The sequence below is a fragment of the Pristis pectinata genome, chromosome 10 (assembly GCF_009764475.1).
Source record: "Pristis pectinata isolate sPriPec2 chromosome 10, sPriPec2.1.pri, whole genome shotgun sequence".
Taxonomy (NCBI): Eukaryota; Metazoa; Chordata; class Chondrichthyes; order Rhinopristiformes; family Pristidae; genus Pristis; species Pristis pectinata.
In genome coordinates, this window is record NC_067414.1 from 66,709,147 (window position 1) to 66,997,504 (window position 288,358).

The following is a 288,358-nucleotide window of genomic DNA, read 5'->3' on the forward strand; positions in this document are numbered from 1 at the left end:
CCTACAGTCATTAGAGGGAAATTAAGTGATTTTCTCTGAGTAGTTACTTTGTCATGGATTTTCAGTTTAACTCTTGTATAGTGAAATGGACTGCAGGTTTTGTGCACAATCCAGAGGAATGAATTACACATGAAATTAGGAATACTTTAATTGCCCCTTTTGATATTCAGAATCAGGTTTATTATCACTCTTATATGATGTGAAATTTGTTGTTTTGCGGCAGCAGTACAGTGCAAAGACGTGAAATTACTACAAATTACAAAATGCAAAAAAAAGGAATAATGGAGTGTTCATGGACTGTTCAGAAATCTGATGGCAGAGAGGAAGAAGCTGTTCTTAAATCAGTGAGTGTGAGTCTTCAGGCTCCTGTACATCCTCCCCGATGGTAGTAACGTGAAGAGGACATGTCCCAGATGGTGAGGGTCCTTAATGATGGGTGCTGCTGCTTTGAGGCACTGCCTCTTGAAGATGTCCTCAATGGTGAGGAGAGTTGTGCAAGTGACAGAGCTGGCTGAGTCTACAACCCTCTGCAGCCTCTTGCGATCCTGTTCGTTGGAGCCTCTGTACCAGGCAGTGATGCAACCAGTCAGAATGCTCTCCACTGTACATCTGTAGAAGTTTGCTAGAGCCTTTGGTGACATACCAAATCTCCTCAAACCGTTGCCATGCCTCCTTCGTTATTGCAGCAATGTGTTGGGCCCAGGTTAGATTCCCCGAGATGTTGACAGCCAGGAACTTAAAGCTGCTCACCCTTTCCAACATTGACCCCTCAATGAGGACTGGTATGTGTTCTCCTGATTTACCCTTCCTGAAGTCCACAATCAATTCCTTGGTCTTGCTGACACTGAGTGAGAGGTGGTTGTTGCGACTCCACTCAACCAGCCGATCTATCTCACTCCTGTACGCTGCCTCATCACCATCTGAGATTCTGCCAACAACAGTGGTGTCATCTGTGAATTTATAGATGGTGTTTGAGCTGTGCCTAGCCACGCAGTTATGAGTGCAGCGAGTAGGGCAGTGGGCTAAGCATGCATCATTGAGGTGCGCCTGTGTTGATTGTCAGTGAGGAGAAGATGTTATTACTGATCCGCACTGACTGTGGTCTCTTGAGGAAGTTAGAGGATCCAGTTGCAGAGGGAGGTACAGAGGCCCAGGTTTTAAAGCTTGTTGATTAATACTGAGCAGATGATGGATCGAATGCTGAGTTGTAATTGATAAGTAGCAGTCTAATGTATGTTTTGCTATTGTTTAGGTGCTCCAAAGCAGAGTGGAGAGCCAGTGAGATTGTGTCTGCATGTAGACGTGTTCTAATACACATCTGGTATTAATACATAGTAAATTAATTTAAAGGTAAGCTAAGGGTTCTTTGACATCAGTGTGGACATAGCTGCAAACACTCATTAGTTTGGGTAGTATAGATGACATTATTGGTTCATTTGTGATTTTACACGATAGAAATATTATAGTTTAAAGGATTACCTTTTCTATCTTGTAATTATTCCGGTGCGTGCAAAGATGATGCAGATAGTAGAGCTGATACCCCACAATACTAGAGACCCTGGTTAAATCCTGACCATGGATGCTGTTTATGTGGAGTTTGCACATTCTCACTGTGACCATGTGGAATTCCTTTGGGTCCTCAGGTTTCCTCCCACATGCCAAAGATGTGTAGGTTAGTCGGTTAATGAGCTACTGTGAATTGCCCCTTGTGTGCAGATAAGTGGTAGAATCTGGGGGGAGTTGATGAGAATGTGGCAGCAATAATAAAAAGGATTAATATAAGATTAGTGTAAATGGATGGTTGATAGTCAGTGAGGACTCTGCAGGCCAAAGGGCCTATTTCTATGCTGGATCTCTCTGCAACTCTGACTCAGTGTAATCATCATTTATTAATTTTACTGAAAGTTGCCACTGTACTTACTAGCGTGGTATTATTGTGCAAAAAAATGACAAGGCAAAGAAGAATTGTTCCTCATTTAACCCAATAAAGAAAAGTGTACCTTGAACTTATAAGTATACATAACATACCATCACTTTTTTCAAGCACACCCTATATGCAAAAAATTGATTACCATTGTTTTTAAAATGAAGTTTTCTTTGCCCCAACAGAGTTAACTGTTCGGAATGATATAGTCCCGACTCCTCCATGATTTATTCTTTGAGAAATTCTATCTACAAATGAAATCTGATACATAGCTTACCCATGCCATGAGGGCTTTATAAAAGAAAATGTTGAAGATATTTTGAAGAACAGAGTTTGGGACTTAACCTCTTTTATCTCAAGTTACAGTAAATGGAGAAGACTACCAAATGCAAAATGTCATCAGAGGAATGTACAGCATAATTTTAGGCTTCCCTTAAGACCCTCAGGTTAGTGACATTCTTTCTAAGGAGAAATTTCTTTGTGGATAATTTGATATTTAACATTCTCATGAAGTTTTGGAGACTTAGGAAAGCCCCAAAGCACCCCTAAAGTTTGTCCTGCTTCTTATTCTGTAGGATACCTAACTTGGAAAAGGCAGCTAATCTTTTAAAAGCCTGTCCTGTATGAATCGCAGCTTCCTCTAGCTTTATATTGTCCATACATCTGCCACTGACACCAGCTTGTAATCTAATTTATCCCCTTGGAATTGGAATTGGTTTATTATTGTCACTTGTACTGAGGTACAGTGGAAAAACTTGTCTTGCATATCGTTTGTACAGATCAGTTCATTACACAATGTATTGAGCTAGTACAGGGTAAAACAATACAGAATGCAGAGTAAAGTGTCACAGCTGCAGAGAAAGTGCAGTGCAGGTAGACAATAAGGTGCAAGGTCATAACGAGGTAGATCGTGAGGGCAAGAGACCATTTTATCGTACTAGGGAACTGTTCAATAGTCCTATAACAGCGGGATAGAAGCTGTCCTTGAGCCTGGTGGTACGTGCTTTCAGGCTGTTGTATCTTCTGCCTGATGGGAGGGGGAGAAGAGAAGAGAGAATATCTGGGGTGGGTGAGGTTTTTGATTATGTTGGCTGCTTTACCAAGGCAGCGAGAAACATAGACAGAGTCCATGGAGGGGAGATTGTTTCTGTGATATGCTGAGCTGCGTCCACAACTTCTGCAGTTTCTTGCAGTCCCAGGCAGAGCAGTTGCCATACCAAGCTGTGATGCATCCAGTTAGAATGCTTTCTGTAGTGCATCGATAAAAGTTGATGAGTGTCAAGGGGGGCATGCCAAATTTCTTTAGCCTCCTGAAGAAGTAGAGGCATTGGTGAGCTTTCTTGGCTGTGGCATCTACGTGCTTGGACCAGGACAGACTATTGGTGATGTTCACTCCTAGGAACTTGAAGCTCTCAACCCTCTCGACCTCAGCACCATTGATGTAGACAGGAGCATGTGCACCACCCCCTTTCCTGAAGTCAATGACCAGCTCTTTTGTTTTGCTGACATTGAGGGAAAGGTTGTTGTCATGACACCATTCCACTAAGCTCTCTATCTCCTTCCTATACTCTGACTCATTGTTATTTGAGATTCAGCCCACTACATCTGGTTTCATCTGCAAACTTGCATATGGCATTAGAGCAGAATCTGGCCATGCATTCATGAGTGTATAGGGAATAGAGTAGTGGGTTGAGGATGCAGCCTTGTGGGGCACCTGTGTTGAGAATAATAGTTCTGGAGGTGTTGCTGCCTATCCTTATTGCGGTCTGTTGGCCAGGAAGTCAAGGATCCAGTTGCAGAGGGAGGTGTTGAGTCCCAGGTCTTGTAGTTTGGTGATGAGTTTGCTTGGAATTATAGTATTGAAGGCAGAGCTGTAGTCAATAAACAATAGTCTAACATAGGTGTCTTTACTGTCCAGATGCTCTAGAGATGAGTGTAGGGCCAAGGAGATGGTATCCACCATAGACCTGATTCGATGGTAGGTGAACTGCAGTGGGTTGAGGTTTACCGGGAGGCTGGAGTTAATGCGTACCATGACCAGCCTCGAACCACTTCATGATGTGAATGTCAGAGCCACCGGGCAGTAGTCGTTAAGGCCTGTTACCTTGTTCTTCTTGGGTACTGAGATGATAGTGTTCTTAAACCAGGTGGGAACCTCAGATTGAAGCAGGGAGAGGTTAAAAATGTCTGCAAGTACCCCCACCAGCTGATCTGCACAGGATCTGGGACGTGGCTAGGAACACCATCTGGGTCAGATGCTTTCCATGAGTTCACTTTCCAGAAGACTAATCTTACATCCTCAACAGTGATCATGGGTTCAGGTTCATTGGAGGCTGTTGGGATACCAAACCCCTTCTGTTCAAAACGTGCATAGAATATGTTAAGCTCATCGGGAAGGGATGCGATGCTGCGACTTCATTTTGTAGCCTGTTATAGCATGTAAGCCCTGCCACAACTGACAGCTGGTCTGGGACTCGATTTTGGACTGATATTGTCTCTCAGCATCCCTGATAGCTTTATGGAGGTCAGGGTCACCTGATTTGAATGCTGCAGTTCTAGACAACAGTAGGGAGTGGATCTCCCGGTTCATCCATGGTTTCCAGTTTGGGAACACCATGACTGTCCAATTGACAAATTTCCTGTGTGTACTTTCTTTACATCTTCTCCATTGGGAAGATTGCTTTCATCTATTGCTAATGTTGCCCATCTTTGCCCTTCTCTATTATCTTTACCACTGATACCCTAGTGAAGCTTGTATCTAAATTTGGGACTATTTTAATAGAAATTGCTGGGCTTTCATTGCGTACTGTTAGGCGTTTAGCAGATGCACAACTTTCAGATGCATATTTTTACAGTATCCAAAAGAGTCATTTATATGCTGCCATCGTAATCTAAATGTTACATACTGAAGCTCCAGTTTAACTGTTCAAACCTTTATGGAGTCATAGAGAGAGAGAGCACAGAAACAGGCTCTTTGATCCACAGAGTCTGTGCTGACCATCAACCATCCATTTACAATAATTCCATTTTATTCTCATATTCTCATCAACTCTTCCTAGATTTAACCACTCACCTACACACTCGGAGGAAATTACAATGGCCAGTTAATCTACCAACCGAGTTTTTGAGGAGGCAAAGAAGATGTTTGAATGTAGGGCAGTTGATGCTGCATACGTGGACTTTAGTAAAGCTTTCAACAAGGTCCATCATGGTAGACTGATCCAGAAGATTATAGGATCCATGAAGATTTGGTAGACTGGATTCAATATTGGCTTGGCCATAGAATACAGAGGGTAGTGGTGGAGGGGTGTTATTCTGAATGGAAGTACTTCCCCCAGGATGGAAATGTCAAATGCTAGAGGGCATAGCTTTAAGGTTGGGGGGGGGGGGCAGTTTAATGGAGGTTTACATGTCAAGTTTTATTTGTACACACTGTGGTAGGTGCCTGGAAGACATCGCCAGGGTAAGTGGTGGACGTGGATATGGTAGTGATGTGTAAAAGACATTTAGGCATGTGAACAGACAAGGAACTGAGGGACATAGACCTGTGCAGGCAGTATGTGTAGTGTAAATTGGCATCACAATCGGCAAACATATCATGGGCTGAAGGGCCTGTTCCTGTGCTGTGCTGTTGTATGTTCTTTGTAGATGTAAATGAAACTTCTGTCCTAATACCTCATTAAATTGAAGACCTGTAAAAGCCCAGGTGTCAGGCCAAAATGTTTATGAAAAGAATGAGGGAACACTGAAGTTTGGTGCAGCTGCCACAAAGGTTCAATGGGGAAAGGATACAGTTTAAGACCCTCCAACACTGGTGAGCTGGACTGATGAATACCCCTTGGACCATTTGCACAAGGAGTGTTGGTAAAGGAAAAGTTGATGCCATGCTGATGTAATGCTATCTTGTCAGTAAATGAATAATTTATTGAATTGTGAATGGTGACATGTGTACTGTATTTTTGCCAACTTTGCAAAGATATATTATAAAAGAAATAATTAGGTTATAAAGTGCTGTACATTCCACATGCTGAAATTGTATGGCACGCCAGCACTGTGAAGTTTTTCCAGAGAAGCGCTGGTTTGAACTGTTGCAAGGATTTAGAGCAAATGATACAAGTCGGGGAATGTATGGTTAAAGGTCAACCTGGTTGATATATTTAAAGACTTCCAGTCATATAATCGCAAAACATTAAATATAGAAGCTGAGATCATGACTATATACGGTAGAAGTTTAATTACCTGCCTTTTCACTATCCTACAGCTTTATAATTTGCCAGGCAATGTTTGTGAGATGGGTTGCTGACTAGACTTCTATAGGCAGCTGCCTTCAGGAAGATGTATTTTTATCTCCTGATTGACCAATATTGACCAAAACTTCACCAAAATCATATCCAGTGTGCCATGGTAGATCATGGGACATTATTTAAAGCACACTAAAAGAAAACATGTTATGAGTTAAAGGAAAGTACTTTCTTTCACAAACAAGATTAACCCAAGGACATAATTTACATATTTTCTCCCCATTCTGTGCCATTCTGGTAAAGTAGGAATTTTTCAAGTTTCTGAACTTGAGTTCTTCCCCATCAAAACTACCTTTGTTAAAATTAATGACAAGGTAGAATTGGGTTAGTATGTGTGATCTTATAAGGAACAAACTGGGTATGGAATGGACAATCACAAAGGGTGTAGCTTGCGTGAATCATTATTATGAAGGAGGCAAACTTCAGCGGCTTGCAAGGAAATTGTGGGCATATCTGATCAACCTGAACAGCTGGTTGTTTGAGGGGTGGGGGTGAAATTACTTTGTTCAGTCAAAGGGGTGAAGAGTGTCAAGACTCAAAGTTAGAGTCCACTGCATGGGAGTTGAAGTTAGTTGAAAGTTAAAAGTTGGGTAGTTGTTGGAGTGCAAATGGTGCAGCAGTGTACGGTACTCTTATTATAGTTTGCAGCATTTCTCATATCATCCTACATCATACAATTCTTTGGTAGTTTCTTGTAATACCATACATAGTATTTTATGTTTGTAGTAATGGTAGTAGTGTTTAGTTTCAGAAAACTTCTGAAGAGACAGAGTTGCCCTGCTCTGATTCTCAGCTAGTTTATCCTAGGCTGCACAGATTATAGGGAGCAGGCAGGACAACCTATAGCTTCCCATGAGTTAATTCTTTGAACCATTTTTTCTTTCCTGACATCCACCATCAAGTGCCTTTATTATAGTCCTGTTTATCAGTCCCTGACTGCATTCTTCCCAGGGAACCGTTCAGTAGGGGGCCCCCTTAATTCAAAGTCTGTTGGTTCAAGTCCCACTCTGGAGACTTGAATACAAAGACCCAGCCTGACACAGAAGCAATAGAGAGGTAGTTGCTACTATAACTGTTAGATGGTGGATTTTATTTGGATAGGCCATTGAATTTAAGGACTTCTCTGGTCTCAAGTGTGTAAAAGACCATAAGATCCCATCTAAAGGTTATCCAGGTGTTTTCCCTTCCTAGGTATCTTGGCAAATATTATACCGCAATTAACATTTATTAGAAAGGATTATCAGGCTATTACCACTTCTCTGTTTGTGGAGTCTTGAAAACAAATTTGCTGCCACGGTTCCCACATAACAGTAGTAACAATTTATCAAAGAAAACCACTTGTTGCTGTAAAGCACTTCAAAACATCATGCTGTCATGAAACAGCCTATAGAACTGCAAAGGTTCTTTGCTTTTTTTGAATATTCTTTTTAAGGCCTTCATTACAGTTTTTATTTAAAAGCTCTGGCATCTTGCAAAACCAACAGTCCAGGGTTTTTTTTATTGAGGCTTGAGCCACTGTAATTAGCACTTTTATATTGTGGGACCCAGTGTGATGCAAACCTCCAAGGAAATTTTGGCATTGAGTGATTTACGCCATGTCATGATTTTTCAGAAGTTTGCACTGCTCCACTGAGAGGGTGTCACAATATCACTAACAAGTGTCAGTATGTGAATCCACCATTCATTCCCCTTGCACTGTAATTCCTGAAGTTGACCTGAACCTGTTAGAGTCATAGAGCAATACAGCACAGATACAGGCCTTTTGTCCCACCTAGTCCCAATTTCCTGCATTCAGCTCAGATCCCTCTGAGTCCCATCCCTGCATGTACCTATCCAAGTGCTTCTTAAATGATACTATTGTACCTGCCTCAACCACTACAGCCTGTTCCATATACTTACCACCCTCTGCATGGAAAAAGGTGCCCTCAGGTCCCTTTTAAATCTTTCCCCTCTCACCCTAAATCTATGCCCCCTAGTTGTAGACTCCCCTACCCTGGGGAAAAGACTGTTACCATCCACCTTATCTATGCCTTTCATAATTTTAAACACTTCTACAAGGTCACCCCACATTCTCCCATGTTTCAAGGAATAAAGACCTAGCCTTGGCCAACCTCTGCCTATAACTTAGGTCCTCTAGTCCTGGCAACATCCTCGTAAATCTCTTCTGCACTCTTTCCAGTTTAACCATGTCTTTCCTATAACAGGAGGACCAAAACGGTACACAGTACTCCAAGTGCGGCTTCACCAATGACTTGGACGACTGCAACATAACATTCCAACTCCTATACTCAGTGCCCTGACTTCTAAAGGCCAGCATGCTAAATGGCTTTTTCACCACCCTGTCTACCTGTGACGCTGCTTTCAATGAACTTTGCACTTATACTCCTAGGTCCCTCTGTTCCATTACACTCCCTAGTGCCCTATCATTCATAGTATAAGTTAGGACTGAGTAAAACCAGTCAAAGTTTACAAGCAATGCAATTCAGTGTTCTATAAATGGTTTATTGTACTTACAAGTATCATAGAAACACCTGGTATGCTATCTCCTTGAATATACCATTCTCTTTAACTTTAAACACTACTTGCATGCACAGTTTTCTAACTTAGATTTCAAATACTGCTCACCCTGGCGATCACTTGGGCACTTTACTTCCATAAGTAAAGGTGATCAAGTTGCTAAAGTTTGCCCATAAAAGTACCTTTTTTATGATATGAAAATCATGCCTGTGATGACTGCATCACACTTTTGATTGTAGCACCTTAATCCTGTCTGTCGATTTGTTCATAATTGATTTAGTATATTAGTCCATTGTCGAAGAAATTTCACTCCATTTAGTATTTGACCATTATCACAAGAAAGGTGTTTTTGATGGGATGGAGAGTTTATCAGCCTTTTGGAAGGTCAGTGAATGGATGTTACTTTAATAATGATTCTGACATTTACATTTTCAATGGCAAATACATGGGACAAAAATGCAGATACATTGGGATCATTGGATACATTGATACATAGATCTTGTTAACAGCCTGATCACAGCCATTCTATTGACAGCTCATACTGTTAGATTTGAACAAAGTTGTGGAGCCAATTATTTTAATATCATCCTTGGTTAATGAATTATTAAGATTTGGTCATCATGGCTGTGTCACTGTATGAATAGCATCTGATTTCCTTTCATCTCACAGTTTGTTTTAAAAGTTCATTTAAGTCTGGTTGGTTCCTCATGGCATAAAACTTGGTCAATTTTATGTGTGAAGGTCTCAGGACTGCCCTTACACTGCAGCTACCCGACTCTGTTAATGTTTATTTACTTGGAGTTAAATGAGGTTGTGCTACAAGCCCGATTATAATAATCACAATTCAAATAGATTTTCTAACTCAACACTATTCATAATTAAAGTAAGTTTTATGATTTCTAATTGGACAGTATACCACTACATTAAGCTTCAATGTTTAGTTTATTATCAATCAATTAAAAGCTAGGTCAAATAATTTCTTCAGTGAACAAAATCTTTTTAACCATTGACTGACATAATGAATAAATCAGTTGAGACAAATTGCCAAAGGATCCAGAGTCAAACAATTTGGGTTTGAGAATCAAACAGCTCATGGGTTCTGACACAATACAGTTCATGGGAATTGTGGCATCTACTGTATCTTCTGTTCCCCAAAGAACACAGTTTTGCATAATTACTGTATCTTTTTCTTTTCATTCTCCATTGCTATGCATTTTCTTTTCCACCCAAGAACTAGAGCAACATTCAATATTTGTTCAGCAATTATTAATTTTAATCAGCACCATGTGTCAGTAACAAAACTACAACTATTCTTTTAAATTAACACAGATGCAAGTTTTAAGAGGAAACATCATGGCCAGAATAATGGAAACTTTGGATCGGGGAGCATACGTTCCAGGACGAGTGACTCCTCTGTTGACGTCAGCTTGTAATAAAGAGAAAGTTTGTTCTGAAGATACACCCTGGACTCCGTGTGAATTCTTTCTGTCTACAGGAAGGTGTCGGAAAGGTGAACCAAGAGAGAAGAAAGAAGAGTCCCAGATAGATAGGTATATGGGTGATGGGCAGATGGAACCAGGTAGGTCAGGATGATGTCTAGGTAATGAAGGGAGGGAGGAAGGATGGAAAAAGAGAACACGGAGAGAGATCCTGGGTGGACTGGTAGGAGTGGGAAAGGAACAAGAACACAAGTGGGTTACCCAAGTTGTATATGAGGTGTTATTCTACTTTGCATTTGACCTCGTGGGTGGTGGAGAAGGCCGAGGATAGAGAGGTCAGTGTGGGATGGGAGGGGGGGGGTTTGAAATGACATGCAATTGGGAGCTCAAGATGGCTATTGTGGACAGAGTGCAGGTGTTCTGCAAAATGGTCGTTCGGTTTCTGCTTATTCTCATCGATGTAGAGGAGGCCATATCGAAAGCACTGGGTGCAATTGACCCATTTGGACAAGGTGCAGGTGAACTTCTGCTTTGCCTGGAAGGTTTAGGTCCCTGGATGGTGGTGAGGGAGGAGGTGTTGGGACAAGTGCTGTAACTCCCACAGTTACGGTGGAAAATGCCCAGGGATGGGGAGGTGGGTGAGGAGGGATGAGCGGACCAGGGAGTCAGAGAGAGTTGTCCCTGTGGAAAGCAGAAAGGGGTGGGGAGGGGATGATGTGTCTGGTGATGATATCTTTTCACAGGTGCTATTTTCTTCACCTAGAATTGTAGAAAATAGTCATTAAATTAAAGCACAAACATATCATTTTCCCTTCAGATCCTGATGGTCTTGCTGTGTAATTCCAGCACTACTTGTCTGATGTTAGGTTTCCATGAATGCTTGCAGGGTCATGTGGGGAAAAAAAAATAAGGGAAAAGGACTGATTAGAAAATTCTTTCAACACGTTGGCGCAAACAAAATGGGCTAAATGGCCTACCTCGCAGTATCATCCTCTGATTCTTAGGTCATGGATTGCTTCAGTTTTTTGCTAAAACTACTTCATATAATCACATTTAAAATTGTAAGCTGTTCCATATGAGCAACACTGCAAAATTATTTATTTCCACTCCATTAACATGTATTTCAAAATGATGTATAGGCACAGTTTTATTAACGTAGCTGAAAACAGGATTATTACCAAACTTAAGTCATTTTTAATAAGTGTCTAGTCTTCTACCCATTACTAAACTGTTTCAAAATTACTTTAAAAAAAACTGTCCTGAAACATTTCACCAGTATGTTTTATGGAAAATCAAAAAGTTTGATTTCATTTATTTTAAAATTATATATCTTAACTATTATTAGGAAGATGAACGCAATTTGAAGAGCCAATTCTGTTGTCAGAGTCTTGCAGTTTTGTCCAAGGGATCTGGCTAGAGCACCCTGATTTAGCCAGTTGACATCTCAAAGCAGTGTAAAAGATTATAGATATTAAGAATCCTATGCATAACTCATTTAAGTTTAAAATGCCATAATGGTTTATGCATATTCAATTGATTCTAACCAGATTCCATTAATAGTATTTGGGAAACTCAACCCTGTAAGGAAATGCTGTACCAATATCTCCTTAGGTGGACAGTGCTGTGCTAACGTATCTTATAAATGAGTTTGGAAAGCAAACTGATTGGCAGAAATGGAAGATATTTCATATAATGGGCAAAAGTAAGATGCCTTGTAACATTAATGAATTTCTTGAATGTTTAATAAAGAGATGAAAATATACTCCAAAGAACAAAATGATTACAAATCTCCAAATGATCTCTTCCCAAACTGGACACTACAAGGATGAGCCGGCCTTAGCAGTGGTCTGTATCTCCACCGTTGCAATGAATCTACTCAAATAGATGTGGTGTGGCAGAAATCATTACTAGCTCAATTCCTCCATAAATAAAACTGCCCATTGCCATTGTGTACATACCACTGAGATATTAAAGGGGAAATTGATGTTGTTTCATTAAATATTCTGAAGAATAGAGGATTATTAGTCCAAATTTTATTGCTCTTTCACTCCTAAAACACAGGCCTTGAAGTTTTAGGCTACACTTGCCCTATTCCAAATGTCTCTTATCAGCATAAAGAGGGACCAGTTGGATGTTGTGTCTTGAAAACAATAAAGTGCACCTTAAAGTTGTAAGTTCCAGAAAATATAACCTTAGTTTGTGTACTATCCCTTTGTAATTTAACTCCTCCAGTACAGGTATCATTCCGGTAACCAGATGCTGCTCCCTCTCCAAGGCCACTATATGCTTGGAGGTGGTGTCTAGGACTCCTCACAGTACTCCAGGTGCAGTCTAAGCAAGACTTTGTGTTGCTGTAGCATAATCTCTCTCCTCTTGCACTCCAGCATTCTATTCACCTGTTTGATCACTTGGTATCTCTTTTCATGCCCTTTTTACAAACCATGTACATGGATTCACAAGTTCTTGGATCTTCACTGCTAGCTTTTCACTATTTATAAAGCACACATATCTAATTTTTTTAAGATCTAAGTGAATGTCTCCATCGAAATCCACTTGACACAGTTTTGACTATTATTTCACTAATAATCTCCTTTTAATTTAATGCTTGCATCCACACTATTAATGATGCTTTCTATCTTTGTCATTGATAGACTAAAGGATAAATGACTCTCTCCTTTCACTTAGGAATGCAATGACCATGGTGAGTCCAAAACACACTGATGTGGGATACCACTAATTGCTTCTTTGTCCTTTACAATAACTCTGCTCCAATCCCTTTATAATTTGAGACATCAAGCACTGGAACCTTCCCAGTCTGTAAAAGAACATGGAGCAAACAGTGGGATTAAAGGCAGAACATCACTTGATCTTGAGCTTCAGCCTAGTGGCTGACACTGGATATTTTAGAGGTTGAGACATGGGTGGGATCAGCACATGGTGAGACCCCAGATGAAATCCAGGGCAAAAGTAAAGGATAGAACAATTTGCCAGAAGGAGAAGTGTTGCTTAAATATGCAGCAACAACCTGGAAGGAGTAAGGTGCATAAAGGGCCACAACCACCCTGACACCCACAGGCAATGCTGTCCTTGTCCTGCTCTGAGTTTCAGTTTGGTTACTAAATTTAAGCAGAGACGTTCAAAATGTGATCAGCGCTGAATCTTCTCTAAGACCCTCTACTGATATGGCCTCTTCTGGTATCCTTTCTCACCCCACTCCCACTTCTCCTCAAGCAGCTTGTCCGTCTCTGTGTGGTTTCCACTCATTCTCCCAGTCATGCTCAATGCCAAGAAGAAGCGTACCAGGCCACATGTCAGGAAGGAAATGGATTGAACAGGACTTTAAAGAATACGTCAGTGCTTTCCTGTAGACAAATCAATCCTTTACCAAGTGTAAAATGGAATGCAAAATGTGTAGAATGTTACCGACAACCCAAAGGCATAAACCAGTAACTAACTTCCAGGTAGTTGATGACTGGTCAAATGGCACTGCAGATGGTGGTGAGTGCGAGGGGTCTTTCACGCACTTTCAAGCTGTGCAAGGTCAAGTGGGAGTAGCATTTCGAAATCGCAGCAGCCATGACCAATTGATGTCACGAAACATGGAGTGTGCATGCTGCCGGCAGAAGTTCATTGCGTGGGCACCAATTCTTTTTACATAAGGGGCTGATGATTTAGTTGGGGATTGGGTAGGATGGGAGCATCCACGGTTGAGGAAATGATTGAGGTGGGGGCTTGGGGGGGGGAAGTTCAGGAATGAGGGTCGTGGAGAGATCCAAGGCCCATGTGGGCTTAGGCAGTGTGGGGGGAATCATTAATTTTCCCACCTATAGCAAGATCAATGTCTTGTGGCACAGGTAGGGTTCGACCCTTTAACTAATAATAAATCAGGTCTCAACTCTTTGATGAAGACCTTGTACAGTGTTTGAGGTTGCACCATTCATGACGTGTGTGCCATCCCTCCTGCATTGTACACTTATTAATGCTGCTCATACATATTGTACATGTAGAAGACTCTCAACTAATATTTGTGCACTTGCAATCAGGTTTTAGATAAAAATTCACTCACCCAATGCAGAAAATTTTAAACATCACACATCTCTTCAAAGTTATAAAATCAGATGACCAGTTTATAAATGATGTCGTGCTTTGATTCCAGTGGGGTGAATAGATTAATGTACCAGAATATGTGGTGTCTTGATTTGATGTAAAGAATATCATGATAGGAAATTTATTGCAAATTTTGCAGAAAATATGTTGCAAGCTAATACCAGAGTATTGAGCTCTGCCATGAAATGAAAGAAAATATTGAATCAATGTCCAATTTTGTATCAATTTTGTGGAAGTTTTATATACTTGCTGTCTACATTGCCTCCATTATTTAAGATCTATTATGTCTTTTTTCCACGGAGTGAATATGTTCATGTCAGATTCTACTCTGTGCTATTTGAACGGATGTTTTAAACTCAGCACAGCCTTTGGTCAACTGAAGGAAAGGCTATTTGAAGATCACATGGTAAAGATTGATGTTTTGTTATATCGGCCGAGGCTGTTGGCTTATGTGAAAAGCTTTGTCTTTAATAAATCTATGAGGCCAGATTTATCTATCTTTTCTCTCTTGCGTTGTAAGCCATCATTTAAGCAAATTCCACGTATCTTTGAGCAGTCCTTTTCACAATGAATACACCAGTACATATGGATTCTGCACAGAGTCCAACTAAGGTGAGAGAAAGAATGAACACAAGGTTTTCTATTTAGGGGGAAAATATGTGAAAATGATGCAAACAGGAGTTTACCAGAATATCCAACTGTGATGGAGCCAAGGGCTGTAGTGGAATTTCACAATTGTACATGGAAATGTAATACTTCCAGACAGGATGATGTGACGTGAGCTGGGAGCTATTAATAAAGAATATACCTTCTGCAATATTAAAATAATTTTAAGAGTGTTTAGTGCTGACTGAGTGCCTGCAAGAGCTGAAAATATGTTTACTTTGCTTCAGGGCAGCAAGAAAGACAATGGCAATGTGATATCTGGTGAGAAGGTGTCTACAGTGAAAGTATGTGGAGGCTGTTGCAAGATGGAAAGGAAACATTACAGGGAATAGCACCAACAGCTAGAGCAAGAAGTGCAGATCAGAGTAGAGTTTTCGGGAGTAACGAACAGATCTTGATGACGGGTATGAGTCTAGGAAAGGTGAAGACAGTCATCTTGCTATCTATGCAACAGAAATAGTTGCAGTCCTCAGTAACTGGCAAGCAGTTTGGAAATGGATTTCATGAATTATTTAGCTGATACAGAATAGCTGGATCACTTGATAGGTAGTGAAATGACTGTACCATTGCCAGAATTTGTTGGGAAGGTGGAAAGTGAGAAGGTTGATGTGGGGTGTTGTAGTGTGGCCATTTCAATCCAACTTAGACACTGGGCAGTTCTCGGAAAAGGGCACGTGTCAATTAGACTTCTTTGGCTGCTAAGTGATCTGGACATAGCTCAAACTGAGCTGGATGCCATGTTTGTACATTCTCCCTATGACTGCGTGAGTTTCCTCCGGATACTCCGATTTCCTCCCACATTCCAAAGACGTACGGGTTAGGAAGTTGTGGGCATGCTATGTTGGCGTCGGAAGTGTGGCGACACTTGCGGGCTGTCCCCAGAACACTCTATGCAAAAGATGTGTTTCACTGTGTGTTTCAATGTACATGTGACTGATAAAGATTTCTTGTCTTGCTTAACAAAATTTATAGTTGTTAGCTGTGTATGTTTGTAAATAATTTGGATACATTTGTATTGTATTTAAATAGTTAATTCATAAAATAATACATAGTTGGTTATTGTAGTCAGGGGTCTATTTCTAGGGAAAAGCAGTACAGCATATTTGCTGCTCTACACCTCTTAAAGAAACTAATAATAGCATGTGGTATGAATTTTGATATATTGTTATATCAGCCACTGCTGTTGATTGAGTCCTGTTTGTCTTCAGTAGACCTCCGGTCACTACAGATCCGAAATGATTCTGTTATCAATTAAGAGAAACCAGTGTTAAGTTGTTGATTATGCCTACAGTAACAATGAATCATTTGATGGATAAATAATTGACATTGCTGGTCTGCATGGAAGTGGCAAAGAGGCAGACGAAGGCAGTCTTAACCTTGGCCACCAGCAATATTGCTGCTTTCACCATTAGGTTTCTTCGAGGCTGGCTGCAAGTTTTCTGGTGCACTGCTGCACTAGCTCCCTGCTGACCCACAGCTCTGAGAGGCACATACCCTGTGGTCATTAGTTGGCTGGCTCTTGTACAGATATGACAATTTATGCAGTCCCAGTTATTTGGAAACTCACCTTTAGGATGGTGCATCCTTTTGATAATTGAATATCAAAAATAAACTTACTCTGGCATTGCACATCATCAGGGAAGGGAAGGTATTTTTAACACAGCTCATGGGGTGAGAAACCCACTGGATTGGCTGGAACTGTTTTGATCCTGTCTCAAAGCAATATTAGGCAGGATTTAAAGCCAGCGCTTCGGCATATTCCACGAGTTCTGATTGGCAGATTATTTTGAAATCAGCTGCTGGAAGTCGATGAAAATTCCTGTGCTCCTTTCCTAAGTTTTGGATTGTGTGGCACGTTAATGACTCCAACGTATTGTGTAAATGTAGGTGACACTGGAAAACTAGGCACAGTGAACATGCTGATGGTCAGGTGGGTGCTCTTAAAACATCGGCCAAATAATGTCTTGTCAGCCAGGGTATCCATTAAGAAAACTGCATATCAACAACCCACTATTTATTTATAAGTTTTGAGCCTTCAATGTGAACATCTTGATCATGGTGGATGAAAGTTCTGTTCAATGCTGATAATTTAATCAGTCGCTTTTACTCATCAAAGATGCAGACTCCTTCACTTTGTACTCTTAAGGTTATTGGAATCCGAAGATATTTGGTATGCAGATTGATACTGAAGGCATCTTATATAAACGTGCGCACCATCAGTGAAATTCCAGGCAAACACAAACTGCATTCATTTGTTCAAATCTGACTTTTAAGTGTCTTTAATTACACCAGCATGCTTCTCCCAACAAAAAATGAACCAGGATCTCAGTGTACATAACTTCCATGCCCTGTCAAGAAAGGAGAATGCCATGCCGCTTTGCATCATAATTTGTTGAACTTCTTGCTCATTTCATGAACCAGTTGCAGTCTAAAAGAATATTTTTTCCTCTGGACAGGAAGTGCAGGCACCTTCTTAAGATGCTGCATCTATATGTTAAAAATTTATCTCTGAAATTTTCCATTTAGCTGTAAACCTCTAATAGGCTACGCAAAATGTGTGTAAGCATGACTAGAAAATGTTACTGAGGTTTCTTGCAAAGTGGCAGCAGGCCTATAAAGTACTATAAGTGTAACTGCGGTCTCTCAGTGAATTGCACTGAAATCTATTTCGATTTCTAAAACAGGAATAAATTTGAAGGGAAAGAACTGGAAAAGTGAAAGAACAAGTGAAAGCAATGAAGGATCAACAGGTCATGACCTTGTAGCAAATTGAAGACCGTGGATAATGTGCAAACAATTCTGAAGATAAACAGTGTAACCTGAGATAGGTAACTTGTGGTAAAAACTGGTCAGGGCCTCTGACAGTACCCACTTAACCAGGTTAATACATGTATCAATTGCCTAAATCAAAGCACTGAAAACAAATTATAGTTGGCGAAAGTCCTTAAAATGTGTCAGGGCTACAAATGGCCAAATTTAGTGATTTTACAGAAATTTTTAAATATGTTTATGATGCTACAGCTGTATTGGAATACAAAGACTGACCTTTGGATTAATGCAGGTGAAGAACAAATAAGCCAGATCACTCCTCACTGCAAAATAGGGGTGGCAAAAATCAGAGAAAACTTTAGTAATTGAACATCAAAACAAAACTGCAGATGCTAGAAATCTGAAATAAAAACAGAAAATGCTAGAAATACTCAGTAAGTCAGGCCACAGCTGTGGGATATCGAAGACCCTCGTCAGAAATGGGAAGGAAACACAAGAAGCTTGTTAAGCTGGTGGGATGGGATGTTGATAGGGTAGGACTGGGGTGACCACAGGATGATGGGGATAGCTAGAGATGTTTGCTAAGGAAAGTAATGTTTCTGTGGAAGTGGACTTTGGTCAACACCTCATCGAAGACAGGAAGGGAAAGAGACACTGCTGAGGGTTAACAAGACAAGAGGAACAGATGGAAATCCTGCCAGAGAGCAGAGTAGAACTTCTTCAGGTTTTTATTTCTATTTTAGTTACTGAACATCTCCTTCACTCTTTCTAATGCACCAGCTTATGCAAATCACTGTGATTGAAAGAATTACTGCTGTTTTGTGACCAAGAAGCGCACCAGCGCCTCTACTTCTCAGAAGGCTAAGGAAATTCAGCATGTCTCTGAATACCCTCACCAATTTTTACAGATGCACCATTGAAAGCAACCTATCCGGATGCATCACAGATTGGCATGGCAACTGCTCTGCCTAAGATCACATGAAATTACAGAGAGTTGTGAATGCAGCCCAGTCTAGCATGAAAACCAGCCTCCGCTCCATTGACTCAGCCCACACTTCCTGCTGTCTCGTGAAAGCAGCCAACAAGATCAAAGACCCTTCTCACTCTGGTCACTTTCTCTTCTTCCCCCTTCCATCGGGCGGAAGATATAAAAGCCTGAGAACATGTACCACCAGGCTCAAGGACAGCTTCTATCCCACTGTCATAAGACACTTGAATGGACCTTTTACTTGATAGAGACAAACTCTTGATCTCTCATTCTACCTCATCATGACCCTTGCACTTTATTTGTCTACCTGCACTGCACCTTCTCTGTAACTGTAACACTATATTCTGAATTCTGTGTCGTACTACCTCGATGCACCTCTGTTTGGAATAATCTGTCTGGATGGCATGCAAACAAAAGCTTTTCACTGTATCTTTCTACATGTGACAATAATGAACCAATTACTAATTATTGAGGTAAAGTGATCATTATAAATCAATTGAGTAAACAACTTAAAATATAAACATCTCAGGAATCTGTATAAATTTATCTTATACAACTTTTTCCATAAGACATAGAAGCAGAATTAGGCCCTTCAAGTCTGCTCCACCATTCAATCACGGTGGATTTATTTCTCCCTCTCAACCTCATTCTCCTGCCTTCTTTTGACACCCTTACTAATCAAGAATCTATCAACCTCTGCTTTAAATATACCCAATGACTTGGCCTCCACAGCCGTCTGTGGCAATGAATTCCACAGATTCACCACTTTCTGGCTAAAGAAATTCCTCCTCATCTCTATTCCAAAGGGGCGTTCTTCTATTCTGAGGCTGTGCCCTCTAGCCCGAGACACTCCCACTGCTGGAAACATCCTCTCCACATCTACTCTATCCAGGCCTTTCAATATTCGGTAGGTTTCAATGAGATCCCCTCTCATCCTTCTAAACTCCAGCGAGTACGGGCCCAGAGCCATCAAATGCTCCTCATATGTTAACCCGGGATCATTCATGTAAACCTCCTCTGGACCCTGTCCAATGCCAGCACATTCTTCCTTAGATATGGGGCCCAAAACTGATCACAATACTCCAAATGTGGTCTGACCATTGCCTTATAAAGCCTCAGCATTACATCCTTGCTTTTATATTCTAGTCTTCTCGAAATGAATGCTGACAGTGCATTTGCCTTCCTTACTACCGACTCAACCTGCAAGTTAACCTTAGGGAATCCTGCACCAGGACTCCCAAGTCCCTTTGCACCTCAAATTTCTGAATTCACTCCCCATTTAGAAAATAGTCTATGCCTTTATTCCTTCCACCAAAGTGCATGACCATATACTTCCCTACGCTGTATTCCGTCTGCCACTTCTTTGCTCATTCTCCCAACCTGTCCAATTCCTTCTGCAGACTCCCTGCTTCCTCAACACTACCTGCCCCTCCACCTATCTTTGTATCATCTGCAAACTTGACCACAAAGCCATCAATACCGTCATCCAGATCATTAACATATAGTGTGAAAAGTAGCGGACCCAACATCGACACCACTGGTCACCGGCAGCCAACCAGAAAAGGCCCCCTTTATCCCCACTCTTTGCCTTCTGCCGGTCAGCCAATCTTCCGTCCATGCCAGTACCTTTCCTGTAATTCCATGAGCTCCTATCTTGTTTAGCAGCCTCATGTGCGGCACCTTGTCAAAGGCCTTCTGAAAATCCAAGTAAGCAACATCCACTGACTCTCCTTTGTCTATCCTGCCTGTTACTTCCTCAAAGAATTCCAACAGATTTGTCAGGCAAGATTTCCCCTTAAAGGAACCATGCTGACTTCAGCCTATTTTATCATAAGCTTCCAAGTACCCTGAAACCTCATCCTTAATAATGGACTCTAGCATCTTACCAACCACTGAAGTCAGGCTAACTGGCCTATAATTTCCTGTCTTTTGCCTCCCTCCCTTCTTAAAGAGTGGAGTGACGTATGCAAATTTCCAGTCCTCTGGAACCATTCCTGACTCTAGTGATTCTTGAAAGATCACTATTAACACCTCCACAATCTCTTCAGCTACCTCTTTCAGAACCCTGGGGTGTAGTCCATCCGGTTGAGGTGACTTATCTACCTTCAGACCTTTCAGATTCCCAAGCACCTTCTCCTTAGTAATAGTGACTACACTCACTTTTGCCCCCTGACTCTCTCGAAGTCCTGGCATGTTGCTGGTGTCTTCCACAGTGAAGACTGACGCAAAATACTTATTCAGTTCGTCCGCTATTTCTTGGTTCCCCATTACTACCTCTCCAGCATCATTTTCCAGCGGTCCGATGTCCACTCTTGCCTCTCTTTTATTCTTTATATATCTGAAAAAACTTTTGGTATTCTCTTTCGTATTATCGGCTAGATTACCATATTTCATCTTTTCTCCCCCTTATTGCTTTTTTAGTTGCCTCCCGTTCATTTTTAAAGCTTCCCAATCCTTCAGTGTCCCACCAATTTTCGTGAAATTGTATGCCCTCTCTTCTGCTTTTATGCTGTCTTTGACTTCCCTTGTCAGCCACGATTGCCTCATCCTCCCTTTAGAACGCCTCTTATTCTTTGGGATGAACTGATCCTGCATCTTCCAAGTTACTCACAGAAACTCCTGCCGTTTCTGCTCTACCGATATCCCTGCTAGGGTCCTCTTCCAATCAACTTTGGCCAGCTCCTCTCTCATGCCTCCGTAGTTACCTTCACTCAACTGTAATGCCAATACATCTGATTTTAGCTTCTCCCTCTCAAACTGCAAGGTGAATTGAATCATATTATGATCACTGCATCCTAAGGGTTCCTTTACCTTAAGCTCCCTAATCAAATCTGGCTCATAGCACAACACCAAATCCAGAATTGCCTTTTCCCTAGTTGGTTCGACCACAAGCTGCTCTAAAAGGCCATCTACAAATTCCTTCTCTTGGGATCCAGTACCAACCTAATTTTCCCAATCTACCTGCATATTGAAATCCCCCATGACCACTGGAACATTGCCCTTTTTACATTCCTTTTCTATCTGCTGTTGTAATTTGTACCCCACATCCTGGCCACCATTCAGAGGCCTGTATCTAACTCCCATCAGGGTCTTTTACCCTTGCAGTTTCTTAACTACCCACAAGGATTTTACATCTTCTGATCCTATGTCACTCCTTGCTAAGGATTTGATTTCATTTTTTACCAACAGAGGCACCCCAATCCTTTGCCCGCCTGCCTGTCCTTTTGCTAGGATGTGTATCCTTGGATGTTTAACTCGCAGCTGTGATCTCCTTTCAACCACGACTCTGTGATGCCCACAACGTCATATCTGTCAATTTCTAACTGCGCAATGATCTCATCGACCTTATTTTGTATACTGTGTGCATTCAAATATTACACCTTCAGTCCTGTATTCACCACCATTCTTCTCAAATTTGTCTCCATGTTGCCTGAATTTAAATTCTTATCCCTTTCTAAACATGCTGTCTTATTCGTTATTCTGGAGACTTCAGTAACCTCTCCTACACCTTCCTTCCCTTTTACTTTACCCATAATTCTCCAATCTGTTGAACCCACCCCCCCTATTATTTAATTTAAAGCCCTATCCACAGCCCTAGTTATGCAATTCATCAGGACTCTGATCCCAGCGTGGTTCAATTGGAGCCCATCCCATCGGAACAGCTCCCTCCTTCCCCAATACTGGTGCCAATGTCCCATGAATTCAAACCCACTTCTCCCACACCAATCTTTGAGCCATGCATTTAACTCTCTGATCTCATTGACCCTGTGCCAATTTGCACACGGCTCAGGTAGCAATCCAGAGATTATTACCTTTTTGGTTCTGCTTTTTAATTTAGTCCCTAGCTGCTCAAACTCCCTCAGCTATACCCACATTCTATCTTCAAAATGTTACTGAATGTTGTCAAACTTTTTGAATTTTAATTTACTATGTCCACATTCCTGCTAATATTTTCTGTGCTGATGTTTGCACTGGGAGGCTCTGTAGAATAATTATCTGTATTTGCTCCAGTAGCTTGATCACTGTCTTATTTTTTCAGCCCAAAGGTAAGTGACCAAGACTTTGAAGTCTTACCAATGAAAAAGGTAATTTCTTATAAAAAGTGTTTTGTTTTGGAGCAACTCTTGCATTGGCTTGCTTGAGTCAAACTGTTGAAGATCTACTGGCACTGTAAATTCTGCATAAGATGTACTCTTACTGAACGTATTAATCTTACTTTTTGACATAGAGACATAGAGCGATGCAGTAAGGAAACAGGCCCCTCGGCCCAACACATCCAGGCCGACCAAGTTGCCCATCTAAGCTAGTTTCATTTGCCTGCATTCTCCCATATCCCTCTTAACCTTTCCTATCGATGTACCTGTCCAAATGTCTTTGAAGTGTTTGTACCTGCCTCAACCACTTCCTCTGGCAGCTTGTTCCAGATACTCACCACTCTCTGCGTGAAGAAGTTGCCCCTTTTGGGTCCCTTTTAAATCTTTTTCCTCTGACCTTAAACCTATTGCTTCTAGTTTTTGACTCCCTTTCGCTGGGAAAAAGAATTTCATCATTTAGCTGTGGAGTGAGCATGTGCAGACGGATCGGTAACATTTTGTCAGCTAAGTGATGAAATGGTTCCCACTATGTCCCTTAATAAAATCAATTAGGTTGCTTTTCAATTTTAAAAATATTCAGAGGATAAATTTCAAAAGCTCACTTCACACACCTATTAATTAGTTTTATTTTCGTTAAACAAAGCGCTTTGTGTAAAAGAAAAAAGATAAAATAACTCTATAACCAGACAGAGGACACTGAATGCAGCTTTGGATGGTATTCACATGGTATATTATTAAATTTGTGCTACTCCATTACCTATCAGCATTCCTTGTGGAGATCTCCATGTAGGTTGGGGGCATCTTTGATCATATTTTTTATTTGCCTCTGATAGTGACCGCATCTTGCAGGCGAATGCCTGCCACTGTGCAAATCCTTTCAAAGCTTGAAGGTTGAATTCAACAGCAGTTACAAGACCAGGCCACTAGATGGGATCTGTAGCCGCTTTATTTCTGGGATCGTCACTCCTGAAGTTGCAGCTGAAGTTTTAAAAGTTCCTTGTTTTTAGCAATGTGATTAAATTTATTTCCAGCTACTTATATAAACTTTTGTAGAAATGTCTCGTTTAAAAGATAGTACTTCCAACCCTCCCACAATGCAATAGTGGACCAGTAACAGAGGTTACTATAGTTAAGTCTCTGTGAAGTGGGATTTGAACAAGGAATTCCTCGGACCCAAAGCCCAGTGGAAACTCAAGGTTATAGAATGAAGTTCATGTAATGGAGGAAGTAGACATATCTCAAGGTCGTCCTGTCAGCCAGTTAGGCCTTGAGGTAAGGTTTGCTTATTTACAACCAGCTGTGATTTAAACTATTTCTGCAATAGCTGATTTGTCTTTGAATTCATTTGCGAGTATCTTGCGATGAAATCTAACACCGAGTTTATTGTGCACTGTGGCCTTGAAATTTGCATTCGTTAAATACAATGCTTAGAATTGTCATCTTTTGTTGTGATAGTTTTTGATGAATTGTGCTGAGAATGGATAAAATCTAAAATCAAAAGTCTGTATTTGGATATGAAGGTCATATTCAAATATCCGGGGTTGTCTCTCTCCTATGCTGGAGGATTATGAGTGTTTGTCCCATTATTACTTAGGTGAATCAATTAATAAGCTATAACGTAACATTGCCTTTTTTTGTCAGTATCGTTATTTACATAACCAAATATACATTCTTTTTAATGAATATTCCCAGAGACTACAACTTCTTGGCAACTCTTTTCTTAATGTTAGTTACTATGACTGGTTGGTTCAATTCATTGTGACTTTTTTACTGTTTCACCATTTGAGTCCAGCTCCTCATTTGGGCTGATTTCAATTGTATCTGTTCTTTTATATTTTAAACCTCTAGCACTTTCTTCCCACAAAAGTCTCTGAATATCAGTGATCTCTGTGTAGGAATTCCTTGTTATTGTTTCCCATAGTCTTTAATGATTTACCGTTAAATTTACATGAATGGTGACTAGAATCAGATGCAATAAATTGTTTTTATAAGCACAGAGTGGAAGTTGACAGCAGACAAAATAAATGACAATAGTATAGGGAAAAAACTGAGAGTTTGTTTTAATAAACCTGCAAAGGTGTATCAGATAGGGGGAGTGAGTGTGCATGAAGGCTGCAAGTCAATGCCAAGTGAAATGGTAAGAACAGACTGAGTTAGGGAGTAATTGAAGAGGGCATGGGACTGCTTAGAGATGAAGAGTGCCAACTTGCGTTTATAAGAGTTTAGAATTCTTAGTTATTGCTGGGGAGGCTGAGACTGTCCACAGCAGTTGTTTACAACTTAGCATGCATAAGCCTTTCAGGATGGAGAGGGTGTACAGCCAAGGATGAGGGGAGGTGGTCTGCGAAGCTTTAATACTATTGAAGTGATTTATAAAGGGTAAAATTTAAAGGAAATGAAAAATATACTTGGCCTTGATTGCATGGCTGCTTGCAATCCCCATAAATCCCCAAGGCAACCACTTCTGTTTAGTAGGTGTGGCATATAACATCATTGGACATTTATTAAGTTGAGTGAGTGGGGATTCCATTCAAAATGTTTGGGAATTACTGCTCCACAGGAAAGGTGAGGTTGTTGCTAGAGATTTAACTTGAGGCTCGTCTGAAATGGAAGTCATAACTTTGGAGGTGTTACCTTGGGGAAGATAATTTTCTACTTCGGTTTGGAGTCAAACTTGACAGTTATACATCAGCTGCCCACTTCATGGCTCAACTATCTTTCCCTCTGAATGAAAAATTGAAAGGATAGTTGGCCAATCCATTAATCCTCACTAAATTCGAACATCTCATTCAATTCTGCGAGAGACTGGGAAGTCTTAAATGTAGGTGGACTTTTATGGGCTGATTTTTAAACTTTGGAATACTGACATGGAGACTCACTCAAATGAGATTCAAAGACCCATTGATTGCAATTTGCTAACCATCAGTTTTAGCTTTGATTGTTTTGGGCAATATGTAAATGTTTATTTTCATGGAGTTGATAATATGGGATGAAACTAGTGAACACTTGGAAAGGTATTACTAAATCTGCATGGGGTTGTAAGAGGCTGTTCATGTATGATCACTGTAAATTAAATTTTAAGGAAATTACAAACAAATAGAATTTGTGGAATTGATTTTAAAAAAAATTGTAATATATTTTAGGTTTCTTGCCGATGGGATTATGTTATAAACAGTAATGGGAAGTATAGAGGGAATCTGGTAGTGGATGACCACTGATCCCTGAAAGTAGAAGGTGAATAAATTGGTTAAGAAAACATTGGAGATTCTACGAATACAGTAAGACTCCAATAATCTGGTACCAGATTGTTTGGAAATTCCAGTGGCTTGACATCTGGCTCAGTGATTGTTCCAGAACGTGAGCTGCAGTCCTGGAGGGCAGGTGGGGTGTGCGGACAGAGCAGGGATTGGGAACACCTTGGGTCAGGACAAGGTGAAACTTGGCAGATTCTGTTTTCTGCTCCCTTTAACCTCATCAGGTTCACTGAAAAGTGTATCGTACTTGTGTGTAACATGTAAAAAAACACTGAAATAAAAGTGTGTTTGGGTATTAATAGGAGTAAGATCTAATTAGATCTAAAGATTGAATAGTAAGATCTAATGGAATATCTGCTAGTCTGGCACTAACAAGGTCCCGGGGTGCCAGATTATTGATGCTTTGCTGTAAAATGAAGTCATTGTAGCTGAACACAGTGCGTGGCAGGAAAGAAAACACAGAGACCGGCGGCTGGACTGGAGCACACTTTACTCACTCAAACAAAGTGCGCGCTCTTGCCAAAGTAACCGAGAGCCTCTCTGGCAGACGTGATGTGCGATCCCCGCTGGAAAGCCTGCCCCATGGTTAGTCCGCGTCGCAGTTAGTTTGCGTCGTGCTCCTGTGCATGCGCCCACTGCTGCCGATGGCGGTTTGAGTCCTGCGGGTCCGGGCTGCTACACCCCCCCCCCCCCCCCCCCAGGATCACCCATTGGGGGCATGGGATCTCCAGTCTGTGTGTCCGTCTTGGTTGGCCTGCCCCGCCAGCACGGTGAGGGCACCTTCACGGGCTGTCTGATGTCCAAATGCGCCAGTTTGAGGCGGTCCACTGTGAAGGTCTCTTGGCGGCCTCCCACCTCCACGACACATGTAGATCCGTTGTGCCCGATCACCTTGAAGGGTCCTTCATACGGCCTCTGCAGAGGGGACTTGTGCATGCCCCTGCGAATGAAAACATACTCACAGTCCCTGAGATCCCCAGGAACAAAAGTCAGTGTAGTGCCACGTTGGAGGTTGGAACCAGTGCCAGGCTCCCCACCTTGTCCCGCAGCTTCGTCAGCACTTCCGCCGGAGTCCCTGCTGGACCTTGGGCCTCCGGCATGAACTCGCCCAGGACCGTCAGGGGGGTGCCATAAACCAACTCCGCCGAGGAGGTGCCCAGGTCCTTCTTGGGGGCCGTGCAGATGCCCAGTAGAACCCAGGGAAGTTCATCTGCTCAGTTGGGCCCTCTGAGGCACGCCATCGGGGCTGACTTGAGGTGCCCGTGGAAACGCCCGACCAAACCGTTGGCCTGTGGGTGGTATGCCATGGTGTGGTGTAAATGGGTGCCCAGGAACTGTGCCAGTGCTGTCCACAACCCTGACATGAACTGTGCCCCTCTGTTGGATGTGATGTCCGCTGGAAGTCCGAACCTGGCGATCCAGTTTGCGATGAGCGTCCTGGCACAGGACTCCGTGGATGTGTCTGCTAGCGGCACGGCTTCCGGTCATCTGGTGAACCTGTTGACCATGGTGAAGATATACCTGGCGCCCTGGGAGGTGGGCAGGGGGCCGACAATGTCCACGTGGATGTGCTGAAACCTGCCGTGCGTCAGTTGAACTGTTGGAGGGGAGCCTTCACGTGCCGCTGGACTTTGGCGGTCTGGCAGTGTACGCAGGTCCTGGCCCAGTGTCCGACCTGCTTGTGCAGGCCGTGCCAGACGAATTTGTCTGAGACCAATTTGATGGACGCCGGGATGGATGGGTGGGCCAGGCCGTGTAGCATGTCGAATACCCGCCGCTTCCATGCTGTTGGTACCATGGGCCGAGGTCTGCCAGTCGACGTGTCGCACAGGAGCCAAACCGCTGTAGGGCCGACTGGGACGTCCTCCAGCCAGAGTCCCGAAACGGCGGTGCGATAGGCCAGGATCTCGGTGTCTGCTTGTTGTGCCTGCGCCAGCGCCGTGTAGTCGACCCCTGGGGCTGAGGTGGTCACTGAGTGGATGTGGGGACGAGACAACGTGTCGGTGACCATGCTGTTCTTCCCCGCGATGTGGCAGATGTCGGTGGTAAACTTCGAGATAAACGAGAGGTGCCTCTGCTGCTGAGCCGACCATGGGTCCGATACCTTTGCGAGGGCGAAGGTGAGGGGTTTGTGGTCCATATACGTGGTGAAATCCCGTCCTTCGAAGAAATACCGGAAGTGCCAGATGGCTAGGCAGAGTGCTAGTAACTCCCTGTCGAAAGCGCTATACTTCACCTCCGGTGGTCGCAGGTGTCGGCTGAAAAAGGTGAGCAGTCGCCACTGGCCCTCGACGAGCTGCTCCAGGACTACACCAACCGCCGTATCGGAAGCGTCGACAATGAGCGCCGTGGGTACATCGACTCTTGGGTGTACTAGGAGGGCCGCCTTCGCCAACGCCTCTTTGGTCTGCTCAAAGGCTTCCGTGGACTCCGCATCCCATTCCACCTTCTTGGCCTTGCTGGCCATCAGACCGAACGGGGGTTTCATGATGCGCGCTGCCGCCGGCCCGAACCGGTGGTAGAAATTCACGATCCCCATAAACTCTTGCAGGTCCTTGACCGTGCTGGGTTTGGGAAACTGGCGGATGGCCTGAACTTTGTCCGGCAGAGGGGTGGCTCCATGCTGGTTGACCCCGTGGCCCAAGAAGTCGATCTCCAGCAGCCCGAACTGGCACTTCGCTGGATTGATTGCCAGTCCGTGGTCACTCAGGCGCTGGCAGAGTTGGCACAGATGTGCCACGTGCTCCTTGCGTGACTTGCTGGCCACCAGGATGTCATCTAGGTAGATGAAAACAAAATCCAGGCCTCACCCAACCGAGTCCATTAGCCTCTGGAAAGTCTGAGCGGTGTTCTTGAGGCCAAAGGGCATCCTTAGGAATTCAAACAGCTTGAAAGGGGTGATGAGGGCTGTCTTGGGCATATCGTCGGGGTGCACGGGGGTCTGATGATAACCTCGGACCAGGTCGATTTTTGAAAAGATGGTCGCCCTGTGGAGGTTGGCCGTGAAGTCGTGGGTGTGGGGCACCGGGTATCTGTTGGTGGTTGTGGCGTCGTTTAGTATCCTGTGGTCCCCATAGAGCCTCCAACCTCCTGCGGACTTGGGCACCATGTGCTGCGGCGATGCCCAAGGACTGTCTGAGCGGCGGATGATTCCCATCTCCTCTATTTTCCGGAACTCCTCCTTGGCGAGGCGAAGCTTGTCGGGTGGCAGCCTACGGGCCCGGGTGTGCAGCGGTGGTCCTTGTGTGGGAATGTGGTGCTGCACACCGTGCTTGGGACCAGTAGTGGAGAACTATGGGGTGATGATGGAGGGGAAATCCGCCAGCACCCTGGCGAACTCGTCACCTGAGAGCGTGACGGAGCCCAGGTGGAGGGCCAGGAACTGGGCTTCCCCGAGCTGGAAGGTTTGGAAAGTCTCGGCGTGGACCAAACACCGGCCTTTCAGGTCAACCAGAAGGCGGTTGGCCCGTAGGAAATCCACCCCTAGTAATGGCCGCAACACCGCTGCTACCATGAAGGTCCAGGTAAAACAGCTGGGGCCGAAACACAGTGGGATGGTACACGAGCCGTACGTCCGGATGGTGGTGCTGTTCGCGGCGGTGAGGTCGGTGCCTGGGGCCGTGGTACGGGTGTCCATGTTTGAGGAGGGAAGGACGCTGATCTCGGCCCCGGTGTCCACCAGGAAACGTCGCCCGGAGTGTCAGTCCCAGAGGAACAGGAGGCTGTCGCGACGGCCAGCCGTCGAAACCACTAGCGACGGCCGGCCCCGGCATTTCCCGGGAAGGCACACGGTGAATGGCAGCAGCGTGCGTTTGACTCCCACCTCGGATGGTAAAATACCACTATTGGTCCGAACCCTTGTCTTTGTCCTCCGTGGATCTCGGTGGTTTCGGTTGTGGGGTCTTGGCCTTAGGCTGCACGGTCATGGTTAGGCAGATGGAAACTGCTACCCGCTGCTTACTCTGCCACAAAATGTCTGCTCTGGCCACGAGGCTGCGCAGGTCGCTGAAATCTTCACCTGCGAGGAGGAGGCAAATGTCCTCTGGCAGTTGCTCGAGGAACAGCTGCTCGAAAAGGAGGCAGGGTTTATGGCCATCCATGAGCACCAGCATGTCATCCATCAGCTCGGATGGCTTGTGGTCACCCAGGCCGTCCATGTGCAGGAGCTGCGTGACTCATTCGCGGCGGGAAAGTCCGAAAGTGAGGAGGAGGAGCGCCTTGATCTTAGTGTACCTGTCCTCCGTAGGTGGATGGTGCAGGAAGTCGATGATCCGGCCTGCCATGTCCTGGTCGAGTGTGCTGACCATGTAGTAGTACTGCATGGTGTCGGCTGTAATGCCTCTGATGCTGAACTGGGCCTCAGCCTGCTCGAACCAAACATGGGGCTGAGCAGCCCAGAAAATTGGGATCTTGAGCGAGACTGCGTTGTGCGAGTCGTTGGGATTCATGTCTCGGGTTCCAGATGCCATCTGGGAGCATCGGGGTCACCATATGTAGCCGAACGCAGCGTGCGGCAGGAAAGAAAACGCAGAGACCGGCGGCTGGACTGGAGCGCACTTTACTCACTCAAACAAAGCGCGCGCGCTCGCCAAAGTAACCGAGAGCCTCTCCGGCGGACGTGACGTGCGGTCCCCGCCAGAAGGCCTGCCCCGCGGTTAGTCTGCGTCACAGTTAGTTCGTGTCGTGCTCCCGCGCATGTGCCCACAGTCGCCGATGGCGGTTCGAGTCCTGCAGGTCCAGGCCGCTACACCATGCCATTTTTGAAAAATAGGCATAACATTCTTTCCTATTTGGTTTTGGGTCAGCTTCTTGGTGGTTAAACCTACTCTCTATATATTAGTCAAAAACAAAATACTATGGATGCTGGCAATCTGATTAGCTGGATACAAAAACACAAAATTGTGGGAAGAATTCAGTAGATGGGACCAGCATCCCTGGAGTGAGAAACTGTTATTGATTCAGGTAAATGACGGTGGAGTCTTCAGTCTTTTTTATGTGTGCGTGTGTTTAAATAATTTGGGTACAGGCACATGGGAACAATGAGTAAGTGCACAAAAATAATTGTACAGCTTCCTTAACAGGTTATCAAATTGATATTGTTTATAGTTCACATTTTTTTTTGCTGCAAAAGAGCCACAATGGAAAGTCAAGGAACTGAAAGTCTCAAAATTGTTTGCTTGGTAATGTGCGTTTGATGTAACCTATAGGTAATAATTAAATAGATGTAAAATATGAAATGTTATAGTGTAAACACATTTTTGATTTGCTTCAGACTGAAATATCCTGAATTGGCTTTGGTAGTTGAAAGTTGTTTGAAAGAACCACAGCTTTTATTTTGCTGTGATAATTACGGAGATGAGCAGGTGCGACAGATTTTGAAGTCGGGATACTTTGTTCAGGAAGACGACTCCAAATTAACATGTGTGAATTTGCAAAGCAAATTTGTGATGTAAAAGACAGGTATATTTCGGGATTTTCAATTCCTTGACCTTTTACTGAGGCTCTTTTACACAAAAAATTCTAAACTATGAACAATATTAATTAGATACACTGTTAAGGAAGCTGTATAATTATTTGTATGCTCTTACCCACTGTGTCAGCAGGAGTTGACAGAGTCAGTGCTGTATTTATGTTTGTGATATCACAGTATTGTACTGTAGTGTGGGTGTTGATTCTGGCATGTGAGTTTGATGTGATAGTTCAGAGTTGATAGAAGGAAAGAATATAGTGTGTTGCTCTTGGATTAATAGTTTGTTCCTCGGTTTGGTGAGCATTAAATGTTGCCACACAGTCCGTCTTGGCCTCCACCATATCACGGACCTTCCCTTTTGTCTCATTCTCCTATCTCCTCTTTCACTGTAACTTTAAGCTTATCTTATTTCTAACTTTTGCTGGTTCAGATGAAAAGTCATCAACCTGATCCATTAACTGTATCTCTCTCAAGGCAAGGCTGCCTGCCTTATTGAATGTTTGCAGCAATTTTTGTTTTCTTTTTAGGAAGCCAATAATATTATTTTACCTGTCACACAACAGAATGACCTATACAAGAATAGTTTCAAGTCTGTGGTACTCCTGGAACACTAGTATCTAAAATCATTTGGAAGACAATATGCACAATCATATAAAACTTCAGCAGCAGAGATATATAAAAATTCATGTCTGATACTTTGGCTTGTACTTTCAATATAATGGTTCCTCACTCTGTAAAATATATTGCATGAGAAGCTTTAGTGGAGAGATTGTATAAAACATGAATTGAATTTTTAATTTTCTCTTCTAAAGAAACCGTTTTCCATACAGATTTGCTAACTATTTCTGATTGCTTAGAAATAAATAATCCTCTGGTGTTAAACTGCAAGGTGAGATGGAAAAAATTATGCCAATCAAAGTCAGTCTTCTGACTGCTTTCCTTCTTTCTAAAGACTTCCATTTGTGACCATGGAATTTTATAGTGAGACGGATGATGGACTGAACCAAGTTGTAGTTTAACCTTGCAGGGCATATTAAAATATGTCTGACTTGAACTGCGTAAGTTGCAGAGCCAGCAGGTTTGCTCCATTCCATAGCTTGGGGAGCTAAGTGATCAAATGAGACTGACAATTTATGATTTCTTTTATAGTGCTAGGTATTGATAAAGCATGTGTTTTAATATCTAGATTGTTTAATTATTTTCTAATAGTAGTGGGTCAGATCAGTCTGGGGTTAGAACTTTACCTGCTGTGAAATCTACCATTGATTTTAAGTCTTAAAATGTTTTTTTATTTGTCTATCTGCACTGCATTTTCTCTGTAGCTGTAACACTATATTCTCTATTTCTGTATTCTGTTTTTTTTTCCTTTGGTGCTACCTCAGTGGAATGATCTGTCTGGGTGGAATGCAAACAAAAGCTTTTCACTGTATCTTGGGATATGCGACAATAATGAACCAATTGCCAATTATGTTGCCATTTAAAAACCATTAAAATTGAAGTACCTAGGGGAAAAAAAATTCCTGCATGTATATAACTAAAAATCACACAACAATACTTAGACATTATTGAACACATTACATCATTTAAATTTGTTTGCTTTAATTTAAATTACTGAAATTATTGCTCATGACATTTGTGGGCAGCCAGCTAGGCAAAACACTGAAATAAACTAGCAGGTCAAGTGAATATGAAAGACATAAGTAATTTTTAATTACATGCTGGTTAATCCTCTGTAGATTTTGGTTACATTCCTCTGTTTGCTTGTTCCGACTTATTGGCTTTCCATATTTTGTTGGCACAAGCTGGGTGAAATCCATCTCGAGTAGCAGTGCAAAACGGGGAACAGGATATCAGCATTCCACTTTACATCCCGACTGGACAGGATGACAATTTATTTTCCTCTGTGTCTCAGGAATGCACCCCACTCACTTAACAATAAGATACCCCTTTTCCCAACTCCCTAAGCAACTGGATTTGCTGTGCCTCAGAAAGGAAACTCATCAAAGCTTTGATAACATTTACTGGAACACGACCAGCTTTCATCCTCTGGCATAGACATCAGTAATGCTAACTGTGAAGTTGTGCATGGAATATTAAGTGCGCAGCTGATGCACTGTACACTAGTATAAGCCCTTTTCATCTCTTTCACCACGATAAGCAGTAGCAGTATGACTGAACACTGCAATTTTATACTGTGACAAAATTCCTGAAAAGCATGGAGTAATAGCTTGCACCTAATTGGCTGCCTGTGGGCCCTGTCATCAATCTCATCACTCACACCATAAGACAATGATTTTATTGTCTGAATATTTGATTCATATAGGATCATATAAGTGAATGCTTGTTTTTCTCCATGTTGTCATGATGTTTTTTTTTATTGTGGGCTGTACTGTGTTATTGAGAAAAAGTATTTTTGGGTGGCTTCTGGGGGTTTAACGCTGTTCTCCGTAACAGTGTCTAGTGCCACTTTTACGCTTTTGCAGCATACATGCTGAGCAGCATGATAGATGTCAGGTGTGCACCACTGGAATGTTGAAAGCCTGCATCAAGTGCTTGGACCACACTGGAAATACCCTATAATAAAATCTGGCGTTGCAATTGGCTTCATAACATTATCAAGCTAGGATTTATTGGTATTGGTTTATTATTGTCACTTGTACCAAGGTACAGTGAAAAACTTGTCTTACAAGCTGATCTTACAGGTCAATTCATTACACAGTGCAGTTACATCAAGTTAGTACAGAGTGCATTGATGTAGTACAGGTTAAAAAAAAATAACAGTACAGAGTAAAGTGTCACAGCTACAGAGAAAGTGCAGTGCAATAAGGTGCAAGGTCACAACAAGGTAGATCGTGAGGTCATGAGGTCATAGGTCATAGTCCATCTCATTGTATAAGGGAACTGTTCAATAGTCTTATCACAGTGGGGTAGAAGCTGTCCTTAAGTCTTAAGGGATGCCTAACCCCTGGCAGAAGGAATGGACGCAGAGTCAACAGTGAGGTTCAACTACAGCTTCTTCCTCGCTGCCATCAGGTTCTTGAACCGACCTGAAAATCCCTAATCCTACCTCAGACTATATTTCCCTCAACTTGCATTAATGTTGTTACGTTATTTTTCAATGTGTCGTGTAAGTTATGTATAATTTACATTAATTTAATTTTATATAATTTATGTTTGTACTGTACTGAGCTGCTGCTGCAAAAAGCTAATTTTCGTGGCATTTATACTGTGGGTATATATGGTCATGACAATAAATTTGAATTTGATTGAACAAGTAGAAGCGAATTTGATATGTCCATTGCTGGCTGCAAGAGACTTTCATGTGATTCCTGTAAATGAATCTTTCTTTGGCTTACACCTGGCTAACTACTTTGACATTCCTGCTAACAACCTTCCTCTTTCTTTCACTTATCTGTCACCATCTAAAGAATCCCTCTGTGCAAATCTCAGTCATATAGATTAAAAGGTCTCCCATACGGGTCCCACTCGGATATAATGAGATAAAATGAATCTTGCAGAGCTGCTATGCAGCAGCAACCTTCACAGCCAGTTGCTGCATTGACCTTAGCCTGGAATTGGTTCTAACAGTGCGAGTTGTTTGATGCTTAGAATGAAAATGCGTCTTTTTTAAATTATTAATCAGATTCTGTATTGCTGACTGAACTGTGCGCATAAGGCTACAGTTTTTCATTTCTACCTGAATTCTTATAGACAATGATATTCAAATCAAGCTAATATATGCACCTCCTGCATGGCAGAGACTTAGCAGTTCTGTAAGATTTGTTTTATCCTGTTAAACCCAAGTAGGATCTGTCTTGGAGAAATTTTAAACCATTTGGCACACATAAATGACTCAAGCCATCCCACATCCTTGTGTAAGCTTTTGATTCATAGTTTCTTGTTTGCTGATTGGAATCTGACAGTGAGGAGAAACAGGTTTTTAGGTTTTTTTTTACAGAACGAAGGCATAATGGGGAAAGCCTGGATTTTCTCCCTCATCCCTAATTTCTTGAACCATTTTAGTCTGGGTATTGATGGTATTGCCAGTGGTGTTATGTGGGGAGTTCCAGTTGTTATGATTGATGAAGGAATGAAGATAAATTTGCAAGACTGGCTGGTGTTGAACTTGAAGGTGGTTGCATTGCTGTGCTCCTTCTACCCTTTGCCTTCTAGGTAGTATAGTTATGGGTTTGGAAACCTTGGCAAGTTGCTGCAGTGCTCTCTGTAGATGGAACACCTTGTAACCATGTCATTTGGATGATGGAGGGAATGAATCTTTTAAATAGTGGGTGAGTTGTTGGAGCTGTATTCATCCAGACAGTTGGAGAGTATTCTATCACACTCCTAGCCTGTGCCTTGTAGAATGGTGAAAAGACCTTGAGGAGGGAAGTGCGTCACTCATCTGCCTATGTTGTGACTTGTATGTGTAGCCCTTCTATTTATGTACGTATTCCAGTTAAGCTTCTGATCAGTGATGAGCCCCAGCCCCAGGCAGCTGATTCAGCGACAGTGCTATTGAGGGTTATTGGTCATTCCTTGGTTCCAATGTAACCAGCCCCTCATCATCCCAAGCCTGGGTGCTGACTTGGATGTACTAGGGCTGCCTCATTACCAGAGGAGCTACAAATGGAATTATCAATGAATGTCCTCGCTTCTGATCTTATGGAGAGGACATCAAAGACAAACTGGATGAAGGTAGCTTGAACTAGGCAGTGGCCCTTATGAATTCCTGCAGGAATAAACTGGGGGTAAAGGTATGCATCTCCAGCAACTGCAGTCATCTTCGTGTATGCAAGGTTATGGCTGCAAACAGTGGCAAATTTTATCCCTGATTTCTAATGGTGTGGATCTTACTGAACCTGGCCCACTGCCTGGTATTACCACTTCCTGGCTTTACCTAGTCCAGACACTGAAGCTGATCTCTTTGGTTCCTGAATCCTTGAGTAGCAAAGTCTGAATGATGAAGAGGCCATGGGCAATGTAAAGTTGAGGATCTGCTCCTGAAACGGCTTTAATGGGAAGCAAAGCTGAGGGTGGACTTTTGCATTCTGTCAAAGCTGCTGTGGATTTTAACAATTTTTATGTCTCTGTTATCTAGAGATGTTTTAAAACTATTAAAATTGAAGAAGAGTAAATGTAAAGTTCATTCAAAACATACAAGTTGCTTAGAAATAATGAAAACATTAAGCTACACAAAATATTTTTTTAAAAATTCAGCTTCCTTCCCCTTTGCCTCCTAATCTTTGGAGAGGGCCTGTAAGTCCATGATTTGCTTGAGTAGCTGAACCTTGGTGGTTTCAGTAGTTTGACACACTGACTCCAATTTTACAAGGATTTGGTGCTACATTTAATCAAATACCGCATTGTATTGAAAAGTAATTGCTCTCGCCTTATCTTTATGGTTCAGCTGTTTAGTCCATGTTTAGAATGAGATTGCACTATGAGATTCTGAGCTGGGTAGTCCTGGTGGTGAGTGTTGATGAACAGGATCTTGTGAGTAAGTACTGTTTGACAGCAATGTTGACAACACCTTCTTTCACATTTCTGATCATCTGAGAGAAAGCTGGAGTGTGGATGGTAATTTACCAGGTTGGATTTGTCCAGGTTTAAGTGGATGTGACGTACCTGGGCAATTTTTCACATCATCAAGTAAATGTTATTGTTGCAACTGAGTAGGATCAACTCAGCTGGAATCACAGATAGTTCTGGGAGCAAATCTCCAGCAGCGCAGCAGTGATGTTACTTATTATCCTTTTTGTGTCTAGTGAACTTAGTTTTTTTTCTTTTGATATTGTGGAGTTCATTGAACTGATTGATGCTTAGTATCTGAATTTGTGGGGACCTTGAGAGTAGGCTTAGATGAATCATATACTTGGCACTTCTGGTTGAAGATCATTGTAAACTCTTTAACCTTTTGCACTCATGCTGGGGCTCATTGTTATTCTGGATGAGGATACACATAAAGTGTCCTTGCATTAGTTTAATTGTCCACTAGTAGTCCTCACCGGATGCGCTGGGACAACAGAGAGAAGCTAGCGGAACCACATCTCATCTTTTAGCCGGACACATTCCAGCTTTCTGGCGTCAACACTGATCTCAACAATTTCAGCTAATGATTCTGTTGTTCCACTTGCACCTTCTCTGGACTGATACCTTGTTTCTTTACTTGTCCCAACACTGTCTTGTTTTGCCTTTCACCATTCCCTTGCGTCCTCCCATATCACAAATACCTTTTATTTTTTGTGGGGAGCTCCTCAGGATCAAGGGTGACTTGCTTCCACTCCTGTTCTGTGGGCTTTGGGGTGACAGGCAAAAGCTGCAGACTCTGCTATATGGGGTGAGGAGCTGCTTGACTGGGTGGGCAGGTGGAGAGTATGGGAAGTGGCGTGTCACTCTGCCGTCAGAGTCAATTCAATGTAATTAGTAGCTCGATGTTAGGGTGGGAAGGGACACTGACATTGGTTTGCTTATTCAACCAATGGATTTGGCGGGTTTTGCAGAGAGCACATTTTTTTTTTGGCGTACTTTGAGACGCCTGCTGTTGGTACTCCATGATTTGGATGCATACAGGAAGACAGGATCGGTGCTGCCTGTCAGGATCTTCAGATGGCCGAAGACTGTGCTAGAACACTGACGTCTGTCTTCACCAAGGGGTGGCTTTCGAGATGGAGAATGTGACCCATGTTTTCCAAGGGTTCTTTGTGTGGTGTAGTGCTGCAGGGCAGACTGGTAGTGGACCTTTCTTTGGTGGATGTTTAGTATAAGCCCCATCTTATTTTCTTCAGTGAACAAGTCAACAATGACTTGAGACTCACCTCTGAATTGCACATATGGAAGCATCATTGGCGCACTGCAGCTCATTGACTGAGGTTGGAGTAACCATGGTTCTGGAGTAGAAGTGGGAGAATCAAATAGAACCTTTTGTTTTTCCTTTTTTCTCTGCAAAGTAAAGCTCAGAATTTACTCTAACTGTTCATCAGAAATGGAAAGGTCATTAACCTAAAACGTCAAATCGGTTTTCCCTCAACACACACTGCTGGTATGTGCAGCAGTTTTCTTTTTGTAGATTTTGAGTTTTTGTAGTATTTTCCTTTTCTACATGAACAGTAATTACAAAGTAAGCTTACTCATCTTTAACAAAGCATTTACGTGTACATTTTTCAACCGATGGTGCTTGGTACATGCAGAATGGATGCCTCTCCTCACTCCCAAAATCAGAAAACCAGAGCTGTTTGGATACCTACCTATTTTGCCAATCACAGTTATTTGCTTTGGGTGCAGAGAATAGCAGGAATTTACTTTTGACATGTTTTATTGCAGAGCCTATGTTGTTTAAAGATTTGCAATTCCTCAGCATTCAGATGCACCCAATAGTTTTTAATACAGCCAAAGAAAATGGATATGCAGAAACTTAATGATCTCTCCTTACCAGGCCATTCTTTGTTTGCATTCACTCCTAATGTGGTTTTATCTGTAAACCTCAGAGAATCTTGTTTCTACCCTAGATTTAAGTAATGTTTGTACATTGTAAAGAGCAATAGGCCCAGCACTGGTCCCTGAGGTGCACCAGTAAGTAACTCTTTCCATATTTAAAAACAAAAAATTCTAGAAATACTCAGTAAGTCAGGCAGTGTCTACGGAGAGAGAAACAAAACTAACAAAGTTTAAAAAGCATGTTTTAAATTGCAGAGGAGGAATTGTGGAGATGTAAATAAAATAAGCAGAATAAAATACATTGCTAAAACTGTCAGATAAAAAACACCCCCTGCAAACAAGACCAGCTGCTATTAAGAAGCCTTCATCATCCCCTTTCAGGTAGCATCACCAATTTTTACATTATTCAATCTCTTTTGGTCTGCACTCCTCACAGACCTTCCCTTTACTCTCTCCATTCTCTCCATCCCCTCCCCCCTACTCTGCAACTTTAAATGTGTTTGACTAATTTTCTAATGAAAGGTCAATAACTTGAAATATTAACTCTGTTTCCTCTCTCCATAGTTGCTGCCTATTTCTGACTATTTGCAGCATATTCTGTTATTATTCCTGATTTTGAACATATGCAGGTTTTGTTTTGCTTTTTGATTAAAGTGTGATCCCTATTCTCAAGGGGGAGTTTGCTAGTGCTGTTGGGAATTTCAATTAACGTAATGGTGGTGGGAACCTGAGTTAAAAGGGAGAAAAGCCAGGCTGCAGTTGGAAGGTAGTGGGTCAGGGGAGGGGTCATATAGGAAGCCAAAAAGAAAAGTGCAGGGCAATGAGACAGTTAATGATAATCGTAACGTTTCAGGAAGTAGCAGAGCAAATAAGCATGAATGCGCACCAGGGAACAGAATAATGAAAAATGATGTGATAACATTTAAGGCAAAGAAGCAAAAGGAAATGGGGAAGATGGCTTGCACTCATTTAGGCCAGTGTAGGAATTTTACTGCGGTCAGTGAACATGAAATAACAACTAAATTTGGTTTACTATACATGTATGTGAATGCACATAGTGTGGTGAATAGGGTCAGTGAACGACAGGCACAGATAATCTTGTGGGAGTATAATGTGGAGGCCTTTACAGAAAATTGACTCAAAAAAAGGGCAGGGCTAAGCATTAAATATTCCTAGATACAAAGTGTTCAGCGTGGATGGATAAAGAAAGGAGGACAAATAGCAGAAAACATTACCATGCTGGAGACAGAAGATAATGCAGAGGGATTAAAGACAGAATCTGCTCAAAGCTAAGAAACAGTAGAGGGAACGTCACACTGTTGGGTGTAGCTATAGGTCACTGAGAAGGGGGAGACATATTGAGGATCAAACACGTAGGGTAATTAAAGAGAAGTGCAAAAGCTATAACTTTTTTTCAAAAAAAAAGAGATTGCTTAAGTCGAGCTGCTTCAGGCCAGTGAGTCCAACCCTTGTGGTGGGAAAGCTTTTAGAAACATTGATCTGGGGGGGAAATAGGTTTATTAAGGCAAGCCAACATGGATTTGTGAAGAGCAAATTGTGTTTAACCAAGTTGTGGAATTTGTTGATGAGGGTGATGGTTGGAGGTGATAAGGGGAATGCAATCGATATGCCCCACGTGGACTTCCTGAAGGCTTTTGGTATGCTACTACCTAACAGGTTTATCAGCAAAGTTAAAATATATGGCTTAAAAGGGACGTTGATTGTATGGATAAGAAGTAGGCAAATTAATAGCCAACAGATGGTCATGGTAAATATTTGCTTTTCAGGGGAAGATGAATGATGGCTTTTCTCAGGGTTCAGGGTGGGGTCAATGCCTTTTTTGATCTGTATTAACGGCCTAATTTTGGGGTTAGGTTTGTGGTTAGAACAGCAACTTTTAAATTTGTGGATGACTCAAAACTTGGCAGTATTATGAACTTTGAACAGAATAGTAATAGTTTGCAGCAGGATATAAATGGCCTGGTGGAATGGGCAGATGCAGGGAAGCTGAAGTTTAATGGGGAGAAATGTGAGGTGATGTGTTTTGACTGCTTACAAGAATGGTTCGTGGGCTGAGGGGAAATAGTTACAGTGATAGATTAGAGAGGCTGAGACTGTTTTCTTTGGAGATGAGAAGATTGAATATATATGTATAAAGATGTACGGTGGAGAGCATTCTGCTGGTTGCATCACTGCCTGGTACGGAGGCTCCAATGTGCAGGTTCGAAAGAGGCTGCAGAGAGTTGTAGACTCAGCCAGCCCCATCACGGGCACAACCCTCCCCGCTGTCGAGGACATGTTCAAAAGGCAGCGCCTCAAAAAGGCGGCATCCATCATTAAGGACCCTCACTAAACGGGACATGCCCTCTTCACGTTGCTACCATTGGGAGGAGAGACAGGAGCCTGAAGACCTACGTGCAATGTTTCAGGAACAGCTTCTTCCCCTCCGCCATCAGATTTCTGAATGGTCCATGAACTCTACCTCATTATTCCTCTTTTGCACTATTTATCTAAGTAACTTGTAATAATTTTTATGTCTTTATATCTTGTACTATACTGCTGCTGCAAAACAAATTTCACAACATAATAAACCTGATTCTGAAGTATACAAAATGATGAGAGGTCAGGATAGAGTGGATAGAGGATTCCATTCCTCTTGGTGCAGGGGTAAAAGACTAAAGGCCATAGTTATTAAATAAAGGGAATGAATGTGTTGTGAGGAAAATCTTTTTTATTCAGGATGTGGTTGGAATCTGGACTGCACTGCTTGCAGATGTGATGGAGGCAGGTTTCATTGTGGCCTTCAAGATGGGGTTGAATATAAATGGTGGAGAAAAACTTGCAAGTCTCTGAAGAAGTGGTCAGGTGGGCTGAAACTAATAAGTTGCTGCGGTGGAGAGCTGGCATTAATGTGATGGGCCAAATGGCCGATACCTGTGCTGCAATCAGTCTATGATTCCTTGACTTTTGTACTCCTAGCTGATTGAGCTCCATGCACAATCTTCCCTTTAGATAATTTTCAATCATTTTTGAAACTCTGTTGTGGTTTCCACACAATCTAATCTTTTCTGAAATTCATAAAAACAACCTGTCATTTCCACCTGTCCATAAAGTTTGTTTCCCCCCAAAAATCTCCCAAGGTGGCCTTCCCATAAAGGTTATTTATCACTTTTTTTTTCAGGAATCCAACCAGCATATATTTGTGGTGTCTAAATGAATACATTTATAACATAATTTTCTCTTTCTGTATGTATTAAATAGATACATTTCCCTTTGCTGCAGATACAGTAACTTGGGAATATCATCTTCAACCAGAAGAATAGGAATTTGTCAATTATAGGAATGTAGCGGCCCGGACTCGCAGAACTCGAACCGCCATCGGCGGCCGCGGGCGCATGCGCGGGAGTACGAGGTAGACTAACTGCGGGGCGGGCCTTCTGGCAGGGACCTTGCGTCACGTCCGCCGGAGAGGCTCTCGGGTACTTTTGCGAGCACGCGCGTTTTGCTTCTCTCAGTAAAGTGTGCTCCGGTCCAGCCTCTACGTCTCCGCGTTTCTGCCACGCGTCACGTTCGGCTACATTTGGTGACCCTGACGCTCCCAGATGGCATCTGGAACCTGCGACGTGAATCCCAACGACTCATACAACGCAGTCTCGCTCAAGCTCCCGACTTTCTGGGCCGCTCAGCCCCACGTTTGGTTCGAGCAGGCTGAGGCCCAGTTCAGTATCAGAGGCATTACAGCCGACGCCACGCGGTACTACTATGTGGTCAGCACGCTCAACCAGGACATGGCAGGCCGGATCATCGACTTCCTACACCACCTACCTACGGAGGACAGGTACACTAAGATCAAGGCGCTCCTCCTCCGCACTTCCGGACTCTACCGCCGCGAACGAGCCACGCGGCTCCTGCGCATGGACGGCCTGGGTGACCGCAAGCCATCCGAGCTGATGGACAACATGCTGGCACTCATGGATGGCTATAAGCCTCGCCTTCTTCTCGAGCAACTGCCAGAGGACATTCACCGTCTTCTCGTGGGTGAAGATTTCAGTGACCCACGCAGCCTTGTGGCCAGGGCGGACATTTTGTGGCAGAGTAAGCAGCGGGGAGCGGCTTCCATCTGCCTAATCACGACCGCACAGCAGAAGGCCAAGACCCCACAACCGAAACTGCCGAGACCCACAGGGGACGAGGATGAGGGTTCAGATCAATGGTGCTTTTACCATCAGAGGTGGGGGTCAAACGCGCGCTGCAGCCGTCCACCATGTGCCTTTCCGGGAAATGCCGGGGCCGGCCATCGCTAGTGGCTTCAACTGCTGGCCATCACGACAGCCTCCTGTTCCTCTGGGACCGACACTCCGGGCGACGTTTCCTGGTGGACACCAGGGCCAAGATCGGTGTCCTTCCCCCCTCAAACGTGGACACCCGTACCATGGCCCCAGGCCCCGACCTCACCGCCGTGAACGGCACCACCATCCGGATGTACGACTCGCGTACCATCCTGCTGCGTTTCGGGTCGACCTGAAGGGCCGGCGTTTGGTCCACGCCGAGAATTTCCAAACCTTCCAGCTCGGGGAAGCCCAGTTCCCGGCCCTCCACCTGGACTCCGTCACACTCTCGGGTGACGAGTTCGCCAGGGTGCTGGCGGATTTCCCCTCCATCATCACCCCACAGTTCTCCACTACTGGTCCCAAGCACGGCGTGCAGCACCACATTCCCATGCAAGGACCACCGCTGCACACCCGGGCCCGTATGCTTCCACCTGACGAGCTCCGCCTCGCCAAGGAGGAGTTCCGGAAAATGGAGGAGATGGGGGTCATCCGCCGCTCGGACAGCCCTTGGGCATCTCCGCCCATGTGCACATGGAGGCCCTGTGGGGACTACAGGAGACTCAACGACGCCACAACCGCCGACCGATACCCGGTGCCTCACATCCAGGATTTCACGGCCAACCTCCACGGGCAACCATCTTTTCAAAAATCGATCTGGTCCGAGGTTATCATCAGATCCCCGTGCACCCCAACGATGTGCCCAAGACAGCCCTCATCACCCCCTTCGGGTTGTTCAAATTCCTAAGGATGCCCTTCGGCCTCAAGAACGCCGCTCAAACTTTCCAGAGGCTAATGGACTCAGTGGGGCGAGGCCTGGATTTCGTCTTCATCTACCTAGACGATATCCTGCTGGCCAGCGAGTCACGCAAAGAGCACGTGGCACATTTGCACCAACTCTGCCAGCGCCTGAGCGACCACGGACTGGCAATCAACCCGGCGAAGTGCCAGTTCAGGCTGACGGAAATTGACTTCTTGTTCCACGGGGTCAACCAACATGGAGCCGCCCCTCTGCCGGGCAAGGTCCAGGCCATCTGCCAGTTTCCCAAACCCAGCATGGTCAAGGGCCTGCAAGAGTTCGTGGGGATGGTGAATTTCTACCATTGGTTCGTGCCGGCAGCAGCGCGCATTGTGAAACCCTTGTTCAGTCTGATGGCCAGCCAGGCCAAGGAGGTGGCATGGGACGCGGAGTCCATGGAAGCTTTCGAGCAGACCAAAGAGGCGTTGGCGAAGGCGGCCCTCCTAGTACACCCGAGAGTCAATGTACCCACGGCGCTCACAGTTGATGCTTCTGACACGGTGGTCAGCAGAGTCCTGGAGCAGCTCGTTGAGGGCCAATGGCGACCGCTCGCCTTTTTCAGCCGACACCTGCGACCACCGGAGGTGAAGTACAGCGCTTTTGACAGGGAGTTGCTAGCGCTCTACCTAGCTATCCGGCACTTCTGGTATTTCCTCGAAGGAAGGGATTTCACTGTGTATATGGACCACAAGCCCCTCACCTTCACCCTTGCAAAGGTATCGGACCCATGGTCGGCTCGGCAGCAGAGGCACCTCTCGTTTATTTCGGAGTTCACCACCGACATCTGCCACATCGCGGGGAAGAACAACATGGTCGCCGACACGCTGTCTCGTCCCCACATCCACTCAGTGACCAACTCAGCCCCAGGGGTCGACGACATGGTGCTGGCGCAGGCACGACAAGCGGACACCGAGATCCTGACCTATCGCACCGCCGTTTCGGGACTCCAGTTGGAGGACGTCCCCATCGGCCCAACAGCGGTTCGGCTCCTGTGTGACATGTCGACTGGCAGACCTCGGCCCATGGTACCAGCAGCATGGAGGCGGCAGGTGTTTGACACGCTACACGGCCTGGCCCACCCGTCCATCTGGGTGTCTATCAAACTGGTAGTGGACAAATTCATTTGGCACGGTCTGTGCAAGCAGGTCGGACACTGGGCCAGGACCTGCGTACACTGCCAGACCGCCAAAGTCCAGCGGCATGTGAAGGCTCCCCTCCAGCAGTTCCAACTGACACTCGGCAGGTTTCAGCACGTCCACATGGACATCGTCGGCCCCCTGCCCCTCTCCCGGGGCACTAGGTATAACTTCACCATGGTCGACAGGTTCACCAGATGGCTGGAGGCTGTGCCACTAGCGGACACATCCACTGAGTCCTGCACCAGGACGCTCATCGCAAACTGGATCGCTAGGTTCGGACTCCCAGCAGACATCACCTCCTACAGAGGGGCACAGTTCACGTCAGGGTTATGGACAGCACTGGCGCAGCTCCTGGGCACCCGGTTACACCACACCACGGTGTACCACCTACAGGCCAACGGCTTGGTCAAGCAGTTCCACAGGCACATCAAGTCAGCCCTGATGGCGCACCTCAGAGGGCCCAACTGGACAGATGAGCTTCCCTGGGTTCTACTGGGCATCCGCATGGCCCCCAAGGAGGACCTGGGCACCTCAGCGGAGTTGGTTTACAGCACCCCCTTGACAGTCCCGGGCGAGTTCGTGCCGGAGGCCCAAGGTCCAGCAGGGAGGCCGGTGGAAGTGCTGACGAAGCTGTGGGCCAAGGTGGGGAGCCTGGCACCGGTTCCAACCTCCAGACATGGCACTACACCGTCCTTTATCCCTAAGGATCTCCGGGACTGTGGGTACGTTTTCATTTGCAGGGGCATGCACAAGTCACCTCTGCAGAGGCCGTACGAAGAACCCTTCAAGGTGATCTGGCACAACGGATCTACGTGTGTCGTGGAGGTGGGTGGCCGCGAGGAGACCTTCACAGTGGACCGCCTCAAACTGGCGCATTTGGACATCAGGCAGCCCGTGAAGGTGCCCTCACCGTGCCGGCGGGGCAGGCCACCCAAGAGGGGGACACAGACTGGGCGTCCCATGCCCCCAATGGATGTTTCTTGTGGGGGGGGGGGGGGGGGGGTGGTGGTGTAGCGGCCTGGACTTTCAGAACTCGAACCACCATCGGTGGGCGCATGCGCAGGAATGTGGCGTAGACTAACCGCGGGGCGGGCCTTCCGGCAGGGACCTTGCATCACGTCCGCCGGAGAGGCTCTCGGGTACTTTTGCGAACGCACGCATTTTGCTTCTGCTTCTCTCAGTAAAGTGTGCTCTGGTCCAGCCTCCACGTCTCTGTGTTTTCTTTTCTGCCACGTGCCGTGTTCGGCTACAGGAGGTTATTTTCAATTTATTTGAAGACTTTTCTTTTTGGGGAAATAGATTAAACAAAAGACGGGGAAATAAGTTTGAAATGCTCTATTTCAGAAATTATTTATTTAGCACTTCCTTCACCTTGGTGGGTATAGAGGTCAAATATCTTGCATATTTTTAAAAAATGTAAATGACAACCTAGAAAAAAGTAAACATTGCCCAACAGCTTTAAAATAGCTGACATTTTCCCAGAAAAGATGATGTTGTTAAACATGTAAAAATGAGAGTTGCACTGAATATAAATTTAAAAGTGATTACCTCTGAGAAGCAAGAATAAAAAGGAACTATCTGTGGAGGTAAAAATGAGATAGGATAATCAAAAGAGGAACATCTGTGAGAAGGATGCTATATAATGTGGTTGCTGTGGAATATCAGAACATGTGGAAGCTTGATAGAATATATTTGTGAAGAGATGTGATAAAGTTCAGTAAGAAAGGGGGAGGTTATCGAGAGTGAGTGGATAATGAACAGACAATGAATTGTGCTTCAGTGAATTAGATCAGGCACAGAAAGCAAAAGGGGGAAAAGAAAGAATAGTAGAGGAAAGAAAGAAAAAAATTGTTTTAAAAGAAATAATGAGACATTTAAATTGTTTCCTTTCTGGGCCAAAGAAGTGATCGGTATGATATTATTAATTATCATGATATTTTTAATATTACTTTTCTAGTTGATTACTAGATTTGTTTGCCTTTATCAGTTGAGGTATTGAGTTCAAGAGTCAGGAAGTCATGTTGCAGCTTTTTAAAACTCTGGTTAGGCCACATCTGGAGTATTGCATTCAATTCTGGTTGACCCACTACAGGAAGGATGTGGAGGCTTTGGAGAGGGTGCAGAAGAGATTTACCAGGGTGCTGCCTGGATTAGAGAGCAGGTGCTATAAGGAGAGGTTGGACAATCTCAGGTTGTTTTCTCTGGATCAGCAGAGACAGCGACGTGACAGAAATATATAACATTAGAATAGAATAGACAGCTGGTATCTCCTACCCAGAGTCGAAATGTCTAATACTAAAGGGCATGCATTTAAGTGGGAGACGGGGGAGGGGGGGAGTTCAAAGGAGATGTGTGGGGCAACTTTTTTTTACACAGAGAATGGTGGGTGCCTGGAATGCACTGCCAGGGGTGTTTAAGGGGCTCCTAGATAGGTACGTGAATATGCCGAGAATGGAGGGATATGGACAGGCAGAAGGGATGAGTGTAACTAGGTGTCATTAGCTTAATTAGTTTGGCTCAGCATCATGGATGGAAGGGCCTGTTCCTGTGCTGGACTGACATATGTTACTTTTCTGTCATAAGATTACAGGAACTTTACAACTGGAGTACATTTTTATCAGATTTGAGCTTATTTTTTTATTTGAATGTAGGAAACACATTCAAAAATACTAACATTTTTTTATAATCAGATTATTTTTCTGTTCACTTACTTTGGTATTCCTGCTGTTGGAAATTTCTTATTAAAGATTTACCATGAAGAAGGAATTGGTTCAGTGCTGGGTGACATTTGATCACCTGGCAGAGGTCGGTGTTTGTTCTCAACTGTGTGTCGTCCTTTTCCAGTGAGACATCAAAGAGTGTCCTTTCCATTGTCTATGTGACTTTGATGCTTATTTGATGCTTTTATAATTAGATTCAATTGATCCTTGAGCTTTTCTACTGAGGCAGTCCCTTGGGATTGAGGATGACTTGCTTCAGTCATAGTTCTGAGGAATGAAAGATGCCTGTGCATGAGTTCCTGTAAGATGAAGTAGCCATTGCACACTAGTTACCACACGGTGTTGTCTGACCGAAATCTTAGTTCAGTGGCAAGGAGGTGACCAGATTCTGCTACATAGACATAGCACATGCACATATGTCCATGTGTCCACATATGCATGCATTGACATGAACATGCACACCGACTGTGGACACACAAAGATACAGATCTTTTCCTTGACTCTCTTCCACCTTGATTCCCTTCTTCAGTTCCCTGTTCCATCATTCTCCCTCCCTCTTAGCTCTCTCACCCGAGAGCAGCAGTCATGGCACTGACACACCAAGTACCTGCCAAGCCGGTTCCTCAAATGCTTTCCACCCTGATGGGAAAAACTTTCCTTTCCACAATACAGCTTTAACCAATTTCTATGTTCTCTAAACCAGTATTCATTTCCCCTTTGAAAGCACATGGCATTAAAGCCATTCAATGTTTGCCTCCAAAGAATAGCTGTGCAGCTAAAATGAGATGCAGATAGTGTGCGCTACATGGCTGAATTATTAAATTCTGCACCCAGCAAGAACATTGCAAACTACACACATGTATGTTAACTGGCAAATAGAAGGTGTGCCTAACCCACTGCTTGCCTGACTCTAGGCCACCATCTTCACGATTGTTGCAACTGTAGGAAATAACAGTGCTGGTATCATATCAATTTAACTCAGCACGGCAGCGTAGCGATTAGCGCCACACTATTACAGCGCCAGTGACCTGGGTTCAATTCCGGCCGCTGTCTGTAAGGAGTTTGTACGTTCTCCCCGTGTCTGCGTGGGTTTCCTCCGGGTGCTCCGGTTTCCTCCCACATTCCAAAGACGTATGGGTTAGGAAATTGTGGGCATGCTATGTTGGCGCTGGAAGCGTGGTGGCACTTGTGGGCTACCCCCAGAACATTCTACACAAAGATGCATTTCACTCTGTGTTTTGATGTACATGTGACTAATAAAGAGAACTTAGTTCAGCTTCTCTGGAATCTGACATAGTTTCTGTCATCTGGATTGCAATCTATGCACATCTCCAGACGTGACCATATTTGTTTTACTAGTTTTTAGAAGAAATAATTCTCTGGAAAAGAATACTTTGACAGCAATTCCATATTTCAGTAAAATCATCAAACATATTCTGACAGAAACACAGTGCAAGTAGGATGACAACAATCTTAACATACAATCTAACAAGGTCTGTGTGTTTATGCTGGTGACATTTTATGAGAATATGTTTTTTTACACTATCTTCTTAGAACACTCTTGTGTAAATTAGTATCAAATACGTTTGTGAGAATTTACTTTTAGAAATGGTTGTAAACAAACTGAACCATTTTCCTAATGTCAAAGACAACATAATACAGATGCTGGAAATCTGAAAAAAACATTCTGACAAAGGTCATCGACCTGAAATCTTAAACTCACTCTCTTTCCATAAATGTTGCCTGGCTTGCTGAGTAAATTCATTATTTGCTATTTTTTTACCTCGCAATGTCAATTTTTATTGCCAGTTAATAAAACAATTTTCTTGATTTTTTTAGTACTTATTAGACAAAAGATAAAATCTTTGTGTAAAGTTGTAGAAATTAAAAAAAAATCTATTTCAAAATCCTCTCATTAACAAACGTAAAAGAAAGAACATTTATTGCAGCTCTGCTTTTTAGATTAATAATCATGGAATACTAAATCTTGCTGAGCTGGTCAAATTTAAGAGATATTGTTTCAGCTTGAAGGCATATTGTTTGAATTAAAAAGGAAAGTGCAAATTTCCAGGATTCTGGTGGAGGTGATTGAATGTAAATCTGAGAGAATTCTTCGCAGCATATTCTGTGAAGGTAGAACATGCACATCAGGAGGTCTTGTATGCAAAGTTAATGACAATATTTACAAAGGAGATTGAAACTAGAAAGCTGGAATATTAAGGGAAATGGAGCATTGCAAGAGACAAGGATGATGAAACAACCTTACTAAAACTGCCATTTGTGCTTTCATCAGCTGACATATTCCTGTTCGATCCTAGGAAGTGGTCTATCATGGTATTTCTGTTGACATGGTGCCACAGGCGGTAGAATATAAGAGTTGATGTAAGTTCTTTTTAGCTCCACTGAATATCAGGTTTATAACCAGGCTTTTTTCTTATAAAGAATTATATTATCCCTTTGAGTTAAATTAATGTACATGTGCATATATATCTGAGGGGTTAACTTTATATTTGCAACTCTTTCCACATTGCAGCCTTGTTTGTCAAAATGGAAAAATGCAATTGCAATGTTTTCCTGGCTCCGTGTATTCCCATTGGGGCGGCACGGTAGCGTAGCAGTTAGCGCGACGCTATTACAGCGCCAGCGATCGGGGTTCGATTCCCGTCACTGTCTGTAAGGAGTTTGTACGTTCTCCCGTCTCTGCGTGGGTTTCCTCCGGGTGCTCTGGTTTCCTCCCACATTGCAGTCGTATGGGTAGGTTAATTGGGTTTAAAATGGGCGGCGCGGACCCGTTGGGCCAGAAGGGCCTGTTACCACGCTGTAAAAATAACATTTTTTAAAAAAAAATTAAATTGGTTGAGATGATCTGTATAAGCCAGTGATAGGAATACCATGTTCGTACTATGCACAAGAAGCATCATTCCATCAGTAGCCATAATTAAGCCTGATGGGCAGAGCACTTAAGGTCATATTTTGTGCTGTAAGCTTTTAGACATCTGCTCTAGTGAGGGTTGTTGATGGTGTTAATGGGGTTCGGTACCTGTTGCCCTGGCTATCCTATTTGGTTTTATGGCTGAATGCATCTTTTGATGTTGTTGTTGACACCATTCATGGCACAATTCTTTCAGGTTGAAAATCTTAGGTGAAAATACTGTGTTAAGTTGCTTTTATAATTTTATGCATGACACTTACGGTCCCCTCCACCTCAGCTTGCTTCTAATTCCCCAATACTTAGGTAAACTGCCATATATGTAATTTTTGTCTTCAGTAGCAACGTCTAAAGCACTTTCACAGCAGGTAAGTTACTTATTAAAGAATAGGGAAAATGAACAATATTTAGCAAAGAGAAAGTGGATGTTTTATGATGCAAGGGCTAGAGAAGTGAAACTATTGATTTATAATCAATTCTTTTTGGAAATGAAAGGCCAAGTAGTACACTTGTGTCTTCCTTGCTTTTCAGCTGTTAAAGAAGTGCCTGAATATTTAAAATGGGGCAGGAACAGTGTGACCATTAATGAGCTGGAAGTGAACCATCTGTTTATTGGATTAGGTTTCTTTGCAGGCTTTAAGAACTATATCTTATTGCCTTTCTTCTTGCCTTTCCAAAGCACTTTATAGTCAATGAAGGAAGCCACAGGTGTAGCACTATCCAAATCCCACAAAAACAATCGGATAAATGATGAGATTTTTTTCGTATTAGTTTATTGTCAAATGGCAGAGGAAATAATGAGAGGCATTTTCATTCTATGGGACAGCAATGGATAAAAAGGCAAAATTGGATGGAGAAGCTTGCGGTCTCCCCCTCTGGACCCAACCCCATAGGATGAAAAATTGCTGCTACTTCCTTCCTCCAGTTGCAGATTAAGGTCTCCCTTTTCTCAGTTCCCCACTTCCACACCCCCGCTCTTCCATTCCCTGGGGACTGTATGAGTGGAAAGATGGCAGGGAGGCTAAGTACAACAGTTGCAGGGCCAAAATCACATAATGGAAGGAGCTGGCCTGGCATTTTTCTTCCTTCCGTCCACAAGGGCAACATTACATACTTTTGAACCGTGGTGTTGAAGACCACTCTAATCATTACCTGCATTTTTCTGTTAGGATGATGGAGAGCACCTTCTTGGTGTCCAGGGGTTCCTATGTGATCCAAGTAAAAAAAACCTCATAGATTGAACATTCTACCACTGCCCAACAGTGAAGATATGAATCCAGCCCAATATAACCAGAAGAAAATTAGAAAGAATATGGAATTATTTTGATTGGTTTGTTTTATATGTACTTGTTGGTCTATGCATGATAGTTTAGGGGGGAAACATGACCAAATGGTTGGTATTATCTCATAAGGTGTTAATGCATACTTTATTATTAACTTTTGATGCCTTTATAGTTAGTAGTATTGCTCTTAATTCATTAATGTATACTTAGTGTTTTTGTTTCTCCAAACAAATTATCTGTTAACATTGTTAAATGTTTTGCCCAACACATCAATATGTGATATGGTTGGAAGGTGTAGCTCTTTAAAATGCATGCCATTCCAGATTTTTAATACTATCATTGGATCTTCGATTGTTGTAAAATTGATTTGCGCACATTAACCAGAAGAAATGACAGGTATGGTTTTCATGATAAAGTATGTCCATGCCACTGTTTATTTGTTTCACATGGTAGCACAATTTCATTTTAACAGTTCTGGGTTTTGTTTTCTGCACAATTTCTTTTTGAATGATTTACGTATTGATTCATGACATTTATAAAAGCCATAACAAACATATAGGTACTGCACCGAACACTTTCACCAACATCTTGTTTACATTGCATACATAAACGGGAAAGGTTTGGTAAGCTTGTATTTGCTATCCTTTTATTAGAATAGATGAAGCATTGGTCTAGTTTAATAAAACATAGCTTTTAAGTTTCAAAATCCTTTATTAAGGTGTAATTTTCGAATTTCACCCAGTCACAAGAGTGTCTCGCCTGCTGAGAGTTCGTACTGAATATCAGTGTGGAATGTGTTCACATTTCTACTCTGTGCTCCCACTGCTAATTTTAAAGTTTTATTATTTGTCCATTTAACATAAAACCATCATGTTCTGCACTCAAAGATCTAAGTCACTAATTGGTGTATTGCAGGGGAAGTATTTTCAGATGTCCCCATGGTTTTACCCAAGAGTTTGCATTCAATCTTTTTATAATGTGGCCAATTTAGAATTGTTACTGAATTTGGAAACAGGCCCTGTGTAGAACTTATCTTCTCCAGGCAGGGAAAGCCAGCTGAATAGAACAAATGGATAGTGCAATCAGCAAGTTGAAATTAAAGGGAGGTGCACTTTCAAAGTCAGTACCGCATTTGCCCAGTTTCAAAATGACGATCAAGTATTTTTCAATCTTGGTCAGGGATAAGTGAGTGAGAATGCTCAGCTAGAAATTAAGTGAAAATAACTGACCGTAAAATAATAGATCTAGTGGGCATAGTGATGCAGCATTTTAACCCATTTTTAATATACATTGAAGGAATTACAAAGTGTGAAAATGAGCAAATAACCTGAAGGGCGGCATTCCCAGAGTACAGTAGCACGATATTTTTGACAGCAGGAAGTATGGCTGACACCATGCACGTGCTGTTTGACCTTGCAATAACCAAGAAACTCTATAATTTTAACACAATATGCAGTCAGATGTTGACACCCACTTTGGCATGTGGGTTGTGCACAAGTTAGTCAAGTCTGAATGACTGGTACAAGTTGCTACCACCTTGAGAGCACAATCTGGTAGTGTCAAAATACCTTGCTGGCCTAAGACTAAGAGCAATGTGGTTTGTCTCATGTCCAAGCAGGTGAATGAAATACTTATCTATCAAGCAGGGAATTATAAAATATTTTATAAAATTCTTTACGGTGGAAGGTAGAAATAAGAGTGAAGGAAAAGTAAATTAAAATGCAATGCAAAACAAAAATTGCATCCAAAAGAAAAGCATTTATATTAAGCTTGCCAGAAGAACACAATTGCAAGAAAAATACCAAGAATTATCTGAATGCATATGCATCAGTTACCAAATTATGTGTCTTCTATTATGATTCCAGTCTATGACTGTTAGTTTCCAGCTCAAATCAATGGTAGCGTAAAGAGCTGGAAGAAATGGTAATAGGAGTATGCCTTCAAGTCTTTAATAAGGTTTGTAACACAGTAGTTCAAGTCTCCTGCACATGCTATGCTGGCTTTGGGAACTTGAGCAAACAATTTTGTGATACTATGCCACAACTTTCTGCCAAGCACATGTTGATGCCAGTAATGTACAAGAGTAGATTTTTGAATCCCAAATTTCTGCTAATAATGAAATTTTGCTCAAAAATCACATGAATGGGGACTGTAGTTAGCAGTCTTCATTACTGTGAAGGATAACACATTTGGCTGTAGGCATCTCTCCTAAAACCTGAAACAGTAACAGCAATTGGTTGAGATGGTACCTAAAACTCTGGATATTTTTCTCTTTGAAACAATTGAGACTCTTGTGCAGACTGTACTTTTTTAAATTAGCAATATAAGGGGATAATGTTGGAAAGTCTTTTAATGTTGGTTTTCACATGAGTCACAGGCTATGGCACAGTACTACAATTAGTATTAGATCACAAGCCTAATTATTAGTTAAAGAAATCGGGCAGTAAAGAAAACAAGGCCTTGTACTAATGTAGTTTTACATTTTTCTTCTCTATTTGTAACAGCGTCAGTTGAAGTGTTTATAGGATTTGTATGAGTTCAAGCTAAACTACCATTAAGGTACCAGTGGAAAAGCTCTTAAAAAAATTAGTTTAAAAAGTCACTATCACCATTTCCTGGCAGCTGCTAGTGGACTTGTTGTAGGAAAGGTATAAACTAATGTTAGAGAATCTTACCTCTGGGTATTTTTAAATGTTCGCTAAAACTATGCACTCTTTTAGTCTGTTGAATCTTGAGTGTCCATGTTTGAGAAAGATGCTAATTATAAATGCTGAATCTATTACTTGTTAAAGATTGCTGCAGTTTTTTTTGAGGTATATTGGTCCTTGTGTTTTTAAGGGTTCAAAGAACTGAAAGAAAATTCAACAAAAATGAATGGTATTTGTGTCCAGTTAAAACAAATGAATTCGCATAATGCCTACTGTTTTTTTTCATCAGAATCTACTGCCAATATTTTCCAAAATTCCCATCTCCGATCTGCTACAATGTTTGGAGGAAAAAGTGATTTCTTATAAACATCAAAATTAAGTTTCATGCCTCGTAAGTGAAACACATTGCAAGCTCCAGTGGAACATGAACAATAATAGCATAATTTAATGCAACACGATACTAATGCACAGGCCTCTGAGGAATGAAGTTTATATGATAATGAAATTGCGCACACTTCACTTTTGGCAGTTTTTATATTAATTTAAACTTTTTTTGCATATGACATTCTCATGCACACAAGTGTTTCAACACAAGAAGCAAGTCCATTTAAAGGTAGTCCGAGCACTTTGTTTTCGAGTGTGTATGGATGTAGCTGCAGCTGCAAACTGAATGAAACATTTGAATTTTGTGCAGTCCATTATATGCATCAGAAATGGCTCACTTCTGAATGTCACATTGCAGGAGTAACACAATCGAAGGATCACTCTTTGCTGCTTCTTTGAATTCATCCAATGTAATCTGGTCGTCATTGTTCTTATCCATCTTACTGAAAATCTTGTCGACTCGTTGTTCTGGCGTTAAACCATCTTCATTCATTTTCATCATTATGACTGTTCCTACCATCTTATAAATAGCCTTAAAGTAAGAAAATAATTTAATATTGGTGTGGGGTGAAGGGTGCGATAACATATTTTATACCGGAAGGGTGCATAAAGCATTAATTCAGTACGAGACCCAAGAATAGGGAGGGTAGGAGAGGGAGGGGGTTGAAGGAGGAGAGGGATGAGGAGTGGATGGGGGAGTAAATGTATACTAACAAATATTAACTTACCTTGTCTAAAGGCAGATAGTTTTGCATCATCTGCTGGTTTGCTGCTGACCTCCAAATTACCTTGCATCCAAGCACTCAGTAGTACAAACTGACCTTGTGTATACCACCTGCAGATATTGCCTGTACATTAACTCGCTCACATATACATCACCCCATCAAGTATTCATGTACTGTGAAACAGTCTTGGGTCTTTGGCTTGTAGTGTCTCAAGAACAATTAAAATTGATCCCTCCTTTTTGTCAATTAAATTCTTGTTTGGACTGCAACATTTTGTTGATATATTTTTGCTTTTACCACAGGAAGAATTAACCAGAGAGGGTGATATATTTAATGTATAACAACAGGATTGTGATTACACAGGTTAACAGTGATTGATGAGCACCATCTACAGTGGTATATTTTTCTTACCTCTATGATCTCCAACATTTCGACTCGTGTTATTTTACCATCACCATCTAAATCGTACATATTGAAAGCCCAGTTTAGCTTCTGTTCAAAGCTGCCTCTTGAAGTGATAGAGAGAGCACAAATGAACTCTCTGAAGTCGATTGTCCCATCGCCATTTTTATCAAAGGTTCTGAAGGCATGTTGAGCAAACTTGGATGCATCTCCATATGGGAAAAACTGGAGAGAAAAAGAATGCAGTCATTAAGTAAAGAGTACAGATCCATATTCTTTTTCATGTTATGTTCCACCCAGCATGGATACGACATTCAACTCGTAGATCATGCTTGCTAGGAGTAATTCCAGATCATGATAAAAAATATGCTTCACATTCTGACCACGTTTTTTGTTAAGCTCAACTGGAGGTAATAAAGACAACATACTGGAGGTCTGGTTGAAAATGAATCACTGAATTAGAAATGCTGTGCCTAAGTCAGGTATCCCTCCTTTCAAGGAATCATCATTAATTAATTTGTTGAGATGCAGGTTCTAGTTGCATTATTTTGTTGTTCTTAAGTATTTTGCTTTAAAAAAAAATTAAGTGAAGTGCATAGTTGGTCTGCTTACAGCATTGAAGAAATAATATCAGTGACTATGTGAAGCTAATGTTCTACCTGTGTTCTGTTCACACCACTTCAAACTAGAAAAACAGAGGCTTCAAGTGCATGGAAAGGAAATGGGACACAAATGCAAGGATAAGCAGCTGTCAAGCAGCCAACAGATGTGATAAGGTCCACTGGCAACATCCAGCCTTGTAAATGGATCAAAGAAAATGGATTGGTTTTGCAGAACCATGTTTAGATTGTCAATAATTTTCTAATGCATTTTAGAATAGAAATGTGATTTCACAGAATCATTGAATAGTGCAACACACAAGATGGCTTTTACTGTCAACCAGATGGAATCTGTGCCATCACTTTGAAATTATCCATTTTAAATACAAACCAATTGGAGCTTCGATATAGTAATTCTCACCATATCCTCCCATTGATCAGCCACTTCTATCATGTTCAATCATTTCCTCTGTGCCAAAGATCATAACACAACACTTGAATTTTATAGTGTTGTTCTGAAATGCATCACATTATCATAGCATTCGCTTTTCAGAACACTGACTCATTATGTAATTTTACTAGATCAAGATAAAATCATGAGCAGGTTCATAGATTATGATATATTTACCTAATTTAAATACAGAGTCACAGAGCAATACAGCAGTGTGCTATTTTACGTGCAGCCAATAAAGAGTAGGGTCAAGCAGAGCAGCCATTTTGGAGTGGCCATTGTGAGAGTGGGCCAGCTCGGTGGTGGGGAGCTGAGGTTTTGGCTCAGGAGGCTTCGGCATGAAAAGGCTGAGTAAGTCGCCCAGGTGCTGAGAGTGACAGCAGATTTTTAAAAAGACTTCGGTGAGGAGGCACAGGTAAAAACAGGTAGGTTTCAGTCAATGGGTATCCATTGGAAAGGTTGTCAACTGGATTCGAAATTGGCTGAGTGGGAGAAGACAGAGAGTGGTTGTGGATGGTTGTTTCTCAGATTGGAGGCCTGTGACTAGTGGTGTGCCTCAGGGATCTGTGTTGGGGCCATTGTTGTTTGTTGTATATATCAATGATCTAGACGATAATGTGGTAAATTGGATTAGTAAGTTTGCGGATGACACTAAGATTGGAGGTGTAGTGGACAGTGAGGAAGGCTTTCAAAGCTTGCAGAGGGATCTGGACCAAATGGAAAAATGGTCCAGAAAATGGCGAATGGAATTTAATGCAGACAAGTATGAGGTGTTGCATTTTGGAAGGACAAATCAAGGGAGGACATACACAGTAAACGGTAGGGCACTGAGGAGTGCAGAGGAACAAAGGGATCTGGGAGTTCAGATACATAATTCCCTGAAAGTAGAGTCACAGGTAGACAGGGTTGTAAAAAAGGCTTTTGGCATCCTGGCATTTATAAATCAAAGTATTGAGTATAGGAGTTGGAATGTTTTGGTGAGGTTGTATAAGTCATTGGTGAGACCAAATTTAGAATATTGTGTGCAGTTCTGGTTGCCGAACTACAGAAAGGATGTCAGTAAGATTGAAAGAGTGTAGAGGAGATTTACAAGAATGTTGCCGGGTCTTCAGGAGTTGAGTTATAAGGAAAGATCGAGCATGTTAGGACTTTATTCCCTGGAGTGGAGAAGAATGAGGGGAGATATGATAGAGGTTTATAAAATGATGAGGGGCATAGACTGGGTTAATGCAAGTAGGCTCTTTCCACCTAGATTAGGAGAGATAAGTATGAGAGGACATGGCTTTAGGGTGAAAGGGGAAAGGTTTAGGGGGAACATTAGAGGGAACTTCTTCACTCAAAGAGTGGTGGGAGTGTGGAATGGGTTGCCATCTGATGTGGTAAATGCGGGCTCGCTCTTAACTTTTAAGAGTAAATTGGATAGATACATGGACGAGAGAGGTCTGGAGGGGTATGGGTTGGGGGCAGGTAAATGGGACTAGCCAAATAATGTTTCGGCACAGAATAGAAGGGCCGAATGGCCTGTTTTCTGTGCTGTAGTTTTCTATGGTTTTATTTTGTTGTTGATCCTTAGTACTTGATTCAGTGTAGCCAGGATGGCAGTCAGGGCAGTGGAATGCTCCTCCTGCAAAATGGAGGATGAGCTCGTGGGAAGTCAGGGAACCTCATGGTCTCCCTGATGACAACATATGTGGGAAGTGCACCCAGCTGCAGCTCCTGACAGACCGAGTCAAGGAACTGGAGCTGGAGTTGGATATACTCAAGATCATCCGGGAATCTGAGAACAACATAGATGAGACTTTAACTGAGGTGGTCACACCCAAGGTACGGGCTTCAGAGAGATGGGTGACCACCAGGAAAAGTAAGGGGAGTAGGCAGCCAGTGCAGGGTTCCCATGTGGCCATTCCTCTCACTAACAGGTAGACCTCTTTGGATACTGTTGAGAGGGATGTTCTTTTAGGGGCTAGCAGCAGTAGTCAGGTCTCTGGCACTGTGACTGGCTCTGAGGCTCAGAGGGAAAGGGTGCAGCCAGACAGAGCAATAGTGATAGGAGACTCAATAGTGAAGGGAACAGACAGGAGATTCTGTGGCTGCAGAAGAGATGCCAGGATGGTGTGTTGCCTCCCAGGTGCCAGGGTCAAGGATGCTTCTGAGCAGTGCAGAAAATACTCGAGGGGGAGGGTGAACAGCCAGAGGTCGTTGTACATGTTGGTACAAACGACATAGGTAGGGTAAGGGATGACATCTGCAGAATGAGTATAGGGAGTTAGGTAAGTTAAGAAGTAGGACCTCGAGGGTAGTGATCTCTGGATTACTCCCACTGCCATGTGCTAGCGAGGTCAGAAATAGGACAGGCCAGATGAATGCGTGGCTGAGGAGCTAGGGCAGGGATTCAGGTTCTTGGACCATTGGGGTCTCTTCTTGGGTAGAGGTAACCTGTACAAGAGGGATAGGTTGCACTTGAACCAGAGAGGGACCAATATCCTTGAAGGGAAATTTGCTAATGCTACATGGGAGGGTTTAAACTAGATTGGCAGGAGGGTGGGACTCTGAGCAGGAGCAAGTCATGGGATAAAGCAATAGCCAGCAAGAGCAAGTTTAATAATCAGGATAGTCAGGGGCACAGTAATGGCAGGGAAAGGAATACTCTGTTAAACTGCATTTATTTCAATGCATGAGGTTTAACAGGTAAAGCAGACAAACTCAGCATGGATTAGCTCTGAGGACTGGGATGTTTTTGCCATAAGAGAAACATGGCTGAGAGAAGGGCAGGACTGGCAGCTCAATATTCCAAGACACAGTTGCTACAGGGGTGACAGAGGTACAGGTAAGCGAGAACGGGGTGTTGCCTTCTTGATAAGGGAGGATGTAACAGCAGTACTTGACATTTTTGGGGCATCGTCCAGTGAGGCCCTATGGGTAGAACTTAGAAACAAGAAGGGGAGGGTCACTCTAGTCAATATATAGAGAGCCCTACTCAGGAGGGTGCAGTACTGGACCTCCACTTAGGGAATGAGGTAAGACAAGTAACAGAAATGGCAATCAGGGGCATTTTTGTTCTAGTGACCATAATTCTATTAGTTTTAAGATGGTGATGGAAAAGGATAGGACAGGTCAACAGGTTAGAGTCCAAAACTGAAGCAGAGCTAATATTGGGGGAATTAGGCAGGATCTTGCAGAGGTTAATTGGGTGAGCCTGTCTGGAGGGAAAGAAATGAATAGCAAGTGGGAGACTTTTAACAATGTGAGTCCAGGAGCAGCATGTTCCTGTTAGGGTGAAGGGTAAACCTGGCAAGGTTAGGGAACCCTGGCCCACAAGGGATATTGAGGCTCTGGTCAAGAGAAAGAAGGAAGCAAACATTGTGTTTTGGAGGTCGGGGACAAATGAATTCCTTGATGACTATAAAATGATTAAGAATACTCGAGGGAAATCAGGAAGGCAAAGAGAGGGGATGAGATGAATTTGGTAGGTAAGGTTAAGGAAAATCCCAAGAGGTTCTGTAGTTATATTAAGAGTAACAGGGTGGCTAGGGAGGGAGTAGGTCCCCTTGGAGATCAGCAGGGCCGCTTATGTCTCGAGCTGCAGGAGATGGGTGGGACTTTTAACGAATATTTCTCCTCATTGTTTACTGAGGAGAAAATCATAGTTGCTCAAGAGATAAGGGAAACTAGTGAAGCCGTTTTGGAGGAAATTCAGGGAACTACAGGCCGGTCAGTCTGACATCAGTGGTGAGGAAGTTACTGGAGGGAATTCTGAGGGTCAGGATCTACCAGCATTTGGATAAACAGAGTCTGATCAGGAGGAGTCAGCATGGCTTTGTGTGTGGAAACCTTTGAGTTTTTTTTTTGAAGGGGTAACCAAAAAAGTAGCATGTCATATATCGTGTGTATCCATATGTGCATATATGCACATGTGTATACGTCAATAAGATAAGATCTTTATTAGTCACGTGTACATTGAAACACACAGTGAAATACATCTTTTGCGTAGAGTGTTCTGGGGGGGGGGGGGGGGCAGCCCACAAGCGTCGCCACGCTTCTGGCGCCAACATAGCATGCCCACAACCTCCTAACCCGTACGTCTTTGAAATGTGGGAGGAAACCCACGCAGTCACGGGGAGAACGTACAAACTCCTTACAGACAGTGGCCAGAATTGAACCCGGGTCGCTGGCGCTGTAAAGCGTTACGCTAACCGCTACACTACCATGCCTGCCCCTCATGTACATTATAAAAGTGAATCATATATTGTACCAATCATGTTTGAAAACATTTAAGCATTATTACAAAATACCAGCAATCAATATGACTAGTACAAATTCCTGGTCAAACTATGACCAATAACCTTTAGGTGGCAGAGGTTAAGGGAAATGCATCAGTACAAATCCAACCCCTTTTCAAGTCCATATATACCACATCAACTGCATTTCTCTCATTGAATTTTACTGTTACAGGTCATCCCCAGGCTATGGCAGGGTCTGTTCCTGTGAACTGCTCGCAACCCGAACAATTTGCAAGTCGGAAATGTGGCCATGAGCTGAGCACTGCAGCAGCTGGCAAATCCATCCCACTGGTCTCCCAAACATTTGTCCGTTATGTACGGACTGTACGCAAGTCAGGCATTTATTAGCTGGGGAGGAACTGTACTTCAAAAACATAATTCTGGAATTAGTTACACGCAAAATGCCTTTTGCACAAGTGCAAAGTTGAAAGTGACCACAACTTCCAGGATTCAAATTTGGAAGTACAGGAAAACTGACCATATATAATGTACAGATGTAAAATAGGGTTTCTTACTAATCACTGGTGCCAACATTTCTGAGATGGAATGGGGCACAAGTTATGATGGTAGTGCTGCTCTGCTGGCTCACTGGCAAATACAGAGTTGCACTGGGAGATCAGATGTGTTAGCATCTTACTCCTAGCTTGCCTTGTACATCCGTACATACTCAGTGAAACATGGAGACTAAGGTGTGCTGAGCAACTAATGGCAGACGACCGACAGTTGCAGAGGGAACTGCTGGCTAAAAAAGTATACATGATCTAGCCCAATGTAACTGAAGTAAGTTGTTCATCAGTTTTATATCCACAGTAGTTAAAAACAGGACAAGTATATCTATAAACAAAGTGTAATGCCTCAGTACACTTTAAAGAACAATATAAATTATTGTTCTTTGTTTACAAAGTGTCTAATAGAAGTACATGGAAAACAGTGTAGAAAGTAAGCAAAAGAAATCTGACCTGAAATGTTCCGCTGAAATTTCTGGCCAAGAGTTCAAATCAAGAAATCATAATTTTACTTACAGAGACTTGTTCACATAGGAATATCCAACATTGAATGATGTTGTCTGCTTGAAGGTGGGAAATCCAATATGCACAAACATTTAAAACAATACTCTATTGCATTATTATTTTTGGATTGACTTTCACAATAATAATAAAGACAAGCCCAAAGAGAAAGCTTTTAAGAGAGGTTTTTAAAGAAAACATTGTCAGGTGGGCATATTTTTCTGCTTTTATAGCAAATGTTCAGTTTTGATCTACTTGTTCAACAGAATGCAATGCTACATTTGCAAAATGTTTGTATTCTCAGTTCCATGGATCAAAGTTTGGAAAGAGATTTCTCAAAAATTCATTGAAAACATAGACAAAAATATCACATTTAAAGCACCTTGTTGACCACAGTATTTTCCTTCATTTGGGGAAACCCAGCATTCCTGAACTGACCCAAAACATGGAGTGAACATTGGAGTCAAGGATTCAGAGGTGCTATGAAGTTGCATCTTTTAGTAAATCATGTCATTGAAAAGCAAAAAAGAACAGTTGGCACTGGAAATTAACCAAAAATGTGGAGAACAAGTGGGTTTGGATGAAAAGTCATTGACCTAAAATGTTGACTCCCTTTTATCTCACCAGCAGCTTTTTACAGCAAACAGTGTTAATTGGAAATGTTAGCTCATGAGTGATACTACACCGTATGTGTGCCATAATGAAACCAAAAGGTACTTTTCAGCTGGGCTTGCAGCACAAAACTTGAGTATAGAAACTGTTAGGCTTAGTGATTGTAGATGTTGGAAACCAGTGGGTCGGGGATCATTAAAGATCTTGGGGAAATTTAGAGATCATGGTTAAGGTCAATATAAGCAAAGGCTTAATCTCTTAACTAGTGTAGAAGAATACTGAAATAAACTAAAGTGAACGACAGAAGAAATAGGGCAAACGAATCAATTTAGAGTCAGACAAAGAGGTGAGAAGGAGTGAATTAATAAGAGGAAGAATGCAGTTTACAGAATATTGCTTGTGAACAATAATTATGCCTTGAAGGGTTATGTTATGCAATATAACTGTTCTCAGAGCTGCAACAATGTTTTGCAGAATGTTCCGGGGGACTATCTGTGAAGAACCTTTGAACAAACACACACTTTGCTGAGTGTGCAGGGTTGTACATGTGGACAATGTACGTTGTTAGGGGTTAAAGCCGATTGAGCACACATTCTTTAGAGAAATAAAATCAAGTATTTAAAAGAAATGCAAGTGGTAGCATTTGTGTATCATTTTCTAAAAGTAAAGTGAGGCGTGTGTGAAATACATCATCTTGACCTGGGCACAATAAAGCCAACAGCTCTCTGGCATGATCAGGAACAGTGGAATACCCAGTGAGTACATCCTGACAGTTGCATAATAGACATGATATTCATTAAATACCAGATATGACATTGACAGAGCCATTTCCTCATTTTATAAATGCTCCAACAATTTTCATTGCAAATATATTGCAGTGCTAGTGACGATGTGAATGTGTGGACAGCTGCCCACATCGCTGCATTGGTTTCTAAATTAGACTGGAGACAAGGAAAAATCCAATGATTGAGAGATTTGGGAATGAGAACTGCATAATTTCCTTTCCAAGTATACTAAACTTAACATATCCTGCTTCTAGTTATTCATACTATATTCCAGAATAATAATTTGATAAATCTGTTGAAACAGCATTATATCCTAAAGCTATTTACTTTCCAACATGAACAGATGTGTAAGTAGCAAGATACCAAGGTAGATAAAAATAATCTATGAAAAATATCAATTGGAACAATTCAGTATTTGCAGGAATGAGACACCCAAGCTTTATTGCTTCCTTTACGAACATTTACGATCGGGACACAGGTCAGAAGCATCAATCATTAAAGTTGTTATCTTTGATATCAATTTCCAGCCCTAAAGTGATGGCACAGGAATAATTCAGAAAAAAAACAATGCAATTTCGATAATTTTATGTGGTCTTTTGTGGAAAATGGCAGAGCAGCAGGTTCATCCAGCAATTTGCAGAGAATCTGATCTCTAAATAAATAGCTGGACTTTTAACAAATTAATAAATGGTAAATGGCATCCTAGCAATCTCTTCCCCATAATAAACAGAATTTCCAAAGTTTCTGTTTCCAGTAATTTGCCAGAGCTTTCTCTTGCACACAGTTTTATTACAGAATACTGTACTTGTTTTTGTGGGTGAATAACATTCTTGAACAATAATAACTAAATAAAATCTGATTTTTTAAAAATATAACTAAACAGATTTATTCACTCTTGTTGAGTTCTTTGATGGTAATAAAACAAAAAGGAATATGTTGTTCAAATCACTGTGTTTGTATTATTCAGAGCCTCCGATAACAAGTTACTTCATCTCACTGCCATGTCCAGAAGTTTGAACTGATGTATGGGATTGTGTTGAGGTGTTATGAATATGCGAAGCATAAACAAAAGTATCAGCTCTGAAAGCATATGAAGGTTGCAAATGTGACCAGCTGAGCCAGAATGCCTTCAGCCAAACTCTGCCCAGCAACATTGACCAATCGGTGTAGTCTGCCACAACGACAGGCAATTTGATTTCTTGACCCTCAAGAAATAGCGCGCATCTTTCCAAGTGCCTTCAGTGGTTTAGTACCATTTTGCTGATGGTTAATGGGATCTTGCTGAATCTCTGATTATATGCATCTCACCCTATAATTAAGCATACTACAAAAACATTTTTTATCCATTTCAAGATGTTGGTTACTTACTCTTGAAATAATTGTTTTTTTTTGGCAATTACTTAATTATTTAAATACTAATCTAAGTTCACTCCGTGTGGTCTTCATTCATCTCCATATTAGGCAGAGTACCCATCTGAGATTAATTCATAAATTTACTTCCTTGCTGCTTGGATACTGGTGGATTGCTACTATCTGTACTCATTGTGTTTGGTTGGCATTTGCAAACTCATGCTGAGTGTCACTTTGTCTATTCAGGACAGATCACAGTTTCAGTAGTGGCACAGGTGAGCTGAGTAGTTGCCTTGACAATGATAACAGGGTTTCCCACCACTTTCATTCATGTGATCCAGACCCAATACAGAAGATACTGCCATAGCCAATGGCATACACACAGCATGAACATCTACATCTTCCACTGAAGTGAACTCCCTTGTGTTCTTTGACACCATTTCACAGCAATAACGTTCTTACAGGTGTCATCAAATGGAAGTTCTTGTATAATTAAAAAACTAGCCTGAACAAGTTCATCAGACGTATGGGTTAGGAAGTTGTGGGCATGCTACGTTGGCGTCGGAAGCATGGCGACACTTGCAGGCTGCCCCCGGAACACTCTATGCAAAAGATGTATTTCACTGTGTTTCGATGTACATGTGACTAATAAAGCTATCTCATCCTCGTCCATTCACAAATTGATCCCGTGGTGTGGGGTCTTTGAAAATCCCAAAATTACAGCACTGTGGAAAATTCTTCAGCTCAATAACATGATCCCCTACAGCTTCTCCAGGCTTTTGAGTGGTGGTCTAGCATTCATAGTTTCTTAAAATTTCTGGGGATATTGGGTAAAATTGGGTTGCATAACATTAGCACAACCTCATTGAATGAGGCATTGATGATTCCATAAAAATATTAAATTAACCAATCCTACTAAAAAAATTTTTTTTATATAGAGAATAACTTTTGCTCACAAATGGCTTCATTTTGTTCATTATTACTTTCTCCTGCTACTTCTATAATATTATTAATGCAGACAAACTTTTCCATTCACTCCATATATTCTAAACACTTAGCACAAATTGGCACAATTATGTAATCTTCCAGTGTATTCACTGACAGTTTGATCTGCCAGTTTCCCCAAGCTCTGGTTACACAGTTGCTTAAGCCTAGTTCTGCTCTATCAGATTTATTGTGCTTTTGTTGTGAGGTTTCCAAACTCACTCAGCCTAACTTCCTGTAGTCTGAGCTATTGTAGCCTGGCATCCTCATTGGTACCTAGATTCTCTGTTTAACTGTACTGTGAAGTATTAAACAAACTGAACAAGATTCAGGAGCTCCGAGGAGTGTGATGAATAAATATTCTTACACAGAAATGAAACATATAGTCATGTTCCTGACAGTCTTTAATAGAACCATTTCTCTTTTTGACATAAATTAATGATTTCAAAATTATGTCCTGTTTACTCATGTCTAAGTTTTTGCACAACATAAATTTTGAAGTGTAGTGGAAATGACAAACAAACTTACCTAATTTTGCATGAGATAATAATGATGATTTGCCCTCTTGAACTACTGCAATCATGTAGTGAAAATCTTTTGCCATAGCAGCAGACTTCAGGACAGCATGCACTAGTGAAACAAGCAGGTATTTGGCAGAGAAGTATGGAATAATGCATTTTGGTAGGAAAATTCAGGAGAAAGCAATGAGAACTAAATTATACAATTTTATGAGGGGAGCAGAGAGATACAGCTATTATTGCACACAAATCTTTGAAGATGGAAGCATGAGTTACAAAGTCATTTTAAAAAAGCAGGTGGGATGCCTGTCTTTATTCAAAGAAAATTAAAGCAGGAAAGCAGTACTAAGTTTTTATAAATTATAGCTTTAGGCTCCAGCTAGAGTATTGTCCTCATTTCTCGGTGCCATAGCTTAAAGATGTCAAAGCCTTAGAGTGGATGCACAAGGAATTTACTAGAAACAAACCAGGAAGAGGAAGTGGAGTTTCTTGAAGGAGGCATACCAGTCTGGTTTGAGTGGCTCCAGAGCCACAGCAAAATGGTTGACGCTTAACTATCCTCAGTTTTGGTCTAACAAGCAACTTCATTGTACAACATCACTATGACAACAGACTTTCACCACATGACTGTAGTGGCTCTCATTATCCCATGGGCAATTAGGTATGGTCTAGGTGATTCTGCAGATTTTCCACAGAAAATGCCTGTGCACAAATTTAAACACTTAATCCAGTGGGAGATGGGTTGACAACTAGAGGACAGAACTGGACCATATGTGACAAGAGGTTTAAAAAAAATATATATATACATTTTCATTTGGAACGTACCAGTCTGAAAGGCTATAGATTCAATAATGACTTTCAGAAGTATATTTAGTGAACACTTGGAGAGTGAGAAGAACTGCTGGACAATGGGGAAAAGATTGAGGGACTGGTAAGCTGTGTCAAAGATTGAATGACCTCTCTTGATGCTATACCATTCAATGATTCTGTAAGAAGTGGAATCAAGGGCTTAACAAATTCAACTATTTCCATATTTTACAATCTTAGTAGAGGACTGTATACTGTGTTAGGTGGATATTGATTATTATTGATCTTTCTTCACTACAGATACATTTCCTGCACAAGTAGGGTAACCAAACTAAGTAAGCCCTTCACTCTACTCATTTCTAAGGAAGGGTCACTGACCTGAAACATTGACTAGCTTTTCTTTCCACAGATGCTGGTTGATTGGCTGAGTTCTTCCAGCATTTCTGTTTAGGTTTCAGATTCCAGCATATGCAGTCTTTTGTTTTCTATTTGCTTGTCAATCAAACTATGTGAACATGATTCTTTTGACTGTGTAAAATATCGAATACAATGGTCTTGTAGGAGACCACAATGCCAATTCATTTCTCTTTAGATCAAAAGCACAATATATCAAAAATATTTTAAGAAACAATGTAGAGATGGAGGAAGGTCAAATTGAAGGTGTGCATCATAAATAATGTTCTGTGGAAAATCTACAGAAGCACCCAGAGATGAAATATGGATCTGCTACGTACAGCCAGCTAACGGGATTCAGAAATTGGGATTCATATTTTCAGGACAGTAAGGGCTGGGAGACGGTGGGTGGGGAAAAAGAGGGAGGGGTAGGTGCTACACCAGCAGGATTCTTTTAGTTGGCAAATAAATCTAGTCATCCCATTGACAAGTCAAGTGTAATTGGCATTAACATTTTGCTCAATTTTACATGTTTTCAATTGTTTACTAGCATTTTAAGGGCTTATTAATTTTTTTTTAATTAAATCTATTTGGACAGTGTTTAGGTATTTGGCTATCAGAAAGATTTGAAAACAATTCCAGAAGTCTGGGGTGGGCCCTCAGGCCTGTTTGCAATACAGAACCCATCCACCTTGCAAGATGACTCTAAGATCAAAAGGAACTCACTAGGCCCTCTACAAACAGAAGAAGTTAGTGCAACCAGGCAGGCACTGTGGCTGGTGAGTTTATGTAGCAGGATAGATCTGAGACAATCTGACCCATTATCAATTTTGTAATATTCTGATCAATATAAAAATGCAAAGTCAATTTTTCTTGACTCTTCTATCAAATACATATTGACAAGGAGTATTAAATATAAACTTTTTTAATATCACCTAGGAAAATATGAATAAACATTCCTGGTTTCTTTAATCTGTTAAATATCATAGCGCTTCTATTAAATTGCACCCTCCAGCTTGATTCTTGGAATTTAAGTGTTTCCAAGTGTTAAGTGTTTGAAACAAAATAATGTAAATTATTTAAACACTTGAAATTTCTTTGCATAACACATTTTTATGCATCATGCAAGGGAAATCAACACCAAAACCTTATCGTAAAATCTCCAACCTGATGGCCGCATCATCGATTTTTCCCCAGTAACCCCACCTCTTCTTTTTCTTCCCCACCACCACTCCTTTGTCTTCCCTTATTCCTGTGGCTCCCTTCCCCCACCTTGATGACCTGCCCATCTCCTCTCCTCCCCTCCTCCATCCTTTATTCCAGGGTCCACTGCCCTCTCCTACCGGATTCCTCCTTCTTCAGCCCTTTGCCTCTTCTACCCATCACCTCTCAGCTTATTGCATCCTCTCCCCCCTCTCCCACCCACCTGGACTCACCTATCACCTGAACTCACCTATCCCCTGCCTGAGTGTGCTCCTTCCCCTTCCCTTTATTTCTGGTTTCTGCTCTCTTCCTTTCTAGTCCTGATGAAGGGTCTCGACCCGAAATATCGACTGTTTATTTCCCTCCATGGATGCTGCCTGACCTGCTGACTTCCTCCAGCAGTTTCTGTGTACTGCTCTAGATTCCAGCATCTGCAGAATTTTTTGTGTCTCCTATCGTAAACATGACTGCATTCTTGTGGGTAACTCACATTTTTAAAAAATTGTTCAAGTCCTCTGGGTATATTGCATGTAATTTCAAATGACATGCAATGCCTTTTAGTATTATTTTAGCAAAATCTATTTGTATATCTGAACCCCATAAAATGGCAAGGCATGCACTAGAAGCAGACCTTGACTGGAGAATTGTGGCCTGCTTCTGCTCATGGAAGGTGGATTCATTGAGAATTTTGTTTGGCGCTCACCCTGATCCCCATCGCTTCCTGCTGGTCATGTCATTTGAGATCCTGGTCGTGCTTCCAAGACACAGGTGAACTCCAAAATTCAGTTCCCTCAAAGTTGTCCTTTTCCTTAAATGCCCCTGATCCCAACCACTCCCCACGACTGATCTACCACTTGTTGGTCAAATCTCAGTCTGTCTCCTGTGACCCGTGGCATCCTGAATTTTCTCTGCCAGATCCACAAAATGCCTCTGATTTCACTTGGCAATGCTAATTATATTGTGCATGGTGCATTCTGCCACCTGGGTGATTAAGTATTGCTGCCAGAAGGTCCACACAACCCCTCATGGCCATCCTGGGGAATAAAGCCTAATTCACCTCTTTACACATTTTCTCTCTCTCACACACACACAAATTAAACGATAAGTATGCAGAACAAGAATAAAGAGTAAAGTGCCAGACAGATCAAGCTCTAACATGGAAGAAGGTTTTAGGTCCACCCTCCAACATTCAATGCAACTTTGACTACTGCGTTGGTGCTCTGCAGTGCGGGTGACTGAAATTCCTTGGAGGTCAGATGCTTGTGCATTGGTCCTCTTGAAGCCCTCCTCAGATTCTGCCACTCATTGTACATGCGGGGGCAACTTAGTGGTCAATTAACCTACCACATCTTTAGGACGTTGGAGGAAATGCAATTGATAGGGAGAATGTGCAAACTCCACACGGACAACATCAGAGGTCAGGACTGAACACAGGTCACGAGGCGGTGACTCAACTAGCTGCGCCACTGTGCTGACCATTTCCTACAACATTCAGGTACCATTGACAGTCAATGAAAGTTAAATTTCATTTCTGAAAAATTTTTGGAACGCCCAGGACAAGCGCTCTTCACGTTACTACCATTGGGGAGGAGGTACAGGAGCCTGAAAACCCACACTCAATGTTTTAGGAAAGCTTCTTCCCCTCCGCCATCAGATTTCTGAACGGTCCATGAACACTACCTTGTTATTCCTTTTTTGCACTATTTATCTATTTTCGTAACTTATAGTAATTTTTATGTCTTGCACTGTGCTGCTGCCACAAAACAACTAATGTCATGACACGTCAGTGATAATAAACCTGATTCATTCAGTAAAATATTACATTAATTGAATGAGCACTGCACTTAGTCAGTAAGAATAGAAGATTCTTTTTGTCCCTCTAATATCTTCCATTCGTCATCAAATCTAGATTCTATAGATTAATGTACAACCAGTGAAATAGTGAGATAAGGAAAGGAAGGGTAAGATAAAAAACAGAAAATGCTGGAAACACTCAGCAGGTCAGGCATCATCTGTGGAAAGAGAAACAGTGAATATTTCATGTTGAAAACCCTTCAGCGGAACTGGGATATTCAAAGAAAGGTTGAGATTCATTAATAATAAAAGCTACAGTTACAACAAAGTAAAATAAAATGTACTAACAGGCTCATTTTTGGATAATAACTTGATATTTCAATTTCATCTTAAAATTCCTTTGTGTGTACTTAGGTTGATACGTGATTCAGAACAGATATTTATTTCCACCAAGCCAATACTTTGTTAAGAGCGTACTTTCAAAAATAACCTATTCAGTTTAGATGTAGTTATCTTTACTATATCAAAAAAAACCTAACATTTTATTCCAGACATTGTATTTCATTTTATACCAAAAGAGTCATTCCAAGGTCTGACTGCAACTTTGTGATCATTTTAGTTTGGTTAATCTTAGCTCATTAAGAAGATTGTTTAGAGCTACTGGTCTTTCTTAAATAGATCGAAAACAATTTAGAGTAGAGCTTTGTAGAGAATGTGTTTGCAATGTACCTGGTACAATGGCATAGTTTGTTAATTATATGGTCAGTGTCACTTTACAATTCATTTTCCACAGGCTCTCGGTTTAGAAGCCATATGCTTTACAATTCCATAAAATGGAGAACAACAGTACAATACACAACATTACTTCTTATTTGAAAATTGGTACGCTGGGAAATCTGCCATGAACCTTTGACAGATTAGTACTGGTGACTCCATTGATTTCAATGCAGAGCAACAGCTGCAAAGACAGGGGCAAGTCAGGCAATTTACATTATTTTTTAATTAATCCTCTCAATTGAATACCTGCATTTTCAAGACCAATACAGGGTTTGGGTGTAAATAATGGATACATCTTATTGTTTGTATCATTAATGTGTAAACAAGTGCAGATACAAAGTATTGTATTCACATGAAAATGAATCAGAATACATATTTTTACTTTGTAGCTGAGTATCTTGCAAAATCACACCTTGAATTTATTTATTCATCACTAACTATTTTGGTTTTGTCCATTCTGCTCTCTCTTATCAACGTTGCATATTCTAGTTTAAATGAAATTTTAAATGGCAAGCTTAAGTAGCATGGCAGACTCACATGGGGGAGGTATTTGGGAAATCACAGGTTTCGGGTTCATTTCCTCCCAAGCTATACTTCAGGTGAGCTTCTCAACAACTGGGAGTGCTTGTTGTAGCATCAGGCCAAATAAATAATCTAGAACTGTTCCTGATAACATAAACCTAATTTGGCAACTAAAATTATGAGGCAGATTTAAACTTCACTTTTCTCTTTCAGCCATCTTCATGCATTGCCATTGCAATGTCAACCACTCCCTCATTTCTCTGCTTTTACTCTCAACCTTTTCCCAGTTCTGATAAAACATTATTAACCTGACACAAACTCTGTTCTTCCATCCACAGATGCCTGTTGAGTCCTGCCAGCATGATCTGGTTTTATTTCAATATAATGAATATTGCTTTGGAATTTCAACTTCAATGAGAGACGAATTGAGGATTTGAAGTAATGACAAAAATTGTATTTTTAATATTGTTTAACAGGACTGTCGGAGGATGTTTGACTAAGTACCATGTCACTCACCGATGAGAAAAGTTAAAACCTGTAAGATCCAAAATTGCTCAGTAGAAGAAAGCAGAAGCCAATGGTGTAGGTTTTTGGGGGAGTGGGGGAGGGGGGAGTATTTTTGCTTAACATTGAATAGGGAACTGTTTAGTGATGGTGGGAGGATGCAAGTGAACAGGAGGAGTGAAAAACAAAAATCACCTGTGTTATTGACTGTCTCACACTGGAAATGAGTTATTCAAACTAGTCAACAAGCAGCAATAACACCACTGCTCACTGTGAAACAAATGTTACACAAAATAGCAACTTTTGCAAACTGTTGGATTTTTGGATCAGATGTTGAATGAGAGTCACTTTTTCCAAGCTTTAACCCAGTGAAAACATCAACACCTCTTCCAGTTGATTTCAGTGGGAGGCAGAGAAAGGACAGGCAGCAAAATACACTGGTGGACGCAGTATGTTTCAACTCTGAAATTGCAACCTGGGTCCCAGGTGTGTCACAAAATCCCACAGGGATTCTCATAGGAATCAGACACATGGGGATCTGCTTGTGGCTGGAGCAGCACAACCAAGGCAATGAACAAACCAATGCCTTTTTGGACCAACTGGAACCAATGCTTCATTTACACCAGTGATGTGGTTGAGCTTCTCCAAAACACACTAGCAGTAACAGATTCGCAGCACTGATATGGAACCATTAGTGTTAAATTTTAGTCAGTGCCAGGGAGTTAAGTGGATGTGGAAAATAGTTAAAAAATACAATCATTATGAAGATGGAAATGCAATTTACTTTACTAAAGTCATTCTTTCAGTTGATCTCAATACCATTCAACTCACCTCAATGTATTCTTCAATTCTTTTTCTCTCCAGAAGGGTATCGAGTTGCTTTTTTTTAAAATCTATTTGTTTCTCTGCTATCTACATTATGTTATGTTATTTTTGTTTGGATGAGGAAGCTCAGATTGCAATTCTTTTTTATTCTTTATTGATTTTGATCTTTTATGCACAGTATTTGTCTGGAACAGTACTGGTAATTTCTAATCATTGAGCTAAATTTTAATAAGATTTCTGGCTGTCCATATTTAACCACATTGCTTCTAAAATCAATTTTGATTTAGCTCAGATGAATTGTGACCACACATCATCAACAATAAAGGACTGGAGTGTTCTTGAATACACCATTGTGATTTATTTTGCTGGATCCTTGTCAGAATGTCATATTACATGATATGTCTGATATCCCCTCCAGATAACTGTACAACTCCATTCTTGAATTTGCATCCAGGTTTTCCATGAATCTACCACTGACTTCAATGAAATATAACTGGCTTTTCATTTCTCTCCTATGTTTGATTGCATTGATCTTATGTCGCAGAATGCTTAACTATATCAAATGACTGGGCCAAAATTCCTCAGCTGTTCATGGAGTTTTCTAGCTTAAATTGAGTTGGATTCCAGGCAAACAATTAAAGTCTAGGACTTATGTATGCCCCATATAAAGTCACTGATAATGGTAGGCCCAAGATAAAAGGTCAGGGATCCATTTTGCAGAGCCTTTTCAAGAGTTTTGATTTACCTTTTATGGTGGATACATGGAATACAATGTCATTTTAGCAATTTTGCAGTGTTGGATACACCTTTCAGTGCCCAAGCCTCAATTCTTAAAGAATTCAAAACTTAAGGTTTAATTCAAAGTCTCAGCAACTTTGATGCAAATGAAACTTGATGCTAATCAGGTAGTTAACCAGAACAGTACAATGCAATTGATGATTATAGCAACATAATTGAGATTTGAAATGCAAAGTGGAAAATGAGCTAGAGGGTAGAAGCATAGCCGTTAATGACCACGGCCTTCCCCAGTCACGGTTGGGATGAAATAATGCTTTGCAGCTTAAATAGTTTGTTTGTAAAAGTTATGAGGCAGAGTTTAAGAGAGCTTGGATTGATAAAAAACACCAAATGTGAGAGCACACATCTTTGCAACAGACCTGTATTTCATTCCTGATTCAACCAAGATGTAATTTTATATTAAATGGAAGGGGCTCAGTGAGGTAGCATAACATCAATGACTTCACAGAAAGAATTTTTTGTACAAAGCCCTTGTAATTTCACCAAAGCCCTTTTCCTCATTCCCAATCCCATTTTCTTCACTTTACATTATTAAGTAAATATTTCAATTGCGTTATCAATTTAACTTCCTTGAGGTATCCATGCAGGACTTTTGTTGAGATAATGAACTTCTCTCTTTAACTTGACATAAATAACCTATTTTGTTTGCCTTGTTGATTTTACTATTTTCACTACTTAAATAAAATTTCATGCTCAAGTCTTCTCAGGCTAACTGGCTTAACATTGTCCCAAGTGTTTGTTCTTCATCCATGGGTCTTGAAAGTGCCGACAGCTATTATATCTTGCAAGAGTCAGTGACCTGATGCTGTTCTTGTGCTGCTCCTTACATATGGGAAGTGTTACTGAATAGATAGTGCTGGGGTGATCTATCACCTGGACAGATAATTAACATAGCTAAATAATTAACGTTTTTACATTTCTGATAAAACTAAACACAACTACTGAACAGTTCTTCTTTTAATACTGAGGCTTCTACTGAAATGTGATACGAACTTACTTGTTCTCCCTTATCCTCCACAAACAAAATATTTTTTTTATTATCCTTTATCACCAGTATCCTGGAAATCAATTCATTTGCTGGTGGCTCTTTTCCTAGTTAGTTCCTAAGTTAGTTTTCCAACTAACTTAGTGGTAATTACTTCAACTAACACCACTAACTTCAACTAACTAAACTGTTTACTGTAGTTAATAAATATTTAATATTGGTATTTATGCAATAAATGAGAACCGTTAATAATCTGTTGCTGCTGACGACACCACAGGCTCACAAAATAATTAACAAAGAATACCATGATTAAATCATGTAGAGATATCTTCAAAATAGGTTCCACCTGCTTAAATGAAAATAGTTTTTTTATTTTTCTAATTTCATCTTTTCTGAAACTATGTATTAATTAACTCACAAGAGCCAGTAAAGAATTCCTTATAATCTTATTGCAGTTGCTTTCCTCTGACCGCAATTGTTATAAAAAGGGATTATAATCAACACATTCAGGATGTTGCAATTGCCGTACTACACCAGGTGGTTCCTGTGAGTGCTAAAATAATCACAGCAGTGGACTTTATTATAACACTGAATTCAGAACAGTTGCATAAAACTGCTTAATGCAAATCCCTGATTATTCCTCAAAAGATTCGCACAGAGATATGGGAGTAGGGAAAATGTAATGGAATAGGTTAAAATTATTTCTTATCAATTTAAATTTAAAATCTAAAATAGTGCAGGTTTCCCAGAAAGAAGGGGAGACTAAGAAGTCATCCAGAGTACGTTTTGCATGCCCAAATAATTGACATGTACAGGTGGGACAAACTTGTAAACAAATCACTTGACAGATTTTTCTCAGAATGCAGGTACATAGTTTTGAAATCTGTGCAAGCATTTAGATATGGTGATACTAGAACTTTTCACTAATATTTAATTTTGCATTCTATAGCATTGACATAATAATATTTCTACCAATTGTAAAATGAAAAATACTTTTCTCTAGTCATTTAATGATTCTAGTTTATTGTTTAAATGTGTTGCCTGTAGTTCAATTTGTCTTGCTGCTGTTTCATCTGCAACTGTAACTTTTACTATCTATGGGTGAACTATCCAGAAAGACAGGACAATTCAGTACTAAAATTATACTTTAGGAAATGCTCAGTGTACTACTCATGAATATACCTGTCTAGTCTTACTTACTCTTCTGGACTCCCAAATACTTATCATGATATATTAATCTTATTATTTCAGTCCCTTAGTTTTGAGTTTCCCTTCAGTTTAGATTTCTTCAAGCATTTGTTTCCAATACACAATTTTTTCTTCTATAAATAAGGCAGGCTAGGAATACCAGATATATCAAAAGAAGCTGAGATTTTGTGTTTTTTTTAAAAAGTAGCCTTGCAAAATACATTCTAAATGGCAGAATTTAAAAACTTCACCATTATTAAGTCTGCTAAGGCGATTAAAGTGAGTTATTGTTATCCAGTTTCTTAATCCAACATAATCTCGCAGTCCTTGTGAAAGACTAGATAGAACTCTGTCACTGGCAATTCCCAGACGCTTGCATTGGTTCTGTAAAGAGTAAGTTAATGGTTTGTTTTAGAAAGTACTCTGCTAATATGAAACTGAAAGACTCAGTCACTCACAGTACTGGACACAAGAACTAGAGATCAGAACTCAAAAGGGTTCTAGTGAGTTCCCAAGATTCCTTGCCATGTTTGTCTGTAACATAGTAACTATAAGATCATTTTAGCAGTCTCAGTAGGTCCTGACTACACAGGCACCATGAAGATCGAACTGCTAAGCGGAATACTCCAGAAGAACAATCCCCATGTGCCTGTACACTCATCACGACAATCTGGCAATTGGCATTGGAATTAAAATGCTAATGTTCTCTCTGGACACATTTCCTGTGGTTTCCTACTAATATTGTTCATTGAAGAAGGAAATACTGAGAATTTCAAGCATTTGGTTGATGAGAATCCTCATCACTGCACCATCTGTTGATCAAGTCAGAACAAATTTTAAACAGTTGCAGCATATTATTATGACCTACCAACAGGAAGCAATCTAACCAACAGATATTCAAAATTCTGATTTTTTAAAAAAATGTACCAAGTATAAATGTTGCTTGATTTCACTTGTGCAATACCAGATACCTCTTGCCAAAAAGGATTACAAAAGAAAAGTTGAGGCTAACTAGAGTCAGCAGGATATTTGGCATGTTAGGGCAACACAGTGTGCAGCTGGTAGATCCAATGCTTCACAGCTCCACTGACCTCCAGTGCTGCCAATGTGGAGTCTGCATGTTCTCCCTGTAATTGTGAGGGCTTCCTGTGGCTGCTGCAAAGATGTTCAGGTTGGTAGATAAATTGTCCATTGAAAATTGCCCCTAGTGTGCAAGTGAATGGTGGAATGGGAGTGCAGGGGAGTGTGGGGTGGTGGATGAAGGGAACGTGGTGAGAATAAAAGAGAATTAGTGTAGGAGGGTGCTTGATTGTCAGCACTGACCTGACAGGCCAAAGGGCCTGTTTCCATGTTGTACAATTCCAGGAACGTTCATGAAGTGTTCAAAGATAAAAGCATATGCAATGAGATTATTTTTTTGAGAAGCTATGTTTTAATTTTGAAGAATGTTATGGACCATAATATATTTACAAATCATCTTAAGAAAATGTTATAGAGATTTCTGATGGGAAGACACTCCACAGGCATTCTGCACTTCAGCGTGCATTATAAATTTCTTATGAAGGTAGGGTTGCTCACTCCTTATAGCTAGGCCATGAGCAGACTCAGACAGACTGAAATCAGCTATATTCAGAAAAGTGCACAATAAGGGAGGAATCAGAAGTAAGTCAAGGCAAAGACAGTCCGCATATGGTAAAGCTTACACAGAATGATTGTCTTGTTATTATAGTTTAAGCATGGACCAATCTTTAAATGTAATGGTATAGACAGATGACAATCTTTACTGACCACATTATGGCATCCTCTCCCCGTCTCCTGGTGAAATTTACCACATATTGACTAATTTCAAATTACCTTTCTTCCACATTATGGTAAAAAACCTCACTTTGTTTGGAATAGGACGGTTTTTCAGTGGTAGCATTGTCGGTTCTGAGTCAGCTGATGCGGGACCAGATGGTCTTGGAAGGCAGAGACGCAGATTTGGTCTCTGAATTTCTGGCAAGTATCCAACAAGAAACTGGTAAATGGTGAGTGGGGCTAGATTCCCCTCATGGTAAGGGTTGTGGAATCCCATTACGGTAGGCTAAACAATCCTAATTGAAAATGATTTCTGATATAAAGGTGGTAAGAGCCATGCAATCAATTTTCAAGTTATGGGTTTTAAGAATTGCTTAAGAAGTCTGCCTGTTAGCCCTGCCATTACTATGCACTATTTGACTAAGGAAAGTGAGGAACCATGTTTGTTGATAAAATTGAAAAACAAATTGAACACGAATCCACAGAAACTTGGAAAGCCACTTGTTTTTAGTTAATGATTATTAGATTAGTTAGCATTTTAATTACTATCTTGAGGTTTTTGAACAATGATATGCAAAAAAAATGCAGTACATTTTGATTTATATTTCAGAAATCAGATATGTGAATAATTCAGTGACAAGCCTTCCTTAGTCCAATGAATTTAATTGCTGGGAACTTAACTGCAGTTAATTATGTTAATATACATAGAATATACAGTTACAGACTTCAAAATGCAGGGAAGCCTTGACAAAAAAACAAGGAAGAAAATGGCTGGGTTTGTTTGCTTTTTAGTGCTATTTTCACTCGTGAGACAGACAAGATAAAAGATTTCTTTATTTGTCACATGTACATCAAAACACACAGTGAAATGCATCTGTGTTCTGGGGGCAGCCCTTAAGTGTCGCCACGCTTCTGGTGCCAACACAGCACGCCCACAACTCCTAACTTGTCGTCTTTGGAATGTGGGCGGAAACCAGAGCACCCAGAGAAAACAGATGCAGACACGGGGAGAACATACAAACTCCTTACAGACAGTGGCCAGAATTGAACCCAGGTCGCTGGCGCTGTAATAGCGTTATGCTAACTAACGTGCCTGCCCTGTGACAATATAACATTGCATAAAAATCCAGGAAATGTGCTTCATGGCATTATTCTATACACAAGTCTTATGAAAGCAAGCTCAGACATGCACATTGCTAATTTTAGTCACATTTTAAAAAAACACTTTCAAATTGCAAAATGAAGGCAGAAACAGCCAGAAATACCCAGCAGATCAGACAGAATCTGGAGACAGAGAAACAATTAACGTTCAGGTTGATGACCTATAATCAGATCCAGGAAATGTCCAGAGATACAAGTTGGAGGGAAAAGTAGGAAGAGTAGAAATGATAAAAGGTCTGTGATATGGTGAAGGACAGGAGAAATGAAAAGAAATGTGGTGGTGGTGGTGATGGTGATGATGATGATGATGATGACGACGACGACGACGATGACTTTAACAGGCCAATGAAGACAAGTTAATTTTCTGAAGTACTTTTGGAGGAGATTTAAACAGGAATAGGCAAATGAAATTTGAAACTACAGTAGGAAAACAGAAAATAAGAGTGAATGCTGGAACTGTGAGGTGCAAGGCTGGAATGGCTGATGGTGGTCTTTTAAATTTCTAATGAGGGAAATTGTTTTGCTGCAGAGGCACCTGCTCTGTCATAAAAAATTTTTTAAAAATTAAAAACAGAGAAAGCTAGGATTTTTGCTCCCAACAGGCCCAGCGAGCAGATACAGGTGGGAAGCTTGAAAAGCCTGAACAAGACGAGCTTAGCTGATTTCTCTTTCTGACAAGGTCCAAGGTTAATTTCAGACCTGCACCAATTGCGAGGGAAATGAGCTGTTTAAACAAAGCTGAGCTGTAGTGCAGCAGCCAGTGTGAGAATGGCTGCGTTTGATGGTGGTGCTGCGTTTGAGGTTGAAATGCTGAGCTTTGTCAAGAGGGTCTTGGGCAAGGAGGTGGAACAATGGTAGGGCACGGTAAGATCTCTTTCTTTCATAGTCTTAGTGGCTTAGAGATGGCAGTCAGGCAGTTGTAGGCTCCTCCTGCAGAATAGAGTCATAGAGCAATATAACATGGATACAGGCCCTTTGGCCCATTCAGTCCATGCTGACCATGTTGTCTACCCAGCTAGTCCCAATTTCCTGCATTCAGCCATATCCCTCCAAGCCCCACCTCTACATAACTATCGAAGTGCTTCTTAAATGATACTATTGTACCTGCCTCAACCACTTCCTCTGGCAGCTCATTCCATATACTCACCACCCTCTGCATGAAAAAGTTGCTCCTCAGGTCCCTTTTAAATCTTTCCCCTCTCACCCCAAATCTATGCCCCCTAGTTTTGGACTCCCCTACCCTGGGGAAAAGACTGTTACCGTCCACCTTATCTATTCCTCATAATTTTAAACACTTCCATAAGGTTGCCCCTCATTCTCCTACATTCCAATGAATAAAGACCTAGCTTCACCAACCTCTTCCTATAACTCACGCTCTCTAGTCCTGGCAAATTTAGATCCTTGTAAATCTTTTCTGTACTCTTTCCAGTTTATATAACAGGGTGACCAAAAGTGTAAATAGTATTCCACGTGCAGCCTCACCAATGACTTATACAACTGCAGCATAAATGTCCCAACTCCCATACTCAATGCCCTGACTGAAGGCCAGCATGCTAAATGCCTTTTTCACCACTCTGTCTACCTGTGATGCCACTTTCAATGAACCACTTGTCCTATTAAACTTCCTAGTGCCCTACCATTCATAATATAAGTCCTACGCCGGTTTGATTTTCCAAAATGCATCACCTCACACTTATCTGTGTTGAAATCCATTTGCCACTGCTTGGCCCACTTCTTTAACCGATCAAGATCCCCATGACCTACGATAACCTTCTTCACTATCAACACCACCTCCTAATTTCATGTCATCCGCAAACTTGCTGATCACGCCTTGTGCATTGGCATCAAGTTATTTATATAAATAATGAATAACAAGGCTCCCAACACTGACCCCTGCAGCACACCACTGGTCACCGGCCTCCATTCTGAGAAACAACCTTCAACCACAACCCTCTGCTTCTTACCTCCAAGCCAATGTTGAATCCATCTAACTAGCTCTCCCTGGATTCCATGGGACCTAACCTTCCAGGCCAGCCTGCCGTGCGGGACCTTGTCGAAGACTTTGCTCAAGTCCAAACAGACAAGATCCACTGCCCTAACCTCATCTACCTTTTAGGTTACATCTTCAAAAAAAAACTCTCAAAGGATTCGTCAAACACAACTTGTCCCTCACAAAGCCACGCTGACTCCTGCTAATCAGACTCTGTCTATCCAAATGCTGGTAGATCCTGTCCCTCAGAATACTTTTCAGCAACTTCCCCACTACTGATGTCAGGCTGACCAGCCTGTAGTTCCCTGGCTTGTCCTTGCTACCCTTCTTAAACAACAGAACAACATTAGCCACCTTCCAGTCTTCGGGAACTTCATCAGCGGCTAATGTTGAAGCAAATATCTCCGCAAAGGCCAACGCAATTTCTTCTCTAGCCTCCCACAAAGTCTGAGGATGCACACATTCAGGCCCTGGGGGATTTATCCACCTTAATGTGCTGTAAGGCTGCAAATACCTCCTCCCTGGTAATATGAATTTCCTCCAAAACACCTCCACTAGTTTCCCTTATCTCTTGAGTAACCATGATTTTCTCCTCAGTAAACAATGAGGAGAAATGTTTGTTTAAAGTCCCACCCACTTCCTGTAGCTCGAAACATAAGCGGCCCTGCTGGTCTCTAAGGGGACCTACTCTCTCCCTAGCCCCCTTTTTACTCTTAATATAGCTATAAAATCTCTTGGGATTTTCCTTAACCTTGCCTGCCAGATCCAGCTCACATCTTCTCTTTCTCCTTCTGATTTCCCTTAAGAGTATTCCTAATCTTTTTCTAGTCATCAAGAGATTTACTCATCCCCGACCTCCTAAACCCAAAATTAGAACGTGGGAGATCAGGGAAACTTTGTGTCGTTGGTGACTATTGCTGTGAAAAGCATGTCCAGCTGCAGCTCCAGCCACTTGAAGTCAGTCAAAGACAAGTTTATTGTCATATGCACATGTTTTCATTGCACTCGTGCATACATGTACTTGTGCATATGACAATAAACTCAACTTTGATTGATTGCATCGTGTGGCTAGAACTGCAGTTGGACTCACTGAGAAGCATCCGTGACGCTGAGAGCATCATAGACAGGAGTTTCAGTGAGATGGTCACTCCTGAAGGCGAAGCTACCAGGAAAGGCAGAAGGGTTAGACAGTGAGAGCAGGATTTCCCTATGGCCATTCCCCTCAGAAACAAGTATATCATTTTGGATACTGTTGAGGGGATGGCCTTTCAGAGGAGAGCAGCAGCCAAGCCTATGGCACCACAACTGGCTATGGATGCACAGCAGGGGATAGTGGAGTTTAGGAGAGCTGCAGTGATAGTAGATTCAATAGTTAGGGGGACAGACCGGAGATTCTCTGGTCGTGAAGATGGTATGTTGCATCCCTGGTTACATGGTCAAGGATGTCTCTGAGAGATCGCAGAACATTCCCAAGGGGGAGGGTGAGCAGCTAGAGGTCATTGAACACATTGACACCAACGACATGGGTAGAAAAGGGGATGAGGTCCTGCAGACTGAATATAGGAAATTGGGAAAGAGATTAAAAAGCAGGAGTACATGGGCTGTCATGTCTGATTCACTCCCAGGGCCATGCGCTAGTGAGAGTAGGAAGAGGAGGATAGGGCAGATGAATGCATGGCTGAGGAGCTGGTGCAGGAGGGAAGGGTTCAAGTTCTTGGACCATTGAAATCTCTTCCAGGGCTAAGGTAAGCTATACAAGAGGGACGGTAATGCACCTGAACCACAAGGGGACCAATATCCTAGTGGGGAGATCTGCTAGAGATACTCACAAAGTTTAAATCTGTCTGACAGTGGGATGGGACCCAAAAGTAATAGTAGGTGATTTTAACTTCCCTAATATTTACTGGGACTGCCTTGGCGCTAAGGGATTAGATGGGGCAGAATTTTTTTTTTAGTCCAAGAAAGTTTTCTGAAGCAAAATGTAGATGGTCCTATTAGAGAAGGGGCAACACTTGACCTCATCTTGCAAGCTTGTCACCAAACTCTGAGACCTAGGACTCAACACCTCCTCCTGTAACTGGATCCTGGACTTTCTAACAAACAGACCGCAATCAGTGAGGATAGGCAGCAATACCTCCGGCACAATTATTCTCAACACTGGTGCCCCACAAGGCTGCATCCTCAGCCCTCTACTCTACCCCCTATACACTCATGACTGTGTGGCCAGATTCTACTCTAACTCCATCTACAAGTTTGCAGACGATACCACCATTGTAGGCCGTATCTCAAACAGCGATGAGTCAGAGTACAGGAAGGAGATAGAGAGCTTAGTGGAATGGTGTCGTGACAACAACCTTTCCCTCAATGTCAACAAAACAAAAGAGCTGGTCATTGACTTCAGGAAAGGGGACGGTGTACATGCACCTGTCTACATCAACGGTGCTGAGGTCAAGAGGGTTGAGAGCTTCAAGTTCCTGGGAGTGAACATCACCAACAGCCTGTCCTGATCAAATCACGCAGATGCCACAGCCAAGAAAGCTCACCAGCACCTCTACTTCCTCAGGCGGCTAAAGAAATTTGGTTTGTCCCCTATGACTCTCACCAACTTTTACCGATGCACCATAGAAAGCATCCTATCTGGATGTATCACGGCTTGGTATGGCAACTGCTCTGCCCAGGACCGCAAGAAACTGCAGAGTTGTGGACACAGCCCAGTGCATCACAGACACCAGCCTCCCCTCCTTGGACTCTGTCTTTACCTCTCATTGTTTTGAAGCAGTCAGCATAATCAAAGACCCCACCCACCCGGGACATTCTCTCTTCTCTTCCTTCGGGTAGAAGATACAGGAGCCCGAGGGCACGTACCACCAGACTTAAGGACAGCTTCTACCCCACTGTGATAAGACTATTGAACGGCTCCCTTATACAATGAGTTGGACTATGACCTCACGATCTACCTAGTTGTGACCTTGCATATTATTGCACTGCACTTTCTCTGTAACTGTGACGCTTTACTCTGTACTGTTATTGTTTTTACCCGTACTACATCAATGCACTCTGTACTAACTCAGTGTAACTGCACTGTGTAATCGGTATGCAAGACAAGTTTTTCACTGTACCTGAAAAGTAGCTGAAGTGTCAGTGGGGAGCACTTTAGGACCAGTGACCATAATTCTCTTAGGTTTAAGTTAGTTATGGAAAAAAGATAGGACTGATCCACAAGTCAAAGTCCCCAATTAGTGCAAGACTACTTTTGATCACATTGGACAGGAACTTAAACGTTTATTGGGAGAGGCTGATAGCAGGTATAGGGACATCTGACAAGTGTGAGGCTTTTAAAAGTGAGATGGGGAGAATTCAGGGCCAACATGTTCCTGTTTGAGCGAAGGACCAGGCTGGCAGGATAAGGGAACTCTGGTTGACGAGGGATATTGAGACTTTGGTCAGGAAAAAGGAGGCACATCTTGGGTACAGGCAGCTGGGATCAAGCGAGTCCCTTGAGGACTACAAGGGATGTAGGAGTACATTTAAGAAGAAAGATAGTCAAAAAGTCGACACGAGATATTCCTGACAGATAAGGCAAAGGAGAATCCCAAAAGATTCTCTTAGTATATTAAGAGCAAAAAGAGAAACTAGGGAGAGATTAGGTCCCCTCAAGCATCAGTGTGGTCATCTATGTGTGAAGCTGTCTGAGATGGGCAAGGTCTCAAATGAATACTTCTCATCTGCATTTACCTTGGAGAAGAACATGGAAGCTAGTGAGTTCAGGGAATAGAACAGTGATATCCTGAAACATATTAACATTAGGAAAGAGGAGGTGTTGGCAGCCATGTTGTGCACAAAGGTGGATAAACCCTTGGGACCTGAGCAGGTGCATCCTAGGATGTCGTAGGAAGCAAGGGAGATTGCTGGAGCCCTGGCAGAGATATTTGTATCCTTGTTAGCCACAGACCAAGGTACCCTAAGACTGGAGGATGGCTAATGTTTTGCCTTTATTTAAGATGATCACAGTCTTTTTCCCAGGGTAGGAGAGTCAAAAATTAGAGGGCATAAGTTTAAGGTGAGGGGAAAGGGGATCTGAGGGGCAAGCGGTTCACACAGAGGGTGGTGGGTATATGGAATGAGCTGTCAAAGGAGGTGTTAGGGGAGGGTGCAATTACAATGTTTAAAAACATTTGGACAGGTATATGGATAAGAATGATATTGAGGGATAGGCAAAATGGATTAGTTTAGATAGGCATCTTGGTCAGTCAGTAAGGACGAGTTGGGCTGAAGGGCCTGTTTCTGTACTGTTTAACTCTATGAATCTATTAAATTGTTGATTGAACCTGGAAGACTGTACTGTGCCAAGTTGGAAGATAATATCTGTCACTCAAGTAGACATTCAGCCTCTTTGGAACAGTCCAAGTGGTCAGAGTGGGAATGGGACAGTGGATCAATAGTCACAGACAACTGCAAGCTCAAGGTGACTCTTGCAGACTGAATAAAACTGCAGGTCTATTCTCTCCTTTAATTATGCAAAGTTCTAACTGCTTATGCTCTGCCAACACAATGTGTTTAACACTGAAAAGGCTGCCTCAAAAAGACAGTTAATTCACTAAAGAATGGGTTTGTGGGAGTATCAAATTGGAGAAGACACTAGAGGAGGTAGTTCTCCCAAGTTTGATTAAGTGATAATGAATGAAAAAAATTGTGGGCTGCATATGCCCAAATTTCTGAAGGGGAATTTCAGAGGAAATGTCCTTTTAGCAAATTGTCCTATTTGTCATTTGCCACTCATCCCATGGTTCCTAAATTAGAGAACGTCTTTGCGACACTTGCTGGGAGATTTTTCTCAGGTTCAGATAAATGAAAGGCAATAAATCCGCAGGAGTAAACGCAGTATCATCAAAAGGTGGAAAGTGGGATCCGGACCAAAACCTCCAAAATACTGACCATTATCATAAGGGATCAAGGTCTGCAGAAAATACTTCTGGACTGGAAAAATGCCAATATAACATTTACATATATTTTTTTAAAAAATATTTAAAATAAAGCTACTTCATAAACATCAGGACTTGTCATACGAAAATTACCCAGCAACAAGCAATCAAAAAGATTTCAGAAAGAGAAGAACCTCCACACAAAAAAAATCTCCTTGATATTTTTAAGTTCTATCCCTGAGGGACATTTGCAGATACTAGATTTCCATTGCTCTTACACAATAAAAATCTCAAAGGTACTCTGCCTAGGAAATTCAATGGAATGAATTTCAGAGGCAAAGTGTAAAGCACAGATGTGACTGAATAAAATGTTTTCCACTATCAACTGGGGATGGTTTTCCAGAAAGGGTAGTTTAACTGAGCTCCTGCATTAACATTAACAGGGCCTTTATATCCCTAATCTAACTGCAGGCTCTGCTCACATCCTTCCTGCTTAAAAATTAAGGCCATTCAGGATCAATGTCATTTTGATATCACTAGTTTATAAGCAGTTCATCCTCATCTTAATTCTCCTCATCACTTATGTATCTGTGGAATACTTTTTCTTCTTTTGATAATTTAATATTTCCTCCTTCCCTTTTTAATTATCTTGTTTACCTCTTTTCTAAATTCATTGTTTTCCCTATTTGCATCCTCCCATAAACTGTTTACATAATGAAACACATCCCTGTCTGCTTCAAAATTAAATTGTAATATGAAAATAAACACTGTAAAGGATAACATGAAATTTTGGCAGGGACATTCATTTGTCTTTTCAACTGCAGCAGCCACAGCCAAGAATGTTCATCTATTGTTGCCCATAACAAACACATGTTCACCTTTCCGTGCTTTCTTAATTACAGAAAGGGTGAGGGAGTTCCCTTGGCTCATGGATCAGAGTCTATCTTGATATTATACAAAACATGGAAATTTCTATCTTGTATCCAAGTATTTCACATTCCTGAAATATATAAAGCATTATAATTCACATTCCAATTTTACACAAAAAAAGTATGAAACAATTTGTAGAGGATTAAAGGTTGGAAAATACAAGTTACATGAACCATTCACAGCAAATATGCTGGTCAAACAACAAGTGTTTCCTTGCCAATTGTTTACTGCTGCTGTATTAATTAATACAATTTAAAATACTCCTGTAATCCAATCTCATGATTGTATGCATTTTTGGAGAATTCCTATGCTCTGATTTCTCAGCCACTTTTCAGCATGTTACTGTACAGTACAGTTTCAATTCACAGCAAAAGTACAAACCAGTTCTTGCAACCACAATGCACCTTTCCTTGAAGAGATGCAGGTTGAGTCTGGTTAACATTAGCCATCGCAATTCCAGGCTCCTTGCTGACAAGCAGCTAATGTGTGTTTGCTGCACGCAGCAAATTCACTAAAACAACTAGCAACTTGAATTTAACATTCTGGCTGCAATGTGAAGAATTGTCTTGGGTTAATTCAGCACTGAGTAATTTTACACCAGTTATCTAATTTAACCCTTTATGAAGTAAATAGTCTTTCAGATGCAAATGCTATCTCTTACTCTATACACAAAGTATTGTACATCAAGTTTTGGAGTATGAACAGATTCAATTTCCTCGATTGAAATATTGTCTTTGGTATATTAAATCAGGTCTTTTAACAGCTTTGTTACAATGTTAAACTCTGTGTATCATATTTCAGAATATACATTATAACCCCTGCCAGACTTGTGTTCCTGTGAAAGTGAATCATCATTTTGCATGATCTAACTGAACTACATTCAAATGTATGAACCTACAAGAAACTAAATCTCATTGGTTACATTTTGTATCACGATGCATATTTATTAGAAAAATACTTAATTATCCGAGCAATTAAGCACCTTCTGTTTGTTAAGATCACTTCTGCTCAAGAAGAAATGTTGCAGAGATGATTTGTCAAGTGAGTTTGGGGTTAATAAACACATTTGGTGTGAGTGTGGGCAGTGGGGAATAAACAGATGGGGTGTATAGCAGATACCTAATTCACAACTATTAGTTTTCTTCCTATGTTAAAGATGAACATTATCTTCATGTTTTGAAAAGCAGCAATTTCCCAATGATTTTAAATCTGGGAATCTTATTTAATACTACATTAAGTAGAAAAAAAAGATTCCCAGATTTAAATCGACACTTGGAAATCCTCTTAATCAGCAACCATAACTTTGTCAGAAGATCAGCTGTAAAGTTATTTGCACAATATAACTCATTTGTCCACCAAGGCCACAATGGACGACCATGAATATTCCTGAAAGCAAACCCCTGTGCAGTTAACAGGAACGTAGGAAAAAATTTAAATGCAAATCATTTCAGGAATGTGGATGCATTGACAAGACTAGCATTGATTGCTTATCTCTAGTCACCGTGAGAAGTGGTTCAGTTTACTGGCCTATTAATTTAGTTATCATTGTGAATGTTGGTGGGCAAGGTGCCAGTCGCATGGGCTGCTTTGCTTAGGAGGATGCCAAGCATCGTGAGTATGGTCAAAACTCTACTCATTCAGGTAAATGGAGAGTATTCCATCACATTCCTACTTGTTAATGCTGGAAAGATTTTGGGGGAGTAAGGAAGTAAGTCACTTACCACAGGATAAATAGTATTTTTACAAGTGTACAGATTAAAGATTGTTTACAGTTTAAATAAATCCACTCATCAGCAATTTCCCAATGTGCAAGTACAATAGTGTAAAATATGGTTAACGGACCTAAATCAGCACTGGGAATTAAGTACAAAGATTTCAATTGGCTTTTGTAAAAGAGAAGTCCACTGAGATACCTTTCACAAGTTCATGTTTTTCCCTTGACAATTTCAAATAATATAACCTCTCTGGCAGTCTGAAAACAGTTTTCCATTTCAATTTAAAAGCAATTGACTGGATTCTGATGTCCCACTCAGACGATCAAATTTCACTTCTCAATAGCTAATCCTTGAACTCATGCAATTAAAGTTATTTAAAACAATTTGTGAACGATTTTTGATAACATTTATTGCAAAAGTATCTCACACTTTTATTCTTCCAGATTTTTCTGTTTTAAGAGGTTAATAACTACCAACTGTGTATAGGTTGCAGTACAAAGAGGTGCAACCTTCCTGGATCATGCAACTCATTTGAAGCACGTTACCACAAAATGACTTGCCAAGCATTTGACTTCCCTCACATTTGCAGATCTTCCACTCCATCAATTTCTGCAGCTTCTGCACTTCTCCTACCTTCCCTCAATGTTATCTTCTATTTTGCACATTTTTATTTGTTTTAACACCACAGTTTCCTTTCCACACTCTATGTCCATGTAATTTTGGTAAATGGCTATTGCAGAACTCATTGGTGGTTAACTTCTTCAGTTTTAGTATTTTTCTTCTGTTGAGGATTAGACTTTTTTTTCTTACTTTATGGATATTGAATTCTGGTAGCACAAGAACAAATGCTTTAACTCTATCTGCAATACTAGCAAGCTGAGTATTACTTTTTAATCTTATCATTAAAGGTCAGCAAAAATATAGGTAAAGCACATTTAAATAAAACAAAATCAACATGCAGTTACATTGCACCCCTAACAAGGAAAACACAAAGGCATTTCACTGGACTACAGACAGAAACTGAACCAAGCCAAAGGAAGATAAATTAGACAACTGCAGGATCTTACTCAGTGTTAAATTGGGAGTACAAATTGCACAAACTTGGTTTGTGTCAACCATTATTAGGTTGGAAGCACCCGAGTCATATGATTGTGGAGTGAAACCCAATTCTAGAAATCCAGGCTGATAATCCATAGGACTAAAACAGTGCTTAAATATCATTTGAGGTACCATCTTTCAGAAGAGATGTCAAACCATATCAATGATTGCTTGCTCAACTGGATGCAAAATAGATCCAATGGCAACACTGTAAGGAGCAGGGAGTTATTCTTGGTCTCTTGCTCAATATTTCATCATGAAAATCAAGATTACTTAAAGGTGAATATCTGTTAATAATCACATTGCTGGTTTTGGAATCTTGCTATGCACTAAGGCAAGCACCACTTAACTCACAACAATGTACTAATATTCTATGTTACAACAGTCCTATAATTCAAAATTACTTCATTGAATGAAGGATCATTTTGGATGTCCAGAGACACTACTTCAATGCAAAATTTCATAACATTCTAAAGGAAATTAGGAAGTTTTTCTTTCCAAGTTCTTTAAACTAATAAACTAGTTTGAATGGGTAGATACAGATGAACTATTTCCTCTGATAGAACACCCACTGCAAGAGAAAGATTTTAACTGAGAACTAAAGCATGCAGAAACAAAATTAGGAAGCGTACTTCTCCTCCACACACACGATAGTGGAAATTTGGAACACTTCCTCCAAAAGGCTATGGATGTGCTATTAATTAGCATTTTGAATATACAAATTGCTGCAATTTTCCATAGACACACAGAACTTTTGCGGTGAGCTGACTCATGGCTTATTAGTCAGGAAATGGGATGGTGGAATAATGAACTGAGATGTGTTAAGCTGTATGAATTCACAGGTGAACACAAAAGAGTAAGGAAATTTGTATACAGGGCAATCATACTATAATTATACAACTTTAACGAAGATTTCTATGCTATTTGCTTTATACCCTAGCATTACAAGTCTCTAGGAACAAATACACAGAAAGCATAACAAGTGACAGAATGTTAATACACAGAAAAAGGGCATTTTTCCTCTCAGATCTGTGTCGGTGCTTTTTTTTAAACATTAGACACCTAGCCCAAACCCACTCAAATCTCCAACCACTTTATTTTCCTCCTTTTGAAACAATTATCTAACTTGTTAAAACAATTTATGGACTCTGATTTAACAATGGCTTATGAAATACATCATCCACTTCAATTATTCGTGTGATAATCTTAATAGTGTGGTTTCTTGCTACCATAGCACCAGTCATGGGGAAATAAAAGTGTTTACCATCTCACAGCTCCTTGGTAGTCTTTAGGACCATCCATGTTACTCTGTTAATCATCTCATCTGGAGTAAGAGACACCACAAATTCTCCAATCTTTCTGCAAAATTGTAACTTATTCATAGTAACAGCACATCAAATCTGAACTGTTCCTCTTCAATTGCTTTTAATCCTTTATGGAAGTCCTAAACTGCACTGATTTGATTGTAAAAGGACAGACAGCATGTTCACAGTCTTTAATTAGCAATTCCCAACTATTGCCCAGCACCATGGCAGAAATAGGCAGGTTATGAATTTTTACTTGAAGAAGAAAGTAGAATCCCAAGTAGAATTATTAGTAGTAAAAAAGCAAACTTCTTGTTTTTAAATAATTCAATGAACTATAACAGCAAATACGCAATCTGACTTGATAAGCATTGTAAAACTATAGATACTATTAAATAACAGAATTACAAATAACTATATAAGGTAATTGGACTGAAACTTCTGACCAGTGTTACAGATAATAAAGTTTCTTATGAGCCATTTCTTTTTTAACTCTCAAATAAGTCTAGTATGAGCAAAATTAATTAATTAAAATACCTTTACATACAGTTGCTGGAATTCATCCAGGTTCAGCCTACCACTAGGACAGTCTTTAAGAAATCCTTTGTACCATTGTTTTGAGTTCGTGTTTCATTAAATTCTGTGTTCTTCACCAGATCTTCCATTACCTCAGGGGCAAGTTTGCTGTTCTGTTTTCCCCATTGTCCCTGAAAAGACCTGGAATAACATTTGAACAGATAATTATTCATCTTAATTCAGGATTCAAGCACAATACCAAATGCATAAATGTTGTAATAGAGACAATTTTTTTTGTAGAATTGAATTTTTTCATTGACAAATGGTTAATTTCACATTAAAGTGATATAAAAATCAACAGAGAGGTGATGCAAAAGAATGCACAGATAAGATCTTGCTAGTCACATGTACATTGAAAACACACAGTGAAATCCATCTTGTTGCGTAGAGTGTTCTGGGGCAGCCCGCAAGTGTTGCCACGCTTCTGGTGCCAACATAGCATGCCTACAACTTCCTAACCTGTACATCTTGGAATGCGGGAGGAAACCGGAGCACCCGGAGGAAAACCCACGCATACACAGGGGAACGTACAAACTCCTTGCAGACAGTGGCCAGATTTGAACCTGGGTTTCTGGCGCTGTAAAAACATTACGCTAACTGCTACACTACCGTGCCTTAATAAAGCAATAATACCCAAGTTATCTGTCTGAAAAGAACTGTGTTAGTAATTTCATTCATGTCAGATTCTGACTTTTTGGTGCTTGATGCCTAACAATAAAGTCACTATGATCAGGTCCTGATCATCTTACATGTCTTGAGCATGCTACATACTGGAGCAGTGGTATTATTGTTTTTATCCAGCATTAGCCTTTTTCACTTTGCCTTTCAAAAAATGAATGTAATAGAATAAAAATCAATATATTCAGATACAAGACATTCCATTTAGTAAATAAGTGCTTCAAGAGTGTGATACAAACAAAAACAGAGCTGCTGGTAGAACTCAGCAGGTCAGGTAGCATCTGAGGAGGGAAATGGACAGTTGATGTTTTGGGTTGAGACTCTTCATCTGGACTGAAAGAGCAAAGATGAAATAGCTGGTATAAAAGAGGTGAGAGGGGAGGTGTGAGGCTCTTGAAAATCTGCTTGAAAATGCAATATAAAAATCAACCTACAGACTAATTAACTTCTTGTTACATATATTTAATGAATCTAAAAATCATATTATTTTGTTTTACTGTTGAAAAATAGATTTTAAGTGGAGTATCAACAGAATGCAGAACACATTGCAAGTCACGGTTTACTTGCATTTAAAAAAGGTAATGTTGACTGCTATAGTGCTCAAGTGTTCCCAACAGAATACTGGCCTCTGTCACACACAAGAATTTTGAATAGTTACAATTGCCAACAGCACCCATGCCACCTCCTGCCTCCCCCTCACCCAACCCAAAGAATCGAGAGAATACAGCGTGATACAATACATTGAGCTACCAATAAAGATGGACTGGTAATCGTGTTTGCACAAGGGGAGCCAAGAACCAGGGAACTTAAATTACTTTGATTTTCAGAGAAAGAGATTGGGAAATGCATGGACAGATTTGAGAGATGTGGCTGATGCAACTCAATTCCCTGGAAATTCCAAGTTAATCTAGCCTCATTCAGGGTGCCATGGATCAGTTTATTTTCAATGATTGCAGCAGGCAGAAAAAGAAACTGCATCATGCTTTGCTACAAGTACATAAATATGATTGATCTAGATTACTGTTGCCCAGTCCACTGCTAAAAACAGCCTCAGATTTCCCATTGAGTATCTTTGCTTGAGTTAATGGAACAAAATTGAATTGTTGTCAGTTTTAGTTTATTTATTGCAATGCACTGTCAACCAGTGTATTGCAAAGCAGGTTGATGAAATTATGCCCTCTCTCAGGAAATAAGCTAGTTATTTATGAAATTCTTGTTTGGTTACCATTGTGTGCAAAGTAAGAATGCTTCTTTTAAAAGTTGACCATTGAAAAATGTTATTCTCCAGCTATTACTATTTTTAATGAAATATTTCACTATAGACTGTGTAATGAAAATGTACAACATTAAATGGCTGATAAAACTTAGATAAAAAGTCATTTTTAATTCAGATGCATAAATAAGGATCTGTGAAGTAAACATTAAAGTTTGGAGTATTTTAAGCAATCCTGCATGAAGCTCTTAACATTGATTTACCATTTAATCACCACTGGCTTGTACATGATGAGTCAAAAGTCAAATATATTTAAGCACAGGGTTAGAAGATTGGAAATAACTTGATCAGGCTATATGTGTAACTCTATCAATATTTTGTAATAAAACATTCAGTCCTCCTTTAGAAAAACATGGCCACAGAGTTTTGAAAACAAGGATGAGGCTTTTAAAAATTGAAGACTTCTGGAATGGGGTCAGGTCAACAAATGTGGATAAAATAAGTGAATGGCAAATGAAGCAAGCTAAAATACAGGCGGCGGAGCTTTGGAATGTCAGCTCATTCAGGCAAGGTAGAAAATTCAAGGCTGGCCAAGAGAATTCTGAAATAATTAGATCCAAGTTTAACAGAGGCACAGATCAGTGTTTCAGCAGTAGACGAACCGAGGCAGCAAATAAGCTCAGTGATGCCATGGTTTTGTGATAGAAGAATATATGGAAGTAGTCTGTCTGGTTTCGATTCTGATAATTTCCTGGAATTAGCATGTTTGCTAGAGAGCTGCATTTGTGTTGTGTTCAATCAACACAAATTCCTATTATTTAGTTGAAGGAAGTTTCTGCTCATCCTGCATTGGGTGTGTATTAAACAATGTAACAAATCTGAATCTGTAGCATAATCCAGAGAGACATCCGAGAAGTAGAGGCAATGTCATTAGCTTACGGGTGGAACCTATTGGGTCTTTGGATGATAACTATTGAGAAGTAGCATATAGGTGAGAAACAGGGGAGTACCTAGGATAGATCTTTGGTAAACTCTGGGGGCAATGGTATGGGATTGGGGATAAGAGGGAAAACTCTGGCAACATTTCAACAAATGAGAAAAGAACCAACAAAAAACCCCACTGAAAAGCAAAATAAACTACAGGGCTGGAAATCTTTAAACAAGAAGTGCTCAGAATACTTAGCAAGTCAGGTTGCATCTGTAGAGATGGAAAGAAAAGGGTTGGAGATGGAGCATGTGAAAATAAGAACAGGATGGAAATTGCCAGCCAGGGCAGTGAAATGTTTTACGTTTGAAGGTGGGAGCCCATTACTCATTACTTTGTGAGTTTAAAAAGAGGTTTCATTTTTGATTTTTCCATTTCTGATGAAAGCTCTGACCTGAAACAGTAACACTGTTTCTCTCTTCTGAGAATCTGCCTGACTTACCGAGTGTTTCCAGCTTTTTTTTTAGTTCTTACAAAGTATTAGCCAGCTGGACAAGAAAGTAAAAGCAGTGGAGGAGGAAAGAGTAGTCAACTGCATTGAAGAGTGCTGGCAAGTTAAGTATGGAGGAGAGAGAGTTTACCACAGTCAAGTACACAAAAAAAAATGTGTAATTCTGTTTAAGCACCATTTCAGGACTGCAGCAGAACCAAAAGCCAGTTTAAAAGGATTCAAATGGAATCAAAAGGAAAGACAATGGATTAGGAGGTGACAAGACCTTAAAGTTCTTTGGAATGAAAAGGTAAATTGGAGACTGGGCTGTAATCTGCAAACACCATTAAGGGTTTTATTTGAGTAGAAGTCTGGTGATAGCACATTTGAAAGTATGGAACCAAAACCCTGAGGGGAAGCCATATCTAGTGGAAGCACAATGCTGTAACATGGAGCAAATATAACAAACAGCTGGAGGAACTCAGCAGGTCAGGTAGCGTCTGTAGAAAGCCCTGATACAGAATGTCCACACGAAATGACGACCATCCTTCTGCCTCCACAGATGTTGCCTGGCTGGCTGAGTTCCTCCAGCACTTTGTTTTAAGCCAACTTCAGTATCTGCTGATATTGAGTTCAGATTGATAAATTGGACAGGGAATTATTTTACCCATTGTTGGATCAAGGGTCTGCTAGAAAAAGCGAAACACGAGGTAGGAAAGATATGTGCCACTCTCTCTCTGTTAATTAACTCTTGAAGTGCAAGGATTATCCTGGTAAATCTATGGTGTACTCCTTCAAGGCTAATGTATTCCACGTTAGGTGCCTAGAATTTTGTCAGTACCCCAGATTGGGGTCTAACCAGGGCCCTATTCCTCCTTTAGATACAAACCCAGCATTCTACTAGCCTTTATTTTGTTACTTTCTATATCCGTGTATGACATTTTAATGACCTATGAACAAGGACCTTCAAGTCTCTTTGAATCACTTACCTATTTCTAGCTTTTCATTACTGTTAAATTAATTTATTCAGTTTTACATCCAAAGTGGATGATCATACATCACATTTACCTACATGGAAATCTATTACCTCAGTTTTGCTTAAACCATAAATTATTTGCTTCATAATTTTAATTTCATAACCATAAATTTCATGCTTCATTTCTTCAATCTATGCTGCTTATGATGCCACTCATCTTTATGCTATCAGCAAACTTAGATACATGGCTCTTCATCCATAATCTAAATCGTTCAGAAATACAATGAATAGTTGCAGCCCAGATGTATAGGACACCACTACAAATTAGAATATCATTTATTTATGGGAGTTGAGCATTCACTGGCCAAGGCCAGCATTATTGCCCATCCTTTATTGTACTTGAGAAGTATGGTGAACTACCTTCTTGAGCACTACAGTTCTTCTAGTGAGGATAAGTCTCTAAGTGTTAATGGATGGTGAGTTAAGACCAATAACAAGTGACAACAAGAAGAGGCTATTCAAGCTCTCAGGACCTGTTCCGCTGTGCAAAAGGTTCTTGGCTGATCAGACATTCCTCATGTGTACTTTCCTCAAAGCCTTAGATTCCCTTCCTGATTAGAAATCTACTTCAGCATTGTATACCCAAGGATTCTGCCCTTATAGCTCTCTGTGCCAAGTTGTTTCAAAGCCTCTCAACCTTCTGAGAGACGTTCTCCTCACCTCATTCTTGAATGGGGGTCCCCTTATTCTGAGGCCCGCCCTTTGGCTCTACACTTTTTAATGAGAGGAAAGATCCTCTGTTTTTACCCTGTTTCAGCCCACTAAGAATCTTATACATTTCAATTAGATTGGAATTTTGAAAAAAATGGAGGCAATGAGTAGACTCCCAACCTGTTTAACCTTTGCTCATAGGACACCCTTCCATACTTGGGATCACCTTAATGAACCTTTTCTAAAGCTCTCCAATGAAATAATATCTTTCCCTAAACAGAGAAACCAAAATTGTTCACAGTGATCTAGATGTGATCTCACTAGTGCCTTGCTACAGTAAGACATCTCTACTCTTATGCTCCCAAATCTTTGCAATAAAGGGCCAACATTCCAATAGCCTTCCTGATACCTGCTGCACCTGTGTGCTTGCTTGCTGTGTTTCATGCACAAGGAACCCCAAATGGCTTGGTGCAGAAAGGTGTAGCTCTCTCTCTTTTTTTCAAAAAGAAAACTGTTCTTTAGTTCTTCCTTCCAAAATGAACAACTTCACATTTTCCCACATTAGATTCCAATTCTTTTTTTTACTCACTCACCTAAGCTATCAAATCTCTATAAACTGTTTGTGTCTTCCTCGCAACTCACCTTCTCACCCATTTTTGTGCCGTACACACATTTGACTACCATACATTTGACTACCATACATTTGCTACCTTCCTCCAAATCATCAAATACGTATTGAAGTTTCTCTTTTGCTGGATACATTTTTGCCAAGTGTCATGAATTACCTCCATGAATGTCTGCCGCTGCTTACCCACTGTCATTCCAGCTCACCTCAGCTCAGTCCACTTTAGCCAATTCTATCCTATGACTTAGACTCAATGACGATGAAGAAGTGGTGATATTTCAGAGGATGATGCATTGTCTGCCTATTATCCCTCATCTCTGTCACCAGCAACTCAGCCAATCTCACAATGTTCAATAAGCAAACTGAATTGAATTCTTTGATCTTTACCTTTAGTAAAGATCCAGATCTGTCCAGCCTGCCCCCTCCATTAAGCTTGTTCTGGATAGACAGGACCAACTACACCATCTCCGAGAGGTATTCCATATTTCTGTACTGCTAGCAGGACTTGTGTGCCCGATTCTGAGGCTCACACCCAGAATTCCCTCATGATCTTTGACAGCTTTTATCTTTCAAACACCTTTGGAATGGCTTTTAAACGTCTCTGATGATCTGAGACATTTAAAAGCCATTCAAGCATATTTAAATAAATTTCAAAATTGTTTCCTTCCTCCACCAACAACAACTTCCCCACTGCTGTTATCCCAAAACAGTAGGAATTCCATTTAAACTGAAGGGGTGAGGTCTGGCCGAGTGGTAAAACTGGGGGGCCAGATGCAGAGTGCATCATCAAAACCTTGCCCTAGCCAGTCAGTGCTCCACCACTGGATCTAATGGCATAAGTCCAATGGTGGCATAGGATGTCAGATGCTTCAGCATTCCAACATGCAGCTTACTTCTGTCTACCATGTTCAATGCATTGGTGCAGAAGTGCTGAACAGGGAGATAGTCGGTTTCCAAAAAGAAAATACCAGCAAAAAAAGTATTCATGTTGTGGCTCAAATGGCTCCATCACCTGCTTCCTTGAAGTCCATAGAAATAATATACATGGTCATGGTTCTGTCAACTACCATGGTCATCTTTTCAGACAATTCTATCAGTTTGTCAGGCATTGCCCCACCTTTACAAGTTCATGCTGGCTTTCCTCGATCAGCTGAAAATTCAAGGGGTTTCATCACTAGAATTGCAAACATTACCAATTTCCCAACGACGTTAGGCAAGCTGGTCGAGAATTCCTAGTTTTCATACACAATCTTTGAAATAATGTAATGACGACAGGCAAATTTTTTGAAAAGGAATGGTAATGTAGCAAAAATTTCAACAGATTATTAAATTTCATTTTAATTGATTAATCCAACCTTAATTTTTCTTTGCTTTCTTTTCACCAAGTTCATTTTCTACCTTTGTTCTCCCAATCACTTTGATGTTAACTGTCCTCTATTTATGGCCACTGCTACTTCACAAATTGGCAGAATGATCACTAATAAGGAAGCCAACATTTATTTTCTTCTCCTTCCACCCACGTGATGTAACCTAATGTAGATCTTGGATAATGCTGGGCTCTGGTAACTTCTACTTACTGTAATATCTGCAGAACATGGGAGCTATGAATAAGGGCACTTATTCTGGCTCTAACAGCTCGGAACTTGCTGCACATGATGCTCACATATCACTCGCTCATGTGATGACATCATGCTGTCTGATGCAAAGCTTATTTATTTACATAACTATATCACACTTCTTTCCTTCTTTGAAGAAAAGAAGTGTAACACATTTATACACAGTCATTACAGATTCTCTATGTTGACTGGTTTCCTTTAATCAACTTCACTTCCTTAAACTGTGTGTTTGTCCCTGGCACTTAAGAACTTGGAGCTTTTTGACACGATACAATGTTTTCTGTGAATCTTCACAAGGCATTGAATCTGTATTAGTATCAAAAATTGATTTAGTCATCAAATATAATTTCAGTCTCTACAGTTTATACTCTTGCTCTGATCATTTGATCCACAGGATCATTTATGACATGATTTCCAATACAACTCACATATCTTTACAGATTTGGACTACTTTAATGAGTTCCCATTGCAGAGTCTGGTACATGCTCATTAGTCTGGTGACTCCAACACTCCCATTCACATGAATTACTTTTCGTCAAAACATTGCTTTGTCTATAGTCTCCTCTCCACGTTAAACTGTACCAAGCTCAATCACATGCAAAGATGATGATACATTAACAATTCTGCCAGAGTAAAACCAAGAATGTTAAATCATATGATATTTGAACAAGAATTTAGCCAATTATTCATCATGAAGCTAGAGTAACCTTGGCACATTTGCTTCTTCAAAGCTACTTATAAAACACATACAGATTTTCTGCTGCCCCATTGGAAGCAGTGTGAGAAGGCAGAATTAACAGATGTTTGATCCTGTTACATCTTTGGGTTCTCTGCATCACAATGATCCATTGGAGATTTGTGATTCAAACTATGCATGCATTAATTAAATTCTTTCTATTGCGCATCAGTTCAGTTGCATTTCTAGTTCTCCTTAAGGTGGTACAATGGCGTTAACACCATGGCTAAATCTGGAATAACATAGTGTCATTCCCAAAAAAGTGAATGAAGCTCTGCAACGTCTTGTGAATGCTTGGTTTTTTAAGATAGTGTTACCTCATCTTTAAACAGGTATTGGCATCCTTCAGATACACCACTTCTGGCTGAAGAAAGGCACCTTGGACCAATTCTATTTCATGTTGCAATGGTGAAGATGTTTCAATATTTCCTTCAAAAAAAAATGTACAAATCAGATCATCTGCACTAACAGTAGAAGATGATCTTAATTGTACAGACAATTTTTAATACCCAACCAAATTCCTGCTTTGGTGGACTGGAAGATCTTTGGGTGAAGATTTGATTCCATATGGCTACTTAATGTAGGAGTCAATCTTTAATGCATTTTAATTATAAGGTTCTTCTGACTACCTTCATACATATCCAGCTGTGCACAAATACAGTACAAATCAAGTTTAGTAAAATATCAGAACCAGTCAACTGCATTAGATCTCAGGAGGCTGGTAAAGAATACTGCTCAACAACAACAACAACAACAATCTTGTTAATTACCTCACAATCTTATCATTTTATCAGCCTTTGGTATAACTACTTTTTTTATATAACCCATTTGCTACTAGATATATCAAACCACTATTTTTGACCCTAATTTCTTGAGATCTTCAAGGAATAAGGAACTAACCTTGGTTTACGACAGGTCTAATTCAGGTACATGTTTTGTACCTCGTGATAGCTGTTTGGGCATCTTTGAAGATGTCATCATATTTGGACAACCCGGGTTTGGTGTAACCATGCAACTGCTAAATATATCCTTCCAATTTAATTTCAATTTTTCTTGCCAATTCTCGTTTAGTCCACCATAGTTTTGGGTCACTGAAGGCATTGGCCATCGTACCATAGTTTCCATCTGTCCCAAGACTTTCAAAACTTGTCCTGAATAGGTTTTAAGGTTTACGTTGCACCCTGTAAAACCTAGATTATTGAATGGATGGCATTTAAAGCAAATTCTGTTTCATTTGCTACAGTTATAACTTTATGCAGATTCCTTTTTTGTGAAGTGGGGAACTCATTCTCTGTAATGTAGTCGAGTTTCATCCTACAAGCTACTGCTTTATGTCCTTCCTCCTGACACGAGAGCAGCACCTGGGCACTTTAACAGAAAAGTTGCATGGGGAATATCTACTTGCACATCTACAACAGTAATTTCTGTCATTTTGATGGCTTTGTTTCTGCACAAAAGGTTTGGGAGTTGTCCATTGATTGCAGGATACTGCTACGTTTGTGGCAGGGTAGGACAAGATTCCTTAGCTGCCACTTCACTGGAAGTCACACTCCTACATGCCAAATCAAATACAAAGCTTTTCATGCCCACGTCTTCAACTGGATTCTCGTTTTCTAACTGCACATAAACTTGTCTTTGAGTCCACAATCTAAAAGCTCTCACAAGTTTCAACATGACAGATCTTTGCGTGCAACAATGTAATCAGTCAAGACTTCTTCCAGTTTGCCAAATTCATAGTCTGAACTACCTTTGTAAGCAAGGTACCTGTTAGCTTTCTGTAGAACTACCACTACTAAGTTAGTGAATATGTGATACTTATGGAATTCTTCTCCAACATGTAATATTGCTGTGATAAGGGAACAGAAGAGAGCAATCAATGGTGGCACATATTCAGCACCATCTACATTAAGATTATTGACCATGAAGAAATATCACCATCCTTTTCATGTAGAACATAAACAATTCACACAGAATGTTATAGACTACCAGAGTGTCTACAAAGCCAGCTTGTGCTTGAACTGCCATTTTCTTTGTTTCTCCCTCAAACCAGTGTTGCAGTGCTTAAGCCTCTTTAGTGTTTGCATTTATAAAGTCCGCTTGTTTGACTATTTGTAAACTTGCACCTGTCTTCCTCCTTTAAAAATTTATTGATGTAGCTTTAAGAAAGCGTGCTGCTGTCTCGTAAACAAAAAGAGTTGCTTGGTTCTTTCTGGTTTCCTTTGAACTACCTCTCCCCTGAACCATGCAAAATGGATTCAGTGAAACTGCAAGAGCTGAACCTTTAGGGTCAGGTTTCTGCTGTTCTTTGCTGCTTTTTGTTGAAACAAAGATTGTGAGATTGCTTCTATAGGCAAAACACTGCTTTTAAAATTTTGTTTTCTGATTCTCGCCACCAAATATAATGCATTCTAAGATGGACTTTGGATCCTGCTAAGGTTCTGGCAATTTCTAGTGGACAACACAATTACTTAAAAAAAAAACCCACTTCAAAACCTTTAACAGTCAAGCACTCAAATGACCCATGATGCAGATGACACAGGAACAATAATAACACTACTTTCTACCACCACACAACACAATTCCATAACCATATACAGTAAATCATATTCCCCTTCCCATTCCAGCTCCATGTACCTCAGTGTCTGGGAGCTATCTCCTTTTAAATCCTGGGATTTAAAATAGCCAGTCCTGGGATCATCATTCTCTATATTCTTGATGGCTGTTATATTTTAATTTCTTTGGTATATACAGCATGTTATCTGCACCTTTCCATTGTAAATACTGATGATAATGCAACTTGTCCACCATTTTTTTTCCATTTTTAGAATCATTGTCAATCACTGTATGGTCTACATTGCATTGACCATGTTCTCATGATGAACAGCAAGTTCAGAATGTGAAAGTACATTTGCAAGGGATTTGAGAGCATTTTAATTTTCTTGCACTGCCCCCTCCCAGGGCAAATACTGAAATAAAAGTGGGGTGTGAAATGGAAAAGGGAATATGGGTCTAGAGAGAGACATGGAAAACAATTGGAGACTGTTCAATGATAGTTATGATAAATGTAGTAAAGCCATGTGAAAACTGTAGGATAGTTAGAGATGGGCCATGAATAACAAGAGGGGTCTTAGAAGAACACACAAAAGCAAAAAAGAATCAAGATGAAAGGTTGTTATTTTTCAATTAAAACAGAATTTAAAATGCTAAACAGCAGCTGTTTTTATTTTCACTTTGACGTTTCAATGAGACCCATTTACAATTTAAATTTACAAAGCAAGAGGGTTTGCTTGGCAGTAGTAGTTATTATATGGAGCCATTTGAGTTATTTTTGAACTAGTGAAATTCTTATTTTCAGTTTTCCCAAATTCAGATAGGTTTTCTCAACAGGAAGTACTCCTGTGACAAAACGAAATGTCATAATATTGGACCAAATATTTTGGTAAGTTTTTTTTTTAACCATTTCATAACTCATTTGCACCTGTTCATTTTTTGGGGAAAAAAAGACAATTGAAAGTGTATAAAATTATGAGGGGCTTAGTTAAAGAGTTACAACCTACTTCTGAGCAGATGTGTCAAAACACAGGGCAGTGACAAAAATAATCAGTACAAGAATTAAATGGGAGATGAGGAATAGGTATTTCTTCCAGTATGTGCTAGGGACCTGGGATTCGCTTTCAATGAGCGTGGTAAAGGCAGAAACTGTCTTCACATTTAAACAGTGTTTTAAACTGAAGAGTCACGAACAGCACGACTGTGGACCAAATGCTCAAAAAGGTGGGATTAGGCCAGGTCTCTGTCGACCCACACAGACGTGATAGGTTGAATGACCTCCTGCTGTAGTAAATTTTCAAATCATTCCTAACTAAACAAATTAAATTCTCACTTGCACCAAATAACAAGTATAGGAAACAATTATAATAAAAAAAATGAATATCAACTTGCTCAAAATGGCTTTCTAATGAATCTCATTTGCTATTAGTTTGGGAGGAAGGATGTTGGTGGGAAAAATAGGGAGCGCAACTGTGAGAAATGAAGTCTTCTGCTCTTCCTGAAGACACTTAAAAGCAGCAAATTTTACCTTTTGTTGATGACCGGAACTTTGAGCAAGCAATTGCAGTAACATGCTGCTCACCAGAAAAATAATATCCCCAGAGGGGCTTTAAGTGAGAGTCAAGTCACTTCAAGTGGCTCAACTCCCATTTAATGCAACTATAGACATATTCAAACTAACCTGTGCCATAAGTACAACCATCTGAAACATTTTGTTTGATGAAGAAACATCAATAAATACTTTCTTACTCAGCTGTCCTGGAAAAAGCCAACGTGACTCAGCCCAATCCCAAACATTTTAATCGAATGTACTCCTGACCTGAGCTCAGCACATAGTTAAATCCCATCAGGCTTGGGTCAGGTAGCCTTGCTCTAATTTATATCATCACAGGTATCATATTTAAAACAAAACAATCTGCCAAGACCTGAAAATTACAAAGCCAGATTACTTACAGCAATGATGTTTAAACCATTTTCTAATCATGCTTCCTTCCACCCCCTGGCCCCCCGCCCCAAGACTGAGAAATATTTTCTCACTCTTTCTGGAATAAATGGAGTGATAACGTGGACAAGATGGAGGTGATGCTCTAACACTATTTTCCCGTTGTTGTGCATTGACCAAATCAAGGTGTCCAGTTGAATGCAAGGACATTTCAATAGTCTATGCAAATTATGTCCCACAGGATGGTTCCTGATGAACTTTTAATTTCTTGTGCTCTAGCATGTACATGACAGTGCTCCATTTGGTAAAATCTGGTACCAGCATTAAAGAGCAATTATGGTCTGAAGATGTCAGTGTTAGCATTTAGTGGTGCCAAGGATAAGCAGGATTGCTCCACCACATTCTGCAAGAATAATAGTCCTGGTCCTGCTGGCAATCATCTCCTGTCGCATGACACCTGTATTTAGGTAGTCCTTCCTCCAAGTAAGTCAAAAACCACTGGGTATAGGTTTAAAGTAGCTACAAGAGAAAATTGGGTGTTTAGCCAGTCAATAGCTTGATACACAAAGCATCTTTTAACAATGGCATACAGGTGAGTGAGAGCAATTTGGGTCTTCTTCCACAATTAGGACTTCAGAATTAAAGACGTGTCTTTTCCTGTATAAATGGATCATTGCCATGATTCCTACAGGTGCTCCAGTTTTCTTCCACAGCTCAGATTTGCTGGCAGGTTAAGTGGCTATTGTTAATTATCCCTTAGTGTAGGTTAATAGCAAAAAAAAAAGTCAAAAGAGACTTGATGGAGAATAAGCCATAGAGTTATAAGCAAATAAACAGATGGTAGATAGGATTAATGGAATTGCATAGACCAGATATGGCTGAAAGGCCTTCCTTCTGAGTACAAGATAATATGACTGGATGAATAAAGAAGCCTATTAATCAAATTAGGCATTGCTCAATACATACAGAGCTAAGACTAAGATACAGTGAGAATTAGATTTTTTTTGTTGTGCTCGGCAATTATTTCAAATCAAAATTATGTATCTTTGGAGATTATCATTGTTTTTACCTGTGAATTTCACGACTGATCATTTTATATCTATGTAACAAGTCAGAAAACGCTGCAACAAACACCAAGTGGCTCAATGCATTATTAATGACAATCATTAATTAATTGTAGAACCCTGTTCATTATGACAAATAGATAACAGGTACGATTCCCTGCTTGCTTTGATGAATATGATTATCCTTTCCAGGTAAACAATAAAATGCATTAGCCACTTGTACATTTCACCGTTATGAAAGTTTCTTTTATTGCATTTATGTAGTCAAAAATTGAACATTGGATTAAAGCCAGGATATTTAAAACATCAATTACAAACATTGAATAATATAGCCTTAGTATAATTGGACTTTACATTAGAAATGACAAAAAGTATACAGCATGCAATAAAAGAGTTATTAACCAGAAATCAAAATGAATGATCTTCTCAATCTAAAGAATGAGCAGAGAGATAAATTTTTAATTGCTTTATTTCCAAAATATAAATTTTTATTATTATACATGTTCATGAATTCAATTATTTAAAAGCTTTAAAAGTTTCTAAATAGGATGCAAGCTATAATTAAAGGCAGTCTCAAATTGCTCAGTATATTAGTTTCTTTCTAAATAATTGTGAATGGTCTCATGATGTCATTGGGCCACACCATGCTGGATCAGGTCCACTGCCCAGAATTATTACCTGATGGCCCCACAATTTGATAGACTGGATCCAGAAGGCCCTTGGCCCTCTTGAGTGAGGTCTCCATAATGCTTGTGCAGACTGAGGTGGCCTCACCCTTGAAATGTCCCAAGTACCCTGACAACCAGGGAAAGCAGAGGTAGAGCTTTACCTTCTGTAAAGCCGCCATTAATTTTAAACACTTCTGAATCATCTCCAACATTGATTTTAAAACAATGAAAACTGAAGCAAAAAGTAAACATTGAAGATTAACAGCACCTTAAAAAGCCTATTAACAGAAATAATTATTAACATTAAAACTAAGGAAAATAATTGATTAAAAAAAACTAATATCTTCCCCTTTTTCTCCCACATTTGTGCCCTGCAAACCCATTGAAAACCATGGAGATTTTGGACCTTGCATGAAGCCAGAGATGGCATGGAGTCAAATGGCGATTACCCAGCCATAATGCTGTGGAAGCCCAGCAGGACTAATTGCTACTACTGGACACCACTGTAGCATCCAGTAGTGGTAGCACATGCATGCTGCGAGGGTGGAACAAGTCTGAGATTTGCCTCTGTTTGAATGGCTGATCACGGATGATAGCATTTGGAAGGGCTGGCCAGAGGCAATCAGAAGTGGGCCAACGAATATTTGCACTTCACGGTGATTGTCTGTATTGTTAAGAGTTAATCTTGTAATATCGACTAGAAAAGCTTCAATGAACCTATTCAGCATTTACAATAATCCTGCAACTTTCATGGAGATTATTTTGTACCAGACTAACATTTGCAAATGTGATTCTATTCACTTTTAATGATCTATCAGCACCATGACCATTAAATTACCCACATCTGTTGTATCAATAAAGAAAGCATCACCCTATTCATTAAACATGATAAAGGTAATTTCAGTCAAATCAACTCTGTAAATCCTCTTTACTAACATCTGTCAAGATAGAAAATTGGGAGAGCTGCAGACAGGTCAATCTTGACAAGGTCACAGAACACAAAAACAAGCTCTTCAGTCCACCTCGTCTTTAACATCAAGTACTAGTACCCATTTATACTAATCAATCGCATTTTCCAGCACATGACCCCCTAGCCTTCTATCCCTTGGTGATTCAAGTGCTTGTTGAGATACTTCTCAAATCTCCTGAGAGTCTCTGCCTCCACCACCCTTCAGCCAGATTGTTCTAGCTTGCAACCACCCTCTGTGGAAAAAGTTCTTCCTCAGATCCACTCTAAATCTTCTATCCATTCCCCTAAAACCACGTCCTTTGTCTTTGACACTTAGGATAGGTAGCAAGAAACTTTTCCCCATAGCCTAAGTCTGTCCCTCATAATTTTGTATACCTCAGTCAGGTCCCCCTTAGCCTCCTCCACTCCAAGGAAAACAAACTCAGAACATCGTAATCTCTCCTCATATCAGAAACCATCACCCGAGGCAACATCCTGGTGAATCTCCAGTGCAAATTATGTCCTTATATTATGGGTTATGAGACTTGCTATGCTATAATCTCCTTTACATTCCATGCCCTGGCTGATGAAGGCAGACATATCATATGCCTTCATAACAACCTTATCTATCCATGTTGCCACTCTCAAGAATACTTGGACTGCTCAGGGAAAGTAATTGGTAATCATTCTGTTCCTCAATACTCCCTAGGGCCTTACCATTCTTTGTGTATGTCCCTGCCCTCTTAATCCTCACAAAATGCATGACATCATGCTTATTAGGACTGAATTTCATCTGCCATTGCTCTACCCATTTTACCAACTCATTAATTTCCATCTTGTGGCCCAAGACTACCTACTTCACTATCAACACCACCAATCTGCATATCATTCATAAACTTACTAATCGTTCACATTAAAATTGTTAATATACATAACAAACAGTAAGGAACCCAGCATTGTGGCACATCGCTGGTCACAGGCTTCCAATATCAAAACCAAACCTCCACTACAATCCTCTGCCTCCTATTAACAAGCCAATTTTGGATTCAATTTGCACAGGATGTCATGGGCTCTAACCTTTTGAAACAGTCTCCCATTTGAGATCTTGTCACTTTGATACCTCTTTGAAAAAATTCAATCAAATCGATCAGGCAGGATCTTCCCCTAATAAAGCATTGCTCACCATCTTTGATTGGTCTCTGCTTTTCCAAGTGTAGATTAATCCTGTCCTTGAGAATGTTCCCAATAATTTCCCTACCACTGACTTTAAATGCACTAGCCTGTAATTACCTTGTTTTTCCCCTACTGCTCTTCTTGAATAAAAAGTACCAGTCATCTGGCACCCCACCAATGGCCTGTGATGACTTAAAGCTGCCAGAGCTCCAGCAATCTCCTTCATTGCCTCCCACAGCAGCAGGAGATCTCAGTAGGCCATGGGGATTTATCCACTATTAAGCCCCCTAAGGTGTCTAATACCTCCTCATAAATGGTAACTTCTTCATGAGTCTCAATATTCCCCTTGCTGACTTTTCCAACTGCAATGCCCTTCTCCTTAGGGAATACAGATAGGAAGTATTCATTTAAGACCTCATCTAGGTCCTCTGGCTCAATGCAGAGGTTGTTCCTTTAGATCCCAATGGCTAGACTCTTTCTCTGGTTACCCCCTTGCCCTAAATATCCTTATAAAATGTTTGGGGATTTTCCTTAAAATTTGTCCACCAGTGTTATTTTGGTACCCCTCTTTCCCCTGGTCGTTACAGAATCAGAACGCTCAAGCCAGTATATCAGATTCCTCGATCATATCCTCTATATATTTTGGCTTATCAACAGTACACGCTGTGAGGTGGCCACTGCACAGTCCTTCTGGAACCAAAGACCTGTCTTGACAGGACATTGTTCATTAAGTTGTGCTACTACAGATTTTGCAGCCAGAATCCAAGCATTCATGATTCAGTGCGGCCCATCAGCAGCAGAATGACAGTTTTTAACCTCATGGCCCAGCACATACAGTATCTATTTTAACACTACCATCACGCCAAGGGCCAACCTTAGTTCAACAAAGCACATAGAAGAACAGAAGCACAAGGCACACTTGAAAATGAGAGACCAATCTGATTAATTCACAACACAGGACTATCTGTAGAAGCCATATGCAATGGACACAACTAGCAGGCCCACAAGCACTAATAGATCAAAATAAATCTCTGTGGCCTGCCACATCCAGTCATGGATAATTAAACAGCTAATAAAAAGATACTCCATGAAGAAAACTTAATCCTCAAATGATAGTAAAGTATGTGAATGTCAATGCCAAAGCAGTTGCAACCACTAAGCCAGAAGTGCCAAGTGGATGATCTCTCTCTATCTCTGTCTCCTGGAGCGTCCACTTTCACAGAAGCTAATCAATTTGATTCATTCCACATAATACCAACAAATGGCTGAGCACACCAGACACAGAAAAAACTGAGGAGCTAAGCAACATCCCAGCCATTGTACTGCGCTCCAGGACAGCTGTGCTTCTAACCAAGCTGTTCTTGTATACATAGCTGCAACCTTGACACCCATCTGACAATATGGAAAATGCCCAGGTATGCCTTGTCCATAAAGAGCAAGACAAATCTGTTCTGGCTAATTGCCACTTATCAGTCTACTCTCAATTGTCAGCAGCAACTGAAGGCATCATTGACAGTACCATCAATTAGCACCCACTCACCAATAGCACAATCACTGATGCTCAATTGCCTGGATTATTTGGCTCTAAACCCAAATTCCAGATTCCAGCAGCAAGGCAAGAATAACTGCAGGTGATATCAGGAAGCACCGATGAAAATCATTAGAAATCAGGGGGAAAGCTTTTCACTGACTAGAGTTGTATACAACTCAAGAGGAAAAATGTTCTGATAATTGAAGGTTACACCTCACTGCAGGAGCTCCTCAGGTTAACATCTTGGCTCCAACCATTTTCAGCTACTTCATCAATTGCCTTCTGTCAACAATCATGATGATGACTCATAATGTTTACTAACTGAACAATGTTGTTATATTTGCAATTCCAATGATGAAGCAGACCTTGCTTGCAAGCAGCAAAATCTGGATGACATTCAAGCAGGAGAGGATAAGTAAAATTAGTATCATACAAGTGCCAGACAATGACCATCCCCAAGCCTAATCACCTAATATTAACACTCAAATAACTTAGTATTTGCTGGGTCCCCTTTATTCAATAGCCATGGGTGCGGAGGTGGAGTGAGATGTGTTCACCAATTACTCTACATTTAACTAGACCAGTTGCATAAATACTTTGGCTACAAAGACAGGTCAAACTGTAGTGAGAGCCTCACCTCCTGATTTCCCAAAGCTTTTCCACTGTTAACTTGTCATAGAAATATCTCCACTTGCTTAGACAAGGGTAGCTCGAGTAGTTTCCTAACATCCAGGAGAAAGTAGCCTGCTTGATTGACATGCTATCCATCATTTTCCCCATCACAAGCATGCAGTCTCTGCAACAAGGTGTACTATCTACAAGGTAACCTGGAGTCAGTCACAAAAGGTTTTTCTGCATCATCTCCCAAACCCATAACCTCTGCTGACTTGGGAAACAGATTTATGGAGATTGTATCATTTGCAAGAACACACTGTCCTGGCCTGGAAATAGATCCTTGATCATTCATGCTGGAACTTCCCACCTAACTGCACAATAAGAGTACCTTCAATACACCATCTGCAATGGTTTGAGAAGGCAGCTTACCATCATTTTCTCAAAAGGTAATAGATAACAGACAAATAAAATAGAATTTTTAAAAAAATCTTTGTAATTCAAAGAAATCTGAACTGTGGTTTTGAAGTAGGACATCATGTTTATTTTCCATGCCATTGTAGCGGTTGCTACCGCAAAATAAAACAAGACACTAGTCGAAGGATTGTCAAACAAGAACTGGTTTATTTTCCCGCCTTGCGCGGGCCTTTTAAGGGAGACTGTTCCCACCCAATGCAACCGGCAATGACGTAAGTACTACGTCATCAAGTCTTTCCTGCGCGCGGGTTCTCCCCGTCGCTCGGGAAAGACGAGGCCCGCCGCCATCTTGGGCCTCGTCGCTCCGACGCCACGCGACCCGACTGCCGAGACAGTTCACCTGACTGGACGGTGAGTCGCTACACAATCCGGCCCCCCACCCCCAGCACCAGCGATACAGTCCCCAAGGTCCGCGGGCTGTGCCAGCCGCCACTTAGGGGGTCGGCCTCTGTGTCGCGGCATTGAAACCTCGACTGGCTGTTGCAGATCTAAATGGGCCGGTTTGAGGCGGTCTGTCGTGAAAACCTGTTCCCTGCTCCCAACGTCCAAAATAAAGGTGGATCCATTATTCCTGATGACTTGGAATGGTCCCTCATATGGTCGTTGCAACAGCGCCTGAGGTGTGCCCCTGCGAACGAAAACAAACTTACAGTCTTGTAGTTCTTTGGGCTGGCAGGATGGGGCTTGACCGTGCCGCGAGGTGGGAATCGGGGCCAAGTTGCTGAGCTTCTCGCGCAGTCTTTGTAGGACTGCTGGGGGTTGTTCCCCTTGGTCTCGAAGGGCAGGTATGAAATCCCCTGGCACAACTAGGGGCGCCCTGTACACAAGCTCAGCTGACGAAGCGCGGAGGTCTTCTTTGGGGGCAGTGCGTATGCCGAGCAGGACCCATGGCAGCTCGTCAACCCAGTTAGGACCCTTCAGGCGGGCCATCAAGGCCGATTTCAGATGACAGTGAAAACGTTCCACCAACCCGTTTGATTGAGGATGGTAGGCCGTGGTGGTGTACAGCTGCGTCCCTAGCAGGTTCGCTAATGCAGACCAGAGACTGGAAGTGAATTGGGTGCCTCTGTCTGAAGTGATGTGGGCCGGAACACCAAAATGTGAGACCCAAGTTGTGAGCAGCACCCGGGCGCAGGAATCAGTCGTGATGTCAGTCAGGGGGGGTTGCCTCTGGCCACCTCATGAACTGGTCCACGATGGTAAGGAGGTACCGCGCTCCTCTTGAAACCGGCAGAGGGCCCACGAGGTCGATGTGTATGTGGTTGAACCTCCTACGGGTAGGCTCAAACTGCTGTGGCGGGACTTTGGCGTGTCATTGGATTTTCGATATCTGGCAGTGCAGACAAGTCCTGGCCCACTCACTGACCTGTTTGCGCAGGCCATGCCAGACAAACTTGCTGGCGACCAGTCGGACAGTTGATCTGATGGACGGGTGCGCCAACTCATGTACCGAGTCGAAAACGTGTCTCCGCCAGGCTGCAGGGACTATAGGGCGGGGCTGACCTGTCACGATGTCGCAAAGTAGGGTCTGCTGACCTGGACCAACCAAGAAATCTCGGAGCTGCAGGCCCGAGACTGTGGTTCTGCAGCTGGGCAGCTCGTCGTCGGCTTGCTGTGCGTCAGCTAGGGCCGATGACACCCAAGGACAGGTTGTGGATGGTCGGTCTGGAAAATGCATCAGCAACGATATTATCCTTTCTGGAGACATGTTGGATATCTGTTGTGAATTCGGAAATGTAGGATAAATGTCTCTGCTGACGAGCTGACCAGGGATCGGAGACTTTGGAGAAAGCAAAGGACAAAGGCTTATGATTGGTGAAAGCGGTGAAAGGCCTGCCTTCTAGAAAATATCGGAAATGCCGGACCGCCAGATACAGCACTAGAAGTTCCCAATCAAAAGCGCTGTATTTCAGTTCCGGTGGTCTAAGATGCTTGCTGAAAAATGCCAAGGGTTGCCAACGGCCTTCGATTAGGTGTTCCAGTACCCCACCCACCGCGGTGTTGGACGCGTCCACCGTGAGGGCGGTTGGGATGTCTGTCCTAGGGTGTACAAGCATCGTGGCGTCTGCCAGGGCGTCTTTGGCCTTAACGAAGGCAGCTGCAGCCTTGTCATTCCAGGTGATGTCCTTGCCCTTACCAGCCATCAGCGAGAACAGAGGGCGCATGATACGGGCTGCTGCAGGGATGAACCGATGGTAAAAGTTGACCATCCCAAGGAATTCCTGTAGGCCTTTGACCGTGTCGGGGCGGGCAAAATGGCGGATAGTGTCTACCTTGGCGGGTAGGGGTGTTACCCTGTCGCTGGTGATTTTGTGGCCGAGGAAATCGATAGAGTCAAGTCTGAATTGGCACTTGGACAGGTTGATCGTGAGGCTGAAATCGCGGAGACGGGAATACAGCTGGCAGAGGTGGGAAAGGTGTTCTTGGTGGTTACGGCTGGCGATCAGTATGTCATGTAAGTAACTGAACACAAAGTCCAGGTCTCGGCCTACCTCGTCCATCAGCCGCTGGAAGGTCTACGCGGCGTTCTTAAGGCCGAACGGCATTCAAAGGAATTCGAACAGGCCGAATGGGGTGATAATCGCAGTTTTGGGGACGTCATCCGGATGGACCGGGATTTGGTGGTATCCCCAAATGAGGTCCACTTTGGAAAAGATGCGGGCCCCGTGTAAGTTCGCTGCGAAGTCCTGGATGTGAGGGATGGGATAGCGGTCCGGGGTGGTGGCGTCATTCAGCCTGCGGTAGTCGCCGCAGGGCCTCCAGCGGCTTTGGGGACCGTGTGCAGGGGGGATGCCCAGGGGCTGTCTGACCTGCGAACAATCCCCAGCTCCTCCATGTGACGGAACTCTTCCTTTGCCAGGCGGAGCTTGTCTGGAGGTAATCGTCCTGCTCGGGCATGAAGGGGTGGCCCTGTAGTAATGATGTGGTGTCGTACCCCGTGTTTGGGCCTAGAATTTGTAAACCGAGGTGCCAAAATTGATGGGAATTCAGCTAGGAGCTTGGTGAAATCATTGCCAGAAAGGGAAATGGAGTCTTGGCGCGGGGCTGGTGGGCTGATTTCTCCCAGGGGATAGGTCTGGAAAGTGCTAGAGTGGACTAACCACTTCCCTCGCAGGTCGACTAACAGGTTGTGGGCCCGAAGGAAATCAGCTCCTAGGAGTGGTCGGGCGATGGTGGCAAGGGTAAAGGTCCAGGTAAAATGGCTGCTGCCGAATTGTAATTGAAGTGTACGGGTACCGAAAGACCGTATTGTTGTACCGTTGGCGGCATTGAGTGCAGGACCTGGTGGCCTGTTACAAGTGTCGTGGCCGGTCGGGGGCAGAATACTGACCTCTGCTCCAGTATCAACAAGGAAACGCTGTCCAGGTTTCTTGTCCTGAATGAATAGGAAGCTCTGTCGGCGGCCAGCTGCCGTAGCCATCAGCGGCGGCTGGCCCTGGCGTTTCCCTGAAACTTGCAGGGTGGGCAGCATCGATGGGCCTCCGCGCCCCACCTCTGATGGTAGAAACACAGCTGGTCACCCGTGTCGTCGTCTGTGTTCCTGGGGTGTGGCTGCTCAGTTGCTGGGACGGGGCGAGGCGGGCGTTGGGCTCACGGCCTGGTGATTTGGCCGACAGACGAACCGCTCTCGCGTTTGGCCTTCCACAGGACATCTGCCTGGATGGCTACCTCACGGGGGTTGCTGAAGTCGGCGTCAGCCAACAACAGGTGGATGTCATCAGGGAGCTGTTCGAGGAAGGCCTGTTCGAACATCAGGCATGGCTGGTGTCCCTCGGCCAATGCCAGCATCTCATTCATTAGGGCGGATGGGGATCTGTCCCCCAGGCCATCCAGATGAAGCAGGTGGGCGGCGCACTCCCAATGGGAGAGGCCGAAGGTCCGAATCAAAAGGTCTTTGAAAGCCGGGAACTTATCTTCCTCCGGAGGCGACTGGATGAAGTCTCCGACCTGGGCGGCTGTCTCTTGGTCCAGAGAGCTAACCACATGGTAGTACTTCGTCGAGTCGGAGGTGATCTGCCGAAGGTGGAATTGTGCTTCGGCCTGGTCAAACCAGATGCTGGGACGAAGTGTCCAAAAGGTGGGCAGCTTGAGGGCCACTGCGTTGGCTGCTGCGTTGTCGTCCATTGCGCGAGTCCAAAATCCGTTTGGACTGTCAGGGTCACCAATGTAGCGGTTGCTACCGCGAAATAAAACAAGATGCTAGTCGAAGGATTGTCAAACAAGAACTGGTTTATTTTCCCGCCTTGCGCAGGCCTTTTAAGGATGACTGTTCCCGCCCAATGCAACCGGCAATGACATAAGTACTACATCATCAAGTCTTTCCCGCACGCGGGTTCTCCCCGTCGCTCGGGAAAGACTAGGCCTGCCGCCATCTTGGGCCTTGTCGCTCCGATGCCGCGCGACCCGACTGCCGAGCCGGTTCGCCTGACCGGACAGTGAGTCGCTATACCATATATTTTTTGCAGTGAACACAGCAGAATAAAGTGAGAACGAAGTGGAGATTTGTATAACATTAATTTAAGGAGGCTGGAAATTAGGTGCAACAGAGGAAAGAGCTGTTAAATAAATTGACAGAGTAACAAGCAGTTCAATTGTTTATTGACACTTTAATCATATAGGAAATTAAAGCAATGGTAAACTTGAAAAGTGGCAAGTGCAAATGCTAACAGTTAATTAAAATGATAACTATTAAAAAACTTAGTTAACTAATGTTGGAAATATACAACTCCTATACAAATACAGATCGGAGTAGAAATCAATAGCAAAGATCAGTGGGTTAGGATTGCAGAATGAGAAATGTGTGACTCATCAGACGATCTCCGGACCAGTAGAAAAAGTTGACATCTTGAGTCAGCCCAGCCCAGTCAAAGTCAGAACTCAATGGACGGAAGAAAAGAATAGCAAAGGATGAAAGTCACTGATGGTAGCTGTCTGTAGATTTCATGAGAGTAGTAAATGTAGCAGGGGGCATGCAAGTATAGAGATCTGGGTAAGATATACCAAAATCAGTTCAGCAATAAATGGGAGATGTTAATTGTAATAATTATGTTCAATGAGTGAGTCAGGAAACATTTTCAAGCTTTACTTGAAACTTTAAAAAAATTGAGAAATTTAAGAAGTCAGTGGTGGAGCAATGGAGCCAAACTGCAAAATTAATACTGGAAGAAGTCATTTGTACCATTCAGTTATAGAAAGTGCAATGCTAAAGTCTACCATTATGAACTGCAAGGGTTTAATACCCAAATTGATAAGTATATCTACAGATTTATCAATATATACATCAATTTTTCAATCTGACCTGCAGAAGATGGATAACTGACCAAAAGTTTTATGTTGTTCAGATTGCAGGAGATGACCATAAAAACCCTTTGATGCAGTCAAATTCCTTCGTGGCTCCCTATCTCTTTTCATCAAGGACTAATCTATTTTATCAAATGCAAAAGGATATGTGGCAGGCAGCAGTTTTGCAGAATAAATACACGCTTATTTATGAATGCACCTGTAAATAGCACAAGGGATATAGGTTCTTATTTGTGAATGCAATGAAATAATAGGCCACATTGTGCATCTGAAACCCCACTGGGTGGTGCAGCATCTTGTAAAACTTAGCCCACTGTATATGATCTTCTAAGTTGCTGGAACCATCAGTGTAAACAGTGAACCATTTTAGCATACTTAATCTTCTGAGAGAAAAACAAAATCAGCATCAACATTTCAGCTTGAAAGTAATAGAAGGTGTATTTCTGCTTGTGATTTGTCACATACCAAGGTCCTAATTTGCGTCAATCTGTATGGCAGGGAGGTGGAGGGGGATGGAGGTGGAAAGAAGCAGATATCATGGGGCCAGCAACCTATTATTATGAAATTAGTTAGGGATTGTCAATAAGAAGGCAAGTATCAGATCTGGTGCAGTAATGGAAATCCAGAATACCCTATGTGTTAAAGAGACAAACATAGGATGAACCAAAATATGATTTATTGACCTAGGATTTAGCTCTTGGACGTCTATTGAAGTAATCAATTTGTCCTTGTGTCCAGAGGCTCAATTTCAAAAGACTGTTTCCCTGTTGAAGCAGGTACAATATAAACAAGGGCAAAATACAGGGGTGTTTTAATTTGTAACTCGTGCTATTAAAGATTAGTTAGATGCAAGCTTCACTATGGTGTGAAAGGTCCCTCATTATGATACAATAGCAAATTATTCAATTACAGAACATGGAGATGTACTTAGTATTTCCCATTTACACCCCATTCTAACTCAAAAGGGAATGATTCAACAGAAGGCACAATAATTTCTTGCATCTTAAGAACAGTGAAAGTAGTATCAGCAGAACTTATCATTTCTTTGGTATTTTATTTACATTCTGGTGTTTACATTCTGGAAATAACATTCTTTCTTTACCTGATCAGCACCTTTAGTCATAGAGCCATAGTCAAAGAGCAATACTGCACGGATATAGGCCCTTTGGCCCAACCAGTCCATGGTGTCCATCCAGCTCGTCCCAATTTCCTGCGTTTGGCCCATATCCCTCTAAGCCCCGCCCCTTCATGTACCTATCCAAGTGCTTCTTAGATGATACTATTGTATCTGCCTCATTCCTGAGATGCATCCCCTTAATGGGAGCAGCAGGGGCCAAGTTTAGTTGATTAATGCCCAGGTGGGTACTGCTTATACACCCTCATAGACCATTTTAATCTACACTTCACCTACAATTTAGAAGGTGTTAAGCAAACTGCATTTTAAATGGTTGTGATTTCTGCCCTTCAACTGCACCGTTTGAGCAGTCCCATCCAAATTAGTTTTATTCTGTACACATCAGCTTTTAGGCATATCAAGAGCAGATTCCACAAGAGAGGAAGAAATGGCTTGTGTTTCTTGATGTGAACTTTGTGCTGTCTGGATGCCTAATTGGTGATTTAAAGAATTGTTACATGCTCAGTGTCTAACTCCCAAGGAGATCATTGCTCATTGGAAAACATGGATGCAGCATCAGTAAAAAAAAAGGGAATATTTTTTCTTCCTTCTTTTCTACTATTGGAACGGCACTTACCCATTCAAATCCAGAAACCTGCAAGCGCATTTAAATGTCCATGCAGACAAGCATGAGTATAGCTGATTTGGCAACTGCCAGTATAATAGACACTGTGGGCAGATGCGAGTCTTGATGTGCAGGAAACAGCAGCAGGCATCAGAAAACAGTATTATGTTAGTAACACTGTTAAACTTCAGGATACTGAATCAAAATAGCAGGAGAAAATTAAACTGTCCTAAATCAGGCAATCTAGCATGATGAAATGCTGGTTGACAGTATATCATTATTCCTTTTTAATGGACCCTCAACTAGTAAAGTAATGCAATGACTGAAATCATGGGATCAATTTGTATTAATTTAAATTACTTTGGTGGCAATTCTAGTACTCCCCTAATATGCAAACTCCAATATTGCCCTTCAATATAATTTAACAAATCACAATGTTACCAAACTGTTGAGAGAGACAGAGACAGTAAATAGTTCTATTTAATGCGAGGCAAGCAATGGTAGGGCATGTAATTAATTTTGCAGGATTTTCATGTTATGCAACCATTAACATTTATGTAGCAGAGAACCACATCTGCAGAATTATAAATAATTGGCCACTCTGTGGCATTCACGCTGCTTCGACAAGACAAGTTCAAGAGACAGCATAATGATGCCATTATCAAGTATGCACTAAGCACTCAAAAAGGTTTGTCTTTATCATCTGGCCACAGGGATGATGTTTATGCTCCAAATACTTTATATTGGAAGAGGTGGTAGTTTGGCAATGGTCATTTTAACTTGGAATGCCTTTTGCACCCACTTCTTCTGGTGGCATTCAATGCAAGTACAACAGCAACATGTACAGGAACATATTTTGCACTGAAATATTCATTTAAATCATAGCTTCATATGAAACATTTTTTTTTGCAATGCTGCAAGAAATTTTCCTCCGCACAAGTTAAAGCATTATTGCTGTTATCTGGTTCAGTTCCTGATCCCAATATCCTTGGGAGCCCACCTTCTTTGCTCAAGTGTAGCAGAGCTCCACGCAACCTAGCTCAGGCATGGATATATTGTGACAAACTCCAGGGATGGGATGGTCAATATCATCATTCAAATAACCAGTTTTCCATCAGTGACCTCCCAAAATGAAGCCTAGCTGGAAGCCTGATCTCCAGATTCTGTTCCACATTTTAAAACCTGCTGCTCTTTTTCAGATGGAATTAACTATCCATTTCCTCATGTCAAGGGGATGTGGCTGGAGTGCTCTTGGGATACTATAGGAATTCTCTCAAACCTCTAGTTTCATGCCAGCTGAGATCTGTAACAAGAACTAAAGCTTTCTTAGGAAAAGGTCATTTGATCCCAGAAAGATTACAATGGCTAATTTTCTCTCTGGGAGCAGGACAAACTTTTCAGGGTCTTCTCCATGTTGAGTCACCTGACACTCCACTGACATTCCACTGGTGGTTTGAGTGAAGACACTGACCATCCCATCCATTGAACTTGGCACAATATATCCATACTATAACCAGAAGCCCTGCTGCACTCAAGTAAATGAAGCAGGCCCCCGAGAATATTTGGATCAGGAACTGAAGCAGTAATGCTTTAACTAATGCGGAGGAAAATCTCTGGCAGTATTGCAAAAACGGATCATCTTTGATGTAAAATACTATAATTAAAAACAAATGCTTGCTTTTGGGATACATCTGTGAATATTGCATTAGATGCTGATTGATAAACAAAGGACATAAAAAGGTTTCTCCAACAACCCGTTTAAGACAACTGGAGAGAAAGGGAAATGCAAATACCTTGCACCTTTCATTTAGGATCAGAAGGAATGGGGGGATGTCCCTCATTGTAAAGGAAGCCCCCATTGTAAAGGAAGTTTAGAAATGGAAGTAAATGGTGAAAGAAAAATAAATACATAGAGCAAATTAAATACTCCAAAAAGAGAAAGAAAAATATTAAATTGGAAAAAAAAATGCAAGCAGTAGCAAAATATTTTCTTACTGTTCCTCAGTTAGATGTGGCCCCAAGCAGAATTTGTTGAATTCCCCTCTGGCAATTCAGGGATCAAAATTTTCCATTTTTCTCACAAGTGCTTCCTTTACAGTTTTGGTGTCACAGGGTTGTACAGCACAGAAGTGGGCTCTTCAGCCCACCACATCCATGCTGACCTTTTTATACATCTACATTAATAACTTTAACCTCTATTAGGTCTGTATCCTTCTATATCTTGCCTTTTTAAGTGCCTGTATAAATGTCTCTTAAACATAGTGATTGTATTTGACTTCACTATGATATCAAACACTCTGGAAATAAAAAGCTTCCCCCACAAATCCCCTTTCAAACTCCTTCCTCTCACCTTAAACCTATCCCCTCTTGTTTTGATATCCCTTCCATGGGAGAAAGATTTTGACTGTCTACCCTATCTGTGACTCTTATAACTTTTTATAACTTCAGCAGGTTACCCCTCAGTCTCTCTCACTCCAGATAAAACAAACCCAGCCTATCCAATCTCTCCCCATAATTGAAGTCCTTCAATCCAGGCAACATAATGTTCCAACTTTTATATTTGTCTCCCAACCAATGAAGGAAAGCCTTCTTCACCATCCTATCCTTCTGTGTTGCCATTTTTAGGGAATGAGACACATTACCCCAAACGTGTCTCTGTTTAATCAACATTTCTTAGTGCTCTACCATTTACTGTTGATGTCCTACCCCTATCTGACTGCCCAAATTGCACTTGTCAGGATTAAATTCCATTTGCCAGTGCTCCGCCCAACTTTCCATCTGATCTATATCCTGCTGCAGCCTTCCACACCACCACCAATTTTTGTGTCACCTGCAAACTTACTAACATGCCTCCTACCTTCATATCCAAATTGTTAATATATTATCACAGATGAAGGTCTCAGCACCAATCCCTGTAGTAGGCCACTGGTCACAAACTTCCAATCAGAAAAATCATCATTCCACCCCAAGTCAATTTTGAATCCAATTTGCCAGCTTGTCTTGGATCCCATGTGCCTTAACCTCCTGTACCATTGCTGGATATTGTCAACTACCCTACAATAGTCCATATAGACACTTACCACCTTGCTTTCAGTCTTCTTAGTTACATACTCAAAAATTAAATGAAATTAGTGAGGCAGGATTTCCATTGCACAAAGCCATGCTGACTATCCCTGATCAGCCCCTGCCTTTCAAAATGTACATAGATCCTAGCCTTTTGGGTTTTCTCCAATAATTTCCCTACTACCGATGCAAAGCTTTGTGGTCTGTGGTTAACTGGCTTATCCCTGCTACCCTTCCTGAATAAATGAACAACATTAGCTATCCTCCAGTCTTCTGACACCTCACCAGTGGCTAACAAAAATACAACAAACCTCTGTCAGGTCCCCAACTATCTCCTCCCTTGCTTCGCATAGCAACCAGAGCTACTTTTCATCTAACCCTAGGGATTTATCAATCCTTATGCATCCTGGGACATCTAAGACTTTCTCCTTCTGAATATTGACCTGCTCCAGCTTATCCACATATTCTTCCCTGAACTCACAATACGTCCTTCTCTTGGTGAATACAGTTGAGAAGTATTTATTTAATATATCTTTTAGTCACATGTATATCGAAACACAGTGAAATGCATCTTTTACTTAGAGTGTTCTGGGGCAGCCCGCAAGTGTCAGCATGCTTCTGGCACCAACATATCAGGCCCACAACTTCCTAAACCATACATCTTTGGAATGTGGGAGGAAACCGGAGCACCCGGAGGAAACCCACGTAGACAAGGGGAGAACGTACAAACTCCTTACAGACAGTGGCCAGAATTGAACCCTGGTCACTGGCACTGTATAGTGTTATGCTAACCACTCCACGACAGTGCCTGCTCAAGCTCCCAATGGTATCCTCTGGCCCCACATATAGATTACCCCTTTGGTCCCTAAGGGGATCCATTCTTTCCCGGGCTACCTTGTCCCAATGCATTTATGGAATGTCTTAGGATTCTCCTTAATCTTACTTGCCAAGGATATTTCATGGCCCCATTGTGCCTTCCCAATTTCTTGCTAAGTTCTCTCCTACACACTCTACATTCCTCAAGGGATTTCCTCGATTCCAATGGTCTATACCTGCCACATGTTCCCCTTTTGTCCCCCGATCAAGCCTTCAATGTACTTTGTCATCCAAGGTTCCCTAATCTTGCCATCTTTGTCTTTCACCTTTACCAGAACATGCTGGCCCTGAAATCTTACTAACTCTCTTTTAAAAGACTCCCACATTAGGTGATATTTTACCCACAAGCGTCTGCTCCCAATCCACTTTCATCAGGTCCTCTCTCATGCTGAAGAAATCAGCCTTCTCCAATTCAAGACCTTGAGGACCAATCATATCCCTTTCATAACTACATTGAAACTGACAGAATTATGATCACTGTTCGCAAAGTGTTCTCGCACTTCCACCATCTGCCAAGTTTAATTTCCTAAAATGAGGTCAAGTACAGCCCTTTCTCTGGTAGGACTATCTACGTTTTGTCTCAAAAAAATTCTTGGATGCACTTAACAAATTTTGTCCCATCAAAGCCCCTTGTACTAAGGCAATGCCAGTCAATATTGGGAAAGTTAAAACCCGCCACCATAACCAGATTGCTCTTGCACCTTTCTTCAATTTGCTTACATATCTGTTCCTCTAATTCCTGCTGACTACTGGGACACCAGTAGTATAACCCCAGCAAAGTGATTGCTCTTCTTATTCCTAAATTCTACCCATATGGCGTCATTGGATGATGTCTCCAGGATATTCTCTCTGAGTACTGCCATTATGTTCTCCCTAATCAGGTGCGATTCTTTTGCATTCTGAAACTACTATACACTAGAACATCAAGATGACAGTCCTGCCCTTCCATCAAACACATTTCTGTGCTTCCAGTAACATTACAATTCCAAGTGCCGATCCATGCTGTCAGCTCACTTGTCTTACCTGTGAGGCTCCTTGCATTAAAGTAAATGCAATTGAGCCTGCTAGCCCTCCCACGTTCCCCAACCCGCTTGTCTGCTTTGTCCACCGAACTTGCTTGATTTATCCTCTACATTTACCTCCCCACCAGCTACACTGCCACGATGCTTCCTACATCCCCTGCCAAATTAGTTTACACCCTTCCAAGTAGTCTGTACAAACCCCCCTGCAGGGATATTGGTCCCCCTCCAGTTTATGTGCAAGCTGTCATTCTTATGCAAGTCCCACCTACCCCAAAAGCAATCCAATGATCCAACTACCTAAAGCCCTCCCTTCTGCACCAGCTCTTTAGACAAGCAGTCATCTGTCCTATCCTCCTAGGCCTACCCCCACTAGTGCCTGGCACAGGGAGTAATCCTGATATTAGGACCCCACAGGTGAACTCCCTAAACTCACTTTGCAGGACTTCATTCCCCTTTCTACTTCTGTCGTTAGTACTAGTTAGTGCTACAATGTCTGGCTGTCCTCCCTCACCTTCGAAAATGTTTTGTACCCGATGCAAGAAATCCCTGACCCTGGCACCAGGGAGACAATGCACCATTCTGGAGTCTTGCTCTCGGCCACAGAAGTGCCTATCTGTCCCCCTCACTAATGAATCCCTCACCACTACTGCTTGCCTAGACTTTTCCCTCCCCTTCTGTGCATCAAATCCAATCATGATGCCACAAACTTAGAAGCTGCTGTTGCTTTCCTCTGAGAGACCATTCCTCTCTCCTGCCTCCAAAATTATATCCAGAAAGGTACATCCATTTGAGAGAGGAATGACCATAGGTCACTCCTGCACTACCTGCCTGCACTTACTGCCCTTCCTGGTGGTCACCCATCCCCTTTCTTTCTGAACCTGCAGTGTGATTAACTTGCTAAATGCACTATAAAAATTTGTGTGTCCCAGATGTTCCATAGCAAGTCCAACCACAGCATCACCAGCTCTACGTGGTCTGACAGGAGCTGCAGCTGGACTCACCTCCCACAGGTATAGTCACCAGGGACATTGGATCTCCCACATCATGTAGGAGGAATATACCACTGCCCTAGCTTCCATATTCTTTATCCAGAGTCTTTCTACTAAGAGAAAAGCTCCTTACCTGGTCACCTGCACTCTGACATCAACAGCAGCACTTTGACTTCACAGCCCCACACAAAATGGCCACTCCCATTCTACCCTCCTCTCTTTTTATACCCCTGGCTCACCATCAATCTCATAGACACTGCCGGTCCTGCTGTTGCCTCACAGCCTTAGCTCACTTACTCAGTTGATCTTACCTTCATTTCTCACATGATTGCAATGTTTTTGGATTTCTGCTTCTCTTTCCCGAATCCTACGTTTATTTAACTGGGAAACTTATAGTCATCTCCTGAGACCCCCCAAGCTACAGCAGTGCCCCAGTCCTACCTGACCTCAACATTATCCTCTCAGTATTGCAATTCTCCTTGCCTTCACTATATCTTTACTATTAATTCATAAGTCAATCCTCAGCAGTAATAAATGCCATAATCTAGATATAGCCACTTTATTTTCACAAATTCACTAATACTAACTGGTTTTTGGGCAGATGAGGAGCAGCTGGACTTGGACAGTGACCAGGTGTGTAACTAATTAGTGTAATTGGCTGTGCCATTTCCCATCAAAAGCAAAAACCCTACATATGGAAGTTAGTCATTCAGTTCGCTTTGCACAGTTTGTTCCCTGATACCTGGACCTCCTGGTGGGTTAAAATCAACCTCTAGATCTTGTAGACTTAAGAGACCAAGTTGACATGTGCCTTCAGCCAAGAGATCATATTGGGCATTGCACTGTATTTTCCATCTGTCCTCAGATTCACTGTGAATACTGTCAGACTCCAAGAGGTTGGATGAGGGGGTAAACAAAATACAACAGTGGAAATGCAGGAGGCAGGGAAAAATAAATGATAAGATAGTTTCTTTTGTTTGTGCTGATTTGTACGTCAATTATATCTTTAGCTAGAGGGTAACTTTGCAGCTAGAAGGCCATTTCCTAAGTGGTTCCATATGGCTCAGTATACTATATTTCCTTATAACGTAGGAGGAAGTCATTTGGCGCATTGAGTCTATCCCAGCTCACAGAGCAATCTCAACCCCCCCATTAAACTTTCCCTGTAATCTACTCTCTCAACATACCCATCCCAACTACAGTCAAGGCAATTTGTAGTGGCCAAGTAACTACCAATCTGCAAGTTTTTGACACGTTGGAGGAAATGGGAACACCCAGAGGAATCCTATACAGTCACTGGGAGAACATACAAACCAAACTGATAGCACTAGAGGTCAGGATTGAACTCGGGCCACTGTACCTGTGAGGCAGCAGCACTATCTGCTGCTAATTGTGCCACTGTGAAAAAGGGAGAAAGGTCTGCCAACATTCTAGCTTGAATGAGCCTTGCTGAAAAATATCACTTATTCTCGGTCAAAACCGATGTTTCTCGGACACTCATGCTCAGCATCTGGCACCCATTGTCAAAAAGTACAGGTAGGGGGTACTTGGAATACAATCTCACTGGATTTTAGTATAGCCCTTTGCTGTTTATAGTATCTATTAATAATTTATTACATCCTCTACATTTGGTTTTGAAGAGGTTTGCACAGGATACGAAAATTAACCTTGTGGTTGACAGGAGGATATCAGTGGATTGTCAGTTGAGCAGAAAAGTGGCAAAAATATTCAATCTAGAAAAAGTCAGATAATGCATTGGAATCTTGCAATAAGTCAAAGGAAAACAATAATTTGGAGGGCACGGAGGAACAGAGGGACAATGATTCTTAAAAAAAAGGTAACATGATAGGCTAATAAAAACAAACATATGGAATGCCTTCTTTTGTCAACCCAGGCTTAGAATACAATAAGGAGCTTATCTAGAATTGCAAGCAGCATTAAACAGGCCATGGCTTTAATTTAGCCTTTTACTGGAAATGTGGGATTGCAATGGATAGAGTGCAGAAGTGATTAGCAAGTATGTTGCGAGAACTAGAAAATATTAGCTGAGGAAAAACTCAATAGGCTGGGGATTGTTTTCTTTGGAACAGAGGCAGCAGAGTTGAAATCTGGCAGGTGGGGTTGGTGGTGGAAGTGATATAAAATTCCCTGAAGAGAGGAGTTAAAAAGCAGGCATTGATTTCAAATTAGTGAAAGGATTAGAGCAGATATGAGGAAAATGTTTGCACCTAGAGGGTGCTATTGGTTGAAAATAAGGCAGAGGCAGAAAATCCTTGCCACATTTAAAAAGCATTTGGATGTGCTCAAAGAGCCACAACCTGCAGGGCTGTGGACCAAGTTTAGGGATTTGGCTGTGTTGCTCTTTCTCAACCAGCGCAAATGTGGTTGAGCTTAATGGCTCCTGCCAAGTCATAAATTTTCTACAAAGTGGCAAGAGATTTTCAAATGGCCAGTGTGTGTATGGTCCAGCAATTCTAATCCCAAATATCATAATTAACTCTGCAGTTAAGTTTTCTAGACACAAAGGACAAACATAATATTCACTGGCAGCAGCTGTAGAATGCAAAACTTCTAGGATTTTGTTTTGGATTGATTTAGACTGCAAAAGCAGCTTGTGCTCCTTATGTTTAGGAACAGCGCTGCTGTATTCACAATCCATTGAAAATTGAAAATGAAAACATCCTTGAATATAGAAAAAGGGGAACTTTTATTAAATATGCAAAAGGAACACACTTCAGAAGCTGAAACTCTGAGGTAGAAACAAAAAACGTTGGAAATATTCATTATTTCATGTCAGTGAGCGTCTGCAAAAGGCAGAAGCAGTGATTGGAAGAGGAGAGAAAGTTTGTGTTCTCTCTATATACATGATGAGAAATAGGAGTGATATTTTGATACATGCCGTTGTGATTTGTTATGTATCCACCAGAATTTTCACTTTTTGGTTTGACGCAATCTGATTGCTAAAATCATGTAAGAGTAGCAGAATTACTGAACTCATTTTAAATTAAAGGTCACACATCCTAAAAAAAATCCTGGATCGACTAAATTCTATAAAGTTGGAAAACGCAAGGATAAATGTCCCACAAGCAGTAGGCCAGATACACCGAGGGGGTGGAACCAGAGGATAGACTGAAAATTCAGGAATGTGCATTCATGGAAAAGGCTACACAGACTTTGATAAGAACGTTTCAGATGACAATTGACAAAAGAAAACTAATGAATTTGGTTTAGGCACCTGCTGAAGTTGCCTTGTCAAAGGTCAAAGAAAAGGGCAGACGCTGCACTTACACTACCTAGGAAGAAATGAAAGGCAAAAAGTGCAATGGGAATGCACCATTAGACTGCAAGTGGTAAATCTGTAACCACATCAAGCCTTCAGCAAAATCGTACTTAATATCACATAGGAATACCATCACTACAATGTCTGCAGACTGCAAAAAGCACTGAGGTATAATCCTCTAGACAACTAGCAATAGATAATAACACAACATCACCATTGGCATGAACGTCCCAAAAAAAATGAACTGGCATAAACAGGAGTTGAGGCCAAGAAAGAATTAGTCAATAACTGAGATACAGTAAGTAAAAGGGTTCAAGTACATTTTTAAATGAAACATAGTCATTGCAATGTCGAGAGCTAGGTTAAAGATATTTATGATGCACATGTGAAAACCTTGGACTTGTTAAGTATCTGAAAGTAGTACTTTGCAAAAAGTATCCAAGAACTATGCTGCTTAAACTGAAGACTACCAAGTTCAAGGACCAGAAAGCTTCACTAATGGCATATGTGGGCTGGGCAGATACCTGCATGATCTTGTCATGTAATCTTCAAACTGCTAAAGGCAAGGCAGAGAATATGAAGGGTAGATTAAATAGGATTAATGAATAGATCCTTTGGAGAACTGCCCATTCATCATAGCTGAGGTTATATTTCCAAAGACGTCAGATACAGCCTTGCCAATTCTAACAACATCTTGAGAAATTGTTTGGCGCTTCTATTGCCCAACCATCAATAGAAGCATACTTGCTAATTTGTTCTAACTTGAACTTCTGGAACGACACCAGCACAACACATTTCCTAAACTATAACAAGGTGGTGGCATCTATCCAAGAATCCCCACCATCTGGGTCATGCCCTCTTCTCTCCGCTACTGTTGGGCAGCAGGTACAGAAGCTTGAGGTCCTACACCACCAGGTTCAGGTATAGCTGCTTTCCAACAACCATCAGGTTCTTAAAACTTCTTGCACAACCCTAACTGTACCTCAGCAATGGAACACTACAGACCACCTTCTGCACTACCATGGACTTGTCTTCGATAGTGTCTTTGTTTTTGTATGCACCAAGGTCTTTCCCCCACCCCACTGTATGGTATAATTTTATGCACAATTTATTTTGTGTGTTGTCTGTGCCCATGTGCCTATGATACTGTTGCAAGTTTTACATTGTACAGTACCTCACCATACTTGTGCACATGACAATAAACTCAACTTGTATGAATGTTGCAGCTATGACTTGAAAGGACTTAGCGAGATCAGAAAACCAATAACAATGCAGCAACATTTAATAAAGATCTTTTTTTAAAAATGGCTGCATAGATGTTGATTATTTCAAATTAGTCAAAAGAACTAACTATATGTATGTTGCAAAATGGCAAAAAAGGTGTTCAGGAATTCAAAAAGGAGTACAAATTGAAACAGGTGAAGATTTGAGCATTTTGTTTTAATTAAATGGGGGAAATCAAATAAGTTTTCCCACTGACATAACTAAATAGGGAATTGAAAAAAAATGGCATATTGGCAAGTATAATTTGCAGCTTTTCAAGTCAGCCCTGGTCCAAGATGGTTGAGTGTTGATAGAGGCATAGATGGATAGGTTTTGCCATCGGTGTACTGCAGCCATTTTTATTCCAAAAATCATTATAGAATTCAGTTCCAAGCAAGTACTTCTTGCATGTATTTGTAGAATCAACCACTCTACATTTTGTTTCTTCGCATTTAATTCTCTTCCAATGTGTACTTAACAATGTATTTTCAAGACAAAAAGCTATAGCACATCAGCAATTTGACTAAAACTTTGTATAAACAATAGCACAAGAGTTTGTCTATACAGTACTTGAAATCTAAAAGTAATATTCCTATGGTGATAAATTGCAGCAGTAATTTTAGTAATTGCAATTACTAGTCAACATTTTCTTTTACCTTTATCAAGAGTATCAGACCTCAGCTCTCAAGTACATACCACGTTAAAGGGAGCTGTATAATTCTAAGTAACTTACTCAATAAAACAAAAGTTTTAGGATTAATAACAACCATTTTCTACTATCCAAATTGGTTTTCCCTTTAAAAGTTCAACTTAAATTCAAACTACTTATCTAAATAAAGAATTTCCACTTATTTGTCTGCCAACTAAATTTGGCACATTTACTGTTTAGATCAGATTTAATTCTGTGTTTTGCAGTCGACCTGGTGAAGCTTATTTTTCCAAAATAGCATGATGAAAAATATACAAAAAAGCCCAAGTGTCACTCTCTCAGGACATGATTTCAAGCCGTAATTCTATTTGGCAAGCAACAGCACTGCTAAAACATTGCAAGATCTATAATAGAATCAGCTTTGTTCTAATGGACTAACGAACGGTCGATAACTGTCCTTGAACTTGCTGTCCTTGAACTTGATGCCTATTGATTAGAATATTGAATAATCCATACTGGAACTCCTTTAGGATATGGGTACCTTCAAGGCATCTCTCCTGATTTTTCTTTTTGCTGTGTATTGTTAAATCCCACAAAGGTTGATAAAACAGAGCCATTTTAAATATAAACTTCAAATAACACACTGTTTATACAGCTTTGCTCATACAATCTCCAAAATTCATTATCAGCTTATGGGGAAATCAAAATTGACAGTTATTATTACTTCCCCCCACCCCCCCACAAAAAATTGAATTTGTTCTTTGGGCAAAGAAATTAAAAGCTTTTAAACTTCAAAAATAAATTCAAGGATTCTATAAAATTGACTGATCTCATTGCATACCAGAGAAATGGTCCAGATTTCTTTGTGAGGGAATCATTCTTGGCTCCTAGCTCATGCTAAAGTTATGGAACCCGAGGGCCATTGCATGGTCACACTCCTCTGTCTTTACAGAGGGAAACAATTGGATAAAACATCAGTTAGGTGCCTGGCCATTTTTGCAATCCCTAGTCCATAACTTAAACCAAACATAAATCTTTACTACTAATAATCAAGTGGTGGGGTAAAATAGTGGCTAAATTACTGGATTGGCAATCCAGAGGTCTGAACTAATGATCAGGATACATTTCAAATCCCAGGTAAATTTGATTAATAAATTTGGAATAAAAACCCATCATCTGCAATGGTTACTGAGAAACTATCAGACAGCGATGCAAAAAAAAAGCTTACTAATGCTTTTTAGGGAAGGAACCTTTCCTGGCCTGTGTGTCATTAGAGATCCACATTAGTGTGGTTGATTCTTAACTGCCCCCTGAAATGGTCCAGCAGCTACCCAGCTCATGGACAATTAGGCAATGGACAACAACTCCTGACCTTGCTGGCGAGCCCACTTCCCATGAAAGAAGTTAATTTGGGTGAACTGAAGAAAGCACCTTCTGCTTTCCAGGTTCCATTGGTTCATCTCCCACAATGAAAGAGCTTTCATACCGCTTCACTGCCCAACATCAATTACCTATTATTAGTGTCTCTGTCAGCTTTCATATAAAGTGCAAAGATACACAAGAGACAGCAAGGTGTTATAATAGACCAAACCCAAAATCAATGTTTTGAAATAGTTTGAAACTTTCAGTCAGTACTTATTCTATAAATTTGTTGACCACAATCCTTCACGTATTTGTTCTGAAACACTTACGTACAGCTCATTTTCAAACTACAGTTAGCAACAGAGAAATACTTTGTCTCAGTATATTTTGTGTGAGGAATTCATAGTACATTAAAGTGCAGTGGGTTAACAACTTCATTGCACCTATAGCACTGAGGAAAAAAATTATTTTTATGTTTGTGTTAGAACTGCATTTTCCCATGGATATTTATTTCTGCTAAAGTAGAAACAGTGTATATTTGGTTCAGAATTAGGGATAGTTATACAAAAGCCAAAGTTTGCAAGCGTATGGATAACTAATGTTTATTTTTCAAAGTACCAAATTGGGCAAGTGGGATGTGATAACAAACTTCTCTTAACCCAACCTATTGATTTATTATTAATTCCTCTGATTACTATAAGTAGGTGGTTAACTTGCCAATCATGGCAATATAGTTAATGGACTGAATCATGTGCATTTCTGCCTACTGCCCCAGCTCACTACCCCTCTGCTCTTATGGATGTAGCCTGATGTGAATATGGGCCGCAATTGTCCTGGGCCTCCAGATACTGGACTAGGGCGACAAAGTGCACCGAGGTCTCAGCAGTGACTAGATCTTAGACTCAAATGCAGTAACAGCTTTTGACAGGTGGCAAAGCTAGAGGTGGAGCCTCATCTTCTGACAAACTCTGCAGAGGCTTACTGAGAATTTTTGCATGTTTTGGATATCTGGGAGACAGATAAAAATGATTAAAGTGGCTTTAAATTATTAAAAATATTTAAGAAGTAAAACTTGAATGAAACATTAATTGAATAAAGTAGCAAAGAGAGTATGTTTTTTTAAAAATTTCCAGTGTATGAATTCCCATTCAAATGAATGGGAATTTCAATTCAACATCAAGTCTGGATGATATAGGATCATGTAATGCTGGGGAATACATGATCCTACAGCACAATCAAGCTCTGTTACTGCTTGGAGTTCAGCACTGGAACAGAGTGACAAGAAGTGACTTAACCCTGGAAGTTTCCTTAGAATTGTCAAACATAGCCAAGTCAATTTGGCTCATTATTGTTTTTAGATGTTCTTGGAAATAACCTCAATCATAGAACTAGATACATAAATAGCCTTTGCCATCTTTAAGTCAACAGGTCCTTTGACACTCAGTTGTAAAATGATAATAAACCTTATCATGCAGATTCAGTGGGCCTGTCTGGAAATCAACTTGCTTTTTTTGGCTACTTTATTCAATTAATGTGAATGTATCTAATTTGCATTCATTCTGCCATGCCAAATGATTAGCCCCTCCACCAGATGCACTGCAGGAACACAATAGTGCTTTCTTCAAACTACTTCCTAATTTTGTGTTCTCTATTGTCTGGAACAAAAGCGCCAGGGTCAAGGGAACACCGTCACCTGCACTCTCCTCCAAGACAAACACCATCCTGTCTTGGAAATGTAAGCTCCACTACTTCACTATAAATGGATCAAAAGTTGAAACTCTTTACCTTACAGCACTAAGGGAACACTTATACAAGGACTGCTGCACTTCATTAAGATGACTCACCACTTACCTTCTCAAGGACATTTTGAAATGGAGCCCATATCCCACTGAAGTATTTTTATAAAAAGTCATTCTTGAAACAGGCCAGTAAATAAAGGCATAATTTTGAGCACTGGTATTTTTCTTTCAGTATTTTTCCCATTTTTCTTTAAGCCTTTCAAACAACTGAAGGTGCTCTCACAATGTGGTTAGGTAGAGCATTGCATGCATTTGGTTCAGACATGATAATTGCCACATCAAGATGGCATACAACTTGTTGGAGGTTCTTAAAACTGTTATCCTTGTGTTTCTGGGTAGCCTCAACTAATTTGTCTCAGCACCTTCACAGACACATCACCATGAGGTAGTTTGCTACATTTTCTGCTAGCACATTGGGTTTCTCAGAATCACATGAATATTGTTCAGACTTTATTTTGATTGGTGAAGGGTTGGGGAAGAAAGTCTCAAAAATACCGCACTGATGTTTTCTTTGAAATTTTCTCAGGGTCACGGTTGACTTACTTCCATTATAGTTCTGTGTGTTCTGAAGGCCCATGTCAGATCTGCAGATTCTGCTACAGCTGAGGCAGGTGGTGCTCAATGGGGCGGGGCAGGGCAAAGCATTATTTTTGTATGCTCCAGAAGAGACTCAGGTTATTAGTGTCTTCCTGGCTACAGTTTCACTATTTTGACCAGTCAAAGAGTTCAGGGATTCCCACAAGTTGACAAGAATGTTACATTTTTTCCTTAAAGAGTTTTTGAGAACATCTTTGAAGTGTTTTCTCTGTCCCCCTGAAAATCTTTTGAATGTCTGATGTTGAGCTTTTAAACAATATTGCATAAGTAATATCTAATCATTTATTTAAAAAAATCCCACAATCCTGGGAATGATGTAAAAATTGTGTTTTGTACAATGTTTCCATTTAACAATGCAAGAGTATGAAAGCAACATAGATTATAGTTAATCAACAAAATGGATCAGGTACCAAAGATTCAGCAGAATTAATTTTCATTCCTCATTTGTTTCTAGTGAAACAAGTCTTCAATACTAGTTCATCTACTGAAGACATGTGGATTATTATTTATTTAACATCCAGCTTGCTTTTACTGCTGCGTGGATAGATTTTTCTTTAAAAAAGCCAATATCATACTTCCTCCACCCATGCCAAAAGTTGACTTGGAAACAGTGCCACTGGGTTCTGTACTGCGATCTCTCTTCTCTTAAAAGTTACACGTCTCAGAATTTATTTAGAGGATGGCTTCAATATTGGTAATAGAAGAATATTAACAAAGATATTGCTGATTGCAAGACAATTCCAGAACAAACTGTGCTCCATTCATGCCCTCCTGCTTAAACTGGGGCAGCTTGTGGGTGGCACAGCTAGTAGAGGAGCCTCACAACTCCAGCAACCAGGACTCACTCCTGACCTCCAGTGCTGTCTGTGTGGAGCTTGTATGTTCACCTTGTAGGTTTCCTCTGGGTGCTTGGTTTCCTCCCACATCTCAAGCGTAGTGGTTGGAAGATTAATTGGCCACTGTAACTTGCCAAGTGAGTACAGGTACTGTAAATTGCCCTTATCAAGTAATAATCTGGGTGATGGGGGGGGGGGGGAGGAGAAAGAGGAAGGGGGTGAGAACAAGATGGGTTAGGGTGGGATTAGAATAAGATGGCTGGCTGGTTGTCAGCGCAGATTCAGTAGGCCAAAAAGCCCGTTTCCATCAAATCAACAGCAGTAAATTTTGGTTCAACAACAGCATTCTTGTCTGAGTCAGAAGGTTACAAGTGAGCATAGATCTCAGCTTGCAATTCTACACGCTGTTAGGTCTGCACTGACAGACTAGATATTAAATAGAGGCAGAAAATTCTGGAAGAAGTCAGAAGGTCAGGCAGCATTGGTTATTGTCCTGAAAAAGCATCTTGTTTCTTTCCTCCCCACAGATGATCTCTGATCTACTGCGTGGTTCCAGCAGTTTCTCTTTAGTTTAAAATTCACTTTTTCAGCATCTGCAGTGCTTTTATTCACATTAGAGGCTCCACGTGTCTTCTCAGTTGTATACAAAAGATCCCATTGCACTGTTTGACGAGTAGGGGGAAGATATGCTAAAATCCAACATTTAAATCGCTCAATCAACAAACATGCAGATTATCCGGGAATTAAATTTAACTTGTTTGTGTTGACTTATTGGGTACAAGATCATGACTGTGTTGTATTTATCGAAAATAGTAAATTGATTGCAGAAAGTTTTGGGATAGAAGTCAAAAAAGTGACTGTATAAATGCAAGTCTTGTGGAAATGCAATGTATTTCCATAAAAGAAATTTGTGGAAGCAACAAATATTTCAGAAGACAGTGTAGTGTAATTCCTGGAGTGCACTGAAGTGCTGCAACTAAAAGTTGTTTACAACTGATGTGTATGCAGCAAATTGACAAACGAATTTAAAATAAAATTTCAAGATATTGCTTCAAAACAATAATCAATGGCTAACATGGCATAATAAAGAAATGCTACCAAAACGCATAAGCAACTTTTTTTTGAAGAGCTTCTACCAATACAACATTTTGTTAGTGGCGCCCCCTGGTAGAAACCTGTCTTTGTTACAATAGTTATTTTCACTTCACATTTCTGTCCTGTATTTGAATAAACTGGAAAATAACAAACCGGCCATGAAGTAGCCACATTAACTATTATTCCGATTCCCAGCGGGGACTATCAGCTGTTACAGATAAAACGTGCATCAGCGTCAATAATTAGTAATCACACGTGTGACAAACAAAATCCAGTTAAATCTAAGCCAATCAGATATTTATACATGATCGCAATAAACAAGATCCTGCAAGTAATAATCACGAAATAAATGGATCATATGCTGACATAGATATAACTTCCATTTTATGAAAATACCTTAATATGGATATTATATTTGAAGCAAGCCGTTGTAAAACAGTACATGCAGATTTATTTCTGGGTATTAGAGATTGCAGGAACAAGAATTGTCAACAAATAATACAAGATTTTTTATTTTATTATATAGTAGGTCATGCCCCCTTCACTTTTGCAAATGTTGGGGGTGGGGGGAGGACTTTATTTATGGTGCATACAATTCAAGATAATGACAGGCAAGAAACAGCATACCTATAGATAATAGAGGAATGACTGCATTGTTTTTATTTCATTTCTGTTTAAAAATATCCAAATACCTCCATCACAATACATAGCTACATGAAGACAAGTTTATTGACAGTGGAATGAAGCATCTCACATTACCAGAGTAATAGAATCCTTTCCAGCACAAAATACAAAGGCTCTCCGGAGCCTGCGTGAATCTCATTCACATCTCACTGCTGGACTGGAGAACTACAACCTGGGTATTTCTATCAGAAAAGTTCCAAGTCATCCCTGGTGAGCTTGCAAATTACAATAGACAATTTCCAAAGCCAGAAAATTTACTTTCATGTTAAACAGTTAATCTACAGGTCATAAATTCGTTAAATTATCAAAACCCGCTATTTGTGACGCCTCCCAGATTCCTCCTTTCTGGTTTTGCATTGCGGACATTATATGCCTCATGCGCGCATTGCTGTCAATGCTAAGATTTCATTGTGGAGCGGTTTCATGCTTCACTTTCAAAATTCCTTTGGGCGTTTGGTGCCGCAAGTAAAATTCCCACTCTAGTCTTACAATTGTACCAGACATTTCTACTGTTCTTGCCAAACGGATAAAGGTCTTGAGGAAGAATACTTAATTTAGTGGAGAAATAAAGATTATTTTGCATAAAATCAAAATGGTACAGTCACCAAGAACGATGTGATCTGGTAACTGGTATTCTTGTACAAGCGAGTCTTACTCTGTTGTTTAAAACTGGGATATGAAATTTTACAGTTGTATCTACATCCAATGAATTTTCAGAGACCTGCAAGGATTTCCGTTTGGTTTAAACAACATTGGTATTCGGTTTTAAAGATGATCATATTATATATCACATTAGATTAACATTATTTCTAGTATTATTCAAGAACCGCACTTTAATAGGACATTGAAATTACATTCAAAGAACATCAATCTGCCCATACACCAGTGCACAAATCCATGCTTTTCAATTTCCTTGACCGTAATCGTATTTCTAGATAATATTCCACTGTCGAAATTGGCCATTCACATAATCTGGAAAACTTCATGTTGTGAGAGCAAATCTCGCCAGTCACAACATGATGCCGCTTTAGCAAGTGATAAAATACACAGTTCTAAAAGCTGTTTGGAGTTTAGCATAAGCATCTTACCATAATAGATTACCGGGGGGGGGGGGGGGGGGGGGGGGGGGGGGGTGAGGGAGGGAAAAGGAAAATCACAATTCTGCAATTCAAATGTCACGATATCAAAAGTTACTTCCTTATAAAACATAAAAATCTCATGAACTACATGTCTTTATCCCATTCCAATTATTGTTCAAGTCCTTCTTGTATTTATGGAATTTGAATTATTCAAGTTAAGTTATTAAATGATGTACTGAAATTTGCTTCAATTTCTCATTAGCTCGTAATATACTTATTGTACCACATCTATGTCGATTCAAAACGATAGTATGCATCAAATCAGAAATGAGTCGGACAAATATTATTGCCATAGAAATAATATATTTCCATCAGTTTTATCCCCCAATAGGCAACATATGCTTTCTTTTGTAGAAATAAAACAAACCTGCTGGGGGCAGTAGGCGGGGTAGATAATGTTGCAACGCGCCTCAGTTTTAAGACACGAGATCGACTTAATGAGTCGCTTTTGGATTATTACTTCATCAACCTTTGCAATTGCACAAACCTGTGCTTTGCTATATGCACTGAAGGAACCATCACGGTGTTTTTCTTTAAATTATCAAACAGAGATTAAGCAGTTTTAGTCACAAATACACTTCTAAACCTCTGGTGACATACTACTCGTCTATTCCAAGGTTTAGGAAACTGGCGAATAACGATGTTTATGCGTTCTGGACTTCTCGTTTGATTTTTTTTTTGCAGGCACGCGACTGCGAATCACAACTCACGATGGAATTACGGTGGAAAATTACATGCACCTTGCATCGATAAATATCGTCCAGCTACCAGCGATGCACCTTTACAAGGAAAGAAGGGCAATCATGCATAGTATCGGTTTTCTCCATGCTGATATATATGCACAATTAACGCAGTGTACTGCAGCTAATTCATTCAATCTCAAGATGCCAGAATCGTGCTCAATTTTGATGAGAAAGTGAAATGCTTAAATGATTCCTATTCCAACAACATTTCGGCCATTATAAATGCCATTTTATATCACACAGACATGCCAGATTTACTGATGCGAGCTTTAGGCAAGACTGCACGGATTTGGAGGAAAAAGTAGAGATACCATTGCTATAGATGATAGTAAAGACGCAGACCTTAAACAAGCAGTCTGAATCGGCATGCGCACAGTGCAATATTATTTTTCACTCTCTCTCTCCAGTGCATTATCCACTTACCTTTGTAGGTGAAACGATATATTTTTTTAAATCTGCAGTTATTCTTTTTCGCTAGATCCGAAATCAGTTGAGTCCTACCATTCGAGTTAAAAACAATGAAAATGGTTGAGTCACAATGTTTGATACAGGTCCTGTAGAACTGTATGCACTCTGTGCAACAGGGCTCGCGTCAGGTCTGAGTTATGGGGTACTGCTACAGCACAAACGAGTATGAGCGTCAGTCCCCGTGAATCATACACTCCATATATTCGCTTTCTTTTAGAAGTAGTAACGTGGTTAGTTGATGTCATATGGTCTGAGTCTGCGCGGCCAAAAGAAGTCCGCCTACCGTTAAGGATCTGCTGTTGCCTGAGATGGTCAGTTTCAGCCGTGCTGCAGAAACATCGATGGGACAGAAATATACACTGTCAGATGCAGGGGAAAGGAAACGTGCGAACGTTGTGATTTCACAACACTTCATCTTAAAACACTTTCACGCCATTCATGATAAAAAAAATCAACGCAATTATTATTACGAATTCCACTATCATGTCAATATCAATCGCATCTTTATTTGTCAATTACATTAATTTAAAAAAATATTTAAATATATTACAGTAAGAAAGTAAACATATTTGTAGGAGTTTTCATTTGAGGGTTTTGCTATGCCAACAAATGAAAATATAGGACTCCACTGCTTAGGCACTATCACGTTTTCTAAAATGCCCTTTAATTTACAATTAAGGTCTAAATAATTGTGGGTTATACTGCTCAATGTTTAACGGAAAAGTGTTAAGTCAAAGTAAATCAATGTGTCGGTATGTTGCATAATAGAGCATTCAGATCACGTATAACATGTTGTCGGTGCCTGGGTTATGAGGAAACATTTTGTTACTGTTAAGAATATTACACCGAAATAAGCCTAGATTAACAATGATTTCTATACAAAAGTACATTCACAAATAAAGTCTGTTTACTCTGGCAACGTTAAAAAGACAATGGTGGAATAAAGGTATATCACTTTCCGATTCCAAATAATTGAGGTTTCAAATCTCTATTTGGAAAATTAAGATTCAGCAAGATTGAAAATAATGTTTTGAATAATATTTACTTATTCAGCGAAAGGGATGTTAATTCTCTTTTATTTGGTGTTAGTATGTTTACGGTGTGTACGTTATGTTCAAAGATCAGCATTGGGTATCAAGAGTTAGCTTATGGGGTCTTAAACGCTTAAAATATATTTTGTAACAGCATGGAGCAGTTAAGATAGATCTGTGGTGTTTTTGCACATCTATCACTATAACCCGAAGAGAAAATGGCCATGTTATATAAGCCATTGGGACAATCTGAGTTGATTGCATTTCAAATTACATATTCATTATTTTATTTTTTTACTGACCATTCAGTATTAGTTTATGCTTCTATTGACTTTATTACTTATGAGAACATATATTAAGTGTTTTGCAATTAAATGGATAGTCAGAATCAACATTTCTCTGCTGTTTCAAGTATCATTTTTTAATGGAAGGATAAACTAAGCAGAACAAATATTTCACGAGAAATTTAGGCACATTTAATATTTTCATTCTCATTTATCCTGCCTTGATATCAACCATCGTACTTCAAATAAGGAGGACCTGTTTCTAAGGTTTTACTATTGCTTAATTCAGCAACATTAACAATAGAGACGATGAGGTTACCCACCTGCGGGTTGCCAAGAAATAACTTCCACCTTGCAGTTTTACAAGAATGATCTGACTGCAGAGCAGAGTTGTATCATAACATGCGACGGAGATTGTCTCCAATTGTTTGGCCATTACAAATTCTAATATTACTCAGTGTGATGTATAACCAAATTTAAAAGGTACTCAGAACATCTCTTGGATTGGAACAAATGAACAGAAGTTGATCATTCATGGGTCTGACGTGGCCTCCTAAAGTTCAGAAGAATCCAGAGTGTGATGCCCAGAACTGTTATAAATAATCCAGATTCAGTCTAACTGGAGCTCTGCATGGCTGCAGCCAAACTCCCTTCTTTTTATATTTCACTCTCTTTAGTTTAAATTGCTAATGTTTTATTTGCTGTTTTGAATTTTTTTTGTATGACAAGTATGTTTTGATAGGGGAGCTGGTGCCTTTATACATGAGCCCTTAAATCTCTTTGGATCTCTGATGTTTGCCGCTTCTTGCCATTTATAAAACTCAAATCTGCCCATTATTGGTCAAAAACAATGGTTACACCTTCTTTAAAGATCATCTTGCACTGTTTTGATCGCTTACTTTATCAAAGTTTTTTGTTGATATATAACAATATGGTCCTGTCTGTATAATCTACTTTACAACCAATCTTCTTGTTATTGGCAAGGATTCATCATGATCTCTTAATCATTAATAAATTTAGCAGACTGTTGCAAGTGTAGCACAGATCTAAGTGGGACTCCAAGTCACTTCCTTCCAGTTTCAATATCTTGCTATTATTCCTAAACTCTGGGCTAGAATTTGTTTTTCAGTGCGGCGCCATTTTGTGCATTATATAAAACAATTTAATCTGAAGTCCTGTCCTTTGTGCAATGATTTTGTTGTTTTCAAAACTTGTGCTGTGACTGACAATAAAGGTTCATGGCAAGACTTGGAAAATATGGATCACTTCTCATATCTCAAGAGCTATTTTTGATAAAGGTAAACATTAATGATGAAATTCACCATTGCCGTAAATGCACCTTTATGGCCTTTGGTTAATTGAGAAAAAGCCTATTTGAAGATCAAAACCTTAGGCATGGTCTAACAGGCTCCAGTGATCGCCATCCTATAGGGTGGTTTTCTCCACAAAATCCACCAACTTCGCTAGAAGGACATGCAAACCAAGATGTATCTTCTCCCAGGCCAACATTTTCCCATCCCCACTGCTGATACCCTAGTTACATTTAGTAAGTTATTTAGGGCAGGTCATGTCATTTGCATGCCCAATATCAGATTCTCAAAAACAGACACTCTATTCCATGCTTTGTCATATGCACAAATCTTCCTTTAAGAAATGCAACACCAACATCCCCACTGACTTCTGGAATCTCTGGCTCATGAGCACTCAAAATAGAGAAGAACACTTGGGATGATATTGAATATCTCAAAGCCATGCATCAGGAATAGACAGAAGCCTCGTGTAAGCAGCCAAAGGAGTGAACCACCTCACAAACCACCGACCCACTGACCAGTCAGGCATCACTTGCCCTGTCTGTGGACAAGTCTGCAGTTCCCACAGTGGCCCCATTTGTCATCTCAAAGCCCACACAACTAGAGCTGAAGTAAGTCATCCTCAAACCTAATGGCTGAAGAAGAAACTATGTCAATTGCACAAGATAGATATGTACATTGGAGGCCCATGCCATTTGCTTAGGTGGGATGTCCACAGCACTGATCTTAGAGTCATATAGTTACAGAGTCATACAGCATAGAAACAGGCCATTTGGCCCACACATCCATGCTGACTAATAGACACCCATCCGTACTAATCCCATCTTCCAGCACATGGCACATAGCCTTCTTGCCCAAGTGATTCAAATGTTCATCTAATCATTACTTAAATGTGTCAGCGACTCTGCTATCACCCATCGCTCAGGCAGTGAATTGCAGATATTCATCACTCTCTGTATGAAAAAAGTCTGTCTCGGATCCACTCTAAGCCTCTTACCCCTTACTCTAAATCTATGTCCTCTAGTTTTATCTTTTGGCAGATAGATCCATATTTTCCCAGTGTTTCCTCTCACCACTCACCTTGCTACCAACATCACTCAACCCATCTGCTGAACTACAGCCTGCTGAACTACAACTCTATGCATCTACCTGACCGTATTCCAAACCCTCAATATCCTAGCCATCGTTATCACACTCTTGGTGTCTCCACTTCTTCAACCCTACAGACTCTAGGCCTGATTCTTCGCAATGTGTAGGGGATAAGTCTTGAATCAAGTGAGCTTTGGAAGATTATGATGAAATCTTCTGCAATATATGCCTACTACCTTTAGCCCTAAGGCTAAAACTATTTGATCCAGGCATTCATCAGTCTTTCCATTATTTTTATCTAATTCTGTTTTCTTACTTATATGGACTTTAGTGAGTTCCATTCCTTGATTCATTAGTTTCTTTGGCACATTAGAAATTGTTTTCTTTTCCGTTAATGTGAAGACTGGCAGAGGGTAATTATTCAGCATCTGCATGTACTTATTTCCATTTTCAGTGCTTTTAAAGGAGGAACATTACCCTAAACTATCCTTAACTTCCAATCTAACTATACTGAACTTTGAGTTAAACTTGCTATCACCTGTAAGTATTTTCTCATAATCCTTCTTTGCAATTCTTCCTGCTTTTTCTCATCCTATGCTCTTTGTATTACATTTATCCCAGTCCTTTAAATTTCCACTATTCTTTGCACTTTTATTTGCTCTTTGCTTTAGTTTTACATTATCTCTCATCATTTTTGTTGATTACAGCTATTTTGTTTGGTTAGTGGAGCCCCTTCCCTTGAGGGGTAGTTCTGTATTAACCTAAATGCTTTTTTGATTATTTTCTATTACTCATCTGTAGTTTTATCCAATAACAGATTTGACCAGTTTTCCTGTGCCTTGGTAATTGTGTTACATTTCTTCTTTGCAACCCAAAATTTTTGAATTTTCAAATAAATCCTGGAACTTTTGATCACTGTTAGATAACAGTTTCAATACTGTTAGATAGTTAACTCAGTCTGGTGCATTACTCATTACTGAAGCTAGTATGATCTGCTTTCTTGTTGGTCCCAGAATATATTGCTCTCATAAAGTGTCTTGAAGGCAGTGAAGATATTCACTGCCTTTTGACTTGAGCTATTCTGTTCTTGCCGATTTAAATGAAAATTCATGTCTTTGAATAAAACACGTTTGCTTTTGCTTCGAGCATTATATTCTTTGAATGAATACATTTTGTCTCTTTATTGGTACTATCAGAAAGTCTGCAGATAACTCCCATTAAAGTTTTATGCCTGGTCTTATTCTTCAGTTCGCTTCTGGATGCAAGAGTTTGATTTTCAGCAGGCAATATAAATGCATTGATTAGTAGCCACAATATAATCACAGACAAAGGGTTTCATAAGTAATTTTTCCTTTTAAAGATTAGGTCTATTGTCTTCATCAGAAATGATCAATTTTCAGATTTGGACAAACACACAATCTATTCCTTTAATAGCATCTGATTACTTTAGTAAAGTAATAATACTTGAATGAGTAATCATATGAAATAATGGGTACAATTCTCAGAAAACATATAAAAATAGTGTTACCACCAATAACTGGCAATTCCATTGGGGTTTTGGCTGCAGGGTGCCTCTCAGATTGACCTAAGCTTGGCTTGTATTAAAATGATAGGACATGCCAAAGGCAGATCATCAAATCAGTGAGTTAAAGTAATTGAAACCAAAGAAAACGAGTCACTTCAACAACAAAACAACTTCCATCGATATAGCACCTTTAAAGCAGCAAAAATGTCCCAAAGTGCTTAATAAGAATTCCAGCTGCACAAGGAGATATCTGGGCAGGTAATCAAAAACTCAATCAAAGAGGTGGGCTTGAAGGGAGCCATAAAGGAAGAGGGGAATTCTAGGGCTTACAACTTCAGCAGTTGAGGGTGCAGTTGAGGTTGAGGGGCAGCCACCAGTGGTGGAGCAATTAAATCAGAATTTTAGAATTAAACATTGTTTAATTGGGAACTAATGTAGGTCGTTAAGCACAGGGGCAATGGATGAATACTACTTGGATTGAACAAGGACGCAGACAGCAGAGAGTTGAATGACCTCATGTTTATATTGTGTACTTTTAGATTATAGGCAACAAAGGCGAGGGTAAAGATTTTACCAGCACAAGATCTGAAGCTGAATAGAATGGCACAAATATGAGATTCTAAATTTAACCTCTAATGAGAGGTAAGGGAATGAAGTTTGACCAAACTAGGCCTTGAAGATTTCAATAACAGAAGTCGACATCTTCATGATGACATATGTTACATAAACACAGGAGGTGGGGGGAGGGGGTAACATGTCAACTCACCAGTCAATAGCAGCTTTAGTAAAGAAATCATTCACAGCAGTAGTACATTAGAAAGAAACAACTCGCATTTTTTCTAATGTGTCATCTTTAAGACGTCCAGCAACCAACTGATTAGTTTCATAGTGCAGTTATTGTCCTGCAGACAAATATGGCAGGCACATTATGACAGGACATCAACACAAAATGCAAATAATTAATGAACTTGTAATCTATTTGCCATGCATTGGTTTAGTGGGGAATATTAGCTGTGACATTAGGAAGACTCCTTGCTGGGAGTAATAGGGAAAAAAAAACTTTTCTATGAACTATCTGCCAGATATAATTGAAAAACAAGAAACTGCAGATGCTAGAAATCTAAACTAAAACAGTAAATGCTGGAAATATTCAGCAGATCAGGGAACATCTGTGGAGAGAGGAATAGTTAATGTTTCAGGTCAATGACCTTTGATCACTTGAAACATTATTAAACTTCAACGTGGAACCAGACAGGGATGTCCTTTGAGCCCTTTGCTCTTTGATTTGGCCTTAGAACCTTTAACTATTTCTGTCTGAGAATCTAGAGATATCCTTGGTATTTCCAGAAGAGGTATTAACCATAAAGTTTCTTTATATGCTGATGTTTATTACTCTTTATATCTAATGTTGAAGCCTCCTTACCTCCTATGCTTTCTTTACTTTCTCGCTTTAGTCATTTTTCAGGCTACAAATTGAATACTATACAAGAAGTGAACTTTTCCCTCTGAATAAACTCTGGTACCAGTTGATATTAACATTTCTCTTTTAAAATTGTAAGAAATCATTGTACCCTATCTGGGAGTGTCAATTACATAAAATAGTAAGCATTTATTTAAAGAAACTTTTCAGCCTTATGCAGTATGTGAAAAGGTTTTATCAAGTTGGTCTCCCCTTTCTATATCATTGATGGCCAAATTAATGCTATTTAACAATGAATATTTTACCTAAATTTATGTATCTATTTCAGGCTAACTGTTTTTTATTCCTAAATCTTCTTTTGACTCTCTTGAGTCAATTATTTCTTCCGAATACGGAATAATAAACTCATCCTAGACGAAATAAAGTTCACCTTCAGAAGGTTAAAAAGAACGGAGGTTTAGCCTTAACTATTTTTAGATTTTATTACTGGGCAGTCAATATATGAAATCTTACGTTTTGATTGCATTACATTAATCAAGAGGCTTGTCCAGTATGGGTTTCTCGGAAGTTAAATCTGTTAAAAAAGTTTTCTTTTTTTATTATTTCTCTGCTTGGTTCTTCACTTCCTTTGTCATTAAATAAACTAACAGATAATTTAGTAGTTAAACATGCTTTGAGGATTTGGTTACAATTTAGAAATATTTTTGGTTTATTGAGTTTTTCTTTGTCCAGTCTCATTTTCTCTAATTATTTTTTTAAACCTTCTATGACTGATATAGTTTTGAAAGAGTGGGCCAATTAGGTATTACTTGTTTTCAGGATCCGTTTGTTGGAGGAAACCTTTCTTCGTTCGAACAATTGTCTACCAAGTACAATTTACCAAAAACTCATTTTCTACAATATTTACATATTTGAGATTTTCTTCGATGTCAATTACTTTCTTTTCCTGATAAAAGTTTATTAGATGCAATCTTTAATTTGAAACATGTTCACGATGGCTCAATATCTAAGATTTATGACAGGTTACTAGGAATGAGTAAGGTGCCACTAGATAAAATTAAAAATGCCTGGGGACAAGATTTTCGGATGTCGATTACTGAAGAAACTTTGAAATTTTTAAATTGGTTAATACTTCGTCATTATATGCCCGTCATTCTCTCCTTCAATTTAAAGTGGTCCATGGAGCTCACTTGTCTAAAGATAAACTCTTCCGTTTTTATTCCGATATATTTGCTTCCTGTGGCAAATGCAAAAATGGAATGGCTTCTTTAATTCGCATGTTCTGGACATGTCACTGTCTCATAAAATATTGGACAGAGGTCTTCCAAACTTTTTTCTGTACTTTTACAAATAAATTTTAAACTTAATCCTTTGACTGCATTATTTGGGATCGTTGGAGAAAAAGATATAATTTTGAAGGCTTCTGATTTGCACATTCTGGCTTTTATTTCTCTTATAGCCGGAGAGCTGTATTGCTTAATGGAAGGAAGTTACTCCGCCTACTCATTGCCTCAATGGTTACGGGATGTTATGTCATACTTGAATCTAGAGAAGATTCGCTGTTCAGTTTTTGAACCTAACCTAGACTTTCAAACCCTGTGGGGACCATTTTTGAATTATTTTCAAGATCTCTTATTTGGGGACTAAAATGCAGATATTGGCTGACACGGTTAACGTTTTTAAAAGTTTTTTCCTTGTTGTTTTTTCCATCTAACAGCTTCGGGTTTTGGTAGTGGGAGTAGATATTTTTTTTAATGATAAAATATTTCAATTTTTTCTTCCTTTATTAACTAACTACTATATGTGATTATTAATCTAGAGTATTGTAATCTAAGTACGATTTAATACAATGTATTCGGTAGTATTTTTATTCTCTTTCTTGATGCATGTACTCTGTATTTTTTTCATGGATTCAATAAAAATATTGTAAAGAGAGAGAGAGGAACATTATTAACCAAAATATTAATTTTGTTTCTTCCCTACAAATACCACTCAAACCAATGAGTATTTCCAACATCTTCAGACTTTATTTATGTTATGAAAAATATTCATATTGAATATATCTAGATTGAATTATCTAGAAGATCTTAGTATACCTAATTTCTAATACAGAAAAGAGCATTGTAGGGATGTCAAAACATGTTGATTAATTTTAATTGCATTCACTAATATAGGTTAAAATAAAAGCTTTCAACCTTAAAGGATGGAAGATTTGAATGGTTAAATTGCTCTTCCCCAATCATTTGGCTGGTATTAAATAAGCAAATAATCTATCTACATGGGTTTATTGGCAGTTCATCCAACATAGCAGCCATGTATGTGCAGTTAGGTTGCAGACAACTTAAATTCTGTTGTATATATTGGAGATGGCAGGAAGAGCTAGTGTTCTAAGAACCTCCAAGTTCTCAGTTCTGTCAGGGTCTGGGTCACTCTGAGGAATGAGCTGATATTCTTGGTGGGGACAGGAGATTCTGAACACCAGGAAAAACCAACAGACTTATCTTCAGTTTAGGTAGTGCCCTTCAGGGGTTGAGGATGATACTTACGATTCTCATAACTATTACTCTCTGCTGAGCTCTGTACCACCTGTAAAGCTAGTAGTCTACACCTCATTACCGTAAACTTTTTCCAGATTACATCAATCCAAAATAGTGTCTTAGGCTTCATTTATATGAGACAGTTCCTAGCTTTCTATTCCAGACTACCATATCACTGATAGAGAAGCTCAAGCAGGTTCTTTTAGGGACATGACTGAGTATGGATTTGTTATGGTCTTCAGCACTGCAGTGAGGTGTAAACAAGTACTCCTGGCCCACACTCAGGTAAATTTATCTTTAAAAAAAATACAGATCTGAAGCAGGTTTCTAATTTGTCCTCTTCAGGGTACCTGTTTAGGTTGCATGCAAGTTGACTTGTCCCAAAAGAAAGTTGCCCTGACTCCAGTAGAAGCCTCAAACCTGACCCATGTTTTTATATAAAGGTTCTACAGTTTTTTTTAAATCCATGGGTTCTGTATGCTTCTTGTTTTGCTTTCAGTAATGTGAGGCATGTCTAATATATTTAATGTAATGAGTATGCACATCCTCTTCTGCTCTAATGGCTGCATACAGCTGCATTTCCCCTCAAAGTGGTCTCTTCACCATCAAATTTCCAGACTAAGATCTTCTTATAATGTTTCACAGTTTCCTAGATTTAGAAACCATTGAAAAGTTGTGCTCATCCTTATATATTTTAACAAAGAGGGGAACGAGAAAAAGTGAATTATAGACTACTTAGTCTACCATTTGGTGGGAAATAATTTGAATCTATGATTAATGGTAGAGTGACTGAAAACTTTAATAAATTCTAGCTGATCAGAAAGAACCAGGATGAATTGTAAAGGACAGGCCACATCTGAAATTCTAGAATTATTTGTTTGGATTTTAAAAAGGCATTTGATAAAGATTCTCTTAAAAATCAGTTATCTAAAGTTGAACCTCTTAGAACTGAAAGCAAATTATTGACCTGGTTAAGGAATTGACTTAACAGTAGGAGCCAAAGAGAAGGGATAATGGGTATGAAGTCAAGCTGGCTGGCTGTGGCCGGAGCTTTTGGGGCCACAACTATTCATTGTGTTTATAGGTCATAAGATAGATATATATACAGGTTTGATGATGACACAAAACTATGTGGTATTGTAAGCAATTTTGATGGAAGCATTAAATTACCAACAGAATTTAATAGGTTAAGCCAACAGACAAAAATGTGGCACACAGACTTCTTTTAGATGAGGTAAGGTGAAACAAACTTATCAACTTGAAATGTTTACTCTGTTTATTTCACAGATTTGCAATATCTACTGAGTACTTCCAGCATTTTCTCTTTTTATTTAAGTTCTCTCTTACATGTGCCATTTGGAATCTGAAAATGATAGGACAGTGTACTTTCTAAATGGTCTAAAGTTAGAAACAGAGGAGGTCCAAAGAGATTTAGGGGAAATTTGTACATAGGTCATTAAAATATTTTGAACAGGAAGAGAAAATATTCAAAAAAGTTAACAGAATGCTGGCCTTTATAGCTAAAGGAAAACAAGGGGTAGGTGCTTCCTACAGCTGTACTGTGAGCAGTTCTAGCTCTTATACCTTAAGAAGAATGTGTTGGTCCTGGTGAAAGTCCAGGTATTTACCAGAAATATGTCTGGATTCCATGATTTAAATTATAATAGGAAATTTCATAAACCATGCTTATATTCCTAAGAATTTTTTAGGCTAAAATTTTTAAGATATTAAGGATATTAAAAGGTAGATACAAAATACTTCTGACCTTTGAGCAATCTACGAGTTTTTGGCACAATCTAACAATTGAAACAAGGATCCGCAGGAGTCAATTTATCCAAAGAATCCTTCTATACACAGAGTGTGGTCAAAGCTTGGAACATTCTTTCATAAACAATTGATATTAACTCAATCAATATTTTAAAGTTTGAGATTGATAGGTTTTTGTTGAAAATAGGTACTAAGAGATATGGGAGTATGGACATGAATTTCAGAACAGGTTTGCAGAGCTGAATGCTTCACTTATATTCTCATGTTTAAATGCTATAACCAGTGATCTCCCACAGATTTGTTCATGGTAAATTGCAGAATAACTTCCCTTATAAACCAAAATAGTGGAGATGCTGAGAATCTGATATAAAACAGAAAATGCTGGAAATACTTAGATGGCATTTGTTGAGATAGAAACAGTTAATGTTTCTGGTTGATGACTTTTCATCAGACCTGATGATAAATTATAGGCCTGAAAGGTTAACTCTGTTTACCTCCACAGATTTGTCTGCCCTGTTATTTCCACCATTTTCTGTTTTTATTTCAATTATTTTATTGAAATTAAATCCCTTAACTCTTTTTTTCCTTCTCATTTTAATGTAATTGTCTTCTGCTTCTGTACTCCTTTTCCTTGTCTTTTCCTTCTATTTCTCCTTTTCATTGTTCCATTTTCTTAAACTTCTCTCTTCTTCTCCTATCTAATCAAATGGGGAGCTGTGTGATGAAGGAATTCATCATCTTCTGGTGCTGCCTTTGTTATACTGGACCATAAAGCAGTCTTGGTAATGCAGACTGAGCACCTTGTGGGCTACACATGTTAGTCATAATCTAGGGCATGGATAACAATTTCAGGTAATGATCCCAAGATACAGTGAAGGAAGAACACAGGGATACTAAGGGAAGAGAGGCAGGTTTTTGGAACAGTTAATAGTTGAGGAATAGTTGTGGAATTTCCACCTTGGTGTCCAAAAGCTGGGAAAATAAATTTTTCCCAGTGGCATGGGAAATTGGGATATATAGTCTCTGAAAGTAATCAAAAATCCTGGTTAAGGGTGGGAATTGGCTTTTCAAGTACAGCCTTGAACTGGATGGGGAAAGAAGAGCCATAGAGGATTGTGGCCTGTAATGGGCATTGTGGGGTTCAGGATAGGTGGGTGGCAAATAAGCAGAATCAGAAAAGAAGATCATCAGCATAGGATCTAAAACTGGAAGTAAAGGGAAAGATCTCTGGCTGTGTAATGCCAAAGTGCCTGAGAAGGATCAGAACGGAAGAGAAATCAGGCAGAATAATTTGTTTTGAACACTAAATAAGTGGTAAAAATCAGGAGGTAGACCAAAGTTATTTGCTTTATGGACATGCTGATTGATCAGTTTACATTGGAAAATTGTGACTATTAATGTTGATATGCCATTAACATCATAAACAATGACTAAAGCTTCTGTTTAAAGTAAATGGACACTGTTTAGACTCATTATCTTGCCTCTGTTGACAAGCTGATGCAGATTTTCAGCTGGAATAAAATTGGTATTCCAGATCATCCACCCTTCATAGAAACCAGCTAATTTAGTTTTCAAAGTAGAAGAAATTTTTTTAAAAATCCACATTTCAAGCTGATAATCTGTAATATTAACTGTTTCTCTTTCCACAGATGCCACCTGACCAGCTGAGTATTCCAGCATTTTCTGTTTTTATTTTAATTTCCACACTGGACATCGACAATGGAGCATGAATGCATAATTGAAAAAAAAGGAAACTATTGGGAAGCCCAGTAGGACTGGAGGTCAGCATTGAACCCGGGTTGCTGGAGCTGTGATGCAGCAATTCTACTTGGTGCACCATTGTGTCTATAAAAAATTGATGATGGTATGAGATCCTATGATAACTATTGTATAGATGTGAAACCTAGTATAGATTCATAATATAGAGTACTTGCACTGGTTCTTGTTACTATACTCTTTTGGCATATCTCATCAAGCCTGTGAATTACTGCATGAGCATTATGGTCTTTCTTTTATATTTCCTATAATGTGTAAGTACTGAATTCCTTATGTATTTTAGCTGATATATAATGCTTTCAGATGTCTAGCATTTACAGTGTTTCATTTTTGGGATGCCTGGAGATGATAATTTTCACCCAGGAATTCTGAAGGGTGAAAATGATGTCTGGCTCTTGCATATTGTTAACTGAACACTAGGTGGCCCCTGATGGGAGTAAGTATGTAGCAGCAATTGAAGTTTGATAATATTTTTATTTTTCTTTGGCTGGGATGGTCCATAGACTTTGAGAATAAAAGGTTAATTATGATTATTACAATGAGAGTTTATTTTGACAAACAAGAAAGTAAATATGGAAACAGTAGACTGTTCCAATTTTCCCTTTCAATTTTCAGCCATCAGTCTTCCATGATTTCCTGTGTTTCCAAAAATAATGATTAATTTCCAAAAGTAAAATACTGCAGATGTTTCTTGCACATGTAATCTCCCTTTTTATCTCCTTCCTTCCCATCATCTGGGACCCAAATACTCTTCCAGGTAAGCAGCAATTTACTTGCATTTCCTCCAACTTGGTAAACTGCATTGTATGCTTGCAACCTCATGTGCTGTACACCGGGGAAACCAAATGCAGATTTTGACTCTTTGCAGAATACCTCTGTACAGTCTGCAAGGGTGACCTTGAGCTTCCAGATGCATACCACTTTATTTCTCCATTTCACTTCTCTTTATCTTTGACTTCTTGCACTGTTCCAACAAATCCAAACGTAAGCTGACTGAAGAACATTTCATCTTCTGACTTAACACATTACAGCTCTCGGAACTCAATAAGTAAGTTTTAATTTTCTTCCAACAGTTTTATAAGTTAATTTATTACTTATTAAAATATTGATCTTGGTTGAAGTGGAGGAGTGGGGTTACAGGTTATTTCACCAGATGGTGTGCGAAGAAGGTAGAGGTCACAGAAACATACTCAACCAAACAGAGTTGGTAACACAACATCCTGTTCCGCCAAGAATCGGTGGGGAAGAATTAATGGCCATGGCCGATTACTTCCTTGTTTATGACTACATGTTAATTTGCTTTCCAGAAAATTGTACTGCAGCATTAACTCACTTGATTTAAGTTGGTACTTGTTTCCAATGACTATTGTCCTGGTATAAAAAATAATTACAGATGGCAAAATATGAACTATTTCAATTCTAAATTGGACTTCTAAACTTGAATGATCTGAAAAATTGCATTGTCGGTACCTGTGTAGCTGATTATATGGTGTTTTATTTTTAATTTGGATACACTTTCAATTTGTAACCTCTGAAAAAGAAGCAAGCCATCATTTTGCAGAGGTCAGCACTGAGAAAGAAATAAACTGCGATTAACTGCTGAAGAATGAAGGAGGTTTGCATAATTAATATACAAGTTTAAATTTATAGCCAGTTTAAATTAATAGCTAAACCGCACATATAAAAGAGGAAAAATGAATGCTAAATGTTACATGAATTAAATGAAAGTTGAGAAAAGAAATGCTGATATACTGGCTAAGAATAAAGTCAATTTTAAAACATAATGATGGTTAATTTGTTTTGTTTATTTGGATACTGTGGCAATTGGTAAAGATGGCAGTCAATAGCAGAAAGCAAAATGTAGATGATGATTTAAAATCTTCTTATATTTTTCTACATCTGGGACAAGACATTTCTCCAGAAAGGCAGAACCCATATGTTAGGAATATTTTCATGTAGCTAAATGTCCCAATTTGATATTTGATTTCTGTAAAAATAAATGTATGTATGGACCATGAGTAGGCTATTGAGCACAAATCCCCCTTCCACATGTCATGCACAGTCTATTCTAATCTAGATTTGACTTTACAAATTCATTCTCAAGAGGAAATGTTCTGTGTGAAATAATTCTCTTCAAAAACAATTAAACAAATTTCCATTTTGTTTATTGATCTCATATCTCCAATTTTAACTTTGGTCTGCTGTGTTCCACAGACTGCAGCAATTCTTTGCTGATGCCAGCAGTGTGGCCATTGTTAGTAGACCATAAGGCATCGGTTTCTTATATAAACATCTCAAGGTATAATCCTATTAAAATCTAATCCTTTCCTGATCAAATATTTACACAGCATGTTTATAACTCAGCTCCAGAGGTGTTCCTCTGGGTGGTGTCATAGGCCAAACCATCTTCAACATTCAAACATGTGTAAGTAACCATACCAGAGCCAGCCAATGATTATCTCTGACAAGAGATAATGTAACCATTTACTTTTAACGTTCGAGTGCATAACTAAGACATTATTGCCCTCCGTAAATGTTTTGATTACCATTGAGCAGACATTGAACTCAGCCTGTCACATAAGTACTTGGGCTACAGAGGCTAGGTATCCTTCAACAACTGACTCATCTCCTGAGTCTCCAAAGCCTTTCCACCAGGGCACACCCGTTAGCAGTGCTACTCTCCACTTGCATGAATGGATGCAGCTTCAATAGGACTCAAGAAGCTCATTGCCATCCTGAATGAAGCAGTTCACTTGTTTGGCATCCCATCCACAACCCTAAACATGCACTTCCTCCTCAGGTGATGCATCATAGCTGTGTACCAAATTGTAAATGCACTGTAGTTAGTTGTTAATGTTACTCATACAACACCATTGAAACCTGTGACCTAAACTATCAAGAAGGACAAAGGTAGCAGGTGCTTCTCCAGGTCATGCACCATCTTGACTTGGAAATTATCACCATTCTTTCATTGTCTGTTAGTTTAAAGTCTGGAATTCCCTAGCCAACAGTAGCCTGGAAGCATCTTCACCAGAAGCAATGCAGCTGTTCAAGAAGGTGGCTCACCCCATCATATTAACAAGGTAATTTGGGATGGGTAATGAATGGGCTTTTCCAGTGATAACCATGTTCCATTATTGAATAAAAAACAAACAATAATCAACATAAGTTTATATTAAATATATGGAGGAAAAATTCCTCTAATACTGTACGCAATTTTATAGGAAAGGCGCCATTAAGCCGGACATAATGCAGAAAAGATTCCTAAGTATGTTACCAGGACTGGAGGGCTTGAATTATAAGGAGAGGCTAAATAGGCTGTGACTTTTTTCCTGGGAGTATAGGATGCCGAGGGATGACCTTATAGAGGTAAATGATATAATGAGGAGCATAGGTAAGAATGGTCAGTCTTTTTCTCAGGATAGGGAAGCCAAAAACTAGAGGACATAGATTTAAAAGGGATCTGATGGGAAACCTCTTCACACAGAGGGTGGTGGGTATATGGAATGAGCTGCCAGAGGAAGCTGTAGAGGTGGGTACAATTTAAAATGTTTAACAGACATTTAGACAGGTACATGGATAGAAAAGGTTTAGAGAGTTATGGGCCAAATGCAGGCAAGTGGGACTAGCTCAGATAAACATATTGGTCGGCATGGATTAGTTTGGGCTGTTTGTGAGCTGTATAACACTATGACTCTACATTGAGTTTAGCTGTGGTAATTCCAAGCTTTTGTCAAAAGGCCTATTGACACTTATATTAAATGTGACTCTTAAATTTTAAGTTTTGGAAATGATCCAGATCTCCTCTGCAGTAGTGAAAAAATTTGGGTCTTTGAATCAGGTTCGACACATGAGTGGCTGAAGTACCAGAAATATCATTATCTCCTTTCTGTGATCTCTCTTCAACACAACTAGGTCTCTTTTAAGGTGGTATGCCTTAAAAGCATACATTATTCCAGGGATGATCCTACCAATCATTTATAAAACATTCAAATATCTAATTTTGGTTCACAGTTAAATTAACATAAGTAAAGAACTATAATGCAAGAAATAATGGCATGTTGGAGTCAAACATCCCCAGAGCCACATGGCTTCTATCAGAGCATTCTGAAGTAATTAGGTGAGAACATCGCAGATGCCTTTAACTAAAATCTTCAAAGTTTTCTTGATTAGGGAAGCATCCCTTTAGATAGAACAGAAACAATAGAACAGAAAGTCATAGATTCAAGCTTGCCAATGTCACAGGGAGAGGCAGCACTGTAAACACCATAGAGGTTAGCATAACATTTCAAAGAAATATTAATAGATTAAAGGAATGGGAAAATATGTAGCAAATGGATTTCAATGTGTGAGATCATCCACTTTGGACCCAAAAATAATATAGTGCCATACTTTGTAAATGATGAAAAGCTAGAAATGTTAATAGAGAGATAATTAGTCACCAGGACAACAGAAACAACTCCAGTGCTCTTTGAAATAGTACTGAGCTATTGCTGCCTGCACTGCTAACTAAGACTTCATCCCCAGTCAGTGGCACTAAGTGTGCTATTAAGTAGTAGTGCCATGATGTACTTAAATTAGATCAAAACAGATTAGAAAGCTAGGCAAATGGCTTGGACAGTGCAGGAATTCAGCAATACCACACCACACCCTCAGAATCAATATCCAGAATACTACGATGGTGGGATGTCATGTGAGGGATGTGGTTGACCTATCAATCTTTCTGGTGTGTTTGTGAGGCTGGAGGCTGGAGTCTAACAAGGGTGTGACATACACGATGAATGGTAGGACCATAGGGAGTATTGAGGAACAAAGGGACCTTTGTGTATAATCCATAGGTCCCCAAAGGCTGCAGCACAGGTGGATAAGGTGGTGAAGAAGTTTCATGGAATGCTTGCCTTCATTAGCTGTGGCATAAAATATAAGAGCAGGGAGGTCAAGGAACAACTTTAAAAATCTTTGTTTAGGCTACAGATGGAGTACAGTGTGCATTTTTTCTAAGGCCCTGATTGCACAGGAGAGAAGATTTACAGGATGTTACCTGGGATGGAACATTTCAAATACAATGCGAGACTGAATAGACTGGGTTTCTTTGCCTTGGAATGGAAGGGTGACCTGATAGAGGCATATGAAATTATGAGGGGCATAGATAGGGTGGATAGTGAGAAACTTTTCCCCATAACAGAGACACCTAAAGCCAGAGGGCATAGGTTTAAGGTTAAGAGTATGAGGGTTGGAGGAGATCTGAGGAAAATAATTTTCAGCCAGAGGGTGACTGCAATCTGAAATGCACTGCCTGAGAAGGTAGTGGAGGCAGGCAAATTAAAAGCATCTGATTGAGCACTTGAGTGACCACAGTGCAGGATGATAGAGACAGAGTAATACAGCATGGAAACAGGCCCAATGGCCCAACTTGTCCACGCTGGCCAAGATGCTCATCTAACCTAATCCCATTTGCCTGTGTTTGACTCATATCCCTCTAAACCTTTCCTATCCCTTTACCTGACCAAATGTCTTTTAAATGTTGTTATTGTACCTGCCTCAACCTCTTCCTTTGGTGGCTCGTTCCAAATACAGATCACCCTCTGTGTGAAGAAGTTGCCCCTCAAGTTCCTATTAAATCTTTACCCTCTCACCTTAAACCTTTGCCCTAAGTTTTTGATTTCCCAACCCTTGGAAAAAGACTGTGTGCATTCACCCAGTCTATGCCCACCATGATTTTATACACCTCTGTAAGGTCATCCCTCAGTCTCTTATGCTACAAGGAATAAAGTCCTAACCTGTTGAACCTCTCTCTATAACTCAGTCCTTCGAGTCCTGGCAACATTCTTGTCAATCTTCTTTGCACTCTTTCCAGCTTAATGGCATTTTTCCTACAACAGTGCGACCAAAACTGTACACAATACTCCAACGCCTTCTTCACCACCCTGTCTACCTGTGACTCCACTTTCAGGGAACCACAGACTTGTACTTCTATGTCCCACTGTTCTACAACACTCCCCTGGGCCCAATCATTCACTGTGCAAGTCCTACCCTGATATGACTTTCCAAAATACAACACTTCACACTTATCTGGATTGAACACCATTTGCTTACCCTGCTGATCAAGATCCCGCTGTGATTTTTAATAACCTTCTTAAATAGCAGGGTTTTTATAATGGGAGACTTCAACTTCCCAAATACTGATTGGCCCCTACTTAGTGCCAAAGGTTTAGACGGGGCAGAGTTTGTTAAGTGTGTCCAGGACAGATTCCTGACGCAGTATGTTGACAGGCCGACTAGAGGGGATGCCATATTAGATCTAGTTTTAGGTAGTGAACCAGGACAGGTGACAGATCTATCGGTGGGTGAGCATTTAGGGGACAGTGACCATTGCTCCATAACCTTTAGAATTGTCATGGACAGGGAAAGGATCAAAGAGGACTGGAAGATATTTAAATGGTGAAAGGTGAATTATGAGGCTATAAGGCAAGAACTTGGGAGTGTAAATTGGGATGACATTTTTGAAGGGAAATGTACTATGGAGATGTGGTCGATGTTCAGGGATCTCTTGCAGGATGTTAGGGATAAATTTGTCCCGGTGGGGCAGAGAAGGAATGGTAGGGTGAAGGAACAGTGGGTGATGAGAGAGGTGGAACAACTAGTTAGGAAGAAGAGGGCAGCATACATAAGATATAAGCAGCAAGGATCAGACAGGGCTCGTGAGGAATATAGAGTAGCAAGGAAGGAACTTAAGAAAGGGCTGAGGAGAGCGAGAAGGGGACATGAAAAGGCTTTGGCGAGTAGGGTTAAGGAGAATCCCAAGGCTTTTTTCTTGTACGTAAAGAGCAGAAGGATGACGAGAGTAAAGGTAGGTCCAATTAAAGACAAAGGTGGGAGGGTGTGCCTGGAAGCTGTGAAAGTGGGTGAGGTTCTCAATGAATACTTCTTTTCAGTATTCACCAAGGAGAGGGGTCTTGATGATGCTGAGGACAATGTTGGTAAGGGTAATGTTCTAGAGCATGTAGATATCAAGAGAGAGGATGTGTTGGAGTTGTTAGAGAATATTAGGAGAGATAAGTCCCTGGGGCCTGACAGAATATTCCCCAGGCTGCTTCGTGAGGTGAGGGAGGAGATTGCTGAACCGTTGGTTAGGATCTTTGAGTCCTCGTTGTCCACGGGGATGGTACCGGAGGGTGGTGAATGTTGTCCCCTTATTCAAAAAAGGTAGTAGGGATAGTCCAGGGAATTACAGACCAGTGAGCCTTACGTCTGTGGTGGGTAAGCTGTTAGAAAGGATTCTAAGAGATAGGATCTATGAGCATTTAGAGAATCGTGGACTGATTAGGGACAGCCAGCATGTATTTGTGAAGGGAAGATCTTGCCTCACAAGCCTGATAGGGTTCTTTGAGGAGGTGACCAGGAAGATTGATGAGGGTAGTGCAGTGGATGTGGTCTACATGGATTTTAGTAAGGCGTTTGACAAGGTTCCGCATGGTAGGCTTCTTCAGAAGGTCAGAGGCCAAGGGATCCAGGGAGGCCTGGCCATGTGGATTCAGAATTGGCTTGCCTGTAGAAAGCAGAGGGTTGTGGTGGAGGGAGTGCCTTCGGATTGGAGGGCTGTGACTAGTGGTGTTCCACAGGGATCGGTTCTGGGACCTCTACTTTTTGTGATATTTATTAATGACTTAGATGAGGGGCTGGAAGGGTGGGTTAGCAAGTTTGCAGATGACACAAAGATCGGTGGTGTTGTGGATAGTGTGGAGGGTTGTCGAAGCTTACAGAGGGATATTGATAGCATGCAGAACTGGGCTGACAAGTGGAGATGGAGTTCAATCCAGAGAAGTGTGAGGTGGTACACTTTGGAAGGACAAACTCCAAAGTGGAGTACAAGGTTAATGGCAGGATTCTGGGCGGTGTAGAGGAGCAGAGGGATCTGGGAGTTCATATCCACAGATCACTGAAAGTTGCCTCACAGGTGGATAGGGTAGTTAAGAAAGCTTATGGGACGTTAGCTTTCATAAGTCGTGGGATCGAGTTTAAGAGCCGCAAAGTAAGGATGCAGCTTTACAAAACTCTGGTTAGACCACACTTAGAGTACTGTGTCCAGTTCTGGTCGCCTCATTATAGGAAGGATGTGGAGGCGTTGGAAAGGGTGCAGAGGAGATTTACCAGGATGCTGCCTGGATTAGAGAGTATGGATTATGAGGAGAGACTAAGGGAGCTAGGGCTTTACTCATTGGAGAGAAGGAGGAGGAGGGGAGACATGATAGAGGTATACAAAATATTAAGAGGAATAGATAGAGTGGACAGCCAGCGCCTCTTTCCCAGGGCACCAATGGTCAATACAAGAGGACATGGCTTTAAGGTAATGGGTGGGAAGTTCAAGGGAGATATCAGAGGGAGGTTTTTCACCCAGAGAGTGGTTGGTGCATGGAATGCGCTGCCTTGGGTGGTGGTGGAGGCTGATACATTGGTCAAGTTCAAGGGATTGCTAGGTAAGCATATGGAGGAATTTAAAATAGAGGGATATGTGGGAGGAAGGGGTTAGATAGTCTTAGGAGTGGTTTGAAGGGCGGCACAACATGGTGGGCCGAAGGGCCTGTATTGTGCTGCATTGTTCTATGGTTCACTGTCTATGATTCCACCTACTTTAGTGCTGGTGAATAGGATTGGTATTGTTGGATGCTTGATGGTCTGTATGACATGTTGGGACCCGTTTCTGTCCTGTATGGCTCTATGCCTGGGTCAGTTGCCCTTGGACTGACGCGTCGGTGAGTATGCAAGGAAGTGGAGACACAAGAGACTGCAGATGCTGGAATCTGGCGCAACACACAAAGCGCCGGAGAAACTCAGTGAGTCAGGCATCATCTATGGAGGGAAATGGACAGTCGACATTTCGGCCGAGACCCTTCATCTGGACGGAACCGCTGAATTCCTCCGGCGCTTTGTCTGCAAGGAGGAGGTGCAAGTTTGCAAAGGCAGGGCCAGCAACAAATGTTAACCAGCCCCACCCGCGGCAAACAACTACGGTGCAGTCTTCCAGCTACCAATGTAGGGGCCAGACTTACCTCCTCCTTCTCCTTCCCCCACCGCCGGACCGCCCGCCATAGACCGTGGGCCTGCGCGCGAAGCCAACGAGCCGTTGGGAAGCGGGAGCGCGTGCCGCCGGAGGGGCGGCGGGCGCGGGCTGGCGCCAAATTCCAAACCGCTGCCCCAGTGCCGGGGGGGGGGGGCGGTGCGGGAGCAAGCCGGCGGAGGAGGAGGTAAGTCTGGTCCCTGCATTGGTGGCGGCCAAGAAAAGATAGTACGGCGTCTAGAGACCACCCTGGCCTTTGAAATGCTCGTAGGTTATCCTGTGTGAAATGCAGCAGAGGTGTATTCCTTTCTGATCCGCCCCTCTGGAAGGTTATTTTTCTCACAGTAACGGGCTTACAGGGAGCACTCCATTTCCACCTGCACCGTTTCGACGCCATTTAAGCGCTTGATGCGCGACCTCCGGAGGAAATAAAAACTTATTAATGCACGCTAATAAGAAATCAGAATTGATCTTATTAAAATATTCACCCCAGAAAGTCTGCAGCAGCATCGAAAGAAATCAAATTAAAAACATTTACGTGGTCGAAGGCCTCAGGAGTGCTTGCCAAAGAACTCCAGCATTGAAACGCCACCAGGATGGACAAAATTGGGAAAAGTCAAGTGGTTAGATAGGATTTTAGTTCAAAACAAAACTGATTAGGGGTTACAAGGACAATGGGTTTAAATTGCTACTCACCCTCGTGTTCTTTGTAATTTTTAAGAGGATGGATGGATCTCCAAAAATATCAGCAATTGAGCCAGAACTGGCACTTTTGCTGAAAAATTATTTTTAAATACTCCAGTTCCATTTGGCATGAAGCATTGCCTCATTTCAGACTCGGTCTCTTTCCTCCCAATTATATTGAGAACATTTAGGGGTTACTATAATTTTTACTGTAATCAGTCTGAGGAACCATCCTGTTTCTTTCAGTGAGGTCATGAAAAAAAGCAGGACACCACCCACTCCAATTCATGCACAAATCTAACCTTTCAGTTGCTGCCTTATCATATTACCTTACAAAAAAGAATAAGGCCACATGGCCCATGAAGTCCGTGCCATCTCTTAGGACGATTCCCATTCCTCCACTGGTTTCACTTAATTCTATTCTCTTTCAGATGTTGAAATTGTACAGGGTATGGGTGAGGCCACAGTTTAGAGTTCTATGCACAGTTTGGATCTCTTAATTTAATGGGCAGTCCAAAAGAGATCCACAACATATTCCTGGGATGATAGAGTTGCCCTATCATGAGTAACTAAGTAAATTAGATCAATATTCTTTGGAGTTTAGAAGAACAAGGGGTGAGCTTATTGAAACATATAAGATCCTTAGGGAGCGTGATGGGAGAACTTTGAACAAGGGAACATATTTATGAGATTAGAGGGTGATCATTTAACCTGAGGTGTGTGGGAACTTGCTGTAGAGGGTAGTGAATCTCTGGAATTTTCTTCACCGGAAGGTTTAGGCGGCTGGATCATTAGGGTTATTTAAAGAGGTAGGTCAGGTAATTGAAGGCTATGGGAACTGGCACAGAAGAAGAGATGAGGCCTGGGGCAGATCAGCTTTTGTCATATTGAATGGGGGGGGGGGGGAGACTCAAGGGGCTGACTAACCTGCTCCTGCTTCTATTATATCCATTAACCACCTCTCCCCAGTTCTAACACCCACTTACACTACTACAGTTGCCAATTCACGAAACACCCAGCAAATCTCTGGGATGTGGGAGGAAACCAGAGCACTCAGAAGGAGCCCACACAGTCTTAGGTAGAATGTGCAACTCCACACAGACAGCATCAGAGGTAGATGTAGCACCATTCTGCTTTCCATATTGAAGGTGAAGGAATAACATTACCTCACAATACAGCTTTGTCTGTTTTCCATAAGAATGGCAAGGTGTTCAGTGAATTATTTCTCTTCACAAAACTTTTAAAGGATCTTGAGAGAAAAATGTAGATCTCCCAGAAGAGAGAGAGAAAAGGTATCTTTTTGATCTTGGATAAAACAGCCAAAAACAATCAGAGTATAGTCTGACAGTCCTATTCAGCCAATCTGTGAATCTGGATAGGTCTCAGTATTTTTGAGATGAGAAACAATTATTCTGAAAACTGAAGATGTAATTTGGGAATGACAATTGCACTGTAAACCCATCAACAATAAATACTTACAACTATAATGTAGGGCCAAAGACATTTGTGAGATAGAGTAAAAGTGGAAAGAAGGATTTTCACTGATAAATTAGGGATTTGTTTGAATGTACTCTTACTATTCCCAATGGGAGACACCAGAGAATTCTGAATGAGAAATATGAAAATTACAGGATGAGAGTGCTTCGAATGTAAATGTGAAAAAGAGATGCAAGTTTTCCAAATAATCAAGTTACAACCAGGTTTTACTGATTCTCCTCATCAGTAGCTGTAGTGGTAATTTGAATAATACATTTTATGAAACCAGATCTTTTGCTACTGTTTGTTCTTTGGGTGTGAGAGGTTTAGAGGGAAAATTGAGAAATCTTGATTTGATCTATAAAGAGAAGCAAATCTTGATGAAAAAAAACATGTAATGCCTGGCAGATGATTATGGACATAGATCATTAAGAGACACAATGTTCTTAAATAAAAATCACTAAAAGAGTAGTAAATCCTCTTCTGATTGAAAAAAAACATCTTATGCCTAATGTAGATAAAGTGCTTTAAAACTTCCATTCATGCACCAAGAATCTCCATCTGCCAAAACTCGTATGAATGTAGTTAAGAGTTTTTCATGAGCTTTGCAAATACAGAGATCTGTGATTTTCAGGTGACTTCCCACAAACTGCATTCAGCTTTCCAAGTTATGTTAGGATCAAGAAGTTGCATTGGTGAAGGTTAAATTGTTGTTAAAGATTTAAGGTAGCATTGAGAGATCTTGGCAGCTATCTTCTTCAAAAAGACAAGGAGAGCTCGTGCACAGTCTAGCTTCACACTGATGGGACAGTTTGTTGGAATTGTGGAAAGCTGACTATTACTCAAGATGATTTGTTTGGCCTTTTGCTCAGGGTTGTACATAGCGGTGTTACTGTTTTTGTGGGCTTCGGAATCATGGCATTAATTCAGATTGCACTCTACACTGATGGTAGATCTGCAAAGATTATGCCAGTCTTGGATTTTGTATGAAAACAGCCTTGATATGGATTGCAATGTTGAAATCCCACTTATTCTTTGGGGATTACAGTCCTGACGAGAGAGCTAATTCTCCATGTGATGCCATGTCCTGGAAATTTATAGCTTGTGTACATGCATGATATTAGCCTGTAGTTTCCTGGTTTGTCAGTCAACTTCATTCATTTGGTTATATAATGACAATTCCTCCACAGCCCCGACCACCTCCTGGCCCCCATTTCTCCTCCCAGCTTTGAAGATACATCCAGATCCCATTGCATTCATGTACAGTTTCATTGGCCATTTGAATTCCTTGGGACTTAGTTGATAAAGGACACCTGTTGGGATACTGCATTTGATGGCTAATTTCACTTTCTTCATTGTTGAAACATTTAATTTGTGCTGATGGGACAGGCTTTTGTGAAGGCATCATGATCATTGCCCGGTGTGTTGATTAAGGATCTTTGATTTGGTGCCAAAGAGATATGGAGGCTGAATCATTGAATATACTCAAGGCCAAGACAGATTTTTGGTCAAGGGCAATGGACAAGTGGAGCTGATGGTGTGATACTGCCTGAGATTCTCCATCAGCTGCTGAGATGAGCATATAATGGTCATTGGTTATGGAAAATTGCAATTTCCTCTTGAATTAGTTTCACCCGAGGCCAGACTATCTGGGACAAGCATTGCCTGTAGAGGAGACATACTGTGAAGGCTTTGAAGCTGACCAGGTCTTTCTCCCTCTTTGCTGCTATCCCCACTTACTCCTCCCCACTTATGTCACTAGTAATCAAACATTGTGTCTTCTATAACCTCACTGCAAACTTTCTCTACTTTTAGTAGCTGTGGCAGAGAAGGCGACAAGTGGGTTATGCTTGCAGTGGTGCTCTAAGATCTGTGGTGATACTAACTGTGAAGAAGGTACGCCAACGTCTCTCTTAGAAGTTTAAGGAGATCCGGCTTGTCATTGAAGACTGACAAACTTCTACAGATGTACAGTGAAAAGCATTCTGACTGGTTGCACTATGGAACCTTGGAAACTCCAATGCAGAGGAATGCAAGAAGCTGCAGAGGGTAGTAGACTCAGCCAGTTCCGTCATGGGTACAGCTCTCCCCACCATCAAGGACATCTACAAGAGGCGATATCTCAGGAAGGTGACATCCATCATCAGGGACCCCTACCATCTGGGCCATGCCCTCTTCTTACCGTTACCAGAAGGTACAGGAGCCTGAAGACCCACACCTCAGGGTTCAACAGCAGCATCTTCCCCGCTGCCATCAGGTTCTCGAACCAACCTAAAGAACCTTAACACTACCTCGGACTATATTTCTTTTTCTCTCTCAACTTGCACTAGTGTCATTATGTTTATTTTGTTGTGTAAGTTATGGATAATTTATGTTAATTTAAATTCAACTTAATGTTTGTCATGTTTGTAGTCTACTGTGCTGCTGCTGCAAAAAGTAAGCTTTCATGGCATTTATACCATGTGTATGTATATCTATGACAACTTGGAAAATCTATAGGAAGAGGAAAAAACCTCATTAAACATTTCCAAGAGAGTGTCTTATTCATTCAATGAGTTAGTCTTTGCATGTGCTGCCAATCCAGTGAAGATACAGAAAGAGTCAAAATAGACCCTGCCCCTTCCAGTTCTTTACAAAAAAGCTTTCATCATGTCTCTGTTAGTGGTAACCATTACAAATTGAGCTGCAATATGAAATAATTTTTTTTCTGTTTAACTTATTTTTCTTCCTGGGGATGACTTTTTTTTTGTAAGTAAATTTGTGTAAAAATGTGTACATTTTTACCATGGCACTTTTCCTCTCATTAAATCTCTCATTGGAGAAAGTGGGAATGCTAGAGAAATAAAAGTACAAGTATGAGACCAAATAAAGAGATTACAAATGTGAAGAAATCCTAAACAAGCTGGGGCTCTTTTTTCATATGGTTAAAGCCTTTACCCTATATGAATGGATGCCCAGGATAAAAGGATGATTAACTTGCTGTTATATACCAGTGTTGGTTCAGGTTGATGTTCACAGTATTTAAAAAGCCAGTATTTTTTAATGAAAGTGTTTCAAATAATAATTTTAAACTTTACACTTTGCCTCATATTTCAGCTTATTCCACAATTTGTATTGCTGTTGCACAGTGCTCGGACTGAGGAGATTACACCACAACAATTATTTTCTATAAACAAAACTTAGAATGACATGGAACATCCACCTTCAAAGCGAGTGAAACTTTTCATTGACTCCTGCAAAACAATTGAAGAGTCAATTGAGAAAAATGCAGCCCGAGGCAACAGTCAGGATTTGTTAAAACATAGAAATGAATTTACACAAGAAATAGAGTATTGTATTGATTCAGTTATGGAAGAAAAGACTACAGATGGAAAAATCATTAGCAGTAATGCTGATGAACAAGAGAGATTTACATGTCATGAATATGGATTTGAAAAGGATTCTACAAATTGTGAAGATCACAATTCAGAGCTAATGGCCCCTGTGCAAATGGAAAAACACATTAACACGGTTAAATATCCCAGGCCTCAGTGTCTGTTAATTCCAGGTGGGACAGAGGATATAGCTTCTGAAACTGAACTCGTGTTGTTTGGCTATAAAACTGATATCCAGGATAATGAATTGTTACCCAATACAACAATAAAGTCTGATCAGGTTTTGGATAAAGGTGTCATTTTGAGTGGCATTACCGTTGCAAAAGATGTGAAAACTCAAGAGGGATTCCACAGTAAATCTGTTTGCAGTTCATATAATTTTGACAATATTCCGACCTGTGAATCAATTAAATCAGAAGAAACAGATACAAGTGAAATGTATGTTGAATCTGTAAGAGTAGGTCAACTACAGAATCAACAGAGGGAAATGAGAAACATAAAACAAGAGGACCAAGAATTCAGAGAAAGAACACCGTCGAATTCCATAACTACAAATTCTGGAAATGGAGCTATGGATAACAAAGAGTCCACTTTGGGAATTCCATTTGCATCAAAGAACAGTGAGATCCAAAAAGACTCGAGGATGATCAGTCAGACTGAAACGCTTGATTTGGAGACTGATGTAAAACAAGTAAATGTACAGACTTCATGTTTAATTAAGAGTTCTACCTTGAATGAAAATGCCTATGACATTGATGCTCAGAAAGTGGTAGTTGTGTGTTTGGAATATGCCTCTTCCAAAAATAGCACTGGGCTTTTTGTGGAAAATATTTCAGTAAAAAGAGAGAATGAAAAGAATCTCATTTATGAATATGATGATACCGCTGTTGATAAGAAATTTAGTAAAATCCAAATTTATGACAGTAAAGAAACTTGTAGAGTTACTAAAAAGGCACAGAGAAGAGATAACCCTCTGACTGTTAACAAATTTATTGAAACACATGGAATTTTAAATTTCAAATGTGATAGTGTAGATGCCTCTAAAGCAGTGATAGAATTAATCTATGGGAGGTCTTCTACAAATATTGAAAAAAAGAAGCAAACTCTATATAGAAAGCAAGCTGAAGAAACACCTTTGATAATCCAGTTGCAGTTGTCAGAGGAAAAGCAAGGAGACTTGATGCAAAATTTGCCAGAAATTTCAAACTGCAAAGATGGATATTTTTGTGAGCTTAACAGTCCTCAGTTGGAGAGAAGATTGGAACTATTGGGAGCTACTTCATTAACTGGAAAAAAATACTTAAACAAAGACAATGAGTCATTTTGTGATGTACTGCATGATTTGTGCAGTCATCATAATGCTGAATCTCAGGACCTAATGCGGCTAAATGTAGATTTTACTTTGAAAGATGCAGTATATTCTAGTGACCTTGAATGTCAGCCTGGAAGTCTTTTCTTAAACTCATTTAAAGCATATGAGAATATGTCAAAAAGAATTTCTGTATATGAACCATCTCAAAATACAAGTGCCTGTCATGTAAAAAGTGATAGGAGTGCCACTTCAGAAAACAAGGGAGAACATGAACCATTCTGTATGGCTAAACCAGATATTCCCCTTATAGAAAAAAATGTGCCTCTTTCTGAACATCATTCTGGCAGTTTTTTACAAACTGGATGTGCCAGCAAAATAGAAAAATCTTCCAGTTCCAATCACTCAGTGAAAGACCATGTGGATTCTGCTGGCATTAGTGATGTATTTTTGTGCTCCTGTGAAAATGAGGAACCTGAAGATATTTATGTAATGGAAATACCTCCTACATTTACAATTAATAACAGTGCACTGAAGAGTTATGGACCAACTAAGATTAGTTCAGAAAATATAAGCAAAGACCAATCAGATTCTATTGTGGCATGCACAAAAGAAATTGGAATAGATATTTCTGAAAGAGAAACAGAATGTCAGATGAAATATTTGTGTAATCCCCATTATGTGAAAGACAGGAATTGTGACTTTCAAACAGAAAATACAATTCACTACAGTACGTATAGGGTACAAAGTGATTGGACAAGCACATTAGAACAGTTTTCCACATATGGATGTTCAGTATCTGATTGTTTACAATTGAATACCTATGGAAATACTTTGCTACACAGTCAGAAGCCAGGAATATTAGGGAAGCATCAAACTAATAGTGTGGTAGATACTACGTGTAATAAAATGAATAGTACTGAAGAGATTACAATATGTGTTGCAAAAGACACAAGTATTCAGACATCTGTTGCCTGTAATTTGCTTAAAAATACAGAGGTAAATAATTTTCCAATGAAAGAAGGAGAATGTCAGCTTAAACATGTAACGAGTCATAGCTGCTTCCAAGATACTGACAGTAAAATGCAGAGTGCAGCTTCAAATGTATCAGAAGTGACTCTATGTTTGCAGGGTGACAAGGGACAAAATTTTGATACTAAATACTTAAACAAGGTTTGCAGTTTGACAAATGGCAATGTACTGAATTGTACTGCCAGTGTTCCACTTGGTCATAATAAAGAGGCATTATGTGAACATCAATCCACTTCTACCTTGCTTAACATCGATAATGGTTCAGAAGAGACCACAATTGTTTTTTCAGATAATGCAGATATACAGACATCTTTTGAATCTTCTGCAGAGATTGAAGAGAATAATACTTCTGCAAGAGAAGTAATGTGTCAGCAAAAGTATGTGAATAAGTCAGGGAGTGTGAAACATACAAATGGTGATGTACATAAAGAACTAAACATGTTACATGGTATTCCTCACCTTGATAATAGCTTCAGGTCTCATTCTGATGTGGCAACTAAGAAAAACACAGCATTGAGTATGGTTGAAAATAATCCACATTTCAATCATGGGGAAGAAGTATTGAATGAATATCACTGCACTAAAATACTTACTACGGTACCTAACACAAAGAAAAGTACTGCTGATAAGATTACAGATAGAATTTCAGAAAATGGAAATGTTCAAACATCAGTTTCTTACATTGTGAATAAAGTTGCTGAAACAAATAATTGTTCAGAAGATAAAGCAGGATGTCATCTTAAATGTTTAACCCTGCCTGGGCAGCTGAAAGGCTTTACAAGTAATGTGGACATCATGACAATTAATGAGTTACATCCAGTCCCTTTGTTGGAGGGTAACATTGGGAAGGAGTGTGAAATTGGATGTGCAAATGAAACAACACAGTTCTCTAGTGTTTGCAGTTTGACAAAAGATAATATTTCTTTGACACACACTTCTAATATATTACTTGGACATCAAAATAAGCTAGTTGATGAACATTTGGCATCTCCTACTGCTGTGCTTGATGCTGAGGACAGTCCAGAGGTGACCAAGATTGCCTTTTCAGAACATTTAGGCATACAAAATCCATCTTTAACAAATTACACAAGTGCTAGAATGGATAAAATATCGAAAAGGGAAATGGAAAGTTTACAGAAATGTGAATGTAGTTCTAATCATTTTAAACAATCAGATAATGATCTTCATGGAAAAATAAATGTATTATATACAGCATCTCACTTTAATACTGAAAATACACATGATACTCAGGCTGATTTTTCACATAATGTAGCACAATTTTCATCTTATACCAATTTAGACAAAGATACTGTGTCATTGAGTAGTCCTGAGAGTATTTCACATCTTGGGCATGTGAATGAAATATTGGAAGAACATCAGCATGATGATACACTTGGTACAGGTCGAGGTGCCAAGAATATTGAAGAAAATGCCATGATCTGTGCATCGAAGCACGCAAATTTTCAAATGCCACGAGCCTGCAATGCAATGTTTGAAGATATTACTGTAAACAATTTTTCAAAACATTGCACTAAACCTGTGAATGGGCAAAGCTGTTTTATAAATAGCGGTAGTGATGTGGCCACAGATTTAGTCAATGAGTTTCAAGAAACTCCTCAATTTGAGCCGACCAAAATGTGTTTGACTCAGATTAAGTGTACTGATATAGCAGTACAGAGTTACAATACTTGTAATTCATTCAATGATTGTTCAGGCTTGAACAGCATTATAAATACTTCACAGAATTTTGGAATGACAGGAAAACTGGAAGGATGTAATGGCAAAAAAACAACTGCTGTTACATTTAGTATTGATCCTCCTGTAAAAGTAAAGACTGGATTTCCTAGTTCAGAGGTTGAAGGGAATACAAAATTGATTAAGTTGGTGAAAGAAGAAAACAAACAGCCAGGAATAAAAAATTATAGCTATTCCAAAACAACTGCATCTGCTTTTGACAGTTTTGAAAAATTTACCCTCGATACTGATACTGAAGAACAAGATACAGTTACACTCATTAGAGAGATTAATTGCTGCAACAAGGAAGCACATGATGAGGATGTCACCATAATAAAACAGATTATTTATAATAATGATAACAAATCAAATGAGGTTTTGTCACCTGAAATGTCAAACTTCAAATCCAGGTCTGTGGAGGATTGTCAGAGCAGCATAAATAATGCTAATTCTGGAGAAACCAAGAATGTGATTCTTTGTGAACAAGATGAAAAGGAATATTCTAACTTAAAGTTACCTGTAAAGCTGCAGAATAGAACTAAAGAAAACAATATGCATTATGTTCAAACTTCTCAGGGTTCACTTAAAAATTATGAATTGAACAGTGCACCAGATCAATTACAGCAACATATAGTGGGCCATAAGCAAGTCCACTCAGAACCCATTGTGGATGAAAACAATGAAGACAAACAGGAACTATCAGGTGATGTTAGCAGCATTCAGAATGATCTGGCTTTGATGCATTACACTCAACAGGTGGTATCAATGCAATCTTTAGACCATTTTGCTGGGGTAAATGGAGTAATTGTCAAAATGGACCAGAAAGGACAGAAACAGAAGACAAGTGAAAAGATTTGTGAACTGGTTAGCCTGGGTGTAGATGGAGTAGGAATCCTAGAAGAAACATCTCATGCAAATGATGTTCCTGCTATCTGCAGACATAATTTGGTGAAAGATATGAAACCTTTACAGTTGAAGTCTAAGCAGGAACTTAAGCAAGATGTTTCCACAGCAAAAACTCAGAACTCTGTTTGTCAGATAAAATCTGTGAATTATTCATATATTAAGGAATCCAGTGATTATGAAACACCTACGTGCTTAAAGTCACAAGGCTCTTTAGAACATCAGAAACAAAGATCTGGTAGTATAATTGGTCATGGAAGAAGTGATTACTTTGAGCATATTAATTCTACTAAAGGTTCAACAATCCCAAATGTTGCTGAGAAAGGCCTCAAGACACAGATTATGATATCAAAGAATGAGATTCCAAATTTTGAAATGAAAGAGCAGTTTAGTGCTGTGCTGAAGGAGCTTTGCCTTTTTCATGAAATCAGCAAACAATCAGATTGGTCTGAAAGAGTTTTTGAAGAAAATGTAACTGAGCTTGTCAACAAAAGAAAAGATTTGGTTATGTTGCCAGAAAAAAATAATAAAATGAATAATTCACATGTGGGTCAAACACATGATAATTTACAGCCTTTTGTCCATCCATGTGGGAAAGATCAGAAAGGTCATAACTGCTTAATAAGACAAGAGGCTTTACAAGATACACTTACTACTTTTGCCAAGACAATGTCAGTTATCAAAGGAGAACAAGAGGTACCAATGACAATTGATATGTCAGAAATAGATGATGAAGAGTCATTGTACATCCCACATCCCTCAGGTGAGTACATTCATGCATTTGTACATTCAAGTATTACTGTAACAAAGAAAAGAATAATCTGTTTAGGAAGTTAAAACACAGAACTAAAAATTTTTGCTAGTTCACTTTGAAATTTATGAAATAACATTTTTGCATGGATTATTCAGCAATAAATAAATTAAAAACTTAAGGCAATAAAAAAGTGAAGGGACTACCATGCAAACTATTTCTATATGGTAAAGAAAGTACAACTTTGATTTGCTTTCTTTAATTTTACAATATTAGACTCAAAGTGGAAGAAATTAAAGATAAAGGACATAATTCTACCCAATGCATGATATCTCAGATTTATTTTCAAACAACATTTAAGTGTTTGGGTTAAGTATCTACACTTCACTTTGTATCTCATGATATGCTGAAGGATGTGAAAAGATTTCAGTTACAAGTGCAGAGAGAGGAAGATTCATTTAAGAAACTTCATGTATGCACACTCTGAAAGAATCTAAAAGTATTGTTAGAGTTGCTATCATTTAATTAGAAGCATGTTAAGTGGAAAAGGAGGAGGCCAGTTTGCTCTTTGAGCCTGCTTCGTCATTCACTGTGATGATGGCTGATCATATCTCTTAATACCACATTCCTAGTTTCTGTCCATACCTCTAGATGTATTCAGTGCTCTGTGCTAGCGAATTCCACAGATTCACCACCATCTTGGGTGAAGAAACCATCCTCAGTTCAGTCCTAAATCTCTTGCTCTGTAATCTAAGCCTGTGATCCCTTACTCTATACATCCAACTAGGAGAAAGATCCTTCCTGTATCATCTGTGTAGACCTGTCAGAACTTTCTAAGTTTCAACTAGATCCCCTCTCATTCTTCTAAACTCTAATAAATGCATACCTTGATGACCTAATCTCTGCATACATGGCAGTCCTGCCATCTCTGGGATCAGTCCTTTTTGCACACCCTCTAATAGCAAGTATATCCTTTAATGGACAAGAAGACCAGAACTGTACATTATACACCAGGTGCAGTCTCACCAAGAACCCATGTGATTGTAGCAAGTCATCCTTGCTCCTGCACTTAAATCCTCTTGTTATGAAAGCTACATACCACTTTCCACTGAACCATTTGTTCTACCTGTTTGTTTGCCTTCAGTGGCTAGTGTGCAAGAACACCTAAGTCTCTTTATACATCAACATTTCCCAGTGTAACACCTTTTAAATAATACGCCGTCTTTTTGTTTTTCCTATCAAACTGGATAATTTCAAATTTATCCACGTCATAGCACATCTGCCATGTTTTTGCACACACAGTCACTCAATCTATCTATGTTGCCTTGAAGTTTCTTTGCATCTGAGTGACATTTCATAATTCCATTCAGTTCTGTCATTCAAATCATTGATGCATATTATGAACAGCTGAGGCCTAACCACTGATCCCTGTTCTATCCCCATGGTACCAACTTCTACCCTGAATAAGATACATATATTCCGATTCTCTGTTTCCTGCCTGTCAACCAGTTTTTCAATCCATGCCATTATATTACCTCTAATACCATGTGTTTTTATCTTACACAATGACCTTTAATGTGGGACTTGATCAAAGGCTTTCTGAAAATCCAAGTATGCCACATCTGTTTTCCCTTATCCATTTTACTAGTTGTATCCTCAAAAAAACTCCAGAAGGTTTGTCAGTCATGATTTCCTTTCTAGGAATCCATGTTGATTTTAATTCCGGTGATATTTTCCAAGTGTCCTGTATTTCATTCTTTAAAATAGCCTCTAGCATTTTCCCCACTGCTGATGTTAGGCTTTCCAGTCTGTAGTTTCCAGTTTTCTCTCTCCATTGTGTTTTAAATAGTGAGATTATATTTACCATCCTATGGGAACTATACCATAATCTATATAAATCTGGAACTTGATAACTAACGCATCTACAATTTCCACAGCTGCCCTCTTTTGTAATCTGGATACGAGTTATGAGGCTCTGGGAATTTATCAATGTTCAGTGCCATTCATTTCTCCAGCACTATTTTCTTACTCAAACCAACTTCTTATAGTTCCTCACATTCATTAGATTCTTAATGTCCTAACATTTCTGGAAAGTTACTTGTGCCTTCACCAGTGAAGATAGAACAAAATTAGTTGTTTAATTGCATTGTCTTTTCTCTCTGTTCTCTATTATGAATTCGCCCATTTCTGCCAACAAGGGACCCACATTGGACTTCACTGTTTATACTGTACACTTTTATGTTCCCTTCAAGTTTACTCTCATGCTGTATTTTAGATCTCTTAATCAATGTCTTTGTCTACTTTTAATGAAATCTAAACTGCTGCCACTCTGATTTGCAACATTGTTTGGCAACCTTCTGTAATTATCCATTGATCTTTTGTTAGCCGTTTCTTTTCTTTTTGTATTTTTATGCCAGACAGAAATATATAATCCTTGTAGTTCCTGCATTCATTCCTTAAATGTTTGCTATTGTCTATTCACCATCATGCCTTTTGATGAAGCTCCCAGTCTATCAAAGCCAACTCACTCTTTGTAATTTCATAGTTTCCTTTGTTTAGATTTAAGACCCTAGATTCAGATTGAACTGCTTCACTTTCCAAATTAATGAAGAATTCTGTCATTTTTGGTCACTCTTCCCTTCCTAATTTTACATGCCATTCAAATAATTCAGAACTACTTTGAATTATATATGAATTTATTTTCAAATGATTGTGCTTTTGTTCATTGCTGTTTTGGGTTCTCTTATGTCAGCAATACCAATGAAGTCAGTAGTCATTCTTAATTGCAGATGTGCTGTTATGATTGTGATGAATGGGTTGTGGAATTGGAGACATTCCTGATTTGCCAAGTCATATAGAGGACAATACAACTCTGGAACTCTCTAAACAAAATGTGGACCAACCTATTGGTCGCTTCTTGCAATTTACTAACAGCCATAATTTTCCTTTATATTGTAATAGATTACAACATTGGAATTCACTCACCAGTAAAATTTTAAAGCATAATGCATTGGCCTAGAATTTCATTGGTGTCTGTGAAGGCTTGTTAATCAGTCAGGAGCATGGTGGACCAATTTGTGGGACTGCTGTTGGGAATTTAATTGTGTGCAAGATGCCAGTCTATGTGTAATACTGAGCAGACTGTATATGAGGCAAAACCTTTCCTTCACAAGACCCATACAATCTACTTTAGAGCACATGAAGGAAATCAGGAACATCTGGGACTTGGTTCTAGATTGGAAGTGTCATGAGGGGGAGGGATTGAGGAAAGAAGATCGAGGAAAAAAGAATGGGTTTTACGATGAGGATCATTTATTGAGGATAGCACTTGAGGTGGTGAACATAAGAAATAGAAGCAGGGGTAGTCCATTTGCCCTCCTGTTCCTGCTCCACTATTAAGTTGGCTAATCTTTTACTTCAGTGCTATTTTTCTGCATTAACCATATGTCTCTTGATTTCATTAATAGTGATAGGATTGAGAGGTGAATTGCCATAGAAAAGCTTAACAGGGTTCTGATTCTTTTCGCAACTGTACACAATTTTTATTTCCCTTCACAGTTTACATAACTGATTCTTTGTTGTCCTAAGTAAAATTCTATGAGATCCCTAAACCTGTTTCAATGATTCTATCGGCCTTGTGGTCAATTTGAATTTTAAGCATTAAAACTCTGATAATCCTTTAGTTGTGCCAGATAGGCAGATTTTTTGGATTATTGGATGTTATAAATACCTCACACTCTTTTAATTCTTTTTTTAAAATGTTGCACAGTATGATGATATTTCGAGGTGAGTTGAAAGGGAACACGGGAATTGCGGCCCTGGTGTGTTTAATGGAGCCTGGGAACCAGGGCCTGGGTGAGTGGAGAAGGAGTGCAGAATCTGAGGCCACAGTGTGTTAGAAGGAGTGCAACAATTGGGGCCCAGGTGAGTGTGGCAACCAGGGCTCAGTGAATGAAAGGGAATGCAGAACCCAGGGCCAAAGTACGTTCGAGGGAGTGCATGAACTGGGAAGTAGGTGAGTAGAAAGAGAACATGGGGTCTGGGGCCCTGGTGAACTAAGTGGGCAGACATCAAACTTTAGCTGGTGAGCCTGATGCTGAACCATAGGGATTTCTTAATGGTCATATAGTAGACTATTGGAGCTTTGCTGTAGATAATTTCTTGAGACTAATATTTAAGGAAGTTGAAGCATCACAGTCTGCTGGCTATGTGAATGCCAAAACCTCTTGGTTTTCTACAGCTTACGATTCCTTTGGATAATGGGTAATTTTCATCTTCAATGGTTGATTAGAACCTGGCAGATTTTCGTTCACATTCCACTCCATCTATTTACTGCCCAAATTGAAGTGATAATTATGCCCAACAAGTCCAAGAGACAAGTTAATTATTGTCTTCAATTGGCTTTCTCCTTTGCTGCACAATGTTATGAAGGATGCAACACACAACTTTTATTCTGGAGACCTACACAAGTCAATATCAAAGAATGCCTCTGGACCTATTGAGATATCTGAAGTGCATCTTCAAGATTACACTGATTTGCTGGATGACATACCTGATGGTAATGTGTTTGTCATTGTAGCACCTATGTACCTGTTTGACAGAGTCCTTTGCAGGGATCAGGAGTCTGATTTGAAAGGGATATCCTTTATCTCTTTTGAGTAGGTTTTTGTTTATTTGGAACAATATGTTTTGGTATTTTAAATTGCTTTGTTATGAAGATATCATTATACCTCTAAGAAAACAAGCATAGACTTCCAAAAACTTTTTCTTGTATTTGCAAATCAGCTTTGTGTTGATTGATAAACATTCCTTGCTATTTATAACAATTACCTTGCTGGTGTACCAATGTTTGGATTTCAATGTGTGTGTGGTTCACAATACTCTGTACTTCTGGCAATTCAGCCAGAGCTGTTTATTCAGGCTATTGTCAACAGGCAAATTTCCTAAATTGTTGTCTGGTGTACAATCAATTAGAGATCTTCTGTGCATCCAACTGAATGGAAGATCTGAAAATGTCTCCCAGGTAACAGCTTGGAAAGGTCAGGTGTCAAAATAGTTAAAAGTTATGGTCAACTTCACCACCAGTCCCAACACAGAGCAGTTGTACCTCTGAAAGGCTGTAAATGTCTGTCAACAGACACAATGAAACAGCCTTGGTTAATAAAAGTTGTGTAATAGTTTATTGCACAATCATAGCCATCCTCAGTAGAGGACTGCAGTGGGGTTTGAAGTAGATTACAAAAGCAAAGAATATACTTGGTGCTGCTGAAATCCAACCCAGATCCATACAGATGATTGACTCTATTTCCTATTTGCCAGTTCTAAACATTTTCCTTAATATTTTTCCTTTTTATGATAAATAATACTTGTAGTGAAGCTTATTAATGCAACTTCTGTAATAAAATTATACAACTAACTCACATTGTTATGGAGAATACAAATAATGTTAATGGGACTAAGTTATTTTCTTTCCTTTCATCACTGTTTTCTTTGTAATTTTAATAGAGTACAGAAGTCATAGGTCCAGAAAAGCTAAAGCATGGTCATCAGCATTTAATTTTCAGTTAAACAATACAAGGACTGCTGGTGATAGTAAAGACAGTAAAATAGGTAAGATCTGGCATTATTAATACTATGGTAAATAGTCAGACCTGATAACTAATTTCAGACCTATAAATATGTAAAAGTGTTAACTGACTTTAAGTTGAAATGCAGCCTCATTTGTTGTTATTTGCATAAGGCAGGTGAATAATACTGATTGTTTAAGGAATATAACAGAGGTTTAGTGTTTTAGTTGGCCTGAGTTTTTATCATGGATGTCTGGATTCTGCCATCTTCCAATTTCTACTCCTGCCTGGTAGGGGAGGCTGTCGATCTGGCCAGCTGTTAGTGATTAAAATCAGCAGGGACTCCACTCTGACCCTTCTGGGTTTTCACCCACTGCTGTACCCCTCCCACTCCACTGTTAATGTCAGGATCAGCATTTGTATACGTTCAGATTTACATCTCCTGTTAGCTCCATTGAATTTAAATTTTGAAATACTTTTGTTGTGTATCACCTGCGTAATAAGGTTGGCACCAATATACAGAGAAACAAAACACAAATATTGTTTCAAATTGTATGAACTGATTAATTATGAATCAGGTCCATTTGAATAATGAATTCAAGTGGTGAAATGGGACATTGCAATGTGATTATGATGAAGAGAGAAGGTTGCAAACAGCGCCGGAAAAGACTTAAATTGAGCCCTGTCACTGAATCTAGAATAACAAGCTCATAATTGAAAGACAGAAGAACCAAGTAACAAGTCCATTCCAAATATAAGATTTGCTGTGACAATGGCTCACATAATAATGATGAGGAGAACACAAGTAAAAACCCAACTGGGATGATTCAGCGTTCTAGTGAAGAACTGCATTTAATCTTTTAATGGGGATAGGGAATAAAAGGAATGTTCTAGTAATCACTGAACTTGTGCTGATAGTGTTCAAGTGTCACAGCATTCTTCAGTGCTCTCTGGACAACATTCTCTGAACTTCAAAATCTCTTTTAAAGCCCAATAGCCTTCTAGTTATGACCTCTCATCTTCTGAAATCTCTTACTGCTCCCTGAATTCTCCAATTTCCCCTGGCCATTCTGAGCCTTCACAGATTTTTCTTAAAACTACTGCATTCAGTCCAGTGTCTCAAACCCTAATAGCTTGTGTTAAAAAGCCAAGATTTCAAAGCAGTGGAGTGTAACACCAATCCAGAGGCCACTAGCCCAGCAACAGGAGTGGGTGGGCCAATGAAAAAAAATACTGCTGGCCTCAGTAATGGTACAGGCATTGCATCAATCAAAAAGGTTCTCCTGCTGCATATGCAAAGTGCCAGTTTTAATCCAGCTGCTGCAGACCCTGGTAACGGGAGTGTGTTGGCCAGTCTAAACAGGCCAGCAATCACACAAACAAAGTGGAAGCTTCACCCTGGCTGCCTATGGCCCTTGAAGGTCAGTTAACAGTCCCTTAAATTCAGCAACCAGAACTGTTTTATGTCCTTATCTTTGATTAGCCTCCAACAATCTTTGTTAAGGATCACTGGTTACTTATGGTATTAAGCACTTGCATGGAGCATGCATGACACAGACACCGTCTATTTGTAAATTAGTTTCAGTTGCTGTGTTGCAAGTGACATTAGGACTCCAAAGTTCAAAATGGGTTCTGTAACCCATACTGTGCAGATTCTCTTAGGCTAAGAAATCTATGTGGCAAAGATTAGCTTCCCTTGGAGGTAAGAAAATCTGAAATAAAAAACTGCACAACTGCTCTAAAATATTTCCTCAAGGTGGCTTTTCAGTAGCTGATTATTTTTGTGGTACCGTTTGGTTCTGCTTACAGTTTGTAGGTATTTAAATATCTGTAATAATCTCTAAAAGATACATTGTTAATTGTACTGTTAGAGGTTAGATGACTAACCCTTTTCAGGCAAACACCCACAAAACCTAAAAGATGTCTGCTTTCAAAACACAACTGGAAATTCCTCATTTTTCACTCAAAATGTGAGTAGGATATTGGAAATTCTTGGAATTTTGTCAAATTCTTAAAGTAAATATCGGCACTTTTACAACATTTAATTTCAAGTTTATGTGTTTCCTTTAATAGGTAGCCATCTGTGATTTTGCCTGTGATTATAATTTGCCTCTTTATTGTTCCTTTACACAGAGATATTTAATATATTGTACAGAATATTACATTATGGTGAACTTCTCTCTAATTTTGCATGTTTCTTATAATTCATGTTCAGGATCTTATTTGTCAAATGGATTGCTGAGAATCGAACCTCTTAAAACTTGTTCTGGTCCCATAAGAGTTGGTTTGTCGAAAAGGATCAAAGCTAAACATCTACACCCATATCTAAGATAAAATGAATATATTATTTTATGTCATCTGAGTGTTTTGACAGTGATGCAAATATTTAATGTTTTGCTAATGTGTTATGTAAGAATTATAAATTTCATGTCAATCATACTTTAATGACATTCCTTCCAAATGGCATGTTGGTAATAGTTACAGACAGCAGAATATTTGGTTCTTCATGCAAGTGATGAAATTTCCATAATTGTAATATTAATCCATTTGCCATGTCTGAATGTTGAAGTTGTTTTCTTCTTCCCCACAAAAAAATGTACTGTCAAAGTAAAGTGAAGAGCACAAAAAAGTAATCTCCTGCATCTGGCAAGTGCTCCTTTATAGCAGCCAATCACATCCCACCTTTGTTGCTGTTAATAGAAAATCCTGCGGCCCATACTATCTAGATTCACCCAGGCAGAGAATGCCGTATGCAGAGATGAGCTCCCCAAGAGGTAAGGGAAGAAAATCTGAGTTATAGGGCTGGGCCATTCCACTGCAATGTTTTCTCAGGAAGACTCTTCAGATAATCCTAATTATTTTTGTGGCACTGTTTTATTTGTTTGTAGATATTAGAATATAACACGGAAGCTGTTAAATGGGCCTGTATTGAATGAGAATGTATACATATATCAGTGATTACTGTAGCATTACATAAAACCTATTACTTAGCAATTCCTGGTTTGATTATAAAAGACAAAATGGCTTTTATGTTGCTGTCGACATGAAACTATCAGTGCTAACCACAATTGAGTTAGTCAGGTAGTTAAACAAAACAGTCAGGAAACTGCTATTTGAAATGGTCTGCTCCTCTACTTTTGTTTTGCTACACCAATATTGAAAAATAGGGGCTGAGCAATTAATTATATTTATGGTCACTACATATAGCAGGTAAAGTTAAGCTCATGCATTCAAGTGTAAATGATATTTTAACAGGTTTATAATTATTAATACTACCAAAAATCCTCTCTGACACTGAAAATTTACCTTTAAAATTGCCATTACATTTTTTTCATATTTTAATTATTGCTTGAGTATTTTTATTTGAAAGTTTTCTCTTTAACATTTTTACCTTTTTATCTCTTATTCATTTTAACTCCACTTTTCTTTCCCTCAGTTTGCTTTTGGTACATAATTTGGCATTGAATTGAATATTTTCACAAACATTTCTTTATTTAGATTTGATGGGTTTTATTAAGGATTCTTCAATATGATTGGTTAAGTTGGCACTTTTTCTTACCCTTTTCACACTGTCCCCTGCAAAGAGGCATTGTACTGTTTTGGCATTATTGTTACTGCCAGTCATGTATAAAACCCACAGGAAGTTTGTGGGCAGATATAAGTATAAAAAAAATGACCAACACCACTTATTTGCTGCTAACTAGGTCTGTTATGCCTAAATCTTGGATTTAATTACGACTTAAGGCTGAAAAATGATTCAATTTAAACCTGAAGGGATGTTCAGGCTAAATATAAGCAAACAGCTTCAGGAAAACATGTGGAAGACTAAATTGGAATTTGAATTTATTGATCTTAGTACATGAACTGTGATTTTACAGTAGTTACTGACCACTGTTATCTGTGATGCATGCTCAGTGTAACTTGCAATTGAATTTCATCGGCAATGTAAGTTATGTACTTGTCTTTACACTGTATGACTTTTTAAAGATTGCAATTAGCAGTTGTATTTTCAAATTATTGTGGATGTTGCATTTAGTTTCAATGGTTAATGGAACACTTTATATATTTGGTTAATATTGGATGATCAAACATTGCGTTATGGTTAACTTGCAGATTTTTAGGCCAAATTGAAATAAACCTGTTTGAAATTAATTAAAATGATACTTTTTCACTTGCTAAATATTTATCACATTGAAATAAATCTATTAACTATTTAATACATATTCAGTATTTTCAAAATCTGATTTGGTAAGTTTTTATTTCTTGCATTATTGTTTTAGAAAAAAGTCAAACTATGTGGATTGATCAGATATGAAAATTATACCTATACCAAATTATCACATAATAACCAACAGTAAGAAAAATCTTGCACCATATTTATTAAATGAATTAAGTGGATCTTAAATTTACAAAATGTGAATGTTAAAATTAGCATTAATTTTCATCCAAGCCTGTTGTAGCTGTTTAGAGACTGTTTGGTGTTGGAAGTAGTTGCCAAAAATGAAAAATCATTTATTTTCCAACATAACCATTCCTGATCATAATCACAAAAAAACCCAAAAAAAGGACCAAAGTGAATTGTGATAATTTTACAACTTACTGGAACAGAATCCAGAACATTGCCCACCAATCATCACCTATAAATTTGTCAATGTGGTTTGCATCTAAGCATTACAATTTTTGGGCCCAGTTAGAAAAAAAACATAAGGAGTGTATAGAAAAGGGCAAAGGCTACATCCAGATAATGCCACAGCAGCTAATTTTAGTCGGAAAATGTAACTTCTTATCTTGGATATATCGGAAAACAGATGATTAATCAGCCTCAGGCTTACAGTTTTTTGCAAGCTAAAAATATAGCAAGTCATTATTTTGCTGTCTATACAAGTGTGTTTATATTTTAATCGCTAATTTTAATTCATTCATTCAGGCATTCCCAATACATTTAATCCATGCAAATTCAGAGTTCTTCCCTGCAATACTGACACTCATTGATTACACAGTAGTACATTTTTCTCTTTTTATGAAAAATTATCCCCAGTTACACTTGAGTTGAACAGTTTCCTGCAGGCAAAATAGAATCTTGTTACAAAATATCCACAGGCTTAGCAATAAATAAACCATTTTTCTTTCATGATAATTCTTGAAATTTTCAAGATTGAAATGAAGGTACTTTATTTCTGAAGGTAAAGATATATTCACATTTTTTTCAATAATTCTAAGTTACATTAAAACCATATCTCTACGCTTAATGAAAGACCACACTGAGGACAAACCTTTAGAATTGTACTGAAATCTCACTGTGTTACAAATAATACTCCAATGAAAAAATAATGAACTTGAACCATGTGTCTCTTTAACTCTCTGCAATGTATATGAGGAAACATCCAACATGACTTTTAAAGAACAAATTATTAAAACAATCCTGAATTTCTGTAGAGGTAGCTCTAAGATATGTAAGGCTTCAATCCATATCTGACAATTTCCCATGCCATTGTTGGTTTGCCATCACAAGCCTTAAAGAAAACAATTAATATAAGGAATATAAAGAATTTGAGATTAATGAATTTCTGAATTTGCTGTGGGTACAACTTTAGTTGGTGAACAGGCACATCAGCCACCTCAGAGTTGTATATGGAGATCAAGGCCAGAATCGTGGCCTTGATGTCACTGTGACACCTAGAGAGGACATCCTGGAAGGCCGTTCCAGTGAGGTAATATGAGTAGAGCTCAGGAATAAGAAAGGGGCAATCACTTTGATGAAGTTATACTATGGGCCTCCCAACAGCCAGCAGGAGATATAGGAACAGATATGTAGGCAGATTATGGAAAGATATAAAAGCAACAGTATAGTCATAGTGGACAATGTTAATTTCCCCAATATTGACTGGGACTCTGTTAGTGCCAAAGGCTTAGGTGGTTTCAGAATTTGCAAGGTTGATCCAGGAGGGTTTCTTGACCCAGGATGAAGGTAATCAAACCAGGGAAGGGGCCATACTAGATCTTGTGCTGTGAAATGAGTCTGGCCAAGTGATTGGAGTTTCAATGGGAGACCATTTTGGGAACAGCGATCATAACTCCATAAATTTTCAGATAGTTATGGATAAGAATAAGACTGGACCTCAGGGGGACAGGCTAAATTGGGGAAAGGCTAATTACAACAGTATTAGGCAGGATGAAAAGCAGTATGATGCTGGAGGAACTCAGCAGGCCAAGGAGCATCTGTGGAGAAAAGCAGGTGGCCAACGTTTCAGGTCAGGACCCTGCTTCAGGACGAAAGATAGGAAAAGGGGAAGCCCAATATACAGGAGGGAAAAGCAGAGCAGTGATAGGTGGACAAAAGAGGGAAAACGGGGTGGGCACAAGGTGGTGATAGGTAGATGCCGGTAAGAGATAGTGATAGGCAGGTGCGGGGGAGGAGGGGAGAGCAGATACACTGGGGGATGGGTCAAAGATAAGGGGGGAAAAGGGGGCAGTAGAGAAAAGAGACAGAGGCAGGGAGAGGGAAGAAAAGAAGTGGCTTAGGGTGTTGGGGGGGGTGTTGAAATTACAAAGTGGGAGAATTCAATGTTGATGCCGTTAGGCTGCAAGGTTCCAAGACGGAAAATGAGGTGCTGTTCCTCCAGTTCCTCTAGTATTAGGCAGGACCTAAGGTGAGTAGATTGGGAGCAGTTGTTACTGGGTAAGTCCACATCTGACGTGTGAGAGTCTTTTAAGGGCCAGCTGGTCAGAATTCAGGACCAATGTGTCCCTGTGAAGACAAGGATGGCAAGGTCTGGGAACCTTCGATGAAGAGAGATGTCGCAAATTTAGTCAAAAAGGAAAAGTTACCATATAAGGTTTAGGTAGCTGAAATCGGGCAGGGCCTATGAGGAATGTAGAGGAAGCAGGAGAGAATTTAAATAGGAAATCAGGAGGGCTTAAAGGGGCCATGAAATGTCCTTGGCGAGTAGGATTAAGAAGAATCCCAAAGCATTTTATGCATATATTAAAAACAACAGGGTAACTAGGGAGAGAGTAGGACCACTCAAAGGAAGGGATGTATTCCTGGAGCCAGAGGAAGTGGGTGAGGTAGTAAACGAGTACTTGACATTGGTATTCACCAAAGAGACAGACATGGGGGATAGTGAGATCAAGGAGGGGTATGCTGAAATTCTAGGGCATGTTGAGTGGTACTGAAGAATAGTCCCACTGTGAATGATGGTAGATTATAGCAGTTTAATCCAAAGGATAAAGCTAAAGCATTTGCAGATAACTTCTACCAAGACAACTGAATGGATGATTATTGACCTATTCCTGAGGTCTCCATTGTTGCATATAACAAGGGGTCTTTAAAATACATATAGACGGGGAAAATAAAATTAGTACTTACAACAGAAGGGATGAATTCCCAGAATGTATGTTAGATGGATTTGTAGATCAATATGTTGAGAAATAACTAAGGAACAGGCTAATTTAGATGTAGTGCTTTTCAGTGACAAACTGTGAAATTAATAATCTTGTTATAAAGATATCCCTTGTCAGGAAAAAAATAGTAAGCCTGATGTTTAGGAGTGTTTTAGAATTCAGCAAACTTTGGCCAATGAATTAATAAAGAAAGGAAAACAGAATATGAGAGCAAACTATTGAGGAACATAAAATGCAGAACATGGAATGCGTTGTCAGAGAGTGGTTGAAGCTGGGTTACTGAGTATTTAAGATGTGTCTAAATGAATACTTGAATTGTCTGGGGATAGAAGGCTATGGAGCAAGTGCTGGGAGATGGGATTAATAAGGAAGGGTACCCACTTGTTAGGCCGAATGGCCTATTTCTATGCTGTGTGATTCTACTCTATAAAAGATGACTGTAAGAGCCTCTGTAGTTATGTAATAAAGAAAAGATGAGTGAAGACATGAGGGAATGTGGGCTCCTTAGAAATTTGAGAACTCATAATGGGGAATAATGAATTGATGGAGGAATTATTCATATGAAGGATTTACAAAAATAACTTTTCAGACACAAGGATTGGGTATCCTTGTACACAAGGCACTGAAATCTAACATGCAGTTATAGCAGGCAGATAGGAAGAAAAGTGATACATTGTCTTTTATTACAAAAGGATGTGAGTACCAGAGTAAAGATGCTCTCCTACAACTGTGTACACTTTAACTAAAAATATATATATAGTTGCTGGTGAGAGAGTGCTGTGAATATTCACCCAACTGTTTCCTGGGTTGGTAGGTGTGGCATGAGGAGAGATTGAATAGGCTATATACCTCAATGACTCCAGCATTCTTCCAAACTCTTGTTTGGAAGAATGCTGGAAACATTGAGGTATATAAAATTCTAACAGGACTTTACTCTGTGGGTGCCGGGAGGATGTTTTGTCTGGCTGAAGAGTCAAAAACTAGAGGAACAAGCTGCCAAAGGGTATGGTAGAGGTGGGTACAATTACAACATTTAAAAGACATTTGAACAGGTTCATGGATAGGAAAGATTTAGAGGAATATGGACCAAATGCAAGCAAATGGGACTAGCTCTGAAAGGCATCTTGGTTGGCGTGGATGAGTTAAGCCAATGGGCCTGTTGCTGCTGTATAACTCCATGACTCTGTGTTAAGAACATTTACTGATAATGGCATGGTATTTAGTTTCATTTATAAACCCTCAGAAAATGAAACAATCATTGCCTGCCTGTAATATGACCAATATTCTATGCAGGAGACACAAAAGACTGTGAATGCTGGAATCTGAAGCAAAATACAAACTGCTGGAGGAGCTCAGACATTTCTACCATCCCTTTACATCAAAACCAGCAAAATCAAGAAGACTAAATTCCTCTGATTTTCAGCGAATTAAATCACACCATCAATATTGCACGGCAATACACTGAATGAAAAGATAATCAAAATGAAGCTTTAACTATCTGCATAGATGTTATCTGAATTGCTGAATGTTTGCAACATTTTCTTTCTTTCGTATTTCCACCATCTGCAGTATTTTGCTTCTGTAAATCCTAAAGCATACCAAAAAAAAGGTAACCTTAATCATAAGAATTTAAACTGAATCCTAATCCTTCATGGATAGGAATGTACAATTAAGTTATCCTTCAGAATAACAAAATATCTTTCTAAGTCCTCTTTTGGGATTGAACAATCCTTTTTTAATTGTACAAACTATGTTTCAAATTTCCCACACACCTCTTGGTAATTAATAAAGGTCCAATTTTATCATTTGGACAATGAGGATAATACATTTTACTGTAACTGAAAAAAAAACAGATGCTGGAAATCTGAAATAAAAACAGAAATTGCTGTAAAAATGCAGCAGGTCAGGCAGCATCTGTGGAAATAGAAACAGAGTTAATGTTCTGGGTTGAAGACCCTTCATCAGAACTGAGAAAGAAGGTGGGGGAGGGCAATGAGTGGACAAAGGGAATGTCTGTAATAGGATGAAATGATGAAGCCATTAACAGTTAAGGGAGTTAAGGTCCTTTGTCTTTATTCTGAGCAGAGGTGTTTCACCTCTTCCCTTCCCACCTTCCAGGAACATAAACAGTCTTTCCATGTACAACAGTGATTCACTTACACTTTTTCCAATCTAGTATATTCACAATGTGGCCTCCTCTACATTGGAGAAACCAAACCCAGGTTGGTTGATCGCTTTATTGAGCACTTGCATTCAGTTCACATGAGTCATGTGAACATCCGACAGCTTCTGGTTGCCTGTCACTTTAATGCTCTATCCCAATCTCCCTCTGACCTCTCTACCTGTGGCCTCCTGCACTGTTACAATGAGGCCCAATGTAAGCTGAACAACACCTCATTTTTCGTCTGAGCATGTTGCAGCCTGCAGGAATTAATATTGAATTCTCTAACTTCGGACAACTTGCTCTTTCTTTCTGTTTGCATCCAGATTGGCCATTTGTGTTTGCCATTCCTCTTTTCCTGTTTTTTTTCCCTTTCATTTGTATATTCTAGCCTGTTCGGCACATCCTGGTGTGCCAGACTACACAACATAACCCAGACCTCACAACATTAGCAATCATTAAACAAAGGACCTTAACTGTCCATTTAATGGCTTTATAATTTCATTGCCTCCCCTACTTCTGATGAAGTGTGTTTGACCTGAAACATTAGCTTTGTTTCTCCTTCCACAGATACTGCCTGACCTGCTGAGTTTTTCCAGTATTTCATGTTTCATTATAATTTTTATCAGCACGAGTGAGCTCCTGAAACTTATAAACCTCTTTTGTCAACTTTATTGTTGTGTTACATTCTTACTTGATATCTTTTAGAGGTAACTGATCCCTCTAGCCATTATATTCTGTAATCTAACTTTAAGAAGAAGTACACAATGTCCAAATTCTACATTTGCTTTTTAAAGTTTCTGCAAATAGGTCATTCCTCAACATTGTTTTAATATACTTTACTAATCAGACTGGAAAAAATCATGGAAACCTCAGTCAAATACATGAATGGGTATACATACTTAGCTTTAGTGGTGGACATTCTTCCAAACAAATAGTTTCTGAGAAAATATGAGTATGCTTCCCTTTTTCTTTATATGCAATATTCATTTCTTCCCATGAACAGGTTGTCCCCTTATCCATGGTGATTTGACTGCAAAAGTATATCCACAGGTTGTGTTACTTCAGCATGATTAGCTCCACATGCACTTCTATCATTTGTTCACTGGATAAATCCAAGCTCACTTTCATCCATTTATCATGTTTGGTTAAGTATGGGAATAAATTTTTACCTCTATTTATGCTACAGATTGAATCTTTTTTCCTGCTCAGTAGCAAGAACACAACAGTGAATGCTGTGTTGGTTTTGCTTGGTAAAATCTTGACTTATTCAGTGAACTTACTAATAATCACAACCCCACACCTTCCCTGTGCAAGAGCCAAATAAAACCAATTTTGAGGTGGGTCTATAATCCTTTGGGAGGCAGGGCAGATAAGTGTACAAAGAAGGAGTTTTTTCCCTGAACAAACAGCATTATTGATAGTGTTTTTTGGTGCCCTCCTTTTTTATCAGGACTCTGGGCAATCGTGCTCAATTTTTGATGTTGCCGTGCTTGAATAATAACCTCTGGTCAGGGGAATGCAATATATAAAACAATTCTTCACTAAGTGATAAGTTTATAGATACCATAAACCTTGGATAGTTGAGCTGTCCATGAATTAATAGTGCCTAATTTGCCCCGATCATCATAGAATCCTTAGCCTACTCAGCTGAGACAATGGCTTACCAGAGCTGTGTCATCCCTTGATCCATTTGTATCTTCACATGTGCCCTACAGTGAAACTGAATCAAGTTCCTGTGATTCTTCTTAGCTAACACAATTATATTGATGAGGTTGTTCCCAAGTTTACCCTATTTAAGTTGCCTCTTTACTTGTCCTGCAGGCCGTGAGTCTTCTTGTGAATGTTTTCCACTAGTTTTAGTACATTCCTTTATTTTAATAGTGTGGCATAAATAAATCAAAGAGAAATATACCTTTGTATCAGAGGGACTACATCTACAAGCTAAATGAATACAAAAGTCTTCTGTGCATTGTAATGTGCTTTTGCAATTCGGTTCCATTGACTTTAATTGGATTGAGTTCTAGAAGGTGCTCTATAAATGTAATCTGTAGAGGAACTGTTGTTTAGATAAATTTCTTGAGGAACATTGGGAGTCTTACGTTATACCTCTTGTAAATGTTTTTTGTTTGTTTACCTATGTGTCAGTCACCCACTAGGTAATGCTATTATCATACCAGGCTACTGAAGGTGCTCAGCTGTTACTTAAGCAATCAAAAAAACTAAAATAAAATCATGAAATTCATATGAACTTTTTTTAAGTTAACTGTATGCAATCAAAGGCTTGCGATAGAAATAGAATGCATTATGCAGAAAGGTAAAATATGTACATTCTCAAAGAGATGATGAATTCATTATCATAACTGACAAGTTATGTTTAAATTAAAGTTACAGAATATGAAGTGTAAAATATATATGTTGATGTCATATTATATATTTCGATGAAAACCATTTATGTTGTCCTCAAAGAAGATTTCAGGAATTGGCTGTACCTATGTATAATGCAATTCATTCAGAAAATGAAATCAAGCATTTGTTTACAGTTATTGTAAAATACTTTGAAGTTGTATCTCACCTTAAGTTAAAAGCAATCAACTATAAGATCACCGACGTTGGCAAATTGCTCAGCCTTAATTCCTGGATCTGGAATGTAATTTATGTATGCATCTTGAAATGCTAGTACACACCTTGTAAAATGCAAAATGATGGTATTTCAGAATTGTGTTAACATAACAATAAAAAAATTGGGTGGATAATATATCTTGTACACAGATGCCCATTTATGCAAAGCTGAAAATTTGTTTCTCATTTTAAGTTTTCATTAACAGACATTCGTTTTCAAAATTCTGCATTTTGTAGGAATACCTCTGTTTATTTTTAATACTTTGTATGTACAATTTATAGGTATCCAGAAACAAATTTCGGGAGTATGGAGGACCTGAGGAAACCTTTACAGATACATAGAACATAGAGCAGTACAACACAGGAATAGGCCCTGCAGCCCACAATATTTATGCCGACCATAACTAATCCAAACCAATCCCATCTGCCTCTATACGGTCTATATCCCTCCATTCCCTGCCTCTTCATGTGCATGTCTAAGTGCACAATCATTGTAGAAACTAATCTAACCCAGCATCAACAAGAGCAATGTGTATTCCTCCTGCTTTTACTTGTTCTATGTATGTGAAAATTGGTTATTTCAAGAGTGGAATCCAATTGAAACAATCTCTTCTCAAAACATGCCTATCTAGAACTTCACTGCTGAATGCTTGTCTGGAAGGATCATAACCCAAACAGGTGGCATATGATTTCTGAACCATATGCATGTTTGGGAAATTTAGTCCATGTTGTGGTGAGGTGTGCCTAGGAGGGGAGGAAAAAGAGTGGAGGGATTTCATTAGTAAGGGGAGCAGACAGGTATCTCTGTGGCTGAAGATCTGACTCCAGATGATATTTTGCCTCACTCGTGCTAGGATCAAGAATGTCACAGAACAGCTGCAAGGCATCCTGAAAGGGGAAGGTGCAAAGCTGGCAGTAGTGGTTCATACCAGTACGATTAACATATTTAAAAGAAAGGATGAGGTCCTGCAAGATGAATTTAAGGAGTGAGGAGATAAATTAAAATTAATAATTCCAATACCACAAATTGGAGAATAGTCCTGATGAATGCCTGGCAGGAGAGATGGTGCAGGAGGGAGGGATCTAGATTCCCATGACACTGGACCCAGTTCTGGGGAAGGTAGGATCTGTACAAACAGAATAGCTTTTGGGGAGGATTTAAATTGGAACGGTGGGTAAGTTGGAACGAAAGCAGGATAATTAGGGAGAGAGAAACAAAGACATAAGTGAAAGAAAGAATGGAAGAATGCCAAAGCAGAAGGCAGGAAAATCAAAGGTGAGAGGCAAATAGGAGCACAGAACAAAAAAAGGAAGATTATTAAAAATGGCAAAAAGGCAAGCCTAAGTGCGTTGTACTTAGTATTCAAAACACTCAAAGTAAGGTGTAACAAACAAACAGTTTAAATTGAGATAAATGGGTATGATCTGATAGCCATTACAGAGTTATGGTTGCAGGAAAATCAAAGCTCCAAACCTAATTGATTTTTAGAAGGACGGGTGGGAAGGAAAAGGTGGTGTGGTAGCACAGTTATTACTTGATGAATTAAGTATAGTTCTGAGAGATGATCTAGGTTTAGCAGATGCTAACAGGAGACACGAGATTCTGCAGAAAGGCCGAAGGAAGTTAAGGTAGGTAGTTAAGAGAAAATGAGTAAGCCTAATCTACATACTGCATCTCACCCACTGATGTTGGGTACCCGCTGTTCTAGAGTGGAAGCAACATAGGCTGAATAGTTTTCCATTTGTCCAGGTGATTAGCTCCACTGCAGCATGAAGCTTGTTTGAGATGAGATACAACACTGCAGCAAGAAAGGTTGAAAAAAGTGTCAGAGCAATGACGCAGCATTGTTTGACATTGGTCTATATGCCATCATGAAGCAAACATAAAATGGAAACAAATCAGATGTGTAATGTGGTTGGTAGGGCACCCTGAACTTAGTGAAGATCATGTCTATTATGCCTCTTCATGAACAGAACCTATTTTTTTTAGGCTGTGATTCATTGGGAACAGGCAGCTGCGGAAGACCCTGGCTATAACTTTCCAGGTGACAGACTGAAGGGAGATCCATCTGCAGTTACCACAGTTGAATTTATCTCCTTTTTTTGAAGATGTTCCCAGCATATTCTCCCCTTACCAAATGTGAGTGCTGGGGTTGTGGATTTGTGGGGAAGTTCCTCATTGTTAAGTTTAGAACTTCAGTAGGGACACCATCTGCTCCCAAAACCTTCTTGTTTTTTTCAGTTGGCATTAGGCCTTTTCAACTTCTTGTTGGCCAGAACTGGTAACAAGGCAGGACCATGTAGTTTGCAGTGGAATGAAGTCAAGGGGGCGTATGTCAAGGACAGGGCTGTGGTTGATAAAGTCTTTAAACTGTTCCAGAAGGCACTGACTGCCTTTGTCCTTGATGACATCACCTTTGTTCTTGGCATTTAGTAGGATGGGGCCTCTATGACCTTGAAAACTTAGGAGAATCCACGCATGTCATAGTTGTCAGTGAGTCGCTGAGTCTTCAGCCTTTTTCTATGCACCACCTGCTCTTTAAGTCTCACCTTCCAAATTTCCATACAACATAGGGGACCATTCAGCCTATCAAATCTATGCTGGCTCACAGAACAATCTCATTCCATCACTAATTTTCTCTACATTCTCATCAACTTCTTCTGGATCTCTGCTTGCAGCTGTCTATAGAGCTGTTTTCTCCCCCAGTCAGGCTTCCAATCTACAAAGGTCTTGTGTTTGCATTTAATTAGCTCCTGGCTCACCCAGTCATTCTCACCAAAACAGTCCTGTTTCTTTCTGGTGGAGAAACCAAGAGTCTCTTCACAGTAGCTTGCCTCCAGGGCTGTCCAATTTCAGACAATTACATAATATATTGTGAGCATAAATGTGACAAGCAAAAGACTTATTCATCTGGTTAAGTACTGAAATTGTTTTTTGAAATAGAAATGTTTGATAACTTTATAGAAATGTGACCATCTTAATTTAAAAATATAGCTGGTAATTGTACTGAGCATACTGTTGGATATGAATTTATTTTTGATTGGCATTTAAAACTACGTTGCCTTCTGTATTTTGTGCAGGCACCTTGATATTTATAAATTAATAGAAAGAGAAAGAGCACTTTATCTTGAAAATTATGTTGCTTGAAGTTATTCTATGAGCATTTTAGAATGAGATTCAAATTCATCTGTCTAGAAACAGAACTCTAAACCTACTTGTCCTGCATTACATACCTTCCAGAATTATTGACTACATTGCTTATAAATAATCCTAGTAGACTCAGTTCTGCTTAAAAAATAAGGGGCCCAGTTTTAAAAATCAACCATATTAGGAATTGTTTCTGAAATTGAAAGGAAAACATGCAGTCTAAGAAGTAGCTGCTGATGTCAACCATCATATGCAATGCTCAATTGAAGGACTTTGTTATTAGCAAGTAATGGTTTATATAGACATTCATATTTTAAAAGCACTTGGTGAGCACTTGAAGAGCCATGACCTGCAGGGCTATGGATCAAGAACTTAGAAGTGAGATTAACCAAATGTCCACTTTGACCACATGAACAATGGACCAAATGGACTCTTTCAACACCAAATTTCTGCGATTTCATGATCTATAATTGTACAAGACAACAAGCCTAGAAGTTTCCTTTATTTTTAATAGTCCACCAAATGAATCACCAGACTTGGTATTTGAAATATGCCCAAAAAACAATAACTGCAAGGAACTGGTACTGCCGTAATACGTTTTGTGGGCTGAATCAGCTGATTTTAGCCAAGAAGAGAAAAATCAGGCTAGATTCCATCTGCTAGCAGACAAAATGTAATTGATTATTTTCATTAAAAATGTTTACTGCATAGAAGGAAATTATTTGATCTATTCTGAAAATGCATTGATTTTAAAGTCTGCAAAAATTGATAATGTGGTTGACAGTAAGGAGTAAAGTTTTAAATTGTAGCATGATATCGAGGATTGAATCAGTTCAGTAGAAAAATGGCAAATTGAATTTACTCCAGAGAAGTGTGAGGTAACTGCTGTTGGGGAGGTACAATGAGGCTAAGGAATACATAATAAGTGGAAGGATATTGAATTTTGTGGAGGAGCAGAGGGAGCTTGGTGTGTATGTCCAGAGACTCTTAATGATAACAGGATGAATCAATAATATGGTCCTTTCCTTTATTAGCTGAGGCATTGAATATAAGAACAAGGTGTTAGAATTGAATACAACACAAGTTAGATCACAGCTTGAATACTGCACACTGTACTGGTCACCTATTTACAGGAAAGCTGTGAGTGCACTGAAGAGGGTACAGGGGATATTTATAAGGACATTGCCAGAATGGAAACTTGTAGCTGTGAGAAGAGATTAGGTAAACAAGGATTGTTTTTGTTGGAACAGGGGAGGCTGAAGGGAGACTAAATTGAAGTGTTTAAAATTATGAGAAACTGAGATAAAGTAAAGGAATAACTTATTTCCCCCACCTGATAGGTCAAAAACCAAGAGGCATACATTGGAGGGGAGATGAAGAAAATCTTTTGCACCCTGAGGGTGGTAGGGAAATCACTATCTGTGGAGGCAGAAACCCACAACACATTTAAAATGTCCTTGGATGTGTTCGTGAGGAGCTGTGATCTGCAGGATAATTCATCTTGAGCTGGAAGGTGGGATTAGGCCTGGTGGAAGTTTTAAGGTTTTCGATTAGTTACATTCAATCTCCATGTTTATGTAGGAACAGAAAGATTGATGTTGCTGCAACTACAACTTTGCCTATCAATTCAAAAAAGCTTTTACAGCTTTTATCCTAATCCATCTTGTGGGAAATCAATGGAATTAGATCTGCCATCAGAGTAAGGTAAAATCAGGAGCGGTGTTAACCAGACAGTGTCTCGGATTTTATCAGTTTTTCAATGAGTAAGTTAGCTTAAAATTTCCCTCTTTATTTTTTCTGATTATAATTTGAATATCACTGCTTAAGTGATGCAACTAGTAGAGTTGGATCTGAGGAGTTAATGGAGTGAATCCACCCAAGCTGACCGATAGTGCTCTTATTGATGCTAATCTATTCCCACACATGGTTTGGCCAGTGATTTGTCCAACCCAGTTCCCCTGGTGATATAAATCATACCTCAATATTTAAGCACAACAAAAATAATAAGGAGAAAATGTTTTATAAGTTAATTATAGATACCATTTGCAATGGCAGTGCTCTTCACTTGTTAAATTTTGAAATGAGATTTTTCAGCTTGGAAAAAAAAGATTTAGAAAATTCAATATTTTTTCAAATAAACTTTGTTGCTGTTAATTCTAGTAATGTTCTCACTGAAAGTTGATTTCAAGAGAAAGCCAATGCATTACGAATCATTTTACACTTTATTCGTTATTTATTTAAACTCAATTATACACTACAATTTAAAATAAAAACAAACTATTAACAGAATGACTACCCAAGTTAATTCAATAAAGCAAGCTAAAACCATAATGCATGGATGAAGTTGCTGCTAAAATAAAAATCCAAAAAGTATATTTTTCGCTGTATTAATCATAGTCTGGGCTTAGAACGAATGTTTTACAGATAGATGATAATTAGCTGGTTAAGTTTCCAGATGTTGCTAATGTTTCTGATGTTTTAACTACACTCAAACACCATGGTTCCCTGGGGTATGACAATGGATGGGTGTCACTGGTTTCCCATGTATCAGAAAGCTGTTAGGAAAACTTCAACCAAATGCATTAAATGGTGGACGGGTCTGATTAATGGATATCGTTTCTGATTGCAGAAATAGGCCTTAGAGAATGTTTTTCCAAGGTCAAGGTCAGAGTTGGCTTTTAGTGGGATGAAGTCTGCCAGGATTTAGTGGTAGGACTCTAGCATGGAATTTTGTCATATTATCTTTACAAATTCTCTTTAAAAAGACAAGTAGAGTAAATTAAATGGATTTTTAAATAACTGTCATCTATTTCACTTCAAGAAATTTTTTGCAAAATATCAATCTGAATGATACACATGTGCATAATATAGTACCAAGCAGCCAACTTCGCATGTGCATAGCATATTACACATAGTCATACTTAAATTTCCTGTGCTTTTTTTCTGCAGCATTAGGTCCTGAAGGAATGAAATTAGTTCTGGAGATTGATAAGGTTTGTGTAGCATTGCTGGATTCTCTCATAGCAACACACATAAAATGCTGGAGGAACTCAGCAGGTCAGGCATCATCTATGGAGAGAAATAAACAGTTGACGTTGCATTTTGTGTGTGTTTCTCCAGATTCCAGCATCTGCAGAATCTCTTGTGTCTCTGGATTCTCTCATAAATAGGATGTGAAGGGCTGAGGAAGTAAATGTGAAAGGGAGAGAAAGTAAAAAAAGTAAAAAGTAAGGGAAAGAACAAATCAGTGATATTCCTGAGATTTTCAAAATCACTTTGAAGACTTTTCTTTTCATGGTCCTGGGGTGCTTGATTTTCAATATCTGTAGCTAAGAGAGAGTCATATTAAAATAAGCTTTATCCTGGCTTCCAACTAGTAATCAATTTCCAGCAGAAAAAGTCTATATTTCCATTTTCCTCAGCCCAAACTTCTTGAGTAAATTGTTACCTTCCAAATACATGCTTGCCTTTCCTCTAATCTTTGTATAAATCCCTTCAGAATTTTTCTTCTGCCACACTACTGAGAAGGCTCTAACCAAAGCCACAAATGATACCTGATGTGATTGTGATCAAAGTAACTAATGCCTTCTTGGTCCACTTAAACTCTCTGCAACCTTTAATGTGAGGGTGGTATGGCTGACCAACATCGTTCTATTTCCACTGTCATCCATCTGTGCTCTCCTGGTTGAAATCATGTCTATTTAGTCATGGCCTATAAATTATCAGTGGTAAGTAATCATCAAATTGATAAGAGGATTGGATGGAGAGTGGGGGATGGGGAATACAGAAAGGCATTTCTGTGGCTGTTAATGTGACTCCTGAATGATCTGTTACTTCTGGGTACTTGGGTGAAAGATGTTACTAAACAGCTGCAAGTATCCTGAAGGGGAACAGTGAAGAGCAAGAGGTCATATCGTTGCCAGTGAAGTAGGTAGAAAAAGTGGCAAGATCCTGCAGGCAGCATTTAGGAAGCTAGGAAAGAGGTTAAAAAGCAGGACTTCAAATGTGGTAATCTAGGGATTACTTCCGGTGCCACAAATTCAGAAGATTGGAGGATAGAGCAAATGAATACATGACAGGAGAGATAGAATCATAGAGTCATAGAATTATACAGCAGGGAAACAGGCCCTTCAACCAAACTCGTTCATGCCAACCAAGGTGCCTTTCTGAGTTAGTCTCATTTGTTTGCATTTGGCCCATATCCCTCTAAACCTTTCCTATCCATGTACCAGTCCAAATGTATTTTAACTGTTGTAATTGTACTCACCTCTACCACTTCCTCTGGCAGCTCGTTCCATATGCCCACCGCCCTCTGTCTGGAAAACTTGCCTCTCAGGTCTCCTTTCAATCTTTCCTCTCTCACCTTAAACTTATGCCCTCTAATTTTAGAGTCTCCTACTCTGGGGAAAAGACTGTGACCATTCACCTTATCTATGGCCGTCATGATCTTGTATGTCTCTATTAAGGTCACCCCTCTGCCTTCTTCATTCCAGGGAAAGCAGTCCTACCCTATCCAGTCTTTACTTATAACTCAAGCCCTCCAGACCCAGCAACGTCCTTGAGAATCTTTCTGGACCCTCTCTAGCTTAGTCACATCCTTCCTATAGTATGGCAACCATGCACATTATATTCCAGGTGCAGTCTTACTAACATCTTGTATAGCTATAACATGACGTCCCAACTCTTGTACTCAGTCCCCTACCAATGAAGGCAAGCATGCCGAAAGCCCTCTGTACCACCTGTCTACTTGTGTTGCTATTGATGGAACAGAAGGGAATGGTTTAGATCTCTGAGACACTGGAACCATTTCTGGGATGGCTGGGGCCTGTGCAAATTGGATAGGCTGAACTTTGGAGGACTGGTGTCCTTGCAGGCACAAGTTACCAGTGCTGTTGGGGAAGCTTTAAACCTGGCAGGGAGATGGGAACATCAAGAGGAATTCAGGAAGGGGAGAAACAAAGCAGGAAGTGGAAGTTAGAAAAACAGTAAGTGAAATAGATAAAAGAAACAAAGGTAAGCAGCAAATGGGGTCAAAGTGTTGAAAAACATCAAAGTGGCAAAATTATGGGCGCTAAATCTAAATGCTTACAGCATTTGCAACAAGACATATGAATTAATGACATAAATAGAAGCAAACGTATGCTCTAATCGCCATTATGGAAATATGGCTGCAAGGTGACCAAAGTGGGAGCTGAATGTTCAAGAATAGGTGACATTTAGGAAAGGTAGGCAAAAAGGAAAAGGTGGAGATATTGTGCTATTAATAAGTGGGGAGAAGACTGCAGTGGTAAGAAATGATCTTGGCTCTCCAGATAATGATGTAGAATTAGAATACATTTGGGTTGAGAAATAGCAAAGGTCAAAAAACAGAGGAGGGAGTTATTTATAGACCAGTAAATAGAAATTGTAATATTGAACATGGCATAATGCAAGGAATTAGAGGTGCGTGTAATGGGATAATACAGTGATCATGGGGGACTTTACTCACATACAGACTGGACAAATTAAATTTGCAGTTATAACCTGGAGGACAAATTCATGAAATGTATACATGATCATTTTCTGGATGAATATATTGAAGAACCAACAAAGGAGTTAGCTGTGTTCTGGAAAATGATGAATTATCATGTAAAGGGACCTATAGGATCGAGTGAACATATTGCGATCGAAGTTTGCATGGAATTTGAAAATGATATAATTCAAATGGAATGTTAAACCTTAAAAAAGAAAACTAGGAAAGCCTGAGGGAAGAGTCAGATGATGGTGATTGGGAAAATATACTGAAGGGCTTGACTGTAGACAGTAAAGGCTAGCATTTAGAGAAATAATAAATGCATGACAAAAAAGGCACAAAAAGCCAAAAGGAAAAGTGATTCATTCAGAAGTGAGGAGAAATTAAAGATAAGATAAGATATCTTTATTAGTCACATGTGCATTGAAACACACAGTGAAATGCATCTTTTGCGTAGAGTGTTCTGGGGCAGCCCACAAATGTCGCCACACTTCCGGCGCCAACATAGCCTGCCCACAACTTCCTACCCCGTACGTCTTTGGAATGTGGGAGGAAACCGGAGCATCTGGAGGAAGCCCATGCAGACACAGGGAGAATGTACAAACTCCTTACAAACAGTGGCCGGAATTCAACCCAGTTCGCTGGCGCTGTGATAGCGTTACACTAACCACTACGCCACCGTGAGTCAAAGGGAAAGGTTCATAAATTTGCCTGAAATAACAGTAGATCTGAAAACTGGGACTATTTTGGACTTCAGCAAAGGAAGACCAAGAATTTTATAGGGAAAAAACAATATAGTGTAAACAGGTGAGAAAAAAAAGGCGGTGAGGGAGTTTATTTTAAATTTTTAAAAAATTTTTTATTTACAGCGTGGTAACAGGCCCTTCCAGCCCAATGAGTCCGCGCCACCCATTTTAAACCCAAATTAACCTACCCGTATGTCTTTGCAATGTGGGAGGAAACCAGAACACCTGGAGGAAACCCACGCAGACACAGGAGAACGTACAAACTCCTTACAGATAGCGATGGGAATCGAACCCCGATCGCTGGCACTGTAATAACATCACGCTAACCGCTACGCTACTGTGCCACCACTAGTGTGAGTTTATGGGAATCTTAAAAGGAAAAGATTAGTGAGGGCAAGTGTGGGCCCTTATGGAGGGACACAGGAGAATAAATAATAGGGGAAAGGAAACAGCAGACAAATTAAACAATCACTTTGTCTCTGTCTTCATGGAAGAAGACACAAAAACACTGCTAGAAATATTGGAGAACTAAGGGTCTAGTGAGAATGAGGAACTGAAAGAAATAAATATCAGTCAAAAATAGCACTAGAGAAGTTGGTGAGTTTGAAAGCTGACAAATTCCAATGATCTCTTTTTCAGAAATTAGAAAAGGGTGCTTATAGAAATTGTGAATGCTCCAGTTGTCATCTTCCTAGGTTCAATAGATTATGGAATTATTCCTGTGGGTTGCAAGTTAGCAAATGCAGCAAAAACTGTTTAGAAAGGAGGCAGAGGGTAAACAGAGAACTACCAACCTCTTAGCCAATTAACAGTCGCGGGGAAAATGCTGGAATCTATAATGAAGGATGTAATAAATCACCTTAATATGATTGAGCAGAGCGAGAGTGAATTTATGAAAGTAATATCATATTTGATGGACACTCTAGAGTCCTTTGAGGATGTGACTAATAGAATAAATAGGTAAGGAGGAACTAGTGAATGAGGTGTATTGGAATTTTCAAAAGGCTTTCAATAAGGTCCCACACAGGAGGCTGTTCAACAAGATAGAGCAGATGGAACTGGTGGTAGTGTATTGACACAGATTGACAATTGGTTAGTGGAACAAAAAGAGTGGGAATAAATGGATCCTTCTCAGATTAGCAGGCTTTGACTGTCGGGGTACCACAGGGATCTGTGCTTGAACCTCAGCTCTTCACAATCTATTTAATTGATTTGGCTGTGGGGACCCAAATGTCATCTTTCTAAGTTTGCTGTTGATACAAAACCAGATTTGACTGTGAGTAGGGAAATTTGTTAGACTGGTTCCAGGGGTTTCATGTATGCTGTAAGAAGAGAGATTGAGTAGACTAGGCCTACAATGAAAGGAGATCTTATTGAAATGTACAATTTTTTTACAGGGCTTGACAGGCTGGATGCAAGACGATGCACCCCCTGGCTGAGGAGTTTAGAGCCAAGTGTCATATTCTCAGAATAAGGGAAAGGCTATTTAGGAATGAGATGAAGATTTTCTTTACTCAGTGGCAGTGAACCTTTGGAATTCTCTACCCTGGAGGGCTGTGGAGACTCAGACATTGTGTTCATTCAAAACAGAGATTGATAGATTTCTGGATATTAAGGGAATCAAGAGATATGGAAACAGTGCAAGAAAATTGCACTGAGGTAGAAGATTAGCCATATTCTTGATGAATGGTAGAGCAGGCTCAAATGTCCAGATGGCCTGCTCCTGCTCCTAATTCTTATGTTTCTATTTTCTCAATGAGTTCTCTTCCCATGCCAGGATAAGTGATGTCCTAGGACCTATCCTTGGCTCTCTCCTATTTCTCATCTACATGATGACTTATGGGAACATGTTGGTTACCAAGTGTACACAGACGACATCTATCTCAGTTTTACCTCCCCATTACCTTTCTGTGTCCTTTACTCTTTTTAAATTGTCCATCTGCTTATCCAAAATCTGCAAGTCGATGAACAGAAGTTCACTTTAACTAACTTTTGGAAGTATTGGAGCCTTTTTTTTGGTAACTGACACAAAAGCTGTTCCATGGTCACTAGCAAATTGTCTAATCCTCAATTAGACCATTCATAACCTTGATAGGATGTTTAACCTCAAGATGAGCTTTGGACCACATATCTGTGCCATCGTGAAGACTGCCTATTTCCATCACTCAAACATTGCCTTCATCAGCTCATATGCTGCTGAAACCTTTCCTGTGTCTTTGTTACAAGAAAAATTGATTGTTCCTCAGCAGCGTCTATCATTTTATCATAATCTCTGCTGTGCCTGTACCAGCTTGTGCTGCGTTGTATCACTATTACTGCTCTACTTGCCAATTTACTTTGGCTTCTGATTAAGAACACCTTGATTTTAAAGTTCTCATACTTGCTTTAACAAACCGCAATAGTTTCACCCCTCTCCCCACCTTATCAAATCAAGAACTAAGCATTTCACAGTTTGGTATGACTTGAAAATGAATAGATGTTGAAATATTTCATTACTGATGACAGAGGTGGTTGGAGGGGAAGAGGGTCCAGAAGGAAGACAAAGTCTTAATGTCTGACCCAGGCCTGATGGGATCCAATTACATGCATCAGGCTTGGGTATCAAAGAAATGATAAGTCCTTTGGCTTGCTCAGATTAGGCCAGGCTGAGTCTTTTTAAATAGATGGACTGAGGCTCAGGGCTGACTAAAACTGCAGCCTATTATCAGCAAGCAGCACAGGAAGTAGTTCCTGTTTCTGATTTCACTGTAGATCCTGGTTATCTGTCCCAAGCCCTGACAAGCCTGAATATATGCATTGGTTTGGGATTGAGCATGATCCGATCAGGTTTTAATTTTATATGTGAGCAGCCCTATAATATAAGATCCTTGCAGCAGAACAAGAGCACAGGCTTTAAATGTGGTTAGCCTTTAATAAAAATACATGCTTAACAGTAATCAAGTAGACTGGGATATATAATTCATGGTTAACATGTCCAATCAGCATACACAATGGTACAAATAGATGGTCACTCGAAAATATGCAGCTATGCAGATCAGTAACAGCAAAAGTTTCACCCCCCCACCCCCCAACCCTCACCCCCCCCCCCCCCCCCACCCGACTTATGGATTCCTTCTTCAGGCTGTTGTAAGTATATCTTTTCTTGACAACCAGTCTTCTACCTTTAAACAGAACACAGCACACTGCTGTTAAGTCAGAATCATCTCCCTCCATAAATGTTAATATCCTCTCTCCAAGAGCACAAGGCTCCCAGTTTTGTGAATTTCACAATTTAATTGAAACTAATATTCCACGTTAGCTTTTATCTTTCCCTTATCTACCTATCATATCACTAAAAGGCCAGCAGAACCAGATCCAGAACTCCAAGTGTACTTTGAATAGAGATTTATAAAGATTAATTATGGTTCTTTCAAATTTATAAGATATTTTGGCTTTGTTGTTGAGCGTTTTAATGATTGATTGCTGCTCTGCTTTGATTACATATGATTAGTATTATGCTTTTTAAAGATCTTAAATATTAACATTTACACAGTATGTTTATTGCTTATATTTTCCTTGCAAGTACAGGTGTTTAACCTATTTTATGCCAATTAACATGTTTTAAGCTATTCTATAATTTCTGAGTTTTCTTTATTGTTCCCACTCTTCTTCCTAGTTTGGTACCATCTCCAAATTTGAACACTTTCCAATGAGTTCCTGAATGCAGGTTATGTAGCTAGATCAGAAACAGTATTGCTGCCAACATAAGCCCTTGTGCACACACTCAGTACCTAGCCCCTTCCTGAGACCAAAATTATCACTTATTGCTATCCAATCTTTAGTCTGATTCTTATTCTTATGTTTACCCTGAATCTCTGTTAAAAGTATTTGTTCAAGTGTCATTTGGAGTTAATGTTCACCTCATTGGCCCAAAGGTCTCTCATAGATTTCAAAGAAGTTGAAGACATCTTTTAGGATCTTTCCTATCTGAATCCGTGCCATCTGCTGTTAATGATCAAGTTTACTCCAGATAATCAATTTGTTTAATTTCAATGGAATCATGACAAAGCTAATGGGTTAATGCAGTTCCTGGTGCTTTGTCAATATTTGTGAACATCAGTGAAGCATTATCCTATCTTCAAGTTATTGATTAATTCTCAGTGTCCATTGAGTACCTGGTATTGATTGCCAGATTGTTTTTGTCAGGCTGTTCAGCCTTGTACTGATCCTTGTGTTGGTTCTCAGGAATCCTGTGAAAATTCACACCTTCTCAAAATAATGTTGATTGCCCTTGGGGTAAAAAATAAACATATTTGCTTTTGTAAATGAGGGACAAATTACCTCCTTAATACATTTACAGACAACTGGTTGATTGCATTGCTGATATCCCTACCAGCAGCTTGAAACAATCCCAAAGCATTGAAGATTACTGACAATGCAGGTGCTTTAACTCTGGAAGAATTTGGCCATGGATCACCTTGCAGTTGAATAATTACAAGAAGCGTAAGGAGAGGTTTGGAAAAATCTATGTTAGTTGAGCCTAAGGATAATAGTAAACAATTTTTTCAATGTGGCACTGTAGGCGGTGAAAACCACAGCAGATGCAGATAGCTTTGACATTTACAATGACTGCAGCATAGCAAATGTTTTGAATGATTACTTCCTCCAACACTCACATGGGAAGGCATCAACTACGTGCTCTCTTTCATTAAAGATATACTGTGTAAAATCCCATGAAAATAAAATGGAATCATAAAACAAAGTGGCTCAAAGCAAATACATCCCTGGGAAGAAAGAGTATTTTAAACATGTTGAGAGGTTTGTGACTACATTGTGAGATATCTTTAGTCCATCATGGGGATGTCAATGTAGTGGTACTTATAGATTTCAAACAGCATAATGTGGTGCACTTATTCAAAGGCACAGACAACTAGGCATCTTTTGCTTTTTCTTCCCATCAATGTAAAGTTATAGAATTGGTTATCAGAGGGTCATCTCTGCAACAACAACATAACCACAGAAGACAACAAGGATTCAGAAGGGCCAATTAGTTTCCTTAACTTCTTGAAGAAACAACAATTGTGCATGCTGTACACTTCAGCATACATTTTGCAGCCTTATATACCTTGGCATCAAAAACCTATTGTGTGATTATTAATTAATTTTAAAGAAGTGGAGGTTGAAGATGAAGCTTCCTTCTAAGGTAGGAATCATTAAGTACTCATTAAAGTTATGTGGAGGGGAGGAAATAAAGCTTGATGGGATCCTTTAAAGGAATGGCTCATATCAGTGTGCTTCTGTTTCTAAATGAAGTAAAAACTCGAAACAAAAAAATGCACAATAGTAAAACTGAGAGCAGATATTAAACTGGGTGGCATAGTGGAATCAGAAGAGGCAATTTGAAATTGTAAAAATATTGGAATTAAATATGTATGTGAGTAAGTAATGGCAGATTAAATTAAACAGAGAATGTAAGTGCTGCACTGGGGAAAAGAAAATGGACAGTCCATGGAAAACTAAGGCAGAGGCTCTAAAATATTGAAAAATTGTAATAGATTTGATCTTAAAAGTCAAGTAACATAGCCAATGGTTTTTATTATCTGCTGTGGAATGACTGTAATAAGTTTCAAAGTCTAATATTTCAAATTAGATTCCAACTGGTCAGACACAATTTCATGAGATACTGTGTGGGTTTCACAAAATGGGAGTTAGGTGGGAAGAGTTTTAATGGAATTGCATATTTACAGTTAATTACATTTCAGGTTTGTGAATATAAGACTTCTCCACCTGCTTCCCTTTTGTTGAGACAAGATAATAGTATATTGATGCAAAATACCATGTGTAAATCAACAAGTCCTTCAGCTACACAGCAAGGTTTCAATATATTAGTTATTTTTTGCTTGTACACCTGAAGTGATCTTTCTCATGCATTTTTTTAAATATAACTCCAAAGCTTTTGACATTTAACATTTCCATTGGCTTTGAAGGCAGTATTAGGTATTTGGGGATTATTTATGACTGCATTGTGAATATTATAGACCAAGATAGTCAAAAAAACCACAGGGGCCAGAGAAGAAAAGACATGGTGAAGCTTTAGCTATTATGGCAACTTGTACATTTACTGAGCTCTTGTTCTGGCATGCTGGGATATTAAACCTTTGGATATTTTCTGGGTGGGTAGACGACAAACTATATAAACTACTGATGCTTGGCCCCACTAATGTTCACCACTCTTTCTGTAGAAATAACTACACTTTGAATGCAGAGGCATATCCCTTTTCCCTCTGGTGGGAAATGCAAAACAATGATCATACAAGTTTTGCCTTTAGATAGAAATCCACAAGTCAACACCCTTGGAATTCTTACCTTGTTCAACCTACATTTATGGAGGACATTCGGAGGAACGTGGTTGATGTGAGCTTTGCCCTGTGTAATCTAGGAACTCCTTTCCTTCAACTTCAGTTTGATGGCACTGTTACAATTTAAGCAAGATATGCTCATATTAGAAACATGCTTATTTTGGCATTTTCTAAATATCACAAAAGTAGTTATTGGAAGCTCTGCAAACAAGAGATAAAGCTCTGAGGAAGTGGCACTGTCTAACAGAGGCCAACACATGCAAGGGGATTGGTGTGTGAAGGTATTATTCCATGCAAATTCAACTGATTTTGCCAAGGGTTTGGTGTAGCAATGGCATCTGTTGTGTCTTGGTGCAGATGTAAGTGTTTGGCAGACACTGCAGGGCTGATCCAACGGGCACACTTTCGTAAGGGGATGAAAACACAGATTAACTTCTATATTGAAATACAAAGTAGACAATATCCAAATCTATTCCTAGTCTGTACAGTTGGAAGATTCAGAATTTTTTTTTTGGTGAGGTTAAACAATAGGCTGAGTAAAAAGATAAACAAAGACACAAGAGAATGCTGGAATCTGGAGAAACAAACAAGATGCTGGAGGAACTCAGGGGTTCAGGAAGCATATGTGGAAGGAAAGGAATAGTTGATGTTTTGGGTTGTAATCTTATATCAAAACTAAAAATGGAGAGGGGAGATAGCCAGTATAAAGAGGAGAGGGGGAGGGGTGAGATGGGCCAATGGTGATTGGTGGACCAAGGAGGGATGAACGATGGTGGGCATATTGAGCCAGGTAAAAGAGGAGTGGAGTTGGGAGACAGAGGAAAGTGGAGGCAAACAAAAATAATGGGAGGCAGATGGAGCCAGGTGAGGGAAGGGGAGGGTGAAGGCAGAGACAGCTGCTGGAGGGTGATAAGCAGGAACAAAAAGGCCACCAGTGCCAGAATCTGACAAGTAAGGATGGTGACAATGGGAACCATTAGGGGAGAGGTGAAGGGCAGATGGAACCAGAACCAGATGGGGGGGGGGGGGGGACTATTGGGTGAAATGTGTGGGCAACAGGCGGATGGAACCAAGAGGTGGAGGGGGATGGAAATGGGTGATGGGGAACCAGAAAGGGGACAAAAATGGGAGGACTGCTTCCTTCATTGTGAAAATTCTCTGAAGTATTCCACAACATAATGCTCAGGAATTCCCATGCAGTTAGGCTCCACTCATGGACTCCAAGCCAACTTCTCTAGCACCTGCCACTCATCTCATCTTGGACTTACGGTAGAGCCATGTGAGCCTGGTACATGCTTACTTGCCAGCAGCTGTATGCGGTGGTTCTGTTCGGAAGTCCCAATCACACATAGATTTACTGGCCTTTAGCCGGTAGACATTTCCTGATCACTACGCACTAAATCCTGCTGGAAAGCAAACATCTCCGGATAATGGATACGATTGGGATCAGCCTCATCTTTAATTGTAAAACAGCCTGCTGGAGCTCTGTGTCGAGTGACATATACAGAAAGGTCTCTTGAGTTTAATCATCAGTGTGCATAGCGACATGAATGAAACATCCAGGCAGATCATTTTGGAGGAAAGGAGGAAGAATACTCCAGACAGTGTTCTAATTATAAGTAACAGAATTATCTTCAGTTCACCAAGCTTTACTGTGTGTGCAGTCTTTTTGCACAAGGGATAGTCAAAAATGTTGCTGCTGCCTCTTGGACTATGCTTGCACTAAGAGGTGAATTGATATTAGCATCATTCTGCCAGTAGTGATGTAGCTTTCAATTGCTACACTAATGTGACGCATATTCCATTTAGTGTTAATTGGTAAATTTTGTTGTGTGTTGGTTGTTATACTCTGGACTACTTAAATCTGTTGACAGCCTGATCACTCAGAAAATCTCCATAAATTCAGTCTTCAAGCTAATGACCTGTTTAGATCGGCAACAAACCAAAATATGGATGAGGCATTTAAAACTAAGAACGTCAACAGTATTAATGATTAATTATTTTGTCATACTTTGTTTTCCCTTTTTGCTTTCATTTCTACTTGACAATCTCAACTTTATAATACAATATGACAACTAAATTTTTTTTTAAAGTATCAACTTAATTTGTCCTCATTGTTCCTCATTTCCTTCTGGTTGGTTAACCTGATTAATTTGAAGCCTTTAACTAGTGTGATGAAATAACATGGTTAGGAATTTATAAAGGTGCATCAACCAGCACATAATAAAAAATGGTGCACAGAGGAAATTAAACCCAAAGATTTTGCTCAGCATTGATAAATTATACATAGAAATTATGCCATTTTACTAGTAATTGCACTTTACAAATTCTAATTTATGTTGTATGGGCAATATTGTTTTCAAATGAATGCCATGGTTAAATACTGGTTGCAATGTATAATTAGTTATATTTTTATCTGTGAGCTAGAGATAAAGGCTTTTGTAAAACCATGGTTGATTATTGACGTTTTGCTATTCTGAAGGTTTGTTGAGTCATGACTGCAGGCTTTGTGATAAATGCAAAAATATTCTGTTCCTTTGTGTGAACCCATGCAAATTTTCATGCAAAAGCTTCCCTTGTTGAGTGCTGTGGTGCTTAATTTCCATCACAGCTAGAAATTCCAATTTCTTGTGTGGGATGGAAAATATATTAGGGTAAACCATGCAGTACCTGAGCAAATGGAACCTTTTTACCTCTGTGCACAGCACGCACATCACTGGCCACTTTATTTGCCCACTCATTTATCCATCCAGTCTCTTGATTTGTTTACCCACACATTTAGCCACCATAATCACTCTGTCCACTCAGCCATTCAACCCACTCAATTTAGTGTTTTGTGTGTTTGGACCAGTCACTGGTTTCTCATTAGCTTTCGTAGAGATTATCATTATATTATTCATGGAGCAACCCTGTACATCTCTACCACACACACAGCGAGAATACTGACACTGGCACTGTGATGAACATCTGGGATTTCTGCTCCCTTCTTGTTTCACAGCTACTCAAGTGATGCAAAAGCATACAATTTCCAGGCCAGTAATGCCATAAGGACATTGAAAGTGGGATTTTCAACAATATAGAAGTGAAAAAAAACTAGAAGACTTAACTTTTATTTTAGTCACTGTTCATGCAGAGTCTACAGATGTACACGAGTCCATACAGGTCATCTGGAATGACTATTTCATTAAAACAAAGAGTCTGTAAGGAAGTAGGACCAAATAGTTAGAGGATGAAAACATGTCAAAGTAAACCAATGTTGCTACGGGGGCAACCTTTTGCATGCATGGCTCTGTTGTAGCTGCAGAAACTGGAGGCAGTCCAAAGCTGTCCCCAAGAACCTAAAACTTGAAAAGCAAAAGATGATAGAAACTACAATCTGAAAATAAAGAATGCTGGAAATACTCAGCAGTTCAAGCAGAAACCTATGGTGGGAGAAAGCAAAGTTAACGTTACAGGTTGATGACCTTATTTCAGGATTGACCTTGAATCAAAAAGATCCCAAATGAAAGGTCTTGGACAAGGAACATTAACTCTGTTTCTCTTTCTACAGAGCTTGAATATTTCTAGCATTTCTGCTTTTACCCAAGAACCCCTCAATGAATCAATAATTTTTTTTTCCTTTGACAATTCTCGGCTTTCAGTCCTTTCAAAGCTTGAATGTTGGGAAAACTTCAACATGGTTGGCATCTCTTTCATGTTTCAGGACAAAATAAAAAAGGACATGAAGGGCATAGCTAGGGTGAATGCACACAGTCCTTTTTCCCAGGGAAAGGAAATCAAAAACTAGAGAGGGTAGGTTTAAAGTAGAGGGGAAAGACTTAAAAGGGAACCTGAGGGGCAACTTCTTCACACAGAGGGTGGTGGATATATGGAACGAGCTGCCAGAAGAAATGGTTGAGGCAGGTCCAATAACAACAGTTAAAAGACACTTGGACAGGTACATGGCTAGGAAAGGTTTTGAGGGATATGGGCCAAAAGGGTGTTGTGAAATAGATTTCAAGGTCTTGAGGACAAGGATAAATGATTCATTTACAAAGACAAACACGGGGAGAAGGTAACAGGGGCACACACACACACACGCGCACCGGTGATAGCGAGCATGGGAAAAATCACAACAAGGTAGAGTACACACACACCACACACACAACGAACTGTGTACAGATAATTCAAGGAAAAGCAATACGATACCCACCACCCCTTGACTCAGTGCAGGCCACTGCTCCACGCTACCAGGGATACTAACTTAGAACACTCCTAGCCCTTTTGAAGTGCACACCTTACCAATGGTCTCTCCAGTGCCATTCCACGGTTCCTCAGCCTAGGATGATGCAGGATGAATCCTTCAGAGCAGTCAAAGAGAGAGAACTGGGCACATGTGGCACTCTTTATAGTGCTGGGGGGCTGGGGGGTCTAGCCCAGTAGTTCAAAAAGGCCAATGGCCCCGGTGCCAGCAGGAGCTAATTGATCACCAAAGGCCAATGACCCAACATCAAGTACAAAGGTGCTTAAAGGGGCCAATGGTCAGGTGTGCACTGATGGGTGGGGTGGAGCCAGACCTTGATTTGACAGTGGTGTGTCTTTCGACCAGGTAAATGGGCAGTGCTATCACATGACAAGCCACAGCCCTCCACAAGGACAAAGGGGTAAAATGATGGCTTAGATGGGCTTCTTGGTCGGTACAGACAAGTTGGGCTGAAGGGCTGTTTCTGTGCTGTATTACTCTACAATTCTGTGACTCTAAAACGAAAATCTTCATGATGTGGGATTTTTCTTTCATCTATAGCTATTAATCTAACTTGCTTTATCTCATGTACAGATTTATGCTGTGCCTTCCCAGCAGAATCCTTGTATATTGGCTTCATCCCTCCCTGCCATGGCTGTTTCTGTCATTTTCAATTCAATTAATACCAGAATGCGTTTTAGTATGTTCGCTTTAGGGATCTGGGCATCACTGGCAGCATTTATTGGTCATTCCTAATTCCCCTTGAGAAGATGAAGGTAAGTTGGCCTTCTTGAACTAAAAGTCTTTCTCATGATGGTGGTCCCATTGTGTTATTGGGAAGGGAGTTTCATGACTTAAACTCAGTGATGGGTGATATTTTCCAAATCAGGATGGTTTATCACTTGGACAGGAACCTGCAGGTGGTGGTGTTCTCTAGTGCTTGCAGCCCTTTCTGTACTTTGTGCACCAGGACGTCCACAGGATTGTATTTTTGGAGAAGCCTTGATGAATTTGCTGCAGTCCTGTCTGTCGGGAGTGAAGGAGTGGAATGCTTGAAATGATGAATGGGATGCTGCTTTGCCCCAGAACATGTTGAACTTCTTGAATGAAGTCAGAGTCACAGTTCTCCAAGTGGAGAGAATTTCAGCAAACTCTTGATTCGTGTTGTACAGATGATGGAAAGGATTTAGGGAGCCAGGAGGTGAACTTTCACCGAGAATTCTTAGGCGCTAGTCTAATCCTTGTCACTGAACAGTTAAGTCTCTGGAGAATGGTAATCTATTCATCCACCAATCATTCTAATCCTGCTGAGAGTGGACAGTGGGAGATTCAGCAATGGGAATGTTATTGAATATCAAGATGTTAGATTTGCTCTTGAAGATATTCTGAACAATTTTACCCTCTCTCTCTCAAGGTCCATGTGAACCCTTTTATTCACTCTGTCTCCTCCTTGGTACCTTCACTGTGGTAAAATCAGGACTCATAACATTTCACATTCCACGGCCTTTACTTTGGCCAACAACATTAGGTTTCTGAAACCTCAGCTTCTAATCACATTGCCTCTTTCTAGCTTACCTTTCCATCTCACATATGTCCCTTGAAACTTCACCTCCAAGCCATGGTCCTCTGCTGGGGGTAGGCGATAAAACTGGGGCAAAGTTATCTGTTGTCTTTGGGTGTTTAATACTTCCCTGTTTAGGGGATGGGAACGTAAGTACTTGGTGGAGTTAATTTGCTGTTACTATTAATTGGACATTTTTCTTTATTCTTCTATTTTATCAGCTCTTCTGCAATCAACAGGGTAAAAAGTGTTATCCGAAGCACAGTTTAATATCACTTGGAACTTTAAGGTCACTGTTGCATGGCACTATTTTTATGAGGCTGCACTTTAAAATACCATCTCAGTAGTGCAAGAAGCCAAAAATCTTTCAGCAGAGTCAGATATTGTTGGGTTGAGCATGACACAAAATAAATATACAGATTACCAACAGCACTGCACATTCTCCACTGAAGTATTGGCCTTTTTTTACTTGTACCTAATGACTTCTGTGATCCTTACAATCTTTCTTCTGTGTGCCTTATGCTGATTTTACTGGCTTATTTTACTATCTCCTTACTCGTTGTTTTCCTCACTCTTATCAAATTGGTGTAGTGGTGTGTGGATGGCCTAATTTGTAAGTGTTGGTTTGTTAAGGCATCACATTATCATTGTTTGTTTGGAAAGCCATTGCATTGATATTCCAATTGCAGAGCATGGTCCTTTTTATGTGCTTATAGAATATAATTTTATGTAAACATTGTGTGTGTACAGTTATGTTTGTGAAGTGGATTGCAGTCCTCTGTGCAGATGACATGAATACCCCTGGCTTCTTGATTAAATATCCCACTCCATTGCTCCTGGCAAGCTGTGATGTTTTCCTCAGCACCACCTCTACCCTGATCCCTTCCTGACCATCTTCCCATACCCCACCAGCTGCAAACCTTCTTCCTTCTATTCTTATCCCAATTCCCGCCCCGCCCAGCCCCGCCCCCCCCCACCCCCACTCATCCACGGTACGTTATCACAGAGCAAAGTCTTTTACCAGGCATGATGTCTGACATGATAGATTATTGGATCCTTGCAACCTCTGTCAAAACTTGTGTCAATTCCTGTTTAATAGTGCTTTAATGGAAGAATTTCTCAACCAGATTTTTTTTTGCGTCATATTGCTGTACTGCATTATCTTGGTGGACTCATTTTTAATTCTGTTTAGGTTGCAAGGCTTTTAAGGTCCTAATGTCTTTTTTGAATTTCTGTAGTTAGTGCAGAGATCAGAGAGAATGGTGAGTACATCATCGGAAATAGCAAGTGTACAGCCCCTACTTTTCTGCTTATTAAAATAAATGGATGGAAAATCATTTGCTGTGCACCTGTGATTTTCCATCCATGCTCCCCGTGATTGCCAATCTGCTTGAAGAGCTTAGGAATGAATATCCGGCCTATAATTTCCAATTTGTTATATTTGTCTTCCCACTGCTGTTTTATTTGTAGGTTCCCAAGTGGACAGCATGGAAACTTCTCAGGGAGCAGAGGGTTTCAATAGCAGTTCTAGAATGAAGGAATAAGTTTGGAAGATCTGACTACATCTCATGTAAAGAGGGTATGACATCTCTGCTTCCCAAGAGGCTGCCTCATTGAAAAACCAACTCCTGAAAGGAAACCTAAAGAAAAGTTATATTATGGAATGTTGTTGTGTAGCTTGAAATACACTAAGTTTCTCTAACTTTTCCGATCACCCAGCTGTCCAAAACCACCATTACTGCGCATCAGCTACAAACAGTTGAGTCAGTTATTTGGTTGTCTACAGATGTACTAAGCACAGGGTCTTGATGTTATGGCAGTGGATTGAATGATTGGCTGACGTTAACCAATGGTTTAATTGAGCTATAGCAGAGGGTTCATGTATTTTTGTCTTTAATGTTCTGCTTTGGGAATGCTTAAAGAAAATATTTTTTTGTTCATTTTGCTTGTCATTTCTTTCTTTTTGTTGGACATGGCAAAAGCTGACAAAGTTCAAAGTCTATTTTAAAATTTTTTTAATACCAACAAAATAATTCCTTCCATGAACAGACACTTACATTTAAGTAACCATGTCACTTTAATATTGAGCTTCAAGTCAGATTTTCTGCCCTTCCTGTTTGGGTAGCTGCCAGTGCAAGGTCAGAAGCTTTTCTGATAGCTTTCTTAATTATTTAATTAAGCAGGTTCCCAATAAGTGAACACAATCAGCTTGATGTGCTGTCAGATATCTTTGTTTTGGCAGCTACTTAATTATGGTCATTGTCAGGCCAACAAAACAAGGCCTAATATCTGACTAATATTTTCAACTGCTCCCATGACAAATGAATGGAGAATACTACTTAATCTACTTACCAATATCCAAGAATTATATCAATTGGTCCTAATAAAATAGACATCACTAAACTTCGTGGAGGAAATCCATCCTCCAGTGAACTTAAGTTAAATCATTCTCCGAAGAACAATCCTGTTCTTGTTTGACCTTGCATCCACATTGTTTGATAGCATTACTTACAATTTTTCAGTTTACACATCTGTTTTTACTGCGGACAAAATTCATTTGCTGTCCTGTCTACACATATCTATGCAAGGAACCAAGGCCCTTTATGAAAAAAAAGCTGACACAATCATATTTCAACTATCTATTCTCACAGTGCATTTGACCCCACAGAGACCATATAATTAGTTATAAAGGATACTGTTAATGCACAGCCTTTCAAGTGTTCTTCCCTTTCATCAATTTGGTAAGTTTTACAACAGATTTTACTCCAATATCATTCATCCTGATCTTATGAGCATAATGCTGTTTCCACTGCGATAATGTAAAAACAAGGATACTAAAATAATTGTGCATCTCTGCATCTTGTTAGTTTGACTCATTCTCAATGCTCCATGATAATGCAAACACTTGTGCTAAGATTCTGTATATAATGGGCTGGTACTATTGAGGGATGCTGCTTTGAGAAGGCCACGCATTGTCTCATGGAAAGGGAAGAATGGAGGGTATGTTGCTTTGAACTATTTGTACAAATGTACTAGCAATTGGCTTGAGTGCTTTATTGCTATTAGGCTGGGATAACAGCACCTCACAATTCCATGAGCAACACCGAAGTAGAAGAAGATTGAAATTGAGGGAAGTGTATCTAAGAAAAAAATTAATAAAGATTCAAGTCGTATGAAAGTAATATGAAATCAATTAAAGTTGATCAGATCAGTATCCCCTGTGCAGAGCCTGTTCCATATTGATTCCACTGCACCCATCAACAATGTTAGCTCATTTTTCTATTTCATACTCCGTTGCCCTTTATTTGTACTTTCAGCTTTTATTTAATATTTCCAGAATTCTTTTTATTTAATCTCTCATTGTATTGATTGCACGTTATTTCAAAATGCATGTTTTTGTTGGAAATTAATAGCTAAAACATTTTATAAATTAACATCACCACTTCTGATCAAAATCACAATTTAGATTTTGCTTTAATTGGAATTTTATAACAGGCTTTGGAGCAATTGTGTATATACATCAACCTCAATAACCTGGCATATTTTCAGAGCTAATATGGTACAAATTAAACCTGTGAAATAGAGCATAACTGATGTCTCATTGCTACGGAAAGGAATCCTGTATCAGTACCAGGTGCGGTCTCAGTGCCATATCTGGATTTAAGGCAGCTCTTGGATAGTATGCCACTTGATGGAAGAATTTGGTTGTACAGCCATATATTATTCATTACCGATCTTTAGTGTTACTGGAATCAGATAAGCACTGCATTTCAATAGTTACATTTAACATAGGAAGTTATTTTTCACACTACATTGAATAAATAAGCTTCTGCAAATTGAGCTTTTACAGTTTTGCCTCCATGAATTACCATGGGTCATGACTTGAATTTGTAATTCACAAAACAAAAACAGTTATTTTGCTTCTACCAGAGTCTAGCAGATGGCCAGAGCTGTTAGAACTTGACAGATTGCAGCAGAACCTATTTTCTGTGCTGAAGGAGTTACCTTGTAGTCATTGCACTGTAATCTTTGGAAGAACTACAAACGTATGTGTTAGGTTGTATACTGAAATTAATATTTTTGCTTTAACTGCCCCATCCCTTTTCAAAGGGGAGTAATGCAGAGCTTATGGTGTACAGCCAGGCTGTAGATATCTCAAAGATATATCTTCTTAGAAACTCCACACATAATTTGAAGTCCTGACCAGAGGAAATATTGAACTAATTACAACAAATGCAATCCAATAACAATTTTCAGTCATTAGTACGATACAGTAACATGTCTGGAAGTTAAAATGGAAGAAGTTATTATAAAATCGACTTGGCCTGGAAAATGTATTGAGCTGTGCAAAGATTATAGGGGATGGAAAATACAATTTACTTGGAAAATACTTTGTGAAACTGAATCCAATATTTATCATAAACTCAATGAACTCTGCAATTCAGGTCCAGAGTGTGTCTAATGCACCAGTGAAAGGAAGCACCTAAACATGAGCAATATGCAAGTGGATGTCACTGATGTGATTTTTGTGCAAACATGCATGACCCACAGATTGTACAGACTACTAATGCAGAAGCAATTGTTTTCATGAAGCTTGCTTTGTACAGTCTATCACTGGGAACTCATTTCAGACAGGTTGCCTTTAAGTTAAAAATGCGCCTTGTGACATTTCCCAGCCACCATTCGTCCTACTGTTGACCTCTTATACTTTGACCACCTGTGTAACACATTTGGATCTGGGATGAATTTACTGCATTTCACACTTTCTGGTGATCCAAGTATACATATAATTGTTCATCATTTTCATGAAATTCCCTCTCATAACTTAAGCGTTTTCATCAAAGTCAATCAGGCCAAGCAGATGTCCTGGTTACTGCACACTCACTTTCTGAAATGGAAATCAACTCCTGTACAAGTGTTAATTAAGTGACTGGTCCCAGAACAGTCATTGGCACGATTAAAATCTTATGTTACAGCTATGATTTTGTTTATCATTCTAGTTCCAAGCAGTTTCAGCTTTGTGAAATTATTTTAAGAGAATAATAAATGTTCTTCCAATTTATAATGAATATTAATAAATGAAGGCTAAAATATGCCTGAGCACAAGAGAGGATTAATACTGAAATCGAAAGAATGAAAAGGGTGAATCTTCCAACTTGGTCACTAATGTATTGAGTCTTATTGAACACTTATGGTCAGTTCCTGGCCTAAATTAGGCCTGTCGTTGGAAATGTGCTCTCAGCTATTGGCAGGACTGGTTATGGAGAGGAAGCATACAGAAGTGTGAATCATGGCAAGGGAACAAAGCAGTGCACTTTAATTTTAAAATGGAGCTTTATAAGTGCTGGGGAAAGAAAGACAGCAAAGAAGGGGGTGCCTTATTTTACACCTTTTACAGTGAAGAAATGAGTGGCACAGTAGCGTAGCAGTTAGCGTGATGCTATTACAGGGCCAGTGATCGGGGTTTGATTCCTGTCACTGTCTGTAAGGAGTTTGTACATTCTCCAGTGTCTGCGTGGGTTTCCTCCGGGTGCTCCGGTTTCCTCCCACATTGCAAAGACGTACGGGTAGGTTAATTTGGGTTTAAAATGGGTGGCGGGGACTCGTTGGGCCGGAAGGGCCTGTTACCACGCTGTAAATAAACATTTTTAAAAATTTTTTTAAAAATTTAAAAAATGGAGGGGAAAATTATTGTTAGAGTTCTTCCAACATGATGAATTTTAAAGTGGGTGTGTACGGGTTTGGATATGGCTGGGGGTAAAGGCTGAGGAAAACATGAGCATATTGGAAAGCCAGCTCCAGTCTTCCAAGTCCCACACTTAACGGCAGCACCTTAGATGTTGAGACTTAGCTTAAACTCCCCTCCCCCCATCCTCAGGAAGTGCAACTTGTTAAATTCGATGTTAATTGTACAATTACAGAGATACCTTCATGGGTTTTGGAATTTGGCTCCATGAGTTTCTTGGACTTCCTGGAACTCATGTGTAAAGACAAGCTAAGAACATAAGAGGACATGAAGGGTCTGAAGGTGTTCCAATAAAAGTGCCAAGTGCTTCCTGCTGCATTCTCCCCCGCTTGTGGGAAAAAGCTTGTCCTAACGGTCATTTTACAATACACCTTTTGATGGTAACTTTCCATAATATGGACCTTTTAGGTTCCTGATTGCATCTCTCAGATGTGATCTATCATATCACTGTTTTGCTTATGAGGGACAAGGTGAGAACCAACAAGAGTGGATAGATGGGAAACAATCTGCTCCTTACAGGAGATCTGCAGCTCCGAGGAGACCAGACCTGCAACAGAGTCCACAGATAAGCTCCAGCAGCTCAGGATGAACATCATTTGAAGACCGACCTTTACAAGCTGTTCAAACAAGACCAGTGACCAACCGAAATTTTTGGTCGTGCTCTACCAGTGGTCTTGACCAAATGTACAGAAACATTTGAAATGTGTCACAATCAGAGACATAAAAAATCCAAATGACTGGTTGTTGACTTCTTCCTTGAAGGACCATCAAATGTCAAACTTGCCTGTGATGACACCAGTCAGGTAGGTACTTGTATTTGTGGCTTTGGCTGGCTTCACAAAGGTGCACAACTTCATCAACTGTACAAATGTGGCAAGTTATACACCCATAAGTAATCCAGGAATGCTCAGCAACCACAACTAGTTACAGTGTGCAGTTTGTGCATGTGTGTGTGTGTAAAGTTGCCAGCTGGCTATTATAATGTGATATGAGATGCGGTATGCACCCTCTGAAACGTTTTTCCATCTGGAAACTGAGTTATTGGCTGGTAACTGAGACCAGGATTCTCAGTTAAATTTAACTCTTAAAGCCTGCCTGAAACCTGAGGTATGAGGTGCAGAGTAATACAGCGAATGCCTAATGTCTCCTTGATGTATTGTTGATAAAGCCATTGGCATGCTGAAAATACACTTCAGGTGGTACGGTGGATCTGGAGGTACTGTTCAGTTTGCACCAGCCAATGTTTCCAACAATACTATGATTTTCCGAAGACTGGATCTGTAGGCAGAACAAGGAATCGAACACAGAACTTCTCTGGAAGGTGCTGAGGGTGATGCACCACCAGTGACACAAAACACAGTATTACAATGAAAACAGAACATGCCTGGAATACTCAGCAAGTCAAGCACCATCTGTTGAAAGAAAAAGGGTTGACATTTCAAGTCCAAGATCCAGCATTCATTTAGTTTCCTCCACTGCAAATGCCGTTTTTGCTTTTCACCACACTCCCTTCTTCTACCATGCTGCTAACACAAAGCAGTCAAGTCTCCCTTCCCAGCTCCTAAATGCTTAGTCTCAATACAATTATTCATTGAGCTGCCAGGCAGTGTGTGGGAGCAGCAGTGGGTGCAAAGTAAAAGTGCTTCGAGTGTAGTCTCCAACTCAATGTCCCCTTTCACTGTCAAGCCTCTTATTGTCCAGCTGTACAGTGATCTGTTGGCAGTGATCAGGAGAGCACCCTGCCACAGATCAGTATAGGGACAGACTTCTATAATTAGAGTGTAAGTCATCCAATTAAAGTTGCATTCATAATCACAGACCATTGGTGAATGCCTGCAGACGTGTGTGTGATTGCTGCATTTCATGCTTCATGTAAGTAGCCACAGTTTCCATTGGAAAAAATATATCATTATATAGGCTTGCAACATCATTTCTGAGACAGACTCCTCCAAACTCTGCAAACATTCAGACTGCAGCTGGAAAACCAGGCTATGCTTCCATACTCTGTGCTCTGTTGCTGTCTATCGTTAGCCCCTGTGGTACAACCTATGCATCTAGCTAAGCAGAGTCTGGAATCTCCATTATAATGTCCTAATTCACATGAGATAAGTGAAGCACCAGGTGGGAGCCCAACTATTTTCCATACTGCTCCCATTGAAATGTAAGATTTTGAACAGGTCTGTGCTCTGCATGACTTCTGTGACAGTGCACACTGAGAGGAAGCCTCCTCCTATGAAGAGCTGCAGTCATCAGTGATGATCTGGAGAGCACCACCTATTAGATGAAGAAGGATTCCATGCGAGATGGGAGACATTCATGACTACTGTCAAGGAAAATAAGTTTGATGTTAATTAATTAGTTTTCACTTGCTGTTGACAACAGGTCAACCTGAATGCTGCCTGAGAATTAAATCAGTCAGCAAATCTGCTGAGAGGTCCCATATCTCCATCTTGGATGGACAGACACACTATTACTGCACTGATCTGCAGTGCCGCGTCCTCTGCACCTACTGGCAATGAGATCTACAGAGGGCCACCCCATGTCTTTTGCCTCTCCCTCATAACTTGGTGTGAAAATATTGAACAGCTCAATAGACAGAGGATACTTGTAGAGGGTCACTGCCTGGGAGAGCCATGATATCATTTACAGATGAGGGTAGATGTTGGTGGTGATCGGATAGACAGAAAAATGAGGAAATGCATAAGCAGAAAGGGCTGCATGGATCTGCAAGGTGAGTTGGTATTTGTCATCGTGTGCTGAAGTGGGGTGATAAACACATCGGAAGGTAGCGTCCACACTTTCCAGCACTTGATCTTTGCAGGCAGGTGCCCAGCTTGGGAAAATTACAGGGAAAACGTGCTGTATTGATTTTGTATAGAGTGACTAATCTTGCACTTCAAAGTAGCAATGCTGTACCAATCAATACCGATTTGCCACCACATTCCTGCTGCTGATTTCCACCGTTACCTCCAGCTGCACGACCTGCTGACTTCATTGAACTGTTTCCTATCTAATACACAGGAATGTGCCATCACTAAGGTTGTCAATATTGTATTTCAAATATAAGGGATGGGTTTTTGCTTCAGTTATTCCTCCCTCCCTCTTCCCTCCCTCCTGCAGCAGAAGATTTTAAATAGTAGGATTAGACAGTTACGACTGCTGACCAGGTCAGGGTGGGGGTGGGGATGGCATGGTTTAACTAACCAAAGTTTTAGTGGACGAGACTTTATATGGGTGGGGTTTGCTGCGGAAAAGGCGTGTTCTCCCTTGTCAGGAGTTCTCACGAGAAGATCACTTTAAGGAAAGTTTGGATTTATTGTGGAAGTCATGTTTGCAGATGGTCACAAAATCCTGGGCCACTGTTGCTAACAGGGGCCTCTGGCACAGGCACTGTCCTGGAATCATTCAGTTCTGGGCCATCCAGGACTGGATCTTTGAAGGCTGGGAAAATTACAGTGGGGAATAGGATGTCTTATACTGATTTTCTATTGTGCAGCCAAGTTTCCATTTAAGTATGGGCATTCTGTGTAATATGGGAACTTCTGGCCAACAGATACTTGCTGTGACCTCCTCCATCGCCTACAATTACACATTCTTGATAAGCCATTGCAGCTTCTTCCTCCCATTGCGATGAAACAGTACATCTTTCCCTATCCTCACAGGTCCAGTAATACACCCTAGGAAGTGCCACAGAACTGCGGTAATGCCTTTCGTCCTCTTTGACTCTATTCCTTCATTTTTGTTTAGTTTTCTAATGCTAATTTTTTTCAAATTGCATGTTCGGAGTGGCTCTTTGCAAACTGGACTTAAAATTGCAACACGTAGATTGTCACTATGCTGCCCTTCAGCACTAATTGGCTGAGCAACCCAGAAAAGATATGGCAGTGTCAGACCTTCAAGTTTCCATAGCACCATCAGAGGCCCCATTAACTCCCCTGACCTTAATTGCTTCCCACACCCACTTCCAACGAATCAAGAATTTAACACATCTTCCTATTTAAAGAACAGTAACAATCCAAAATATTACTGAATACTTCCTCCTGATATCATGGAAAGGAGCAGGTAAAGAGAAAAGAAAAAAGTCTATATGGAGAATTGTCTTTGCTGTATTCTCCATCTGTGCAAATTAATGTTGTGGAAGAAATCTTATTCTAATTAAATCTAAATCTAGAGCTTTTCGCTATTGAAATGAGCACTATGCAATAAGACTGCTTCTGGGAATTTGCATCTGAAGGTCAGGCCATCTGATTCATTGCTTGTACAATTTTCTGTCCATTAAATCACGCAATCCTCAAATCGAATACACTGACTTCCAAGCCTGAATCCTGATGTACACTCCCCTTTATAGGAAGCAGCACTGTCTTGGGATTAATAAATCAGAAATGTTACCCCACCTAGTATGCTTAGAAGGTAATGGTTTACAAATTGTCTCAACCATGAAAATGATATCAAAACGTAAGAGGAAAAATGTTAACTGCTTTCAAAAGCCTACCAATATTTCATGATGTAAAGTAGCATGCAAATCCAAATCATACATGCTGTAAAGTGTTTCCTTTATTGTTGTTACACCTTGACTGAAGGTAACTTTTCACACAGTGGCTTTATATACAGTATATGCCATACTTCTGCAGGATAAATTGTTTCCACTATTTTCTCCATTTGTTAGCACATGATCATTTCCAAAGCTGACCTGATGTGAAAAATGTTGTCATCTCATTTGCAGGTGAACATTCGCTTGTCATTCTTTGTGCCTGAATAACTTTATTCAGTGTGTCATGCAGACAGATCTCGAAGAATCTGTGGTAATTGAGTTAATGCTGAGTGTAAAGATTATAGATATAGTTTGCCTCTGTAATGTGCCCACTCAAACAGAAACTCCTAAGGAATTGGGTGAATGAGACACTAAGATGAGAGGCCATTATGTATCTATCACTACTTGAATGGTCACTTAGTGGGAATATCTTCTAATTCATCATCATGAACTTCCCTGCTCATCAGTATGAACTTCCTCCTCTGCTTACTCCGTGCTTAGGGATATTTGAATGGTAAAAATAATATGTTCATCTAAAAATGCCTGTTAAAATTAAGGTGGGGCTGTATTTTTGGGTGCTCCTGAAGGCTAAGTTGGATTTTGTCACATCTATTTCTCTGGGAAAAGAAATAGGCAAACAATACCCAGTACTGGGGATCAAAATCCCTGGTTCCAGGGATGTTAGTGGAACGTCTGCCAACTTGTGAATCTTTACAGTGCCAGTACCCATTCTATCAACGCAGAAGGTGGGAATGTATTGCAAATCACCTCCTACCCCTATATTGTGTCTGTATCAAGCGTTGATCCATTGTGTCATGTCAAACATTTTTCTTGTCTTTGACAACATCTTATTAAACTTACAAAATATGAAAGGTTTATCTGCTCGATAGAGGGTAATTTAGCTCATTTTGCAACATTGCGTAATCTGTGTAGTGGAAAGATCTGCTCAGGTGACTCCTAACAGTAGGACAGAATGTTTGTAACAATGGATCACTGATCACCAAGGTGTGATCAGAAATTATCCAAATCCTGTGTACCTTAGATTCCATATTTCCGTATGATATAGAACCAGTTCCTTTGTCCCATCAAATTTATGCCAGCTCTCAGAGCATTCTCATTCCCCCACTAATTTTCCCTGTGTCCTCGTCTTCCCAAATTCCTATCATTACCACCCCCCACCCGGCCAGATTCTACCACTCACCTACACATTGGGGCAATTCAAAGTGGCCAACTAACCTACAAACTTTGGTTGTTTTGCCTTTGGGTTGTGGGTGGGAATCAGAGCACCTGAAGAAACCCATACCGTGTTGTGAGAAATCCACATGGCTGTCACGTGACAGTAACGACACTGACCCCTGCTGACCGGAGGACAACATTGCTCCTCTGATTGGAATTGATACTACTGTCAATCAAGGTGCGGCTCCACCCACCCCTCAGGTGTGAGAGTACCTTTTGCCTCTGAACTTGCATGACCATTCTGAACTTGCCTGAGCATTACCCTCTGTCTCTGAACCTGCCTGACCATTGGCTGTGGCAGGAACTTTTGTCTTTGACTCCCACATCATTGGCTCGTTTAAATCACAACAGTGAGGCTCCACCCAGCCTCCTAGCACCATAAAAAGGGCTGCAATCCAATAGCCCTACCTCTTTTGACGACCCCAGGAGTAGTGAGACAACGCTGCGGAGATCATTGGTAAGAATGCATCACCACATGGTCAGGGAGTCTTTCACTCAGACTCAGGGAGCGTTAAGGGCCAATGCTGGTGTGGGACAGGCTTTGAAGTGTTATATCCTGAAGCTGTACATTGTTACTGTGTGCTTGTGTGTATTAGTGTGTGTTTGTGTGAGTGTACTTTACCCCAGTTATGCTTCCCCTCTCGTGTTCATGGTATCCTGTGCATGAGTGAGTGTGTGTCTGTTCCCATCCATTCTGTCCCGCATTTGTCTTTGTGATTAAACTAGGTTTGGTCTACAAAGCTTGTGTTCAGAGTCCTTGATCCTTAAGACAGTAAAAAGAATGATTTCACACAACATACCGTCATAGGGAAAGCATACAAACTCAATGTAGAGGAGCACTGGAGGTCAGGATTAAACCTGCATTGCTGGTGTTGTGAGATGGCAGTGCAAGTAGATAAAGCAGTTAAGAAGACAGATGGGATACAGGCCTTCATTATCCAGACACTGAATACAAGAGCAGGGACGTCATGCTCCAACTTTATAAAACGTCGGTCAGATCTCAGTTGGAGTACTGCGTGCAGTTCTGATCATCATAGTGTAGGGAAGCTATGATAGTGCTGGAGAGGGTGCAGAGGAGATTCACCAGGCTGTCACCAGGGATGGAGTGGTTCAATTATTAGGAGAGTCTGGAGAGGCTAGGTCTGTTAAGAGGGGACATGATTGAGATATATAAAATTATGAGGGGTATAGATAGGGTTGTCTACAGGAAACTATTTCCCTTATCAGAGGTGAAAAGGACTAGAGAACTTGGATTTAGGTAAAGGGTAAGAGAATTAGAAGGGATTTGAGAAGGATTTTTTGTACCTAGATAGTGGCAAATACCCAGAATGCACTGCATTAGAGAGTGGTTGAAGAAGAGTCACTGATAACATTTAAGAAGTGTCTAGATGAACACTTAAATCACCTAGGAATGAAAGGCTATGGGCCTATAGCTGGAAGATGGGATTAATACAGATGGTGCCTACGGATCAACGCAGACTTGGTGGGCCGAATGGCCTGTTTCCATGCTGCACGACTCTATGACTCTGTGAATATTTGAAGCAACAAAAAATTAACTATTGGTTTAATGTCTTGACAATAGTCAGAGTAATCTGAAGAGGTGGGTTTGGTTATAATGTTTTCCTCCTATCCTGGATTACCTCTCAAAGACAACTATCCAACAGCATAAAAAGTGCAAATGAACCTCTTGGCTTTATTTCTGGAAGAAAGACATTAAAAGAAGAGAATTTTTGTTAAATGTATTATTCCTTGTCTACACTACATTCAGAGTATTGTGTACCATTCTGTTCTCCATGTTACAAATAGATTTGGAGATACAAAAAAATGTGAGAAAACTTTATGAGAATGAGAATAGAATTGGAAGATATATCTATCAGAAAATACTGAATATTTGGGGACTTAAATGTAAAAGAGAAGACTAAGTGTTGATCCAACAGAGGTCCTTAAGGCAACAAAGAAGGTAGGCATGAAGTTTCCTCTTGTGGGGATGTGCAAAACTAGGGGCCATGTCATTGGCCATATATTTAATAAAGAATTTATGGGAAACTTCATCCACAGTTAGATTGTAGAATTAGCTCTCAACTGGAGTAGATGGGATGAATATCATGTAATTTTTAAGGGGGTCAGATGGGGGGGGGTGGAGATGTATAAACACACAAAGGGGTAATCATGGGGCAATATGCTGATAGAGTTAGGTCAAGTGGGGATGAAGGAAATTTATGTGAAGCATCAACATTAATTTGGACTGGGTGGGCAAAATAGCCTATTTCTATGTTACAAATTCTATGAATTACCAGTTGAGGAAACATCTAAACCTGAGATCAGAGATGGATTATTGTTGTCCAATGATCTTCTGGATTAGCAATTGCTTGGTTTTGCTTGTGAAGAGGCCAAGCAAAACTCCTAATCACAATTTATTTCTCTTTTTGGTACTTCATCTCAAGACTATACTATTGGTACTTTATAAAAGGTGTGATATTTGCTGCAGTGGTGACTGGAATGTGGTATCTAGAGATACAGAAAGCTCTCAAGGCTCTTGCATGGATGAATGTAAGGGCATTTAATTGGAACGGTTGTTCGTCCATCAGTCACAGACCCAGTAAGTATGACGAGGATAAATTTAGGAATATACTCCCAAGAAGAAAATGATGGGATTTTCCTTGATTCCTATAATGTGGTTAAAAACTTCCAGACAGAAGAGCAATTTATAAAATCAGCTATGATATTGATAAGTCAAAGAACTAATAAATGTTAAATGCACAATCATATTATAAACAAGCATAAAAGGGGTGAGCCAAGAGGCAAAGTGTGGAGCTGTGAAAGTAGATCTACTCAAACTAATGTTATATCTGTCAAAAATTGCATTAGATACATATGGACAGGCATAGTTAATTAGGTGGTATACAACATCTTTCCTCCCTGTTGAACTGTAGTATAGCTGGTTGTGCTCCATCTTTGAAGAGAGACCAGAACTTACTGCAATTGATTGCTGGCTGCTCCACTCTTCTGGACAATGGACAAGTTTTAAACTTTGAAACATCATCATGGCATTGTTGGTCATATTATCTTCCTTCTTGGCACCTGAGATGGTGAATTGGCAGCAGCTCAGAATTTTCTTTGAGGTATTAGTTGGAATGGGGTCCACGGAAATACAGTGGGTGTTAGGCATGTTCTGCCAAAAGTACATTGCCATTGGGGCAAAGAGAAAAATGCAATGACCAACTGGAAGAATTCTCTTTTTGAATATTCCCCTGTTAATTCAATTTGAAGAATAAATCAAGGCATGCAATGGAATTTGAAATGTAAGAATGCAAATTAGTTACCTCAATGACTGGAAATTGCCTGCTTGACCTTTATTAATGAGACTGATTTGCTTTCTGCTGGTGATAATTGAAGTGAAAATATTACTAAAAGCTGAACCATGCTTTATGGAAGATGACTTTCATATTTTAGTGTTGAAATTTATCAAAGATAATGAGGAAATTATACATTTACAAAGCAATTGAGCATTAGCTGGGAGGAATTATCCAAATAAATGCACAAAACCACTAAAGTAAAAGAGGTGTGTTGGCTTGGTGATTTCATTTGGTTGTAGTTAAAAGCCTTAAGTTTGAGAAACACGAGCAAGGATGGGGATGTATTATATGGGGGAAATGATTCTCCTATCGGATGGGATAGGAGAATTATTTACTTCTCCAATGGAATTGAAAAGGTAAAGAGACAGAGTCACTCCACCCTTCCCAATCCTGCCCCTGATGCCACATCTTTCTCAATGTCTCCAGCAATGTTTCCCATGGATTTGTTGGAAGTGGGGTGGATTACAAATAATATATCCTTGATCAGGTGGGAACCAGGGAAAGGTGTGGAAGGCACAGGTCTCCAAAAGGCTTTCCACCTTATTATCTAGCTCCTCCAGTCCTCCCTACCTGCTTCAACATAGTTAGCACATCACTAATAATGGTTTCTCTTTCTTTTTCCAGACCGTCATTTCAGGAACCCTGTAATAATAGGATTCATCTGGGCCACACCCCATTTCTCATCCAATTCCTTCTTTAGGACATGAGTGAGATATGGTGTTGTTTTTGGCATTTGCCATAATAAACTCCATTTACTGACACTAGTTCAATCCTCATCTTCTGTGTTAGGTTCAAGAAGATCACACAGATGCATGAAAATCTCTCACCAAAGCTCTTATTCATGCTTCAGTTGCTTCCAGACTTGAATATTCTGATATTTCCCATGCTGCTCTATTATCTGTGCTTTATTAATTCTAACTTTTCGACCAGGAATTGTATAAATCTTGTTCTGCACAAAGTATCATTCATCCATCATTCATTTCCTTATGGACTTACATTATCAAGATTCCTACATTGTTTCCAAATATTTTGTTTTGCCACTTCACTGCGGTTTTGTGTAACCCAAATATCTTTGAATTCCTGACGTGTGGCATCTATTGGATACCAATGGATGCAAATCTGCTAATTGTATCTGCATTATCTCCACAGGTTCTGTAAGATTGGCAGTTTTGACTTATTATTGCAGAAAATGTTTCATACAAAATTACAACTGGGAAAATGAAGTGAACCCATGGCTTTTACCAAAAGGATGATTAACAATTATGAAAGCTGTGACTAATCCTTTGTTAGATAGTTTTATGAGGTATGTTGCCACCGTGAAGGTTTGTTGAATCCAAGCAGGGTGTTTTAAAATGGGTCAAAACATGGATGTTCCAGTTCTTGGACCTATTTCCTTCACCATAATATCTGCCTTGGGAGTGTAGCTTTGTATAATTATACCTAATTGTAAAGTCAGTAGAATGTTTTTACATAGTTTAATGAAATTTGGTTATTAAGCAGCTATTGCAGTAACTGGTCAACACATTGAACTAATTACTAATTTTTATGAACAGTACAGTTAATCAGATCTTTCCTGAAAAAGGAGCTGTTGTTAAAATCATTTACTACTTCATTATTGTTACGTAAGAATGCGTAAGCTTATACAAACACAGAAATTCATCCCCTTACTGAGAAGCTCTGAGAAATGACTGCTGGCATAGGAAATTCTGTATGGAAAATCAACACAGATTCAAAAGTCATCACTCTGTCTGAAGAAAGAGGAATCTTTTGGGTCACATTTAATTTTGGCTTTGTTTTGACTGCACATTCATCTTGTGGTGCATGAGGAATCATCTGCATTTAAGATGCTCCAAGTTTTGTCTTAAGCTGGAGATATCACATCTTGATTTAGCAGTTAAAGCACAAGCTGTTTCCTCAGAAGCCTTTATGGCAGTGTACCAAAATTCAAGTAAATTGGGAAATGTTTAAGGAATTTGTGAAAAGAATAATTATTTGGTTACATTTGGCATTTCCCTTTCAAGACAAAATTAATAGTCCAAATTTTTTCAAAAATAGAATTAAGTCAATCCAATGATAATTTTTGAGAAGGGGGGTCTACTGAAGGAAGTTTAAAGATTGAAATGAATAAAAGACATGAGCCTTATGGTCTTTTCAGCAAAGAAACTAAAATAAATCTGTTACGTACAAGGTTAGTTGATTAAATCATGGCTCTAACTCTACATGAGCTCTTCTGGCCTTTTAGCAAAGTTATGGTCATTTTTAGGGGAATGTGTACAGTCATGTATTTAGAAAAGATAAAAACCACTATAGGAAATGTGAGGAGAAAGAATCTCATTTAAAAGAAAGATATTTAGAACTTTTATGGAAATGTTTGTATCACAGTTTTCTCTGCATGAGTTTGCATACTATAAAGGTTAGCTTAGAAGTGGGATCTGCACATCAGTGAGCTGATGAGAATGAGTGGCTTGTAGTCAGCACAGATGGGAATGAGGAACCCAGACATTAGTTCATCAGAGGCTAAGCTTTTGTATGTGTTTTACTGCAGAGGACTTAGATTAGACTTTGATGAACCATCCTATAGAAGAAGACTTGACAAGCAGCACATCAAATGCCTGGTGCCTTGGCAGGCCTACAAGAAGCATGCATGAAATGTCTGGAATCTGGGAGGACTCCACCTCCAATGTTGCATGTGGCTCTGCGCAGATCCTATAGCTTATCCTTTCAAACATGTGCCCAGCTCCACTTTGTCACATGTAGACATAGAGGTCATTATGAAAAACCTGATGATCAGTATCTCAGCTTCCAGTGAAGCACAAGCAAAACCAGACAATATTTAAGTACTTCGGCTGTCAGATTGCAACTGTGTAATGTCAATCTACTTCCCCTTAGGCTCTGGATACCAATGTTCAAAGAGGCTTTGTGGGTATCATAACTGAGGCACACTGAGGTACAGACCAGTGAGAACACCATGGCTCCATGGAGACTTGCTTTCACGACTAGTTCCTGGAAACCTGCAGACGTATTCTTCCTTGGTCACTTAAATTAAACACTGTATGTAGTATAGCTACACTAAAATGGAAGCAGGTTTTGGAAGTGGAGTACAGTTGTGACTTTAGCATAATCCACATTTAACACAATTAACTGAGGAGAAATGTCTCCCAGCCCTCAGCCCTGCCATGTCAACAACACTCTAATTATGTCTAAACTCATCGCTTCCAGTGCTCTGCTAAGAAGCCAATCACATTGCAGTGAAATCATAAACATCCAAGTTGGAACCATTTTCCCAACACAGTCACACATTTTCTAACTTTAATTCTTTCACTCGCTCTAAAATCTCTGCTGATTAAAATTCAGCCCTGATCCAAATTGCAAGTGAAAGCTCCCAAATTAGAACATGTACTATATGTTACCCTTATCTTCTATTGTTTAGTCAATTTATAGTTCAATTTACTGTCTTTATTTCCCAATGTCTAACACTCTATATTAAATAGCATCTGAAAGATATGAGATTCATAATGTCACTTTATTTTTCCAAGGATTGTCTGCTCCGTTGTTAAACATGTGGATTCACAGCGATGTGCTGTTTGTGTCCATTTAATACAGGAAACATTTGCAAGTTTACCTACATTTCTGTCAGCAGAGGAAGCTGACAGAAAAAAAAACTTTAAAATTCTCTCAGTGTCTTTTATATGGAAACAATTCTAACAAACAGTATTGATCTTTGGCAACAGGTATTGAGTATAAGAGTTGAGAGTTCATGTTGCAGTTGTACCAGACATAGATTAGGCTGCATTTGGAGTATTTAGTACAGTTCTGGTCGCCACACTACAGGAAGGATGTAGTGGAAATAGAGAGAGTGCAGAAGAGATTCACCCAGATGTTGCTTGAAATGGAGGGCTGTGGTTATGAGGAGAGATTAGGCAGACTGGATTTACTTTCACTGGAACACAGGAGGCCGAGAGGTGACTTTTACAGAGGCTTATAAAATTTTGAGGAGCATAGAGAGGACAGATAGTCAGACTCTTTTTTTCTTGGGTAGGGGAGTCTAGAACTAGAGGGCACAGGTTTAAGATAAGAGGGGAGAAATTTAAAGGAGATCTGAGGGGTAAGCTTTTCATATGGAGGGTGGCAAATATCTGGAACGAGCTGCGAGAGGAGGTAGTGAAGGCTGGTACAATTATAACATTTAAAAGATGTTTGGACATATATTTAGATAGAAAAGGCATAGAGGGATATGGGCCAAATGCAAATTGGATTAGCATAGATAGGCATTGTGTTTGGCATGAATGAGGTGGACTGAATGGGCCTATTTCTGTACTGTACATTTCTATAATTCTATGAATATTGAACCCCTAGTCATGTTGAACTGCTGTGGTAGCTATTAGACGGAATTATCTCGTGATGGCTATTTTGCTCAGATTTTTTAGGGTCAAGTATCGTACAGGATGTTTTTGGAGTAAATATGATGAGATAAATTTAAAAGGATGCATTTGATATTTAATTCTATTTAATTGTTTATCTTTGCTATTATTTCTCAGTAAAAAGTCAGTAATCATTGTTGGAATTTACCATTTCACATACTTAAAGGCATTTACATTCTGAAGTGACATACTACCTTTTGGTAATTTCCTGCCATCATTTTACATATTGACCTGGATTTTCAGCAAAACAACAATGGGATAGCCTGTACTCACTACTATTATAAGGTAAATTGGCAGCGACTCCCAATGTTGCTGTCTGTACTGCTAAAGGCAGAAATCCAGAATCTGTGTTACAACTTACTCTTCCAAAGGCTGTCAGAAGACATGGCATTGAAACATATACAACAATATGAAGTTGAGGTGCTAACCAACTCTTTATAATATCCATTAAAATATTAAAGCTGCATTAAAACGTGAGTTTTTAACAACGTTATAACTAATGGAACTTCAGAACTAATGAGAATCAGTTCAACTTATGGTGACTACACTCCAGAGCAACTGTTATCTGAACTTCAGTAGTCAGACTGCAGTGTGCAGATGCATTTAGATTTGCACATGCTCAGATATTGAGCTCCAAGCCATCAATGATGCTTTCACTAAAGCACATGAGAGGATGTCCATCCAGAAGACAAAGGTCGTCTTCCCCTGCTGAATTCTGCATCCAGATGACAAAGATCCTCTTGCCCTGCTTCACCACAATGGTCTCCTACCATAAAGGTTTGTGGTGAGATCCTGCGAAATGTGGAACAACTCCCATATCTTGGGAGCCATGACTCAGTGAAGACAGGCATTGATCACGAAAATCACCAGTGCCTTCAACGTGTTCGCACAGCCTCAGGTAAAGGGCGTTTGAAGATCAAGTCCTCAGATCTGGAACAAAACTCATTCTACAGGGTAGCAGTAATCTTTGCCCTCCTATGTACTTTTGAGACCTGGATCTACAGCAGGTATCTTAAGGCACCGGCAAAATACCACCAACATTGTCCCCACAAAATCCTCCAAATTCTGTGAAAGGAGAAGTGGAACAATATGTTCCTTAAATTGTCAGCGTCCTCTCCCAGATGAACATGTTCAGCATCGAGGCCCTAACTACACTCAGTCAGGTACATTGGGCAGACCACGTCATTTGCATGGGTACAAATGGGTGCATGCATGACATCTCCACACCTCTCCCCACTCCACCCTCACCACCTCTGAATGTACTGCCCCCATCTGCCCTCCCCACCTCCCTTATGTGATTCCATGCTTCACCTTCCTCTCCTACCACATTCCATCATATTAAGCCCTTTGTCACCTCCACTTATTGCTTCCCAGCTTTTGTCACTATTTCCACCCTCTCCCTCCTCCCCCCCATCTGTCTATCTCCCCTCCTCACCAGGATCCCACCTCTCACTTGCTAGCTATTGCTCCACCCCTTCCCTCCACCTTTTTATACTGGCTATCTTCCCTCTATCTTTCAGTCCAATTGAAGGGTCTCAATCCAAAATGTTGACTGTCCATTTCCCTCCAATAGATGTTGCCTGACCCGGTGAGTTCCTCCAGCTTCTTGTGTGTTGCATGCCATTTGCATGCTCAACACCAGCTCTCCGAAACAGACAGTCTGTTCCAAGTTTTGCTATGGGAAGAAATTGCCAGGTGGACAGAGGGAAAGATTCAAGAATGTACTTAGAGATTGTTAGAGGAAATGCAACATCCCCACTGACTTCTGTGAAATCTCTGGCCTATGATTACTCAAAGTGGAGAAGGAGCATTCGGGATGATGTTGAGAAGCTTGAGGCCATACATCGGGAGCACAGAGAGGAGCTGTGTAAGTGGTAGAAGGAGAGAACCACCCCACAAGCTACCCACCGAGTTCCTCCAGCGCTTTTTATGTTGCTCCAGATTCCAGCATCAGCAGTCTCTCGTGTCTCCACGAGCCACCCTCCTGTCCACCCCATTAGTCACCTCCTGCCCCATCTATGGAAGAGTCTCCGGTTCCACACTGGCCTCATTAGCCAACACAATTAGAAAGGAAATCAGGCATCCTCAATCCTGAGTTTGCTCAAAAGAAGAAGAACTAATGAAAATTTAATTTGACAAGTTGTGGAATCTCATTTCTTCAGAAGTTTTTGCTGCTTAGTTTAGATTTTGAGTATCTTGGTGAGGATACTTTAATCCTGGTTATTTTAAGATTCATGTTACTTCTTGGTCAAAGATGCCATGACGCAATAGATCAGAGATGAAGTTAGATGAAGTCTGTGGGGTAACACTGCACAAATTTTGTTTGCAGTGGTCAGTGAAGTGTAGGGACAGTGCCAATTGTTTGCTGCCAGCTGCAAAATTCAGGCATTAAACTATGGGTAAATGTGCTCTCATGTGATAAGATCCCCTTACAACAGAATAAGCAACCAAAAGGATTGATTGAAGATTATTGGAAAACTGCTGATTGTATTTCAAGAACTTAAATAATGAAACTTAATGAAGAAAAATCTCCTCTCCCAAAATACTGTGCAAATGTATTTAGTGAAGCAATTTAAGCAATATGTTGGAGATCGCTACACAAAGTTTTGGCCAGTATAAGTCACTCAAAATGCAATCTCCTGTTTAAACTTAAACAAAACTTTTTGTTTGGAAGTCCGATTTGCTCCATACTCTGGCTTCTCCATAAAAAACACATTGCTTACATGTGATTCCTTCATGAAACACCAGAAGATCTCCCTTGAAACTTTATACTGCAACTCTGAGGTTACACTTGCCATGCATTTTAATGATGCAATATCTTAAGTTCTTAGCCCTTTGTGGAAGTTTTGTATTGAAATAGATTTTTAAAAGTTGGTCTTTTCTGTCCCTATAGTTTCTTCTCAAGTTACTCTGGAACCCCACCATCGTGAAAGCTTGAGTTAAGCATACCCCATATATTCACTCCCAATACTCTGGAGAATTTAGGGATTAGGTATGAACATTCATCAAGTAATTCAAAAGTGAGGGAGAGCAGGTGCACGTGGCAAAATAATACACAAATTTAAGTTGGAAATGTACATCAAGCAAATGCCTTGGGATTTGTATTCGGCTGCTCCTACTAAGCAGGATAGAAAACAATTACAACAGTACATTCTGAATAGCCTGCAGTAACTGACATAAAATCTGTAAAAGTGTATCTCTGACATTGGAATTAGAATTAGTTTAATATTATCACATGTACTGAGATATGTGAAAAGCTTTTGTTTGCATGCTATCCAGACAGATCATTTCATACATAAATGCATCGAGGTAGTAAAAAGGAAAACAGAATGCAGACTATAGTGTTACAGTTACAGAGAAAGTGCAGTGCAGGTAGACAAATAAGGTTCAAGGACAATGACGAGGTAGATTGGGAGATTAAGAGTTCATTGTTTATTTCAGTCCTGCAGGAGAAAGTTATGAAAATTGAGTGCATCTTTGGAGGCATCTGCAGGGAAGGTCTGAAGGAGTAAAGGAACAAATGTCAAGCCATGTTGTCACACCTACACTGAGAATGGTGCCAATGAGACCCGAGAATATCCAGTTAAAGCAGTCTAGCACGTTTTAGATTAATAAGACATTAATAAGATTAAGTGACACAATGATCACTCAGGCAGGTCTTCAACAAGAGGGCGGTGAAAAAGGGTTGATTAAGAGGGCATCAAGTTATCATTCCACAGGCCCCTCAAAGGATTAATGTACATGGAGGAGCAAGCAGTCAATAAATATCTTTTGAAGCATGCACATGTTTTGTTGAGTAGGGCCATGGAAATATCATGTGCAGGGAAAGGCCTGAAAGATAATAGTCCAACATAAGTGAAGTGAATGTGTGACTTTTTATTTACACCTACAGTTTGTGGGGTTTCATTGATAAAACACATGATCATTTGCAGACTATGTCCACATCTGAAAGGGATTCTTTAGTAATCTCCTTCCTTGGATGCTAGCTCCTTTTCCTTGGTTCTCTGTTTTCTCACTCGCTACCTGGGATCTGCACAAAACCACCTTCTTCTATATTCTCAGTGCTTACCTAAGTTTTGAGGCTGAAGGCAATTGAAGAGGTAAAGCAAGGCAAAACAATGGGCCAATTAAAAGACAAGGATGGCATTTCTGCTTTAAGTATATTGAAGAATGGTGCACCAATGCCAGTAAGTGAGGGTAGGCCTGATGAGCAAACCTCAGCATAGGGTAAAACTCATTTGCCAGCATTTTAGATAAGTTAGGGTCTAAGCAAAAGATTGGAAGCCAGAAAGTAGAACAGTAGAATAGTTGAGTCTGGAGATGATAAAGACAATTATGATAAGTTCAGGAGTGGTAGAATTGAAGGAGTTTAATACTGCACAGGTGAAGTCAGTAGTTTTAAATTTGGAAAGGCTTTTAACATTTCAGCTCAAGGATAAATATAATAGAACATACAGAACAGTACAGCACAGGAACAGGCTCTTCAGCCCACAATGTCTGTGCCAAACACAATGCCAAGTTAAACTAAATCTCTTCTGCCTGCACATGATCTACATCCCTCCATTTCCTTCATTTTCTTGTGCCTATCTAAAAGCCTCTTAAACATCACTATTGTATCTGCTTCCACCACTACCTCTGGCAGTTCGTTCCAGGCAACTTTCACTCTCTGTGTAAAAAAACTTGCCCTGCACATCTCCTTTAAACTTTCTCCCTCTCACTATAAATGCATGTCCTCTAGTTTTTGATATTTCTACCCTGGGAAAAAGACTGACTGTGTACCCTATGTCTCACATAATTTTATAAACTTTTATCATGTCTCCCCTCAGCCATTAATGCTCCAGAGAAAACAACTCAAGTTTGTCCAACATTTCCCTATAGCTTATACCCTCTAATCTAGCCAGCATCCTGGTAAACCTCTTCTGTATCGTTCTCAAAGTCTCCACATCCTTCCTGTAAAGGGGCAACCAGAACTTCACACAATACTAAATAATAACACTAAAGTTTTGAATGTTTTCTCTCAACCTAGGAGAGTAGCTGGGAGTAGAATGGAATTATTGCCAAGGTCAACAAAGCCTGGAAATTGTGCATTCGTGTACTTTTTTGTACTCAAATCATGCATTAAGGCAGCTATATTTGAGTAGACTGTGCTCGCAATCATTTCTGGTGAAATCGTGCCCACTGGGAAATTGGCCTGGACACATCCATCTATCACTTTAGGGCCGCTGATATTTTTCTGATGACAGTGACACAACTAATGAAGTCACAGTTCAGCCTGTTTCTTCTCGTGCTGGCACAGATATTGGTGCTTTAGCGTACAACCCACAACCATCACTGACCACTCATGGGGAAATTAGGGGGATACAATTCCAGGTCCACAATGAGTTGGCAAATAAAGCGCTTGCACTGCCTCATCAATGTCTTACACGCAGCATCTACTGACCTCAGTTTTCATCGGTCAGCATTGTGGAATCTGTATCAGTGGTACTTCCTTCACTGATTTCAATTCTGAGCTGAATACTGCGACCACGGCCCCTTGACCAATCTGGATCTTGCTGTTGCTTGGGGCCACTCATGCCACAGTGGTTGACTGGGCAAAGCCACCAACATGAGGGTGCCCAGATACACAGGAGCTCACCATGCCACGTCCTATCTTACATTTTTCCTGACCTCTGTGCCTGCCTTTTCTACTGGTGTTCCCTGGCTCCCAGGGCGAGCATTTTTGAAGTTTTGGCTTGCTTCCCAGTCATCAGTATGGCATGATGCAGCAGTTGTGAGTTCTTCATACAAGTCCCTATAGGAACCAAATGGTCCCGTTTTATCACATGATGCTGTGAGCTACACAGTGCTTCTTTTAACACTTTTGCCCAATTTCATGAATATTTTTCAGGAAATCTGCTTGACATTAGCACTACACACAGCATGGGTTTAGCACAACAAAAGAGGGAGAAATACATTTCCTAACCAAGAGTTTATATAGAGAACAAAAATGCTGGGTTTTGTTTATCCAATGTTAAATTGGATAAAAGTCAGATATGTTTAGTTGCACAAAAACTTTTAAAAACTGTTTGGTATAATGCCAGTGGATTGAAGTGCCTTTTAAAGGTCCTTTCCTCTTTTGTAGCATTTTTTTGAAATTGAACTTAAATGTAAGCTTTCATTTTAATCTTTGGAGTTATCTCTCACCCCATTTGAGTTTGCACTTGGACTGGAAAATAATTCCTGAAATGAGATTTTAGACAAGTTAATGGAGCACTATTTACATCTGAGAGTCAGGCAACACATAATGCAATTTTGAACTGACACATAATGTCAAAAACCAGCTTGTAAAAACTGAAAAATGCAAAGGAAATTGATATACAAACACAAAACATTAATAAAGATATTTAGTACCTTGAATATATTTTGTGGATTTATTTGAATTCTCATTAAAGTTTTAACCTTGGGTTACAAAAAACTGCAACAGTATATATTCCTAATTAGTGGTTAATATGGAGTTAACATCACAACACATCTTAATTACTCTAAGAGAACATTCCTACTATAAACATTCAGAACGTTCTGTCGCAACATCCACAATTAGATAGCATTAATCGTTTAAGAGATGATTGTTTTAGGCACTCATCCACACTTTTGTGATAATTAAGATAATCCTCCTGCAGTTAGTGTAGTCAGTGAAGCTTTCATCAGTTCCTGACCTGGGTTAGGAACACCTTGCACTTGACAATGATGCTGAGTTGTTGATTTAACCCATTCTGCAGCTGCCCTGAGTTTGCATGGGAAGGGTCAAAATCAGACCTTGCCTCCCTGGTTGCATTTTATTTTCAGACAGTAAACCCCTGCTACAAATGGATGGGAGTCTAAACTGAACTGTAAAGGTTCCATGCTAATGGTGCCGTAAGGGTTGCCACACTGATTTTCTGCCTGGCAACCAACCCATCAGAGGAACTTGGCAGATGGCAGCAGTGGATGGAAGATGTTGTGATAATATCATTACTTTCAATTCCTGGCAGGATTCCTTGGAGGCTGGGAGAAGGAGGGCTGTAGTTCTGGGCCCTCTGAATCATGATATTCCCTCTACCTCCCCGATTCTTGGCTTTGTACAAACATCCCTCCTCCACTCTGACCCCACTCCTAATTCATCCCTGCAGTTAGCACATTGAGGATCAATCCCTTGATTCTGGCAGCACCTGGTTCCTGCCCCACCTCCCACTCCAACCAACCAGCCGCTACTGGGAGGAAGCCGCTACTAATATTAAACTGAGGCCGAGCTGGCCTGGTCTTCGTTCACCCTCTTCCTGCTGGTGTGATGTTAGCTGTGGGCCTGCTGTACATTAATCTTATCAAAACCTAAGTGATAAAAGTAAAAATAGCACTAATCACTCAGCACAAATATTTATCCACTTGTAGAAGGCACTTACCACAAAAAAGGCAATTTCAAAATATAGATAATAAGTACATGAACAATGAAAAGATATACCTTTTGATGTTAGATATTTATTTAGTTAAGCAAATATTTAAGTGCATTCCAACTGATTTAAAATGTCATAGTATATGTGATTCTATTTTATGATATTATTTGTACCTAGAGAAGGTTTTCTGTCCACAATTATAATGCTGGTCAAATTCATAATCTCATATTTACTAATCTTTGTTTAATTAGTGTAATGCCTCCATAATCACAGAGAAGCAACTTAGATATGTGCTAGTGTTCATATACTGGTATTCTGAACAATAATTGTAAGGCCAATCTAAATTGTCGCAGGATTAAATCACAATTTTCTTTCAAAATATTATACATACAGTCTAATATATTACAATTCTTGAAGTACATAGACTAGTAATAAAATCTAACCTGCCATTTGCTGATTTTACAAAGATACATTTGTACTTGGCAGCATCCAACATTGGTTTCCAGCACATGTCTATTGCAGAATGACAATTGTCTCCTTTTGGTTACCAAGATCAATAGATTACTGTTATACATACAGTCTAATATATTACAATTCTTGAAGTACATAGACTAGTAATAAAATCTAACCTGCCATTTGCTGATTTTACAAAGATACATTTGTACTTGGCAGCATCCAACATTGGTTTCCAGCACATGTCTATTGCAGAATGACAATTGTCTCCTTTTGGTTACCAAGATCAATAGATTACTGTGTGAAAATATTTGCTGAGAGAAAGCAACTCATAGCTCAGCACAGCCCCCAGAATATGCCTTGCTGTGGTGGATATAGTTTCAAATAGGCCAGGTTCAGCAGGCTTTGCTCAGCCTGCAGGGTATCTTAAATCAAAGAATAATTTTGTTTCCTGTACATTACTGAGATGGATAATATTTAACATAAATATGCATCCTCCTTAGGAAATGGATATTAACTATGTCATTACTCATTGTGAAAGAGTTAGATTGGATTTTTCAAAATTCAATCTTATTCCACCAGTATTTCACTGCTGCCCCCCTCTCAAACCCCTCCCACTGCAGAATATTGTCCTAAAGGTTTACAAGCAAATTCTATTGAATCATCATTCTCAAAATTAACACCTTTGTGGTCCAAACAGATTAGGATAGTTGAGGCTGCATGAGTACTTCAGATGCATCAGTGCAAAGAACATAGTCACCTTCATTATTGGTTTGCAATGATAGACTCCAGTACTTGCTTAGTAGATAATTTAACATTAGCTGGCAAATTCCTTGGAATTCTTCTGCTGAGCTTATCATATGAGTTTCTACTGCACTTCTAGTGAAGCAACATTAGCGGAGGGGGTATGGAATGGGGTATGAGGGGAAGGCATGGGGTGTGGTGGGAGTTGAAGGGGGCATAAAAATCTGCCAGGTACATACTGTACAGTGTTTCATTACAATGTTGACAGCCCCTGCTGATTGGATGGACATTCCTTGGAAGTTTGCCCTATGTTGGAGGGGCAGAATGTTTCTTCTTCTATCTGATATAGACTCAGCTCTGGATTATAAATCCAGCTTGTGCCTTTGGATAGGTTACAGACCCCACCCTCAAGATTTGGATAGAGTTCTATAGACAACATGTGGTTGTATCTGCAGTAAAATAGGCTCCAAAAGTTGGAAGCGGTAAGTACACAGCAGCATATGTGCGGTAACCCAATTTGAATGTACACCATGCTGCTAAATTGAAATAAAAATATTCAAGATAATCAAGAGAAAGAACTCTGAAGACATTGTTCACTGGGACTCAGGTGCTGAGGAAATATCTTCAATTCAATATTCCTCCTGGAGTATGAAATGCAAAGAATGTTCACCACCATCCTCCAAGCTTGCCCAAGGGTAACAAGTATATGAAATCTCATTCTGTACTTTGGAAATAAACTGAATAAAACATCTGTCACCAAACACAGGCAGTCACACTTAATTTCACAGAATCCTTTAATTTAGATCTGGTTATTGTGAATTCTATTTTCTCAGTGAATCTAATCCTTGCTAAAGGAAAAAGCCACCATTAGGATGGAAAATAAATTTTAGGGTAGGCCATCCAGTAAAAAAAAAGAACAGTTAGCAGGGCATACAAGTCTTTTTAAGGCCAAACGCAGCTTAAATTCCCCTGGTGTTTGCCGATGTGCATTAAGCACAGAGTTGTTGGCCTGTGACTAGTTTGACTGCTGGTCTGCTTCGCGGAAAATCAATGGTGCCCGACTCCCGGGTTGTTGGGCATGAGTGAGTTGGCCATATGTAAATTAAGGCCTTTTCTTGTGCCACTGTAAAGAGTGCACAGAGGAAGGCAGCTAAGTCTGTGTCTGCAGCTACCTCTGAGTGCTCAGGGGGGGAAGTGGCCAGGGCTGGGAGGTAGTAGTGTGGGCTGTAAGTGGATGTCAGGGTGAAGGTTGCTTGCTGACAACCAGTGGTTGGGGAGGTGATAGATAGCCTGCAGTCACTGTTCAGGGAAAGTGCCAGGTGCTCCAAGAGTGAGAGGGTCAGTGGTCACCCCATGCATTTCACACAGTTGAATGCCACTGCACATTTCTCAGATCCTCTGCATCAAGTATTTGGTGCACCGAAGGATCTGGAATGGAAATTGTGGACTTCATGATTTTCATTTACATTTTATTTTTTATATATACTAAAATGGATTACATAGCTCACAAAAATACAGTGCTACATGATCTAATCTCCAGATAACTGACTTAACAGGACTGACAGATATTGGAGACAGATTTTAAACAAGGGCAGAAGTAAGGAAAAATTGGGGTAGGAAGCAAATAGAAGGCAGGTCTATGAGAAACTGGATGGCAAGAATGAGTAAATGATTAAAGCAGAAGTAACGTGAGGCACAGTGGAGGTGTAATGAAAAGTAAGGAAACAAGGTAGTCTAGAAGTTCAATTGTGCAGTATGTGGAGAAACAAAGGACTGCAGATGCTGGAATCTAGATGAAAAAACACTATGATGCTGGAGGAACTCAGCAGGCCATGCAGCACCCATGGAGAAAAGCAGGCGGTCAACATTTCGGGTCGGGATCCTTCTTCAGGGCTGAAGATAGGAAAAGGGGAAGCCCAATATATAGGAGGGAAAAGCAGAGCAGTGATAGGTGGACAAAAGAGGGGAGGTGGGGTGGGCACAAGGTGGTGATAGGTAGATGCAGGTAAGAGATAGTGATAGGCAGGTGTGAGGAGAAGGAGAGAGCAGATAAATCCCTTATGTACTACATGATTGAATGGAACTACAAAATTGATCGCTAAATGTGATCAGCACTTTTGTGTTAACATAGTGCACAATGGGAAGTTGAACTGCTGGTATCTGTGCAAACAATGAGCCTAAGCATAAGGCCCACTGGACACATTTGTGTGACTTCAATTAGCAAACAACATGTGTTTGATATTGCTGTTGTAACCTCAAAGCATGCACACATCTTGAAAAACTTGTCTTGGGCTTAAAGTGGAATAAAAAACAAGCTTTCATAATAAGGTGAGGGTCGAGTTAAAGGGCAGACCTTACTTGAGCCACTGATGGGGAGTCTGTGAGAGAAGACATCCATGAAATATAGTCCAATGGATCAAATGCCTCCTGCAAGTTCCAGTTAAATCCTTCTGTGATGTTAGGGGAGAGTGGAAATGATAGCTCTGACCCTTGCCCCAGGCATCCACGCTGCCTCCAGGATGTTCGATCTTGATGGAGAAGTGGGGTTCCTGACCCTGAGCTTGTGCTGCCATTCAATTCAGCTTACTTCTTGCTGCAGTTGTTGCCTGCGCATGAATGCACTAAAGGTCTGGGGTTCGCATCACTATGAGGCACTGTGCACGTATGGACATCCCTCTCCTGTATCCCTGTAAGGAGTCCGCACATACCACTGCAGCATTACTTTGGTACACATTTCCATGGTCCAGGGCAGGCATAAACGGTTATAGATGGGAGACAGGAAAAGAGAGAATCATGGATAATCTAGCCAAGAGAGTGTCAAAACTTCTCATTGATGATCTGACCCTGCAATGCTGCAATAAAATCTCAATTCCATCAGCTGAATTTCACTCCCTTTGTCACAATGAGATTCTTTTGAGCTTTCAAGAGCTTGAATGACAGAACTCGATGGTTCCACAAAAGGAAATTGGTAAAACGTACTTAATTGGAGATATACTCAGGTAAAAAAAGCTGTAAAAGACTTGGGAAAATCTTCTAGCCAGTCCCCTCCTGAGATGGAATTGGGTGTCCTCCACCTGCTACTGGAGGCTCAGCTATTATATTGAAATGGGCCAGAGAGAGGTGGTCCTTTCACATGCTTGATGAAAGTCACCTGCTAAAATGATGGTGAACAAAGTTAATGGATTGTACTCGGAGGCCATCACTGCCTTGTTGATCTCAAGTTGGACTAATTAAAACAATGGAACATTTTCAATTTTTCTTTTTTGTAGTACAATAGTCCTGTCTGTCTAGGGAACAGATTTATGATTTGTTACAAATAACAAACAGTGGAAATCTTTCTGGGCATGACATCCAATAATTGCTTATAATTTTTTCCCAATCTCCAGTAGGAGCACTTGCTTTAGTCCCACACCTAATTTAACACAACCATATATGATATTGCTTATTTTGGTGCCTTCAGTGAGAAACATACATTTAATAAACATTTCATAATAACTGACAGGTATCAGCACCTGTGCACTGGTTTTATACATGACAGTGCTTTCCATGTCTCTAAGGGAAACTATTTCCTGAAATAAATCAGTTGTTGTTTCAGAAAAAATGGCCTTTTTCCACTCTGCTGCTGCTCTAAGTGTTACTTTTGTTGTCCATTTAATATCTGCAGCAGACTGTAAGACCGTGAAAAGAACATGAAGTAAGCTACACAGAGCCTTCTAAAGACACGGAGCGTTGCAGGGAGATATACAACTGATTTAAATTATTTGTGTTTTCACCCATCATTGAAAGATCAGCTCAAATAGGGGATGGCGGAATTCCATGTAGATTAATAACTTTGAGCACGCAGTCAAATCCCAGCAGGCTAGCTTTTCCACTGCGGCTTGCATCTTGGCAGTAGGGCACACTAGTAGGTGCTGTAAGATTGTATCTTTGAGATTTTGTACCAAGGATCAGCAGAGGGATGGTTGGATGACGAAGGTAGCTACTGGGAGAAAGCCATCAGGGTTCAGGGAGGTGGATGACACCAGTCATGAAGATGGTGAGGTAGAAAACCATAATGAAGGTAGGCATTGAGGGAATGGGGGAGTGAGGGGAGGAATGGCATAAGAAGTCAGGGTGGGAGGTGTGGAGATTGGAGCACAAATTCAGGATCTGGAGGATAAAGGTCGGAGGTCCAAGTGGTCAGATTTCCAGTGATCATAATGGTGATTAGAAGAACTTACTGTGTATTGGTAGACATTGTTTAATTGTCCAGAGCTGATTTTGCTTAACGTCTAGAGTTGATTTTTCTCAAATACATTAAGTATCTCAGAGTAAATGGATGTTGCAATAAGGATGTGAAATTGATGTTAGGCTTCTTATTTGAACACAAAGGACCAAATTCCTGCTTCAGGTGTGGGTAAAACTACCTCTTTATTATCCTTATCTATCCAATATGATGGGCGATGCACTTCTGGACAAAGATGGGTGAAGACTTTTGTTTGTTGCTTTGAGTACTTAAGGGTCTGTGCAGCATCTGGAAAATACTCATCACACAGCACAAATTACCATCCACTGTGTTCTAAACAAGTGACAAATTGGTTTTCCTTGTCCACATTTTGTGGAAAAAACATTTGTGTTGGAGTGCAAGGTAGGTGATTGTAATGCAAGTTTTCCCATGAATGTGGCTATTATACTAGAAATTGGAAACTTTCAAATGTTTATGGTGCCTGACTAAGTAACACACATAATTAAAACACCCTTGCCTAGAAGTTCCAGCTTACTCTAAAGGATGTACTGGAATGGTGCAGATGGAGTGAAAAGACATCAGTTTTAGTTGCAAACCCATCACATCAATATTTATTACAGTTAATGTGGGCAGGGAAAGGAAAATTGAACGAATGGCAGGGGTGGGTGGGTGGGTCAAGATACTGCTTCTATATTAATGAGGAGGGTGGAACACCATATTGGGGATTCAAGGAGTTGGTACCAGGAGGAAATGGAATGACCCAATAAATAAGTGTTTAACTTTCTTGCAGTCCTCCCAGATTGGCATTGCAGGATTCAGACCATGTTGCCCATATTGTCACACCTTGGAGTGTCCCATGAATGGTTCCCCAAGGTTTCCCTTGCAATGCTCCAGAAGGAATAGAGCACAGGGAACAACCCTATCACTTGCTTCCCTGGTGCCTTATTCGATGTCTATCAGGAAATTCAATTAGCTGTTTACCATCACCCTTTTGACTCTGACTTGACTTCTGTAGCAAAGGTACATGTAACTGTGGCAATGTTCCCTGCACCTATTCCGGACACAGGCAACACAGGTAAACAAGGTTTGCCTTGATGAGTACAAGAGTTGGGATGTCTTGTTACAGCTGTACAAGACATCGGTCAAACCGCACTTAGAATGCTGTGTGCATTTCTAGGTCATCATGCTATAAGAAGGATGTGACTAGGCTAGAGAGGTTGCTGAAAAGTTTCACAAGAATGTTGCCAGGACAAGAGGACTTAAGGAGGGACTGGATAGGTTGGAACTACTTTCCCTGAAGCGAAGATGGCTTAGAGGTGACCTTATAGAAGGTTTATAAAATCATGATGGGCACAGATGAGGTCACAGTCTTTTTCTCAGGGTAGGGGAATCTAAAACTAGAGGGTATGGATTTAAGGTGATAGAGGAAAGATTTAAAGTAGACCTGAGAGACAGTTTTTTCACATAGTGAGTGGTGGAATGAGCTGTCAGAGGAAGAGGTAGAGGCGGATACAATGACAACATTTTAAGACATTTGGATAGGTTCATAGATAAGAAAGATTTAGAGGGATAGGGGCCAAATTCATTCAAATGGGACTAGCTCAGGAAGGCACCTTGGTAAGCATGGGAAAGTTGGGCAGAAGGGTCTGTTTTTGTGCTGTATAACTCTATGACTGTATGAGAAGTACCTTCAGGAGGTATCTGAGGACTTGAATCCTTCCCTATCACTTCTTTCAGATAGGAACATTTAAAATAAAAGGATGTCCCCTCCCCATCGCTTTATGAATTGGTTGAAAAAGGCCCACTATCCTCCTGGGGATTAGAAATGTGGAGGGTAAGTCTTTAGCTGGGCCAGTACATCAATTAATATTGAAGCTCCTAAGGCAAATCAATATTACATATTGTTAAATTCTGCTGATCATCGTAGAACTGGATTCACATCAGCAGAGTTTTTCACAGATAATGGCAATCCATCAGTGGAATATAAGATTGGTGTAGATGTGAAAGTGTTCAATAAACCAAGATCAAACAGATCTTGTTAAAATGTGCCTTGGTTATCTTTGATATTTAACTGCAACATGTGCAAAACACATCATTCCAAGTGAGGGTCACATCATAGTGATCATGTTCACAATAAACTAAAGTAAAACATTATACATGATGGAAGCTTGAAGTAAAAACAGAAAATGGTGGAAATACTCAGCAGGTTTGGAAGCTTTTAGGTTGATGACCTTTCAACAGAATTATTAAATTCACAATCACCTGAGAGGGTACAAGGTAAAACCAAGAACTGAAATGAAATTATAGATCATTTGAAAATGTGGCAGTGTTCATGAAGCTTTTCATAAGTTGTGCAAAATCCATTTTGAGGATGATTATTTGTTGTTATTTCAATTACTTCACTGCTTAATATAGCCATACTGAAATGTTTTAAATAATTTATTTGGTATGTAGATTGTTTTATTATACTTCAGACCGATGCATTTATAATCGGCTGACTTTGATCTGATAAATCATCAGTCTTCAGATATTGTACACAAGATCAATACTGCAGATTGACCTACCATGTCATTCACTATAAAGGAGAAAGGATTTGTGGTGAAGCAGAAGGATTTCAAGAACAGTGGTCCATCCTTCATGTCACTGCCATACAGCTAAATCTTTTAAGAAAGCAAGTGTAATGCATGACTTATTTTGAATGGAAGTGTATAGTTTAAGATAACTTATTGAGAATTCACATTAGAAGACTAGTTAAAAAGGTCAGTAAAGTAAACCTTGAAAACAAAATTGACAATTAGTTATAGCTTACTTCCAGAAATGTAATTTAGACATTTTAATCAAGCATTTTACACTTGAAACAGCTGAATAATTTCATGTATTTTTGAAGCATTTGTTATTGAAAGCAACTACTGTGATATTAAACTATTTTTTTAAAACCAGTGTTATATAAAGCATTCTAAGTTTGGAAGGAGTGTCAGAACGGAAGCCCAATGGGATGGACAAAGCGAGTAAGACAGTAGTTCTGTTTTTGGAGACATAGAAATCAATGATTTCTCAGGCAATTATGTTGAAGAGAATGGGATTGTGAAGCTGGAAGAGATGGTTTATGTTGGAAAAAGGAGGATCAATTCTCCTTTGGTGTTCAGTATGGATATGAGGTAGATGGTCACCTTCCTGTTTGCATTGGAGTGCAGCTTAAACCATCTGGAGGCCCAAATGTCACTATTATATTGCTCCTGGTACCTTGCTGGCATCCTGTTGCATCTCACCAGTTCTTTGGGCAATTTTAGGCCTTTTTTTAAAGGCTCCCTGCTGTCCTTTTAAGGATTGCTGACAAGAGCACACAATGTTTGCTGCAAAATGGTTGGAGGCCACTCTGCTCAATTGCATCTGTTAAGTAGCAATCATAATCCTAAATCAGCTTGGGATTCTTATTTGCATACATTGTTGTTTGCTTCTGCCTGGTTAGGGCATTCAACTAGTATATGGGTAATACAGTGATTATAAGTATTAAGCCAAACAATCTGAGTTCAAATGCTGGAAATAATATGTGAAAAAATGAAAATGATCATTGTACCTTGAGATTTGATTATTGCAAAACACTCCTGGCTGACCTTCTTTATCCTCACTTCTTATTTAGTCAGATATTATTATTTTGATTAATAAAACTTCTGTTAAACACCACAGGATGTTTTATTATGTTCACAGTATATACAAATAGAATTTGTAGGTCTGTTTAAAGTGAATTAATTGTTCTGAATACATAAGTGTTTCACAAATAACTTTTCAGAAGGAAATCTGCCATCATTGTGCCTTTAATCTCATACCAACTTGTTTAGCTATTAACTGTCCTCTGAGTATTCCAGTTTCTACTTATAAATGACCTGCTATATAAATCTAGGGAATATTTCCTACATTCTGGGAATGAATACAATTATACCTTATTATTTGACAAGAACAAGTGCAGAGCTATCCTACTGATGCGCATACAGCCAATTTCTGTAGTAAAATTACAAGCAAGATCTTAAAACCACCAGAGGAGAACAATTTGCATCTTTAATCAGTCTTTTGCCAGCTCTATCATTGACTTCAACCGAAATAAAAACAACAAGAGATGCAAAATGAGCTGCTAGTATTCCTTTACCCATTTTGTGCTCACAATGTCAACAGTACTTACTGTGTGATATAAATAATTAATAAATTCTCTGGGCTTCTTTTGCAGCTGATTTTTTATTTGGAACCCTTTGGTGTAAATAAAGATTTAGCTAACTGATCTGATCATTTTCATGTTACCCATTTGTTTCAGTTTAGAAAGACTTAATTCATGTTCCTACTGGTTTACTCTAAAGAGAAACCACATCCAGTTCCACAAATTCCGAATGTTGTTTACCATTTCCTTATCACCTACTGAGTATTTAGAATCCGGTTTGAATATTATTGATTTCCCCATCTCACTGACCTACTCATATAGACTGGTGTCATCTGGTAAAGAAACCCCCCTCATATATTTATAAATGGTCATCAGCAATGGAAAAGCCTGAGTGCAGCCCTGGGAGTATTCCCAGCTTGTGCATTAATCATTGCTTTGTTCTTTTGATTGCCAAACCAATTACAGATCTCAGTGAACTTGCCATTGAATTTAGTCTGACCTTCGCTTGCTCAATGCCACCTACAAAATGTAAGGCGTCACTATACAAAGTGCATTGCGAACACAGGGGGTTATTACTGAAGAACCTTAAGCATCAGCACTAGAAAATCACAGGTGAACTTTTGCATGACTTTTACTTCTGCGCTGGGGTGAGAAAGGTCTCCCCTATTGTTTACTTGAACATTTGGATCCACAGTGTTCATTAAATGCATCTTATATAGAGCAGTATGCTGAGAACTTAAGTGCAGAAATCAGAGAGTGCTGCATCGTTGGAATTTCTGTCTTCTGGATGAGATATTACATCATGTTCCCACCAGCACCCTCTCAGTTGGAGCCATGGCAGTGGGAAAGGGGTGGAAGGAGACAAGTTGTGGAAGGAAAGAAGAATCTAGAATCCCAAAATTAAATATCTGTCATTTATGGGTAAGGGCAGGAGGGTCACACACAGAAAGCTGGAGGAACGCAGGGGGTCAGGCAGCATCCATGGAGGGAAGTAGACAGTTGTCATTCTGGGTCGAGAGCCTTCATCTGGGTTGAAAGGTAAAGGGGAGACAGCCATAAAGAGGTGAGGGGAAAGGGTGGAGCAAGATCTGGCAGGGGAAGGTGGATCCAGTGTGAGGGGGAGAGGTGATAGGCTGTTGGGGGGGGGGGTGTGGGGCGTGATGGGAATGGCAGCAGAAGCTGGGAGGCTGATAGGTGGAAGTGACAAAGGCTGAAGGTCATGGAATCTGATAGGAGAGGAAGGTGGAGCGTGGATAAAGGGAGAGAGGGAGGTCGGGAAGGACAGGTGGGAATATGTGAGGGTGGGGAACCAGTGGGTGGATGGGCAGATGGGGTGGTGGAGGAGGTGAAAGAGACAGGGTGATGGGGGCTGGGTAAGCATCAGGAGGAGAGGGAAAAGGGGCAGAGGTTGAGCAGTTTACCGGAAAGTGACGAATTCAATGTTCATGCCATTGGGGCTGTAGACGACCCAAGTGGAACATGAGTGCTGTTCCTCTGGAAGTGTTTGGCACCCTTGGCCATAGAGGAGGTCAAGGACCAACGTGTTGATGTGGGAATAGGGAGGGGAATGGAAATGGCTGGCAACTGGGAGATCTAGATGGCCATGGCAGATGCTCGCCCAGTCTGTATAAGGTCTCACTAATATAGAGGAGACCACATGGGAGCACTTGCTGCAATAAATAAGGCTGGAGGATATGCATGTGAATGACTGGCCTCACCTGGAAGGGTTGTTTAGAGCCCTGGATGGTGGTGAGGGAGGTGGTATAGGGGCAGATGTTGCATCCTGTTACAGTTAGGGGGAAGAGTGCCCAGGGAGGGAGGAGGATGGCGTGGGAGCGATGAGCAGGACCAGGGAGTCACAGAGAGAGTGATCCTGCGGAAAGTGGAAAGGGGATGTAGTGGGGAAGATGTGGTTTGCGGTGGGATCACTCTGTAGCTAACGGAAGTTGAAACAGAATGATGTTGCTGGATGCGTAGGCTGGTGGGTTGATAGGGAAGGCCAGAGAAACTCTATCCCCTATTCTGACTGTAGGGGGATGGGGTAAGAGCAGGTGTGGGAAATAGAAGAGATGTGGCTGAAGGCCTATATTGATAACAGTGGGGGTGTGGGGTGGGGGTGGGGTTGGGGAGATTCGTTTTCTGGAAAAGGAGGACACCTTGGATGTCCTGGAGTGGATGGCCTCATCTCAAGGACAGACGCGGCGGAGACGGAGGAACTGAGGAAAAGGAATGGCATCCTCATAAGCCGCAGGGTGAGAGGAGCTGTTGTTCAAGGTAGCTGTGGGAATAATGGGTTTGCAGTAGATGTCAGGTGCATGAGGGTGATGGAAATCTGGAATTTTTCTCCTGCAGAATGTTGTTGAATTTAGATCTGCATTAAAATTATGCAGGCAAATGGATCACATAGAAGGCAGAAACAGCCCACGTGATTGAATGGTCTCCCCCTGCTTCTTATTTTTGCAGAGGAGTATGAGAGACCCCTACAACAGCCTTGCCAATGATGGTACAAAAGTAAATGGGATTGTGATTGAGGAGGAGAATGTAAAGGGGCTTCAAAGGGTTATGGATAGACTAATGGAATGAATGGGTAGGAACATGGCAAATGCAATATAATGCAGAAAATATTAAGTTATCCTCTATGGTACACCAAACAGAAAATCAGCACGTCTTTTTTAAATGGTGAGAGATTGGATAATATTGATGTTCAACTCAAGACTTCCATTATTTTTCATTAAGATGAGGAAAAACTGGCACCTTCTTGTACCTCTTTCTCGATTTTTAATAGTCACAGTCCAGGGATTCCCATGTGTCAGTGATGATGTTACGTTTCCCAGGGGATTTTGATAACATCTTCCCATGATCACACTCAGAGCAAAGTCCTTATTTTGGAAGTCTTGGTGCCCAGGCATGGGAATGATGTTGACCCAACCTACTGGAGCTTGTTGAGGTGGATCTTGATGTTGAGGATGTTGGCTTGGGAGGGGACATTGGTCCCGCTGTGTCTGCCAATCAATCTGTAAGATTTTGCAGAAACATCATTAGTAGTAATTCTCCAGTGCTCAGAAGTGCCTGCTGTTGGAAGTCCATATCATAGCCAAATGAATGACAGAAAAATGGAGGGCTATGTGAAAGGGAAGGGTCAGATAGATCTTAGAGCAGAATAAAATGTTGGCACAACATCATGGGCCAAAGGGCCTGTACTGTGCTGTAATGTTCTATAGTAGACCATTAGCTTTGAGGACCATTACCAGGACTGGAGGTCCTGGGCTTTGATCATCTGCATCCCGAGTTGGCTGAAGGCTGAGCAGGCATTATACAGGCAGTTATGAATTTCATCATCAGTGTCTGCCTTTGCTGAGAGGTTGCTCCCTGGAAAAATGGGAAGTGATCCATGTTTCCTAGGCATTGTCATGGATCTTGACTGTCAAGAGACAGTATTGTGTGGTGGGACCAAGTTAGTAGAGGACCTTCATCTTTCCGTTATTTAATGTGAGGCCCATCCTTTCATACACATCAGAGAATGAGTCACTGATGATTTGGAGCATGGTCTCCAAAGGTGCACAAATGCAGGTATCATATGCATATTGCAGTTTGTTAATTGAGATTGGGTGATCTTGGCTCTGGATTGGAGACAATAAAAGTTGAACAGTTTCCTGCTTATCCTGTAGACTAACTCCACTCCAGACAGATGTTTGTTGGAAGTGAGGTGCAGAATTACAGCAATGGTAGATAGTGAAGGGGACTGAAGTGATGGACATCGCTTCGCCTGTCCCAGTCCTGCACTGGGATTGGATCTGGGATGGACCTATTGGTGAGGATCATGGCTTGCTTGTCATTGCTTATCAAAAGTTGATATTTTCATACTATGTAAACTGACACAGAAGATTTAAGAAAATGCTATATATAAGCCACTGTTTGAGTTATGCTACTTAGTTACACAGCAGCATTCATCAGTCTTGCTGCTTTTGTTCAATTTATCTTGTAATGGACACTGTTATGCCTCCCAAGTAGAGGGTATTGGTAATTTGATTTGTGTGAAACAGTCTCTCAATCTGGTAAAATAGTTTATTATTGTCACATGTACCGAGGTGCAGTGAAAAACTTGTCTTGCACACCACTCATAGAGATCAATTCATTACAACAGTGCATTGAGGTAGTACAAGGTAAAACAATAACAGAGTGCAGAATAAAGTGTTACAGTTACAGAGAAAATACAGTGCAGGTAAACAATAAGGTGCAAGGTCATAAAGAGGTAGATTATGAGATCTAGAGTCCATTTTATTGTACTAGGGAGCCATTGAATAGTCTTATAACAGCAGGAGAGAAGCTGTCCTTGAGCCTGGTGGTACGTGCTTTCAGGCTTTTGTATCTTCTGCCCGATAGAAGGGGGGAGAAGAGAGATTGTCTGGGGCAGGTGGGGTGTTTGATTATACTGGCTGCTTTATCGAGGCTGGTTTCTGTGATGTGCTGGGATGTGTCCACAACTCTCTGCAGTTTCTTGCAGTCATGGGCAGAGCAGCTGCCATACCAAGTCGTGATGCACCCGGATAAGATGCTTTCTATGGTTCATTGATAAAAACAGGTGAGGGTCAGTGGTGACATGCCAAATTTCTTTAGCCTCCTGAGGAAGTAGAGGTGCTGGTGAGCTTTCTTGGCTGTGGCGTCTATGTGGTTGGACCAGCACAGACTATTGGTGATGTTCACTCCTAGGAACTTGAAGCTCTCGACCCTCTCGACCTCAGCACCATTGATATAAACAGGAGAGTGTGCACCGCCCTCCCTTCCTGAAGTCAATGACCAGCTCTTTTGTTTTGCTGACATTGAAGGAAAGGTTTTTGTCAGGTCACCGTGTCACTAAGCTCTCTATCTCCTTCCTGTACTCCAATTCATCATTATTTGAGATACGGCCCACTACAGTAGTATAATCTGCAAACTTGGAACTAGAGCAGAATCTGGCCACACAGTCATGAGTGTATAGGGAGTACAGTAGGGGGCTGAGGATGCAGCCTTGTGGGACACCAGTGTTGAGAATAATCGTGGCAGAGGTGTTGCTGCCTATCCTTACTGATTGTGGTCTGTTGGTCAGGAAGTCAAGGATCCAGTTGCAAAGATGTTGAGTCCCAGGTTTAGGAGTTTGGATATGTTTTCTTGGAATTATAGTATTGAAGGCGGAACTGTAGTCAATAAATAGTCTCATGTAGGTGTCTTTACCATCCAGGTGCTTCAGACATGAGTGTAGGGTCAGGGAGATGGCGTCTACCATAGAACTGTTTCAATGGTAGACAAATTGCAGTGGGTCAAGGTTTCCTGGGAGACAGGAGGTGATGCATGCCATGACCAGCCTATTGAAGCTCTTCATGGTGGTGGATGTCAGAGCCACCGGGCAGTAATCATTAAGGCACATTACCTTGTTTTTCATAGGTACCGGGATGATAGTGGTCTTCTTAAAGCAGATGGGAGCCTCAGATTGAAGCAGGGAGAAGTTAAAAATGTCTGCAAATACCCCCGCCACCTGATCTGCGTAGGATCTAAGGACATGACCAGGGACACCGTCCGGGCCAGATGCTTTCCGCAGGTTCATTGTCCGGAAGACTGACATTACGTCTACATCAGTGACTGTGGGTTCAGGTGCAATGGAGGCTGTCGGGGTGGGTGGTGACATTCCAATACACTTCTGTCCAAAACGTGCATGGAATGCTCATCGGGAAGGGATGTGCTGTTGTCGGTGACTTAGTTTTATAGCCCGTTATAGCATGTAAGCCCCGTCACAACTGACGCTTGGTCTGGGACTCGATTTTGGATTTGTATTGTCTCTTGGCATCCCTGATAGCTTTACGGAGGTCGCATCTCAATTTCTTGTAAAGGTCAGGATCACCTGATTTGAATGCCGCAGTCCTAGACTTCAGTAGAGAGTGAATCACCCAGTTCATCTGTGATTTCTGGTTTGGGGACAGGGAGAAGGAGCACAGCCTGGTGGTCTGATTTACCAAAATGTGGGCGGGGGGTGGCTCGAAGGCATCTTTGATGGTTGTATAGCAATGGTCCAGGGTGTTTGGGCTCCTGGTGGGACAGGAGACATGCTGGTAGTATTTTGATCTGCACCTTAATAATGTCTGAAAAATCACAGCCCGTGATAAATTACCAGAAAACCATGTTGATATTTGCTAACAATGTACATCCATGCAAAACCTAGGGCTCTTTTTTATATTCCTTTCTCAATTTTCTTTTCAATTTTTTAACAAAATTCAGTAAGTGGCAAATAAGCCAAGTTTATAGATGTTAAGGTTAATGTGTTACTTTTGTCACAAGTAGATATTCAGTATATTATTTCTCCAAAAGCCATCTGAAACTATTAAACATCTCAAATCCAACCAAAACCACGTTAAACTTGGATATTCCTGGGTTAATGGAACCAGACAAGGGATACAATTCTCATTTAGATATTATAATGAGGCTACATTAATTGACAATGCAATGATCAATCAGAGAGGTTATTTCAGGATTATTTCTCTATATATTTATTTATAAAGCTGAAGATCACAGCAGTGTAAGTGGCTGAGAATGACTTTTTTGTAGATGATTTGTACAGTTGTTCTTCTCAGATTCAATGAATGTTTCACAGTTAACATTGACAGTGGGGCTCTTCAGCCATTGGAACATCTGGCAGGCAAGTAGAGGTGAGGGCTACTTTGAAGAAGAGCTGGGTGCCTTTACAGCACTGCCTCTGGGCTAGAAGGAGCAGCAAGATGTACTTCTAAAGCAGCAACGTACTGTTTCCCTGCGCACCACTGGAATTGTTCATCATCCCAGAGCTTTGTTTTGGGAACTCGAAAAATACCAGGATCAGAACCACCCCATGGAACATTAGAAATGAGACCAACATTCCCTTTCCATCCGTGCTAATTGGGTGCATCCCACTCCAGGATTGATGAACACATGCTCCCAAGATCAAAACCTTCATGCACCTCCTTAGTTGTGGCTCTCTAACTTGTTCTGTACTGAGGCCTCTTCGCAACGTTTCCTCATCAAGGCTAACTGGACTTCTTGCAGAGAACCTACAGTCATACAGCATGGAAACAGGCCCTTTGGCCCACTCTGTCCATGCTGACCATTAAGCACCCAATTATATTAATCCTACACTACTCCCATTTTATGCTCTGCACATTTAAGGAAAGATAAGATAATATATCTTTATTAGTCACATGTACGTTGAAACACACAGTGAAATGCATCTTTGCGTAGAATGTTCTGGGGGCAGGCCACAAGTGTCGCCACGCTTCTGGTACCAACATAACATGCCCATAACTCCTAACCTGTACATCTTTGGAACGTGGGAGGAAACTGGAGCACCCAGAGGAAACCCACGCAGTTATGGGGAGAAGGTACAAACTCCTTACAGGCAGTGGCCGGAATTGAACCCGGGTCGCTAGTGCTGTAATAGCGTTATGCTAACCGCTACACTACCGTGCCTGCCCTTGAATTTCCAGCAATTCCTCCAGATACTAGCACTCACCCACATACTAGACCACTTTACAGTGGCCAATCAACCTTACTAACCTGCATATCTTTTAGATATGAGAGTAAATGGGAACACCGAGGGGAAACCCAGACGGTCAGAGGCAGAACATGCAAACTCCACACAGGCAGCGCTGAAGGTTGGGATTGACCTATGTTGCTGGAGATGCGAGTCAACAGCTCTATTACTTGCACCACTGTGCTGCCCATTGGGAAATATGACACACACTGTGAAGTTAAAATTGTGTGCTGTGATGACCAAAACCTTCACCACCCACCACCTCCCCCATTCCCGGTAACCAATGCCAACAAACTCTGTTCCACAAATTATCAGGATCATTTTGTTGGTAAGACATTTGATTAAAGTAAGCTTTGTTTAATTAAAATTCTGAATGGAAATTTGAACTCCTCATACTTGATATGATTTTCAGCTAAATTATTTTTAGTACTAAATAATCTCCAACCCCTTTTTACAGCAATAAGCAAAACATTAATTTTCCTTAGCTTTGAATTTTTATCCCATAATCCAGTTTTATGCATGAAGTTTTAGTCCTCGAATCTTAAAGGGGAAAATTATCTTTCACAATTTCATTGTGGCAGCCACAAGTGAAGATTGTCAAATTGATCAAGAAATGATTTTCTAAAGATAGCATCACATTCGTGTAACTAATCACCAAAAATAATCTGTAACTTCAAATTTCCATAAAGCTAATCACATTTGCAATCACCTTGGCAGATTTGGATATTAACTCACAAATCAGTGCTTTTACAAGATAAATGATAAGTGAAGAAGTATTTGTTTAAATAAAGAAACTAAAACATTACTAGATTAATATTAAACTTAAATATTCTTGTAAAGAATTGGAGCTAATCGCTAGTGTTGTAAATGTCTGTGAATGAACTTCCTTGATTTGTCTATTGCTACAGAATTTATTTTTCAGATGTTAACCTTCATCCACCAGCCAAAGATCTTTCTTATTTATTATACCTTTCAAATGCTAGAATGGCAACCAAGCTTTAACAAAATTAACATTCCTAATTTTAACAAATAATAGAGCTGAATGATTAATCAAAACAATAAGACTATATCATAGTAACAATTAATAGTGTCTGATGTTATCCCTCAAATTTATCAACATTTATTTTATTAAAGAAGAGGTTCTTCAGCATAATCCTCTGTACAAGTTCACAGCACACTGTTATCTGCCAATTCAATGTCATTTCTAAGATACCAGCTAACTACCCAAGGCTGGCCCATTTTCTGGCTCAGGAAGGGAATATTGCTGTTTATATTGAGGCACCCGTTAGCATTTTAAAATAACAATGTCATTGGATGGAAGCTTTATTTGCTGTGCCTATGTAGATCTGAATGCCATTTTCTAATATACATTATTTTCAACATTCACTTCAGACATGTTATTTAAATTAAGTTGCATGACATGTCTGAAGTTACTTGCAGTGGTTTGGTGATTTTGGAGCACAAGGCTGGCAGGAGCAGTGACACATTTGGTCTGAGTGCTCCTTAGCTATGGTCTAGATGTGAGTGGAATTGAAGGGATAACATACTGCCCTCATTTAACTGTGATGGAACTTATTTCTATATTAAATTTAACTTGGGTGTGTGAAGTACAATTATTGTTGTTTTATCTCTTGAGTATTGTTTATGTGAAAAAAAAATTGCATGATGTTTTGATGCATCTTGGTTGTAGGCATTGTCAGCAAGCAGAAACATTTAATTAGATCTTTCCCCATTCCTGCTTACCAGTGTGAACTTTAACTATTGTGTCAAAACCGTCATCTAGTAACTGTGGAAGTAGAACAAATGATAAGTATCTTAACATGTGACTAAATTGAAAATCTGTACAATCCTTGGTTTGTAAGAATCAGTGAAAACACATTTATACAGTTCAATGTATTGGTTGTTTCAGTAGCTACAGTGAGTTTTTTGTATTGTTGTTTAGTAAGGCAAATCACAAGAATAAAGATACTAAACAAATATCCTTTATTGAAGGCAGTCAACAGCCAACTAGCAGCAAGGGCTAGTATAAAAGGATATCAAAAGTCACGCCATATGCTACAATTAGCTTTCGAATGTATGTACACATTCAATATACACTTCATTGATTTCACTTTTAAAAATGTAACAAACCTTTACCAACAACTATCTTCATAACAAAGTATTCTATCAATTATCTACTTGCAAATGCATGAAATTATACCATTAACCAATTATTTACAAAAATACAGATGCAAAATTCTGAAATTTAAATAAACATCAATCTATTTGTCTTCCAATCTTTCCAACTACAAACTTAACACAATAAACTAAACCCTTTCCAGTGCAGCTCCATATATAACTAACCACATACCCAATACTACTGTTCTTACCTGGACTACATATAACCATAATACATTGTAATGTATACTTTTCTAAACATCAATTTAATTTGCAAGCTTAACACAAATTAATACATCCATTAACTGCGACATTAATTACGATTGCAAGTTAGTTCTGATAAAATCTCAGGTGCCATAAACTCAATGGTTAATTCTTATGTCTTAAGAAGGAATCAAATCTTCCTATTTGAATCCTTCTTAAGACTCATCTTTGTGCCTTTGTATAAATGTTGACTCACACCTTGACTTCCATGCAGGCTTTCATGGACATTGAGCTGTTCCTCTTCTCTAGTGGCCTTTTCAATGTTAGAAACTTGTCATCACTGACTTTCCCTCACTGGATTGTCTCCAATGCTGATATTTTGGCCAAAACACTTTTCAGCTTTTTTTTGGTGTACTTTGGTTACATTGTATTTTTCAGATATCAGTAGGGTTAGGTCTGGTATAACATCATTTATGAGATCTTCAAAACTCTTGAATTGCCCTTCTTCAAGGCTTGTAGAGTATTCTGAGCTTGATTCAACCCATTTACTAACTCGAAGAACAACTGACGTTTGGTAGACAACATGCTCCTTTCCAAGGCTTGAGCAGTCCTATCGACTACAAAAGCATCATCTGACTTGATTGACATGGCCTTGCTACAACAGCCCTAGTCAAGCTTCTTAATGTCCATTTATCAGTGGATTCTTGCAATGCTGCCACATTGTCCTAACCTTCCAATGGAACCATCTGTCTTTTTACCACACAAACAAGCCACAGATTCTTTTGCCAAACTGTTTTTAGTTGAAGACAATAAATATTTCCATTGTTCAGGGAAAAAAAATCACTGACCAAAGATACTCTGAACTTAATTGACACAAACTGGGCTGTCCTGCACTTTGGGACATCTCACTGTGGCTTAGTCTCTTGGTTTGCAAGATGACTTGCCCTGCAGATTTGTCCGTGATGAAACTATCTGCCACAGGTACTTTCATCATGAACATCTTCTGCCCAACTATTGCATTTCTTATTGCCCTGCCATGAAGTAAATGAGTGTAGTTCTTCCTGACTGATTCCAAGTAGTCAACACTACAAAACTCCGGACTTTGAAATATGTTCTTAGTATTTAAATGATGTCCTAAAATGTGTATTCTACATTCACATTACCAACTTCCACAACCACTCCCCTTCTGGAGAAATCACTTTACCATGACTCTATATCACTCAATCTTGTAATCTTCGGTGTGCAACTGTTGCATTCATTGGCCCAGATTTTGCTTTAGTATGTACCGTGCTAGGAAATAAACTGAGTGAGCAATCAATGCACTCTTCAGTGAATGAGCCAAAAGTACACTGGAGTTGATGAAAGTTAGTCCAATTAAGATGTTGAGACAAAGAGCATCACACTAGTATTTGATAAATATATCTTATATCTTTACACTCATGTATGTTGGGTTGAATCTCAATGAAACTGCCATCATCAGTCAGCATTTAGAAGGTGTATGAAATAAACATTGCTACAGACTGTGGATTGGTCTAGATTACAGAATGCTAAGATTTAGTGTAGTTTTTATCAATGTTTGTTGCTTCCCCAGGGTTTGTTATAATTGGTCTTTAGATGAAGCGTTGGAGGGTAATGTTTCATTCTACATTATGGGTGGAAATCTGGCAGAATGAAATGAATCAGCAACTCATTATCGTACTTGCTCATTCTCCATTCTGTTGCATCCAGAGGAGGTCTGTGGTTTTCCTGTTGAATCTGGCAGAGCTCTCCAGTTGAAAGGATGAATTGTGCTGGGCCAAATCAACACTGTATCTGGAAGTAAAGTCTTGATCAAAAAAATGAGATTGTCATTTTCTGCACTTTGAGATGCTCTGCTTGTTCTGTATTACCTTTGTCAATTTGAAAGCCTTTAAGGAATACAAGCTTAACATAGAATTATTTTTTGTAAAGCAAGAATTTTTCTTATGCAGGATTTTGTTTCCAATTTATTTTTAATCGAATTATTCTGTTTCCTTTGCTTTACATCATTAAGGCTTGGATAATCGAGTTTTCGGTAAGTATCCTTATTTCAGTTCATGATGTCAAGCTAGAGAAACCTCAATTTTGCAATGTTAAAGGTCTGCACAAAATCAATGTTTTCTAAGAAATTGCTTGGTACTGTTCTATAGACTTGCCAGTTTAAATCAGGGGACCCAAGTAAATCACAGCACAGGTGAAATGGATGGAATTTTACCCGTGGTAATGCAGCAATAGCCAGTAGAGAAAAAACTATGTGCATCAGCTTCACAGCAATCATTGCTAGTGCATCGGATGAAGGAAATTTATATAGTTCAATAAATGTTCATGAGTGCTGAGGTTTACATTCTTCAGCCAGTTGGTAGTGAAGGAAGTGACTCGGTGAGATAGTGCCAAGGCCCTTTGACCTGATCTGTCAAAGTGATAGGTATAATCCCCCTGTGCCAATAAATTAGCAGACATCAGCATGAACAATAATGAGTTTACATCAACTGTAATTTGGACCTCTGGGACAAGGAGCTAAAATATAAACTTGATTTCTTTCTCTTGAACAGAAAATTACACCGGATATTCCTTGAGAATCAGATCAGGGTTGGTTGGCATTCTATTTATGAAGGAACAGTCAAACAAAACATTTTCTTGTCTTCTTCTGATGGGCAGCTGACCAGTGGCAAGCTTATGAAACCCTTGAGATATCCAGACCCAACGACTGTTGGGAGGAGTTTGGCACTCACATATCCTCTTGCCTCAAATCTTAATCCCAAAAGCAAGTGAGGCTCAGATCAGGCAGGATGCACTTTTCCTGACTGATGCCCAAATTATGGATGGGAACTCCAACCTTCTGAAAATAAATTCATGGAAATAAGTGCCTGATACAATAATTTTCTATTCATTAATGGCCAGCGTATCAACAGCAAGGCTAAAACAAAGTTCCTACCATGTGCTGCCAGATGGGTTGGATTCCAGCCTTGGCAGCAGAGTTTTATAAACTGAGTTGGATTTTCCTGTGGAATGCAATCATTGATTGGAATCAGATGAAAATAGAAATAATTGTCAAGGTAAATTAATGCAGTTGTCCTGCACAATCAGGCAACATTATCATTTCCACAAACCTCAATAATTTCCAGGTTCTTTACGACCTCTCAGCCTATTACTTATAGATAATAAGCAGCTTGCAGTGGGTGTAAGATTTCATCACAGTGGCCCACTGACAGTCCTGTCACAATGGTGACTGTAATGCATTGTTTGAGAAGTAATTTTTGTGAACAGCACCAAGGCTGTATAATCATGTTTACACTGTGATCTGTAGCAGAATAATAAGTGAAGAACTTTGTTAACTCTAGACAGAAAAACAGAGAGAGCATTTTTGCACGGACAGTCCTATCTGATGCTTAGTGAAAAGCTGCTCTCACCTCTTCCAACCTACTGCCATACTTCTGAAATATCCTCATCAAACCTCAGTAATTGTCAAACCAGTAGCTGAATTACAATACTCCTGTGTGAAAATATACAGGACAGCTTGATACCCAGTACCTGTCACTAATGTACTTTTACTCCTGGGTTATATAGAGGAATTAACAATTGCCACTTTTTGAAGGGATGTAATACAACAAATTATTTTCCATTTGCAGTAAATTGTTGCCATGTTAGCCTCCTGCCCAGTTGTCTCTCATACATATTGAGGTTTCTTTTTTAATATGGAAACTTCCAGTCCCATATACTGTCAGAGCAATCTCACACCCAGCATTGGTGCTCCATGTACTGACTGAGGAGTTACCATACAATCCTATAGTTGCAGGTTTTATGGTCTCTCTGTTCAGTGGTGCATTAATTACAATACATTCTAGCTTCAAATATAATCTGTGAGGAAAACTAAATGTAAGAGAATAGAAAATATGTATTCTTGTGTGATGTACTGCCTACATATTAAAATAAATAAAAGTAACTACATGCTTTAAGAGCAAATGGAGTGAGGAACCAGGAGACTGCTACCTCTCTGTGACCTTCACCACAATGTGAATTACCACCTCAAGAGTATGTAAATAAAAACAAAAAAAAATGCACTTTAAAAACAAATAAATATTTTCCGACTAACACTGACAATGCAAAAGTCAGAGATAGTGTCCTTGCTTCAGAGAGCAATTACTATCCTGCATAAACATCGTTGAAGCAACTTGATATTTCCCCTGACTCAGGCACAATAGATGGAATACCATATGGTTGTTTTGCTTCCAAGTTCCACAGTTTAAACAAAATCTATCCACAGAATCTGGTTAGCTTGAACTGGTTCTTTTTTTTCCTGTGTGACATTGGTGGAGATGTGATAGACCAAAGGTCAACCTATTAAATTGATGTTATTTCAATTTTATTCAATCTGCACAGCCTTTCAATTCTCTTTGCAGGGACAGCTATTAACATGTTAACTGGTCCACTCCTATTACTTATCTGACATCCAGCTACGTGATTGAAAACACAACATTGACTTCCATTTGTAAGCTGAAGACATGCAGAGCTCATTTCCTCTTGTCCGCTTCTTTGCCTTTAAATGTGATGACCACTTGCCCAAAAAACAGTTCTCTAACTAAATACTGGGGAGCTTAAAACCACAGACAACTCCATTCTCGAGCCCTTAATGTGTTCATCTCACTCACAACTATTTGAAATGTAGTTAGATTGTTCATGATTTTGATATTACATTTGATCCCAAGATGTATTTTGAACCACATATTTTACCACCATTGAGACTGCCTATTTTTACCCCCATAACATTGCCTGATGCTCCCTCTGCCTCAGCACACCTTTCCTGAAGCCTTCACTCATGCTATTCATACGTTAAGCTTAAGTCAAAGTCATTCCCGGCTGACATTTCTCATTGTACCACCCATAAATAGTTTGTGCAAACTGCTGCTGCCTTTGCCCTAACTCGCCCCAACTGTCACTCACCCATCACCTCTATGCATGTTGTCCTCCATAGATACTCAATTAATCAACGTCTTACCATTAAACCTCATCCTTGTTTTAAAGTCCCTTCATTAACACATCCTTTCCCATCTCTGTAATCTCTGGACTGTCATTTCATCCTTGTAGATTTGAACTATTCTTCAGTCCTGGATACTTAAGCATCCCAAATTCAAACATTCCACGACTGGCAGCTCTACCCTCAGCTGCCAAGGCCCTAGGTCTGGAATTCCCTCCAGAACCTATCCACTTCTTTACTTTTTTTCCCCATCCTTTAGGAGTTCCTAGAACCTAAGTAATTTATTATTTTTTTGTTTATCTGCCTAATATAAGAACATATGAAATAGGAGCAGAAGTAGGCCATCATACATGTTCTGCCATTCAGCAAGATCATGGCTAATCTTTTACCTCAGCATCATTTTCTTGCACTAACCCCCATACTCCATTGGCGGGCTGGGATCAAATTTTGACTGACCATACTCTGTGAATCTCTTGAAATATTTTACTACATTATGTGTCCATATAATTAAAATTTATGTTATTTTTAGCTAATTCATATTCTGGCAGAAGGATTGGAATTAAAAACAGACAAATAATTATAAAATTAAATGTCCATGTTACTATTTTTGTTGTGTATTCTTGCCAGAATTTGATATTTTTGAGTCTTTTATTGATTGAGGTATTTCTATCAGTGCATTCCACATAAGAAGTTAAAACTTGAGTAAATATTTCAACTGCAATCAGTTCATAAGGCATTAGGAGGACTAATTATGGCAAAAATTTAAATTAGAGTCATAGAGCAATTTACCATGGATACAGGCCCTTCGGCCCAACGAGGCCATACCAACCATGATGCCCACCCATCTAGTCCCAATTTCCTGTGCTTGGCCCATATTCCTCTAAGCTCTGCCCCTGCTTGTACCTATCCAAGTGCTTCTTAAATGATACTATTGTTTCTGCCTGAACCACTTCCTCTGGCAGCTCATTCCATATACTCACCACCCTCTGTGTGAAAAAGCTGTCCCTCAAGTCCCTTTCAAATCTTTCCCCTCTTACCCTAAATCTGCGCCTCCTTGTTTTGGACTCCCCTACTCTGTGGAAAAGACTGCTGCCATCTACTTTATCTGTTCCTCTTATGATTTTATAAACCTCCATCAGATCACCCCTCATTCTCCTATGCTAGTTCCAAGGAATAAAGAACTAGCCTGGCCAACCTCACCCTGTAACTCAGTGCCTCGAGTCCTGGCAACATCCTTGTAAATACTCTCTGCATTCTTTCCAGTTTAACCACATCTTTCCTATAACAGGGTGAAAAAAACTGTACACAGTTCTCCAAGTGCAGCCTCACCAATGACTTATACAACTGCAACATAATGTCCCAACTCCTATACTCAGCGTCCTCACCAATGAAGGCCAGTTTGCTAAGTGCCTTTCTCACCACCCTGTCTACCTGTGGTGCCACTTTCAATGAACTATGCACTTGTACTCCTCAGTCCCTCTGTTGCATTACACTCCCTAGCGCCCTACCATTCATAGTACAAGCCCTACGGTGGTCTGACTTTCCAAAATGCATCACCTCACACTTATCTGTACTGAAGTCCATTTGCCACTGCTCGGCCCACTTCCCTAACTGATCAAGATCCCCCTGTAATCTACGATAACCTTCTTCACTATCAACAACACCTGCTACTTTCGTGCCTTCTGCAAACTTGCTGATCAAGCTTTGTGCATTCACATCTAAATCACTTATATAAATAAAGAATAACAAGGGTCCCAACACCAATCCCTGCGGCACACCACTAGTCACTGGCCTCCATTATGAGAAACGACTTTCAACCACCACCCTCTGCTTCCTAACTCCGAGCCAATTTTGAATCTACTTAACCAGCTCTCCCTGAATTCCATGGGACCTAACCTCCCAGACTAGCCTACCATGCGGGAGCTTGCTGAAGGCCTTGCTAAAGTCCAAAAAGACAACATCTATCCCTACCCTCATCTACCTTTTTGGTTACCTCTTTAAAAAACTCTAAAAGGTTCGTCAAGCATGACTTCCCACATGCAAAGCCATACTGACTCCTCCTAATCAAACTCTGTCCATCCAAATGCTGGTAGATCCTGTTCCTCAGAATTCCTTCCAGTAACTTCCCCACTACTGATGTCAAGCTGACCGGCCTGTAGTTCCCCGGTTTGTCCTTGCTACCCTTCTTAAACAACGGAACAACATAAGCCACCTTCCAGTCTTTGGGAACTTCACCAGCGTCTAACGATGGAGCAAAAATCTCCACAAGGGCTTCCACAATTTCTTCTCCAGCCTCCCACAAAGTCCTGGGATGCACTCGGTCTGGCCCTGGGGATTTATCCACTTTAAAGTGCTGTAAGATTACAAACACCTCCTCCCTGGTAATATGAATGTTCTCCAAAACATCTCCACTAGTTTCCCTTATCTCTTGAGCAACCATGATTTTCTCCTCAGTTAACACTGAGGAGCAATATTCGTTAAAAATCCCACCCATCTCCTGTGGCTTAAGACATAGGCAGCCCTGCTGATCTCTAAGGGGACCTACTCTCTCCCTGAAGATTACCTCCTCTCTAAGTTACAGGTTTGAAATATCTATTTTTTTCTATGCCAGTTTCCTACAATGACAACATTATTGTGTGCAATTTGGTCACCCCACTACAAGAAGGATGCGGAGGTTCTGGAAAGGGTGCAGAAGAGGTTTACCAGGATGCTGCCTGGATTAGAGGGTATGAGCTATAAGGAGAGGTTGGAGCATCAGAGGCTGAGGAGAGACTTGATGGAAGTTTATAAAATTATGGGAGGCATAGATAGGGTAGACAGTCAGAATCTTTTTACCAGGGTAGAAATGTCAAATACTAGAGGACATGCATTTAATATGAGAGGGGGTAAACTTAATGAGCGGGGCAGGTTTTTTTTAAACAGAGAGTGGTAGGTGCCTGGAACAGGCTGCTAGGGGTAATGATGGATGGCATTTAAGAGGCTGTTAGATTGATGCATGACTATGCAGGGAATGGAGGGATATAGATCATGTGCAGGCAAAAGAAATTTAGTTTAATTCAGCATTGTAGGCTGAAGGGCCTGTTCCTGTGCTGTGCAATGTTCTATGTTCTCACAGGCTTGAATTCTGTGAGGTGGGTAGCCCTGTGGCACAAGGATGTGCAAAGATTTGGGTAGCGAAGCAGTGGAAGATAAAGGCTTGAGGGTTCAATTGTAATTTGGTGGGAGAGATTAGAAGGATAGTATCATTGGTGTGGGATAGACCATGTAATGGGATGCAAGATAGTGGTCAGGAGGAACTAGATGGTGATTGGATGTTGAGTGTGATTCTGAGGAAAGGGGAAGGAGTCTTCTGGATCATGTGGTCCTAAGATTGGGCATACCATGGTGAAAGAAGTGGATAAGATCATTGGGCCTGAAGGAAATAATACTGGCCTTCCTGGGCACCAAGCAGTCTGTAACAACATTTGGCTTATGGATTCAAACCCAGTTGTATCCTTGGTCAGTTTCCCAATGCTAAAAATAAAATCTTGAAAGAATGGAGATGCACGTCAGCCTAAAATGTTGTTACCAATCAACACATGACTTGAGAGTGAACCTTGTCCTCAAAGTCCTGTTCATATCAATTAAAGACATTGGGTAAGTTTGAGAGGGCTAAGTTTGTGCAGTCTATTTCCTGGGGAAGGGAAGGGTCCTGATATATCTGTTCCTCTCTGGTGAGCTCCTCTTGACAATGATTATGTATTGCCCTATTCTTCAAGGGAGCAGGAAAAGTGCCAATGAGTATCAAGAGATGTTTTTGGGTAGTTTGGTTGTCACGGCGGAATAGTTAATGGTGTGTGCAAGTTGTGAGATGTAGATGTTAGGTGGGCAGAGATTTTGAGGAGCATATAAATATTAAGGATGAGTCCCAGCAGATAAGGGTTGTTGGTAGGTGAGTGTTGGTTATAAAGAGCTGTCACTACAAAGATAACATGCTGCTTACATTGCAACCCACATGCACAGGTTAATCATGCATCAAAAACTGCATATCCATTTTCAGAAGCTGTCAAACTTTGTCCCCAAGGTTTTCTTTAGATGGTTTCTTATGGCTTTCCTATATCCTGCTTTCAGTAACGCAAGATGCATGTGTTAAACAAGTTTCATGGTCCATTGAAATTATGACAACAACTATTAAACTATTTGAGAATTAGGATCTCTACTTTTTTCACTATTTCACTTGCAGTGCAGATGCCATCCATTGCTTGGGGAAATGATCAGCTTGGGAACTGCAAAGTAAAACTCACTGGTGTACTGGAATATCTTCAGTTCCTATCCACAGATGTCAACATTGGTTACATTTGGATAATTCTTAATTGCCTTTACGCTTTATTCAGTTTACGTTGTCAGGGAATCTTTATGGTATATAACAGTGCATAATGTGATGCAACAGCTATTTTTATGTGATGCATTCCAGCTGTCACTTCAACCATCCAATGGAGATTGTTATTCTGCTGCAAATGATTATCCAAATAGCCTCTGGCCTGACTGCTTCTTACGACGTTTAGTTGTTCCTAGAAAGACTTGGTCCTGGTTCAGATCAAAATGTTTGCTTCCATTGAAGATAAGCTTCTGTAAACACACTTCCAAGCCAGTATCTTGATGAATTTTGTCCAGCTGCTAAAATTCTACCCCTCAAGCTTTCTCTGCTTGGCTGATGTTGACTGATGTATAGCTGCTGACTGGGCAATAGCACGTCAAGCAAACAAAAAAATCAATTTCCCTTAGCGGGGATTATTCAGAAAATTAGAAGCAGGAGAGGAAAAGGAGAATGGTACTAGTGAGGAGATATTTTAACAACAATTTCATAAGTGGGAGAAGGAAATCCATGAATCAATCACATGATACTTTATTGGCCAATATTTGATAGCTTTTTAGTGTAGATTTGATCATGAAATGTAAATGATAGCTAAAAGCGTGGGTAGTGCTTCAACCATGCATTTCAGTGTGCCTGATGTCCTGACATACAGAATATGTAGAACGTGGGTGAACGATGTCAATCCTCATGCAGTGCTCAATTGGAAGCCAAAATTCAATCATTTTTGAATCACTGAAATGTAATTATCACTCCGTATGGATCACACACAGGAAACCTGTTATTAACAGCTGGGAAATACTTAGCACTTGCAGCATTTACCTGCGTCCATGGCAGTTGTGGAAGATAAAGATAAAAAATAACACACAGTTCATGGTTAGTAACAATGATCATAAATCCCCTGTACAGTGTTTATTTATGTATCTATTTATTTATACAGCACGGTAACAGGCTCTTCCGGTCCAGTGAGCCCGCGCCACCCAATTATACCCATGTTGACCTTCTAACCCATACGTCTTTGGAATGTGGGAGGAAACCGGAGGACCCGAAGGAAACCCACACAGAAACGGGGAGAAGGTTCAAACTCCTTACAGACAGTGGTGGGAATTGAACCCCGATCGCTGGCGCTGTAATAGCGTCGCGCTAACCGCTACGCTACCGTGTCATAAAATGGGTTGTAAAACCCATTTGGTTTTTGCAGGGAAGGAAATCTCCCACCATTATCCACTCCGGCCTGTATGGGACTCCAGTCCAGCAGCAATGTGGTTGACTTTAAACAAGTCAGTCTTAGCGATGGGCAATAAATGCCGGCCTTGCCAATGACATACACCTCCTGAAAAATATAGGAATTAAGGGAAAGTAGATGGGAAGAAATACATATTTGAAAGTTGTGTGCAGAGGGTGTCAGCACTGAGCTTGTTCAACTTTTCCAGCTCAAAGCAACGGGAGCATTTGTGGTGTTCCCAAGGATCCAACGGCACTAGCAGGAACAGGAGGACAGGGAGACATTCAGTTAATAACATCATTATACCATTGCTCCCTAATCTCCCTGCACATTCCCTTTATCTTTGTCTCCCAAGAATCATAACCTATACCAGAGGGCATGCATTTAAGGTGAGAGGGGGTAGGTTCAGAACAGACATGAGGGGTACGTTTTTTTACTCAGAGAGTGGTGGTTGCCTGGAATGCATTGCCTGATAGGGCGGTGGAGGCAAATTCTTTGGGGGCTTTTAAGAGGGGCTTGGATGGGCACATGGATGAGAGGAAAATAGAGAGATATGGGCATTCTGTAGGAGGGAGGGATTAGAACTATGTCAGCACAACATTGTGGGCAGAAGGGCCTGTTATGTGCTGTACTGTTCTATGTTCTATTGTTATGTGTTGCTCTTCTGTGGCTGTAGCCGAGGTGCTGGTGTTGGCTCTTTTGCATTGGTGGAGACAGCAAATGAGTTGGAACGGCAATTACAAGCAGCACTGGGAATAGATGGTTCAGATTCCAACTGCTCCAACCCTCCATGAGCTGCAGCAGCCTAGGGTAGCTAACCAATGGACAACTCTGACAGCACAATTGGAATGGCATTGGTGGAAGCAAGAATACTACCACGCTAAGTAAGGAAGGCAATCTCCAGAGACCCACCGTCATTGCCATAGGCTGGGGTATTAGAAGGTCTTGCAACATGTTGGAGAGCAAGTTGTTGTAGTGCTGTCACAGCCTCAAGAACTGTGTCAGCACTGGAATACCCGCATCAGCATAATGTTGAAACCAAGCTGATCCTGAACAGCATCAGCCTGAACCTCCACAGTGTCCTGACGTGGGTGACTTCCTCCTCTGCTCAGTGGAAGCTTCTGCCATCACCCTCTGCACCAGGGTGGAATTCTTCCTGCTGGTGTGGAGCTGACCACACCTGGCCCTGTTGGAAATGTTGGACTCCAGGATTCTCACACTGACCCGCGCGAGACTGAAGCCGGATTTCCTGGTGGTTTGCGACAGTTCACATCTGGCTTTTGGGCAAGCTGGATAACTCCATATGAATCTGCATCAGTGTTTGTCTGAAGACTACTCCATCGTCACCTGATCCTCAAGAGCAGAATAGATTTGCAACCTCAGCCTTCAGCGATTTGGTACGTACATGAAGCACCTTATTTTCCTGACTGCACAGAAGCCCATTTGTACATGGTGTCTCACCAGGAGCAGGTCCTAAGATGCTCTCTGTATTCCACAAGGAACCAGGATCTGAGTTATTCATCTGAGACTCTCAACCTCTTCTAGAGGACATCAATTCTGGTGTCCATTCCATCCCTGTTACTGCTGTACACAATCACTACTGTCAACAGTACTTGGGAAGCTGTACTTGGCTTTCAGTGGTGGCTCAATTCAATGATTAAATGCCCTTTAAGATCTGGACCCCGAGTGCAAGTCAATAATGGCTGATTTCAGCAAGTGCGTGTGTTTAGAGTTAATATGCATTAATGTAAAATTGACCAGGATTCACATATATGTGACACAAATATACATTTGCATGAAGTACAGGCATGAAAACTTGGAAAACTAATGTAGATCCCCCATATTATGATATTTTTGTGCTTGCTTCTAGGGATCCTACTGTTTCTAGATCACTGACTTCATTATCACAGAAAGTGAAGTATTTTAAGATGAAGCTTTTTCGAAAATGTGCAATTGCCAGTAGGACTGAGATGTGATTTAGGTAATTGGATTATATACATTCAGGCTCATGATCAGTGAAGGAAAATAAAGTTCTGTTCCAAGGATATCTTCCTTATCCAATAGCCACGTATCCTACGCTATTCTCAGAAGTCTTAATAATTTATTTTTAATAGGAGTCTGTTACTTTGGAGATATGCCTGACAAATGTATATCTTAGGGATTCAAGCATGAAGGTCAATAGACCCAGCAGGATTTTCTATTTGGATTACTGAAACAGTGTGGCAGAAGAGAAAAATTGCCAATATGCAATCAGACCTCAGTCACAATGTTCCTGTTTAAATGGAATTTCTCCTAATTGCATTGTAAGCTGATGTTTCGTGGTTTCAAGCAATTCTTTTTAAATACATGAATTGCTGCTGGTGCTGTTAGTGTAAAAGTACAGGAACAGGACAAGGTTACTCTGCCTCTAAAGCCTTGACATCCTTTCTGAAGCATGGTGCCTAGAACAGGACAGATTAATTTAGCCATTTGCTAACCAATGATTTATAAAGGCACAGCACTTCCTTTCATTTCGCAGCTGTTTATAAAGGAATCCTGCATATTTTCTTACAGCCTTCCAACTCACTTCACTACCTTCAATCACGTTCATGGATCCCCTGAAATCTAATTGTTCTAAAACCATTTTTAAAATTGCACCATTTAATTCATGTGGCTTCCCTTCATCCGTCCTCCCACTTCTCTACATGCTATCTATATTTACCTACCATGAATACGTCCATTTTGCCAGTCTGCTGACGTCATTTTCAAATTAGTTCTTACCCTCTTACCATTCTGAAGCTTCAGAACAATGCAGCACTAGAAATTCCTTCATGGAGCAGACAGTTCTGTGTTGTATGCAATAGATTTTACCCAGTAAAGTAAGAAAGCAGAAAACCTGGAAAATGCAATTGCAGACCTGTGAGTTTATGACATGTTTATGTCTGCAGGTTGCTGTGCTTGCTGTAATTGCATCAATCAGCATGCAATGCACAATCTAGTGCAAAAATATGGCATGGAAAAATCATGGGTCTCAAATGCAGGAAGAGGTTTCAGTGGAAAGTGAAGGCCAACTGCAACATTAACTAAAGAGCTTGCTTTTACCTTAGAGCCTTTTGGGGAGTGTGACTGAGGTGACACCTGGAACCTTGAAGGATACTCCAGATGTCATCATTGCCTAAAGCAAGTCCTTCCTTATTTTGGTGTGGTGGGCTGGGGCTCCACAACATTGACCCCTTCTCTAGGTGTCCACTTCGCATGGCACAGTTCCATTGACCCTTCAAAATGAATGGTGTCTGGCCCAACAGCCATTTGCTACAACAGGGCAATTTGCCCAAATGTCCCCATTGGGAATCTTGACTACAGAGCCTCTGGCATTGTAGGATATTGCATATCAAAGGTAGTGCTTCCCTTGTGACGTTGCAACTATTGTTCCCTAAGGCCCAGAATTTGCAATTCTATATCTCGTGACAAATTGCATGTTGTGTACATTAATCCATTGCTCTCCTGGAGCCTCATGAGAAAATGGCATGGGTTTCAGCCACTTCTCTGTGCTCTCTGTCCCTTAACTAATTTCATATTCATGTAGCTATTGCTTCTTTATTCCATGGGCTTTAATAATGTGAAACAAATACAACTGCAGATGCTGGAATATGAAACAAAAAACAGAAATGCTGGAAGAACTCAGCCTCTGTGGACAGAGAAACCAGTCAACTTTTCAAGTCGAAGATCTTTCATCAGAACAAGTCAATGTTGTTGTCTAGTACATGTCATGTTCAAGGGTACTTGCATATCCATCATACTATTCCCATCAATCCAAGATTTACTTTAGCAAAAAACTCAACTATTCATCAATCAGACTCTGACTTTAATAAATTTGTACTGCCTGTCATTTATCAGCACACATTTTTCCAGGTGACAATTAATTTTGGATCCAAACATTGGTCTCAGAAGTCACTGGGATAAGGTTTCAGTGCAGAAGGTGGAAGGAAAGAGTTACAATTGGGAATCTCAGATTCTCTGATGGGCAGGTTCTCAGATTCTCTGATAACCCTGATTGACAGGGTTATCAGTCTTTTTGGGTGGGGATTGCTTCAGACTTCAGTCCAGGAACAGGTAAGTTTAGTAGACATAGAGCAGAGATTGTTGAGGTAAAGCACAGCTGGGGATAATATATAAGGTCAGGCAGCAAAGATTTGGAGGTGTCAAGAGAAATAGCAGGGTATTGAAGACCCATTGAATAGATGGGGGATGTTGGACTATACTCAAAGATCACAGGGCTGGTTATGGAGGAGGTCCACATTTGGAGTATTTACGATGTGGATGTCGGTGAACACAAGTGGAGAGCTGTGATGGAGATCATGGAGATTAGGTTCATAGTGGTTACAATTTTTATTTGTTGGGCAGGAATACATTCTTGTTCCTTCTGGCTCTCAAACACAACTATTCGGTGACCTGATGAACCCAGTTCTCGATGCCTCTTTTTACCTACACCTTTACGGAGACTTGGGGATACTGGTCAACATGATTAAACATTTTAGAAGCTAGTATGTAGTCTTCCTCTTTGAAAGATACTTGTCCTGTATCCACTAAAACCATATGTAGATGAGTTTGAAGCAGATTGGGTGCCATTTCCAGATTTAAGCCTTCTGATGTGCAAACTGACCTAAACTGAGCTATTTTGGAATTTAAAGATGTTCCTCATTGTCTCAAAAAAGGCTAACCAGCATTGACATTAGGGTGACCCACCAATTGCTACTTTATCTTCTTTTCTTTATTGATTAAATGTATAATATTTTCAGCCTTGGAATGCTATAGGACCACTCTTATATCTGAGGAACATTGGAAGAGTGTGGCTTGAGCATCTGTTATACCATCATTTATCCTACACAGCAAGCTAGGAAACACCTCATCTGGGCCAGCTTCCAACTGGTTATGCATCCAATTTCACTTAAATCCACTAATAGCAGGTGATCATCCCTGTCCATTTTTTAACTCATGTGAAGTACTCATGCAATCCGGTGTTACCAAAATATTTAACAGCCTCATTTCCCTTCACCAAGCCCCAGAGAGACTGACAAATTAATTTCTTAGACATGGCTGAAGAATTCAATGAAAGTTTTCTTTTTGGTTTCTGGGTTGCTGCTCCGTTAAAGCCGCTTCGAGGGTCAAGAATCATGTCGGGACTCTGTCACATACTTACTATGATCATCAATCCAAGAAAATGGATAGATATATGAAGACAGAATCTGAGTTGGGTAGAATTCTAGCCAAGAGGTGGAATCACCAATGGGTGTCTTCATGTCAATCTTCATTGACTGCATGTTCATGAGGTGTCTAACCAAAAAAATAGGCAGACAGTAATTGCCGCAGTTGCCCAAAAAGTAGATCCATACCAATTCTATATCAAAAACACAATGATGCTGGAGGAACTCAGCAGGCCAGGCAGCATCCGTGGAGCAAAGCAGGCAGTCAACGTTTTGGGTCAGGATCCTTCTTCAGTCCTGCTTTCCTCCATGGATGCTGCCTGACCTGCTGAGTTCCTCCAGCATCATCGTGTTTTTCATCTAGATTCCAGCATCTGCAGTCCTTTGTTTCTCCAATTCTGTATCATAACAAATGAACTTTCAGGAGATATTTGAATTACTGTTAACACTATTTTGTTTATGCTGAATGTTCATTAGGATTCTTGGCACAAGATCACATGCTTCCTAAAGAAGCAAGATCTGTGGCTATTTTGAGTTATTTTTAATGCCATTTTTCAAGATGTCCTGACTTTCTTTTAGTGATAGTGGCACAGAGCCAATGGAACTTCACCTACTGCATTAGTACATGTCTAGTCAGTGATTTTTACACCTTTATGTGTCCTCAGTATTCACTGTCCTCTGTTCATGCTGAGTGATTCATTAGGGAAATACCTAGAAGTACTATGGAGACTCTTTGCTAAATATAACTGTTTATACATCAGAGAGTGTAAGGTCAGTATTAGGACAATCGATGGCATTGGAGTGCAAAAATGAAATATTTCCAATGAGGCAGTAGGTAAGAATTCACAGGAGACCCTGTCATGTAACCCAGGTTAGCTGACTGCACATCATTTTGCAGAGGCTGATACCACTGTCACACTATAAAAAAACTCTTAATCACTTTACCATTGAAATGGTAAAGCACAATGCAGAGAATTTATTAGGTTCTTCATGTGCTGAAAAGAACTTGAGGTAGCAAGCTGAATCATTTATGACCTCGCATCATCTATTTTGCGATGCAAACTCAGCAGTTCTGACACAGGTCGTGTGTGACTCTTTAGGGGTTTTTAATAATATTTTGTGCATTTACTATATGGGACATTTAATGAAAAATGCAGACACAAGAGACTGCAGATGCTGGAATCTTTGCTTATAATGAATGCAGATTTAATGGCAAAATAGAACGCGTATAACATGTGACTCTTGACAATCTTAAGAATGTAGCATATATAGATTAGATTATTCTCCATATAGTAGCATGATAGAAATGTTTATTAAATCACTTTCAGACAATCGTCATTTGACATCGATCCATTGGTGCTTTTGAGTGCATTCAGTCAGGTGATGGGCTTCACATCTCATTACTGATGACAGTTACCAGATTTCAGCTCTTTAGAGGGTTGATTGCTTAGTGACACACAGTTGTAATGAACAACATAATTGATATGCTGTATTTGCGATACTTAATGACATTGCACAGTATTGTCTGTTGTGCCTAGGATACTTCAACCTAAAATGAGCTGTGGTTCAGTATAATACTCCAGGGTTTCTGTGATAGGAAATTGTTGGTTCAAGACCCAAACTGGAAATTGAAGCATAATATCTAGGCTGATGTTCCAGTGCAATACCAAGGCACCATTGCAGAGGTGGAAGTTTCCTCTCTCAGATGAAAGGTTAAACTGAGACAAGACTTCCTCAGGTGGGTCTGAAAAACGTTGAGTCACTATTAAAAAAAGAGATCAAGAGAGTTAGCCATGGTATCCCAGACATTACTAAAATACAGAGAATGATACATTCTGTTGTATAGAGCAATACAAATCGGTAAATTGGTTTATTATTGTCACATGTACCGAGGTACAGTGAAAAACTATGTGTTGCATGCCATCCATACAGGTCATTTCATCACATCAGTACATTGAAGTAGGACAAGGGAAAAGCAATAACAGAATGCAGAATGAAATGTTACAGTTACAGAGAAAGTGCAGTGCAGGCAGACAATAAATAAGGTACAAGGGCCATGGCAAGGTAGAGTGTCCACCTTATCATACAAGGGAACTGTTCAATAGCCTTATAGCATAGAATAGAAGCTGTCCTTGAGCCTGGTGGTTCATGCTTTCAGAAGGAGAGAGAATGTCCGGGGTGGGTGCGGTCTTTGATTATGTTGGCTCCTTCACCAAGGCAGCAGTAAAGGAGCCATGAAGAGGAGGCTGGTTTCCGTGAAGTGCTGAGCTGTGCCCACAACTCTCTGCAGTTTCTTGCAGTCTCGGGCAGAGCAGTTGCCATGCAAACCATGGTGCATCAGATAGGATGCTTTTGATGGTGCATCTATTAAAAAAATCTATTAAAAAATTGCTCTTATGGTATGGACTGAATGACCTCCTTCCATGGTATAACCATTCCCTGATTTTGGGAGAATTAAGGATTTACTGTGAGATCCATGTCACCTGCACTGGAACATAGAACATCATTATTTTGCTTTACACATAATTGGCCTGCAGACGGTGTTGTCTTCAGATCACACGCTTGTGAGGTCTGCTTCAGCTTTACTTGAAGGGGATCCACCTGAGCATGTCACTTTCCTCAACATCCACTACAGGGAACCAGCTTCAGGTAGGTCCTTTAAACAAAATACTTTTTCATAATAGCTCTTCTTGGGCTTTCTTCCCTACCATGCTCCCCCTGACTGAATACCCAGCCCTGCCCCTACCACCTACAACCATTTGAAAGCCCAGTCATAGTTCCCATCTACCCTGACTCCCATCAATCACCAATACCACTCAGAGATCTGCATCTGATTTTTTTAAGCTTTATTTTTCATGGGATGAGGATGTCATTGACAGCAATGGCATTATTATTCATTCTTAATTGTCCCTGAACTGAAGAGGCAGGAAAGGGTCTGGGCCTGGAGTCACATATAGGCCAGAGTGGATAAGGATGGCAAAACCCTTTCCCTAAAGGACATTAGTGAACTAGATGGATGTTTACAACAAACTAATAATTTAGTTGTTATCACTACCAAGTCCAGCTTTAACTTTAATTTCAAAGGGTGACATCACCACTTTGTGATCACCCAAACACACCCCAGGGATCCTGATTTCCACTTGCTGGGCCCAACCCTCCTTTCCACATCACCCTGACCTTACTTCCAGACAACTCCCAGCACCTTGCTGCCTAGACTTTTTCCTTTCATGAAGTATGCAAGGGAAAGGGCTTTCACCACACAAAGGTCTGATCTAAGCACATTACATTTAAGGCCTTGTGCATCATAGTGTTTTGCAGTGGCAGGCCTTCGAAAGAAACTTCTGTTTATCCTCTGCACACAGGCCTTTCCAGGCTCAGAATTTCTAGGCCAAATTATAATATCACTGTCACGTTGCTGCTTGCAAAAGCTTCCTTTGGGCAAACTGCCCTCTGCATTGTCCACATTTCAACAATGACTTCACTTCAGAAAAAGTTCTTATTGCGATAAATTTCCTTGATGTACTGAAATTTGCTAATTTAAAACAGTTTAACTAAAAAATGTGGACAGTATCCCAGATTTCAGATGTGCTTGGATGTGACACAAGGGAAGATACATGTAAGTAACCTGCCATGATAATCTATAACTTCCAATAGCTAATTTCTGCCATCAGCATACTGATTCATGTTGGTTGGAACAACCTCATGCCTTCAACTTTTTTCTTTAATATGTGAGGGCAATAAAGAACTTCTGAATAAGACTACTTGAATCCAGATGTTCATGCCATTTAATATGACCAATGTAGAATGAGACTGATTTTATTCTCTGCCAATGCTTTGTCAGGAAAATGATTTTGGAACAATCTGAAGTCAGGTTTTGGAATGAAGAGGACTCTCTCAATTTGGATGAGTGTAAAATTAATTTTATGATTGGGTTGTTATTCCCTAAAACCCAAGTGATTTTTCACCTTCATTTGTCTGCACTTGAGTTTGTCCTGACTGCAGTTTTAAAATCTATCCTAGTACATCTCCAGAGAGGAAATTTCAGAAAATAATTTCTAAGTTTCAGTTTCTAGTTGCATGTGATGTGTAACCGGTTGTTGATACAAAATCAATAGAGGAAAGCCATAAATTTTAATACTGGTGGGGGTTTGAGAAGAGGTGAGGGCAGGCATTAGAGGGTATTGTTGGGCAAAGAGCAGAAATCTCAGCAAGTACAATGAGCTTCTGCATCTCCTGGAAATGAACACCTCTCTCCAACAAACCCAGCCCATTCCTTCAATAAAGAAGCCTAGGACTGTGGAAAGAGAAAAAATTATTAGATGCTGCTTTGTAAAGACATTCACTTGGTGGACAAGATAGAAAGTGAAATTCTTAATCCCAGTGCAATGCTTTGCCTGCCTAGAGTGCATGACCCTCAGTGGGATTTTCAGTCCGTCAGCTACTAACCTTCAGCCTTTACTCCCCTGGGAATGCCTCTTGTGGGCATGGCTCCTTGCTAGGATTGTGAACTTGTACAACTGCCCTTGAAATGCCTTTTTCCTCCTTGCAGTGTTTTCTGGTGGAAACGGGACAAAGTGAAGACATCATTCCTCTTGATTAAAAAGTAATCTAGGGTTTTGCTGAGATTATCATTATAAATAGTGGGCAGTCTTTGTTTGTCTAATGGCCTAACTCTGATGGAGCTGTGCTGTCTTCCATGTTACGAACATTAAAAACACTGGGATATTTTATTTGTATGTAAAGCAATTATTCCTTTTTCATGACAAGAAATGAGTTAATCATGCAAGCAATTATTGAAGAGAAAGCTACAAAGCTGCAGCTGAATAGCAATTCAGGAACAACTGTCAACTAAAAAAATGAAACAGCTGAGTTTACTTTAAAGAAAAATGTTCTACATCCTATTGAATATACCCATCTTATTGCAAGTTAGTTATTGTCAATTACTCCATTCCCTTCCTCTGCACTTCAATCTTTCTTGATTATGTACATTACTTAAATATACAAACTTTGTAAGTTAATAAGGAGTCAATTAATTGCTAACGGAAAATCAATTCCATCTTTATGTGCACTGTGTTTCATCCACATCTAGTCGATAGGCATCCTGCAGCAATTGCATTTTAACTTTCCCTTTGGTTTGAGATCTATATATTCTTCACACGTCAAAGCCCATATATTTCTCGTTAATAGCCTTGTCTAAATTTGTTAAATCCATGGAATGCTTTTTTTCTACAGCATTGTTGTCAGAAGCAGTGCTATGCTGCACATTTGTGGGATAAAATTGCTACCTGTTGGCTTTGCAAGAGCTTGTTTTCAAGCTGTCTTGGTGTTAATTAAGCCAGGTAAATACCACCAATTAACTTTATAATGAATGTACTGTAATTGGTTTTTTCCATTCTCTAAATTAATTAGATGTCACAGCATGCCACGAACTGTCCTCTTCTCTTGAATTGTAACCTGGAAGACTACATGGTATTTTGTAATCACCAGTTGCATTTTGATACAAGGCAACCTGAAGGTGATTTTGATTTGTGTTCTTAGTGTAAAACTGGGAATTCAAGTCAATGGGAATAAAAACCAGGAAGGATATGTCGCAAGTGACTAAAACGATGGCGTCCATTTTAGTTGGTCATAATTATCCCCTCCCTGTGTATTAATTTTATTACTTTGTGTTAATGTTTTAGAAGTAAACCTCTGTAACTTTATAAAAACAGAAAATGCTGAAAACGTTCAGCAGGCCAGGTAGCATCTGTGGAGAGAAAGTAATAGAGTTAATATCTCAGGTCAGTGACTTTTCTTCATTCTCAGTTTTTATTTCTTTTTTCATCATCTGCAGTTTTATACTTTTCCAGTAATATTTGTAGTTGCATGTTTTAAGAACGTTCAAGGATGATTTAATAAATGAGAAGTTCATCTATCTGCATGACCATAATCTTTACTTTATAACTCCCTATTCGTGGTTGACTTGTATTTGTCCAAGCCCTTCAAAGAACCACCAGCTGCAGTGTCTATCTATACACTACACCTACTTACCAGGTTTGCAACTCAGTATTGTCCTGGAAATGGATGAATGTCTTGAGACAGGTTTCTGGGAGACTGCCCTGATAACTTTGAACTGTATTTTGACTGACTGTTTCATTTAATTGTGTCAGTTTGACATGGAAAGGAAACAGAAATGTATAACTCAGGATGACAGCACTTGCTATTCAGTCTGTTTCTTGCTCTACCACTATGCACTCAAAGGTTAATGAAGGACACTGTGAGGATTCAGTGTCACATGAAACATCATCACACATTCTCCATCACAAGAACAAGGGCTTCTGCCATGAATGGCAAGGCATTTGCAATATTTGCTGTTTTGTAAGTGTCTGGTGTTAGTTTTCTGCCAGGGGGCAGTGAAATCAGGTCAGTTGGGGCTGAGGTACTGTGTGAGTGTTGGTCCTGTCCAGACCTTACTGAGGTGGTATGTCCACACCAATCAATCCTTTGTTAGCAGAATGCTTACAGCGTCAATTCTAATGCCATGTGGATGAAAGTGATAGCCAGTGACTTTGCTAACCACTTTTGTCATGAATTAAAGAAAGGTTGCTGAAAATTCCACCGCACCTAAGTAGAAGCTTCATCACATTATTTGTCAAATTACCACTGTGGCAGCTTGGAAAGTTTTTCATGCTCCATGGGGAAGAAGAAGAAATGAAACATGGCAGAGAGATCAGAAGCAGCTCGTTGAATTGGTCACACCAGCCATGATGACACTAATCACAAGTTGCAAGTCAAGTGGGAGCTGGGGAGTTGTATTACCTGCATGACAACATTCACAGCTAATCTACACCTTGCCATTACCACACTCAGTTAAAAGTACAGCCAACATTTTTGCTTCTGTTGATCTTCAATTGGACATTGTGTGGTCAGCTTTTCACTTTTTCATAACCAGCAACAGAAATGGGACCCAAAACCCAGTGTCACTCATCAATGCGATTCCAAAGGAACAAATGATTGTCTACTCCTCCTCTTCTGCCATCTGTGATCTGACCCCGCTTTGCTCTGTCATTTATCAATGTTCCCTGCTCAAATTCACTAACTGCAAACTTTTAATGCAACCAAACTGTTCCTTGCAGAGTTTGGTGAGGGAGCTCTCTGAGATGCTGTCTCGTCCTGGTCAGTCAGACAGCTGTAGAAATGTGGACGTTACAGTCCATGGAAGCACATCAGTTCTCAAACCAGAGAGGAATGGACCTTCCTCTTAAAAGTCTGCCTTTCTGGTTAGATCTATTGGCATTTACCCACTTAACATCCTTAATTCTTGAGTGAGGATGTCCTGAACTTCCACCTGGCAGATCACTGATCTCAGATCAACCGCCCTCCACTGTTGTTCTCCTCGTAGACTTCAGTGGGGGAGCACAAGCCTCGACAGATTTCCCAGTAGTTAGTCTGAGAAATCTGCCTGCTGAACCTGTGCCAAGGTAACCTGCAGTAAATCCAGCAGACCCATTGATTTCCACTGAAGAAATAGTTGCAGCCACAAATACAAAGTTATCTCTTTATTTGATTTAAATGCATTTAATTATTTTCTTGTGTTTTAAATCAGTTATTTCTTTAATTCTTCTTAATATTTTAACTGTTTTTAATGATACATGATATGTTTAATATTATTGAGCAACTTTATATGTTAATGAACACTGGAAACATACACAAATGTTTATCTTTAGTGGCTGATTAGCCTGGAGGCAGAGCTTCGTGGATGGGTTTTGATTGGATGGACCCTGTGCTGCCCCAAGCCTTAGTGATCAGCTGGGAGCTGGTTTCCCAATGGAAAATTATATCAGAGAACTTGTGTTGGATAAGAACAGGCTTTCTGGGCAGGGAACTGGTCCATTAGCAGATCTGAGAATCAGCGGGTACTTCTGGTCTAAGAGTTTGTCTAGTGTCAGGAGACTCTAAATCATCTTCCAGACCAAGTCAAAGTCCTATTCCACTTGAAATAACTGGAAACGCTCCAGGACACAGATTTCCTTCACTGGAAAGTGTACACCATACTGAAGTCCAAAAATGGCAAGTCTTTGTCAATCCAACAAGAATTGACAAATATTTAAGCTTGTATTTTCAAAATTGTAATGGGGAGAATATTTTGAACTGAATATGATGTTTTCCTCTTCTATTTTAAGTTACTTTGTTCAGCTGACAGAAACCTTCTGCAACTGAACTGATATTTAATGTCTGGATTATTTCCAGTAGAAACTATGGTTTGGGTTGTGTTGATAATAAAGAAGCTTTGTGTACTACCTAGTGCTTATTATTTCTAAACTTGGTAACTCTGTGAGAGGGAGGGAGAGGGAGAGAGAGAGGGACTAAAGGGCTCTAGCTGTTGAACTAGAAATTCCACACTGTTTTCAACACAAGATTAAGATATTACAATTTGTTACTGAAAAGTGGAGTGGAAGCTGCTTTTGCTTATGCTTGTGCCCAAAGTCAGTCCCCTAGCTCCCCCCATGCCTTTTGGCCTTAGCTGCAAACTGCTAGTCAAATCCCAGATGAGCAAATTGACAGAAGGGCCACTTGCAAGGCACATGGGCTAAGTTGAAGTAGGAATAAGAAGGACCAGTTTCTGCTAAGGTTATTTGGAACAAACAGAAGAGTTTTTGTGAGATATTTGTTCAGTATCATCTTTACTGTTCCTGGAAAATGTTTTTAGAAAAGTCACAGACAGACACAGCATGGAAACAGGCCCTTTGACCCACTGAGTCCATGATGACCACTGAGCACCCATTTACACATATCCCATTTTATTCTCCTCATATTCCTATCAACTTCCCCCAGATTCTACCATCAGGAGCAATTTAGTGGCAATTACACTTCACTAGGATTACTTTGGGATGTGGGAGGAAACTGGAGCGTCCGGAGGAAACACATTCAGTCACAGGGAGAACATGCAAACTCCACACAGACAGCACTGGTGGTCAAGATTGAACCCAGATCACTGGAGCTGTGAGGTAGCAGTTCCACCTGCTGCGCCACTGTGCTGCCCCAAAGAAATATAAACCACTTCCAAGCAATATAGACAACCTTCTTCTTGGCCTCTGTGAGGAAAATGAAGCATCCTCATCTGTTTCCCATTCTAGCTCCAGTGTTCTCTGCAAAGTTCCTTGTGTTCAATCACACCTAATCCAGTTGGGTAAAATAGCTGGGCTGATGTGTGGAACTAAATAACTGAGTAGAGCAAAGGATCAGCATGAGGGCTATGTGGAAATAAAATATAGAGCAAAGGTCTCTGTTGGAAATTTTGGATGTGCTTGCATCCAGATTCCACTTTTACCTTCTTCACTATCATCCCTGCTTGCCTCAGTGTCATAATAGTTCAAAGGAAGTTTATTTTGTTTCTGTGTCTCTTCATTATTATCCTCAACATCATCTTCCTTCTGTTGCTTTGGTGGATCTAAAGGAAGGGGCCATGGAAACAAAGAAGCATTACTCCATTGGGGTACAGAGAAGAGAAAGAACATTTCTGGCTGCACCCTGTGTCATAAATGATCCAAGGCAATAATATTAATGTTCAGCTTATAACCTGGTGCTGGCAATAAACCTCCAACCTTGCCTTCACCCATGACAAGAGCAAAATGCTTCTCCATGAGTGTCATTGTATTTGGGTAAAGGGTTGGGTGCTTCAAGCTGAGAATAGATCATCTGATGACTTCCTTCCTCCCATAGAAGGAACATGAGAGGGCTAAAACTTAAGGATTAAAAAGTGTTTTAGAGACATATAATAGAGACATGCCTTACTAAATCTGTGTTGACCATTTAGCACACTTTTACTTTAATCCCATTTTATTCTCCCCACATTCTCATCAACTCTCCCCAGATTATACCTCCCATCTACACATGAGGGTCAATTTACAGTGGTCAATTAACCTATGACTTTGGGATGTGGGAGGAAACCTATGCATTCAGGGGGACAATGTGCAGATTCCACACAGACAGCACCAGAAGTCAGGATTGAACCCGGGTTGTTCGAGCTGTGAGGCAGCAGTTCCACTGGCTGTACCACTGTGGCATTCATTTTTCCAATTATTTAGAGTTTGAGGGAATTGTTTCCTCGGTTAGCAAAACGATTTGCAATTTGTCATTTTGACCAGTTGCATCAACTACAACATAAGCTGTTTTCTCTGCAGTTGGTTAATTTTGACTTAAAAATTGTAACATTTGTTTTATTTGGTAGAACAGCCTCTTGTGTACTGTTTTCCAGATGTCAGCCTCAAGCCTGAGGTATAGGAAATGATTAATAACCATTTGAAAGAACCTACAGTGTTTACAGAGGTTGTCTGGTGGCTGTGGTGCTGATGATGCTCATAGAATTTCTGCAGCAGTTTTAACATTATTGACATGAGGAGGTAACCCAGAGCAGCTTGGTAGAAACAAGCCAACAGTAATTTTTCCACATCATCCTGGAAAAATGTATTTATACACTTAAGTAATAATTAGATATTAATTGCATAAGCCATCAATGAGCTGACAAGCTATTTAGATGGCAAAATAGCCATCGGATTACAGGAAGGAGATAGAGAGTCTAGTGGAATGGTGTCATGACAACAACCTTTCCCTCATTGTCAACAAAACAAAAAAGTGGGTCATTGACTTCAGGAAAGGGGGTGGTGTACATGCATCTGTCTACATCAATGGTGCTGAGGTCGAGAGGGTTGAGAGCTTCAAGTTTCTGGGAGTGAACATCACCAACAGCCTGTCCTGGTCAAATCATGTAGATGCCATGGCCAAGGAAGCTCACCAGTGCCTTTAGTTCCTCAGGAGGCTAAAGAAATTTGATTTGTCCCCTTTGACTCTCACCAACTTTTATGGATGCATCATAGGAAGCATCCTATCCGGATGTATCATGGCTTGGTACGGCAACTGCTCCGCCCAGGACCGCAAGAAGCTGCAGATAGTTGTGGACACAGCCCAGTGCATCACGGATACCAGCCTCCGCTCCTTGGACTCTGTCTTTACCTCTCATTGTCTTGGTGAAGCAGCCAGCATAATCAAAGACCCCACCCACCCGGGACATTCTCTCTTCTCTCCTCTTCCATCAGGTATAAGATACAGGAGCCTGAGGGCATGTACCGCTAGACTTAGGACAGCTTCTACCCCACTGTGATAAGACTATTGAACTGTTCCCTTATACAATGAGTTGGACTATGACCTCACGATCTATCTTGTTGTGACCTTGCACCTTATTGCACTGCACTTTCTCTGTAGCTGTGACACTTTACTCTGTACTGTTACTGTTTTTACCTGTACTACTTCAATGCACTCTGTACTAACTCAATGTAACTGCACTGTGTAAAGAATTGACCTGTACGATCAGTTGTAAGACAAGTTTTTCACTGTACCTCGGTACAAGTGACAATAAGAAACCAATACCAAAATGATTATATGTTTATAGCAAATCTTTTTGAAGGCAAATTTTGTATGCACTAAATGTAAATTTATGTAATTAAGCATAAGGACAATGGCAACAGAGTGATGGGATACCATGATCCTAGCTGTGCAGCCTGAGAAAATCAGTTGATTCAACATCAGATGATTCCATACCACTCAGTTTTCTATTGACACTACACTGATCTTTCCACATATGTAACCATGTTGTATCTGCATTTAAAACTAACTGACCTCCAGCAGAGCTATGAGAGAAAAGGCCATTTTACATCATTCCACACAGAGAAGAAATAACAAGTGAAGTTTTAAAAAAACTGATGACGTCTATAGTCATAGGTTGTTCAATGAAATGCAACAAATAACCTGCAGACAATTGTTGACTTTTCTGTTTATGATATCGCACTGATCTAATAAAGTATCTGCACATAATGATCAAGAAGGAGGCCATTCAGCTCATAGGGTCCATGCTGGCTCCTGGGGAGAACCCCATTAGTCCCACTCCCTTTATCTTTATCTCACTGCAGCCTTGCACCTTATTCTCTGTCTCTTATTCCATCACACCCCCCTTTGATTCTTTTGCCAACTGGCTACATTAAGAAGTAAGTTGCAGTAGCCAATTAACCTAGAGAGTAAGCATACAGGAGAAAATATGAACTGCAGGAAAAGGTGTAAAATGGCTGATATTGATGCACCTCCTTCAGTGTGCCCAGCCAGCGGAATATGAACAGGAAATGCAGCCTGACATTTAATGAGGTAATAGCTGAATTTTTACATCATTTCTCTGATCTATCTCCATATCTTTGAATTTACTAGTGCCCTAAACCCCATTGATCTCTGCTCTGAATATATTCGATGATGGAGGTAGAAAATTCCAAAGGATGACTGCCTACTTGAATGACGTATGCTCCCCCATCTTGGACTTAGGAGGGCAACTCATCTTGAGACACTATGACTCTTGGTCCTAGATTCATCAGCCAAGAACAACAGTTTTCAAGCATTTACTCTGTCAGGCCCTTCCTTTGCTGATATTAAGTGCTTTCTCTCATTATAGTCTAAGTTCCACACAATTGTTCTTTGTGTCTTCTACCTGAAGACAAACACAAAATAGTTGTTTAATAGCCTGCCATTTCCATATTCCCTTTATCATTTCTTCTGTCTCTTCCTTTTAGAAAACCACCATGATTCTTCCCAATCTTCTCCTTTGTACATACCCACATAAGCACTCACAATTTTCTTTTTAGTTTGCCCATATTTTATTTTCTCCCTCATTATTAATTTCCTGTTAATCCTTTTGCTTACTTTAAAACTCCCATTTCTCCACTTTATCACTCCTATTGGCAACAGTGATCCTATTCCATAAATCTATCCCTAACTTCCTGAGTTAGCCCTGATTATTCCACTTTTCCAGTGAAGTTTCTGTCCTCAAAAGGATGTAAAGAATTATGAATTATTCAGTTACGTGGTAGCCACTGGTTTTCCAGCTTAATAGCTATCAATCGAACTGAAGAATCATCCTAATTATCTCTGTAATACGCTGTCAAAATATAAGCCTTTGGTTTCAGACTTAACCACATTGTTCCAGATTGTCCTGATCTTCAGCTGACAGTCCTGTAGAAACAGCTGGCTATTTGTAGCCAGTGGGTCAGCATATTCCAGCTACAATGCAGCATGCAACTCACAATCAAGTTGAAGGTCAGCAGTCATCACATCTGATCCATCTCGACACTGCAAGACTCATCACTGAGCCCAGATGTACTTTTGACCATATTTCAATAGTTATAATCATTGTCACTATTATTCACACTAACTTTAATGCCAGATTCTGTGGGATGGCAAAATGGTGCAGTTAATAGAGATGCTGCCTCATTCCTGGTTCAGTCCTGAACTATGGTGCTGTCTGTGTGGACTTTGCACATTCTCCCTCTCACCATGTGGATTCCTTCAGGGAACTCCAGTTTCATCCCACATTCCAAAGATGGGTGGGTTGGTATTCAATTGGCCACTGTAAATTGCTCCTTGTATATAGGTGAGTGGTAAAATCTGAGGGGAATTGAGGGGAATATGAGGAAAATAAAATGGGGTTAGGGTAGGATTGATGTAAATGGATGCTTGATGGTTGGCACAGACTCGGTGGGCTGAAGGGCCTGTTTCTGTGCTGTATCTCACTATGACTCCATATATTTCCTGGGTAATTTCCAAGCAATTATGGAATATTTATCTACCCCTAAGAGGGTTAACCAAGGATCTTAAGCAACAGTCTCTACAAGGAAGTCTGCTTCCCCAACAATATCTACACAACTGATTTGCCTGTTACCATCTTAAGGTAATTTACATATGCCAATGACCTGCCGATGATCACAGTACAGAAGATCTTCAAAGAGCTTGAGGATAGGCTAACGTTGAACCTGTCAATTGTGACAGAATGTTCCTGAAAGTGGAGGCTTTGGCCCTATCCAATTAATTCCTTGTCTTCAACCTTTCACCTCAATAACCACAACGCCCAAGTTCATCTTAGTGTCATCTTCCACACATTCCCTAAATGAGACACTTAACCCTATCTTGATCTTTGTAGTTACCTTTACAGAAATGCTATGAAGGTCAGGAGTTAGATGAAGAAAGTGCAAGATATGCGAGAGCATTGCACTACATCTCTGGCATTGATCTGGGCCGAGTCCTTTGCAACTGTCATGGCTGCTAACACCCCTTAAGATGTCATGGAAATCCAGCTATATTCTCCTGTTGGACAGCCATATCTACTCACTAATGTTGACCAATATTGCTCCTCCACTTAAAGACCTTCACATAGTTGTGTACAGAGAGGCCACTTGCACAAATGCAACATAGAATCCTTGTGCATAAAAAATGAACAAATCTTCCAGCTTCAGGTTTGGTCTCATAGAAACCTTTGTGCTTAGACACTTCCTTCAAGTGATATCAGGCTGACTGACCTGTAGTTCCCTGGCTTGTCCTTGCTACCCTTCTTAAACAACAGAACAACATTAGCCACCTTCCAGTCTTTGTGAACTTCATCAGCATCTAACGATGAAGCAAAAACCTCTGCAAGGGCCTCTGCAATTTCTCCTCTAGCCTCCCACAAAGTCCAAGGATGCACTCGGTCAGATCCGGGGGATTTATCCACCTTAATGAACTGTACGGCTGCAAATACCTCCTCCCTGGTAATATGAACGTCCTCTACACCACCTCCACTTGTTTCCCTTATCTCTTGAACAACCATGATTTTTTCCTCCGTAAACACTGAGGAGAAATATTTGTTAAAAATCCTACCTGTCTCCTGTGGCTTGAGACGTAGGCGGCTCTGCTGATCTCTGAAGGGACCTACTGTCTCCCTGGCCACCCTTTAACACTTTAAATAGCTACAGAACCTCTTGAGTTTTTCCTTAACCTTACCTGTCAGATCTATCTCATATCTTCTATTTGCCTTCCTGATTTCCCTCTTAAGAGTATTCTTCATCTTTCTATAGTCATCAAGGGATTCACTTGTCCCTGACCTCCTAAACCCAATGTAAGATTCCTTCTTTTTCTTGACCAGAGCTTCAGTATCTCTTGTCAGCTAAGGTTCCCTAAACTTGCTAGGTTTACCCTTCACCCTAACAGGAACATGCTGCTCCTGGACTCTTGATATCTCCTCTTAAAATCTTCCCCCTTGATTGTCGTTCATTTCCCTTCAAACAGGCTCAATCAATTCTGCTAGACTCTTATTTAGTTTGTTCTTTGATACTATCATGCAAAGAACTGTCTCAGATGAGATCTATAAATTCATACACTGGGCTATTTTTGACAATTTTTTTGACTTCAGTGAAAAGGAGTTTTTCCTAATTTGTGCATGTGATTTAATTATACTCTAGTATACAAAGTTACAATTAATCATCAGACTTAAAAGAAAGTTGATGAACCATAACAATTATATCTCTCTGTTTTTAATGCAGCCATTAAATATCTTTAAATGCCATTGTCAATATTTTTGGTATCTGATTTGTCAAATTCCATAGGAACAGCATGAATTCACATTGGATTATCTGCTCCTGGGATGAGAGAGAATTGGAGTTGAATCAATTCTGATTTCTCCAGCTCATACCCCGGTGGTTATCTAAAGATAAACATTGGCAGATCCCAATAGATGGGAAATTTTACATTGCGCCTGTGATTTAAACCCACGCAGACATGGGGAGAACATACAAACGCCGCTGCCTGTAAGGAGTTTGTACATTGTCCTTGTGTGTCTGCATGAGTTTCCTCTGGGTGCTCCGGTTTCCTCCCACATTCCAAAGACGTACAGGTTAGGAGCTGTGGGCATGCTATGTTGGTGCTGGAAGAGTGGCGACACTTGCGGGCTGCCCCCAGCACATTCTCCGTAATGCAAAAAGACATATTTCACTGTGGGTTTTGATGTACATGTTACTTATAACTAAATATCTTATCTTACCTAATAAGTATTTAGGAAAATGCAAACAGCACTTCCATGTACAACTACTGTGACGATACGCTGTGGTCCTTCATGTTTCTCATACATCTCTGCAGGGATGCTGTTGGGAACTCAGCAGTGTGATTCAGTGCTGCAACAGCAATGTTTGACATTGCTGTTGCAGCACTGAATCACACTTAAGTGATGATGAAACCATAT

General features: G+C 40.3%; 1 protein-coding gene across 1 annotated transcript; it reads right to left on the reverse strand.

Moving 5' to 3' along the window:
* Positions 1 to 52,560: 52,560 nt before the first annotated feature.
* Positions 52,561 to 159,865, reverse strand: vsnl1a (visinin-like 1a). The gene is given in 6 exon segments (XM_052025431.1): positions 52,561 to 55,725; positions 56,330 to 56,545; positions 92,157 to 92,231; positions 92,234 to 92,336; positions 100,483 to 100,594; positions 159,826 to 159,865. Coding segments are annotated over 6 exon segments (744 nt in total). The 3' UTR covers positions 52,561 to 55,527.
* Between the last annotated feature and the right edge of the window lie 128,493 nt (positions 159,866 to 288,358).